This window comes from Prionailurus bengalensis, chromosome X (assembly GCF_016509475.1).
Source record: "Prionailurus bengalensis isolate Pbe53 chromosome X, Fcat_Pben_1.1_paternal_pri, whole genome shotgun sequence".
Lineage (NCBI taxonomy): Eukaryota > Metazoa > Chordata > Mammalia > Carnivora > Felidae > Prionailurus > Prionailurus bengalensis.
This window is the reverse complement of record NC_057361.1, coordinates 87,500,739-87,748,515: the sequence shown is the minus strand read 5'-3', so window position 1 is coordinate 87,748,515 and position 247,777 is coordinate 87,500,739. Positions and strand designations below refer to the sequence as shown.

General features: G+C 37.0%; 3 protein-coding genes across 4 annotated transcripts; all 3 read right to left on the bottom strand.

The window, feature by feature from the left end:
• Positions 1-5,273: 5,273 nt before the first annotated feature.
• Positions 5,274-126,707, bottom strand: RNF128 (ring finger protein 128). Of its 2 annotated transcripts, none has more exons than XM_043569832.1 (7): positions 126,043-126,707; positions 36,833-37,080; positions 19,982-20,053; positions 16,898-16,980; positions 15,396-15,492; positions 14,300-14,468; positions 5,274-6,697 (listed from the first exon to the last, which is right to left on the bottom strand). In XM_043569832.1, exons 1-7 carry the CDS (start codon positions 126,446-126,448, stop codon positions 6,564-6,566), a joined length of 1,209 nt encoding a protein of 402 aa, XP_043425767.1. In that variant the 5' UTR covers positions 126,449-126,707; the 3' UTR covers positions 5,274-6,563. The 2 variants fall into 2 exon arrangements, with proteins under 2 accessions (XP_043425767.1, XP_043425766.1); XM_043569831.1 differs by lacking the exon at positions 126,043-126,707 and adding an exon at positions 67,137-67,867.
• An 8,472-nt stretch (positions 126,708-135,179) lies between these two features.
• Positions 135,180-227,767, bottom strand: RADX (RPA1 related single stranded DNA binding protein, X-linked). Its single transcript, XM_043569836.1, has 14 exons — positions 227,006-227,767; positions 218,899-219,041; positions 211,607-211,799; positions 196,767-196,875; positions 196,480-196,571; positions 196,251-196,373; positions 193,112-193,216; positions 191,592-191,756; positions 189,956-190,116; positions 188,963-189,141; positions 183,109-183,179; positions 150,806-151,096; positions 147,261-147,422; positions 135,180-136,467 (listed from the first exon to the last, which is right to left on the bottom strand). The coding sequence occupies exons 1-14, from the start codon at positions 227,646-227,648 to the stop codon at positions 136,337-136,339; spliced, it is 2,568 nt and encodes an 855-aa protein (XP_043425771.1). The 5' UTR covers positions 227,649-227,767; the 3' UTR covers positions 135,180-136,336.
• Positions 227,768-241,264: 13,497 nt separating this feature from the next.
• LOC122478027 (small ubiquitin-related modifier 2-like) lies at positions 241,265-243,002 on the bottom strand. Its single transcript, XM_043571670.1, has one exon. It carries the CDS (start codon positions 242,847-242,849, stop codon positions 242,562-242,564), a length of 288 nt encoding a protein of 95 aa, XP_043427605.1. The 5' UTR covers positions 242,850-243,002; the 3' UTR covers positions 241,265-242,561.
• Positions 243,003-247,777: the final 4,775 nt, after the last annotated feature.

Sequence of the window (247,777 nt, the reverse complement as noted above, 5' to 3'; positions counted from 1 at the left end):
GGAGGGTGGGTGATGGGTATTGAGGAGGGCACCTTCTGGGATGAGCACTGGGTGTTGTATGGAAACCAATTGGTCAATAAATTTCATATATTGAAAAAATAAAATAAAATCTTCCTTAGACTAAGCTCTTTCTGCCCATACAGGAAGAATATAAAATCTCCAGAAGCCACATGATTTTATTCACGCCGTGGGCCCCTCCCTTCCCCCACTGCCACCCCAATCTATTTAACTATTGTAATCAGCCACAGAAAAAGGTCTTCTCCAACTTTCCTTTTCAGGATCTAAACAATTTATAAACATTTCCCCCTTAATTAAACTCTTTAAGGAAAAAAAAATCCCTTTCAGGGCAGCCTTCACCTCTTTGTACCTTTGGCAGCTCCTTACACACTAAGGTGAATGAGGTCAGTGATTTGTATGGCATCGCAGTGAGGAATTATTTGAGGGACATTTTTATTTATTGCAATAAATGAGCCGATCAGAATTAAAGGGTGCACTAAAAGCAAAAACAAGTGTGTACAAAGAAAGGAGTTGGGAGGAAATGTACAAAAAACATGGAGCTCTAGGTGTGCTGTTTTGAGAACAAAGCCTCAAGGCCATTTCAATTAAAAACAAAAATGGGGTGGGGCACACCCAGATGCCAAGTCGTGGAGCCAAAGAACTCTGCCTTGGAGCAGTGTCTCTGGCTTAACCTTTCCAAGATGTGGGCCAGCTCAAGGGAGGCAGGTGTGTGCTACAACAGGGATTTTTCTTGGGGGTGAGAAAAGGGTCAATTTGGGATTAGCTTCTACTAAAAGGCAGTAAGTAGTACCAAGGCAGCTTCCTGGAGAAGATGGGAAGACACAATCATCCCAGAGCCCAAACTGCAATGTGTCTTTGGGGAAAGCCATCCCAATTTGGATGTACACTACTGAAGACGATTTCTTATCTTCCTCGTAAAAGCTTAGTGAATGTAGCAAATGTCGAAAGATGTGAGTTGTTCTTTTTACCTTTCCTTCTCTTTTGAATTTTCTTCCTCATCAAACCACATTCTTTTCCAACATCCTTAATGGTTACAGTAGTGACAAGGGCTGTCCAGAAGTGGATGGTTCCTGGGGTGCCTGGGTGGCTCAGTTGGTTGAGCATCGGACTTCAGCTCAGGTCATGATTTCACAGCTCGTGGGGTTGAGCCCCACATCAGGCTCTGTGCTGACAGCTTAGTCTGGAGCCCGCTTTGGATTCTGTGTCTCCCTCTCTCTCTGCCCCTCCCCTGCTCATGCTTGCTCTCTCTCTCTCTCTCTCTCAAAAAAATAATAAAAAACATTACAATAAAAAAGAAGTGGATAGTTCCTCTCTATAATATTGATTTAATCCTTATTTAAAAACTTGTATATTTTTACATCCTTACTTTATAGATGAAGAACAGGAGTCTCAGAGAAGTTAAATAAACTAAGATCACATAGCTAAATAAGTAGCAGAGTTGAGATTTGAATGTAGATTTTTCTCACTACAAATTATGACACTATACTACCTTTTGCATATGGTTAATCTATTAACCATATGTATTAGGACATCAAATACAACATGTCCAAAGCCAAACTAAATTCTCCAATATTTTCCCTGCACAAAGTTGTTTACCATTCTAGGTTCTCATAGTTTACAGCACCACTGTTACCAAGATGTTCAAACTAAGAACCTTGGAATAATCTTCAACTTCTTTCTCCCACCACCTTCACTGTCTCACACACATACCCTCCCCTCTACTTTTTTTTTTCAAAAGTCCATTTCACCCTATTACCACTTCAGATTGGCCTCACATCACTTTCCTGCTACACTGTAATAGCATCCCAACTCATCTTTCTGGTTCCAGTCTTGTTTTCTGATTTATCCAAGCCACATATTTATGGACATAATGTTATACCATGCAGAGATAATACCTCATTTATCCAGCAATCTTTTCAGCTGAGTCAGCCTTCTAAATCATAGCCTGAAACATCTATCTGAAAAGGTAGTAGAAAACCACAAATAGCAGGGTCCCCGGGTGACTCAGTGGCTGAAGCGTCCAACTTTAGCCCAGGTAATGATCTCGCAGTCCTTGAGTTGGAACCCTATCGGGCTCTGTGCCGACAGCTCAGAACCTGGAGCCTGCTTCAGATTCTGTGTCTTCCTCTCTCTCTGCCCCTCCCCCATTCACTCTCTGTCTCTCAAAAATGAGTAAACATTAAAAAAAATTAAGAAAAAAAAAAAAAAGAAAACCCCAAATAGCAATTCTAAACCCTGTGCCATTGAAGAGCTGAGGCTGGCAAAGATTCTTCTGGATTCTTATTTGAAATGAATTTCACAAGCTTAGTTGATGCTTGACAGCATGCAGCAGGTTTAGAAGCAGTAAAGATTCAAAACAGGTGGAGCACTGTGAGAGGAGAACCATTTAAACGTTTGCTGCTCAAAATGCGGACCCTGAACCAGCAACATCTGCATCACCATCTAGCTTGCTAGAAACTAGAATCTCAGAACCCATCCTAGACCTGCTGAATCAGAATGTACATTTTAACAAGATCCCTAGGTAATTTGTAGGCACATTAAAGTTCTAGGTGCATTGATTTAAGCAAATTAGATATTTGAAAGTCAAACTCTACAACAAATTGGGGGTGATTAATCATGTTTCCATTAAGACCTACATAGGCATCTTTTAAAAATAAGTCCTGTTAAAGAATTTTAGATGATTTAATTGCTTTTTCAAAAAGTTTATTTCAGGACATGCCCATTAAAATTTTCTAAGGCAGTGGTTGAAAATGGGTATGGGTTGGAGGAGAAATTGCCACTATTCATGCTAAGCCCTATTTATATATGCTACTAACCATCAAAATCTAGGTATGTCCACAAATATCTCACATTCATGATATGTTTTTGGAGACAAAAAAGAACTAGTGGGTAGTGTTTTTCAATCTTTTCACCAAATTAACTCTAAGGTAGAGGACAGTGAACATTTATCTCTGGAGGTCAAAGTGCCCACCATACATACATACATAGTCTAAATTTTGTGTTGTTTTTTTTTTTAAGTTTATTTAGAGAGAGACAGAGATAGTGCAAGTTGGGGAGGGGCAGAGACAGAGGGAGACAGAGAATCCCAAGCAGACTCTGAATTGTCAGCTTGGAGCCTAATGTGGGGCTCGAACTCACGAAACTGTGAGATCATGACTTGAGCTGAAACCAAGAGCCGGACGCTTAACCAACTGAGCCACCCAGGCACCCCGAAATTTTATATTGTTTAAAAATATTTTATATTTAAATTTTATATATGTTTAAAAATATTTTTAAAATTCACTCCAAACAGAAGAGGCAATGAGTAAAAGCCTCAGTATTTGTTATAGCCTAGGGTGATAAAATTTCTCCAGATGTTACAGAGCTTAATTAAACTACTTAGTAAATGATCAAAAACTAGATGGGGGGTGGTGTGGGGAAGGAATGTTCCTAGCATTCCAACCTATCTTTAAATGCCTGGGAACCATGTACATTCTTATTTGTAACATAATACAAACTGACTCCTGCTAAACTTACATATGAACTCTCGGAAAATCCCTCCCAAATTTGGAGACTCCCTATACATATATATCTACTGCCACTGTTAATCAGTTTATATTTTGATTATTATGTAAGAGTAATAAAGTCTGTTGCTCAAACTATCTTTTTGTTACCAATATAGGAAGAAAATGCACAAGTGACACGGAAATATGACAAAAAAAATTGAAACATACATCTACACAGACTTGTACATAATTCATAGCAGCATCATCCATAATGGACAAAAAGTAGGAACTGTTCATTAACTGATGGATAACCAGATGTGGAAAAATGGAATATCATCAATGAAAAGGAATGAGGTGCTGATGCATGCTTCAAACATGAATGAGTCTGGAAAATATTATACTAAGTAGAAGAAGCCAGTCACAAAAGATCACACGCATATTGAATGGTTCCATTTATATGAAATGTCCAGAATAAGCACATCTATAGAGATAGAAAGCAGATTGGTGGCTGCCTGAGGCTGGGAATGGGAGCAGAAATTGACTGCAAGTGGGTATGAGGGAACTTTTTGGGGGTGATGGAATGTTCTAAAACTGGATTGTGGTAACAGTTGCACAACTCTGTACATTAGCTAAACATTGTGGAACTATACATTTATAATGGGCAAATTTTGGGTGTGTTAATTATACTTCAATACAGATGAAAATTTTATTTATTTTAATGTTTATTTATTTTTGAGAGAGTGAGAGATGAGTCGGGGAGGGGCAGAGAGAGAGGGAGATACAGAATCTAAAGCAGGCTCCAGGCTCTGAGCTGTCAGCACAAAGCCCAACGCGGGGCTTGAACCCACAGACAGCAAGATCATGACCTGAGCTGAAGTCGGACGCTTAACCGACTGAGCCACCCAGGCGTCCCAAGATGAAAATTTTAAAAATTATAAATTTTCCCTAAAAAGAACCCCCCCACACACACATAAAACAAGAAGAATATAGATCAAGAGGTTGTTTATTATGGGGCATCACACACATGTACACCTGGCATATTGCCACATAAGACATATGTGTACCCAAGACATATGTGTGCTTTTTTGATAATCAGGGCTCTGAGGTGTCCCTGTTTATTAATAAACATCTGTTTATCCTTAACAAGTTTGACAAAAGAGTTAACTCATTAACAGCATCCCAACAACCATACTGCCAAAGAAAAGGCTGAAGGAAAAGAAAACTTTAATAAAGTGGTTTTATGTCTTGGGTAGTATAAAGATGGACTGGCATCAAGGTGTTTTTCTAACCTTATATTATCAGTGATCAACCTCGTTATTTACCTTGCTGACATTGAAAAATAACTCAGGGGGGTGCCTGAGTGGTTCAGTCGGTTGAGCGTCCGACTTTGGCTCAGGTGATGATCTCATGGTTTGTGGGTTTGAGCCCTGTGTTGGGCTCTGTGCTGACATCTCAGAGCCTGGAGCCTGCTTCAGATTGTGTGTCTCCCTTGCTCTCTGCCCCTCCCCCACTCACACTCTGTTTCTCTCTCAATAATAAACATTAAAAAAATTAAAAAATAATAATTCATGGTACATTCAGTTGTATTAAAATGTCAGCAATTCCCCTCTCTGTAATGAAATATGTAAATAAATATCATACTAAAGTTTGAGTTTTTATTCATCAAATATATCAATGACCATTTGCATCAACCATTTTTTTTCCTCTCCCAAATCCAAGCATATATGAAAAGTTAGTATAGGCTAACTGAACTAAACAGCAGATGCAAACTTCTATTGGAATATTTTATTTACATTTTATATTTAAAGAGAATCAATACAAATCGGGGAATATTTACAGAATTTCAAATAAGTGTACAAGAATGCAATGGTTTTGTCCATTCTACATTTAGCAAACAAAAATACATGTCTTTTCTGCTTTTGCCTAAATTCTGCTGGAATTTTCACTGGAAACACAACTTTAAAACCAAGATAAGCCACACAGAATACAAATAAAGTGCATTTTTAAATAGCTCTATTTTACTTTGGTGGATGAAAGCTTCAAACTTTATATTAAGGCACCTGGAATTCCCCCCCCCCCCATTCTTTTTCAAACACCAAGAAAATGCATTCACAAAATTTACAGCTATATGGACAGAATTTTAGTTTACCTAATGTAATTAGCCCATTTAGGTAAAATGTAAACTAAATTTTCAAAGTCAACATTGTTTGGAAAACATTTTCTGCAGACTAATTTCTGCAGACTTAATTCATACACAAGGATCAATTACCAATTTTTGTGTGACTTACTCATTATCATTTTCAAATAGTATGATAATTTATATACTCTGCTTTTGAAAATCCCGTAACTTTGAGAAATAGTTACACAGCATTTTTATAAGGAAACTTTTTGTCTATAAACTTGTGTCAAATTGGTGTCATTAATATACCAATCAATCCAGTCCAGTCCATATTCTTTGACAAACTATGCTCCACACTCAAATGAAGTACATTTAGCTTAATTTTAAAAACAAGAAATAGTTAAAATGAATATTTTGTTTTAATCTTGTTCTATCAACTTAATGTAGCTTAAAAAGACATTTCATGAGGTACTAGCCTAAGTTTGCATTGCTTTTTACATTACAATTCCAGATCAATATAAGCACCTGGAGAAAAACCCTGACACATATAGCCCAAGCTAAAATAGTAGTATTTTTAATTAAGATACTATCATAAAATAAAGTGATCACAGCTGCTCCACATTTTAAAAGCAACATGTTTTTATAACAAAATTGTTGTAAATGAAAACCATGACTACTTGAAGAGAGTTTTAAATGTTTAAAAATGTTGCTATCACTATTAAGAGGAAACTTGCCTATGAAAAACATTATGAGTTTGTGGAAAAAAGTTAATAGATTAAATATTTTAAGTAATTTAACTATAGCATAATATTTGTCATCTCAGCACTTTCAGTATCTTTCTTATTTAATTAAGTTTATCCAGTTAATTAATAGTAAACTAAGCCCTGATTGGCAGTTCTGTTGTTATTACTAAAGTTTCAAGTTTTCTAGTGACACAGATTTTAGGATTTAATTTCTCGAACTGCAGTCTCTTGATCAGGAGTTTCATCTTCTTCAAAAGTTGGGTTGTCAACATGAGGAACAACATCCACTGCCACGGAACTTGCCTCATGGTTTACCAGCTGTAGATTTTCATCTTTAAAAAGAAATGACAATTTTAGGATGATTTCACCCCTCTCTTCTTTAAGACAAAATTCAACACTCACGTCTAAGAAGCTTTTCTTGTCTAATGCTATCATACTCTGATTATTATACTCATTCCCTGGTTCCTTTAATAGTTACATGATTTAGGCTATGTCTTACATAAGGCACATATGACATTATTATATTGATTTACAATTACTCTTTTATTTTTAAATTCACATGTGTGCTTACTTCTACCTAGATTAATAGCCTCCTTAAGAGCAGAAGTTCTGTCTTCTGCTTTTCCATCCTGAAACCCGGCTTCACATTTCAATCACCTGGGTGCTTAAAAAAATTACCTATACCTTTTCATACGCATAAATAGACTTAAAACAAACAGGAAGGTAGAGAGAGTTCTTCAAATGGAGTACAAACAGTAACAGATGAGCATAATTATATAAAGAGGAAATATATAAACATCCTGAAAACAGTGGGGAAGAAAAAAACTAACCTAAGTAACTTTGGAAAGCAGTATTTTGACTATATCCTGTAAGGCTAAAAATAAAAAGGACTACATTAGTTAGTGAAATGTTGAGTTACAAACAAGGAAAGGGGAAGGCTAGAATAAACTCTGTGGTACTTGACTAGAATCAGGTGTATCAGTATTAAGTTCACTGTTTTTCAGATAGATAGATATGTAGACGATACCCCCATAGCAATGAGCATACCTAGTGCCCAGATCTTGGTTCTGAAGTACTATTTTCCAAAAAAGCACTCCCCCAAAAAGTAGCTCATTCTAGGGCAAGGGCAAGGAGAGCACAAGATTAACCCCTTGTAGCTTAGGGATCAGCAAACTATAGCCTGCAAGTCAAACCAATAGCTAAGAGTGGTTTTCACATTCTTAAAAGGTTGTAAGTCAAACACCCCCCTCCTCACTGTGCCAAATACAGCAGAGACTCATGGCTTTCAAAGCCTAAAATATTTACTATCTGACTCTTTACAGAAAAAGTTTGCCAATCCCTGGCCTAGAACATCCTGTGGTACCAGAAAAGTAAGGAAGCGCTCAAAAAAAAAAAAAAAAATGAGGCATGTTGAAAGAACACAGGAGCCACCTTGAGAGAGTTCCCGATGACCAAATCTAGGAGAATCTAAGCAATTAATAATTCATGAGAATAATTTTACAGAATAAAAGAAATATCTATGAGTCCATACTATTATAAATGAATAATTGAATAAATAAATAGATAAAGGATAACTGTTCCTTAAAATAGAAGCTTAATTAATGTAGAAAGAAGGATGGAAATAGAAAATTACCATTTGGCACACATTTCAGTAATAATTATTGCAAGGAAGAAGCATCAATTGCTAAAATTAGTGGGTAAAAAGCATGATGAGAAACAGAACATTTGCATAGTCTCTAAGTGTCTCCCTGTAAGATAATAATTACAAAGGGAAAAATAGTAACTTTAAAAGAAGCTTGGCAGACACTCACTATCTTAACCAAGTAAGCAACATTAAAAACCATCAGTAATAAGATATGAACATCATGTGCCTCATTATATGAGGCAGAGAAGAGCACAATATTATTTCTCTGGTATTCTTGCCAGAAACAGACAGTGAACAATGAATTTAATCATTGGGAAATAACAGGTTCAAAGTGAGAGACATTCTACAAAATAACTGACCAGTAATTTTCAAAGTGTCAACATCATATATGACTGAGACTAAGGAACAACCACAGATTGGAGATGAAGATACGACCATTAAACGCAATGTGGACCACTCAACAAATTGGGTAGAAAAGGAACATATCCAAACATAATAAAGGCCATTTATGACAAACTCACACCTAACATCCTCAACAGTGAAAAGCTAAAAACAAAACCTTTTTCTCTAAAATCAGAAACAAGACAAGGGTACCTACTTCTACCACTTCTATTCAACATAGTACTAGAAATTGTAGCCAGAGCAATTAGTCAAGAAAAGAAAGGGCCTCAAAATCAGAAAGGAAGAAGTAAAATTATATCCACATGACATGACCTTATATAGAGAAAATGATTAAGACTCCACCAAAAGATTAGTAGAACTAATGAATGAATTCAGTAAAGCTGCAGGATACAAAATCAACATACAAAAACCAGTCACATTTCTATACACTAACAATGAAATATTTGAAAGAGAAATAAAACAATTCTGTTTATAATAGCATCAAAAACAATAAAATACTTAGGAATAAGTTTAACCAAGGAGGTAAAAAATCTATACTGAAAACTTTGATGAAAGATATTGAAGAAAATACAAACAAATGGAAAGATATCCTAGGTTCATGAATTAGAAGAATATTGTTAAAATGTCCATATACCCCAAATCCATCTATAAATTCAATGCAACTCCTATCAAAATTCCAATGGCATTTTTCACAGAAATAACAATCCTAAAATGTATATGGAACTGCAAAGACCCTGGATAGCCAAAGCAATCCTGAGAAAGAAGAACAAAGTTGGAGGCATCACACTTCCTGATTTCAAACTATACTACAAAGGTATAGTAACCAAAATAGTATACTGGCATAAAAACAGACACATAGACCAATGGAACAGAATTGAGGGCCCAGAAATAAACCCATGCACATGTAGTCACCTAATATTTGACAAGGGAGCCAAAAACACTCAATGGAGAAAAGCCAGTAAGTGGTGTTGGGTAAACTGGATATTCACATATGGTAGAATGAAAATGGACCCCTATCTTACACCACTCACAAAAATGAACTCTAAATGGGTTAAGGACTTAAACATAAGATCTGACACCATAAAATCCCTAGAAGAAAACATATGGGAAAAGCTCTTTGACACTGGTCCTGGCAATGATTTTTTGTATAGGACACCAAAGCACAAATCAACAAGGGGAACTACATCAAACTAAAAAGCCTCTGCACGGCAAAAGAAACAATAGAGTGCAGAGGCAACTTACAGAATGGGAAACGATATATAATATCGTATTTATGTATTTGCATATATTTGCATATCATATAAAGGATTAATATCTAAAATATATAAGAAACTCATACAAAGTAGCAACAACCCCCAAATAATCCAATTAAAATAGGCACTGAAAATAGAAACTGAATATATTTTCTTTTTTTTAAGGTTTATTTGAGAAAGAGAGAGAGAGAGAACACCAGCGAGGAAGGGACAGAGGACCTGAAGTGGGCTCTGTGCTGTTAGTACAGAGCCCAATGTGGGGCTCGATCTCATGAACCATGACATCATAACCTAAGCCAAAGTTGAATGCTTAACCAACTGAGCCACACTGGAGCCCCTGAATAGATCTATTCTCAAAGAATATGTACAAATGGCCAACAGGTACATGAAAAGATGATCATTATCAGTAGTCATCAGGGAAATGCAAATCAAAAACACTAATCACCTCATACTTGTTAGAATAGTTACTATCAAAAAGATAAGAGATAAGTGCTGGTAAGGATGTGGAGAAAGGGATCCCAGTGCACTGTTGGTGGGAATGTAAACTGGCACAGCCACTATGAAAACAGCATGGAGGTTCCTCAAAAAATTAAAAGTATAAGTACCATATGGTCCACAATTCCAGTTTGGGGTATATATCCAAAGGAAATGAAATCACAATCTTGAAGAGATATCTGTACCCCCCATGTTCACTGCAGCATTATTCAAAATAACCAAGATATGGAAATATCCTAAGTATCAGTTGACAGATGAATGGATAAAGAAAATATGATACACACACACACACACACACACACACACACACACACACACACACACAGAGGAATATTATTCAGCCAAGAGAAAGAAGGATGGACCTTGAAGGCATTTATGCTAAATGAAGTAAGACACAGAAAAACAAATACTGCACAATGTTATTTATCTGTGGAGTCTTAAAAACTCAGAAACAGAGAGTAGAATGGTGGTTGCCAGGGGCTAGGAGCAGAGGAGATGGGGAAGTGTTGAGCAAAGGGCACAAATGCTCAGCTATAAGATGAATAAGTTCTGGAGATCTAATACATGGCATCATATCTACAGTTAGCAATACTGTATTACATACTTCTAAAAATTTATATATCATGCTATTTTAACCTTACGTGTAGCTACCATCTGTCACCATACAATGTTATTACAACATCATTGACTATGTCCTTATACTGTGTCCTTTATTCCCATGACATATTCATTCCATAACTGGAAGACTGGATCTCACACTCTCTTTCCTCCATTTTGCCCATCCCCCTGGCTTCTTGCCTATGGCAACCATCACTCTGTTTTCTGTATTTACAGGTCTGATTCTGCTTTTTGTTTGCTTATTCATTTGTTTTTGTAGATTCCACATGAGTGAAATAATATGGTATTTGCCTTTCTTGGTCTGACTTACTTCATTTAGCATAATATCCTTTTGGTCCATCCTTGTCACAAATGGCATCATCTCATCCTTTTTTATAGCTGTGTAATATTCTATTTTATTATATATACCATATCTTCCTTATCCATTTGTCTATTAATGGACACTTAGGTTGCTTCTATATCCTGGCTATTGTAAATAATGCTGCAATAAATGTAAGGGTGCACATATCTTTTGAATTACTGTTTTTGTTTTTCTTTGGGTAAATACCCAGTAGTGGAATTATTGGATATACCTGAAAGTTGCTAAGAGAGCAGATCTTAAATATTGTCACCAAACACACACACAAATTTGTAATTATGTGAGGTGGATTTGCTAACCAACCTTACTGTGGTAATCGTTTTGCAATATACAGGTGTGTCAAATCATGCTGTATACCTTAAACTTACACAATGTTATGTGTCAAATATATATCAATAAGTCTTGGGGAAAAAGAGTAAAGGGGAAATGCAATGTGGGATCCTGAGACAGAAAAAGGACATTAGTGGGTCAATGGGTGAAATTTGAGTATGGTCTGTCATTTAGTTAATAACACTTTATCAGTTAATTTTCTGGTGTTAATAATTATATATGGTTATAGAAGGTGTTAACATTTGGAGAAGTTGGACAAAGGGTATATGGGTATTATTTGTACTATTTCTGAAACACTTAGCCTGAAACTGTACCAAAATTTAAATTAAAAATTGAAAAACAAAACCTGTGCTTGGGCCCCACCCTTCATGGATTCTGATTTAACCATTCTGGTGTAATGTCCAGGCATCAGTGATATTTAAAGTTTCTCTGGATGAGCACTGGGTGTTGTATGGAAACCAATTTGACAATAAATTTCATATATTAAAAAAAAAAGTTTCTCTGAGTGAGTTTTTTAAAAAATCTACTGATTTAAGTTAATTTATTTTGAGAGACAGAGAGAGAGAGAGAGAGAGAGAGAGAGAGAGAGAGAGAGAGAGAGAAACAGTGCACAAACATGGGGGAAGGGCAGAGAGAAAGGGAGAGAGAGAATCCCAAGAGATTCCCAGAGAATCTGTCTGTATAGTACAGAGCCCGACGCGGGTCTCAAACCCACGGATTGTGAGATCATGACCTGAGCCATAGTCAAGAACAGGATGCTCAACCAACTGAGCCATCCAGGTGACCTCTGAATGATTTTAATGTGCAGTTAGGGTTAAGAACCAGGGCTTTATTTAGTGGTTCTCAAAGTGTGGTCCCTGGACCAGCAGCCTCAGTATCACCAGAAACAAAAATTCTCAGGCCCTATTCCAAACCCACTGAGTCAGAAACTGGTGGTGGTCCATCTGTTTTAACAAGCCCTCCAGGTGACTTGATGAATACTTTAGTTTTAAAACCAGTGCTCTAATAGAACTTAGTGCCACGATGGAACAAATGGACATGAACTAATCAACTATATGTTTGCAAAGTTATTTAAACCACTATCACCACATTAATCAGTGGCTGATAGGCAAGATACCCACACTAGTAATACATAATCATAGACAAAATTAAATCTATTCTATCTGGTCATTCATTCAACATTTGAGTATCTACTGTGTGCCAGGCTGTTCTAGGTGCTGGGTATATGACAGTGACTAATAAGACACTGTCCCTATCCAAATGTTTTAAAAGTTTTAATACAATTCAGTAAAATAAATGCAATGCCAGAAATTCTGTGAAAGCAGACGGTAGGGCCATACAGGTGAGCCAAAGGAGGCTTTTCAAAGGGGGGTAAGTTTTAAAGGAGGACCAGGAGTTAGACTGGGTTCCCCAATTTCTTGGGAGGAAGAAGAGTGAAAGGAATGGGCAGAGAGAAAACAGTGGCTCAAACTATGACTGTGGAATTAAGGTTGGCAATTAGGAGATGGATTACAGAAAAGGGATATTGAATCAATAAGAAAGAGGAGAGGGAAGGATCTAGGGTCTCCCTAGTTTCTGGTTTGAGGCACCTGATTGGGTGTTACTACCATTTATCCAGATAAAGAATACAGGGGGAGGAATGTTGATCATCATTTCATTTGCTCGTCAAATTCTCTGCAAAAACCGTTCTGCTTACCACCTTGCCTCACAAGAAGAACAGAGCACACAGAGAAGTTGACTGGACCTTTTTAACAAGCCTAAATATAAACTGAATTATCCTGTACACTCTCCCTTATCATCACTGAATTCTATTATCACACAGTTGTGGAAACAAAAAATCACCTGGGGCAAATAGACAATGATTCTCTATTATAGGTAGAATAATCCACTATTAAGGTTCTTATGACTACTCTGTACTCCAAGAAATGTCTTAAGATTAGATTACAAGAAATACAAAGTGCACATTTTGCATGATGGCACTGCTCTTGACATCTTCAGGAATGATGTCTATGGCACTGATAAGCCTACAGAGGATAAAGGTTTAAGTCATAGGAAGCTGAAACTTTCATTAATCATCTTAACATTTCGTTTTCTTCTACTTTTAATGCCAGGATTAGGTTATTTCAAAATGAGGATTGAGAACCATCAAACCAACAAAAATGATGAAAAAGGTAGCAGTTAAAGAAAGAAAAAATAATTTGTATGAGGGTCTTCTCTTTCTAAGGGAAAAAAGTAACAAAATTCCCTAAACTTTCTCCACTGGACGGACATTACCAAGTTACAGTATTGATTCACATGAATTTTGAAAATATATATTCAATTTTATTTCCATGGTTTGTTCATTTCATGGTAAATAATCAACAGGTGGCAGCACATATTCTTATACACAGTTTCTAATCTGTGCAAAAGATGGGTTCCTACGAAATCAAGCTTTTGTAAACTGAATTCTATTTTATCATTTCAGGACCCCTCTACCTTAGTTTCTGATTGCTCCACAATAAACAACGGCTTCTAAAGTTTGAAGTTTCTCATCAGCCTCTGTAAGTTAATAGCCAATACTTAAATCCATCAGAGAGAAGCTATCCAATAAAAAAATATTTTTATTCTGTGAATAATCCTGATGCATTTCATCTGTTTCAGAGACATTTGAATATGTGCATATTGAGTTAAAGTAGGGGTGTGTCCTGTACTGCATCACTGTTACTAGAAAAAACCTGGAATGTATTTAATGAATGAAAGGAACAAACACTAAAAAGCAGGAGCACTCTGCCAGGAATATGATCCTCAATGGATCATTTGTGGGGCCCTCCTTGCCCCTCAGCATGGTGCTTACTTGCTGACTGCACGTGTTCTTCCAAAGGTGGCTCATCTGCTCCCTGAACAGAAGCATATCCAGACGATGCAGTCTCACTGCGATTATCCTCTTCGTGAGGAGAGGCACTATTTGATATTTCATTGGATACAGGGACTTGTAAAGACACCGGTCCATCTTCAACATCCGCCTTTGGAAAGCATTTGAACTAATTAAAAGACGCTTAGAGTACATGCTTTTCCCTGACATATCATTACAAAGTTTCTTCATAAGTGACTTATTAGAGCAATGCTTCTTAACCTTTTAAGCCTATAATCCCTTTTGATGATCACAAAAATCTCTTGCTGGCCCCAGTCAGAGCAGTTGGAGTAACTGGGTTCAAAATGGGGTGAAAGAAGTTATAGGCAGATTGCCTTCACATCTGATGTTCATTTGGGTGATCCCAACACTTCATAATATAATGGCTGGTACAAGGTAGGTACTCCAAACAAAAAAACCCAGAAAACTACTCTGGGTCAAGTTCACCTCCAGCAGTTTCAAAAGGCAGTTTGCTGGCAAAACTCAAAGTCTGATGTTTAGTTAATAGCAATGACTCAATGTCAGTTTCTCACTTTTGACATATGTACCACAGTAATGCAAAATGTTAACAATAGTAAAAACTGGTGAGAGGTATCTGGGAACCCTCTGCATCGTCTTTGCAACTTTTCTGTAAATCTAAAATTATTCATAAATAACAACAACAACATCTCATGCTGTCCCCCAGGGGAACTCAGAATCGGTATCATCTATGTATCTTCTAAAGTCAAGAAACATAGATGCTCATTTAACTACAAGTTTGGTGGCTGTGCAATAATAAGAGAAAAAAATGCAACAGGTATCACAAGCCATCACTTAAAATTCTGACCAAATAATAAGAGGGAAGAAGAAGAAAAATGGAGGTGGTCCAAAATGGCACCTCACTGTCAATATGATGTAAATAGGTCCAATTTTTGGTATAAATCACAAGTCTGGCATGTTACATAGCTAAAAATTAGGCATGTTATTTTCCTGAAGGCCCAGGTACATAAATAACTTAAGTTCCTTCACCTAAATAGTTAAATAGTTCAGCAATATTTACCTCAATTCCCAAAGCTTTGAGTATGTCACATTTGCACATGGGGCAAGTTCTGTGTTCTAACAGCCAAGGGTCAACACATGTCTTATGGAAAATATGGCTAGTGAAAGAAAAAAGACACATAATTTGGTTATCAGTTGTGAAATAGCAACAACACTTGGCCTAATATACTAACAGGTTACCCTATATTTTTATATAGTTTTTCTAATAGATGACTTTTTTCTTTTAAACACACTATTACAGCATTAAAAACTATAAAGGAGCCACAGAAACAAAACTTGGAAATTTCATAATATAGAAGTTTTAAATATAAAAGCCTCATTACCTTAGTTTCAAAAAAACCCCCACTATTTTCAATACTTACTACTTCAAAACTGGCTAAGACATTACCTGACCTAAGACTTGTTCAGTATTTCAGATCGCTATTGTCTTGTCATTCCTTAACTATAAAAATGGCACAGTCATTCTCAATAATAAAGTATAGTACAGAGCACAAGATAATGCTGATACTTTAGGCCATGTGATAAGTTCTAAGAACATCACCATTTAATAGCTAAAAGAAAGAGTGTTAAGAACAGTTTCCAGGAGACGGATAATGAAAAACTAAACAATGAAGACTTCCAAACAGGTGCCCATTGAGATGAATTTTTTTCCTTCAACAGGACTATTAAAATGATTTTAAATTAAATAATCCAGTAAAATACACACACACACACACACACACACACACACACACACACACACACACTATGGTTATGGTGCTGGCTAAGTTCTTAGTTTTATATGGAACTGGTTTCTAAATTATACCAGATTGTGGAAACATTATATAATTAGCCTTATACCTATTTCAATGATATTAAAATATAAAGCATTCACCTATATTTAAATGAAAATAAACGCTCTTTCCATACTTTGGCTATTGTTGATAGTGCTGCTATAAACATGGGGGTGCATGTGTCCCTTTGAAACAGCACACCTGTATCCCTTGGATAAATGCCTAGTAGTGCAATTGCTGGGTCCTAGGATAGTTCTATTTTTAATTTTTTGAAGACCCTCCATACTGTTTTCCAGAGATTAGTTAGTCAGAGAAAGACAAAAAATCATATGACTTCACTCATATGAGGACTTTAAGAGACAAAACAGATGAACATAAGGGAAGGGAAACAAAAATAATATAAAAACAGGGAGGGGGACAAAACAGAAGACACTCATAAATAAGGAGAACAAACTGAGGGTTACTGGAGGGGTTGTGGGAAGCGGGATGGGCTAAATGGGTAAGAGGCATTAAGGAATCTACTCCTGAAATCATTGTTTCACTATATGCTAACTAATTGGGATATAAATTTTAAAAAATAAAAAATAAAATTAAAAAAAATGAAAATGAATAAAAAATGAAAATAAACCAAATACCTCAATTTGGAAACATTCAAAATAGTTTCCCCCATTATAATCATTTCAATAAACCAGATATTTTTACTGATGATATAAAAGAAAATCAAACTTACTTGCAGGTTAAGATGCGCACCAAATCATTTGGTTTATATAGTTCAATACACACAGCACAACTATCTCCATCAGGGCCAATTTCCTATGAGCAAATAGTTATTGTTACTCTGATGGATAAGAAAAAATACATTAAACTACAGAGCAAGATCACAATATATATGTATTTAAATTGCATAGATTCTTTCAAAAAGTGATTTAAAATTATTTAGACTTAATTGGAATCTAAAAAAGGTCAAATTTATAGAAACAGTAGAAAAGTGGTTGCCAGGAGCTGGAGGATGGGGGAAATAGGGAGTAGATTGTAAAACGTGTACAAACTTTCAGATATAATACGAATAAGGTCTGAGGATCTAATGTAAAACATTGTGACTATCATTGATAACACTCTTATACAATTGAAATTTGAAAATGATTTAGACTTAAAAAAGGTAAGAAAATAGAGTCAACCAAAAGAGGAACAGTACAAAGAGGAACAGGTAGCAGTGATCTGAACAAATGCATGCTGTTAATTGGTGTTAGAATTCAAATGCCATTTGTACAAGTTCTAAAGCTATGCTCCCAATTTCAGAAAAATTAAGGTATAACTCACATGCAGCAAAATTCACAGTTTTTAGTATAGAGTTTTGCAAGTGTGGACAAATATGCCGTCATTTAATCTTCACCACAATCAAGATATAGGATACTTCAATTACCCCAACAAATTCTTCTATATGTCTTTGTAATTAACTGCTACTTTCACTCACCCCCACCGTCTGGCAACCACATGGATTTTTCAGTTCCTATACTTTTTGCTTTTCTTGAGTGCCATATAAATGGAATCATGTATTATACTGCCTTTTAATTTGGCTTCTTCCACTTAACACAATACATTTAAGACTCATGCATGTTATTGTATCAATAGGGTCCTCCCCCACCACACACACACCCTTTTTTACTGCTAAATAGTATTCCATGATATGGATGTGCCACAGTTTAGTTATCCATTTACCATTTGAAGGACATTTGGGTTCTTTCCAGTTTTTGGTAAATATGAGTAAAGCAGCCATGAACAATTATGTGTAAGTTTTTATTTGAACATGTTTTTTTTTTCCTCTAGATTAACTATCTAGCAGTGAGATTGCTGGGTTCTTCAGAAAGGGTTATTTTTTACTTCATAAAGAACTGCCAAATTGTCTTCCAGACTAGCTATACATTGTATTCTTACCAGCAAATCCGTAAGAGTTCAGTTGTTCCACAACTGGCCAGTGCTTGGTTATTGTCAGGTGTGCTAGTTTTGCCATTTTAATGAATGTGTTGTAGTACCTCATTATGATTTTAACTCACATTTGCCTAATGACTAATGATATTGAGCATCTTTTCATGTGCTTTTTTGCCATCCATATATTTTCTCTGGTAAATGTCTGTTTCACCATTTTTCAGTATGCTGTTTGTTTTCTTACTACTGACATTTGAGAGTTCTTTATACATTCTAGATATAGTCCCTTATCAGCCATGTAATTTTCAAATATTTTGTCCCAGTCTGTGACTTGTATGTTCATTCTCGTAACAATGTCAAAGAACAAAGGTTCTTTATTTTGACAAAGTTAGATTTCTTTCTTTTCTTTAATGGATTTGTTTTTGCTGTCTTATCTAAGTAATCTGTGCCTAGCCCAAGTCTTGAAGATATTTTTCTCCAAAGTTTTCTTCTAAGAATTTCATGGTCCTAGGTTTTATATTTAGGTCTGTGATCCATTTTGACTTAAATTTTACAGACAGTATGAAGTATGAATTGAGGTTCATGGTTTTTGCATAAAGATACTTAATCATTGCATATGGAGAGCCAACAATTGACTACCCTTGCTTCACTGAAGTGCCTTTGTACCTTTGTTGAAAATCAACTGACCATATACATGTGGGTCTTCTCCTGGACTCTCTTCTATTCCCTTGATCTAAAGGTCTAGCCTCTCTCCAATACCACACTATATTGTCTATTCTATCTTCAAAATAATTCTGAAAATTAGGGAAATGTGAGTCATCCAAATTTGTTCTTCATTATAACGACTGTTTTGGTTATTCTAATTCTTTTGCTTTTCCATATAAACTTAGCACCAACTTGTCAATAAATACAAATGATCCCACTAGGATTCTGATTGGAAGTGCACTGAATCTATAGATTAGTTTGGTGGGATTTGACATCTTAACAACAGTGAGTCTTCTGACCCATGAATATGGCATATCTCTCCATTTTTTTGGTCCTTTGATTTCTTTCATTGGTGTTTTGCAGTTTTCAGCATATAGATCGTGTATGTATTTTGCAAGATTTATACCTAAGTACTTAATGGTCTGAGTGCTATTATAAATGGTAATTATTATTTCAATAAGCTCTATAGCTATTTTTATAGGTATCTTTGATATATGTTTTACACACCAATGGCAGTTTTAACTGTCCTAAATCTAAAACTGTTCAAGTAAAGTTGCACTGAGGAATTGTATTAGTTCCCTGTTTTTGCTATAAAAAAAGTATCATAACTTAGTGTCTTAAAATAACACAAATTTATTTTTTTATTGCTCTGGAAATCAGAAGCCTTAAAGTCAATGTTTTGGCAGTGCCATGTACCTTCTGGAGGCTTCAGGGGGATAATCCATTTCCTCACCTTTTCTAGCTTCTAGAAGCTGGCTGTATTCCTTGGCTCATGACCCCTTTCTGGCATCACTATAACCTTCTTGCTTCCTTGGTCACATATTCTACTGTACTGCAGTCCAATCTCCCTTTTTCTTCCTCTTATAACAACACTGTGATTATGTTTAGGAGCTACCTGAATAATCCAGGGTAATCTCCTCATCTCAAGATCCTTAACTTAATTTTATCTGCAAAGTCCTTTCTGCCATATTAGGTAATATTTACAGGTTCCAAGGATTAAAACCTAGATATCTATGGAAGCCACTGGTCATTATTCAGCCTACTTCAAGTATCAAATAGATAAAAAAAGTCAATAAGATTTATAAATTCCAATGAAAAGCATACTTCGGAAGAACATTTTGTTTTAACAATAACTTGGTAGCATTGCTTTAAAACAAACAGGATTTAAAAGTCATAAATGTACCTTGTCTCCTTGTTTCAGTGTACGCAGTTGAAGCCTTCCAATAGCTTTTTTAGCATCTGCCTTTAGTTGTCTCTGCAATATAAAAATCATATTAGAAAAAATATTTTTAAAAGAAATATGGTGAAAAAGGTGAAAAAGGTGAAAAAGGTGAAAAAAATGGTGAAAAAGGGAGAGAGGATTAATAAATATTTTTCAGGTACAATTATAAATAACATTTTTAATGATAATTTAATTATCCATAATAAATGTCCCACTTATCAGGCAGAATTTTCAAATTACTGAAACTTTTCACTTATGTTTCCCTACGTTCTTAAATAATACCTTTGGATTACAATGACAAAACTACTATTGCAATAACCCAATGACAAAGCTACTATTGCAAATGGATTCAGATGTATGAATTTTCAAAGCACTTCCTATTTTCAACCTTAGAGTATCTTAAAATGCATCTTTTCCCATTTCTTTTTTGAATTGTGTCTTGTTTGTAAAAAGTGTACAGGATTTGTATTCAAATGGACCTAGATTCAAAATATGACTTTGTCACTTACTAAATGAATAGTCCTAGACAGGTGATTGATTAAATCTTTAAACTTGTTTAATCACCTATACCATGCAGATAATACCAATCCATACAGTGTTATTTCATATTAGGGGGAAAATTGCTGTTTATAACCACTACTGCCTTATAAGAAGGGTAGAGTCTGATAAAGTAGTAGTAAGTCTTTCTTGTTTCACTGAACATATATGTACCTGAGTCTAGATATGAGAAAGCAAGCCCCAGACTCATTTAGGGACTAAGGACTAAAATATGCATACTTGGATCAGAAATGAAATTGGGAATTCAAGATGGTAGCATAGGAAGATCCTGAATTCACCTCCTCCCGTAGACACAACAAATTAGTTGTATGACATATGGAATAATTTCCTTCGAAAAAGAGCTGAAAACTAAATAAAAAGAGCCCCCACAACAAAGGATAAAAGAGTAGCATCAAAATGGGTGAGACAGAGACATAGTCTCATCAAAAACAGACAAAACAAAACACAACAAAACAAAACCCATCCCAGATACAGTGATCCACAATTGAGAGGAATCTCAAACATATGGAAATTTTCCCTAAGAAGCAAGGGGTCTATGCTTCACATCAGGCACCCCAGCCCCTAGATCTTGCATAGGCAAGACAAGCCCCCAAAGTGCCTGGCTTTGAAAACCAACAGGGATTAGTTTCAGGAAAACCATTAAAATAGAGAACAGAGAACCCTCTCTCAAAGGGCTCAATGCACAGACTCACTTACCATTTGAACCATTATAAAAATACCAGCTTTAAGTGTGTGCCAGAGAGCCAGAAAATTTGTTGGGAATCTGAGGATGGAGACACTGGCAAGTGCCATTTTTGATAACTCACTCTAACTTGCTAATGCTGGTACTGGCAGTGACATTTTAGAACTCTTCCTCTAGCCTGTTGGTGCTAGATGGTACACCCCACTGAGGGCCCTGCCCACCCCCATGCCAGAGCTGTGGCCCCACCAAAGCAAGCAGTAATGCCCAGCTCACACAGGCATCGTCCCTCGAGCCTGGTGGAGGTGGCCACGGGGATAGCACTGCTGAGCTCTATGGGACATCTCCTACACAAGATCACTCCATCAAGTCTGGGAAAGGTAGTTGATTTGCATAATACAGAGAAATAAATACAGAACATCAGGCAAAATGATAGAAATATGTTCTAAATGAAAGAACAAGGTCCAGGAACCCCAGAGAGTTCCAAATAAGACAAACACAAAGAGATACACACCAAAAACAAAACCAAAACCACTATAATTAACATGGTAAAAATTAAAGAGAGAATCTTAAAAGAGGCAAGAGAATAACCAACTTGCTACCTACAGGGGAAGCCCCATAAGTCTACGAGCAGATTTTTCACCAGAAACTTTGCAGGCCGGAAGGGAGTGATATGACATATTTAAGTGCTGGAAGCAAAACAAATTTCCAAGCAAGAATTCTCTACCCAGCAAGGTTATCATTCAGAATTGAAGGGGAGATTAAGAGTTTCTTAGATAAGTAAAAACAGAACAAGTTTGTCAACCATTAAATCAGCCTTACAAGAAATGTTAAAGGGACTTCTTTAAGCTGAAAAGAAATGGCACTAATCAATAGAAAATTTACAAAAGTAATAATCTCTCTGGAAAAGGTAAGTACATGGTAAAGAGAGCGAATTAATCACTTATAAAACAAGTATAAGATTAATAGACAATAGTAAATTTAAGACTATAGTAATTATTTAAGGGTTGCATAAAACAAAAAGATGTAGAATGTGACAGACATAAAATGGGGGGGACTAAAAATGTGAAGTTTTGAAATGTGTTCAAATTTAAGTTCCTATCAACTTAAAACCTACCATTATATACATATTATGTTATATACAACATCATGGTTACCACAAGGCAAAAACTTTAGTAAATACACTAAATAAGAAAGAAACCTAGGGGCACCTGGGTGGCTCAGTTGGTTGAGTGTCCAACTCTTGATTTAGGCTCAGGTCATGATCTCATGGTTTGTGAGATCAAGCCCTGTGTCCAGCTCTGTGCTGACAGCACGAAGCCTGCTTGGGATCTCGCTGCCCCTCCCACACTTGTGTGCTCTCTTCCCTTCTCTAAACAAACAAACAAACAAACAAACAAATATTTTTTTAAAAAAAGAAAGAAAGAAATTTAAATATAACACTAAAGAAGCCCTTAAACCACAAGGGAAGAGAAAAAGAAGAAAGAGAAGAAACTACAAAAAAGCCAGAAAACAAGTAACAAAATGTCAATAAGTCAATATCTATCAATAATTACTTTAAATGTAAAACGGACTAGATTATAAAATCAAAAGGTACAGAGTGGGTGAGTGGATAAAAAAAAGACCCAACTTTACACTACCTACAAGAGACTCACGTCAAAAGTAAAGAGACTGTAGGTGAAGGGACAGAGAAAGATATTCCATGCAAATGGAAATGAAAAGAAAGATGGTGTAGCTATACTCATACCAGACAAAACAGACTTTAAAACAAAGACTGTAAAAAAGACAAAGAAGGACATTACGTAATGTAAGGGGGTCAATCCAGCTAGAAGATATAACATTTATATATATGCACCCATCACAGAAGCACCAGCATATATAAAGCAAGTATTAACAGACCTAAAAGGAGAAACTGACAGCAATACAATAACAGTAGAGGACTTTAACACTCCATATACATCACTGTATAGATTATCCAGAGAGAAAATCAATATAGAAACATCAGCCTTAAACAACACATCAGACCAGATGGGCTTGATAGATATATACAGAACATTCCATCCAAAAGCAGCAGAATATACATTCTTGCTTGTCAAGTGCACATGAAACGTTCTCCAAGATAAATTACACGTTGTATCACAAAACAAGTCTAAAATTCAAGAAGACTGAAGTCATATCAAGCATCTTTTCCAACCATAATGGTTATAAAACTAGAAATCAATTAAAGAAAAGTGGAGGGGCGCCTGGGTGGCTCAGCTGGTTCAGCGTCTGACTTTGGCTTGGGTCATGAGTTCAAGCCCGGAGCCTGCTTGGGATTCCGTGTCTCGCTCTCTCTCTCTGCCCCTCCCCTGCTCACAATCTGTCTGTCTGACTGTCTCTCTCTCTCTCACAAATAAACATTTAAAAAATGGAAAAAACACAAAAATGTAGAAATGAAACATACTACTGAACAACCAATGAGTCACTAAAAAAAAAAAAAAAAAATCAAAGAAAAAACATACCTAGAGACAAATGGAAACAGAAATACAACATACCAAAACCTATGTGATGCAACAAAAGCAGTTCTAAGAGGGAAATTCACGGTAATATAGGGCTACTTCAAGAAACAAGAAAAATCTTAAATAAACAATATAACTTTAAACCTTAAAGAAACTAGGGAAAAAAAGGAACAAAGACTAAAATTAATAGAAGGAAGGAAATAATAAAGATCACAGTGGAAATAAATGAAACAGAGACTAAAAAGATAGTAGAAAAGATCAATAAAACTAATAAAACTTTTCAGAGACGTTTCTCTGAAAAGATAAACAAAACTGATAAATGTTTAGCTACGCAACCAAGAAAAAAAAGAGACAGGGCTCAAGTAAATAAAATCAGAAATGAAAGAATTTACAACTGATACCACAGAAATACAAAGGATCATAAGAACTACTACAATCATATGCCAGCAAGTTGGGAAAACCTAGAAGAAATGGATAAATTCCAGGTAACACACAACCTTCCAAGTCTGATTATGAAGAAAATAGAAAACCTGAACAGACCAATTCTCTAGTAAGGAGATTAAATCAGTAATCAAAAACCTCCCAACAAACAAAAGGACAGGACCAGATGATTTCACTGGTGAATTCGACCAAACATTCAAAGAATATTTAATACTTATGCTTCTCAAACTCTTTCAAAAATTGAAGAGAAAGGAACACTTCCAAACTCATTTTACGAGACCAGCATTACCCTGATACCAAAACCAGACAAGGATACCACATAGAAAATTACAGGCCCATGGGGCGCCTGGGTGGCGCAGTCGGTTAAAAGTCCGACTTCAGCCAGGTCACGATCTCGCGGTCCGTGAGTTCGAGCCCCGCGTCGGGCTCTGGGCTGATGGCTCGGAGCCTGGAGCCTGTTTCTGATTCTGTGTCTCCCTCTCTGTCTGCCCCTCCCCCGTTCATGCTCTGTCTCTCTCTGTCCCAAAAAATAAATAAATGTTGAAAAAAAAATTAAAAAAAAAATTACAGGCCGATATCTTTGATGAACACAGATGCAAATATCCTCAGCTAAACATTAGCAAAGTGCATTTAACAATACATTAAAAAGATCATTTAGCACGATCAAATATGACTTACTTCAGGGATACAAGAATGAATCAACATCTGTAAGTCAATCAACATGATACACCACATTCATAGAATGAAGGATAAAAATCATGACCATCTCAGTAGATACAGAAAAAGCATTGACAAAATTCAACATCCATTTCTGATAAAAACTCTCAACTAAGTGGGTATAGAAGGAATGTATCTCAACATAATAAAGGCTATCTATGAGAAACTCGCAGCTAACATCATACTCAATGGTGAAAAAACTGAAAGCTTTTCCTCTAAGATCAGGAACAAGACAAGGATGCCCACTCTCGCCACTTTTATTCAATATAGTATTTGATGTCCTAGCCACAGCAAAAAGATAAGAAAAAGGAATAAAATGAATCCAAATAGGAAAGGAAGTAGGAAAACTGCAGATGACATGATACTGTATATATGCAACCCTGAAGTTTCTCCCAAAAAACTATTAGAAAAAATGAATTCAGTAAAGTTGTAGAATATAGAATCAACATACAGAAATCTGTTACATTTCTACACACTAATAATGAACTATCATAAAGAGAAATTAAGAAAGCAATCCCATTTGCAATTGCATCAATAACAATAAAATACCTAGGAATAAATTTAACTAAGGAGGTAAAAAAAACCTGTACACTGAAAACTATAAGATGAAAGAAGCTGAATAAGACAAAAATAAAGGAAAGATATCTCATGCTCTTGGATTGGAAGAATTAATATTGCTAAAATGACCATACTACTCAAAGCAACCTATAGATTCAATGCAATCCCTATCAAAATTCCAATACATTTTTCACAGAACTGGAACAAATAATTCTAAAATCTGTATGCAACCACAAAAGATCCCAAGTATCCAGGGCAATCTTGAGAAAGAAGAACAAACCTAGAGGTATCACGGCCTCAGAGTTCAAACTATACTACAAAGCTATATAGTAATCAAAACAGTATGGTATTGGCATAAAAACAAAGATCAATAGAACAAAACTGAGAGTTCAGAAATAAATCCATACATATGCAGACAATTTATGACAAAGGAGCCAAAAATATATAATGGAGAAAGGACCTTCTCCTCAATAAATGGTGCTGGAAAAATTTGACAGCCATATGGAAAAGAATAGAAACTAAACCACTATCTTACACCATACACAGAAATTAAAATAGATTAAAGACTTGAATGTAAAACCTGAAACCACAAAATTCCTAGAAGATACCATAGGCAGTAAGCTCTTTGACATCAGTCTTAGTGATATGTTTGTAGATCTGACTCCAAAGTTAAGGAAAACAAAAGCAAAAATAAACAAATGAGACACATCAAACTAAAAAGTTCTGCACAGCAAAGGAAAGCATCATCAAAGCAAAATGGCAACTTACTCAATGGGATAAGATATTTGCAAATCACATATTTAATAAGGGGTTAATAGCCAAAATAGAGAAAAAAGCTCTACAATTGAACAATAAAAAACTGAACAACCTAATTTAAAAAGGGAACAGAGGTTCTGAATAGACATTTTTTCCAAAGAAGACATACAGATGGCTAACAGGCACATGAAAAGATGTTCAATATCACTAATTATTAGAAAAATGCAAACCAAAACCACAATGAAATATCACCTCACACCTGTTACAATGGCTATTATCGAAAAGACAAGAAATAAATGTTAGAGAGGATGTGGGAATATAAGCTGATGTAGCCACTAGGAAAACAGTATAGAAGTTCCTCAAAAAGTTAAGAATAGATCTACCGTAAGATCTAGCTGCTCCAATTCTGGGCATTTATCCAAAGAACACGAAATCAAATCACTAATTCAAAGAGATACATACATCCCTATCTTCAATACCACATTATTTACAATAGCCAAGATATGGAAACAACCTAAATGTCCATCAGTAGATGAATGAATAGAGTATGTGGTTGGTACGTACACACACACACACACGCACACACACACACACACAGGAAGACTATTCAGCCATAAAGAATGAAATTTTGCCACTTACAATAACATGGATGGATCCTGAGAATATTATGCTAGGGGCACCTGGGTGGCTCAGTCAGTTGAGCGTCTGACTTTGGCTCAGGTCATGATCTCACAGTTCAAGAGTTTGAGACCTGCATCGGGCTCTGTGCTGACAGTTCAGAGCCTAGAACCTGCTTTAGATTCTGTGTCTCCCTCTCTCTCTGTCCCTCCCCTGCTCATGCTCTGTCTCTCTGTCTTTGTCTCTCTCAAAAATAAACATCTAAAATTATTTTTAGAAAGAGAGAATATTATGCTAAGTGAAATAAGTCAGGCAGAGAAAGACAAATACCCTGTGATTTCACTCATATGTGGAATCTAAGAAAAAAACCAAAATAATATAAAAACAAACTCAGATACAGAGAAGAGATTGATGGTTACCAGAGGGAAAGGGGTTGGGCAAGATGGGCAAAGGGGGTCAACTGAATGGTGATGGATGGTAACTAGGCTTTGGTGGTGATCATTTTGTAGTACATACAGATGTCCAATTATGTTGTACACCTAAAAGTTAAAGTTATATACCAATTTGACCTCAATAAAAACACAAGAAGTTAGGGTATAGGGGGAAATCTAAAATGTAAGGGAAAGGTAAGAAAGAATCAATGAAAGGCTGTCCCTCTTTGTGGGGTGAACAGCTAAAAGGAAAAAAATCCCAGGTAGTAGGAGATATTTGGTGTTAATTTAAAATTACTTGTAATCCTGCAAATAAATCCTTTCTTCCCCTTCAGTAAAATCTACTACATACATGATTGCCTTAAGTGAATATAATACATGAGTAAATTGAATAAAAGGCTAGGTTTCACACTTGTGTGAATGCTGTTTGGAACAGAGACACAACATGTGCAGCATGGCAAGATGATAAGAAATCTTCCTATTTTCTACTGTAAAATGAACTTAGTAGAAATTCAGCAAACAGTAGGTACTCAGAACCAGAGGTCATTGTGAATATGTACCTCTATCCCCAGCAGTGAAACCCCCAGCTAACATGAAGAATATGTGGAAATCAGAGATAATGTAAGTTAAGAATTCAGTATAATGTCTGGCATATAGCAGACACTAAATAAAATGTTGATTAAATGAAAATATAAACTACTATTCGTCAATAAGTCTAACAGGTTCTTGTAACATATTTATACATATCTGTAGCAAATATATTTTGGAAAGGAATAATCCATGAGTAAAGGTATGTATGAGGACATTCCTTAATGCCTAAGCCTGCCTCTATATAAAGTATTTTGTGAAAGGAATTTGGCTTAATGCCAAGGAGATTCCTAGACAAACTATTTCTTTGCTGTCTCAGGAACAGCTGAAACTTCTGAGCTTGTTACCTGAGTAGCAGATCTAGCTTAACAGAAACAGTTAACAGGAAGGCCTAGCTAGTCCTTTGAAGGAAAGATGGTAATCAAGACCATTTCACTCCCACTTTGGGACTTAATTGTGAGTTAACTCAAAAGGGCAATTCAGTGATGGTACTTTATTTTATGCACACATATTTTCTGTCCTGTTACCTGCATCATAAGTAAATAATAGGGGGACAGTGAAAGTAAATGAGGTACACTTAGGATCTTTAGAGCTGGAAGAACTCTTAGAAATCACCTACCCTGATATCTGATGGATAAGAAAACTGATGTCTACTGCCTTGCTCAAAATCTCAGAGTTGGTTAGTGTAGGTCCCATTGAAGCCTAGAGTTAAGTGTTCCCTTCCCTAATATCAAGGTAGTTGTCTTTTTTTTTTTTTTTACCGTAGCTTGCACTAGGAAGCTAGTACTACTATTTCCTTATATTTATGTAGTTATTTTATAATTTAAAATTATTTTTGATGTCTGTTACCTCATTTAATCCCAACAACTCCTTGAAGGAGATTAACATCCCCATTTTAGAGATGAGTAAATGGAGGCTTGAAAAAGTTAAATAACTCATCCAAAAGGGAATGCAGCCTCTAAATGATAGAGCTGTTACTGGGACTTTGCTCTTCATACTTCAAGATTCCATTACAATACTTCTACAACTCAGCTACTTTCTGAAGCTTTTCCAACACCTGGATTCTAAGATCTATGAAACTGTGGCCAGTCCTTATAGTGAACAATCAGTATGCCCAAGGGTCCTGGCACTGGCCTAGACTTCCAAACATCAGTACTTTCTTTTTACATAGATCATAAGCTATTTAGAAACCTAGATGTGAACACTGCAAATGGTTAAAAAAAAAGAGCTAACAAGAAAAACAGGCAAAGAAAAAAAATGTAGTTGATGATAAGTCTTTGACAATCATTTTGCATTTTGTCTTTAGAGCACTTCTGATTTAAACAAGCTCTGTGACACAATCAAGGAATTGCACTCACTAGGAGGTGATACATCTCCAGAGTATTTACTTGAGTCTACGTAGTCTGTTTTCTCATTCCAAAATATTCAACACAATATAAATGCTTGAGTCTCCAGTGTGAGTGCTTATTAATTTATTAGGAATGAATGTTAAATATATAACTTTCTTTAGCCATATCAAAGACTAATGTAAATTTGAGGGATGGCCTCAAAGGCAAGCTCTAAATGTAATGTCCAAGTCTATGCTTATGAAAATAGAACTCACATTATAGAGAAATGCTAAAAAAAAGTTGAGGGACTATAAAAATACAGGGCAAAATCCAAGATGCCAGAGGATCCTAGGCAAGGGACTTGATTTTGAAGGATCTGTAAAAGACTTGCATAATAGTATAAACCCATGTTTATTAAAGCAGCTCTGGAATAAAAACAAGTCCTTTAAAAGGAAATGTGGGTAATTCCAATAGCTCCTACTGAGCTTTTATAAGGAAAAGCAAAGCCATTTTCTTTAAACATGGATGTGAGAATCATCATTTTGGTAAGAAGCACAAACTATGTTTTAGAGCCTGAATGAGGGTCACTCACAAAACTGCCAGTCCTCAAAATAGTTCAGTCACACCAACAGCAAGAGTTTCCAAGATACATTCATTCTTCTAAAAACTGATATCTGAGAACAACATTAAGATCAAGCAGTTTATGTTAAATACATATGTTTGGATATATTACTTAAGTCAAACTTCTTGGGTGCCCAAATATGTTTCCACATTTAAAGACAATGTGCCCAATACTAACTGTAATTTGTATTTCTATTCCTTAAAAAGAACTTTAAGCATGTATCTAGTTTTTTATACAAATTTCTCTGGACACTTTTTAAATGTCTTGCCACCATTTCAGAATTCCCTCCTACCTTATAAATTCCAATAGCTCATTGTTTCTACCTCTTATCATATTCTGTAATTGTACTATTCATGTGTCTTTCCTACTAGGTTGTGAGTAGCTGGAGGAGTGGGGCTTAAACATTTTAAAAATTTTCCATAAAACCTAGTAATTGCTCAAAGAATAGCTTCTGAATTTAGAAAATCAAAACAGATTGTCGCAATTTTCTCATCCAAGTCACACTTGTACTCATTAAAAGCCTCTACTCTGCTAAATTTGGGAAAAGAAAGGTTTCAGGAACAGGTATTGGCCTCTACCGTGTGTCAGATGCAACCCTAAGCTTTTTACATGTGTCATCTTGTTTAATCATTAACAGCCTTATGGAATAGGTATTTTAATATCCAAGTTTTATAGACAAGAAAAGGTTCAGAAGCTTGACTAAAGTCCAGGCAGCTGGTTAGTTGCAGAGCTGTGATTTAATTCAAGCCCAGGTTCTATCTGGCTTTAAAGCCCATGATCTCTCCACTATAGTACACTGCCTCCATTGTGTAATAGCAAAGAAGCCTTTAAAAAGGCTTCACATTCTTTGTGAAGAAGATAAATGAAAGAAAAAAACCCTCAAAGTCAGCTATTATCCAATCTTCAAATCCCTCCTAAATTCACTACTTACTGTGATTTGGGGAACTCTTTTAAGCAAATATTTTATACCAACAGACTCTCCCTGCCTCCTCTCCAATCCTAAGAGATACCTGGTCTAAGAATATTTGACAGGAGACTTGAAGACTAATCCAAAAAGGCTTGGTTGTCAGCCATTTTTCTTAACAGAAACTTAATGTAATTACTCTATTCAAAAACTGTGATCGTTCTAGTCACTGAAGAATCTCATCTATATAGTTTTCTTAGTTCTGAGTGAGACTGTATTTGGGCTGGAAATGAAAAGCCAAGCCAATTATCATCAGATATTCCAACATTCAATTTTTAAAGTGTAAACTCAAAGATATCCTACCTAGTTTATTTGTGTATTTACATCCCATTAAGTAAAATAAATGTTGCAGGCTGGTGATTGATTTGTCAGCCTGGCTTTTGGTCCCAAGGCATTCAAGCTTTTAGCATAACTGAAACCCACATGAATAACACTAGGCATGGAGTCAAACCTAATTACTGATGGGGGGCAGGGTGTGCAAAAGCAAGAAAGGAGAGTGGATGTAAGCAAACTAGATTTTCCTGCTTTAAGTCATCACTTCTTTTAAATAAAATTTTTCATAAAAAGTTTGACTCAGAATTTATAGAACAGAATACTTAAAATCAAGAATTATGGTAACAGGATTCTTTTCCTCAGATCTATTCCTTTGAACAAAATCAATGTCTGAGTCATGTGGCTATTCAGATATATGAGAACTGAAAGACTCTATTTTTTCAATGAAAATCTATGCATATTGTTTTAATGAAGTATTCCTAAAGGAAAGAGGAGGTACAGGCTATAAAGCAGTTTCTTATAAGTCTATGGAACTATAGAGATGGGGATAAATAGGAGTACAGACTACTTGCCTGGAGGTGATCACTGTGAACAGTGTGAGGAAATGCACTGTAAGGAAGAGTGGTGAGGAAATGGGGAATTTGACCCAGTAGATAGGTTATGACTCAGATTATTGCATTAAAAAAAAGGCAATCAAAACCTTTAGAATTAGTGATATAAAAATAAAATTAGAGAAAGTGAATATAAAATAATCCTGAGACCCATTATAAGAGCTTCCTTTTGTTCAATGAGAGCTAGAGAAAGTCTATAAAACTAAGTCCTACTAAGAGAATAATTTGTTTAATCTGCTCTTCTAACATAAAGCCAAACAATGGTTTTGTAAAAGGCTCTAATAAGTCTTCAGGTAGGAACAGATACATACAAACACACCCACTGCAAATGTATGTATTGACAGTGGTACAGTATGCGACACCTGATAAGTCTTCCAGTTTATTTCATGCACTAGTAGAGAAAACCTAATGTAACCAGAAATACTTCAGATATTTTTAGTCATGCTTTAAGTTGAAGGACAAATTTTAAGATATTAATGTAGCTTAGTGAGACCACATGTGAGTCCACAAAGGAGTGCTATCTCTTTGGTAGCAAACTACAAAGACATGTGTGACATATCTTTGCCCAGGGAACCAACTGGAGTCTCAGGGCTTGAGACTCAGATTGAGGCTGGTCACTAGGTAATCCTGCTAGTAACTGGCCATGCTGCCTGACACTCAGGACCCCAACAATGAAAATAGGTGCATATCATCCATCTTTACTGCCGTGCCTGGCAACCATGACAAGCTGGCACAACATGGTCCGTTGCTCCAGGTGTGTGTAACAAAATCATCAATAACGAACATAAAGAACACTTTGAGGGCCACATTCCCAGGGTTGGCCAAAGGCCAATCATGGTTCCCTTGGAGACTGGCAAGGAGTAAGCAACCAGATGTACTATGCTATTTCTTACTTCATAATCCATCCCCTATCTCTTGATCAAGGTCTTTTTAACAACAAAATAGTCATAGTTATTTGGACTTCTGCAATTAGTACAGCATTTATACATAAGGTGCAGTAAGGATAACAGAAGCATACCTAATACTTGCAGAAGCCAGTGAAGGGTGTAAATAGGATTCTTTTAATGTATAAGACAATTTCAAGCATCTTTATGTTGATGTGCCAGTTTAATTATCTGTTTACTTCCTTATTCTATGACTACTTGAACTTTGTGATAAACTTATAGTGTCATTTAATGTAATAATGGAATTAAATCTAATTCTTCCTCAGGCTAATCACTCTCCATTGGTATCATATCTTTTGGAGGTTTTAATTCAGTTTCCCAATACATATGACTATCACATGATTTATTTATATCAGGTAGTTGAATTTCACTAACAATACTGGTATTACACCATATCACAATATGGTTATGATGCAGTTAGGTTTGGTCACAAAATAAATCAGGAAGTATCACTGAAGTGTTTACTAAACCTTCCTAGAAGAACTGTTCTTTGCCCACATATTAGATATTATTATGGACAAGTGTTGTCACCAGTGAGGATGATTCTGTCATTTCTAGGTTCCATGTTAGCTGAGGACAAAGTCAATCATTTGTCTCACTTCACAGTATTATATCGTTATAGGTTCCCATTGACTGCTGTGCAGCAAGGCCATCTCCCTCTCCTGATGAGAGATCATTTGATGGGTATCATTTGATATTATTCCTACTAGCTCATCTTATTTTGGTCCATCCCTTTAGTCAAGATAGGTTAGAGATCAGCAATGTAATTTCAATTTCACTCAAAAAATTTCCATAAGTTTGGGATCTGTATGTGTCTCAAAGATGCTCTCCCTGAGCTTCCATAGCTAAAAATGGAAGGCCATTATATTGCCCCATGGTTACTTGGGGGCCTCCATTTGTATTAAGATCATTAGCAGGCCCTGTTGTGTCAGATATATGCTCTTTCCCAGTGTTAAGTGCTAGCATTCTCTAGCATTATGTATTGGGTTTGTGTGGCCATATTATCAAGGCTTTATCATCCTTCCAAGTGGATTCCCATTTTTCCCTCCTCCTAGAAGATGATCGCTTCCAATGTGTCTATTTCAAAGAATAAATTATTTTCTTATGAAAGTCAGTCTTCATCAAAAGTTAATTCAGCTTCTTCCATTATACCTAGGCCAGCTTCTATTTCACCTACAGCTCTCTTTCATTTCACCAGCCAATGTTCACTCCAACACACACCTTGTTGGTACTGAGTATTAACTGCTTAAAGTATGGTTAGGGTATGTGCACCAAACCACAAAATTCTGGGTATCTCATGCTTGAGTCAAGTTTATTGTGGTCACTCCCAAATTCAATTTAGTCTGAGCACACCATAAGGTTTTCCATAATCTTCCTTGTCTCGGGTTAGGGTTGTTCCCAGTGTGGACACAAATCTACCATGTAATGCCTAATATGTTAATTTTGTTCACAGTCCATTGATACTTTTGTTTAAAAGCTTTCACTGCACGGAAACAGGGATGATATGTATTCTCACACATCATACTATGACATATCAAGCATGTGGCCACTATATACTGCCCAATATATTTGGGCATCTTGGCCATCAAAATTTATGGTTACACATTTATCAGTTTGACTGACATTATATATTATGCATTATAATAGTTCAGAGAAAAGACATTCCTGAATACTCTAATGAATTCCTAATATTCTAATGAAGGTAAGTTTCCATAACTCAGTTTCATTACCATTTATACCTGTAAAATGGGGTTAATGCAGTAAAGTATTTAGTGATAGTTATAACCATCATATGCATCAAGCTCTACCTTTAAAAAAAAAAACAGGAAGTCAGGAAAACTAAATAACATGTAAATGATATCGTAACACTCAAATATTTATAAGCAAAAGGGATTACCAGTCATATATTTAATCCTTTAGTCACCAAAGGATACATAGATATAGCCTACTAAGTTGTGAAAGAAGCCCTTTCCAAAGCCTTCTCTAAAAGGTGACAAGTTTTAATGTTATTCTTGACCATTTTTATAGAAGTTAATTTTCATAAAATATACTATAAACTATGAAAATTACTTAAATGAATGATGAAACCAGAGTTATATATTCAATGGAACTTATGCAACACCAGGCCATTCTTTATAAACTGTGTTACTTTCTGACTAGATTTAATGCCATATTAATAGATTTATTATAGCACTCAGAATATAGGAATTCATGCCCCACCATGAACATACACAAACCAAACACTCTTGTCATTGTATCCATAACCTTTAGTACTCATACTAGATACCAATTTCTCTCCCACCTCAGAGATAAAACAGCACAATATAGAAATGTCAAATATTAACACAGTGTGAAACTATTGAATGGCTTGGCCTAGGAATTTTAAACATCCTTTTGACCACAGCTAGTAACAGGCTGAACCTGCCACCAATGTTCTATGAGGAACAGAAGTCAATTAACTTTAAACATTGAGATAATCATCACTCATTACCATATACCGGTGTCTAATTTTTATGAAGGTTTTGTAATAAGATTTCAATTTCTCATCTGTTCCTAAATTCAATGAACTTTCTTGCCATATAGAAATCTTCATTGCTCCCCCACTCCCAAATAAATTGGGTTCATTTTTGTTTCTTGGAGAAAGAGTACATGAAGTGGCCAGAATTTCATGGTCTTTGGAGGAACTTCTCAGTGCATATAGAAATATATTCTTGCCCTTACTATAATGATCAGCTGAAAACATTAAATCCCTACTGAGCATTCTGGAGAAATAGCATACCACTCTGCAGCTGTGTTGAGAATACATACTTGAGAGGGGGAGGAGTTAAATGATGGTGGCTTGCACCAGGGTGGAAGCAATGAAGTAGTGAGAAGTAACTGGATTCTGGATATACAACAAAGGTGGAACCAATGATATTTGCTGATAGAGGTTATATGGGAAGTGAGAGGTAAAAGAAGAATAAAGAATAACTCCAAGATTTCTGGCCTGGGGTCAGGAAAAGCTCTTTTGAAAAGGGAAGCAGTAATAGCATGTTTGTGTGTCCACAGTAACAGAAGACAAGGCAGAGGACATAGGATATAGACAGTCACAGACAGATGCGTAGATGTGGTGGTAGCATGGAGAGGTACTCTTTTGATCAATTTCCTCAGTGGAGTAAGATCCAAATGCCAAGTTGAGAGTAAAGTTGGAGGAGGTGTTGTCAGTTTAAGGAGAAAGGAACATGAATGATTAGTTACCTGTGAAAGCAGGGGGGAAATGCCCAAGAAAAGATAGTATGGTTGTCAGGCCACATTAAAGGCTCTCAGTTTGTGGTCATAGATTTAAAGAGAGACCAGTCCGTACTGATGTCAGTGTTTTCCTGTTACTTCAAAGTAGACACAGAGTAGGGAGGAATTAGGATTTAACCAGGGTTGGATTTTGACAGCAAGTGTAACAAATAGAGGGGCCAAAGGAACTGAAGATGTATACATGGCAATGACCATGGAAGTGAAGCTGGGTAAGAAGAGAAGGGAAGATATCAGGTGGATGAGGAACAGTTTAAAAGTTGTGGGGTTAATGGCATACAACCACCCTGTTCAATGATGCTTTTGTATTTTTGCTCTATTACTTCTATACTTTGTACCTATTTATATGTCAGTTAAAATATGATAGAAATTATGAATATGTGACTCTGTTTGGAGCCTAGCACTATATCATGCACAATTAGATATTTAAATCTGCCTTCTCATGATATTCAGCCTAGTCTCCCTTCCCAGTCCTAACCCCACATGCAAATACATGCATCCACAGGCACACACATACATGTAAAATAACAGTAGTTAACTTTGGGTGGTGATTACAGTTTTTTTGTTATATGGTGTTTGAGTGAGTTTTTTTCCCTTGTACTTTCTGATTTCTCAATTTTCTATATTGAGCATAAAACACTTTGGTAATTTAGAAAGAAATTTAAAAGAACATATATATTTATACCCATATATAATTAATTGCTGGCTGTGCTCCCTAATGAAGTGTCAGAAGATTTAATTAAGCAGGATTAAGGCCAAAGACAAATTACAAAAAATAAAAGTTGTGAGAGGATGGAAGCTGATATGCTTTTAAAAACTAGCAGTTTTCATAAAACATACGCATGGATCATTGTCTAGCAAGTGAAGTATATTAAAATGCATGACTCCAAAACTACAACTGAAAGAGTATTTTTAGATTAGAAGAAAGGACCATTACGGACCTGTTTCCTGCTTTGAGCTCTTGCATTCCGTAATCTTCGAGCAGAATAAAAGATAAAATAGCCCACAGTTGCTGCCGTAATAATAAAAAAGGACACAGAGACGAAGAAAATTGAATAGTGATTCACCCAAGGGCCATGTTTCTTCCCTACTTCAATGACCATTGTTACTTGTATGCCTCTTTGAATGGACTGTAGAATTTTTGTTCCTTTCAGATTGCCAATCATGATTGCAACAATGTCTCCTGCACCTGTAAAAGAAAAGAAATTCAGTTTTAGTTTTGGTAAGGCATTCTTAGTATAAAAATCCAATTGCTAAAGTGATTTTAAAGTATTCCCAATGAGACAATGAAAGGATACTCATTCATTCAATTAACATTTATTGGGCACCTACTATGCATATATGTTATAGGGGATATAAACATACTGAGACTTGGTTATTGATCTTAAGTGACTCATAAGTTTAGTAAGGAGCTATGATATTTAACAAATACCTCCACTCTCCTCAGATTAACCACCTATAACTCAACAGTATTGAATTTGGGGTCCAATTTACCTCTTACATGAAAGCTTTCTTAAAGACAAATAGTCCCCTGGATGGTAGAGAACAGGGCTTTACATCCTAGGGAATCTGAGATTTGGGAAAGACAGAAATACTTAACTATGTATTTTCCCAATTTATAAAGTGATAGACTATCTCACAAGGTCACTACTAAAATGTACAAGAATTTATTGGGGTGCCTGGTGGCTTAGTCAGTTAAGCGTCCGACTCTTGGTTTCAGCTTAGGTCATGATCTCATGGTTTGTGGGTTCGAGCCCATGACAGTGGGCTGACAGTGCAGGGCCTACTTGGGATTCTCTCTCTCTCCCTCTTTTTCTGCCCCTCCCCTGCTTGCTCTCTCTCTCTCAAAAATAAACAAATGTAAAAGAATTTACATATCAGGAGTAGTAATCTGAGACAAATGATGTCCACAAGCCCAAATGTACAATGTATATATTTATATATCTCCATGTGCACATTTTTCTATATCCTCAAAAGCAATATAAAATTTGTCCAGGGTACTCTAAGGTTTTGCATGGACCTAATCAGGTTAGCAATGAATAGAACATGAAAAATTAATAGTACTGCATGGTTCTACTCAACACCAACTAAAGTCAAGCCTGAAATTAGACTAAGTTTATTACTTAGTCTAATAGTCTAAATCTTAATCGAGAGGCTTAAACACTTCCCTCTCTACCCCAACTATATAAATCTTGTGAAAAAAATAAAGGACAAACATTATCTTTCCCAATGTTGTGAGAACGTCAGATTACTCATGTCATTCCAATGCTTATCAAGGTTTATATTCCTTCTAGTTTATATGACCTGAGACCAATAATCTTAAGCAAAAGAATAGAGTTCTTTGAACGTTAAGAGATTACCGACCAGAGAAACCTCCCACTGATACTAGGTTAAGGTACTAATCTTGGTTAATGATCAAACTTCAATCTGGAATAAACATAACTATACACAACCCCCCACCACACACACATACACATAAATCCCAAAGGCCCTTTAAACTAGAATTTAAACACAAAAGTACATTATTCAAATAGTACTCACTTTCAATGATCAAATTAAGAGTACAAACCTTAAATGGCAATGTACATAGCAAAATTACTACCCAAGTAATCCCTTAAATTTAAGGTCCCCCAGTAGCCAAAGTCTTCAAAAGTTCAAGATGACATCCTTACTTGAAGTTACTAATTCAAAAAATATATTTACAGGGTAGGATTACAGATCCTTAAAGTTTCAAAGACACTTTTTGTTTTTTACATATGATAGCCATCTAGTTAAAACCTTTTACAACTTTACTAATTTGCCATCACTCAGTTTGGTAGACAATGACTTTCTCTTCTCATTTACATGAAGAAAATCTCTAAAGCAGTGGAGGAGTCTGAAATGGCTTTTGTTGTATCTTTATCCTCTTTCAGTAAATGACCCAAATATCCCTTATGGATCTAGAGTATTGGCTATTTTGCAAGAGAGTGGCTCACTTTTCTATTTATTTGGAAGCTTTAAATTTCTAGCTTTGGCACTAAAAGCCCAGATATTATTTCAATTCTCTTTTGTCATTATTTGTCTTTTCTCTATAAGCCATCTGTCAGGAACATTTCTGGTTATAAAATTGCAATTATATAATCTAGCATTCATTTCTGATATTGTAACCTGTATAATCTTTGAAAGTAAAGATAATTATAAAAATTCAGGTTTTAGAATATCATTTCAAAGATTTCTTTTTAAATCTAAGATGTGTCCCTCTAAATTTTTTTGACTGATAGAAATAAGTTTTCCTTGTACCCCAATGTTCATAGCAGCACTCTCAACAATAGCCAAATTATGGAAAGAGCCTAAATGTCCATCAACTGATGAATGGATAAAGAAATTGTGGTTTATATACACAATGGAATATTACATGGCAATGAGAAAAAATGAAATATGGCCTTTTGTAGCAACGTGGATGGAACTGGAGAGTGTGATGCTAAGTGAAATAAGCCATACAGAGAAAGACAGATACCATATGGTCTCACTCTTATGTGGATCCTGAGAAACTTAACAGGAACCCATGGGGGAGGGGAAGGAAAAAAAAAAAAAAAGAGGTTAGAATGGGAGAGAGCCAAAGCATAAGAGACTGTTAAAAACTGAGAACAAACTGAGGGTTGATGGGGGGTGGGAGGGAGGAGAGGGTGGGTGATGGGTACTGAGGAGGGCACCTTTTGGGATGAGCACTGGGTGTTGTATGGAAACCAATTTGTCAATAAATTTCAGAAAAAAAATAAATAAAAAAAAAAAAAAAAAAAGAAATAAGTTTTCATTCTTTCAGAAGACATGAGGTGGGTGGCAGGGGTGGATGATCAGGAAAGTATGGACCATTGTAGTCAGATGGAGATTAAAAAGCAAGGACAGTAAGGAAATGTACTTTGTCTACACACGGCGAACAATGCTGTGCTTCAAATGCCCCAAATTCATATTCATACATTATATGTATGTATATATATATATATATACATATATATATATGTATATATATATAGTCCAACCACTGTATTAGCTTTGTAATCATATAAAAGGCCCATTTCTAAACATTATTATACATCTCTTCCTCCCTACACCTTTGCAACTATTCAAAAACTGCCCCCTCCTTCCCTTCCCAATCACAGTTAATGGTATCACAACCCTCTGGTCATCTGGTGTGAATACCCAGAATCCTGTCTGAATATTCACTGCTAACCTAGTCAGTCACGCAGATGCTACTTTCCTGGTGTCTCCCATTATCAGATCCTTCTTTCCACTCCTGCTGCCTATTCAATATAAGTCCTCATGATTTCCTTGCCTGAACTACTTCAGTAATCTAACTTGTGACTCTGTATCCAACATTCCCCTTCCCTTAAAGCTTCATCAGAGTTTACTTTCCTGGTTGACTTTTGCCGTCACTTGGTTGCATTATGCCTCTTTCTGGCACTAAAGTCTTTAGTGATTCCTTGGCCTCACATTTAAAGCCTTTTATGATCTGGTCCCAACTGACCTTTCCAGTTTGATACATCCCCACTACACCCCCATCTCATGAACATTCAGATCCCAAGCACATGGGGTTGGCTATTGTCATTCACTTTTTATAACTCTCCTTTTGTTCATTCTGTTCCCTTAGACTAAAATTTCCTCCATCTGCTGACATTCCCCCCTCCTTCTCTGCCTGTTCATTACCCAAATCCCAGCTCAAATGCTGCCTCCTATATTATTTTCCCAAGTTCCAAGTGGGAACGTAAATGTTCCCTCTTTGTTCCCCTGTCACTTGGTTTTTAACCTTTATCTAATACTTCATTTTGCTTTTGCGTTTCAATTGGCATGTCGTACTCCCTCCCTAAATTAAGAGCATTTTAAGGACAGAGAGTGTCTTTTAATTAACGATAGTAATCCTTTCCTTTAACAGGTATTGTCAGGGAATTAGGTATTCTATATAAGTAAAATTTCCAAGTAACAAAAAGTTTTACACAAATAATTAATTTTAACAATTTTGAATGGACATTTTATTTATTTTTTTGAGGTGGTATAGGTTTATTGGTCCATTTATTAGGCTTCTTTTTCCTAATATTGACAGCTCTCCCCACTTAACTATAGTTTTATTTTTTATTGTGTAAAATACATACAGCATAAAATATACCATTTTAACCATTTTTAAGTGTCAAGTTCAGTGACATTAAGTGCATTTGCATTGTTCTGCAACTATCACCACCATCCATCTCCAGAACTTTTTCATTTCCTCCAACTGAAACTCTGTCTCCATTAAACACTAACTCCCCATTCCTCCTTCCCCCAGCCCCTGGCAACCACAATTCTTCCTGCCTCTATGAATTGACTATGCTAGGTACCTCAAAGTGGAATCATACTATATTGTTCTTTTTGTGACTGGCTTATTCACTTAGCATAATGTCTTCAAGGTTCATTGGTGTTGTAGTATATATCAAAATGTCCTTCCTTTTTAAGGCTAAATAATATTCCTTGAATGGACATTTTAAAAAATAATCTATACTGTCCTATTTTCCTAACCAAGATATACTGATTAGGATTTATTATTAGCAGTGGATCACCTTTGTGAGCCATTATTTTACATGGTACTAGTAAGGTTATTTGTCCCTAAACTGTTATGAGTTTTCACCGAAGTCACTGATTTTTTGGAGCTATAATGGACCTTAGAAATCATATAGTCTGACTCATTTCTGAGTTCTCACTTTGGGTTATTTTCTTTCAGGGAGGGAGGTTCCCACTTGTTGCCTCTAGCAGTATCTCTCACCCCTTTGTAATTTTATACTTCAAATCTGCTCTCAACTCTGAAAAGTCAGTGAAGCTTTGGTCCAAAGAAAAAGCAAACAGGCTTCCAAAGAGAGCTTGAGGGCTTTAGTTGCAAGTACCCTCTGATATTTATATTGGTTGCTCGGTGACATTTTTGTTTGCTTCCTGAATCCTGGCTATGCTCTGCATAATTGAGGTTGCCAGATAAGATTTATCTATAAACTAGACTCTGTTCCAAGTGCTTTATATGCATTAACAGATTTAATCCTCACATCAACCCTATAAGGTAAGCATTGCTATTATCTCATTAAAGATAAGATTGACTAACTTGCCTAGGAGAACACAAGCTAATAAGTACACAACTGGGATCTGAACCCAGGCAGTTTGACTCCAGTGTCTCTGCTCTTCACCACCATTCTACATCAGCTATTCTTTGACTGTAAAAATGAAAATTAAATAGATACATTCAGGATGGGGGGAATGTCATGGTAAATGTTTAACAATGAGGAAGCCTTGAATGGTAGTGTGTGCCAATTTCCACGGTGTAAATAATGCTCCTGTGGCCATATGAATGCAGAGTTGGGAAAATATGGGAACAATTATCTTGATAGCATTCACTCCATTCAATAAGGAATCCTTGAACTTGCTACTTAAAAATCATTAGTAACACAATGTAGATCAAGTTTTTTACATCTTCACTCTACCTAAAATATTTTGGGAAAAGGGATAGATTAGGAATAGGTAACAATTAAGCAGAAGAAATACTCCAATTTCAAATGTTCAACAAAGAATAAAGGTTTTGGCCTGTGTCTAGCTTGGGAAAAAGGTAATGAACTAGACTGTGGCAACTCTTACTAATCTTACACAGGATCTTTCAATTAAAATGTTAATATAAATAAAGCATGTCGACCCTTGGCACTACTGGTGAAAAACACTTTCCAGTTCATAACATGGAGAAATTTGATCTAGGATTCTGCTGGTGGCCAGCCCCTTTCATGTCCTTCGAAGAGCTAATGCTATTATGGTTATGGCCTAATCTTATTTATGAACACAAGTTCACTGAATATTTATTGAGTATAAACTATGTACTAAGTTCTATACTTCTGGACCTCCCCCCACACACATACATTTAAATATTAATGTGTCAAAATGCAAAATAAATTCAAAAGCATTTTACAATATATGAAATATTCAAAGTATAATGATGGCGTGCTTCCAGCACCTCGGTATTCAAACACAAAATACAAGGAGGTGTGGAAAGCTGTTCCAGTATCATTTTCAACCAGTATTCCACTTTTAATATTAGAAAAGAGAGTGTCTGCAATGAGTGACTTACAAGTAATAAGTAAGGGCAACTGAAGGCCAAAGTACCTCTTCCAAAACTTAGTTCACATTCAATACTGCCCGACATTCTGATAATACAATGAAATCAGCACTTCTGAATTCACTCATATGTACAATGAATAAGATCTAGGTGTGAAGAAGTCCAACATGATTCTCCAACAAACATTTCCTCCATTAGAAAATCTGGAACTGATTCAAGTGGACTTCTGAATATTCATTTTGTTCACAGTAGCTTTCAAAGGCTCAGTTTCCCCCCACTATACCAACCAGGGCAGGTCAATGTATTTCAACTTAGGGCAAGTAGGGATGGTGAATGTATTTCAAAGAGGAACACTAAAGGTCATAAGACCAAGGAGTCCTAAGTGGCATTTTTTTTAAACCAGTAAAAAACAAACAAACAAGCAAAAAACCTAAACATCTGAACTTTCAGGTCTGACTAGCTTATCTTTCTTCAAATTCCCATTTTGTGACCTTTTTTTGGCCCCCTTTTGATTGCCAGCCACAGATGAACCGAATTTAGGTTTCTTAAATTGACTTTTTCACATCAGCTCTCTTGATTAAAAAAATAATAATTCTACCATTGTACCACAAAAAAATACAAATGATTTCTCAAAGGTATTGGAAATATGTCTGTGTTTCACTGGGAATCAGACAAATCAGTACTGCATACCTCTTTAATACACCAGTATGCTCCTAACTAGCCTTAGTTAAATTCTACTAGGTTGCCAGATATGAAACAGGCATTAGTACAGGTCAGCTGTTGAGTAAAGCAATGTTTCTTAACATATTGTATTGTTAACAAATTATCTTTTGGGGGGAGGGATGGTGACAGTGAAAACAACCTAAATCATCTTTTATTATCATTATTTTATGCCAAAGGAATGACGGAGAGGTAGACAGTCATGTAAAGCACAGAAAGTTGCCTTTCTCTCTGCCAGGAACCCACATATACTTCTGCTATAGGTTGTGGAGATGACAGTATGTTACGGAATGGGTCTCAGCTTTGATATCACACCACAAAATCTCTGGCAGTTGGGAGTCCTCAAAAAACAGCATATTAAATACACTACGGAATTAGAAACATCAATGTTGAAAAGGTCATATTTGCCTAAGTTGTGGATGACAGGTCATATTCAGAGGTAAACAATTCTTAGAATTATTATTTAAAAATACCTAGCCCTTATTTAAAAATACTACTCTGATTCCCATTAGGGAATGTTTAGCACATTGTTAAGAAACAGAGGGCTAGATCAGCATTTCTCTTAAGTTTTTAGTCTCAAGACCCCTTTATACTCTAAAGTTACTGAGAAATCCAAAGAACTGTTGTTTATGTACATATAGTTAGCATATTAGAAATTAACACTGGGAAATTTAAAAAATATTTATTCACTCATTTAAAATAGCACTTGTAAATAAATATTAATGTAATAGACTTTTTAAATAAAAAATATTTCCCCCTAAAAAATGTAATAAGCATGGAATTGTCGTTTGTGTAAACCTCTTTAATGTCAGACTTAATAGAAGACAGCTGGATCTTCAGATCTGCTTCTGCATTAGATCTATTGTGATCTGTTCTTCTGGTTTAGGTATATTAAGGAAATCTGTACTCATGTAGATTTATAATTAGAAAATTGTATTTACAACACTTAATAGCATTTTGAAATAATTGTAGATATTCTTCTTTGATACTACACCAAAATTCAACGAGTGGTAATTTCTTTTTCTTTTCTTTTTTTTTTTTTTTTTTACCATTTATTTATTTTTCAGAGAGAGAAAGAGACAGAGTGTGAGCAGAGAAGGGGCAGAGAGAGTGGGAGACACAGAATCCAAAGCAGACTCCAGGCTTTGAGCTGTCAGCACACAGCCTGATGAGGGGCTTGAACCCACAAACTGCGAGATCATGACCTGAACCAAAGTCAGATGCTTAAGTGACTGAGCCACTCAGGCGCTCCATCAAGTGGTAATTTGCTAAACATTAGGTACAAGGTAGAATTTGACACATCAATGAACTCTTTGTACTTGGTTAAATAAAAATGCATTGATCTATCTCACATATCAAATAGACCCTTTCCCATGCATGGTTTTATAATAGCATACATTGGTCATTTGGAAAGTACTGGTCCACCGAGTTATGCAGATTTTACAAACAGTGATTCAAGATTATACAATATCAAAAACTCATGGTTCAGGAAAAGTCTAGAAAACCTCCAAAAACATGGAGGTTAAAGAACACCCTACTAAAGAATGAATGGGTCAACCAGGCAATTAGAGAAGAAATTAAAAAATAAATGGAAACAAATGAAAATGAAAATACAACAATCCAAACGCTTTGGGACGCAGCGAAGGCAGTCCTGAGAGGAAAATACACTGCAATCCAGGCCTATCTCAAGAAACAAGAAACATCCCAGATACAAAATCTAACAGCACACCTAAAGGAAATAGAAGCAGAACATCAAAGTCACCCTAAACCCAGCAGAAGAAGAGAAATAATAAAGATCAGAGCAGAAATAAACAATATAGAATCTAAAAAAACTGTAGAGCAGATCAATGAAACCAAGAGTTGGGTTTTTGAAAAAAGAAACAAAATTGATAAACCTCTAGCCAGGGTTCTCAAAAAGAAAAGGGAGATGACCCAAACAGATAAAACCATGAATGAAAATGGAATTATTACAACCAATCCCACAGAAATACAAGCAATTATCAGGGAATACTATGAAAAATTATATGCCAACAAATTGGACAACCTGGAAGAAATGGACAAATTCCTAAACACCCACACACTTCCAAAATTCAATCAGGAGGAAATAGAAAGCTTGAAGAGACCCATAACCAGCGAAGAAATTGAATCAGTTGTCAAAAATCTCCCAAAAAATAAGAGACCAGGACCAGATGGCTTCACAGGGGAGTTCTACCAGACATGTAAAGCAGAGATAATACCTATCCTTCTCAAGCTATTCCAAAAAATAGAAAAGGAAGGAAAACTTCCAGACTCATTCTATGAAGCCAGCATTACCTTGATTCCTAAACCAGACAGAGACCCAGTAAAAAAAGAGAACTACAGGCCAATATCCCTGATGAATATGGATGCAAAAATTCTCAATAAGGTACTAGTAAATCGATTTCAACAGCATATAAAAAGAATTATTCACCATGATCAAGTGGGATTCATTCCTGGGATGCAGGGCTGGTTCAACATTCGCAAATCAATCAACATGATACATCACATTAATAAAAGAAAACATAAGAACCATGTGATCCTGTCAAACGATGCAGAAAAAGTATTTGACAAAATTCAGCATCCTTTCTTAATAAAAACACTCGAGAAAGTCGGGATAGAAGGAACATACTTAAACATCATAAAAGCCATTTATGAGAAGCCCACAGCTAACATCATCCTCAAAGGGGAAAAACTGACAGCTTTCCCCCCTGAGATCAGGAACACGACAGGGATGTCCACTCTCACTGCTGTTGTTCAACACAGTGTTGGAAGTGCTAGCATCAGCAATCAGACAACAAAAGGAAATCCAAGGCATCAAAATTGGCAAAGATGAAGCCAAGCTTTCACTTTTTGCAGATGACATAATATTATACATGGAAAATCCGATAGACTCCACCAGAAGTCGGCTAGAACTGATACATGAATTTAGCAAAGTTGCAGGATACAAAATCAATGGACAGAAATCAGTTGTGTTCTTATACACTAATAGTGAAGCAACAGAAAGACAAATAAAGAAACTGATCCCATTCACAATTGCACCAAGAAGCATAAAATACCTAGGAATAAATCTAACCAAATATGTAAAGGATCTGTATGCTGAAAACTATAGAAAGCTCACGAAGGAAATTGAAGAATATAAAGAAATGGAAAAACATTCCGTGCTCATGGGTTGGAAGAATAAATATTGTTAAAATGTCAATACTACTCAAAGCTATCTACACATTCAATGCAATCTCAATCAAAATTGCACCAACATTCTTCTCGAAGCTAGAACAAGCAATCCTAAAATTCATATGGAACCACAAAAGGCCCTGAATAGCCAAAGTAATTTTGTTTTTTTCTTCAATATATGAAATTTATTGTCAAATTGGTTTCCATACAACACCCAGTGCTCATCCCAAAAGGTGCCCTCCTCAATACCCATCACCCATCCTCCCCTCCCTCCCACCCCCCCTCAACCCTCAGTTTGTTCTCAGTTTTTAAGAGTCTCTTATGCTTTGGCTCTCTCCCACTCTTTTTTTTCCCCCTTCCCCTCCCCCATGGGTTTCTGTTAAGTTTCTCAGGATCCACATAAGAGTGAAAACATATGGTATCTGTCTTTCTCTGTATGGCTTATTTCACTTAGCATCACACTCTCCAGTTCCATCCACATTGCTACAAAGGGCCATATTTCGTTCTTTCTCATTGCCACATAGTACTCCATTGTGTATATAAACCACAATTTCTTTATCCATTCATCAGTTGATGGACATTTAGGCTCTTTCCATAACTTGGCTATTGTTGAGAGTGCTGCTATAAACATTGGGGTACAAGTGCCCCTATGCATCAGTACTCCTGTATCCCTTGGATAAATTCCTAGCAGTGCTATTGCTCGGTCATAGGGTAGGTCTATTTTTAATTTTTTGAGGACCCTCCAAACTGTTTTCCAGAGCGGCTGCACAAATTTCAAAATGACTGGCTAACCACAAAAGGCCCCAAATAGCCAAAGTCATTTTGAAGAAGAAGACCAAAGCAGGAGGCATCACAATCCCAGACTTTAGCCTCTACTACTACACAGCTGTAATCATCAAGACAGCATGGTATTGGCACAAAAACAGACACAGAGGCCAATGGAATAGAATAGAAACCCCAGAACTAGACCCACAAACGTATGACCAACTTATCTTTGACAAAGCAGGAAAGAACATCCAATGGAAAAAAGACAGTCTCTTTAACAAATGGTGCTGGGAGAACTGGACAGCAACATGCAGAAGATTGAAACTAGACTACTTTCTCATACCATTCACAAAAATAAACTCAAAGTGGATAAAGGACCTGAATGTGAGACAGGAAACCATCAAAACCCTAGAGGAGAAAGCAGGAAAAGACCTCTCTGACCTCAGCCGTAGCAATCTCTTACTTGACATACCCCCAAAGGCAAGGGAGTTAAAAGCAAAAGTGAACTACTGGGACCTCATGAAGATAAAAAACTTCTGCACTGCAAAGGAAACAACCAACAAAACTAAAAGGCAACCAACGGAATGGGAAAAGATATTTGCAAATGACATATCGGACAAAGGGCTAGTATCCAAAATCTATAAAGAGCTCACCAAACTCCACACCCAAAAAACAAACAATCCAGTGAAGAAATGGGCAGAAAACATGAATAGACACTTCTCTAAAGAAGACATCCGGATGGCCAACAGACACATGAAAAGATGCTCAATGTCGCTCTTCATCAGGGAAATACAAATCAAAACCACACTCAGCTATCACCTCACGCCAGTCATAGTGGCTAAAATGAACAAATCAGGAGACTATAGATGCTGGAGAGGATGTGGAGAAACGGGAACCCTCTTGCACTGTTGGTGGGAATGCAAACTGGTGCAGCCGCTCTGGAAAACAGTGTGTAGGGTCCTCAAAAAATTAAAAATAGACCTACCCTATGACTCAGCAGTAGCACTGCTAGGAATTTACTGAAGGGATACAGGAGTACTGATGCATAGGGGCACTTGTACCCCAATGTTTATAGCAGCACTCTCAACAATAGCCAAGTTATGGAAAGAGCCTAAATGTCCATCAACTGATGAATGGATAAAGAAATTGTGGTTTATATACACAATGGTGTACTATGTGGCAATGAGAAAGAACGAAATATGGCCCTTTGTAGCAATGTGGATGGAACTGGAGAGTGTGATGCTAAGTGAAATAAGCCATACAGAGAAAGACAGGTACCATATGTTTTCACTCTTATGTGGATCCTGAAAAACTTAACAGAAACCCATGGGGGAGGGGAAGGAAAAAAAAAAAGAGGTTAGAGTGGGAGAGAGCCAAAGCATAAGAGACTCTTACAAACTAAGAACAAACTGAGGGTTGAGGGGGGGTGGGAGGGAGGGGAGGGTGGGGGATGGGTACTGAAGAGGGCACCTTTTGGGATGAGTACTGGGTGTTGTATGGAAACCAATTTGACAATAAATTTCATATATTTAAAAACAACTCATGGTTATTTAGTATCACCATTGATCTTATCAGAAAAGTCTAAGTATTAAGAAATTGTGAAGTTCACATAGTAGATAAAAATTTTCCAAAATTCTAATTTTTGCTTGATCACTTACTTTTGACCATTAGCATCACATGCTGTTATTTTTTTCCTCAAAATGACAGGCTCACTTGATTCAATTTTAAGAAAAGGTCTTCCAAATACCCCAGTCTAAATAACCTGTTTGTCAGTAATACTTTTAAGTTAAAAAGGAGCTATTTAGGGGTGCCTGGGTGGCTCAGTCGGTTAAGTGTCCAACTTTGGCTCAGGTCATGATCTCATGGTTCATGAGTTCAAGCCCCGCGTCAGGCTCTGTGCTGACAGCACAGCAGAGCCTGGAGCCTGCTTCCGATTCTGTGTCCCTCTCTTGCTCTGCCCCTTCCCCACTCATACTCTGTCTCAGTCTCTGTCTCTGTCTCTCTCTCTCAAGAATAAACATTAAAGAATTCTTTTTAAAAAAGGAGCTGTTTAAAGAAAGGCTTCTTCAGCTCACAACTCAGTTATATAAGTGCTTTTCCTTCAGACAACCATCATACTTTGGTATGCTGCAAAAGTGCTTGATGCCTACTTCCCACTTCATCACATAGAATATTCAAAAAAGAGTTGTGTATGACAGGGTAGAGATTTCATAAAATTAATTATGCTTACTGATTCATCAAGCACATTCTTAAGTGAAACTGGAATTCTTTTACTGTAAATGCATAGAGATATAGTATACAATAGTTTGATGTCTCTGTCTTAATGTCTGCTAAGGTGCCAGCAGTATTTTCCTACCGACATAAACATCAACACAATGAATATGGCAAATTATGCCTATGTATTACTATGGGAACAGTTTTTACCTCATGGAACCCTGAAAAAGTCTGAGGGACCAGTGGTCCCAGATTATATTTTTTAAAGGTTTCTTTTTAAGTTTATTTATTTTGAGAGAGAGAGAGAGAGAGTGAGCGAGTGAGCAGGGGGAGTGGCATAGAGAGAGGGAGAGAGAGAATCCCAAGCAAGCTCCATGCTATCAGCACGGAGCCCGACATGGGGCTCAATCCCACAAACTGTGAGATCATGACCTGAGCCAAAATCAAGAGTCGGATGCTTAACTGACTGAGCCACTCAGGTGCCCCCAAGATTATATATATATTTAAAAAAAATTTTTTTTCAACGTTTATTTATTTTTGGGACAGAGAGAGACAGAGCTTGAACGGGGGAGGGGCAGAGAGAGAGGGAGACACAGAATCGGAAACAGGCTCCAGGCTCTGGGCCGTCAGCCCAGAGCCTGACGCGGGGCTCGAACTCCCGGACCGCGAGATCGTGACCTGGCTGAAGTCGGACGCTTAACCGACTGCGCCACCCAGGCGCCCCAAGATTATATTTTTTAAACTGTTGGGCTAATTTGCAGCAATGTGGATGGAACTGGAGGGTATTATGCTAAGTGAAATAAGTCAGGCAGAGAAAGACAGGTACCATATGTTTTCACTCATATGTGGATCCTGAGAAACATAACAGAAGACCATGGGGGAGGGGAAGGGGGGGAAGTTACAGAGAGGGAGGGAGGCAAACCATAAGAGACTCTTAAATACTGAGAAGAAACTGAGGGTTGATGGGGAGTGGGGGAGAGGGGAATGTGGGTGATGGGCATTGAGGAGGGCACCTGTTGGGATGAGCACTGGGTGTTGTATGGAAACCAATTTGACAATAAATTATATTAAAAAATAAATTAAAAAAATATAAAAATGTGCTGTCAGATTAAAAAAATTAAAAAATTAAAACTGTTGGGCTAGATTAATGACCTTCAAGCTTTAAAATGCATGACAATTACCTGAGAAACTTGTTAAAACACTGAACTCCCTGGACCCATTCCTTGATTCAGTTGAGGCCAGACTTAGGAATCTGCAGTTTAACAAGTTCCCTGGGTTCTTTTGTTGCATGTGGTCTGTAGCCCATATTTTCAGAAATATTGGGCTGGAGTTTGAATTATAGTTTGATGTTATGTTCAAGAAGTTTCAAGATAGTGGTCCTCTCTGGACAGATCAATGTCAATCCTTCACTCTGCATAGAAAATATCTGCCAATAGAATAATTTTGTTTTTGCATGTACTTCATACAGAGAAGTCTGAAAATAGGCCACATCAGAAACAGGTCTATTCCTTTCCTGTTATAATACATCTCCATTGCCTCTCCATTGTTTCTTACCTAAGTCTCTACAACAACCTCTAACTGGTCTTCAAACCATCAGTATCAGCCTCTCATTCATTCTTCTCACAGCTACCAGACAAATTTTTCTAAAAGGGAAAAATATTCATATTGTTCCTTTGCTAAAGGCCCTTAAAGAGCTCCATTTCACCTACAGAATAAAGTTCAACCTTTTATAAGATCTTGACCCATCTGGGTTAGGTATTGTTTTCACACTGTCTAGTGCAGACTTCCCTTGAAGTTATCTGGTTTATTTGTGTTTCACTAACTATGAACTCCTGCAGGTTAGGGACTGAGTCTTTCATCACTGTATCTACGACATCTAGCAGAGTGCCTGGCACATAATATATGTCAAATAAATGTTTGATAAATCAATTTTAAGTATGCTATACTTAATGATAATGTGAATCTTGATTCAATCTGAAAACAAATTTATCCTTAAAGATAATTGTAGAAAACAGAGTCTAAGGTGTGCCTCCTCCCTACAGTCAAAGACCACATATCTTGACAGGGCATGTCTCCCCACAGAAAGGATGTATTATAGACACACAGATAAAAAGTTAAACACTAATTCTACTCTATAGACTTTGGGTTTAATGTGACGCTTACTGCCACAGTGCTGATCCCCCTGAAATTACCATACTGGCAGAGTAGTGCTAGTGGTGGCAATAATCTCTCTCCAACCTGGGGCTTGACTATGCCTCAGTTTCCCACTTAAATTCAGGAGCTAGGACAGGTGCCATTTCAGCTCCAAGCTCAAGTTAGAACACAGTCATCCTGGCTCACTAGGAGACTGGTAATTTAGACGCTTATGAGGAGGTTCAGAGGATATAAAAGAGAAGTCTTAAAACACTTGGAAGAGGTTGAATGTCTACACACCACTTGGAAGAGGCTGAATGTCTACACAACTCTAAATTTGTGCTGATACTGAGGAAAAGAAAATAAGATATGCTATTACAAGGCCATGTACAAATTGTAGCATACATGTTATCTAATTAATAGGGTATTCTGTAATTGTATTAAAATTTTTATGCTAAAGGTCTATGGTCATAGTTTTTGTTTTGGGGTAGCAAGGTTTCTACAAAGCAAATTCAACATTTGTTGTTGCTATATGTTAATGTTTTCTGGAGGAATGTCAGTCGGTAAACTCTATAACATCAATGTACTTATTCAATCCTTTGGGATAATAAATTGTGCAATATCCAGAGCTGTTCAGAATCTGATAAGAATATTTGATGGTGCAAGGTGAAGCAACTACTGACTAGCAACATATACACAACAGGCTAATAACAATTAGAACGATATTTGTTGGGCAGTGTAAAAAGATAAACAGGAGATTTAGGGGTTTGAGGCAAAGAAAACTTATACAAATGAACATAAGAAATTTTGGTGACCCTTTGTCCTTGTGTTAATCAGTTCTGTTTTCCTATAACACGAGACCTTGGGAAGGAGAATTCCAGTGAACAAAATGTTGCTGTATCCAGGGGGAAAACATGAGCACAAAAGCAAGCCATAGCCTAGACCTACAATGAAATTGGGACATGGTCTGTACCACTTGCCACTTTACCTGCAACCTTTCAGACCAGGTGAAACTTGTCCAAGAATGTATGGAAGGGACATGCACTTTGTACCTTAAATACTTTCAAACTCTATCGAGTGCCATTTTTGTGTAGATCTAAAAGCCCCATCTATTCTTTTTAATGTTTATTTTGAGAGAGAGAGAGAGAGTGCTAGAGTGTGAGTGCACGTGAGTGGGGGAGAGGAAGGGGGGCTGGGAGGGGAGGTGGGAGAGGGAAAGAGAAGAGAGAGAGAGAGAGGGAGAGAGGGAGAGAGAGGGAGAGAGATTGAGAGAGAGAGAGAGAGAGAGAGAGAGAGAGAGAGAGAATCCCAAGCAGGCTTACACTGCCAGTGCAGAGCCCATGAGGGGCTCGAAGTCACAAACCTTGAGATCATGACCTGAGCAGAGATCAAGAGTCAGTAGCTTAATGGACTGAGCCACCCAGGTGCCTAAAAGCCCCAACTAAGTTGATATTTCAATGTCAGACTAAAATGTCCTTAGTTAAAAAAATGCAATAAGGCCTGAAAAGATGAAGTCCCTGGAAGGAAAGGACCATGTCATTGTTTATCTTTAGCTATTCCCTTCTCACTCTTCTACTACCACAGCATCCAGTACAGTGCTGGGCATAAAGGGTATTCAAATTTTTGCTGAATTTGGAACTTTTTGTATGCATTCTCTTCAGGTATAGATTGTAATAGGGGGATTACATTGGAAAATTCATTAATCATTAAAATTAGGAACAACATTGTGTTTAGGGATAAGGTATTCATTTTGATCTGGCCATAAGAACCCAAGGGTACAAAAGTTACAGGTGTCCCATTAGTATTCTATGAGGTATCTGGATTAGAGAAAAAGAGAATTTGGTACGCCTCTGCAGAAATTTTCGTATCATTTAGTATAAAAAAATTCATAAATAAGAACAGTGTACTAACTGAGAATATTAAATTTCCTCCTGTATGAAGTATTACAAAAGTTAACTTTTGTACTAAGGTCCACACACTAAATATAAAAACAAACATAAGGGGCGCCTGAGTGGCTCAGTCTGTTAAGCGTTGAGCTTCGGCTCAGGTCATGATCTCCTGGTTCTTGAGTTTGAGCTCCCTGACTCTGTGCTAACAGCTCAGAGCCTGGAGCCTGCTTTGGATTCTGTGTCTCCCTTTCTCTCTGCCCCTCCCCTGCTCATGCCTGTCTCTCTATCTCTTAAAAATAAAATAAACATTAAAAAAAATTTTTTTAATAAACATAAACCGGTCTTCCTTGTGATTTTATACTTTCACAATAAATTGTTTCTGAAAGTCAATAAGGAAAATAGCCTGTAAAACTATACTTTGAAGTTACATTAGCTTGATATAAAAAGTACCACATTAGTACAAAGAAATATAACTAAAATGCTTGTTATCACAGTCAAAAACATTCTGTTCTTATCATATTGAGATAACTAGTTCCTTGACATTGACAACAGATACAGTTAAAGCCTGAGGCCAGTCTGAAAATGAGGCAGGAGGAGGGAAGGAAAGAGAAGCTATCAAGTGCATGGTAATCAGTGTTTTCCAAATTCTATTTCAGGTGTTAAGTATTTTAAGAGAAAATGAGTTCTGTAGATAAACAAATTTAGAAAATATTTCATTTAACAGTGTTGAACAGTACTTCTTTAGCATATCAGAGGCTCTGAGAAGCCCTGCAGTGATATGCATTGTCAGTCTCCAAAAAAAAGTGCTATAGATAAGGGTGAGGAGGTGGTTAAAATATCCTTTAATGAACCAGGCTGTATACTTAGTGCTTTGTATATTATCTGATTTATCCCTCACAATAACCCTATGAGGTAGGTACAGTTATTACCATCACCCCCCTCCCCCCACATTCTATAGACGAAAAAACTGAGTCTTCAAGAGGTTAATTTGGCCAAGGTTATAAAGCTATTACACTACAGTGTTGGGATTCAAATCAAAATCCATCTGATTCCTAAATCCCCTCTCTTTATCACTGTGCCATCAAAAGGTCCACAGCCATTTCTATTGTTAGGGATGAACATCTTGATTTTAAGGAGTTGTTGCTCCTTAAAATGAAAATGCACATGGAGAAGAACAAGATAGTTGTTTTAGTTTCTTGATTATGTGATTTCTCCCTGAATTTCTCAAAACCAGCCCAGAAAACCAGAAATTTGGATGGCATGGTTTTTTCCCCCGCTTTTACATCTAAAACAATTACATATCTCAAAATGTAGTAGGGAACAGCTGTAATAACCAAAGGAGAAACAGCACGTTTAGTAATAAAAAATGTTAGCAAAAGATTCAAGAGAACTAACATTTGCTAAATGCCCACTCCATGACAAACACTTTATTTACAACATCACAGAAAATGGGCATTATTATTCCACTTTTTATGAACAAGATAAATGAAGTCCAGGTTTCACAACTCGTCCAAGATTACATATTTATTAGTTGGTAGAACTAAAATCAAGCTAAGCAGTCAGACTCAAGGACACCCATTCTTCCACTGTAATATGCTATCTCTCAATTTCAAATAGACCACATTCATCTTTGGTACAATATACTGAAATAAAAATAGAGCAATCATGTAGCTTTCCTTATCATCAAAGAATAATCCGCTTGTCTTTAATTACATTACTCAAGGTAAATCAATATGCTCCTCTTCATCAGTTCAACCAAAAGTCATCAGTCAAATAGGAACAGCAAAAAGGGTTGGAGGTTGGGAGATTAGGGTAAGGGAGGTGACTGGTGAGCTGGCACTAGCCAGTTTTGGTCTCTCTTAAACATCCTGTCCTCTTGCCAAAATGAAATGATGGTGGTAGAAAACAGGAATTTGAAATACCATTACAACTCAAATCATTTTGGGGCGATGTTAAATATAGGTTGCTCATAGATCTATGAATGACAACCGCAATATAATCACATTTTCTAGCTTTCATCTAAATGCCTGTTGAAATCCTCTACAATGAGAAAAGATGTACCAACTTGAAAATGTATTAATGGCTAACTGATTTACAAATCAGTTACGTTCTTAAAACTTTCACAAACATTACAAATGCTATTAAAATAAGCCAACTTCTGAGATCACCATAGGTTAGGAAAACAAAATGCAGAGTCAAGGTGAAACACACAGAAAAGGTGAGGTAAAGCTTGAATCGACATTACAAAGACACTAAATAAGCAGAGAAAATTCTAAACCAGCATAATCAGGAATAATATAATAAAGTATATTTCACCAGGCTATCATTATGAACAAAAGCTACAAAGGTAACCCTAGTGGGTTGTGTTTCACCTATTCACTTGTAAGTCAGCTGTTGGGAAGTAAAGGCAGCATATTTTCCCATAGTAATGTGCTAAACAGTGTTTGGGTTCCCAAATGAGCCTACAAATGATTACATGTGAAAGGTGTTGAGAACTAAAAACTGCAAAGCAAATTATGAACTATTATTTAGCCCATACTTGTAATAAAACTTTTCAGGAAGCAGGATCACTGGAATAACTAAAGCAAAACACACAAAAGCACTTCAAACTTATCTTAAATACCAGGACATAAGAAAATACATATATATTCAGGAGGATTACATGGCTAATGGGTGGTTTTTGTGGAGATTGTGGGAGTAAGTTATGGACACATTCAAGGTTGTTAGATACGAGAGCGCTGACTTGTTATGTTAAATTTCACTTCAAAAGAAGTGGAACCCCACAGAAAGAAGCTCAGATTTTTTAAAAAAGAACATGGGGCTCCAAGAGGGTGTGAGGGTATGTGTGTAACATTATCTAAGGTAAAATTAATCATGCTATGAAAGGCAGGGGAAGAGGGTGGAAACGTAGGATACAAAATCTGCTCTCAGAAGGAAAGAAGTGGTGCAGAAGGCACCCCTGAATAGGAGTTTCTGTGCAAACTGCCAACTGGTAGAGTTTTGTATAGTGGTCTATCATTTCAAGGGACATGCTAATTTTAAAAACAAGTAATTCGATTTTAATGATGTCTTAAATATCATCTTGATTGAGCTTGTATGTTCTGCATATCATTAATAAGGTGTAACATAAGAATATTATGATTCTCCTCTGCCCTTACTCTAATAAATTTTCCTCTTTCCTAGAATGACAAAAACTACTGTCATCAGATGAACCCAGTGTGTCATAAATGAAAATTGCCAATATATTTGATTCTTCATACAAAGCTGTTAAACTTAGCACTATTAAGTACTGACAAGAACAGATATTGAAGGGGGCAAGTGAGGGGAAGCAGGATTCTCATGGGAAATAAGCAAAAATACCAAGAAAGGTAAGAGGTGGGTATGTGCATAAGGGGGGAAAGAAAAAATATATGTAAATAGTGATATGAAGGGTAAAGCAAAATTTTTCACATTAAAAGAGGAAAAAATTAGTCTTTAAAGTTCTTTAGTGTTCAAGGTTCATTTTACATATGAAGAAACCACTTAGTGTTAACAAGAAAGGACGACATTAACAATCATACAGGTTAGATATATTCAAAAGGCCAAAACAATTCTTTAAATTCTCCTAATAGTCTGTAAATCATTTCTATTATCAGGTATGATTTGTTCCTGTTGTTGCTATAGTCACATTATTAATGCTTCCTTTAGGATTTATCAATGGTATAGGAATATTTTGGGTTTTTAAAAAATAACAGGGGCGCCTGGGTGGCTCAGTCGGTTAAACGTCCAACTTAGGCTCAGGTCATGATCTCACAGTTCGTGAGTGCAAGCCCCACATCGGGCTGTGTGCTGACAGTTCAGAGCCTGGAGCCTGCTTCGGATTCTGTGTCTCCCTCTCTCTCTGTCCCTCCTCCTCTCATACTCTGTCTCTGTCAAAAAATAAATAACCATACAAAATTTTTTTTAAATAATGGATTTTTTTCTGATTACAAGTATAAGACATACTCATTATAGGAAATTCAGAAAATACAGAAAAACATAATGAAAAGAACAATAATCACCCATAATTTTACCAACCAGAAATAACCAACGTTAACATTTTGGTGTATTTTCTTCTTAAAAGCTAAGACTTTTTATTAGTTGAAGGCAGCATTTAATTAACTAAGCTACTTCAACATTTTATCTGAAATGATAAATGTCTTGAGAAACACACACATCAACAAGGGAGTTCTAGACCATCTTCTTTCAAAAAAGCAAAAATAAATAGGGTTAACTCAAAATCACTGATTTGTATCTAACTTAAGCATTCAAGCGTTAAAACCAAGTAAATCACGACTAGGTCCTGATCCTAACAGCCTCCATGATGTCAGGCATGAATCACCAAACTTTCTTTTCAAAAGAAATGAATACTATAATAAGTCTATGGGTAAATTCAAGCAGCAAGTATATGCCATGATATATAGAAAGACATGCACATACAGCTGAAAGAGAAAAAAAGAACAGGAAATACAATAATAACAAAGAGCCCTTGTACTCTGCTTTGCTCATAGGGCTCCAAAGTGGGTGTTCACAGCAAAATGTGGCAACTCTGAACTGGCTTGGTAACTGCATCAAAAAGTGCATGTACTCTGTGCTTGGAAATAACTCCCTACACTATATAGCTGAGGAGCATCACAGTTAACTAGCTCCGGAGCAGTGAAAGAGAGCATTTCTGTGGGTGACTGAGTTCCTACCACATGCTGCAAGAGGTCACTCCCTGAAGAGACAAAGTTCAAAAATTCTTCATCTTGGGGTGTGAGGTAGTCTTCTAGGGTTCTGGTACTGTTCTGTTTCTTGATCTAGGCTCTGGCTACACAGGCATGTTTACTTTGGGAAAATTCACTGAGCTATATACTAATGATTTCTGTACCTCATTGGTATGTATGTTATACTTCAACAAAATTTACATATACAAAAAATTCTTTGTCCCTAAGATAATATTTGTGGTACCCTATCAAGTTAACTCTGGGGAAAACCCCAACCAATAATTTACAGTTCAGTGGTCGTCATGAAAACAAAAAGTGATCTTAGCCAATGAGATGCTACTTCACCAAGCAACAAGGATATTAATTAGGTGCAAAACTCATTTGTGACAAAGACATCACCAATAGGAATATTATGGGGAGAAGAGAAACTAAAGGTACAAATGGTGATCAAACCTTTCAAAAGACCAAGTACACAATAGGTAATGCATATGGGTTAGACCAGATCACGTTTATGGCCAGAAGTATATATATTTACATAAATCTCTATAGAGCATATTTTTGCTTAAAAAATTTTTTTAACATTTATTCATTTTTGAGAGACAGAGAGTGACAAAGCGTGAGTGGGAGAGGGACAGAGAGAGAGAGGGAGACATAGAATCCGAAGCAGGCTCCAGGCTCTGAGCTGTCAGCACAGAGCCTGATGCGGGGCTTGAACCCATGGACTGCAAGATCATGACCTGAGCTGAAGTCCGATGTTTAACAGACTGAGCCACCCAGGCGCCCCATTTTTTAAATGTACCAATTCATAATCCTCCCTGTCACCATTTCAGCACTTCCTTTCTGCCAGTTAATGAAAGAGAAGCTCGATCCCTACCCCCCTCAAAACTTACCCCATTCAACTTGTAAGGGAATCCTCTATTTTTAATTACATAGGGAAATGCTTACAATAACAAGCTGGATACAAAACTGTACATACAATATATAATTATAATTCTTTAAATATATATACAGAGCAAAAGAAGAAAATAACAAAAATACCCCAAAATGATAAAATGCTTCTATTTATGGATTTTTATATTTTCCTTTAAATTTTATTTTCTTAATACATTAATACTCATAAAAAATAACCATTATGATAAAAGTAGGATATAAAACCCTATCTACACATGAAAAAGAAACATGAAGGAATATTAATGGTATTGTGGAATTATGCATAGTTTTTTTAAAAATTTTTTAGCGTTTATTTATTATTGAGAGACAGAAAGAGACAGAGCATGAGCAGGGGAGGCGCAGAGAGAGAGTGAGACACAGAATCTAAAGCAGGCTCCAGGCTCTGAGCTGTCAGCACAGAGCCTGACATGGGGCTCGAACCCACCAACTGTGAGATCATGACCTGAGCTGAAGTCAGATGCTCAACAGACTAAGCCACCCAGGCGCCCCAGGAATTATGCATAGTTTTTAGTTTTATGATTTTCTGTGTTTTCCAAGTTTTCTGCAAGAAGCAGGATTAACTTCATAATCAGAAATAACAGAAAATGTCTTTGATACTCTGTTTATTCCATTTAAGGCTGGGAACAGATTAAATATGGCATTCTGTAGGAGATAACACATCTTCCAGGGACTGAGGGGGGCATGGAGTTCTTTATGTGCTTAGAAAAACAATATCTGAGGTGCCTGGCTGGCTAAGTCGGAGAACATGTGACTTTTGATCTTGGGTTGTGAGTTTGAGCCCCACATTCAGTGCAGATTACTTAAAAATAAAATCTTAAAAAAAATAATTTGCTGATCAAGCTATTTTTTAAAGGTTTTTATGTAATGGAATTCCACATATCACCAACAAATTCAGTGGAAGCATTTTAAGTGGAGACATAAATTGAATGCTGGTGTAAATCAAGCTTTTACAACAAAACAAAAAAACAGAACAGGGAAAGTTCAATGTAAATACTCATTCTTACTATCTCTTTGTTACATAAGTCATTTTGCCATTAAAAACACATAAACCATACTTATGACCCAAGCTCAGCAACCTGGAGAGTGAGGATGGACAACCAGAACAGATGACAGGGTGTGTGGAATCCAATGACGAGAGCAGAAGTTGCAACTTTCTGTTGTATTTCCATAAAATCAATCTCTAACAATTTTTATGAAATAATGGAATACAGAACAATGAAATCATTACTTGTTCACTGTCTTTTCCTTTAAAATGCAGAATGTTTGTGTTCATAACTCTCTCACGGTGCTTGGAACAGAGTAGGCACTCAGTAAACATACATTGCGTGAATAAACTAGCGAAGGCATAAAAAAATAAAAAATGAATAAAAACCCATTAATTGGCCCATGATGGTGATTACCATAGAAATTAAGGAGCCTGCAATCTGGAAGAATTTGTACACTCTTATTCCTCCTAATTTACCTTAATTATTTTGTATATTCAGGTAAGAAGCATAGTATGCACACAATATATCCTTGATAAATGCTCAGTGAATGGGATTTCAATCCCCTTCCCCACTAGATACTTTTCTAATGAATCTTATGACCCTCTGGCATTCTTTTCATTCTTGGGTATTTTTTTTTTCATTCTTGGGTATTTAAAGCAACTCGACAAGCATTTTCAGAGCACACACAGTACAAAGGTTCCCATGAGGAATATGAAAATAAAATATTAAAATAACTACAATCCAGTAGGAAGGTAAAACATATAAATACATAACTACCAGTAAAATGCAAAAAGTACTATAAGACACGGAATGCCATGGGAGCTAAAACAAAAGGATTATTTTGTTTTTGGTGTGGACTGTGGTGGGAAGAGTAAAGGAAGGAATTGACAAAGCCTTCAAAGATGAGACATTTGTGTTGGGTTTTGAAGGATGGGTAAGTTTTTGGCAAGCAGAGCTGGGAAAAAAAGGGTATAGAGGCAAAAGAGAAGTACAAACAAAGGAATGATAATGGGAAAGGACAGAGGGCATTTAGGGATCAACATGAGAGAAGAGGTACATAAAGCTTTGAAAGTATGTTGGGACCAGATTAAGAGTCTTGTATCCCATGCTGGGAAATGGAGTGTAAAATTTGTAAGCAATGGCTTTTCACACAATGGCATAGATGTGATCAGAGCTGTGTTCCAGCGGCAATGTGGAAGATCTAGAAGGAAGAAACAACCGATCAGTGGCAGGGAGAACAATTAGGAGGCTAAGCATTTGTTCCTATGAGAAGACATAGGAACTAAAAGCAGGGTAATAACAGTTGCAAGGGAGAATGGGACATATGTGAGATTTAAAGTGATAGAATCAGTTGGATGTGGCATTTACTGGAGGCAAGGGTGGTGGTGGCCCGGGTGTGAACACCAGGAAGAAGAGGTGTTAGATGAATGAATTAATAAAACAACCAAAATGAAACAAAAGAGAGATAAGAGAAGTAAAAGACAGCTTGGGAGAATTTCAGAGCAGTGGTCAACAGTGTTAAATATGGTACAGCAGAAATATCAAAAAGGATGTATCTAGAAATGGATTTTGAAATGGTTCTTTACATTGGTAAACCATCACCACCCAGTCTCTTCTCATCCTCTTTTGAACCTCTCTATTGAAAAAAGGTTCTCTTCAAAGTCAACATCCTAGGAAAAAAGCAGAATAAAAATTAAATGTCAAGTGGTTGAGAAGGGATTGGGTGGTGATAAATCACTATAAAATATTATCTTGAAGTCCTTTGTGAATGAAAAGATTGGTAGCTTGAGGGTGGTAGAAATAGTTATTTGAAAAAAGAATGACAAACACAGGTGGGCCCAAAGATGACTTTCTTGTGAAGAATTCAGTCTACTCACCCTATTCCTAAAGTGTGAAAGTTAGGATTCCAAGTAATGTGGATTTAGTACTCTAGGGTATTCATTTTCAAAGTATGTACTACAAACATCAGACTCCATTTTTGTTTTCTAAAATACATTTATTTAACTATCTTGATCGTGATAAAAAAATATTTCAGGAGCTTCCTTATATGCCAGGCACTGTGTTAAATACTGTATTTGTATTATCTCATTTAATCCCAGCAACTTTATGAGGAAAGTGTATTATTAAGACCATCCTAAACAGGAGAAAACAGGCACATAGAAAAGTAAAATAACTGGCCTAAGATTTTTAAAATACAGAAAGTCCCTGACTTAATAATGGATCGACTCAATGGCTGTATCAAAGCCAAACGCATTCAGTAGAAACTTTGGATTTGGAATGCTGATCTTTTCTGGGGCTAGCAATATGCAGTAGTGAGGCCAGCAGTGATGCTGGGCAGCGGCAGCGACCTGGCACTCCCAGCCAGCCATGAGGTCGTGAGGGTAAACAATCTACATTTACATCCATTCTATACCCTACAACTATTCTGTTTTTCACTATCTGTACAGTATTCAACCAATTACATGAGATAGCCACATTTTATTATAAAACAGGCTTGGTGTTAGATGCCTTTGCCCAAGTGTAGGCTAAGGGAGGTGTTCTAAGCATGTTTAAGGTAGGCTACACTAAACTATGATGTTTGGTAGGTTAGGTGTATTAAGTGCATTTTCGACTTACTGATATTTTCAATTTATGATGGGGTAATCAGAGGTGTAACCCCATGCTAAGTTGACCAAAATCTGACCAAAAATCTGAAGTAAGTGGCAGAGCCCAACTTGTTAATATGTTCTACTGTCTTTCAACAATACATACAAGCAACTGTTTTAAACATCTCATTGCAGACCACCAAATCATTAACTTAAACTGCTTGGTTCATTCACTTTTTTACAACCCTCAGGAATAACACTTACCCTGTCATGCCTTGGAATATGTTTCAAGTTCCCATAAATGTGTCATGGATTATGAAGGTTGTAGCACTGCTCAGGTCTTTCAATTAATTCATGCCTGCACATGTTTACTCGAGCAAAATTGTACAAGCAGGTACCTACAGCACTTCAACCCGTGGGCTGTGCTCAATTAGATAGCATGCAAGGTTCAGGCCCATCTGCCCAGCAAAAGCAGAACAGTCAGTTGCACAATAACATGTGTAACGTGTCTCATCATGACAATCCTACATTTTACATGGCTTTAGTGCTTACTCTAAGTTTTGGCTGCTTATCTCATTTTCATATTTAAGATAAAGATATATGAATAGTGATTAACCTTGGAAACCAAAATTTTCTCCTAATTCCCTTCCAGGACTCTGGATCAATGTGGTTGAAAAATATCCAGAGACTGTAAGACAAGCTGTTAATAAACATCTATCATTTGCAATTATTTATCTGTGTAATTCAGGATGTTTCTGGATACTTTGCAACCCAAAACAATAGACAGAAATAAACTGCATGGGTTGATGCAAGGCTATGACTACCTTTTGTGAAATTTCGGTATATATAAAAACAGCCTCATTTTCCTGACTGATTGCTCTTTATATAGTGGAGTTCCTCTACAATAAACAAAAGTGTTAAAGCAACTGCTCTAAACCAGTTAGTTCTGTTACTTGAAACAAATGGGTCTTCATGTTCCCAGGACTGTGATAGGGGAGAGTATGGATGTTCATCCTGAATTCAAAAGGCAAACAATTCAAGCACTCCTGTGAGAATGGCTAAAGAGAGGTTTCATAAACAAAGACAACAGCAATGGCTTTTCCACATTTGGTGGCCCTTGGGTAATTCAAGACAATACATACTGAGTTAATCAACATTTAAACCTCAGTCCTACCTCTTTGCCACTAAGATCCCAGATAAGTTGTTTCTGACCAGAGATTACAATGAACCCTAGCCTAGGCTAACTCTCAGGAATGAGCAAAGCAAACAATACAAAACTTTGGGAGCAAATATTCAACAACACACGTGCATGAAATGCAAAGTGATTTTGTCCCCTGTGTTGAAAAGAAGTTTCTCGAGGCATTCATGGAAGAAATGTGATTCTATACTTCAAGTAACTAGGCTAGCTTTTTATGGCTAGTTAGCCTAGTGGTAAAATTTGCTGTAGTTATCATCTCAGTAGTAAAATTTTTAAGTCTCAAAATACCTTTCTGAGTGTCACTTAATTAAGTGCTCAATATTTAGGCCTTTATTTCTAGACAGTATCTTGAAATAAAACAGCCATGATTCTATTTAAACTGACAGCTGCATAAGCATCTATTTGTATGTTTTCTGCATCTTGCGGCTTTAACCTACTGTAATAACCAACTTTAATTGAGGGTGATTATTATCTGCTAGGTGGTTTACATATATTATCCTTAATCCTAGCAACGTAGGGGCACCTGGGTGGCTCAGTCGGTAAAGCATCCAACTTCAGCTCAGGTCACCACCTCATGTTTCCTGGGTTCAAGCCCCGCACTAGGCTCTGTGCTGACAGCTCAGACCCTGGAGCCTGCTTCAGATTCTGTGTCTCCTTTGCTCTCTGCCCCTCCCCCACTCGCACTCTGTCTCCCTCTCTCTCAAAAATCAACACACATTAAAAAAGTTTTTTAAATTACAAAAAAAGAAGAAAACAATCCCAGCAACATAAGTATCTCCATCTTACAGATGCAGAAACTGAGACTCAGTAAAGTTACAGAACCTGATCAAGGGTACAAAGCTATTGTGTGCTAAATCCAGAATTTGACACCCGTTCTTGACTATGATGCCTGTGCTTTTTGTAGTACACCATATTGTCTCTGAATAGCATATAAGTAAGATGTATGTAGACTGCTTGGCACTTAGTGGGAGCTCAACAAAAATTAATTTTAGTGTCCCTTAAAACTATCACATAAATATAAGCTTACATCCTTAACAGAAAGTAGGATAAAAGTGATCTAAATAGGAACTGTCTTATTAAAGAGTACTCTTCAATTTCAAATCATTCATGCAAACGAATCTCATTTGGAAGAGACAAAGTTAAACTTTTGCATTTAGAAAGCCAATTGAAACTTAAGGACTTTAAAATTTACCAAATCCTTATTCTTCATTTTTATTAGACTTTAAAACATAATTTCATTCTAATCAATGACTTATCAACCAGGAGAGATACACTTGCTCCTTTAATCAATATTAAAATCTAAGAATCGCAGCATTTTAGAGCTGGAAGGGATCTTAAGAGTTCATCTCCTTTGCTTTTGTCTCTGCACACTCTGCCAATTTGGCCTCCACCTCCTAACTCTATACTATCATTTGGCTAGTGAGTAACTTGTACAAGGTCACAAAGCTGCTGGGGGCAAAGAAGGGACTAAAAGAACTCCGATCTCCTGAGTTCCAGTTCAGTGCTCTTTCCATTTTACCACCCAACCCATGCAAGTGCTCTCTAGGGAGGGCCAAACCCACCGCTTTAAGAAAAACACAAAACCTCTAGTACTGAAATAAGCAGATTCATCTCTCCAGTGACTCCTTAAAAGGCTAATCCTATCAGCTAGCCTTTACTGAAAAGGATGGTGTATTAAAACTCTTTACAGGCGTTAGTTCATTTCATCCTCAAGGCAAACCTGTGGGAGTAGTTTTTCTTAGTTCTTTCCCTTTTGATTGATGAGGGAACACAGACTCGAAAGACTTCAAATAAGTTGCCCAAGGTCACAGGACTAGTTAGCAATGGAGCCGGAATTTAACCAAGGTCTGACTTGGGGCCCAGCTCTCGAACAACTATGATATAGTGCTATTTTGTGTCTCTTCCTTTTTCTCCATTTTTTTTTCTCTTTGTCCTTTGGGGCTTCGGATCATACATACACTGTCACTACCTAATCACAAATAGGGAGAAGGTTTCTGGAAGAATCACCCAACAGGGAAAAACTGTAACCCACACCATCTCCACAAATTGAAGACCCACCTGGACTATTTTTCCCAAAGTCTAGGCCTTTGCTATCCTCATCCACAAAGCTCTTTATTTTTTCAGTAACATTAATCACCTGTTTGGCCACTCAATAACCGAAATCGGATGTTTCAAAGGCAAACGAAAGCACTGATACCGACAGTTGCTTGGGACCCGAGACCCCGGGGCAGAGAAGAGCCCCCAAACTAGGCAAAGTTTCCACCCAAACTGCAACGAGGTTAACAGGGCACAGTAACACAATCTCGTGTACTTGATACTAGGAAACAGGGAGAGAAAAACTGGGAGAGAGGAGAGCAAAACCTGCCTCCGCCCTGAGGCTGTTAAACAGGAAAAAGAGTGAGGAAGGGATTTCCAGGCCGCCTGCACTCCAGTCATGTCAAAGCCAATGCCTACCACCAAAGCAGCCAACGCAAGGCACCCTTGTGGAACACCAGGAAAAGGCGACCCAAGGAGCCCAAACAGTCCTTCTCGACTTGCCAGCCTCCGCACTCCGTTGGTCTTACCCTTTTCCACCAGACAGGCACATTCTGAAGGATTTTTTTTCGCCCCACTCCCCACGCAGGGTGAGATCTCGGGAAGGAGAAGACCCTGCCTCACTTGGTAGGGACAGAAAGGGCACTCGTTTTCCCAGCGATGCAAGGGGATAGGGGAAAGACAGCACCGAGCAAAATAAGAGGAAAAAAAACAACTGGCCTCGGAGAGGGGTTGATGGGGCGCAATGTAGTAGCTGCACTCACCCGGGTGAGACATGGGGATGACCTCATTGCGGGTCCCCGGGAAGTTAAAGATGACGGCTCCAGACGCCCCTCTCTCGTAAGCCAGATGGATCTTGTCTGCGAAGGTGCAGCCCCCGCCGCGCTGGATGAGGGCCAACCAAGAGACCTGCACGGCGCTTCCCCAGTCCCCCGGGACCGTGGGCACCGTGAAATTCGTGTGCGGGTTACAGGCGTTGAGCGCCCCCGGCCCGTCGGGCGGCACCAGGACCCCGGCCACGGGTTCGAGCGGCGAATCCTGGCCGTACACGCCCTCCTCGCTCAGCTCCCACACCGTGCGGTTCACTCCGGTGTGCGGAACCCGCCAGGACACGTTGAGGTACGCAGTCCACACAGCCTCGGCCCCCCGGGAGCCGGGGGCTTGGGGACTCAGAGCAAGCAGGAAGCACCACGCCAGCAATCGGGAAAAGCCGCAGCCACCACCGCACAAGACCCCGGCCCCGGGCGGCGGCCCCATGACGCGCGCGCTCTGCGGTTCCCGAGGGGCCCCTGGCACGCGCCCTCCTGGCTCTCGGCGGGACCCGGCCGGGCCCAGGTGCGCGCCAGGTGGGAAGGAGGCGGAGAGGGGCCGGCACGCGCCGGAGCTAGGTGGGAGCCGCGAGGCACGTAGCGTCGGCGAAGTGGCTGCAGCAGATGCAGCTCTTCACAGCTCCAGTCCTCGCCGCTACTGCTGCGGCCGCGTGGGGCTCTGGGGCTTTAGCAGGAAGCTCCGCCCAGAGGACTGGGGGTAGAGGTGGCTGGGAGGGAGGAAAGGACACTGCGGGATCCGCCTCTTAAAAGGGTAACAGGATGGACAGGCTAGTTAGAGTAGGCTCTGAGGCTGTGTGGCCAGGTGTGTCGCGTCGCGTTCTAAAAAATGGACAGGCCAGGAACTATATACCATCTGCGACCGTAAAAGCTCTCCAGTAGGAGAGCCCGTTTGGGGTTGCAAGAATAGGTTTTTCACTCCAAACATTTGCCTACAGGCCTTTTCTGGCTTAAGGTGCCAGAATGTGAAAGTACTTCTAGAAAGCGCGAATCAGAAGGGTCTGAGTTGTAGTCAAGGGAATTCGGGTGGGTGGGTGGTGTCCGGAGAGCGGGCAGGCAGGCTGTTTATTGATTCTCTAGAGGGGGAGGGGCAGGAAAAGCGCATTGTTACTTTTTTTTTTTTTTTTAAAGCTTTCTCCTTTCTTGCTCCAGACAAGCGTCATACTGGGTATTTCCTTCTGACTCTTACCTCGTGCTAAATAGACTGCATCAGAAGCCCCTTCTGAAAGTAATCTTAGTCCTCAGAAAAGAATTACCGTTTTCACACACATCAAAACTAAGTCTCTTCTCTCGTCTTCCACAAACAGGTTTATTCGAATCTATACATCTGCGCCATTCCTGACCTTAGCTATATAATCTTTGCCCGTTTCCCACCAACTGAAGGGAGCCTGACTCACCTTGGTGATTCATGCATGGCACTATTGCATTATGATTCCTCCTTACTTTAAGTGTACAATTTTTATCTGCCCTGTCAATTACTGCATTTAAGAGGTGCTTAAGAAATATGCATTGGACAAAAGTGAATTAATACACCTGTTGTGTAACAGTTATGGATAACTTTTTACCTTGGGGAAGTTACTTCTCTGTGACTCAGTTTCCTTATCATCTGTAAAATGGGGATAGTAATATCACCTACCTCATAAAGTTGTTCAGACGATTAAATGAGTTCATACATGTAAAGCACTTAGAACAGTGCTTAGCACAGTGTAAAAAATATATCTGTTAAATACTATTATTAGTAAACAGGGTCAGGGACCCCATACCTTGTAAATAATCTTAAAGTTGTCACTTTGAGATAATAATCAGAGACAGTGATGTTCAGGATTTTCAGTTTTAGCTACATTTTCAGTTCAAAGAGACAATTCGCTTTATCCAGCCCAGCATTTGTTAAATTCCCAGTCACACTCCCTTCCGTCCCTGGCCTAACATTTACTTAATCAATATTATTCCCAAAGATTAAGCAATGGGACAATTTTTCACTTGATACTCTCATGGCTTGAGACAAACCTAAGGGAAAATTCACACCATAACTAAACAGCACTAGAATCCAAATTAAATGGGCAAATCTGTGAAACATGAACCCTATTATACTAAAAGGAACATAAGAGATCAAAGTGGGTATGTGAGGCCAATAGCATGACACCCCCAACTATGGATGATGTTTATCTCTGAGATAAAAATTACCTACAGAAAAAGGAAAGGGTAGAATCGACCATCTCTAAGAAATAGTACAATTCTAGAAATTGTCTGAATTTGTTGAAGAACACACGAAATTCAATAACGATTACCTGTGTGGCAATCGACTATGTTGTACTTTAAAGAAACAATGTATTTAAAATTAAAGAGATCTTTGGGGCACCTGGGTGGCTCAGTGGGTTAAGCATCGGACTTCGGCTCAGGTCATGATCTCATGATTGGTGAGTTCGAGCCATGATTGGTGAGCTTCGGATTCTGTGTCTCCCTCTCTTTCTGTTTCTCCCACACTAGCACTCTGTCTCTCTCTCTCAAAAATAAATAAAGATTAAAAAAATAAAGAGATCTTTTATAAGGCATCTACAAAAATGAAGTTTGGAGAGACATTTGTTAATATTCATTCTTAAACAAGTATTTCTTGCACATCTACTATATGCCAGCCCTCAACTAAGCACTGGGGTAAAAAGGAAAAAAAAGCAAATAAGACATTAACTCTGCTCTCAAAAAATTCATAAATTAGTTTCAATGGGACAAACAAGCAAACTTATTATTGCAGTATAGAGAGCTATATGTGTATAGTGTGAGTGCTGTGACAGAGGTGTGCACAGGGCAGTAACGGGTAATAGAGAAGAGGAACTTAACCGAGGCTGGGAAGTAAGGAAAAGCTGCCCACAGGAGGTGACACCTGTCCATGCTGAGTTTGAGAGGGTTAGCCTTCCTAGGCAGAAAACAATACAAGGGAATGCGCTGAGGCATGAAACTGAAAATGTTGGGAGACAAAATGTACTACAGGCTCTATAAACACAAAATGGTTGGAACCCAAGAGTACAAGACACAAAGTTCTATGGGTGCACAGAGGTCAGTTCTCGAGAGTCCTTTCATCAAAGCTGAGGAGTTTGGACTTTATCCAAAAGCAGGGAGTAATACAATCAGGGTTTACACATGGAGTAATATAATCAGCTCTGAATTTTAGAGATCATTATGGCTCCTCTGTGGATAATAGACTGGAGGGGACAAGATGAGAAGGAGTGGGCCAAGATAGAAGATTTTCAGGAGTGCTCCAGGTGAGAGAAGAAGCTGGCCCAGCCTAGACAGGTAGCAGAGATAAAGAGAGGTGGACAGATTGGAAATTTATGTTGGAGGATAAAAGAGAGGGAAGAGTTAGGGTTTGCTCTGAGGTTTTTGGCTTGGAAGACTGGATGACATTCAGTCAGGAGGATGGCTTTATTTATTTTTTTAAAGTTTATTTATTTTGAGAGAGAAAAAAAGAGAGCACGAATGGGGGAGGGGTGTAGAGAGAGAGAGAGAATCCCAAGCAGGCTCCACAGGGTCAGTGCAGAGCCCAAAGTGGGGCTTGAACTCACGAACCATTGAGATCATGGCCTGAGCCAAAGTCGGAAGCTTAAACAGACTGAGCCACCCAGGCACCCCAGAGAAGGGGTGTAAATGGGCAGAAGCGGGTGGAAGAGAGATGAGCTCAGTATAGATACGTTGATTTTGAGTTGCCTATGATGTAACTAGGTAGAACCCTCCGGTGGGCAGTTGGATTTTCTGATTATTGAACACCTACGAAGTGCAAGCCACTGGAGAGGCATAGGTATACAGAGACAAAAAAAAAAGTCCCTACCCTCAATGAGTTCACAGTTTAGTAGGAAAGTCAGAGAGGTAGACGATAACAGTACAGTTTAATAACTGTTATGACTGAGAAAAACGTAGGGTGCTATGGCAACATGGGTGTGGCTTAGTCTTTAAGAACAAATAGAGTTAATCAAGCAAAAGGGAGTAAGTATATTCAGGCATAGGCAATAATATATTACATGAAAACACCAGGAGCATTCAGGGAACTAACATTAAATAGTTAAGTATGGCTGGGATGCAAGTTGCAAAGGGAGAGCCAGGGAAAGTGAAGCTGGACAAGTAGGCTGTGCCAGAATATGAAGAGTTTAGAAAATTGTGTTAAAGAGTATGGATTCAACACATATGTGCATACAGGCACACACACACATAAAGTAAATATGGCAAAATGATAGCAATTGTTGAGTCTAGATGGTGGGTCTATAGGTACTCACTGTACTATTTTTTTCAACTTCTCTCTATTTTTTAATTTTTAATTTTTTTGTTTTTAGAGACAGCATGCATGAGTGGTTGAGAGGGGCAGAGGGAGAGAGCTAGAATCTTTTTTTTAATGTTTATTTATTTTTGAGAGAGAGATTGCAAGCATCAGCAGAGAAGAGGCAGAGAGAGAGGGAGACAGAGCATCCAAAGCAAGCTCTGTGCTGATAGCAGAGAGCCTGATGCGGGGCTCAAACCCACGAACTGGGAGATCATAACCTGAGCTGAAGTTGGATGCTTAACCAACCGAACCACCCAGATGCCAGAGAGAGAAAGAGAGAGAGAGAGAGAGAGAGAAGAATCTTAAGCAGGCTCCATGCTCAGCGTGGAGCCCGACACAGGGCTTGACCTCAGGACCCTGAAACCATGACCTGAGCCAAAGTCAAGAGTTGGACACTCAACCAGCTGAACCACCCAGGTGCCCCTTGTCTCTATGTTTTAAGCATTTTGTAATGATGTTTTAAACTGTGAATTTATATTGAAGTCAGTGGAACAAATAAATGATTATTATGGTACCTAGGCTCAAATAGATCATCTGGATTGTATGAAGACAAGACAGGAGGCAGAAAGACTAGTGAGGAAGCTAACATCTGCAGCACTATTCTGGAGGTCTAGCCCAGTTGTGGAGATGGAGATATCACACTATTATAGCTTAAAGACATGTAACTGTTAAAATCATCCTATGAACTCCCCTTGCTATGAGTCCATCCTCATCAAGCAACCTTCTTATTATCAGCTAGCTCCCCATGTAAATATGCCTATAGGGAGATAATGCACTGATCAGCAAACACTAGTATCTGGTCCACTTGGAAGTTATACTTCTCATTATAAATTAATCAGTTGGCATTCTGGCATGGATATTGGTCTCTTGTGAATTTGGTTAAATGTGAGTCAGTCCCCAAGAGCCCAGTCTCTAGTTATACTACCAATCAAATCTCAAAACCTACAAAGCTAAGAACCAGACTGCATATCATGACTGCATCAAAGTCCTTCCACTCTGTGGAGACTTGTCTGGGTAACTCTGTGGCTTTCCCCAATAATATCCCTCTGTCTGTGATTTCTTTTCAAACTGCAACAGAGCCTTGCTCCTATGAATAAGACCTGTTGATCAGGAGCATCAGCATCAGCAGGGAGCTTGTGAGAAATGAAGAATTTTGGGTCCCACTCCAGACCTGCTGAGTCAGAACCTGCATTTTAACAAGATCTGCAGATGATTTGTACACATGCACACAAGTTTCAGAAGCCCTGGGGCAAACTAGGGTATTGCTGATGGGTAGCCAGCACCCAGGCTCTGCTTGAACACTCCCAGTGTCAGAGTTTACTACCTCACAGAGCATCGCATCCTGAATAGTACTACATTTTGCTTGTTGGAAAGTTCATGAAAGTGTAGTTTGACTTTGCTTCAGTCCTTCCACTTCCTCCTACCCAGCTCCTGCAAGCCCGGGTCCTTAGAGTTTCCTTGCTGCTCATGGCTATATTGCCACTGCACCAGGACGTTTGCTTTGAGCAATTTTCCTATACCAAACTTCACCTTATTCCCAACCCTCCAACCAAATGGACTAGCCATAGAAGTATTCCCTAGAAGTCCTACTGTCCGTAAGGCTAAATAAGAGCTACTGCTCATTGAGCATTCGCTATGTACTGTACATGCACTATCTCATTTAATTTTTTTTAATTTTTAATGTTTATTTTTAACAGAGAGAGAGAGAGAGACAGAGAGACAGAGCATGAACGGGGGAGGGGCAGAGAGAGAGGGAGACACAGAATCTGAAAGCAGCTCCAGGCTCCGAGCTGTCAGCACAGAGCCTGATGCGGGGCTCGAACTCACGGACTGCGAGATCATGACCTGAGCTGAAGTCGGAAGCTTAATTGACTGAACCACCCAGGTGCCCCTATTATCTCATTTAATTTTCACAATCATCCACTATTATCCCCGTTTTCAGAAGAGCAGACCGGCTCAGAGAGAATTTACAACCTGATTGAGGTCATATAACTTAGTAACAGAATCAGGATTCCAATACAGTCCTGACTCTAAGTGTTAATAGCTGATAATGACTCCGTATCTTCCTTTTGGAGAGTGGCTTTCACACTTTAACATGGCCTTATACCAAAATAAGTTCAAGTGAAATGTTTCTCATATGCATTTCAGGCACTGTAACCAGTGAGGGAGACACACTTGGGCCAGGAACCTTTTGGGATTTCTCAAATCCTACCACTAAGGCTAACCCTGCTAAATATTTGTATCAGCAGTAGTGAGCCAAAAGGTGCCTTGAGCAGTGTGCCATCTAAATAATGAACTAATAAGCAGAGAAGCATCATGCAGAAGCAACAGCAGGGCACCATTGTGACCAATTATGTTTCCAATCACCCTGAGTTTCTGCAGAGGTGCAGAGATGGACAACAGCATTCAGCCTTTAATATGTCTGCAAGAAATGAGACATCACATCTGGCTTCTTACCATTAAATAAATGGCAAAGCACCATCTGGGACAAATAGTGTCTTGACAACTAAGCAATGTCGTGGCTACACAGCTCATAATATAGGTGTAGAAAATGTGTAGAGAGGGGATGGCAACAATTTTCTGCTCCAGGCAGCTGTTCTGTGGATATCAAGAGGGAATTGATGGGGGTGTGGAGAGAGTGAGCAGCCAAACAAAGCAAAAAGCCCACAATGTGATGGTGCAGCATACTTTCAAATAACATCATTTCTGAGTGCAGGTAAACTTCAGTCAACTCAAGTGGGTATGCAACTATTAGAAAACAGGGGATCGTTGTTAAACCAAGCTTTCCTGCACTCAAAGACAAGACAGAATTTCAAAGAAGTGATCTCCAAGAGTGGGCATGCTCTCTCTGAAACAGTCTTCTCACGTCCAAAACATTAATAGCTACCCCTTTTTAATTAAAAAAAAAAAGTTTATTTCAGGCAAAAACCTCTTTGATCTTGGCCACAGCAACTTCTTACTCAACACATCTCCAGAGGCAAGGGAAACAAAAGCAAAAATGAACTATTGAGACCTCATCAAAATAAAAACCATCTGCACAGAGAAGGAAACAATCAGCAAAACTAAAAGGCAACCGACGGAATGGGAGAAATTTGCAAATGACATATCAGAATCAGATAAAGGGTTGGTATCCAAAATCTGTAAAGAACTTAACAAACTCAACACCAAAAAAAACCAATTCAGTGAAGAAATGGGCAAAAGACATGAATAGACACTTCTCCAAAGAAGACATCCAAATGGCCAACCGACACATGAAAAGATGCTCAGCATCACTCATCATCAAGGAAATACAAATCAAAACCACAATGAGATACCACCTTACACCTGTCAGAATGGCTAACATTAACAACTCAGGCAACAACAGATGTTAGCAAGGATGCAGAGAAACAGGATCTCTTTTGCATTGCTGGAGGGAATGCAAGCTGGTGCAGCCACTCTGGAAAACAGTAGGGAGGTTCCTCAAAAAATTAAAAATAGAACTGCCCTGCGACCCAGCAATTGCACTACTTGGTGTTTATCCCAGGATACAGGTATGCTGTTTCAAAGGGACACATGCACCCCAATGTTTATATTATAGCAGCACTATCAAAAATAGCAAAAGTGTGGAAAGAGCCCAAATGTCCATCGATGGATGAATGGATAAAGAAGATGTGGTATATATATGCAATGGAGTATTACTCAGCAATCAAAAAGAATGAAATCTTGCCATTTGCAACTACGTGGTTGGAACTAGAGGGTATTATGCTAAGCGAAATTATTCAGTCTGAGAAAGACAAATATCATATGACTTCACTCATATGAGGACTTTAAGACATAGAACAGATGAACATAAGGGAAGGGAAGCAAAAATAATATAAAAACAGGGAGGGGGACAAAACATAAGAGACTCTTAAATATGGAGAACAGAGGGTTACTGGAGGGGTTGTGGGAGGGGGGATGGGCTAAATGGGTAAGGGGCATTAAGGAATCTACCCTTGAAATCATTGTTGCACTATATGCTAACTAATTTGGATGTAAATTTAAAAAATAAAATTAAAAAAATTTAAAAAAACAAAGGAAAAAAGATAAATAAAACATTAAATAAATATAAAAAATTACCAAAAAGTTTATTTATTTATTTAGAGAGAGAGAGAGATGGAGAGAGAGGGAGAGAGAGAGAGAGAGAGAGAGAGAATCCTAAGCAGGCTCCATGCTGTCAGTGCAGAGCCCGATGCAGAGCTCAAACCCACGAACCATGAGATCATGACCTGAGCCAAAACCAGGAGTCAGACGCTTAGCAGACTAAGCCACCCAGGAGCCCCCATAAGGATAGCCCTCAGCTATCCTTGAGAACCTACTATAGGCCAGGTACTTCTACCTATGAGATAAGTATATGCTACATCATACAGAAGAAGAAACTGAGGATCAGGTTAAGTAACTTACTGGGGTCACCCATGGTAACCATATGGCAGAATTGGAATTTGACCCATCTTAAAATCTACACTTGTTCCGGGGTGCCTGGGTGGCTCAGTCAGTTAAGCGTCTGACTTCGGCTCAGGTAATGTTTAATAAACATTAAAAAAAAACACTACACTTGTCCTATTATACCACATTCCACTCTATTCAATAGTACTTTCAAAAATAACGGTAGGAAGGCAACATATTTATTGCAAACCTACTATGCGCCAGATACTTTACATGCATGAATTATATATATCAGTCAACTCTTACAACAGGTAATAAAATCCTATTATAATTCCCTTTTTTTTTCAGATGAGGAAAATGAGGCTCAGAAAAGTAAAGTATCTTGCCAAAGGTCATACAACCAGTATGTGGCAGAGTTGGAATTCACAGTAGGAGTATGACTCCAAATTCTATGCCATTTTCACTCTCCTATACAACCTCTCCACTTACATAGTAAGGAAATTATGACAGGGTGCAAAGAATGGGTGTTTTACAGTACATCCAGTAACATATTTTAGCATTCTACAAAGCCCCTCACCAGAGGGCCCAGATTTCCTGCTTTGCAGCCTCCAAATTCCTAAACAGATTATGAAAGTACATTTAGTCAAGTGCTTCATCATCATTTATAAATGCTTACATCTTCAGGTGAGCACTCTCACTCCCATGAGTGTGTGGCGAGCAGTGCCTGAACACGTGTGTGTTATGCGCAGAAAGGGTGTTTTATGTCCGTGGATGAAAATGAGTACAGAAAGGAATTGTATTGATGGATGACAATGCAGAAAATTTGTACTAAATTGTGTCAATTTGGTTGCTACTGGGGATTAGATTAGCTATCGAGTTTGGGGAGATGATTGAGGAGATCCCAGATTGCTAAAGAGGAACAAGAGTGGGGAAGGGACCAAGATATGAGGAACAGGAATGGCATTGGCAGAACATTGGGCAGGGCCAGTGCTGGGGGGAAATGATGGACATGGCACGATTGATTTTTACCTTCCCTCCACTGCCGGCATCAGGACAGCCTACTTGGGAAACTCATCTGGTCTCAGGCAGTCTCCTCTCTTTCCTTTTCAGGTTTCTAGTAAGATGAAGATTCCAAAAGAATTAAATCTGTGACCACAAGAGATTTATGTATATGCTATTGAAAGAAAGAAAAGTAATTACTTGGGGAAAATGAGCGAGAACAATGTTTTTAATGAATTTGCCCTACAGATATGAAAACATGTGAGATTTAGTTCCAATCCATTAATGCTACTCAGTAGACTAGATCCACAGAGCACCCCACTCCAGCCTCTGCTGTTATTTTTTTTTAATTTTTAATGTTTATTTATTTTTGAGAGAGAGAGAGACAAAGTGCAAGTGGGGGAGGGGCAGAGAAAGAGGGAGAAACAGAATCCGAAACAGTCTCCAGGCTGTGAGCTGTCAGCACAGAGCCCGATGCGGCGCTCAAACCCACAAGACATGAGATCATGACCTAAGCTGAAGTCGGGCGCTCAACCAACTGAGCCACCCAGGCGCCCATCTGCTATTAGTTTTAGATTTACTGTTGGCTGGATATTTGACACTGAGGAAGTTTCTCTTTCTTCTTCTTTTTTAAAATGTTTATTTATTTATTTTGAGAGAGAGAAAGAGAGCACATGCACAAGTTGGGGAGGGGCAGAGAGAGGGAGAGAATTCCAAGCAGGCTCCACACTGTCAGTGCAGAGCCTGATGCAGGGCTCAAACTCACAAACTGTGAGATCACAAACTGTAAGCCACCCAGGCACCCCAGTTTCTCTTTCTTCTTGCTCAACTATAAAATGGGGAAAATAATAATGAGAAATTATATAGCTATATTCTGAACCACTTAATGTTCCCTCAAATTAAAGCCTAACAACTCAAATAGTATATCTGAAGAAGTATCTATGATCTTGCCACTGCCTAGCACAAATGATAGAAGAGCTATAGAGGAGGGTGGGCCTGGCAGGCATAGATCAGATCAGTTTACTAAATTAGGGAGGAGTTGAGTTCTTAAAAATGTACATGGACAATGGGTGTTTTTTTTTTTAACCTACAGACAGAATGGGGTTAATTTTAATTTTAATTTTTTAAGTGTATTTATTTAGAGTGAGCATGTAAGTTGGGGAGGGGCAGAGTGACAGAGAGAGAGAGAGAGAGAGAGAGAGAGAGAGAGAGAATCCCAAGCAGTCTCAGCTTTGTCAGCGCAGAGCCCGAAGTGGGGCTCATGAACCGTAGATCATGACCTGAGCTGAAGTCAGATGCTTAACCATCTGAGCCACCCAGCTGCCCCAGGGGTTCATTTTTAATGGGAACATAATTTGATAATTACTAGTAAAGCTGGGATTTCTGAAAAGCAGTTTAAGAATAAACATACTTGTATTAGAGTGCGTAATCACAATCACCTACTGAGGCCAAGGCTTGCCCTTTAGAAGCTCAGGTCTGCCCAAGTGTGGGCAAAGGCAGCCTTTGTATTCCAAGGGGCAAAGTCACAAATTCACAGCTGCCAGCTATATGCATTAGGATTAGCCACAACTGGCCAGGGCTCAAAACTGATCAATAACATGTAGTAAACAAGTATTTGGCATTAAGTGACCAGGTGCTGTCACATAGTCGAGACAGCTGAAATCAGTTGGCTTACTACTTGTAATTCGCACAGTAATTAAGTTTTGTCACACCAGAATTAGATAAGTGTTATGGTTATATTGGTCACAGGAAACAGGCAAGGGGCAAGCAGGCCTTCAACAAAAGGGTATTTTGTGGCTACAAAAATTACTTTGGTTTGACTTCATCACAAATCATGCAATGTAAAGGCATAGGAACTTTAATGAGGAAAAATACTAAGGGGAACATCCAAAGGAAAAAAAGTGTCCCGATCCACTGAACCACAGCACACTCTGGAATCTATAAAATCACTTCTCCCTTAGCTGACAAACCTTCAAATAGCAGGGAGTAGGTACACTTTTTTCTAAGTTGTCTCTGTGTAACTTTGGGTGCAGATAGCGTCAGTATACTTCATGTTCTTCATAGCAAACTAGTTCAGATGCAGAAGTCAGTGACTGCTTAATATTCTGGATGTTGTCAACTCTGGAGCCACAGAAAGCCTTTCACCAGAGGCAATGAAGTGGCTCAGCAATGTTTGCTCTTTGGGAGAGAAGAGAAAAAAAAAGAGCAGAAATTGAAAGCCTGAAGCTCTTGTGTGTTTGAAGAAGAGGCTCATCAAGTTTACCTTCAATAATCCCACCAAGTTCATTAAATGCCTTCGTTTTTCTTAGGTGAGGATAGTTGAGGTGTTTAGGGACCTGATGAGAGCATACGTTTGGGCCCTACATGGTGTTTACAGCATAGCACTCTGCTGGTTTTTGGACCTTCTATTTGGTTAGATTCAAGGCAGGATGAAAACTTCACACGTTTCAAGAAGGCTATCTTATATCAGTGCTTTCAATTACGTCCCTTATAGGCATTTTCAGCAAACGTTTTCCAAGTTTCAAGACAGAGGCCATAGTTAAAAAAAAAAAAAAGAAAAGAAAAAGAAAAGAAAAAGAAAAAAAGAAAAAGAAAAAACAGAAGTGTATTTATAATGCCTGCTGTTATTCCATTTTCTTTTTCACAGAATCTTACCCCTGTCACTGAAAATTGTGTTAGGTAGCAGTGAGCAAAGAAGAAGCAGACTTTCTGGGGGGAAAAGTAATAGACTAATTCCACCTGATCACTTCAATCTGTATACAAATTTAGGAACAAAACATTTTTACTAACCTTTACCCTCTGGGCTGTCTGACATACAAAATTGTAAGTAATTAGTGACATCGGGCATGCAGGAATTATAATTTTCTCCTTTGGAATTTCAGTAATTTAAAAGAAAATTCCCCTGTTCTGTAATTTATTCATTAGAATAATAAACATTTTTTAGAGCTTCTAATATCTGCAAAGTCTTATGATAGTTGCTGGGGGAGATAAAAAATCAATGTTGGGGCACCTGGGTGGCTCAGTTGGTTGAGCATCTGACTTTGGCCCAGGTCATGATCTTGTGGTTTGTGAGTTCAAGCCTCGCATCGTGCTCTGTGCTGACAGCGCAGAGCCTGGAGCCTGCTTTGGATTCTGTGTCTCCGTCTCTCTCTTCCCCTCCCTTGCTCGTGCTTTCTCTCTCTCTCTCTTTCTCAGAAGTAAAATAAAAACATTAAAAAAAGGATCAATGCAACATGATTGCTCCATTAAGTATGCCAGTCTACCGGGGGTAAATTGTAGCAAGAAAAATTTTGTGGACCCTCTGTTTTTGCCTACATGCATCTGGATTATTAGCCATACAATCTTTAATTGAAAGCTTAGTCCAATCTCAATCGTCTACTAATGGAGAAGTAATATTAATTTTCTCTTAGACTATTGTAAATAGCTTTCTAATTGACCTCCTTGCTTTTTGTCTCTCCCCCGCCTCCAGATCATCCTTCATATTAACTGCCATATTACACTTATGAAAACATAGCTACAATTATGTCACTTCTCATTGCACATTGAATAAAATATAAATTTCTAAACTTGGAAGGATAGCCCCTCCACAATCTAGGTCCATATGACCACTCCTTCCTTTATGCCTCCACTGTATCTGACATATGCCTGTGTTATATATAGCATCTTTTATACCCTGCTGCATTTATTTACCTGCATACCTATCACCTCCATCAGAGACTGAGTTCCTTGAGAGGAGGAGCCACATATTTTTCTTCTTTGTAGCCCCAGCTCTTAGCCTGGCACATTACAGTACATTTGAAGAACAAGTAAATGGATGGCCAGAGCTAAAGGGCAGGTTGGCTGGCTGGTATAAATTTTTCTCATTGTTTTTGTGAAGGTGTAATTTACATGCAGTAACATTCACCCTTTTTAGTGTACAGTTCTGTAATTTTTGACAGACATACAGTTGTGTAGCCACTACCACCATCAGGACATAGAACAGTTCCATCACCCCCCAAATTCCCTTGTGTTATGCCTTTATAGTCAAACCCTGCCCCCCACCCTTACCCTAGTAACCCTTAGTCTGTTTTCTGTCCCTATGGTTTCGCTTTTTCCAGAATGTCAGATAAATGGAGTCATTCAGTATGTAGCTTTTTGTGTCTAACTTCCTTCACTTAGCAAAATGCATTTCAAATTTGTCCATGTTACTGTGTTGGCATGACAGTTACACAAAATGGTGGTCAGAGAGATGGGTGCTGTAAGGGGGTTCAAAGTTCTGTGTGAGTACAAAGGCAGGAATGTTTGATTCTGACTCAAGGAATTAGAGGAGATTTCATGGAGAAAGTAACATCTAAGCAGGGCCTTAAGGGATAGATGGTGAGGGAAGAGATTTCAGCAATGGATATAGTAGGGACAAAAGCTCGAAGTCAGGAAAGAGCAGAATGAATTTGGAAAACATTGTTTCAGTTTGGTTAGAGCACAAGAGAAGGAGTGGGAGAGCAGAAAATGTAGGTTAGGGCTTTATTGACCTTGAATATATATTTAGGAATTTGGTCTTGATTTTGTTAGGCAGTGGTCTGTCATTGCAGGTTTTTGATTCAAACTCTTCTTTGAAGGGAGTAGTAGTTCTGCTGACAAGTAATTATGCTGCCCCGCCAGAGCTGAAGTAGACTGGTCTCTGTCAGGGTGAGTATACAACAGTGACTCTTAGAACAGGGCAACAAACGGTATCCAAATATATCTAAAGCATGCCAAAAATATAAAATATCTGCACTACCGGTACTTGCTAGAAAATGTATTCATCAAATGACTGAATCCAATACCTACAAAAAGCTCTTATCTCTCTATTCATTTGCATTCTCTCAATTCTCTCTATAGTCAAGGTATCAAAAAGCCAAGTATAGTTCCTGGATCCCATTTTACTAGTTCTCCACAGGAGTACTTGCCAAGGAATTTGGATGTTTTCTTATGACATTAAAAAACAATGTCTTCACGGGGTAAGAATTAATGTTAGGGCTTCTATCTTATCCAATAAACAAGTCCCAACTTAACAGCATTAGTTTCTTTTATAAAACCTCATTACCCACCAATGTCACTCAAATTTCTACATAAAAAGAACCCCTTTGTATTTTGGATGCTTTTTCTCTGAGACAAGAACAGACATCTGACCAAAGAGGAAATGGCAAATAAGTGCATGAAGAGATGTTCAACATCGTTAGCCATTAGGGAAATGCAATTAAAACCACATGTGATATCACGGTGTGCCTACCAGAATGGCTTAAGAAAAAGTGGTGACACCAAAGGTGACAATGAGGATGTGGAGAAACGGGATCACATATACACATACATTGTTGATGGGAATGTAAAATGGTACAGCCAATCTGGAAAACAGTCTGGCAGTGTCTCATAAAAATAAACATGCAACTACCATATGACTCAGCAATTCCAGTCATGAGCCTTGACCTCAGATCAATGAAAAATTATGTTCACTAAAACCTGAATACAAATGTTTATAGCAGCTTAATTCATAATTGCCCCAAACTGGAAACAACCCAGGTGTTCTTCAATAGATGAATGGTTAAGCTGTGGTACATCCATACCATGGACTACTACTCACTAATAAAAAGGAATGAACTATGACTATATGGGACAATCTGGATGAATCTCCAGAGAATTATGCTGAGTTAAAAAAAAAAAAAGGCCAATCCTAAAAGGCTACGTACAGTGTGATTCCATTTATATAATGCTTTGGGGATGAAAAAATTATAATAATGGAGAACAGATTAGTGGTTTCCCAGAGTAAAAGAGAGGGTATGGGATAGAGGTGCGTGTGGCTATAAAAGGGCAATATGCGGGAGCCTGTAGTGATGTAATTATTCTGAATTTTGACTGTGGCCATGGCACGTGAACCCACACATGTGATAAAATCACATAGCACATGCAAATGAGAGCATTAAAAGTAGTAAAATCCAAATAGGGTGAGTGGATTGTATCAAGGTCAATTTATTTATTTATTATTTATTTATTTTTATTTTTAAAATTTAAATCCAAGTTAGTTAACATATAGTGTAATAATGATTTCAGGAGTAGAATTTGGTGATTCATCACTTACATGTAACACCCAGTGCTCATCCCAGCAAGTGCCATACTTAATGCCCATCACCCAAGTAGCCCATGCCCTCACCCACCTCCCCTCCAGAAACCCTCAGTTTCTTCTCTGTATTTAAGAGTCACTTATGGTTTGCTTCCCTCTCTGTTTTTATATTATTTTTCCTACCCTTCCCCTATGTTCATCTGTTGTGTTTCTTAAATTCCAAATATGAGTGAACTCATATGATATTTATCTTTCTCTGACTGACTTATTTCGATTAGCATAATAGACTCTAGTTCCATCCATGTTGTTGCAAATGGCAGGATTTCATTCTTTTTGATTCTGGGTAATATTCCATTGTGTATATATATACCACATCTTTATCCATTTGACAGCCAATGGACATTTGAGCTCTTTCCATAATTTGGCTTTAATGTCAATTTCCTGATTGCTATATTGTACTATATATAGTTATTTAAGATAATACTATTGGGGGAAACTGGGCAAATGGTATACGATATCTCTGTTTCTTAAAACTGCATGTGAATTCACAATTTTCTCAAAATAAAAAGTTTTTTAAAGGGAGGAATAGTGTTGGTTATAGAAATGTATGATATATTACTTTAATTAAATTTAGGACATTATTTTGTTTTCTTTTTGCCAAGGAATTTGGATGTTTTCTTATGACATTAAAAAACAACTGATGGGAGGGGAAGATGGCGGCGTAGGAGGACGCTGGGCTCACCGCGCGTCCTGCTGATCACTTAGATTCCACCTACACCTGCCTAAATAACCCAGAAAACCGCCAGAGGATTAGCAGAACGGAGTCGCCAGAGCCAAGCGCAGACGAGAGGCCCACGGAAGAGGGTAGGAAGGGCGGCGAGGCGGTGCGCGCCCCACGGACTGGCGGGAGGGAGCCGGGGTGGAGGGGCGGCTCGCCGGCCAAGTAGAGTCCCCGAGTCTGGCTTGCAAAAGCGGAGGGGCCTGACAGACTGTGTTCCGACAGCAAGCGCGACTTAGCGTCTGGGAGGTCATAAGTTAACAGCTCTGCTCAGAAAGCGGGAAGGCTGGAGGACAAAGGGAGGGAGAGCTGATGAGCCCCCGGACGACAGAGCTCAGTTTGGTGGGGAACAAAGGTGCTCGCCAGCGCCATCTCCCCCGCCCATCCCCCAGCCAAAATCCCAAAGGGAACCGGTTCCTGCCAGGGAAACTGCTCGCTCCGCGCAAACACCCAACTCTGTGCTTCTGCGGAGCCAAACCTCCGGCAGCGGATCTGACTCCCTCCCGCTGCCACAGGGCCCCTCCTGAAGTGGATCACCTAAGGAGAAGCGATCTAAGCCTGCCCCTCCTGCCCCTGTGCACCTTGCCTACCCACCCCAGCTAATACGCCAGATCCCCAGCATCACAAGCCTGGCAGTGTGCAAGTAGCCCAGACGGGCCACGCCACCCCACAGTGAATCCCGCCTCTAGGAGAGGGGAAGAGAAGGCACACACCAGTCTGACTGTGGCCCCAGCGGTGGGCTGGGGGCAGACATCAGGTCGGACTGCGACTCCGCCCACCAACTCCAGTTATACACCACAGCACAGGGGAAGTGCCCTGCAGGTCCTCACCACTCCAGGGACTATCCAAAATGACCAAACAGAAGACTTCCCCTCAGAAGAATCTCCAGGAAATAACAACAGCTAATGAGCTGATCAAACAGGATTTAAATGATATAACAGAAAGTGAATTTAGAATAATAGTCATAAAATTAATCGCTGGGCTTGGAAACAGTATAGAGGACAGCAGAGAATCTCTTGCTACAGAGATCAAGGGACTAAGGAACAGTCACGAGGAGCTGAAAAACGCTTTAAACGAAATGCAAAACAAAATGAAAACTACCACGGCTCGGATTGAAGAGGCAGAGGAGAGAATAGGTGAACTAGAAGATAAAGTTATGGAAAAAGAGGAAGCTGAGAAAAAGAGAGATAAAAAAATCCAGGAGTATGAGGGGAAAATTAGAGAACTAAGTGATACACTAAAAAGAAATAATATACGCATAATTGGTATCCCAGAGGAGGAAGAGAGAGGGAAAGGTGCTGAAGGGGTACTTGAAGAAATCATAGCTGAGAACTTCCCTGAACTGGGGAAGGAAAAAGGCATTGAAATCCAAGAGGCACAGAGAACTCCCTTCAGACGTAACTTGAATCGATCTTCTGCACAACATATCATAGTGAAACTGGCAAAATACAAGGATAAAGAGAAAATTCTGAAAGCAGCAAGGGGTAAACGTGCCCTCACATATAAAGGGAGACCTATAAGACTCGTGACTGATCTCTCTTTTGAAACTTGGCAGGCCAGAAAGAATTGGCACGAGATTTTCAGTGTCCTAGACAGAAAAAATATGCAGCCGAGAATCCTTTATCCAGCAAGTCTGTCATTTAGAATAGAAGGAGAGATAAAGGTCTTCCCAAACAAACAAAAACTGAAGGAATTTGTCACCACCAAACCAGCCCTACAAGAGATCCTAAGGGGGACCCTGTGAGACAAAGTACCAGAGACATCACTACAAGCATAAAACATACAGACATCACAACGACTCTAAACCCGTATCTTTCTATAATAACACTGAATGTAAATGGATTAAATGCGCCAACCAAAAGACATAGGGTATCAGAATGGATAAAAAAACAAGACCCATCTATTTGCTGTCTACAAGAGACTCATTTTAGACCTGAGGACACCTTTAGATTGAGAGTGAGGGGATGGAGAACTATTTACCATGCTACTGGAAGCCAAAAGAAAGCTGGAGTAGCCATACTTATATCAGACAAACTAGACTTTAAATTAAAGGCTGTAACAAGAGATGAAGAAGGACATTATATAATAGTTACAGGGTCTATCCATCAGGAAGAGCTAACAATTATAAATGTCTATGCGCCGAATACCGGAGCCCCCAAATATATAAAACAATTGCTCATAAACATAAGCAACCTTATTGATAAGAATGTGGTAATTGCAGGGGACTTTAACACCCCACTTACAGAAATGGATAGATCATCTAGACACACGGTCAATAAAGAAACAAGGGCCCTGAATGAGACATTGGATCAGATGGACTTGACAGATATATTTAGAACTCTGCATCCCAAAGCAACAGAATATACTTTCTTCTCGAGTGCACATGGAACATTCTCCAAGATAGATCACGTACTGGGTCACAAAACAGCCCTTCATAAGTTTACAAGAATTGAAATTATACCATGCTTACTTTCAGACCACAATGCTATGAAGCTTGAAATCAACCACAGAAAAAAGTCTGGAAAACCTCCAAAAGCATGGAGGTTAAAGAACACCCTATTAACGAATGAGTGGGTCAACCAGGCAATTAGAGAAGAAATTAAAAAATATATGGAAACAAATGAAAATGAAAATACAACAATCCAAACGCTTTGGGACGCAGCGAAGGCAGTCCTGAGAGGAAAATACATTGCCATCCAGGCCTATCTCAAGAAACAAGAAAAATCCCAAATACAAAATCTAACAGCACACCTAAAGGAAATAGAAGCAGAACAGCAAAGGCAGCCTAAACCCAGCAGCAGAAGAGAAATAATAAAGATCAGAGCAGAAATAAACAATATAGAATCTAAAAAAACTGTAGAGCAGATCAACGAAACCAAGAGTTGGTTTTTTGAAAAAATAAACAAAATTGACAAACCTGTAGCCAGGCTTCTCAAAAGGAAAAGGGAGAGGACCCAAATAGATAAAATCATGAATGAAAATGGAATTATTACAACCAATCCCTCAGAGATACAAACAATTATCAGGGAATACTATGAAAAATTATATGCCAACAAATTGGACAACCTGGAAGAAATGGACAAATTCGTGAACACTCACACTCTTCCAAAACTCAATCAGGAGGAAATAGAAAGCTTGAACAGACCCATAACCAGCGAAGAGATTGAATCGGTTATCAAAAATCTCCCAACAAATAAGAGTCCAGGACCAGATGGCTTCCCAGGGGAGTTCTACCAGACGTTTAAAGCAGAGATAATACCTATCCTTCTCAAGCTATTCCAAGAAATAGAAAGGGAAGGAAAACTTCCAGACTCATTCTATGAAGCCAGTATTACTTTGATTCCTAAACCAGACAGAGACCCAGTAAAAAAAGAGAACTACAGGCCAATATCCCTGATGAATATGGATGCAAAAATTCTCAATAAGATACTAGCAAATCGAATTCAACGGCATATAAAAAGAATTATTCACCATGATCAAGTGGGATTCATTCCTGGGATGCAGGGCTGGTTCAACATTCGCAAATCAATCAACGTGATACATCACATTAACAAAAAAAAGAGAAGAACCATATGATCCTGTCAATCGATGCAGAAAAGGCCTTTGACAAAATCCAGCACCCTTTCTTAATAAAAACCCTTGAGAAAGTCGGGATAGAAGGAACATACTTAAAGATCACAAAAGCCATTTATGAAAAGCCCACAGCTAACATCATCCTCAACGGGGAAAAACTGAGAGCTTTTTCCCTGAGATCAGGAACACGACAGGGATGCCCACTCTCACCGCTGTTGTTTAACATAGTGCTGGAAGTTCTAGCATCAGCAGTGAGACAACAAAAGGAAATCCAAGGCATCAAAATTGGCAAAGATGAAGCCAAGCTTTCGCTTTTTGCAGACGACATGATATTATACATGGAAAATCCGATAGACTCCACCAAAAGTCTGCTAGAACTGATACATGAATTCAGCAAAGTTGCAGGATACAAAATCAATGTACAGAAATCAGTTGCATTATTATACACTAACAATGAAGCAACAGAAAGACAAATAAAGAACTGATCCCATTCACAATTGCACCAAGAAGCATAAAATACCTAGGAATAAATCTAACCAAAGATGTAAAGGATCTGTATGCGGAAAACTATAGAAAGCTTATGAAGGTAATTGAAGAAGATTTAAAGAAATGGAAAGACATTCCCTGCTCATGGATTGGAAGAATAAATATTGTCAAAATGTCAATACTCCCCAAAGCTATCTACACATTCAATGCAATCCCAATCAAAATTGCACCAGCATTCTTCTCGAAACTAGAACAAGCAATCCTAAAATTCATATGGAACCACAAAAGGCCCCGAATAGCCAAAGGAATTTTGAAGAAGAAGACCAAAGCAGGAGGCATCACAATCCCAGACTTTAGCCTCTACTACAAAGCTGTCATCATCAAGACAGCATGGTATTGGCACCAAAACAGACACATAGACCAATGGAATAGAATAGAAACCCCAGAACTAGACCCACAAACGTATGGCCAACTCATCTTTGACAAAGCAGGAAAGAACATCCAATGGAAAAAAGACGGTCTCTTTAACAAATGGTGCTGGGAGAACTGGACAGCCACATGCAGAAGGTTGAAACTAGACCACTTTCTCACACCATTCACAAAAATAAACTCAAAATGGATAAAGGACCTAAATGTGAGACAGGAAACCATCAAAACCTTAGAGGAGAAAGCAGGAAAAGACCTCTCTGACCTCAGCCGTAGCAATCTCTTACTCGACACATCCCCAAAGGCAAGGGAATTAAAAGCAAAAGTGAATTACTGGGACCTTATGAAGATAAAAAGCTTCTGCACAGCAAAGGAAACAACCAACAAAACTAAAAGGCAACCAACGGAATGGGAAAAGATATTTGCAAATGACATATCGGACAAAGGGCTAGTATCCAAAATCTATAAAGAGCTCACCAAACTCCACACCCGAAAACAAATAACCCAGTGAAGAAATGGGCAGAAAACATGAATAGACACTTCTCTAAAGAAGACATCCGGATGGCCAACAGGCACATGAAAAGATGTTCAGCGTCGCTCCTCATCAGGGAAATACAAATCAAAACCACACTCAGGTATCACCTCACGCCAGTCAGAGTGGCCAAAATGAACAAATCAGGAGACTATAGATGCTGGAGAGGATGTGGAGAAACGGGAACCCTCTTGCACTGTTGCTGGGAATGCAAATTGGTGCAGCCGCTCTGGAAAGCAGTGTGGAGGTTCCTCAGAAAATTAAAAATAGACCTACCCTATGACCCAGCAATAGCACTGCTAGGAATTTATCCAAGGGATACAGGAGTACTGATGCATAGGGCCACTTGTACCCCAATGTTCATAGCAGCACTCTCAACAATAGCCAAATTATGGAAAGAGCCTAAATGTCCATCAACTGATGAATGGATAAAGAAATTGTGGTTTATATACACAATGGAATACTATGTGGCAATGAGAAAAAATGAAATATGGCCCTTTGTAGCAACGTGGATGGAACTGGAGAGTGTGATGCTAAGTGAAATAAGCCATACAGAGAAAGACAGATACCATATGGTTTCACTCTTATGTGGATCCTGAGAAACTTAACAGGAACCTATGGGGGAGGGGAAGGAAAAAAAAAAGAGGTTAGAGTGGGAGAGAGCCAAAGCATAAGAGACTGTTAAAAACTGAGAACAAACTGAGGGTTGATGGGGGGTGGGAGGGAGGAGAGGGTGGGTGATGGGTATTGAGGAGGGCACCTTTTGGGATGAGCACTGGGTGTTGTATGGAAACCAATTTGACAATAAATTTCATATATTAAAAAAAAAAACTTTTTCATCAACTCTCAAAAATGCAATACAGTATTAACCATAGTCAAAAAAAAAAAAAAAAGAGGAAGGCCTGACAGGAAATCATGAACTATGGAAGAGTGTTTTTTAAAATATCTTTTTCGACATATACAGTAATGTAATCAAAGCTAATGAACTCTAGAAATCAATTGGTCAATAAATTTCATATATAAAAAAAAAAACAACTATGCTAAGCGAAATTAGAGAAAGACAAATATCATATGACTTCATTCATATGTGGAATTTAAAATACAAAAAAGATGAACATAAGGAAAGGGAAGCAAAAATAATATAAAAACAGGGAGGGGACAAAACATAAGAGACTCTTAAATACAGAGAACTGAGAAATTGCTGGAGGGGTTTTGGGTAGGGGAAATGGGCAAATGGGCAAGGGGCATTAAGGAGGACACTTGGGATGAGCACTGGGTGTTATATGCAGGGGATGAATCACTGGATTCTACTTCTGAAATCATTTTTGTACCAAATGGTAACTAATTTGAATGTAAATTAATATATATTATATTATATATATTATAATTATAAAAGTACCAGAGAATATCGTCCATGCTACTGAATTTCTAATGTGTGGAATTATAAAGTTTTAATATCCCAATACATTTTTGACATCTGGGATTCATGTCCCATTTGCACAAATTATATTATTTATTTATTTATTTATTTATTTATATTATTTATTTTTTTTGGGACAGAGAGCATGAACGGGGGAGGGGCAGAGAGAGAGGGAGACACAGAATCGGAAACAGGCTCCAGGCTCTGAGCCATCAGCCCAGAGCCTGACGCGGGGCTCGAACTCATGGACGGCGAGATCGTGACCTGGCTGAAGTCGTACGCTTAACCGACTGCGCCACCCAGGCGCCCCATGCACAAATTATTTTTAATGCAATACGATATCAACTTACATTTAAGTCTACTGAAAAATTAATGTGGATAAGGAATGCCTAACCTAGAAGACTTTTCTCATTCCATATCGCCCTACCCACCAAAGTCTCCTCAGAATTACCAACAACTAAAACTGGAGAAAAAAATTACCATCATGGAAGTGTACATACACATATCTTTTATATGGTAATCTTAATTACCCTCTGCATCCCCTTATTCAAGCACTGTCAGAGCTGTAAACTCACTATTTATAGCCTTTTACCCATTGCCAGTGAGCTTCCATACCTACTACTCCACTAATAGCCCAGCTTTTGATAGTTATACTCCCTTTAAAGTGACATTTGAGTGCTGTTAATAATTGTTTTCTCAAAAATTCTCCCTTGCCTTGTTTCTCACAAATCCAATCTTTCCTGGTCCTACTTCTCTGGCTGTTCTTCCAACTCTGTGTTCTTTTTCCCTGCCATCTATTTAAATGCTGATCATCCCCAGGGTTCTCTAGCCTCTACTTTTCTAGAGATGTACAAATTTCCCTAGGAGTATATTTCCTACACCCTTCACTACTTTGGTTGATGACTCCCAAATCTGTCTCCCTCCATGCAGATGATTTTGTTGCACTCCAGTTTGTTTCTAACTGTCCTTTCTACTACATCACTCTACCTGGTCTCCTGGTAGATTGCCTCTAGGCAATGTCTTCCACATTATCACCAAGACTCCTCCTCGAAAAACAAAGATCTAACCATGTGATTCTTTTGAAATCTTTTGGAACTCCTCACCACCAGTCCTAAAGGAAAAAATAGCATAACATTAAAATCCTTCATGATTTTAGGGGCGCCTGGGTGGCTCAGTTGGTTGAGTGACTGACTTCAGCTCAGGTCATGATCTCACGGTCTGGGGGTTTGAGACCTGCATCGGGCTCTGTGCTGACAGTTCAGAGCCTGGAGCCTGCTTCAGATTCTGGGTCTCCCTCTCACTCTGTCCCTCCCCTGCTCATGCTCTCTCTCTCAAAAATAAAAACATTAAAAAAATTAAAATCCTTCATGATTTGATCCTAAACTACTTTTTCTGCCTCATCTTCTCTTCCTTCCCTCATATTATGTTACACAAAATCACTAAAAGTTTCTCAAACAAGGGGCATCTGGCTGGCTCAGTTGGTATAGCATGAGACTCTTGATCTCAGGGTGGTGAGTTCAAGCTCCATGTTGGGTGTAGAGATTACTTTTAAAAAACAAAGTTTCTCAAACAAGCTACCTATTTTCTTTCCTTCATGCTATTAACTCATGCTATTTATTGATGTTGCCTAAAGTGTACTTCCCCCTAATTTGCATGCTAAAATCTTGTTATTCTTTTAGGACTTGTTTTAGATGTCACTTCTGGTGACATTCTGTTCCCTCCTTCATTGCCTTATTAATTGGTCATTCTAGCCTCAACATTTCTGCTGCAGTAATAGCAGCTCTCTTAGAAATTATTTCATTGTATTATTGTAATTATCTGTATACATGTCCACTTATGTAGAAACACTGAAGGCAGGGATAACCTCTTGTCACCCCTGTATCCCTGTCGACTTGCAAATATGCCATACAGTAAATGCTTAATAAAGAGATGCTCAATAAGCAAAATTAACAACAACAACAACAAAAAGCAACCAACAGTAAAATTCACCATGTTTCTAGTTTCAACTATGTTGTCAGGAAATGCAGAGTCCAAACAGGAGCAACTACCACTGCTTCTGCTATAGTGGTTCTAAACCTTTTTTTGGAGTCAGAGCTACGTCTGAAAATTTGATGAAACCTATGTACAGAATAAATGAACACACACAATTTTGTGCCCAATTTCAAGGGGTGTTATGGGCCTCATGAAGCTTATCCAATGACCCTATGTTAATGTTTATCTGCTGCTATACTGTTCTATATGGTCGCCAGTAGCCTTATATGGTTATTTAAAACTAAATAAAATAAAAAATTCAGGTCTTCAGGTACATTAGCCACATTTCAAGCACTCAATGGCCACAGGTGGCTGTGGCTATGTATTGGACAGTATAGAGATAGAGCTGAATGTTCTATTGAAAAGAATTGCTCTGGAACATTTAGGACAAGATTTACTTTATTTTTTATTTTTACTTTTTTAATATTTATTTATTTTGAAAGAGAGAAGGTAGGAACAGAGAGAGAGAGAGAGAGATAAAGAATGCCAAGTAGGCTCTGCTATGTCAGCATAGAGCCTGATGCAGGGCTCGATCTCACGAACCATGAGATCACGACCTGAGCCAATATCAAGAGTTGGTCACTTAACTGACTAAGCCACCCAGGCACTCTCACTTTATTTTTTAAAAATCAGCTCCCTGTACTTAACTTCAATAATACTTCATTTGTATAAAGACCCTGTGCAGCCCACCTGTGCACCTCCAAGGACCCCAGCCTAAGAACCTCTTCTTTAGATGGATGCTATTTTATCCATAATTGTTTTCTTTTGTATCGGGTTTAATCAAGGGACTAATTTAAATCCCCTTTGAATTAGGTAGACTATACACCAAAATTATCATTTCAACAATTATATACAATGGCAGAAGAAGACAGGGCTGACATTTGCAAGTAGGGAGCATTGTTTTAAGTGCATGAAGTACTTTTGGAGGAGAATAGATACAGATGAATAGATATTAAGAGATAGTCAGGAGTCAGGCTCATCTATATAATACCAAAACAGTTGGTTAAAAGTGGAACATTCAGTTGCTTTGTTCAACTAGTATCTTTAATTTATTTTAGTGTCATGTAAACACATATGATACTGTGGCAAAGGGTTATTAAAATAGAAATAGAAGAACAAGATTTTAAATGTTGTGATGGGAAAATAAATAGCCAAGTTGAATGACATTTTAGATGTGTAGGCAGAGAAAACGTGTAGAAAATGTAAGGGAACTTGTGTCTTGCAATAAGTAGCTTTCTGGTTCATTGTAATTTGTCAAGTTTTTAGGAATGGAAGGCATTCATGCTTCAAGTGGTAGGCATTTACCGAAGCTCTGATGATCTTTCTCTTATTAGAAGAATTATATTCTTAAAATGTAAACAACATCCTTCTTGGTTTTCTCCTTCAAATATTGAAATCATTAAAATCTTTTAAAATATTTATTCATTTATTTTGAGAAAAAGCATGCACATAAGTGGGGTAAGGGGCAGAGAGAGGGAGAGAGAGAGAGAATCCCAAGTAAGCTCCACACTGTCAGTGGGGAGCCCAACACCGGGCTCAGTAGTCCCACGACTGTGAGATCATGACCTGAGCCAAAACCAAGAGTCCAACACTTAACTGACTGAGCCATCCAGGCGCCCCTTGTTTCTTTTTTGAATTGAATTTCAATTTCCACCTAAAGCTAAGTACACACCAGAATCATTATTTGAAGGTATAGTTTTCTCAGGTCATTGTCTATTAGTCCTCTATAAAAGAATTGAGTTATAATTCAGTTATAGATACTAGTAGGTGGGAAGCGGTGATGTAGATGATACAAAACAGCAATCAAAAGACCCCTGGTGTTGGCTTTGAAATGCATTCTTCAGCACATTTTCATTTTATCTTTTACTCAGGCATTCCCTCCAGACCCCTAAGGGGTGACTCTGAAGTAGCATGAATGATCAAAGCCTCTGATTTCAACATTGCAAGTGGATTTGCTGCATGCAAGTAATTAAATTAATGGTATAACTTAGCATATTTATATTCTGAATATCGCCTTACTCCCATGAGCATGTAACCAACCATTAAAGAGAATCTATGGACACATGGTTCTTATTCATTCCCGGAATTTATTTACATTTTCAAGGTGCTTGGTTTTAAAGTAATCGATTAGATTGATTTTTGTTTTATTCAAATCTATTTGGCTGACCTTGACTAACTGAGCATCTTGGTGTTTTCTTAATTGAAAGAGTTGCCATATGGTGTCAGAAGACATTGGCAATTTTGATTCAGATGCCAATATAGCATGTTACTGTTTAAATATGCTTAAGTACCAAGGTGTTTGTATTAGCCATAAAAATGCTCAACGTGCCCTCTGCTGGGCCTTTCTAAGGTTGGAACAGAAAAATGCTGTGTCATCTAGTTATACAGTGGGTTGAGAAAAGGAATTCCTCTGTAACTATCACATGCAATGAATAAACGATAAATACCAATTCACAAGTCGTTCTGGAATGGATACGTCTGGCTCACTTAGTTTGAAAAGGAAGATTTTAAAATGCTGTCTAGACACCAAGAAAGTAAAATTTTGTGATGTGCTTAGGAACTCTCCTGTGTTTTATGAAATAAAATAATTTTATCATCAGATCATCTGTCCATAAATATGTAAACCAACTAAATAATTTTACCATTATTACATTGTTATATAATTATTACATTATTATGTAAACCAACTCAATAATTCTTCCATGAGAGGACATCTGTGAAGAGGTGAATTTTAATTGAAGATTTTTGCAGAGTTTGCAAAGAGTCACTTCCATTCACTGCCCCCATCCCTGCGGTTTTATCTGAGGCCCAATCTTATAAATCATATTCCTATAAATTAAGTGGATGTTTTGCTTATGGAGAAGATTGGAGAATTAGAGTCAATGTTTTCTTTAGCAAAAGATATTTATACATTTTTCTTGGATCAAAATATTTTTTAACATCCTATGTGGTAAAGTAACAAATATTCAGCAAGTATCTTCCAGACAACTACTTTCACAATCAGTGGGGTTGTATGCAATTCAGTTGTATAAATTGTACACATAGCCTCATTTTAGTTGACCACACATTCCTGCTTATAGCTTCAAAAGAAGCAAATCATGAAACTACAGGGAATCTAGAGAGACTATTGTTTTTACTCTCCCCAGCGCCAACTGGCACTCAAAAAATAGAACTGGCCAGAATATAGCTGGCTATTTTCTTTATGAATTTCTCCCTAAGGCACAAAGATCAGCTTCTCATACCCCTGGGAGTCAAAAAGATTTTCATTCTATCAAAGTGAAAATTCTTCTGGACTGTTTCAGTCAATGCCCTCAATTAAATCATTGTTCTCTGAGTTTTCTAAAACATTGTTCCCAATTGCTTGCACCGTTATTAAATAATAACAGGTGCAAAATTAATGCTTGGAGCACTAAGTGAAATTTGCCTATTGGTGTGTCAGTCGTCACCGCTTTTCTTTTGTTATGGATGTTAGTGGTGTGTCAAAGGCAAAGGTAACACAGACTCAAGGACAGAAACACAAATATATTTAAAGGAATTGGGATTATGTATTTTTTCATATTTCAATAGAATGTCGTAACTTTACGTGTTTAGCTTCTCAGAAATCAAAATACAATCTAGGCAGTAATTAAGGGTAACAGTTTTATCTGTCTGTTTTTGCCATTTTGTTTGGCAGAAGGCAAAGAAATCTTGAATAACCCTTGTACTCTGAGAAATAGTTTGTCTAAAGAGCAAATAGGGTATGTGAGTTCAGAAGACATTTTTAGAAGATTCACTCTCTCCATGATCTTAGATCTTACGGTAAAGAAATGGAAGTATCCCCATAAGAAGTTACACCATAATTCTCCCAAATGAATGTCAAAAAACCCCACAAACCACCACAACTTCATGTTTTTAAGATGTAATTACAGGGGCACCTGGGTGGTTCAGTTGGTTAAGGGGCCAACTTTGGCTTAGGTCATGATCTTGCAGTATGTGAGTTCAAGCCCCGAGTTGGGCCTTGTGCTGACAGCTCAGAGCCTGGAGCCTGCTTTGGATTCTGTGTCTCCCTCTCTCTCTGCCCCTCCCCTGCTCATGCTCTGTTTCTCTCTGTCTCTCAAAAATATATGAACGTTAAAAAAATTTTTTTTTAATGAACAAGTAAAATGTAATTACAGGTTAAGGGCACAGGCCATTAAATGGGAGCCTAAAATACCAGGTTTGTAATGTATGACTGCTGGAAGGAGACACCTTTTGTCAGTATTTACCACTTCACTAACATTTTAAGTATTCATAGAGCGAGGATTAATGTGCTGTGGACAAGTATTTCTTTAGAGAAGTATTAATAATATATCCAATAGTTTAAACAATTTTCACAAATAAACAATGTGGATATTCTTTTAGGTTTAACTTTTTTTTTTCATTGCTAGAAGTATAGTCCAAGCATACAGAGTAAAGACAGTAGAACTCTACCTGCATTATGAAATTGTGTTGCAAATAGAGTAAAGCCTTACTAAATCAGACTTGCTTGAAGTTGGCAAGTTCTATCATTGCAATTATACAATATAGAAAGATTTTGTTACTTTGGAGGAAGGCTAGGACTCCTTATATGATGAAAGGAAATTTATGCTGTATATAAGTTCTGCACTGGGAGCAGATACCTTGAATGAAAAAACCAATTTTTCTAGTGCCTTAAGAAATACTCATTTATATAAAAGCAATTGGACTATTAATTAAAATCATTTACATTGTTCTTTGAAGTAGAGTTCTAGAGTTCATTAGCTTTGATTACATTACTGTATATGTCGAAAAAGATATTTTAAAAAACACTCTTCCATAGTTCATGATTTCCTGTCAGGCCTTCCTCTTTTTTTTTTTTTTGACTATGGTTAATACTGTATTGCATTTTTGAGAGTTGATGAAAAAGTTTTTTTTTTTTAATATATGAAATTTATTGTCAAATTGGTTTCCATACAACACCCAGTGCTCATCCCAAAAGGTGCCCTCCTCAATACCCATCACCCACCCTCTCCTCCCTCCCACCCCCCATCAACCCTCAGTTTGTTCTCAGTTTTTAACAGTCTCTTATGCTTTGGCTCTCTCCCACTCTAACCTCTTTTTTTTTTTCCTTCCCCTCCCCCATAGGTTCCTGTTAAGTTTCTCAGGATCCACATAAGAGTGAAACCATATGGTATCTGTCTTTCTCTGTATGGCTTATTTCACTTAGCATCACACTCTCCAGTTCCATCCACGTTGCTACAAAGGGCCATATTTCATTTTTTCTCATTGCCACATAGTATTCCATTGTGTATATAAACCACAATTTCTTTATCCATTCATCAGTTGATGGACATTTAGGCTCTTTCCATAATTTGGCTATTGTTGAGAGTGCTGCTATGAACATTGGGGTACAAGTGGCCCTATGCATCAGTACTCCTGTATCCCTTGGATAAATTCCTAGCAGTGCTATTGCTGGGTCATAGGGTAGGTCTATTTTTAATTTTCTGAGGAACCTCCACACTGCTTTCCAGAGCGGCTGCACCAATTTGCATTCCCAGCAACAGTGCAAGAGGGTTCCCGTTTCTCCACATCCTCTCCAGCATCTATAGTCTCCTGATTTGTTCATTTTGGCCACTCTGACTGGCGTGAGGTGATACCTGAGTGTGGTTTTGATTTGTATTTCCCTGATGAGGAGCGACGCTGAACATCTTTTCATGTGCCTGTTGGCCATCCGGATGTCTTCTTTAGAGAAGTGTCTATTCATGTTTTCTGCCCATTTCTTCACTGGGTTATTTGTTTTCGGGTGTGGAGTTTGGTGAGCTCTTTATAGATTTTGGATACTAGCCCTTTGTCCGATATGTCATTTGCAAATATCTTTTCCCATTCCGTTGGTTGCCTTTTAGTTTTGTTGGTTGTTTCCTTTGCTGTGCAGAAGCTTTTTATCTTCATAAGGTCCCAGTAATTCACTTTTGCTTTTAATTCCCTTGCCTTTGGGGATGTGTCGAGTAAGAGATTGCTACGGCTGAGGTCAGAGAGGTCTTTTCCTGCTTTCTCCTCTAAGGTTTTGATGGTTTCCTGTCTCACATTTAGGTCCTTTATCCATTTTGAGTTTATTTTTGTGAATGGTGTGAGAAAGTGGTCTAGTTTCAACCTTCTGCATGTGGCTGTCCAGTTCTCCCAGCACCATTTGTTAAAGAGACCGTCTTTTTTCCATTGGATGTTCTTTCCTGCTTTGTCAAAGATGAGTTGGCCATACGTTTGTGGGTCTAGTTCTGGGGTTTCTATTCTATTCCATTGGTCTATGTGTCTGTTTTGGTGCCAATACCATGCTGTCTTGATGATGACAGCTTTGTAGTAGAGGCTAAAGTCTGGGATTGTGATGCCTCCTGCTTTGGTCTTCTTCTTCAAAATTCCTTTGGCTATTCGGGGCCTTTTGTGGTTCCATATGAATTTTAGGATTGCTTGTTCTAGTTTCGAGAAGAATGCTGGTGCAATTTTGATTGGGATTGCATTGAATGTGTAGATAGCTTTGGGGAGTATTGACATTTTGACAATATTTATTCTTCCAATCCATGAGCAGGGAATGTCTTTCCATTTCTTTAAATCTTCTTCAATTACCTTCATAAGCTTTCTATAGTTTTCCGCATACAGATCCTTTACATCTTTGGTTAGATTTATTCCTAGGTATTTTATGCTTCTTGGTGCAATTGTGAATGGGATCAGTTCTTTATTTGTCTTTCTGTTGCTTCATTGTTAGTGTATAATAATGCAACTGATTTCTGTACATTGATTTTGTATCCTGCAACTTTGCTGAATTCATGTATCAGTTCTAGCAGACTTTTGGTGGAGTCTATCGGATTTTCCATGTATAATATCATGTCGTCTGCAAAAAGCGAAAGCTTGGCTTCATCTTTGCCAATTTTGATGCCTTGGATTTCCTTTTGTTGTCTCACTGCTGATGCTAGAACTTCCAGCACTATGTTAAACAACAGCGGTGAGAGTGGGCATCCCTGTCGTGTTCCTGATCTCAGGGAAAAAGCTCTCAGTTTTTCCCCGTTGAGGATGATGTTAGCTGTGGGCTTTTCATAAATGGCTTTTGTGATCTTTAAGTATGTTCCTTCTATCCCGACTTTCTCAAGGGTTTTTATTAAGAAAGGGTGCTGGATTTTGTCAAAGGCCTTTTCTGCATCGATTGACAGGATCATATGGTTCTTCTCTTTTTTTTGTTAATGTGATGTATCACGTTGATTGATTTGCGAATGTTGAACCAGCCCTGCATCCCAGGAATGAATCCCACTTGATCATGGTGAATAATTCTTTTTATATGCCGTTGAATTCGATTTGCTAGTATCTTATTGAGAATTTTTGCATCCATATTCATCAGGGATATTGGCCTGTAGTTCTCTTTTTTTACTGGGTCTCTGTCTGGTTTAGGAATCAAAGTAATACTGGCTTCATAGAATGAGTCTGGAAGTTTTCCTTCCCTTTCTATTTCTTGGAATAGCTTGAGAAGGATAGGTATTATCTCTGCTTTAAACGTCTGGTAGAACTCCCCTGGGAAGCCATCTGGTCCTGGACTCTTATTTGTTGGGAGATTTTTGATAACCGATTCAATCTCTTCGCTGGTTATGGGTCTGTTCAAGCTTTCTATTTCCTCCTGATTGAGTTTTGGAAGAGTGTGAGTGTTCACGAATTTGTCCATTTCTTCCAGGTTGTCCAATTTGTTGGCATATAATTTTTCATAGTATTCCCTGATAATTGTTTGTATCTCTGAGGGATTGGTTGTAATAATTCCATTTTCATTCATGATTTTATCTATTTGGGTCCTCTCCCTTTTCCTTTTGAGAAGCCTGGCTACAGGTTTGTCAATTTTGTTTATTTTTTCAAAAAACCAACTCTTGGTTTCGTTGATCTGCTCTACAGTTTTTTTAGATTCTATATTGTTTATTTCTGCTCTGATCTTTATTATTTCTCTTCTGCTGCTGGGTTTAGGCTGCCTTTGCTGTTCTGCTTCTATTTCCTTTAGGTGTGCTGTTAGATTTTGTATTTGGGATTTTTCTTGTTTCTTGAGATAGGCCTGGATGGCAATGTATTTTCCTCTCAGGACTGCCTTCGCTGCGTCCCAAAGCGTTTGGATTGTTGTATTTTCATTTTCATTTGTTTCCATATATTTTTTAATTTCTTCTCTAATTGCCTGGTTGACCCACTCATTCGTTAATAGGGTGTTCTTTAACCTCCATGCTTTTGGAGGTTTTCCAGACTTTTTTCTGTGGTTGATTTCAAGCTTCATAGCATTGTGGTCTGAAAGTAAGCATGGTATAATTTCAATTCTTGTAAACTTATGAAGGGCTGTTTTGTGACCCAGTACGTGATCTATCTTGGAGAATGTTCCATGTGCACTCGAGAAGAAAGTATATTCTGTTGCTTTGGGATGCAGAGTTCTAAATATATCTGTCAAGTCCATCTGATCCAATGTCTCATTCAGGGCCCTTGTTTCTTTATTGACCGTGTGTCTAGATGATCTATCCATTTCTGTAAGTGGGGTGTTAAAGTCCCCTGCAATTACCACATTCTTATCAATAAGGTTGCTTATGTTTATGAGCAATTGTTTTATATATTTGGGGGCTCCGGTATTCGGCGCATAGACATTTATAATTGTTAGCTCTTCCTGATGGATAGACCCTGTAACTATTATATAATGTCCTTCTTCATCTCTTGTTACAGCCTTTAATTTAAAGTCTAGTTTGTCTGATATAAGTATGGCTACTCCAGCTTTCTTTTGGCTTCCAGTAGCATGGTAAATAGTTCTCCATCCCCTCACTCTCAATCTAAAGGTGTCCTCAGGTCTAAAATGAGTCTCTTGTAGACAGCAAATAGATGGGTCTTGTTTTTTTATCCATTCTGATACCCTATGTCTTTTGGTTGGCGCATTTAATCCATTTACATTCAGTGTTATTATAGAAAGATACGGGTTTAGAGTCGTTGTGATGTCTGTATGTTTTATGCTTGTAGTGATGTCTCTGGTACTTTGTCTCACAGGGTCCCCCTTAGGATCTCTTGTAGGGCTGGTTTGGTGGTGACAAATTCCTTCAGTTTTTGTTTGTTTGGGAAGACCTTTATCTCTCCTTCTATTCTAAATGACAGACTTGCTGGATAAAGGATTCTCGGCTGCATATTTTTTCTGTCTAGGACACTGAAAATCTCGTGCCAATTCTTTCTGGCCTGCCAAGTTTCAAAAGAGAGATCAGTCACGAGTCTTATAGGTCTCCCTTTATATGTGAGGGCACGTTTACCCCTTGCTGCTTTCAGAATTTTCTCTTTATCCTTGTATTTTGCCAGTTTCACTATGATATGTTGTGCAGAAGATCGATTCAAGTTACGTCTGAAGGGAGTTCTCTGTGCCTCTTGGATTTCAATGCCTTTTTCCTTCCCCAGTTCAGGGAAGTTCTCAGCTATGATTTCTTCAAGTACCCCTTCAGCACCTTTCCCTCTCTCTTCCTCCTCTGGGATACCAATTATGCGTATATTATTTCTTTTTAGTGTATCACTTAGTTCTCTAATTTTCCCCTCATACTCCTGGATTTTTTTATCTCTCTTTTTCTCAGCTTCCTCTTTTTCCATAACTTTATCTTCTAGTTCACCTATTCTCTCCTCTGCCTCTTCAATCCGAGCCGTGGTAGTTTTCATTTTGTTTTGCATTTCGTTTAAAGCGTTTTTCAGCTCCTCGTGACTGTTCCTTAGTCCCTTGATCTCTGTAGCAAGAGATTCTCTGCTGTCCTCTATACTGTTTCCAAGCCCAGCGATTAATTTTATGACTATTATTCTAAATTCACTTTCTGTTATATCATTTAAATCCTGTTTGATCAGCTCATTAGCTGTTGTTATTTCCTGGAGATTCTTCTGAGGGGAAGTCTTCTGTTTGGTCATTTTGGATAGTCCCTGGAGTGGTGAGGACCTGCAGGGCACTTCCCCTGTGCTGTGGTGTATAACTGGAGTTGGTGGGCGGAGTCGCAGTCCGACCTGATGTCTGCCCCCAGCCCACCGCTGGGGCCACAGTCAGACTGGTGTGTGCCTTCTCTTCCCCTCTCCTAGAGGCGGGATTCACTGTGGGGTGGCGTGGCCCGTCTGGGCTACTTGCACACTGCCAGGCTTGTGATGCTGGGGATCTGGCGTATTAGCTGGGGTGGGTAGGCAAGGTGCACAGGGGCAGGAGGGGCAGGCTTAGATCGCTTCTCCTTAGGTGATCCACTTCAGGAGGGGCCCTGTGGCAGCGGGAGGGAGTCAGATCCGCTGCCGGAGGTTTGGCTCCGCAGAAGCACAGAGTTGGGTGTTTGCGCGGAGCGAGCAGTTTCCCTGGCAGGAACCGGTTCCCTTTGGGATTTTGGCTGGGGGATGGGCGGGGGAGATGGCGCTGGCGAGCACCTTTGTTCCCCACCAAACTGAGCTCTGTCGTCCGGGGGCTCATCAGCTCTCCCTCCCTTTGTCCTCCAGCCTTCCCGCTTTCTGAGCAGAGCTGTTAACTTATGACCTCCCAGACGCTAAGTCGCGCTTGCTGTCGGAACACAGTCTGTCAGGCCCCTCCGCTTTTGCAAGCCAGACTCGGGGACTCTACTTGGCCGGCGAGCCGCCCCTCCACCCCGGCTCCCTCCCGCCAGTCCGTGGGGCGCGCACCGCCTCGCCGCCCTTCCTACCCTCTTCCGTGGGCCTCTCGTCTGCGCTTGGCTCTGGCGACTCCGTTCTGCTAATCCTCTGGCGGTTTTCTGGGTTATTTAGGCAGGTGTAGGTGGAATCTAAGTGATCAGCAGGACGCGCGGTGAGCCCAGCGTCCTCCTACGCCGCCATCTTCCCTCTCCAGGCCTTCCTCTTAAAGTTTTAACAAAATACAAAATGCAGCTTTATTATTTTCAAGTGATACAATAGCACAAACGAATTGCTGCTAAAATCATGCCAAAGAGAAGCACTGCTGGATATCCTTAATGAAGGCAAAGATTGCAGGAAAAGAGTTGCTTTTATGTACTGCTTAAAAAGAGTTTCTATTCTCTGAAGGCACTTAACTGTCTCCCCACTCCTTTAAGTTCCAACCCCATATTTTTAACTTAAATTAAACACTGGTTAGAATTAATGAGGTTTCTATTATACTCTTCCCAAATTCACATAGTACAATGCAGGTCACCACATCTACAATAGCTTTATACAAATAAGTGACAGAGTAATGTTAATTCCACGGTACTGCGCAGTGACACAAGGCTTGAACTAGAATCTGGGTCCTTCACTCCATGACCTTGTGTGGGTGTAAGCTCTCTGTGTAGGTGTGTGAATCACTGGTGGTAATATAGGCAGTTCCTATTTCCAGAGCTTTATATAGAAACAGCCTAACAAAGAAGTCATGTCCCCGACTGCCAGCTGAAGGTGAGACACCAAATAGCTTCAGGGAGAGCCAATAGAAAAAGAACACTGTTGGGGCGCCTGGGTGGCGCAGTTGGTTAAGCGTCCGACTTCAGCCAGGTCATGATCTCGCGGTCCGTGAGTTCGAGCCCCACGTCAGGCTCTGGGCTGATGGCTCAGAGCCTGGAGCCTGTTTCCGATTCTGTGTCTCCCTCTCTCTCTGCCCCTCCCCCGTTCATGCTCTGTCTCTCTCTGTCCCAAAAATAAATAAACGTTGAAAAAAAAAAAAATTTAAAAAAAAAAAAAAAAAAAAAGAAAAAGAACACTGTTAATAGCCAGCAAGGCTGTCATTAAGCTGAAAAGTCCCAATATTTCTGGTGTTACCACACTCCATTGGCTATACATAGAATTGTGAAGTGGGTAATATTTATTTGAAAGGGCATATACTCCCCTCTTCAGCTTCATTCATTCTTTCATCAGTGAGAGCCTAGGGTTCATCACTGTGCTGAGTGTTGTGTGTACTCAGATGAATGAAAAAGCCCCCTGGATCTCCAGCTGTCTATTACTTCATCCAGGTCACACCTTAGCCTAACTGATATTTTGTGCTCAAGTCACTATCAACGATGTAGTCGCTACTGTGGTATCAGTTGTTAAGGTTAAGATGTTACCTTTCCCAGGAGCACGTTCCTTTTAAACAGGGACTCAAAAACCCTATAGCTTTTAAACTCCAAAGGAATGCTGCTTTAATGATGGATGGAATTTCAGATATCATAGGGAGGAGGATATTGTTGGGCAGGGGAATTCCTGGGACCCAACAAGTCACATCACGCAGGTGACTGGCTCCCACATCCTCTCCAAGACTCAAAAAGTAAAGTCATTCTCAAAAAGCAAAGGCAATTCCCCCTCCCCATCAAGGGGAGAAAAGATTGTAGTAGTAATAAACATTGAAATTCAACTTTGCCATGAGTTAAAAAAAAAAAAGTCAATACCACTGATTGAGAATTGAATAGATGATATAAACTAAGTAGAAGACAATTTCATGTAGTGAACAGTTTAATTCTAGAGCAAGCCTAAATTAAACCTATATTTAGTCATATTGTTCAAGAGGGCACAACTAAGAATAATGTGTGAAAGATAGAAGGAGGTACATTTTGGTGTAGTTTGAAAAAGTTAAGTTCCTGGAAACTTAAGCTGTCCAGCAATGAACTGAACAGCTCTTGTGAGATGAAATCTTGTCCCTGAAAGTGCTCAAGTTGTGAATGGATGGCCATCAGACAGAACTATAGGTGAAGGGGTTTGTGATGTACATGGAAGATTTATATTCTTTTATGTTTAGCCTCTGACTCTATTACTATCTGATAATTGGGAACCCAGGAAAGACACAAATAATACATACAAATGGGTAAGGAGCACATTATTACCCATGTTTGTAAGTGTTGGATAGATGCCAAATAAAGGAGAGCTCAGGGCAAACTGCTAGTCAAGACAGGCTTCTAATAGGATGTAATTTTTGCCCAAGATTTTAAAGTGAGAAAGAGACATGGTCAGGCAAAGAAGAAGAGATAGAATAAATCAAGAAGGGGGATGATTTCATCAGCATCATCTTACTACTACGATTTTTTTGAGAGTCTACTACAGAATAGGCACCATGCTAAGTGCTTTTTTTTATTTTACATGTGTTATTTCATTTAATCCTTACAACCATCCTGTAAAGTAGTACTGTCATATCCCCATCTTACCGATGGGGCGACTGAGCAGAGAAGACTGGAATACAGAGAGGTTAAATAAATTGTCCAAAATCACACAGCTAGAAAACGGAAGATCTGATATTCAAACACAAGTCCGCCTCCCTACAAAGCCCATGCCCTCAATCAATACTACATTCACTGCTTTTCATTAAACACATGTTCTCAGAGAGAGAACTATGAAGTGTGAAACGTGGCAGGGCAGGACAAATAGCCCTTAGTAAATATTTGTTGAGTGACTAAGTATACCATTGCTTTTTATTTATTTATTTTTTATTTTTTAATGTTTATTTATTTTTGAGAGAAAGAGAGAGCGTGAGTGGGGGAGAGGTAGAGAGAGAGGGAGATACAGAATCTGAAGCAGGCTCCAGGCTCTGAGTTGTCAGCACAGAGCCCGACACGGGGCTCGGACTCACAAACTGTGAGATCGTGACCTGGGCCGAAGTTGGACGCTTAACCAACTGAGCCACCCAGGTGCCCCAAACCCTTGCCTTTTAGATGAAAAAAAGAAACACACATTTTTATGTCTTCTTTTATTCCCATTTGGAAAACCCAATTGTCAGGCTGAGTTTGACCTCCTAAGAGCTTACTCGCTGCAGAACTTCCCTTGGTCCAGGGTTTGGCTATGTAAACAAGAACAAATAGCTCTCCAGGGCTTTATACCCTAGGGTTTAACCTCAGGTATCCTGTAGTAATACGCATCAGGTTAGAGCCCTAGTATTTCTCTTCAGGACTTCTTTAGGTTTTTGTTGAGTCAAAGGGCTGCAGTTTTCAGGGGAGAAAAGGATGTGTGTGTGTGTGTGTGTGTGTGTGTGAAACTGTCAGAGAAACTGCACATCTTCCTTTAGCCAACATGCAACTTACCCCTCTCTCCATCTGAGTTCTGTTCCAAAAATTCTGCACAAAGCCCTTTGGTAAATAATGGCCTTTTTGTATATCCTGGATTTTTGACAAGGCTATTTTTTTTTTTAAAGAGCATTTGCCTGTGTGTTTGGAATGGTACTAAATGTCTCAGAATAAACCACTGTGGCCTCCGACTGCAGCTAATTTTACCATGTATAAGTTGCTGAGCATTTCGATGCTAGTTATGTCCTGTATGAGACTAATAAAAATAGTGCAAAAATTATTTTGAAAAATGGTATTTAGTCTATGCAGATGTTTTTAGAGCTAAAATAATGTCAAACATCCTATTTGACTGATTATACACTCCTCCTCCTCCTCCTCCTCCACTGAATTGACTGCTTTGAGGAAAAGAACTCAATTTGCATTTCATTTAAAAGCTAAAAATATACACAAGCAAATGTAGATTGGATTTAATTCAATTCTGGAATGCGGGGCATTCAGGCATTTAATGATTGCAATTTTGACATCCTAAGGCCTTTACTAGGTTTCTGTCAGTTTTTACTAAAATCTTAATCTCCTCAATGCAGAGATAGGGAATTAGCATTAGTCATAACAAACAGATCATTTCCCAGGACATTTTATTTATTAAAATGGCCTAAAAGAATTTTGTTGTGTTTTCATTCTTTATAATGATTTCATATGTTCATGCAACATCCTCCAGATACTCAGGTAACACTCAACTCAAGCCCCAACTTGCACCTGATTTAAGACTTTAAAGCAGTTCCATTTGGAACTTTACTGCTGGTTAGTTTTACATTCAGGTCATTCAGCACTTATTACTTTCCACTGTATTACCCCTTCCTGCCCAGACATTAACAGGCCCCTCCTTCATCCTTGTAATCTACAATCGCACCTCTAGGACACTTCTGGTCTAAATTCTTCCATATTTTTATCTCTACCATATTCAGCTCTGCCCTTCTCAGCTCCTCCAACAGTGCCTGCTTTCTTGTGAGTAATTCTCTTACATTTTGTGTACACCACCAGCCTTCTATACCAATCAACCAAGTGCTCTACTTGTCTGAGATAACTTTATTCCAGAATTTAGTTTGAAACCTTTACACTAATGCCTCCCTGGTCTCCCATTCATGTCATCCTTAGTTGTTATCCCAAATGGAAGCTAATTTAGTTCATATTCACTTCTGTTCTCCCCACTCTATACTGCTCATTCTTCTTCCACTATTCTCCTCCCAGAAGTTTCCACTGTATCTTCAAGATTTCTGGTTACATGACACATGCATAACAGGTAAGATTTTCTTTCTCATTCCTCCTCACTGAGGGTTATACTAAGGTTTATGACATTTCTCTTAACCCATATTAACCCTGAAGATACCACTTCTTCAGCTACTTTCGGTAGAGGCAGCCCATCATTCTGTACCCCATATATTTCTGGGCTATAGGGGGTTCTTTCACTCCCACATGGTTTCCTGACCACTTTCCTCCCACTTTCACAAATAAAACCCCTGTTTCTTGGAGATTTGTGGTAGTCAAGAAACTCATGGCATTTGGTTTTACCATCCTCTCTTTCTTCCCTGCCTGTTTAGTCATGGACCAACATCCCAGTCATTCTCCCACATATATGAAGACTGTCATTTGAATCACAGTCATCCCCCCCACCCTATGTCCTTCCATCATCCAACACTCTCACCTCATTGTGATACAACTTCAGGGAACTTTGCCACCTTAGTCACCCAATTGCCATGGCCATACTCAAGACATTAGTGTCATCCTGATCTGCTCAACTTCTGAAATCCTTTTTCTTTTGTCCATGAAACTAAAGTTTATTTTCTATTTTTTAAATATATTTTATTGTCAAATTGGCTTCCATACAACAGCCGGTGCTCATCCCAACAAGTGCCCTCAATGCCCATCATCCACTTTCCCCTCTCCCCTACCCTCCATCAACCCTCAGTTTGTTCTCTGTACTTGAGTCTCTTATGGTTTGGGGCACCTGGGTGGCTCAGTCGGTTAAGTGTCTGACTTTGGCTCAGGTCATGATCCCACGGCTTGTGAGTTCAAGCCCCACGTCGGGCTCTGTGCTGATAGCTTGGAACCTGGAGCCTGCCTCTGATTCAGTCTCCCTATCTCTCTGCTCCTCCCCTGTTCACGCTATGTCTCTCTCTTTCAAAAATAAATAAACATTAAAAATTTTTTTTGAAAAGAGTCTCTTATGGTTTGCCTCTGTCCCTCTCTGTAACTTTTTGCCCCCTTTCCCTCCCCCATGGTTTTCTGTTAAGTTTCTCAAGATCCAAATATGAGTGAAAACATATGATATCTGTCTTTCTCTGACTGACTTATTTCACTTAACATAATACCCTCCAGTTCCATCCACGTTGCTGCAAATGGCAAGATTTCATTCTTTCTCATTGCCAAGTAGTGTTCCATTGTATATATAAACCAATGGCCAAATTATGGAAAGAGCCTAAGTGTCCATCAACTGATGAATGGATAAAGAAGATGTGGTTCAACTTCCTAAATCCTAACAGAAGTACCCCACTTTCTGTTGGCCTACCCTGTTGCTCTCCCTTTCAATATGCCCACTACTGATCTCTGACTTCTCTGCTAACATCTTCCATAATTTTAACATCCATGCTGATGACCCTCCTGGCACCCTGGCCTCATAATTTCTTAATCTCTTCAGCTCCAATAACCTTTACACTTCTATTACAGTGTCATATTCTGCCTTCTACTAGTTATATAAATATCAGTTCTCCCTACATTTTCCTCCTTGAGGGCAATTATCATATTTTTGTGCCATTTTTGTACAGTGCTTTGCATAGTATATGCTTACTAGAGAGGAGGTATCATGAACTAAATGAGATCACAGACTCCAGAGTCAGGATATTAGGGTTCAAATCCTGGTTTTGCAACCTATGAGATGTATGACCATGGGGAAGTTAGTTATGCCTCTGTTTCCTTATATATAAAATGAAGATACTAACACTATGTGTCTCATGGAGTTGTTGAGATGATTACACTTAGAAGAATGCTTGGCACAGGGCTAATAAAATACTATTAACAATTGCCTTCATAAAGGGCAAGGGAAAACATTTTAATAGGAATTAGGTACAATAGTGAAAGAAAACAGAGCTCCAATTATTAGGAATAATGATACTGAGAGACAGTCATTTAAAAGAGAAATTGAAAGCAAATGAATTATTAAGCAAATTTTCATTTCTATTTGTGCTTTCCACTGAGAAGAGGCCAATGTATTTATTGATTTTTGCCAGAGACTTGTTTATTTGACCACATGGTGTCACTATCATTGCATGGTGAAGTCATTAGAAGGTCACACTGAGACTATATATATTATTAAAAATTTGGATAAAAATATGCTATACATAAAAAATCCAAAAAGTCATAACTAACATTGTTATAATATTAAACTTTGGTGTGATCATGGAAGGTTCTGAGTGTAGATGGAATAGGTTGTTGCTTACATGACGTAATGAGGGAGAGTCTAACATACCATTTTATCAAATTTACTGTTGGATGGTTCTGTCAAAAGTCTTGTTATTATCACCAGCTGGAAATCAGATTTCTTTACTCAAGTCATTTCCAGGTGCAACAAGTAAAGTTCCCACCTGGATACTCTATCAAAGTAGTTCCTGCATATCTAACAATTCCCTAAATGAGTAGGACATAGGACTTGCGAGTTTAGATGGAAATGGATACAATTTACTTACATGAAGTCCTTGCTGCCTAGGGAAGGTAGGCTTGAGTAAAGGAAGAGGGGTAGCTTGGGTAAGAGGACTTAGAAACCAAGGATTGCTGAAAAGAGAGGGAAAGGGTACTTAAGAGGAACGAGCCTATTTGTACAATTCCACTCAGGCATTTCTCTGTCTGTATTCACACACAGACACACACGTGCATGTGTACATTCTTTCCTAATAGTTATCAGTAATTTAGGGGGAAATATGTGTCCACAACAAATCATAATATAATCAATAAACATTAAAAGTTTTGGAGGAAGAGGCCAAGAGTTAAGCAAAGACTATGTTAATGAACAAAAAAACACGTGTTTAGACTCTTACAAAATATTTATTGATTTTAAAATGGAGAAAAGGGAGATAAAATGTACATTAAAGAGCTCTGGGGTACCTGGGTGGCTCAGTCAGTTAAGCATCCAACTCTTGATTTTGGCTCAGGTCATGATGTCATTGTGAATTCGAGCCCTGAGATGAGCTCTGAACTGACATCATGGAGTCTTCTTGGGATTCTCTCTCTTCCTCTCTCTCTACCCCTCCCTCACTTGTGCTTTCTCTCTCTCAAAATAAATAAGCATTAAAAAAAGAGCTCATAGTGAATGTACTCATTTTGTTTTTTTTCTGGAAACCAGCATCCAGAGGTTCTGTATCTTTAATTACCTTATAAAAAGGTAAACTCTTATGTGGTTATATATGTATGTACTTCGATGGAGTCAGGGGAAGGAAGACAGAAAGAGAGAGATAGAGATCCTTGGGAATATATGAGACAGAGGTACTAAAATACTGTTAGTGTAAGCTAGGTTATATTCAGGCTTGTGATGTTTGCAGTTTCATGAATTCCAAGCACAGCTGAGGTATTTTCCAGACATAACATGTTATGTATTTGTTGGTACATGTCACGATCATACCAATTTTTATTTTTTAATTACTTAATTATTTTATTTTTGTTATATTTATTTATTTTTCACTTCAGTCTTGCCTTTTATTTTTTATTAATATAATTTATTGCCAAATTGGTTTCCATACAACACCCAGTGCTTTATGTTTATTTATTTTGAAAGAGAGAGATACAGAGTGCGAGCAGAGCAAATATATCTGATCTATATCTACATTGATCTACACATATATGTATAAATATACATATACATTTATATTCTAGCTTACCAATAAGAATAACAAGATTCAAAGGCCTTATTGAAGTCCTGAAACTTGATAAAGAGTATCTCCCAGAAACTTCTTTCAAACAACACACTTAATAGTGGAAGAGTGGGAACATTTTTTACTAAAGTCAGGATCAAGTCAAGGATGTGTACTATTATCCCTACTAGAGCCCTAGATAATGGAATAAGACCACTGGAAAGAATTAAGAGATATAATTAATATAAAAGATGAGGCAAAACTTTGTGGAGAAAATTATCATTTATCTTGAAAATTCAGGCGAATCAATGGTCAAACTATTAAAATTAATAGAAGTTCAACAAGGTGATCAGATGCAAGATCAATATCAATAGCTTCCTTGGGTATCAGCAATAATTATGTTCATCAAAGTAGAAGAGCAGAGTTGAAAACAACCCAAATGTTCATTAATAGGGGAGTGGTTAAATAGATTATGTGTGTGTATACACTACGAAATATTATGCAGTAGTTAAAAGAATTAATTAGATCTAAATGTAAACATATTGACATGGAAATAGCCCAATCCCTATGGCCGAGTAACAGAATCAAGCTGCAGAATAACTTCATTAATGTTAAAAATAAAACACAAGTTGGAGTGCCTGGGTGGCTCAGTCAGTTGAGCATCTGACTGAAGGTCATGATCTCATGGTTCATGGGTTTGAGCCCCGCGTTGGGCTCTGTGCTGAGAGCTCAGAGACTGGAGCCTGCTTTGGATTCTGTGTCTCCCTCTCTCTGTGCTCTTCCCCCATTAACTCTCTGTCTCTCTCTCTCAAAAATAAATAAACATTAAAAAAAATAAAAAAAAACCACAAGTTGCCTATATATTCTATACTTTATATGTAAAAATAAATAGAAAAAGCTTGCAAGGTTACCTACTGGATGAATAACAATGGCTATTTCTTAGGAGAGGACTGAGATTGGGGGTGGAAGTCAATGGGGACTTTAATCTCTAGTGGTGTATGTATGTATGTATGTATTTACAGATCAAGCAGGGGAGAGGGTCAGAGGGAGAGAGAGAGAATCCCAAGCAGCGTTCACTCTTGTGTGGAGCCCGATGCAGGGCTTAGTCCACGACCCTGGTATCACAGCCTGAGCCGAAATCAAGAGTCAGACACTCAGCCAACTGAGCCATCCAGGCAACCCTCAATTGTTTTTTTTTTCTATTTTTTTGAAGTTCATTTATTTATTTTAAGAGAGAGAGTGAACACAAGCAGGGGAGGGGAGAGAGAGACACAGAATCCCGAACAGGCTCCGCACTGCCAGCACGGAGCCACACACGGAGCTTGAACTCACTAACCTTGAGATCATAACATGAGCGAAAATCAGGAGTCGTATGCTTAACTGACTGAGCTACCCAGGTGCCACACTAGTGTTTTGTTTTTTAAAGGAGAAAGTATTACTTGTATAGGTAAAAATGAAAACAGTTTTAAAATGCAACAGCTTGCTGAATTCATCTAATAAATGTCATTTAAATTTGCCCATCTTTTCTTTCTTTCTTTTTTTTTTTGAATGTTCATAGCAGCTTTATTCAGAATAGCCAAAAAACTGGAAACCACCCAGATGTCCTTCAACGGGACAAGGAGTATATCAAGGAATACAATGCAGTAATCAAAAGGAATGAACTACTGACACACGCAACAACCTGGATGTATCTCTGGAGTATTATGCTGAGTGAAAAAAGCCAATCCCAAATGGTTACATACTGTATGATCTCACACACCATTCTTGAAATGACAAAATCTTAGATTAGTGGTTGCCAGGGATTAGGGATGGAGGCCAAGGGGGTGGGTGTGGTTCTAACAGGGTGCCCGGAGAGAGATCCTCGTGGTGATGGGGTAGCTCTATTTAGGCTGAAGTGGCGGTTACACAAATCTACTTGTGACAAAGAACTATACACCCACATTGTGCCAGTGTCAGCTTCTGGGATTTGATACTGTATTATAACTATGTAAGAAGTAACCATTAAGGAAAACTGGGTGAAGGGTACCTCTAGCTTTGCAACTTCCTGTGAATCTGTAATGGTTTCAAAATAAAAAGTTAGTTAGGAAAAAAGTAAGCAATAATTCTAAATGCAACTTGGTATCCTGGATTGGATCCTGCAACAGAAAAAGGACATTATTGGAAAAACTGATGTAATCCAAGTAAAGTCTGTAATTTAATTAACAGTTTTGTACCAATGTTAATTTTTGTTTTAGTTCTGATAGGTGTACCAAGGTTATGTAAGATGCTAACATTAAGGGAAAGGGTATATAGAACTCTTCTGGGAATCTAAAATTATTTCAGGGGTGCCTGGCTGGCTCAGTCAATAGAAGATGCTAAATTTGCCCATCTTTTCTTATGTAAAAGGGAATTGCTTTCTAATTGCTTAAACTTTGATTCATTCAACAACTAGTGAAGACCATGAGCTATTCTTAGTACAATTGATACAATGACAAGCATGACAGACATGGTTTCTGCCTTCCTGGAACTTACAGTCAAGTGGGAGAGGCAGATAATAAACAAATAACAAAACAATTACACATTATAAGACATTTAAAAAGAAATGAGCAGTGGGGTTTGATGGAAAATAATATGGTTGAGGGAGAGCTCCCAGAATAAGAGACATTTAGATCACATATTACTCCACAAAGCAAACCTCAACAAATTCAAGAAGACTGAAGTCCTACCATGCATCTTTTCTGATCACAATGCTATGAGACTAAAAGTCAACCACAAGAAAAAATCTGGAAAGACCACAAACACATGGGGGTTAAGTAACAAGCTACTAAATAATGAATGGGTCAATCAGGAAATCAAAGAAATAAAAAAGCACATCGAACAAATGAAAATGAAAACACAATGGTCCAAAACCTCTGGGATGCAGCAAAAGTCATTCCAGGAGGAAAGTTTATAGCTATACAGGCCTACCTCAAGAAGCTAGAAAAATGTCAAATAAACAACCTAACCTTATACCTAAAGGAGCCAGAAAAAGAATAAACAAAACCTAAAACCAGCAGAAGGAAGGAAATAATAAAGATAAGAGCAGGAATAAATGATACAGAAAGTAAAAAAAAAAAAAAAAAAAGAACAGATCAATGAAACCAGGGGCTGGTTCTTTGAAAAAAATCAATAAAATTGATAACCTCTAGCCAGACTTATGAAAAAAAGGAGAGAAAGGGCTCACATAAATAAAATTACAAATGAGAGAGGAGAAGTAACAAACACGACAGAAATAAAAAAAATCAAAAGAGAATATTATGAAAAACTATGTGCCAACAAATTGGACAATTCCTAGGAATATATAAACTACCAAAACTGAAATAGAAAGAAATAGAAAATTTGAATAGAATGATCATCGGCAAAGAAATTGAATCAGTAATAAAAAAAACTCCCAGAAAACAAAAGTACAGGACGAGATGGTTTCACAGGTAAATTCTACCAAACATTTAAAGAAAAATTAATACCTATTCTTCTAATACTATTCCAAAAAAAAAGAAAAAGAAAAAGAAGGAAAACTTCCAAATTCATTCTATAAGGCTGGCATTACCCTGATACCAAAACCAGATAAAGACACCACTAGAAAAGAGAACTACAGGCCAATATCCCTGATAATACAGATGCAAAAATTCTCAACAAAATACCAGTAAGCTGAATTCAACAATACACTAAAAAAAATTATTCACCACGATCAAGTGGGGTTTGTCCGGGGATACAAGAGTGGTTCAATGTTTGCAAATCAATTGATGTGATACCACATCAATAAGAGAAAGGATAAGAACCATATGATAATTTCAATAGACACAGAAAAAGCATTTGACAAAGTACAACCTCTATTCATGATAAAAACCCTCCACAAAGTAGGTTTAGGGGGGATATTCCTCAACATAATAAAGGCCACTTATGAAAAATCCACAGCTAACATCATCCTTAATGGGGAAAAAAACCTGAGAGCTTTTCCCCTAAGGTCAGAAACAAGACAAAGATGTCTACTCTCAGCACTTTTATTCAACATATTACTGGAAGTCCTAGCCACAGCATCAGACAACAAAAATAAATAAAAGGCATCCAAATTGTTAAGGAAGAAATAAAACATTTATAGTATTTTCAGATGACATGATACTATATACAGAATACCTGAAAGTCTCCATCAAGAAATTGCTAGAACTGATATACAAATTCAGTAAAGTAGCAGGATCAACAAAGATAAATCTGTTGCATTTTAAAAATATAATTTATTGTCAAATTGGCTTCCATACAACACCCAGTGCTCATCCCAAAGTGCCCTCATCAATGCCCATCACCCACTTTCCCCTCTCCCCAACCCCCAACAACTCTGTTCTCTGTATTTCAGAGTCTCTTATGGTTTGCCTCCCTCCCTGCCTGGTTGTAACTTTTCCCCCCTTCTCCTCCCCCATGGTCTTCTGTTAAGTTCCTCAAGATCCACATATGAGTGAAAACATATGGTATCTGTCTTTCTCTGACTGACCTATTTCACTTAGCATAATACCCTCCAGTTCCATCCACGTTGCTGCAAATGGCAAGATTTCATTCCTTCTCGTTGCCAAGCAGTATTTCCATTGTATATATAAACCACATCTTCTTTATCCATTCATCAGTTGATGGATATTTAGACTCTTTCCATAATTTGGCTATTGTTGAGAGTGCTGCTATAAACATTGGGGTGTATGTGCCCCTATGTGTCAGCACTCTTGTATCCTTTGGGTAATTCCTAGGAGTGCTATTGCTGGGTCATAGGGTAGTTCTATTTTTAATTTTTTGAGGAACCTCCACCCTGTTTTCCAGAGAGGCTACACCAGTTTGCATTCCCACCAACAGTGCAAGAGGGTTCCCGTTTCTCCACATCCTCGCCAGCATCTATATTCTCCTGATTGGTTCATTTTGGCCACTCTGACTGGCATGAGGTGGTATCTCAGTGTGGCTTTGATTTGTATTTCTCTGATAAGGAGTGACGTTGAACATCTTTTCATGTGTCTCTTGGCCATCTGGGTGTCTTCTTTGGAAAAGTGTCTATTTATGTCTTCTGCCCATTTCTTCACTGGATTATTTGTTTTTCAGGTGTGGAGTTTGGTGAGCTCTTTATAGATTTTGGATACTAGCCCTTTGTCCGATATGTCATTTGCAAATATCTTTTCCCATTCCATTGGTTGCCTTTTAGTTTTGTTGGTTGTTTCCTTTGGTGTGCAGAAGCTTTTTATCTTCATAAGGTCCCAGTAGTTCATTTTTGCTTTTAATTCCCTTGCCTTTGTGGGTGTGTCAAGTAAGAAATTGCTACGGCTGAGGTCAGAGAGGTCTTTTCCTGCTTTCTCCTCTAGGGTTTTGATGGTTTCCTGCCTCACATTCAGGTCCTTTATCCATTTTGAGTTTATTTTTGTGAATGGTGTGAGAAAGTGGTCTAGTTTCATTCTTCTGCATGTTGCTGTCCAGTTCTTCCAGCACCATTTGTTAAAGAGACTGTCTTTTTTCCATTGGATACTCCCTGCTTTGTCAAAGATTAGTTGGTCATACATTTGTGGGTCCAATTCTGGGGTCTCTATTCTATTCCATTGGTCTATATGTCTGTTTTTGTACCAATACCATACTGTCTTAATGATTACAGCTTTGTAGTAGAGGCTAAAGTCTGGCACTGTGATGTCTCCTGCTTTGGTTTTCTTCTTCAATATTACTTTGGCTATTCGGGGTCTTTTGTGGCTCCATACAAATTTTAGAATTGTTTGTTCTACCTTTGAGAAGAATGCCAGTGCAATTTTGATTGGGATTGCATTGAATGTGTAGATAGCTTTGGGTAGTATTGACATTTTAACAATATTTATTCTTCCAATTCATGAGCATGGAATGTTTTTCCATTTCTTTGTGTCTTCTTCAGTTTATTTCATAAGCTTTCTATATTTTTCGGCATATAGATCTTTTACATCCTTGGTTAGGTTTATTCCTAGGTATTTTATGGTTCTTGGTATAATTGTAAATGGGATATATTCCTTGATTTCTCTTTCTGTTGCTTCATTATTGGTGTATAAAAATGCAACCAATTTCTGTACATCGATTTTGTACCTTGAGACTTTGCTGATTTCATGTATCAGTTCCAGCAGACTTTTGGTGGAGTCTTTAGGTTTTCCATGTAGAGTATCACGCCGTCTGTGAAAAGCGAAAGTTTGAATTCTTTGCCAATTTTGATGCCTTGGATTTCCTTTTGTTGTCTGATTGCTGATGCTAGAACTTCCAACACTATGTTAAACAACAGCGGTGAGAGTGTACATCCCTGTCGTGTTCCTGATCTCAGGGTGAAAGCTCTCAGTTTTTCCCCATTGAGTATGATATTAGCTGTGGGCTTTTCATAAATGGCTTTTATGATGTTTAAATATGTTCCTTCTATCCTGACTTTCTCGAAGGTTTTTATTAAGGAAGGATGCTGAATTTTGTCAAATGCTTTTTCTGCAACGATTGACAATACCATATGGTTCTTATCCTTTCTTTTATTAATGTGATGTATCACACTGATTGATTTGAGAATATTGAACCAGCCCTGGAGCCCAGAAATGAATCCCACTTGATCATGGTGAATAATTCTTTTTATTTGCTGTTGAATTCGATTTGCTAGTATCTTATGGAGAATTTTTGCAACCATATTCATCAAGGATATTGGCCTTTAGTTCTCCTTTTTTGTTAGGTCTCTGTCTGGTTTGGGAATCAAACGAATGTTGGCTTCATAGAATGAATCTAAAGTTTTCCTTCCGTTTCTATTTTTTTGGAACAGCTTGAGAAGGATAGGTATTAACTCTGCTTTAAATGTCTGGCAGAATTCCCCTGGGAAGCCATCTGGACCAGGACTCTTATTTGTTAGGAGATTTTTGATGATTGATTCAATTTTTTCACTAGTTATGGGTCTGTTCAAATTTTCTATTTTTTCTTGTTTGAGTTTTGGTAGTTTGCGTTGTTTAGGAATTTTCCCATTTCTTCCAGGTTGTCCAATTTGTTGGCATATAATTTTTCATAGTATTCCCTGATAATTGCTTGTATTTTTGCGGGGTTGGTTGTAATTAATCCATTTTTATTCATGATTTTATCTATTTGGGTCCTCTCTCTTTTCTTTTTGAGAAGACTGGCTAGAGGTTTATTAATTTTGTTTATTTTTTTAAAAAAAACCAACACGTAGTTTCATTGATCTCTTTTACTGTTTTCTTGGATACTATATTTTTTATTTCTGCTCTGATCCTTATTATTTCTCTTCTTCTGCTGGGTTTGGGGTGTCTTTGCTGTTCTGATTCTAGTTCCTTTAGGTGTGCTGTTAGATTTTGTAATTGGGATTGTTATTGTTTCTTGAGATAGGCCTGTATTGCAATGTATTTTCCTCTTAGGACTGCCTTTGCTGCACCCCAATGGGTTTGGATTGTTGTATTTTCATTTTCACTTGTTTACATATATTTTTAAATTTATTCTCTAATTGCCTGGTTGACCCATTCATTCTTTAGTAGGGTGTTCCTTAGCCTCCATGTTTTTGGATATTTTCCAGACTTTTTCTTGTGGCTGATTTCAAGTTTCATAACATTGTGATCTGAAACTGTGTATGCTATGATCTCATTTATTTTATATTTATTGAGGGCTGTTTTTTGACCCAGTATGTTACCTATCTTGGAGAATGTTCCATGTGCACTCAAGAAGAAAGTATATTCTGTTGCTTTAGGATTTAGAGTTCTAAATATATCTGTCAAGTCCATTTGGTCCAGTGTATCATTCAGGGCCATTGTATCTTTACTGATTTTCTGTCTAGATGATCTGTCCATTGTTGTAAGTGGTATTAAAGTCCCCTGCAGTGATCACATTCTTATCAATAAGATTTCTTATGTTTGTGATTGTTTTATGTATTTGTGTGCTTCTGAATTTGGTGCATAGATGTTTATAATTGTTAGCTCTTCCTGATGGGTAGACCCTGTAATTATGATATAATGCCCTTTTTCATCTCTTGTTCCAGCCTTTAATTTAAAGTCTAGTTTGTCTGATATAAGTATGGCTACTTCAGCTTTCTTTTGACTTTCAGTGGCATGATAGATAGTACTCTGTCCCCTCACTTTCATTCTGAAGGTGTCTTTAGGTCTAAAATGGGTCTCTTGTAGACAGCAAATGGATAGGTGTTATTTTTTATCCATTCTGATACCCTATGTCTTTTGATTGGAGCATTTAGTCCATTTACATTCAATGTTATTATTGAAAGATATGGTTTTAGCATCATTTTGTTATCTGTAGGTTTCATGCTTATAGTGATGTCTTTGGTACTTTGTGATCCTTGCAACATTTCACTCACAGAATCCCCCTTAGGATCTCTTGTAGGGCTGGTTTAGTGGTGATGAATTCCTTCAGTTTTTGTTTGGGAAAACCTTTATCTCTCCTATTCTGAATGACAGACTTGCTGGATAAAGGATTCTTGGCTGCATGTTTTTCCTGTTTATCACATTAATGATTTCCTGCCATTCCTTTCTGGCCTTCCAAGTTTCAGTAGATAGGTCTGCTACTACCCTTACGTGTCTACCTTTGTATGTTAAGGCCTGTTTATCCCTAGCTGCTTTCAGAATTCTCTATTTAGCCTTGTATTTTGCCAGTTTCATTGTATGTCATGCAGAAGATTGATTCAAGTTATGTCTGAAGGGAGTTCTTTGTGCCTCTTGGATTTCAATGTCTGTTTCCTTCCCCAGATTTGGTAAGTTCTCAGCTATGATTTGTTCAAGTACACCTTCAGCCCCCTTCTCTCTCTCTTCTTCTTCTTCTGGAATCCCTATGGTATGGATTTTGTTCCATTTGATTGTATCACTTGGTTCTCTAATTCTCCCCTCATGATCCTGGGTTTTTTTTTTTATCTCTTTTTCTCAGCTTCCTCTTTTTCCATAATTTTATCTTCTTATTCACCTATTCTCTCCTCTGCCTCTTCAATCCGTACTGTGGCCACCTCTATTTTATTTTGCACCTAATTTATAGGATTTTTAAATTCATCATGACTATTTTTTAGTTCCTTGATCTCTGCAGCAATAGATTCTCTGCTGTCTTGTATGCTTTTTTCTTTTTTTTTTTTTTTTTTTTAATTTTTTTTTTCCAACGTTTATTTATTTTTGGGACAGAGAGAGACAGAGCATGAACGGGGGAGGGTCAGAGAGAGAGGGAGACACAGAATCGGAAACAGGCTCCAGGCTCTGAGCCATCAGCCCAGAGCCTGATGCGGGGCTCGAACTCCCGGACCGCGAGATCGTGACCTGGCTGAAGTCGGACGCTTAACCGACTGCGCCACCCAGGCGCCCCTGTATGCTTTTTTCAAGCTCAGCGATTAATCTTATGACTATTATTCTAAAATCTTGTTCAGTTATGTTGCTCATATCTGTTTTGATCAATTCTTTAGCTGTCACTAATTCCTGGAATTTCTTTTGAGGAGAATTCTTCCATTTTGTCATTTTGGCTAGTTTTCTGTCCCTTATGAGTTTTAAAAGCTTGTTATGTGCTGTGCACCTGCAAGCACTGCTATATTAAAGGGGGTCATACACTGTCCAGGGCCTGGACCTTCAGGAGGTGTTTTCTGGAGAGTGTTATTGCTGTCTGGTGTTGTGACTTTGGTTATTTTATTTCCCTACTTGTAGTGATGTTTTGGACCCTCTACCGGGTGTGCTTTGATTTGTTCCTTGAAGTAGCCCTGGAAAGGAAAACAAACAGACAAACAAACAGAAAACAAAAACACACAAACACACAAATAAAACAAACAAACAAAAACAATCCAAAAGCAAAAAACCAGAACCACCAGCTACAAGTAAAGAACAAGTTGGATGCAGTGCTGATGTAAGAGCACATATAAGAGAGAAATGACAGGGGCGGTGAAAAAGAAAAAGTAAACACTGACCAGGCAGAGAGACCAAATGGCTTAATCCAGATAGAAAGAGAAAGGAAAATAAAGAAGCAGGCAGGGAAAAAGAAACCAAGATAAAGTTACCCAGACAGAGAGATTATATGGCTTGATTATTCCAGAGAGAGAGAGAGAGAGAAAGGAAAATAAAGAAGGAGGTGTAGAACATGTATGAAGAGAATGGATTAAATATGTCTGCTTAAACAAACCAACAACCAGAGTAACCAGACTAGAGGAGGGAAGAGATAAGAAGGAGAAAAGGGAGTAACAATATATCTAAATAACAAGAATTGTCTGAGAATTAATCCAGCCAATGCAGCAGTGCACAAACCCTCTTATTGACATGGCCCATGGTTTCTCATGGTGCACATTCTCCCTTTGCTGCAGCAAATAATAAACCCAACTTTTTCAACTACAGGTCTGTTCCCAGTGGTTTTTGGTTGGAAGTCATTGACATCAGTGAGTGAAGAGGCACAGCATTGTGGAAAAGCTACTAAGGCCTAGCATGGAAAAATGGGACTGAAGGAATGGAGGTAGGTGAAACAGGGCAAGAATGAAAGGGTTCTAAAGCCTTGAGCGGGCTAGGGTGTGGTTTTCTGAAAAGGTGGTTTTTAGTGGTGATAAAAGATGAGGTGATGGAGATGAAGCCATGAGCTTTTGTAGGAGGAAGAGGAGTTGTAGTGTGCTTAAACAAAACAGAACACTAATGAAATGTTAGCAAATACTAACAAAATTTTGGCTTATGTTATAAAATAATGACTCAATCTTTAATGGTCTAGAAGTTGATCATAGAGTTTTTGTATACACACTTGCTTCCCTGTTTGTCAACTGCATCATCTAATAATTTCTACATAAAGGGAAATTTCTGGGAGGGAAGAACTCCAGTAACACACTAGTTGACAGGTCTTATAACTTCAAAACACTAAACTTACAATTTTAATTCTTTAGGGTTGAGATCATTCAATGTTAAAGATCAATATTTATTAAATAAAATAAAGGCCCTGCAACAGTGCCTGACATATAGTAAATGGCAATAATTATAAACTATTACAACTATTATCATTATGCTATCTTTTTCAATGTGCTTATTTTAAAAGAGGGACAACGCAGTAGATTCAAAATACGTTTTTGATCATGTATCAAATGTAGCTTCTTTGTTTTTAATACTCTGCTCAGGGTCATGCATTCAAATGACTGCAGGCATGCCTTTTGGTGAGATTTACTGTAAGTGACCTCTGGTAAATCTTTTAAAATCAATGGTTGGGCACCTACATTCCACTAGATGTTGGTGCCTACTGCATGTTGCAAAGCAATTTTTGAAAAGAGGACTACTATTCAGTTTGGTACTATTTATGCTTTAAAGATAGCAGGGGGTGAAAAGAATGTGATTGTCCATGTAAAAGGAAACCTAGAGTACTCAGAATCTAAGTTGAAACATAAGGGAAATAGGTTCTTTAGAACAGGTTTAGTTTCTAACTTTCATGAGAAGGCTGTCTCTCTTTATTTCTACAAAAATAAAAGTCACTTGTGAAAATAATAAGAACATGCAGGGAAGGCTTATGAAGTACTCTGAGCTTCAAAATAAAACAATTGGCAAGGAAGAAGTAAAACTTTTACTCTTCACAGACAACATGATACTTTACATGGAAAACCTGAAAGACTCCACCAAAAACCTGCTAAAATTGATCCATGAATTCAGCAAAGTCGCAGGGTATAAAATCAACATACAGATATTGGTTGCATTTCTATACACCAATAATGAAGCAGCAGAAAGAGAAATCATGGAATCAATCCCATTTACCATTGCACCAAAAACCATAAACCTAACCAAAGAGTTAAAAGATCTTTACGCTGAAAACTATAGAAAGCTTATAAAAGAAATTGAAGAAGACACAAAGAAATAGAAAAACATTCCATGCTCATGGATTGGAGGAACAAATATTGTTAAAATGTTGCTACTACCCAAAGAAATCTACACATTCAATGCAATCCCTATCAGAATAACACAAGCATTCTTCACAGAGCTAGAAAAAACAATTCTAAAATTTATATGGAACCAGAAAAGACCATGAATAGCCAAAATAATCTTTAAAAAGAAAACCAAAGCTGGAGGCATCACAATTATGGGCTTTAGGCTGTATTAAAAAGCTATAATCATCAAGACAGTATGGTACTGGCACAAAAACAGATACATAGATCAAAGGATCAGAATAGAGAACCCAGAAATGGATCCACAAGCATATGGCCAACTAATCTTTGCCAAAGCAGGAAAGAATATCCAATGGAAAAAAAGACACTTTCTTCAGCAAATGGTGTTGGGAAAACTGTACAGTGACATGCAGAAGAATGAACCTTGACCACTTTCTTACACCACACACAGAAATAAATTCAAAATGGATGAAGGACCTAAATGTAAGACAGGAAGCCATCAAAATCCTAGAGGAGAAAACTGGCAACAACCTGCAACCTGGGTCGCAGCAACTTCTTACTAGATATGTCTTCATAGGCAAGGGAAATAACAAAAATGAACTATTGGGACCTCATCAAGATAAAAAGCTTCTGCACAGCTAAGGAACAATCAAAACTAAACAAACTAAACTAAACTAAAACAAACAAACAAAACTAAAAGTCAACTGACAGAATGGGAGAAGATATTTGCAAATGATATCAGAAAAAGGGTTAGTATCCAAAATCTGTAAATAACTTATCAAACTCAACACCCAAAAAACAAATAATCTAGTGAAGAAATAGGCAGAAGACATGAACAGACACTTTTCCAAAGACATCCAGATGGCTAACAGACACATGCAAAGATGCTCAACGTCACTCATCATCAGGGAAATACAAATCAAAATCACAATGAAATACCACATCATACCTGTCAGAATGACAAAAATTAACAACTCAGGAAACAACAGATGTTGGCAAGAATGAGGAGAAAGGGGAACACTTTTGGACTACTGGTGGGAATGCAAACTGGTGCAGCCACTCTGGAAAAGAGTATGGAGGTTCCTCAAAAAATTAAAAATAGAGCCACCCTATGATCCAGCAATTGCACTAGTAGGTATTTATCCAAAGGATACAAAAATGCTGATTTGAAGAGGGGCACATGGAGCCCAATGTTTATAGCAGCACTATCAACAATAGCCAAATTATGGGAAGAGCCTAAATGTTCATCAACTGATGAATGGATACAGAAGATGTCATGTATATATATATATATATACATACATACATACATACACACACAATGGAACATTACTTGGTGATCAAAAAGAATGAAATCCTGCCATTTGCAGCAACATGGATGGAACTAGAATGTACTATGGTAAGCGAAATAAGTCAGAGAAAGACAGATATTATATGATTTCACTCATATGTGGAATTTAAGAAATACAACAGATAAACATAGGGGAAGGGAAGGAAAAATGAGATAAAAACAGAGAGGGAGGCAAACCATAAAAAACTCTTAAATAGAGAGAAAAAACTGAGGGTTGCTGGAAAGGTGTTGGGTGGGGGGATGGACTAAATGAGCGATGGGCATTAAGGAGGGCACTCATTGGGATGAGCACTGAGTGTTGTATGTAAGTGATGAATCACTAAATTCTACCCCTGGAACCATTGTTACACTATATGTTAACTAACTTGGATTTAAATAAAATTAAAAACAATCCCCCCACACACCAAAACCAAGCAACCAAACAAAAAAGATTAAATAAAGGAAAATGGAACTGAAGATACTGAAAGAGATTCAACGGACCCAGAGGAAAAGAAAGAAATCAAGAGTAGGAATGGGGAAGAGGGGACAAATGGAAGTTAGGAGGAGAAGGGAGGAGAGTAGAAAAATAAGGGAGACCAGAAATAAATGCACACTAAAAAAAAAAAAAAAAGGCATGAATGCCTGAGTTCTGGGAATGTCCAGGATATATACTGGGAATGTCCAGTAGTGAGGGGAGTTTTCTACATTTACCATAATTTTGTACTGTTGAAAGACCATGTTACCTGCTTTTTTGATACCCAGAGAAAAAAAGCTACTTGTTGTTCCAGTATTACTACTAAACTGCCATGCCGCAAATTTGATTTTCTTTTACAATTCTAAAATACGTTTACTTTGCATTAATTTTCTCAGAGGCCAGACTGAGTGGTGATAACCAATTATTCTGATATTGTGTTCTTTCAGCTCTTACCCTGTTTGAAATTAAATTATTATCAGTTTTTTTCTTTTCAGCCATCTGGGGTTAAAAACACCTCTACCCATCCATGGTATAGAAAACTTGGGTCAGAAGTCTACTTCTTTACTAGTTTAAAACTATTTATTTAGAAACTGGCACTGTTTTACAAAACAAAAACAGTGATTCTTGGAAGTAAATTCCAATACAAATTTAATAAATTAGATGATTATATTTACTCAAGAAGTCATAAGTAAATACTTCTAAGGGAAATCTTTACTTTTAATGTAAATTCCAGTGTGATCCTATTTCTACCGTGCTTTTTCCAATGTATAATTTTTTTTAGAGAGTAGTTTTATATGTATTAGTCCCACAGATTCACATCTCACATGCATATAGCAGATAGTTGAATTCTCATTTCTGTAAACATTTTGCATACTTACAATATGCTATTGTTTACTCATAATAATGAATTAGTTTTGTAGCTACCACATAACTTGAATACATACAATCCTTTCTGTATGAGAAAATGAATCAAACTGAAAAGTGCAAATTAAAAATGAAATTAAAATATTTATGATTCCTTTAGGTATGGTACATTTTCTTAAAAAGGCAGTTATATAATAAACAGTGAGAAAACTAATACAGCTAAGAAAATCATGAAAAAAAATAGGGCTCACTTCATGAACTTCTTTTGTCCTTGGAATAAATTAATTACAAATATTAAGTAATAAAGAAATTCCAAGTAGTGCTTGGCAAAAAAAAAAATTAAGTAAAATTGTTTTACAACATCATTACCAGATCCTAGAGTAGTTCTAGATGGAAATACCATTTTAAGATAAACAAAGACATAAACCCTCTTTGGGTCTTGGTCATTACTTACCAAAATTTGCCATCTGTATTGTCTGGTTGCCAGTGTCTGGAACATTGTAAATCACAACAGCATCTGCATTTCTTCTGCCTGCTGCTTGAATTTTTTCTGAAAATGTACAATTACCTCTTTCTATCAGCGCAATCCAGGGACTGTTAGTATTAGTAAACTCAGTGTTGTAGTCACAGGCTTGGTAGTTATTGTTCTTAGGGATGCTCACCACCCCCATAGCAGTAGCCACTGGCGAAGCTAATCCATAAACACCACATTCACACGTCTCTATCGAAGTGTAGTTGCTGGTTTCGTTGTAGTAAGTCACAGTCACATAGGCATTCATTGAAAAAGACACTGTGATTCTAAATAAAAAGGTACAAATTATAAGCAGCCAAAAACAACTGGACTTATTCTCCTGGTTCATTGCTTGTTCATTTGAGCATAAAATTTAAGATGTCTGCTGATATTTCCAGCTATCAGTCAACATTTGTCCACTCACGTCCCTGCTAAGCAGAAGTTTGAAATTTCAGTTGCAAGCTGGTAACTGATCTCCCCTCTAGCAACATAAGCTCTGAATACATCAGCTCTATTTCACTTTAGTTATCTACATTCTCCCTTGTCTGCCCCTCCTCCAACTGTACACACGTAACTTTTAACGAGGACTACCTTCGCAATAAATAACACCATAAACTTTATTCTACATGTCAACTTATCAGGATTGGATGACTTCCTGCACTGAGATTTTTTTTCTTAATGTTTCAGCTAATGCAGTTTAATAAACATGGAGTGGATTGGAATGAGGAACTGGACTCTTGGGAACCCCACGTGACCAGGCTGAAAGTCACCTCTCTCAGAATATCTAAAACACAAAACTGGTTTTCCAAGCCCTGCTGAAATATGTTATCAACCAGTTCTGCCAGAAATAAGTGAAGATCCGTAAGTTTAACTGCTATAGTAGCAGTAGAATTGATTTCAAAGCCCTTTACCCTCTTATTTCTTTGTGGAATTTTTCTTAACAGGCTCCCCAAGGAATATCTTCTGCCACTTAGTTCATTGAAAAGTAAACATATGTCAGTGGCTAGGGACCCTTTCAAGTACAATGCCTTGCCTGTAGTAGGCACTCAAATATTTGTTGATTGCCTGATACTTGAGTTGCCACATTCCATTAATTTTTATGTCCCATGTGTTATACTGTAACAAAAGATCAGTCAAGGTTTCATTTTTAACACTAAGTATTTTAAATTCTAGTTCTTTCAGATGTATAAACAGATTTATTTATGCCATTATTTCCTTTATTGTAAGCTCTGCTTTTAATCAGGAGGGCACTGATAAATATTGCTATGGGTCAATTGGTTGAGGCAAGTAGCTGGGGTAGGGAGATTCCAATATGTGCTAAGGGCTGGTGAAGAAGTAGATAAATGGACAAGACAGAGATATCAGGAGTCTGGGCCAAGAGTCAGCAAACAAGACAAACAGGCATCAGGCTGTCAGAGAAGCAGAAGGACACTGGGTCAAAAGGAAGGCAGGCATGATGGTAGTCTGAAGTCCAAGGAAAGTAGTCTGGAATCAGACCACTAGAGTCAAGGGAACAGGACAACATAAAATAGGAAAATAGGAGACGTTTTTTTTAAATTGTTTTATTTTTGAGAGAGACAGGCAGTGTGAATGGGGGAGGGAGGAAATGGGAGAGAGAGAGAGAGAGAAAGAGAGAGAGAGAGAGAGAGAGAGAGACAAAATCTCAGGCAGACTCCACACCGTCAGCACAGAGCCCAATGAGGGGGCTCGAACTCACAAAACTGTGGGATCATGACCTGAGCCAAAACCAAGAGTCAGCTGTAACCTACTGAGCCACGCAGGCACCCTGGAGACATTATTGAATGAGATAATCAATGAAGCTATTTCTTCCCCTACTTCTTATCTGTCTTTAGGCATCTGACATAATAGTGTTGGAGTTGTCCCTGTGGGTGGTAACCAAAAGTGAACACTATTCAGAGGAGGGGAGGAGTTCAGGAAATCTGTAGTAGAACCTGATGAATAAAATCCCAACAGATGCACAATACAAATATAAACCTTTCTATCATATTACAGCTGTTTATTACTCATCTGCGTATCCTCCTCCCCCATATCTAGTATTATAAGCACCTTACACATAGTAATCAGTTAATAATTATTCATGGAATTGAACTGAAAAGTTTAAAGGTCTAGGTGTATTAGCTTGTGATCTACTTAAGAATAAACTCAAATAGTTCATTATTTTGCGATTAGCACTATGATTTTGATGGTCAAATTCATAATAAAGCCTGTACTCACTGGACAAAGAAAACTATCAAATTGAAAACAGAAGTGTTATCATTACCAAAAACCATTAGCTTTCTGATTGCTGGTAGACATTTATGGTAAATGCAACATCAGCATTCAACATGCAAATAATTAGTCAAGTCCCAGAAGTTTGATTTCACTTTTCCTACCAGTTATTGAATTGTTTCCAAAGGAAAAACTTCCCATGAAATAGTTTAAAAACAGATTAGTGAGAAGTGAGCTAAATCCATTAGAAATTTTGTTGGTCTTAACATACTAGTTACAGGTCTTCACATTATAGTTTTTGCTGAAGTCAAGTCATTAAAGGCCTTAAAAATGACAACTTCCCCATAACACCATGTGGCAGTGCTGGTGTATTAAAGATAATTTTACTAAACTATTTAAAATCACTCTCTGGAGTGCCTGGGTGGCTCAACTGGTTAAGCATCTGACACTTTATTTCAGCTCAGGTCATGATCTCATGGTGAGACTGAACCCTGCGTCGGGCTCTGTGCTGGCAGCACAAGACTGCTTGGGATTCTCTCTCCCTTTCTCTCTGCATCAAAATCAATATGTAAACTTAAAAAAAATAAAAAAATAAAAATTCTCTGAAGGTTGAAGTGCATGACTTTATATGGTAAAAGTATATATAAAGTGCATGACTTTATATGGTAACCAGCATTATATTCCTTGTATATAAGTGCATTTGTTTCCTTTTATGCCTTTAAGAGAGTTGCAACTGACAATCTTAGATTGATGTAATTTTTCTGTTAACTCTTTTTTACTTAAGTTTATTTTTGAGAGGAGGGGAGGGGCAGAGAGAGAGGGAGACAGAGGATCTGAAGCAGGCTCTGTGCTGACAGCTGCGAGCCTGATGGAGGGCTCGAATTCAGGAACCATGAGATCATGACCTGAGCCAAAGTCGGACACTTAACTGACTGAACCACCCAGGCTCCCCTCTGTTAACTCTTAAGGTAATTTGCTGGGGCGTGAGTGGTCTAGTGCTTATTCAGTGATTTTAAAGTTTAGTTTATGGAACACCTACATTATACCCACTTGGAATTTTATTAAAAACGAAGGTTCCTGGGTCCTACTCCAAGTCATACTGAATCAGAATCTGAGGGAAATATCTAGGAATCCACATTTTAAATAAGCTCTCTAGGTAATTCTTAAGCACTTTACAATTGAAAAACTTTAGATCATACAACCTGGACATGATGAAAATCATATAGAACCTAGTTGTGGTTTTGACAGACTCTCTGACATCTTTTTTTTTTCTTTTTAAAGTAGGCTTGAATGTGGGGCTTGAACTCATGACCCTGAGATCAACACCTGAGCTGAGATCAAGAATCAGATGCTTAACCGACTGAGCCACCCAGGCGCCCCATTTTATTTCAACCTCATTGTGCTTCAACTTCCAATCTATACTTGTCTTATCTACATATTGTACATTTACTCATTGTACAATCTATATTTCTATGTTTATCTGTATTTTAGGTGATATTCCGAACATTTTTGAAGTATATTACAAATCAAAAGTTTGCACAAGTGTTGGCTCTGCAACATCTAAGTATTATATCCACAGGAAAAGAAAAACCTCTCTGGGGCTTTTTGTTCGTTTACACAATAAAGGAGGTTGGATTTGAATTTATTTATCCTTAAGGCCTTTCCTAGATCTGACATGCCAGAACTCTATGAAAATAAAAGTTGTTTAAAAACTATCAATTTTTAAGTTTTCTTTCCTCTCAACACAATTCACGATGACACTGCATTGGGAGTAGCTGAATCTTGTAGTACCTAAACTGGAGGTCAAGGTATTGGGTAAAGCTTGAGCTCTTATAAAACTGACAAGTGCTTTACACAGTACTGTATAGGGGCGCTTGGGTGGCTCGGTTGCGCATCCAACTTTGGCTCATGATCTTGTGGTTTGTGAGTTCGAGCCCTGCATCGGGCTCTGCACCAACAGCGTGGAGCCTGCTTTGGATTCTCTCTCTCCCTTTCTCTCTGCCCCTCCCCTGCTCACGCTCTCAAAAATAAATACACATTAAAAAATTTTAAACAGTAATATATATCAGTGTTTATCAAAATTGTCTGCACATTAGAATCACCTGGGGAGCTATTAACTGCTTTGATGATCAGGCTACACCCCAATCAGAAACTTGGGGGTGACACGTAGGCATAGTAATTTTTAAAACTTGCCAGGTAATACCATTAGGAAGCCGAGTTTGAGAACCACTGCTCTACATTACTGTTCAAACATTTAATATTATTGGACTTTTTCAATTATTTGCATCTTAACTACCTTAATAAATATTATGTATCTTAGCAAAGGTACATTATCAATATTAATAAAGGCATAGAGAGGGGAATTATTCACCTCTTAGGCAAAGAAAATTTCAAATTTCTCCATATGATTGAACAACCGTTATGGCAAACCCAACGTTTTAAAGATGAGGAATCACAGAACTGTGTCTCTAATAGAATACAGGTAACCCTTGATTACCTGTTGCACACTTCAAAATCTGTACTCGGTGATTCTAACTTGGTGTATGTTTCAAATGAATAAAAATTAATTTTAATATTAGCCCAGACTGAATAAAAGAAATAACTGAGATCTGATATTACAAAACACTTGATGTCCAAAGTCAAATATGCCTAGCACTATATGACAGCAAAGATACATGAAAGTCATCTACATTTTACTTGGTTACTAAGAAATTGCCTTTGTGATTTTGGGGAAGGGTGAGGAGAATTTTTTGTGTTAAAATTTTTTTTTTTCTTTCAGTAAGAATTTGTTAAGAACTGGACCAATAGAATCAGGCAAGATGCCTGAATCTATATTTTAAGGTTATCTCTGAAACTTATAAGGACTATATCCACCTCTGTTGATATCATTTGTCATGCAGCTGGTCCCCTTGCTTTCACTTCTGCCTCCTGCATTAGTAGTATACACACTGGGCTGTTGGTCAGAGACCCAAAATAGTGGTGACATAAATGAGACAGCTTATTTTTCTCTCATGTAACAGCCCAAACAGGTAAGAAGTACAAAGCTGGTATGGCCTTGCCACGGGCCTAGTCTCCTACTAGCTGGTTGGGTTGACATCCCTAGAATGTTGGATCCAAGATGTCTCACTGCCATGCTCACATTTCATCCAGCAGGAAGGGTGGGGCGGGGGGGGGGATGGAAAGGGAAAAGAGAGCATCCCTTTACAACCTTTGAGGAAATGGTTTAGTAATTGTACAGATCACTGATGCTCACTCCTGAACTTAGTGAAAACTTAGTCACAAGGCCACATCTAGTGACAAAGAAAGCATGGGGAAGTATTCTTTATTGTAGGTAGCCATGCATCCAGCTAAAGATGGACAGATATATTACTACAGAAGAGTAGTTATTAGGGTCCAACTAGGAGTCTCTGGCAACCTCTTTATATCTATTCTCCTTCCAGGAGACAGTGACCATTCCAAAACATAAATTGAATCATGATGTATATTGGCCATAAACCATTTAACGGCTTCCCAGTGCTCTGAAGATAGAAACTAAAAAACTAAAATCCTTATTATGGCCTATAAGGTTCTGCATAGCTTGCAGGAGCCTTTGTCTATTTGCTGGTCTCATCTTGTAAGCCACTTTCTGCACGTCAGCCATATGAGTTCTGACTCAAGTGCTCAAACACAGATCCACTCCTTCAGGAAAAACTTTCACGGTGCACACCCCACTGCCCAACGTGGTTTCCTTTGCTTAAAAGATCTAATATAAACCACATATCTTTCCTTTGTAGCACTTATCTCACTTTTTGTGCAATTATTTGAATGTCTTTCTCCTCCACAACATTGTAAGCTGTATGACAATAGGGGCCATGTGTTTTTCTTGTATTGTGCTGTGTTCCTGGTGCTAACCCCAGTGCTTGCCACAGAGTGGGCATTCACATACTTGGAGGTATGTTGCAATAGTTTGGCTTATTATTTTATGAGCCCCAGGATTTGGAGAAGTTTATCTCACAGTGATTTGGTATACTACATGAAATTTTACTATTATTCAGACATTTTATTTTATGCACAAATGAGAGTTTAAAGAAATAAACCTTGAATTTATAAGCCTAACCCTACAATTTAATTGCTTTGGCAATTTTACATTAAATCATTTAGTCTTTTTCTGTTTTAGTTCCTCCACATACAAAATAGATATTAAAACCCTGTTAGGGGCAACTTCTAGATCCTAAGCTACTAGGAGTCAGATACAATAATCTCAGAATCACATAAGGGATATTCAAATTCTTGAGAAAGTGTTGCTTTTCAATGAAGATGTGCCTATCATTTAAAAAAAAGCTAACATGGGGCACCTGGGTGGCTCAGCCGGTTAAGCATCCGACTTTGGCTCAGGTCATGATCCCACGGTTCATGAGTTTGAGCCCTGCATCGGGTTCTGTGCTGACAGCTCAGAGCCTGGAGCCTGCTTCGGATTCTGTGTCTTCCTCTCTCTCTGCCCTTCCCCCATTCATGCTCGCTCTTTTTCTCTCTCTCTCTCAAAAATGAATAAACATTAAAAAATAAAAAAAATAAAGCAGCTAAAATACTTTAGATTTCTTTTTTGAAAAAAAATCACTGAAAGGTGACAAGTTAGGAAGAACACTAGCAGTAAAAAAACACCTGGGATTAAAATACTTCAATTGTTTTTTGTTACAATGAGCTGCTATAATTGACAAATGGTCTAATCATATTAAAATGTTCTTCATAGAAAATCACATCTTCATGAAAGACATAGAAATAACACAAACACATTTTCAGTGTTCTAATAACTATGTTAATAGACCCAAAGAATCATAGAATTGGATGGGACCATTATTGTGCAAATTTTACAAATAAGGAAATGAAGGCCAAGCAGTTTAAGTGGCTTTCCTTAAAATTTCACAGGCACTTAGGGACAGACCCATGGCTAGCTTTAAATATGTTTTTTCAAAATCCACTTTTTGTTTCTTATCATAAAGGAAAACAAAAACTTAGGGCTACAAGTGGTATCAACATAACAATGTAAGAATGAAGATAAAATAATAAGTGGTAAGACCTGGACCAAGAAGTAAGTTTATATGCCATGTTGTTATTTTGGACAATAGACACAAATATAATATGACTTGACTAGAAAATAATCTCAAAGAACTGAAATCATCAGATAATATCCAAATCTTGTTTTGCTGATCATTTTTTAATCTTTTTTTCCTAAAATTTCTTTACTAAAAGTAGTTGATTACTAAAATAATCTGGACCAAATAATACATATTTCACCTCCCATCAATTTACCTGCTAATTCTTAGGTAGCAAAGCTTAAAAAAGAAAAATAAAGGAAATGTAAAGGAAACCAGTGAAACAGTAACCAGTATGAACCATACAAATGATTTTATTTATTTTAAGAGAGAGGGAGAGACAGAATCCCAAGCAGGCCCAACACCAGGCTTGATCCCACCACTGTGAGATCATGACCTGATCCTAAATCAAGAGCTGGACACTTAACCAACTGAGCTACTCAGGCGCTCCACAAAATGACTTTAGAATAACAGAATTCGTTACAATCAGCAGTCCATATTGGCAGAGGGTATATAGCTAAAAATATCAAATGTTATTAGTGTCACCCTTATTTGGTGATAAGGATGAGACTAATTTCTTAAAAAACCCTTTCTTAATAAGAATAAAATGAATGCAGGCTAATTCCCTGAAGAAAAAAAAATGGCAGAGAGAACGTGCTCAAATTCTTTTTTTTTTAATGTTTATTTTTGAGAGAGAGAGAGAGAGAGAGAGAGAGAGAGCAGGGGAGGAGCAGAGAGAGAGGGAGACACAGAATCTGAAGCAGGCTCCAGGCTCAGCTGTCAGCACAGAACCCGACACGGGGCTTGAACTTGTGAACTGTGAGATATGACCTGAGCCAAAGTCAGACGCTTAACCTACTGAGCCACTCAGGCACCCCTCAGATTGTTTCTTTAGTAGCTTACCAAAGGATTTCAATGTGTATATCTCATGGTCCATCTAAAGTTAGAGACTGTGGTCCTCCAGTAGATTAATATTTCAGAATTTACTAATTGATTTATTGACATGAAGGTGACATTACAGTAATATATTTGTGTGTCTCTGGAACTAATGAACACATACTGTCATTTAAAGGTTAAGTTCTTCTGATGGTAGTTTGGTATTTTTCTTTGGACACTGCAACCATAGGTATCCAATTTTACAACAACCAGAAATGTGGACACAGATGTTTAACTTCAAATATAGATAGAAACACTGCTAGAATATAAAATAAATCGCCAGGGAAGTTGTTTTTAAAGATCCTAAAACTTCAAAAATAGCCATATTTCTCATTAAATATGAGAACAGAAATTATACCTGTTAAAGTGTGTAGTTTTGAAATCTCAGCCTGAGGTTTTTAGTCAATAGCTATTTAAGTATTAATTTTTTCCTTCCCCAACACTTATATGTCAGTAAAATTGAATTGCCTTTTAAAGTTTATAATGGTTTGGTGCACCTGGGTGGCTCAGTTGGTTGAGCATCTGATTTCAGCTCAGGTCATGATCTCACTGTTTGTGAGTTCGAGCCTCATATCGGCCTCCCTGCTGTCAGTGCAGAGCCCGCTTTGGATCCTCTGTCCCCTTTCTGCCCCTCCCCGGTTCACATTCTTTCTCTCAAAAATAAATACTTAAAAAAATTTTGCAATAGTTTCATACAAAAACCCAGATTCCATCTGATAAGTCTTCAAACCATATGGAAGAATCATATTGGCTATTTGGCAAGTACATGTAGGTCTATTATAGGCCAAAAATACAGAGGAGAGACATCAAATACATTCAAAATGAGACAAGAGACCAGAAAAGTTATTGTGTTTTAACTTTAATAACACACTCAAAATTTTAACACAAGAAGAATTCACTATTTTAATTACCATTTAAACACAATTATAAAGAACAAAAGGCTGAACACATTTATGAACAAAGTACAACATCTATCTTTAGATTTGTGAGCTGCACAAAAACATTTAAAGTATACAGCATATGAAGTCACTGAATCACAGGGCTAGAAGAAAACCCCACAATTTAATTGCTGAACTACAATCAGATTGATCTTGACACTGAATATTTTTTCTCATGTGATGGTCATTTTGGCTCATCCACTAACCACATAGATGTCAACCACACGGCTTTGCAAATGTGGAATGGCAATTTATAGCTAAGATGAAGTAAAACAGATAACCAGAATAAAATCAGTTCCCTTAGTCACTGTTTTATATTTTCAAAATGCATACTTAAAATATTAATATGAGATAAATTTTCACAAAACTCACATTACATGTACGAAAACTACAAATCAATACAGCAAGAATAGAGGCATATGTAGCCTCTGGCTTTAACCTCACACACTGGTCAAAATACTTAGAAATTCAAAGGATATGAGGTCACAATAAAGAGTGGAAAGCCTTAAGACAATTTAACACACTCATTGTAAAGTTCACCAAACTGAAGACCAAGGCAAATGAACCATAACAGTCCATGTGTGCTTTTGAAAATGACAGTAACTACCATAGTTGTGAGAAATGCAGGTTGACCGCTTTAGGAGAATTTAACCTTCAAATAAGCAATGCAAAATTTCCCATTATAGGTGAATAAAAGTGAAAGCATGTTAAATGTTCAAGAGAAGTTACTTTTGTAAGTCAGGATGCCTTATGCTGAGGCTTTTGAATAAAGGAACACCACAAATAGAACAGTGAACACAAATTAGTACAAGTCAAGATAATAGTTATATAGAAGGTAAATTTTCTTGATACACAAAATCTGTTTTAATGAACTTTTCAGTAATGAACTTTAAATGAAGTGCATTAGCTCCAAACACAAGATGAACATGAAACCACTTAATAACTTTAAAGCTTATGTAATATTCTTGTCGAAAAACAGGTACTAAAATTACCAACAAAATGACAGAGTATCTTTAACGCAGTGCCCTCGTTATAACCTGTAACCAATTCATCTGCCAACTTTTAAGAAGTATTAGTTGGGCTATAAATTTTGTGCAAGTAGACTTCTACCTTATTGTTACCCAAGTTACAGATATCCAAGATACCAACGATGTGCACTTTATCCAGTTTAGTTACAGCTTTGATAATATCACCTGAAAGTAAAAAGCAGATGGTATTGTAAAATACTTAAATATTTACTTGGATTTAGTATCACATAAGCTGACTTTTTTCTTATTATAACATTAACACTGTCCCTCATCTTCTCTCTCTTCCCTCCAATTTATCACACAGTCATCAAAGTTACGTTATGCTAACTTCTGCACACAACAGTGAATATATCAAACAGATGCCACTAATAATGTCAAGATACAGGCTGGTATTCCAAAGTCATATTTAGTTATTTACTTGTTAAATTTTTTTTTGGTAAAGTCAGTCTACATGTTTTCAAGGTTATTTATATGGTGCCAAGTCAACAACTTATTGTTACACTTCAAGGAAGTACAAAAATAATTTTTTCTATCTTGAAACATAATTATCAATTACTTACAAAACTTACAAGACATAAAGCAAAATACATATATGAAATTGAAGTTTCTTTTAAACTATATTTCCTTTGGGGGCACCTGGGTGGCTCAGTCAGTTAAGCGACTGACTCTTGATTTCGGCTCAGGTCATGATCTCATGGTTCATGGGTTCCAGCCCTGCGTCGGGCTCTGTGCTGGCAGTGCAGGGCCTGCTTGGGATTCTCTCCCTCTGCCCCTACCTCACTTGCTCTCTCTCTTGAAATAAATAAACTTAAAAAAATAAAAGAGATCTGGTTTGAAACTTAGCTTATTAAAAAAATAATAAGGTATATTTCCTTTGAAGTAGCTTTATTGACTAACACTTAGCATTGGATACTCTCAAGAAGCTTTATCAAAAATGGGTCAGGTGAGTGACACTGCTATAAATGGCAGAGTAGGCAATTTCAGGGCTGGGTCCCTCAACTAAAGCAACTCACAGGCTGGCAAAAACTCTCAGATCAACTTCTGCAGAACTCTGGAATCTATACACAAACTTAAAATGATGGGGGAAGGATTAATAAAGAAAGAGCTGCTGCACTGTGGTAAGAATGTGCTGCGGTACTTTACGTTGCCCACCTACTACCTGTATCAGCAGCAGCCATGAAGATGGCAGCTGGCACGCCTGGTGCTGGCTGCTAGTACCAGATAGTGCGATGCAGAACTTATTCTCAAAGATGTAGTTGTGTGTTTTGCCCTGTAAGGCAGCTCGCTCAAGGAGACATGAGGGCTTGCTTTCATTTCATCTGATTTGGAGCATTCCCATGACTGGGGTAGCTTCCCCAGTGGCTTTTGTTGAAAACACATTAAGACAAAAACATTAGCCAGACTAAAAAAGCTGGGGAGGAAGGGGTTGGGGAAAAGATATGTGGGGGAAATAAGGGCTTTTAAAAGCTTCTGTATACACTGGGGCATCAAGAAGGCTATATGTACACTCAGTGCTGGACACATGCTCAGAAAAGACCTGATAAAAACTCTAATTGTTCACCTCTGGCTGATCATCAGGCTCCGCACAGCAGGAAGCGAAAGCTAAGACAGAGTTGTAAACAGCCTGGGTAAGCACTGAAGGGGTGCCGTGACACAGATCCAACTGCAAAAACTGGAGATAATTTTTTCCTTGGTTTCCTTTCTCTCTTCCAGGTGTTTAAGGAAACTCTTTCAAAACACTATCTGACAGCTACTAAGCTAATGGATCACAGACTTCAGTGGCTAGATAAAGACTTGATTTTAAATATGAAAAAATGAAATCATTTAGAGGTTAAGTAACTTAAGCAAAGTCACATGGTGATTCTAATGTACACAGTCTGGCTTTGAGGCATGTGATCTTAACCTTTGTATACTAGGGTTACATCTCTGAAATTGTGCCTCAGGGCACCTGTGTGGCTCAGTAGGTTAAGCACCCGACTCTTGGTTTCGGCTCAGGTCATGATCTCACAGGTCCCTGAGATCCAGCCTTGTGTTGGGCTCTGTGTTGATGGGAGTGGAGCCTGCTTGGGATTCTCTTTCCCTTTCTCTCATGCCCCTACCCTATTCATGCGCACACGCACACTCTCTCAAAATAAATAAACATTAAAAAAAAAACACCTGTGCCTAAAAGCCAGTGTTGGATCTAGGTTTTGTGGGACCTGAAGGGCATGCTGTTTATGAAAAATAATATAAAATACAAAAGAGTACCAGAGCAAGTGAGGGCTTTTCAAGCCTAGGCTTTAAGAGCTTCACAATTAATTTTTTTAATGTTTATTTTTGAGAAGGAGGGAGGAAGGGAGAGGGAGAGGGAGAGGGAGAGGGAGAAAATGTGAGTGGGGGAGGGGCAGAGAGAGGGAGACACAGAATCTGAAGCAGGCTCCAAGCTGTTAGTACAGACCCCGATGCGGGGCTCAAACTCATGAACAGTGAGATCATGACCTGAGCCGAAGTCAGATGCTTAACCGATTGAGCAACCCAGGTGCCCCATGAGCTTCACAATTAAAGCCACCTCTGCTAGACATGTCACAAAATCTGATGAATGATTTAAAACTGTGCAAGTTCACTAATGCACAATGAGTATAATAACAACTGCTGCTACTGTATAACTTTCTTCTTCTTTGAAGGGGATGGACTTTAACCTAGATGCTTTGGAAAGATTTTGAGATGTCAAGATTTGATGCCAACAGAAACAACCCAAACCCTAATAATTCTAGTTGTTATCATATATTGACCTTTATAAATAATGACTTACAGAGTGCCTGAAACATGAAGTCTAAGTAAATCTACTGTTTAGGTGAGGAGCTCTGCCTACTTGTGTTAATACTTTGAGCAAATGACAACCTCTCAATCTGTTCATCTGGTACTACATCAGAATGTTGTGAGGATTAAATAGACTGTAAAGCACTTAGGATGGTGGTTGATGCACAGCAAGCACTCAAATTATCATCAACAATCAGTCTCTACTTAAGAAAACCTAGTATGAAATGAGGATGTTATTATTTACATCACATAGAGATTCTTTTAAAAGGACTACAGATTTTTACCTAAAAAATGAGTTTTTCTAAATTTCACTTTAAATTGTTAGTACTGTTTACAAAAATTGTACACTTTTAGAAATGTCACAAATACAAAAAAGTGAGAAAAAGGCAGTGGAGTGTTCACTCTGTTTTCTTATGGGTGATCACGTGGGAAGACAAAGTGTCCTGGCATCTCTTGTTGCTAGGATGGGATCATGTAGGTAAGCTCTGGGAAATGAGAATGTGAGTAGAAATGATATGTCACTTCCACTCCAATGTAATTAAAAGCTAGTGTCTCCTTCATCTCTTCCTTCCTCTGCCTAGACAACCCTAGAAGCTACTTGTTCCTGCTGAAGCTGCAACAAGATGTAAGCAGACTGGATTCATGAATCACTGCTGAGAAGAAAGCTAATGTCTGATTGCATCAGACTCAACTTGAGCAAGAAACAAACATTTATTGTGTTAAGTCACAGAGACTTTGAAGTGGCTTTGTAACTGCAAAACCACCTAACCTATCTTGTAATACAGTACAGTATTCTTGCCTGTAAAAATAATATGGGAAACCCTGATTACATAGGGAATAATAAAATTGGTATTTTTACATGTGTTAAAGCTCTTCCATATCGTGTTTCTGAAATGTTTATCGATGGAGAAGTTAACTCATGCTTTCAAATAGGAAGAAGGTGTGTATGTATGTGCATATATATATGAAATGTTTATGTGCATTACATACACACTTTCTTCCTATTTGAAAGCATTGAATTAACTTCTCCATTGATAAACATTTCAGAAACACGATATGCAAGAGCTTTAACACACACACACACACACACACACACACACACACATATCCTTGTAGCTCATAGTTAAAGATGATACCAATTAGGACATTATAGCAGTAAGCATTATTAAACACATGATTTGGGAAATAGAGCTAATTACTTGGAAAAAATAAAGCTAGGTCCATTATTTCATTTTCCATACCAAAATAAATTCCAAATGGTTTAAAATTTTAAACTATAAAAATGAAGACATATTAACAACAAAACCCTAAACAACCCAATTCAAAATGGTCAAAGGACTTGAATATACACTTCTCCAAAGAAGATATGGCCACTGAGCATATTATTAAAATATGCCCAACATCATTCATAATTAGAGAAATGCAAATCAGAACCAAAATGAGACACCACTTTAGGATGGCTGTTATTAAAAAACAAAACAAAACAAAAAACAGGGGCATCTGACTTCAGCTCATGATCTCACAGTGTGTGGGTTTGAGCCCTGCATTAGGCTCTCTGCTGTCAGTGCAGAGCCCACTTTGGATCCTGTTTCCCTCCCTCTCTCTCTCTTTCTCCCCCTCCCACGCATGTGTTTTCTCTCTCTCTCAAAAAAAAAAACACATAAAAAAATAAAAAAAAAACAGAAAATAACAAATATTGGTGAGGATGTAGAGAAATTGGGATCTGTATGCATTGCTGGTGGGAATGTAAAATCGTGCAGCTGGTGTGGAAAATGGTTTGGTGGTTCCTCAAAAAGTTAAATACAGAATTACCATATGACTCAGCAATTCCAATCCTAAATATGTTCCTAAAAGAACTCAAAGCAGGGATTCAGATACTTATACACCAATATCCATAGCAGAATTATTCACAATAATTATTCATAATAGCCGAGAGGTAGAAACAACCCAAATGTCCATCAATAGATGAATGGATAAACAAAATGTGGTATATAGACACAATGAAGTATTCTTCAGCTATAAAAAGGAATGAAATTCTGATATTACACACATGGATATTACATTCTGTATATTACAACATGGATGACCAAGTGACATAGGTCAGACTCGCAAAGACTATATGATTCCACTTATATGAGGCACCTAGAATAGGCAAATTCATAGAGACAGAAAGTAAAATAGAGGTTACCAAGGGCTGGGGAGAGGGGGGCAATGAAGAGTTACTATTTAATGGTATCATAATTTCTGTTTGGGATGATAAAAAACTTCTAAAAATGGATAATGATGATGATTGCACAACACTGTCAGTGTACTTAATGTCACTGAATTGTACAATTAAAAAATGGTTAAAGTGGTAAATTTTATGTAAATTTTGCCATAATAAAGATTATATGAGTACAAAAATGAAATTATAAAAGTACCAAAACCCACAGTGAATTAAAAAAATAATCTTGGACTAAGTAATGCCTTTCTGAGTATGACATAAAACCAGCAGTCACAAAAATAAAAGATTGATATATTTGAGTATATAAAAATAAAATTACTTAAAATACCAAAAGAATCCTCCCACTGAACAAATTTAGTCAAAATGTGTAAAATTATTTGCAACACACAATAAAGGGTTAACTCTAATATACAAAGAAAACCTACAAATTAATAAGAAAAAGAACACTCACAGACAAATGGAAAAATAAAACTAGCATACAAAATTCATAGAAAGAAGAAATATAACTGACAAACATTATGAAGATATTCAAGCTTAGAAATAAGCAAATGAAAACAATGATAATAATAACTTTTTGCCATCAGTCTGCCAAAGACTAACAAGAACAATAATACCTAGCATTTCTAAGGGTGTGAGTAAAGTGGCACTCTTGCCTTTGGTAAAAGTGTAAATTGGCATAAACTTTTTGGATGACAATATCTACAAAAATTTTAATGCCTACATCTTTTGAGTCAGTGATTTCTCTTCCAAGAATTCATCTTACAGATATGTATGTAAGTACACAAAGATTATATATACATACACACAGAAAGATAGATACTCACTGCAGTACTCTTTGCTAAGAGCCAAAATATTTGGAAACAATCTCAATGTTCATCACTAGGGGATTAAGTAAATTTTGGTACATCCACGCAGTGATGTATTTATAGGTATTAAAATGAATGAAGTATCTCTCTATATACTAAATATGAAAGATATCCAAGATATATTGTCAAGAGGAAAAAGGTGGTTATGGAACTATATGTTTACTATAATTCCATTTGTGTGTATTTCCTTAAGACTGTGTGTGTGGGTGATCAAGTGAGATTTATTCCTGGGATGCAAGGGTGGTTCAACATTTGCAAATCAATCAACGTGATGCATCACATCAATAAGAGAAAGGGCAAGAACCATATGACCATTTCAACAGACACAGAAAAAGCATTTGACGAAGCACAACATCCATTCATGATTTAAAAAAACTCTCAACAAAGTAGGTTTAGAAGGAACCTCAACATAAATGCCATATATGAAAAACCCACAGCTAACATAATCCTTAATGAGGAAAAAACTGAGAGCTTTTCCCCTAAGGTCAGAAACAAGAGAAGGATGTCCACCCTCACCACTTCTATTCAACATAGTACTAGAAGTTCTACCCACAGTAATCAGACAACAAAAAGAAATGAAAGGTAACCAAATTGGTAAGGAGGAAGTAAAACATTCGGTATTTGCAGATGACATGATACTATACGTAGAAAACCTACTATAACTGATAAATGAATCTCAGGATACAAAATCAGTGTGCAGAAATCTGTTGCATTTCTATACAGTAATAATGAAAGCAGCAGAAAGAGAAATTAAGAAGACAATCTCATTACAATTACACCCAAAATAATAATGATACCTAGGAATAAACCTAACCAAAGAGGTGAAAGACCTGTACTCTGAAAACTATAGAACACTGATAAAAGAAATTGAAGCCAACACAAAGAAATGGAAAGACATTCCATGCTCATGGATTAGAAGAATACTGTTAAAATGTTTATACTACCCAAAGTAATCTACACATTTAATGCAATCTCTACCAAAACACCAACAGAATTTTTCACAAAACTAGATGAAAGAATCCTAAAATTTATATGGAACTGCAAAAGATCCAGAACAGCCAAAGCAATTTTGGAAAAGGAAAGCAAAGCTGGAGGCATCACAATTCCAGACTTCAAGTTATATCGCAAAGATGTAGTATTCAACACAGTATGGTACTGGCACAAAAACAGACACACGGATCAACAGAACAGAACAGAAAACCCAGAAATGAACCCACAACTATATGGTCAATTAATCTTTGACAAAACAGGAAAGAATATCCAATGAGATAGAGACAATGTCTTAAACAAATGGTGCTGGGAAAACTGGACAGCTACATGCAAAAGAATGAGCTTGGACCACTTTCTTATACCATACACACAAATAAACTCAATATAGATTAAGGCCTAAATGGGAGACCTGAAATCATAAAAATCCTAGAAGAGAGCTCAGGTAGTAATGTCCTGACATGGGCCATAGCAACATATTTCTAGATATGTCTCTTGTGGCAAGGGAAATGAAAGCAAAAATAAACTACTGGAACTACATTAAAATAGAAAGTTTACACACAACAAAGGAAACAACAAAACCAAAAAAGCAATCTACTGAATGGGGAAAAGACATTTGCAAATGACATATCCAATAAAGGGTTAGTATCCAAAATATATAAAGAACGTATAAAACTCGACAGCCAAAACTCAAATAATCCAATAAAAAATGTACAGAGGACATGAATTGACGTTTCTCCAAAGAATACCTATAGATGGCCAACAGACACATGAAAAGATGCTTACCATCACTCATCATCAGGGAAATGCAAATCAAAAGTACAATGAGATATCACCTTACATCTGTCAGAATGGCTAAAATCAACAACACAAGAAACAACAGGTGTTGGTAAGAATGTGGAGAAAAAGAATCCTTTTGTACTGTTGGTGGGAATGCAAACTGGTGCAGCCACTCTGGAAAACAGTATGGAGGTTCCCCAAAAAGTTAAAAATAGATCTACCCTATGATCCAGTAATTGCACTACTGGGTATTTACACAAAAAATTGAAAAACATTAATTCAAAGGGATATATGTACTCCTATGTTTACTGCAGCATTATTTACACTAGCCAAATTATGGAAGCAGCCCAAGTGTCCATGGATAGATGAATGGATAAAGATGTGGTATATATGTACAATGGAATATTACTGAGTTGTAAAAAAAGAATGAAATCTTGCCATGTGCAACGACATGGATGGAGCTAGAGAGTAAAATGCTAAGTGAAATAAATCAGTCAGAGAAAGACAAATATCATACGATTCCACTCATACGTGGAATTTAAGAACCAAAGCAAAGGAGCAAAGGAAAAAAAGAGACAAGCCAAGAAACAGACTCTTTTAACTACAAAGAACAAAATGATGGTTACCAGAGGGGAAGTGGTTGGGGGGATGGGTGAAATAGGTGATGGGAGATTAATGAGTGAACTTGTCATGAGGAGCACCAGGTGATGTATGGGATAGTTGAATCACTATATTGTACACCTGAAACTCATAGAACACTCTGCTAGCTATACTGACTTTAAAAAAAGTGTGGGGTGGGAGAAATATATACTGTTATATGCAAAAATAATATTTTAAAGAATTCAAAGAATACTGATTATCTCTAGAGAGGAGATGAGTGAGTTGGCAGCAGGAGATGGGCCTGCCTAGGCAGGGAGGAGAACTTTCACTTTTACCCTATAACTTTGTGTGCTGTTTGAATTTTTGAATTGTGATCATATATAGCTTGTATAGTAAAAAAGAAAACAGGCTATAGAAATGTTTAAAAGGTGATACAAATGTTATACTATTAGCATTTCATTATTCTGTACTTATTTTTATCTTTCAGTTTGGAGTTATGGAAAGAACGAAAATATTTTGAATCTGACAGATCTGAGCTGAAATGATAGCTGTTACCCATGCTGGTGAATCTCTCTGTTTTTCATTCTAGCCATCTATAAATAGGGGATAATAATGTTTACCTTTCAAGGCTCTTAGTAGGATTATTTGTAACTTATGTAAAATGCCCAGGCACAATGCTTGGCACAGAGCTAAATGGATACTATTATTATTAATAATTCATTGTCATGAAAAACATGACATCTTCTACTTGAAACAAATCAGATTGCTTTTCTTTTAAATATCAAAATTCTATTTTTTATTTTTAATTTATTTTTTGAGAGAGAGAGCATGAGAGGGGCAGAGAGAAAGTGGGAGAGACAGAATTCCAAGCAAGCTCTGTGCTGTTGGCACAGACCCGACACAGGGCTTGAACTCACAAACTGTGAGATCACGACCTAGCCGATATCAAGAGTTGGACACTTAACCAACTGAGCCACCCAGGTGCCCCATTTTTTTATTTTTCATTTTTTTTAGTTAGATTGCTTTTGATTTTCTTGCCCTTCATGTCTCAAGTATTAACTGCTTTGGCAGAAGGGTACCAGGTTTTTTCATTTGACCATGTTAGTAACTTCTGGAGAAAAACTGGCACTAGCAACTAGTAAGTAGCTGAGAATTTTGCCTTGATATTTCATGCCAATAATAACATACATACAGCAGAAGAAATTTAATGGAAGTAGATGTTGTATGAAGTAAGAAAATGAGTATATAAATATTTAAACCATGTATTAGGGCACTAATTAAGAAATCTGGAATTTCTGGAAATCTAAAGAGCTGCATTGTAGGAAGTAATACAGCAAGTCAACTAATAAACTATTTCTAAAAATGAACTGAAAAAAAAATAAGACTCTTGTCAAATCAGATATTCAAGCTCAGTTTGCAGTAACCATTATTGCCAAGAGTTACTTCATCAAAAGGCATAGCTCATAAGACTTGTTGAAAAACAATATACACTCAAGAGTTTCATCAGCTTACAAAGACCCACTGCAAAATCCCCAGATAATAATGGCTGTCTTAGAAGCTCTTTTAAATGTAATATCCTTATAAGCTCAGTGAAAACTGCTAGCAACTTTACTACATGCTTAGGAAGTACAAATGACAACAGGAAGTAGATAATTATACTGGACACATAATTTCACAGGAATAGAGAAGTAATTTAAAGTTGTTTGTTATGTAGCAGCCTAAACAATTGGTTGGTTGAAGGGTTTCACTATTGGGATTACATAAGCTCCTAGCAGTCCTCAAGGAATCTATTGCATAGCACATGAATAACTAAACATTTATAAGAAAAAAACAACCACACTATATTATGCTATGGAGGTATTAAAATTTCAGGCAATTGTAAGGTGAAAGGACAAATCATCTCACCTGAGTTAAAATAAGAGCTGAATTTGTACTGCTCCATGTGCATACCACTTAAATCTAATGAACACTTACATTTAGAAATCTAGTATAAGAGAAAATTCTTAATGTATGCCTGGAATAAAAACCATTAATTTATATAATTTTATTTAAAAATATATTCTTGGGGCTCCTGGGTGGCTCAGTCAGTTAAGTGTTCAACGTCGGCTCAGGTCATGATCTCGTGGTCTGTGAGTTCGAGCCCTACATCAGGCTCTGTGCTGATAGTTTGGTGCCTGGATCCTGCTTCAGATTCTGTGTGTCTCTCTCTGCCCCTCCTCTGCTCATGTTCTGACTCTCTCTCTCTCTCAAAAATGAATAAACATTAAAAAAAATTTAAAAAATATGGGGAATCTGGGTGGCTCAGTCACCCAGTTGACAGTCACCCAGTTGAACGGTTAAGCGTTCAACTTTGGCTCAGGTCATGATCTTGTGTTCATGAGTTCTAGCCCCGCGTTGGGCTCTGTGCTGACAGCTCAGAGCCTGAAGCCTGCTTTGGATTCTGTGTGTCCCTCTCTCTTTCTGCCCCTACCCTGCTCGTGCTCTTGCTCTCTCTCTCTCAAAAATAAAAAAACATTAAAAAAATTTAAAAAAATAAAAAAAATACTCTCATATATAAGTCTTGGGGTACCTTTGCCAAATAACCCTTTAAACTATATTAAATGTTAAGGCTGTAACTGGTTACATGGTAACATCTTAAGATTGGAACTGTTTACAATACTAATTTTGTTTTTGGGGTGAAAGGAATACTGAAATGCTCTTACCTGCAAGTGCTCTTGGCAGTCTGTCATTGCCAGGTGTTTCCTGCGGATACACACAGCTGTAGTTCATGCAGGTTAGTAATGTATCGATTTGAGATGTACGGAGATCTTCTGGAGAATACATGGGCAGGAATGCAACATCGATTGCTATCTCATGGTTCAGTCCTGTTATAGAAAAACCACAGTTTGTTAAAAGTGGGTTAATACATGAAGCTAATGAGGCCAGGTTTGCTGGTTTGATCCTGACATGTGCCAAACAGCTTCACACCTATAAAAGCATGATTTCAAATCTAGGAACTAAACCCTTTGCTGTGCAAAACTTTACAAATACATGCTACTGGTTGAAAGAGAAGACACTTCAGTGCAGTTTATCACCACTGCTGAAAATAACTATCCAAAATGTTTTACCTACTGATAGGAGGTTACAATTTTAATATCCAGAGGATGGCCTGGTCACATAAATAAAGACATGTAGAACACTTTCTTGGTTATTATGTGAGGGGCCATTACAGGATAGAACAATTCAGAGGTAACTACTGGTTCCCTTATTGCCATTTGGACTTAGGGATGTATGACTCAAACAAAGCCAGGATGGTAGTGACAGGGTCCCATGTGTCCTCAATTATACATTACAAACTTCAATTACTCACAGAGGTCTAGAACAGGGGTCAGCAAATTATAACCTGGGGGGTCAAATCTTGCTTGCACTAGGCTTTGTACAACCCATGAGCTCAGAATGTTTTGTTTTTAATCTTAAATGGTTGAAAAAAATCAACAGAATATTTTGTGATACGTGAAAATTATATGCAATTCAAATTTCAGTGTCTATAAATATTTATCCCCAAAGAGCATGCACATTCATTTATATATTGTCTATGGCTGCTTTCACACTAAAACAGCAGAACTAAGTAGTTCAGACAGATGCTGTATGACCTGCAAAGCCTCAAACATTTACTACTTGGCCCTTTACAGGACAAATTTATTCCCTTGTACAGAACACACTTAAGGTTATCTTTTGGTTTTAGGATCTTATCTTTTAACAAATAGTACAGTAATTAAGAGATGTAATCCTCTCTTCTGAGTCCATTGCTCATGCCATGCTTAAAATGGACAGGCTATTTGGTCTCATAACACAACTTTGGTTTCATACTTTTACAAAAGGTATAATCAATTCACCACCTTCACATCTGATATTCACCAGTTATTTTAACCAAAATCTGGGAATATGTATACTTCCAGTGCTATTAGGAGAGTAGTATTTCTCAATCTTAATTCCACTGTTGCATACTTCACAAGCTGGATACACTGTTGTCATTGGCTCTAGTGTAGCTGTGAGTCTCCCTTAGGTAGGTAAGGGAGACTGGATGGGCTGCTTCTCTGGAGTATGCCAGAATTTTAAGGAGTGTGGTAAGGTCTCCCCTCAGATGATTTTGATAGGTTACCCCCTCCTACCAAGATTCCATAAGAATCAGTGAATCACTATCATTTATATTAGTTCTCTGGATTTCATTTCTGTATTAAGTTAAACCATTAGAGAGCTAAATTCTTGGATTATGTAATAATTAAGGCGAAAATATACTCCTTTACAGAAATGTCTTACTAAGATTTGACTATTATACTGATTATATATTATAAGGTTGACGTAAGACTCAATTATCTGAAGAGCAATTCCACATTTTAAAAAGGAAAACTATAGCTGCAAATATCCATCCATTTGTTATTCTGTGCTATTTACACAAGAACTTCATATGGTAAATTCAGACTTGAGTTTTGATAGAGGAAAAAAATAACAGGCTTCCTATATATGAGTGTTTGTTTTCTCTGAAATATAAGATACGTTTAGAGACTCAGGAGACATGATTTCTAATCATGGCCTGGGTTCTATCTAGCCAGGGGGTAGGACTAAATGATATCCAAACTTCTTTTAACTTTAAAATTAAATACCTCATCAGGAATCCCCTTTATTTCTTCTTTCCAGAAAGCTCACAAAAAAATTACTGCCAAATGCTAATTTAGTTGTTTGCAAGTACCTAATAAAACATACTTTTTCTGTTTCCTTTTAAACATTGTTTTGTTTTATCCATCTGTGGCTTATTTTTCCTTGTATTTTATCCCTGTAAACCACCTTAAGTCCTTGAAAACAGGTAGGATATAAAACAGCATGAAAATGGGTAGGATATAAAACAGCATAATTCTAATATAGATTAGAGATGATTGGGCAGAATGACAAATTTGCCCTCTTCACATTTGATTCTTGCTTTTAAGTGATACAAAGAGACCAAGTAACGCAGTCTAGTAAAAAAAAAAAAAGTTTGAAACTTAGGTCTGACATGTCTAACAGAGTCAGTGGAAATTCATTACTTTTCATAAATTATTCACACATGCACAATCACATGTATGCACATACTTATGTGTGAGGAGGCAGAGAAGAGAGAGTGGGAGAGAGTAAAAAGGAGGAAGAATCTTGATAAAGGTCAAGGTAATGCATTCCAGTGCTGTAGATACAAAAATCTTTGAAATGAATTTTCTTTCAGCCATTAATTTACTAATGACTTTTCCTCATTCTTTTATTTTAAGGTAACATGACCTTCCCTTAAGATACAAATACAAATAAATTTTTTTGTTGTTAACTATGAGAATAGCTTATTTTGGCTAAGATTTTATTTAGGAATTTTTTTTGTGTGTACATTTTTCATTCATTGGAAACAAATGTAAAATTAAATGTAACTTTAAGAATGTGTTGACTTTTTAAAAAGTTTTTATATAAATTCAAGTTAGTGAACATACAGTGTAATACCAGTTTCAGGGGTATAACATAGCGATTTGACACTTCTGTACAACACTCAGTGCTCATCAAAACAAATGTCCTCCTTAATCCCTGTTACCTATTTAATCCATTCCCCTCACCCACCTTCTCTGTGGTAACCATCAGTTTGTTCTCTTAAAAAAAAAAGTGTTGCCTTTTAAATTTCTGTAAGTTTTATAGCTACTTCTCAGTTTTGAACTGCCTGAGAAAAATCAGTTTATTTTCCCTTACAGACCAGGGAAGTTTTTTAAGTAGGTTCTTTCTGTTACAACCTGAGTTAGTTGAGAATTTTATTTTCTTCAGGGGCTAAACAGATCTCTGTTCATAGAAGCCTCTCTAGATTAGTATGATTGGTACCTTTTTTCTTTAACTTACATTTTACCTTTCAATAGTTCAGATACACCAAGAAAGAGGCAGAAAACATGAGCAAGAAAGTGGTGGCTAAAGAAGAACAAAATCAGTTTTAGAAGTAGTCAGGTTGTCAGGGGTGAGGAAAGTTCCCTTGGTTCCCATTCTCTTCTGCCCAAATACTTTCCTAGGACTTGCCAATGTTTAAAAGCCCACAGAGCTTAATGTATTCCAGAGTCAGTGCTCCATTCCTTTGGTTTGAGCCAAGCAGGAGCGTTCCTTGGACATTATTTCTTTTGGAGGGGGGAGCATAATTTCTTAAAGCAAAATAGTATCATCTATATTGAAAATATATTAAATTAATAATTTTCAAAGAAAATAGCACTTGACTTACCTAGGATGGTTACTTCGAAATGTCCAAGGCTTCGGGCGCTTTTAAAGTCCTCAAGTTTTGGAGGCCTTCCCTCTGGTGGTATGTATTTTGCAGGCTGAGAATTAAACTGCTCAGTGAGAAACTTTCTCTGCTCAAAAATAAATTTCCGTGGAATACTTTCAGGATGAACACAGCTATAATGCAAGTGATCTATTAAGCCAAACTTTTTCTCTCTCCACAGAGGACTTTCCCATCTATCGCTTATAGTTTTTCTCGCTTTCCCTTGGACACCAGCGCTTGTGCTTTCTCGACCTGTTAAAGACACAATGAGACAGACACAATGGACCTTATTTATAAATCAAACAAATTAAGTCGTTCAGTACAAAAAAGCACAGATTAAGGAGGAATAGTTTAGTCAACTTTAACAATCAAACCACTTATAAAATATAAATTGGATGTCCAAGAGATAATTGTTATTACAGTGAAAACTAAATTCATTTTCAAAATAAACTTTTACTGCAAAATATTAAACACTGAAATTATTTTCTCTGTTGCTTGGATTATGAAGATTTGTAATTACCTTCCTTATACTTTTTCTGTATTTTCTAAACTCTCTTAAATAAACAAATATTTCTTTTATATTCAGTGACAAATTCAAGTTAAGTCAAATTCAAAACTGTTAGATATGGGACCACCACTCACTATTGGTGGAATTTAAGCTTAAAATAAAATTTTGTTAATCTTTGCTAAAAGCAGCTTGAACAAATACAAAATGCAGTCTTTTTCATGGATATAACTCTGCTTCATGAAGACAATTTATTATATATGATACTCCTTTTAGATATAAATAACATGGAAATCAAAGAGGGAACTAAACTCAGATGACAGACCCCTTCAATTTTTTTTTTTAATGAAATTTATTGTCAAATTGGTTTCCACACAACACCCAATGCTCATCCCAATGGGTGCCCTCCTCAATGCCCATCACCCACAAGACCCCTTAAATTCTTGTTTGTTTTCTATCATCAAGTCAGTTTATCACTTATGTACAATTTATTTAACACATTTAATTTTTAAGGCAGAATATAATTTCTCCCCTACACATTATGACATCCATTGATTCAGCAAATAATTACTGGGCACTTTTTATATATATTCCAGATACTGTGCTGAGGACTTTGGTAAAATAAAATTTTAATTGAATAATACACCCTGGGACCTGAAGACATAAGGCAGAATCAGAAAAAAAAAAGGTCTGGAACAAGACTGTCTTGTTATCAGTTCTGGTAGCTCAGACGAGCTGATAGCAACTTGGTTTCAGAGTTTACCAAGGTTGCTGAATTGCTTCCTTGCAGGTGGCCTATGCCTTGGTGTTCATTATTATTCTAGCATAAAAAACCTTGCTGAGGCCGAAGGGGGTTCTAACAGAAAGATTTCAATGTGGCAAATATATCATTTCTGCTTTTGAAACATACCCTATTCTCAGACTACTTTCTTAAGCTTTTTAAACCTAGCCAGAGACTTACCAAAAATTTATTATGAGGTAAAATACTAGACTGCGTTGTAAGAGAAGATGAAATTGAATATGTACTTACTCACCAAGAATTCAAAATACTGCAATATTACAAAAGAGTTTTTTATTTCAAAATTCAGATGATGAACACACTTAACTTCCTATAATAATGCTTGATAACAAAAGGATAAAAAATTTAACTGCACATGAAAAATAAAGGAATCAATCAAAGCCAACAGGAAAATTCAGTTAATAGGACTAAACTGAGAACTGTATAATGACTTAATATTTTTATTTTCTAAAATAAATCTCCTTTCCCTAAACTTATACAAATACATAATTAGAATAGCAGTAAGTAGCTATTACAATATTCAAGATATAGCGAGCGTTCCTGACTTATTTGTTCTAAAATACAGCATGCAAAGAACAAATTATAGGCTATTCCAAATTTTAAAAATTAAATAATTACATCTGCTTTACAGAAAAAAAATCCTAAAACTGACCCTGACAGAAATAAGTCAGAATATTTTCTATGCTTGTTTTGAGTGTTGATATCAAGGACTGGTAAAATACAAATTTTTATTTGAAAAATTCCTCTGAAAAGTCCCACTTTGTTTTTATCGTAACTTGGGATTGTAACTACCTACTCCAATTATATGTTCACAATTATTACAAATGGGTATGAATTCAATACAAGAGATATTGGCAGTCACTGGTTGTGAAAAGCAAGATTTCAAAGGCAATAATTAGGAGATATAGTTCAGGTTTTTCTAAAGATATGATGGAAAATTATGAACTGGAATTCTTTTTAGTTTGCATACTACTAAAATTACCATATGAAACACATGTTTTTAAGCCTAATGCACAACAAAGATACAGGTTAATTACCTAGCTAAATTGTGTGTGTGTGTATGATTATATGTTGTAACTTATTTTAATGATTCATTTTACCCTAATTTCTGGTGAGAACAGAATCATGTTTTAATGGGGAGAAATTTCAGGAAAAGACCACATTTTGGTTGTGAGGCAAACAAACAAACAAACAAACAAAAATAAGAAAACAACCACATTATAAATGTATGGATATAGGCATGGTGATTTTGTTTCCTCACAAAATCTACTCTGAGCATTTCTCATTCCATAAATAAAAGTGATGGGCAGGGGTATATGGAAGCATTTGGGAGGGAGAGGAGCTATTTTCTTTGCCTCTTCCCCCCTTGCATCTACTAACTCCACCTTGGTGCAGGATCTACATGGCTAGAAAAGAACAGGGTATTTTTCACTCACTAGCAAGTATAAAATAGACTTTTTAAAAAAGTGTGTAAGAGCTACCTGCAATATTTTGTGATCTCAGTAATACTGTTATTGTCATACTCAACAGTGAAAAACTGAAAAGCATTTTCTATAAGATCAGGAACAAGACCAGGATGCCCTCTCTTACCACTTTTATTCAATAGAATATTGTAAGTCCTAACCATAGCAATAAACCAAGAAAAAAAAGGCATCCAAATTGGAAAAGAAGTAAAACTGTCACTATGTGCAGATGACATGATATATATATTCCCAAAGTTTCCACTTAAAAAAACCTGTTAGAGCTAAAAAACAAATTCAGTAAAGATGCAGGATACAAAATCAATATACAGAGATGTGTAGTATTTCTTCTATACACTAACAACTATCATATTCTTCTATACACTAACAACTATCATAAAGAGAAATTAAGAAAGTAATCACATTCACAATTGCACCAAAAAGAATGAAATACCTAAAAATAAATTTAATGAAGGTGGTAAAAGACCTGTACACTGAAAACTATAAGACAGTGATGAAAAAAATGAAGATGATACAAACAAATGGAAAAATATTATGTGTTAACAGACTGGAAGAATTAATATTGTTAAAATGTCCATGCTACCCAAAGCAATCTACAGATTCCATGCAATCCCCATCAAAATTTTAATGGCATTTTCCATAGAACTAGAACAAGTAATTCCAAGGTTTGTATGGATCCACTAAAGATCCTGAATAGCCAGGACAGTCTTTATTTTTTTTTTCAATATATGAAATCTATTGCCAAATTGGTTTCCATACAACACCCAGTGCTCATCCCAAAAGGTGCCCTCCTCAATATCCATCCCCCACCCTCCCCTCCCTCCCACCCCCCATCAACCCTCAGTTTGTTCTTAGTTTTTAAGAGTCTCTTATGCTTTGGCTCTCTCCCACTCTAACCTCTTTTTTTTTTTCCTTCCCCTCCCCCATGGGTTTCTGTTAAGTTTTTCAGGATCCACATAAGAGTGAAAACATATGGTATCTGTCTTTCTCTGTATGGCTTATTTCAGGAGTACTGATGCATAGGGGCACTTGTACCCCAATGTTTATAGCAGCACTCTCAACAATAGCCAAATTATGGAAAGAGCCTAAATGTCCATCAACTAATGAATGGATAAAGAAATTGTGGTTTATATACACAATGGAGTACTACATGGCAATGAGAAAGAATGAAATATGGCCCTTTGTAGCAACGTGGATGGAACTGGAGAGTGTTATGCTAAGTGAAATAAGCCAGGACAGTCTTTAGAAAAAGAATAACAAATCTGGAGGTATCATACTCCCAGATTTCAAACTATACTACAAAGCTATATAGTAATCAAAACAGTATTTGGCACAAAAATAGACACACAGATCAACTGAACGGAACTGAGAGCCCAGAAAGAAACCCACACAGACAATTATATACAGACAATTAATTTATGGTAAAGGAGTCAAGAACATACAAAGGACAAAGGACAGCTATTTCAACAAATGGTGCTGAGAAAACTGGACAGCCACATGCAAAAGGATGAAACTAGATCAGTAACTTAAACCATACACAAAAATTAACTCAAAATGCATTAAAGATTTGAATGTAGACCTGAAACCATAAAATTCCTAGAAGAAAACATAGGCAGTAAGCTCTTAAGGCACTAAGACACTGGTCTTAGTGAGGTGTTTCTGGATCTGACTCCAAAGGCAAGGAGAACAAAAGCAAAAATAAACAAATGGGACATCATACTAAAAAATGTTTGCATGGTAAAAGAAGCCATCATTAAAACAAAAAGGCAACCTACTCAATGGGAGGAGATATTTGCATATATCTGATAAGGGATTAATATCCAAAATATAGAAAGAACTCATACTACTCAACAATTTAAAAAATCTGATTAAAGAAAGGGCAGAGGATCTGAATAGACATTTTTCCAAAGAAGACATACAGATGGCCAACAAGCATATGAAAAGAAGTTCACCACTGCTAATTATTAGGGAAATGCATATAAAAACCAGAACAAAATATCACCTCACACCTGTTAGAATGGCTATTATCAAAAAGACAAGAAATAACTATTGGAGAGGAAGTGGAGAGAAGGGGAACCCTTATGCACTGTTGTTGGGAACTTAAATTGGTGCAGCTGCTAGGAAAACAGCGTGGAAGTTTTTTTTTTTTTTAAATTAAGAATAGATTTGCCATATAGATCTAGCTGTTCCACTTCTGAGTATTTATCCAAATAATACAAAACACTAATGTGAAAAGACACACATGTTTTTATCTTCACTGTCACATTATTTATAATAGCTCCAATAAACATCTTAGAGCATGTCTCCTTGTGCACCCAACACATAGGTCAGAGGGTATAATATATTTTTAATAAATTAGGTATTGTCAAATTACTCTGAAAGGTAGTTGTACCACTTTTTATCTAAGAAAGGGGAACATGACTCTTTCTCTCTTTGAAATACACACATATCTGCTTATATTATAAAACAAACAATGGAAAAATACATCGTATAATCAATTAAAAAGTTACCTACAGTGGGCGAGAAGGAATAGGATGCAGGGAACAAAAATAAAAACTAAACTTCTTTAACTATATGTTTTTTTGTGTATTTGACTATTGAACCATGAAAATAATTTACAAAATTAAATGTTTAAAGAAAGCAATCCTTAAGCATCAAAATAAATGAACCTAAAATATATCTATCCAGTTGGTAGTATAACCACACAGAAATAAATATCACCAGTGATTTTAAAGTATAATAATTCATATATCCTTTGTGGGCATATTCAAAAGATAAAATCACTGCAAAACAAACAAACAAACAAACCTTAACTGTTTATAGCAATATTGTTCATAGAAAGGTTAAGGTGATTATTCTGAAACTGTTCTTATATGTGGTGAGTGAAAGCAAACAAATTACTATGTAATATTCTGATTATATCATCTCCAGGGTCTTCAGAGCCAGGATTTTTGCAGTGGGAAAAAAACCTCTCTTCTGTCTTTATCTCCTATGTCAAAACTCTGTAGTTGTGAATTTTAATTGAAAATATAAAAACAAAATCATGACATATTTTGTCTTAACTGTGCAACCAACCAGTGAGTTGAGTACATTTTCTAGTTCTGTCTACTGTAAAGGTCTAGAAATAATAATGAGACCAGTATCAGTCAACACCCATAATGCCTAATGTGTAGTCTTCAAATACCAGAGCTCTGTGGAGAAATAGCTGATTCCATGTCTGGGGCAGAAAATGTTCATAGTTGGCATGGATATACTTTGTCAAATCAGACAGAAAAAAGCTATTGCAAACTATTAGAGTCATATCCAAAGGACTTATAAATAAATTTGAAGAGTTTCCTACTAGCCAAAGATGAGACAGTGTGGCTAATAATAAGGATGGCAACTGCAAAAGAAAAAACACATCGAGTTTGTTTGTTTGTTTGTTTATATGAAATTTATTGTCAAATTGGTTTCCATACAACACCCAGTGCTCATCCCAACAGGTGCCCTCCTCAATACCCATCACCCACCCTCCCCTCCCTCCCACCCCCCATCAACCCTCAGATTGTTCTCAGTTTTTAAGAGTCTCTTATGGCTGTTGGTGGGAATACAAACTGGTGCAGCCGCTCTGGAAAACAGTGTGGAGGTTCCTCAAAAAATTAAAAATAGATCTACCCTATGACCCAGCAATAGCACTGCTAGGAATTTACCCAAGGGATACAGGAGTGCTGATGCATAGGGGCAACTGTATCCCAATGTTTACAGCAGCACTTTCAACAATAGTCAAATTATGGAAAGAGCCTAAATGTCCATCAACATCACATATATTTAAATCCATGTTCATATTATTTAAAACACCAAAGGCAAAATCTAATTGGTGATCTTTGGAAAATTCTAGGGATCCATCTCATTATTTTGAAAATTGATAAAGAGAAAGAATCAAGCATGTGTCCTGTCTTTTCTCAATGAACTGTACATCTTAGTAACCAAATAATAAATTAAAAGAAGTTCCTCCTTATAAAGCTGTATCAGCTACTAAATGAAGAAGGAATGACAGAATTAGGGTATGACTGTTTTGCAGCCCCTTACAAATTAATGATCCTAAGCATGTTATCAACAGCCACTAACAATATCAAGAAACAAGAACACTTTATGAGTTGAGGAAAAGAGCACAATAGGCAACTCAAAGCTTCCATTCCCTACCCCGAAACATTTAAAAATAAGCAGAAACTGTCAGAAATGACTTTGTCAGAAATCTACAAAAACAATCAAATGTTTACAGCAACAAAGTGAATACTGAATCAAGAAAGAGGTCACTTAAAAATATTAGGAAAGCTTTGTGGCATTGTTTTCTTGCCTTTTACCCACTCGCTCCCCAGCAGGGTAGCATTCTTTAAGAAGACAACCTGCATTCCTAGCATGGGACCCTGGTCCAAGGTTCTGGAGGGAGCAGAGCAGATGTTATTCACAAATTATTGTGTAGATCTTTTCTAACTTGTCTGAGGCTTTCTGAAGGACTGATACAAGACTCCTGTCTCTGTTTCACCTAATCTGGAACTCACCCAGGATGGAAAAGCAGCAGGCATTACTGGGAAACATTAGAAGTTAGACAAACAACTCCCAGATACCTGGAGCAGAAGATTACACTGAGACATAAACTGCCTAAAGCCAGAGAGGAAAAGCCAGGGACAAAGTTTTATTGGGAAACTGATGCATTCCAAATCATTCCTGTATCTTGGGAAATTTAGAAAGCCAAGTGCACATTCAGGATGAGATGCATACACAGAAAAGACCTAAGACCGTAAGATTTTCACCTTGGGCTGATTCCTAGGCTTGGTGTAAGTCTAGCTAAGTACTGAAGGTGAGCCTGAAAATAGAGCCAATCTGCAAAGGCTGGAAGGGGTAGTATCTCAGATTTTAGTTCCTGTTATTCAAAGAAATCCATGTCAAAAAATAGCTTAATACATGCTAAGTAAAAGAAATTTCAGGGACCACACATAAGAAATAGCCTCAAAAATTTTTGGGAAAAGTCATTAGACCATATTAATGTACAATTTACATTCCCACCACAAGCACACAAAATTTCCTTTACTACAACATAGAAAGTATCTTCTATGAACACAACGGAATGAAACTAGAAGTTAATAATTGAAGGAAAACTGGAGAATTCACAAATAAGTGGAAATCAAACAATACCCTCGTGTGTGTGTGTGTGCATGCGTGCAAGCGTGGTTTGTGTGCACAGTCCGCATTGCCCACCATTATGGCTCTAACCTCTGACTTGAAAATGGGCAGTAATTGCATAGTAAACCTGCATCAAATGTGGATTTCTTTAAAAAACACACTATTAAAGTAACTAATAGGTCAAAGAAGAAATCACAAGGGAAATTATAAAATACCTTGAGGGGTGCCTGGGTGGCTCAGTCGGCTAAGTGTCCGACTTCAGCTCAGGTCATGATCTCGCAGTTCGTGGGTTCAAGCCTTGCGTCGGGCTCTGTGCTGACAGCTCAGAGCCTGGAGCCTGTTTCAGATTCTGTGTCTCCCTTTCTCTCTGACCCACCCCGTTCATGCTCTATCTCTCTCTGTCTCAAAAATAAATAAACATTAAAAAAAATAAAAAATAAAATAAAATAAAATACCTTGAATGAAAACAAAAATACAACATAAATCTTATAAAATGCAGTGAAAATAGCCAGCAGAGGGAAATTTATAGCTGAAATGGTAATATTAAAAAAGAACTCAATTCAATTACCTAACATTATACTTTGAGGAACGAGAAAACTAGAAAGCTAAACTCAAAGAAGGAAATAATTATGTTTAAAGCAGATATAAACGAAATGGAGAACAGAAAAATAGATAGAATCTATGAAATCAAAAATTCATCCTTTGAAAGATCAAGAGAATTGATCTTTATCTAGACTAACCTCCTAAAAAAGAAAGAAAACACAAATAACCAACATTAGAAGTGAAAGTGGGATTCACTACAGAAATAGGATTATAATAGAATACTATGAACAGTCATATGCTAACAAATTTGATAACCCAGATGAAACAGAGAAATTACTAGAAATAAATTACCTAAACTCACTCAAGAAGAAATAGAAAATCTCCATATATCTATAACCAGAGATTGAATGAGTACTTAAAAATCTCTCAACCAAGAGAAATCTAACATCAGATGGCTTCAATGATGAATTCTATCAAATATTTAAAGAATTAACATCAATACATCTCAAAAATCTTCCAAAAAAATAGCAGATGAAGGAACATTTCCAAACTCATTTTATGAGGGCAGTATTACCCTGATACTACTAGAAAAGAAAATGATGGACCAACATCTCTTATTAATATAGATGCATAAATACTCAACAAAATACTAGCAAACCGATTACCATAACTTCTTAAAAAGATTATACACCATGACTGTGGGATTTATCCAAGAAATGGAAGGGTGGTTCAACAGAAAATATCAGTAAACACAATGCACTGTATCAATAGAATGAAGAAAATACCAGAGAATCATTCTATTTGATGCCAAAAAAGGCATCCAAGAGCCTGAACTAGAAGGTGCATGTGGGAGGAGCATTCCCTAGCTGAACAGACATCCTGTCCCAGGACAGGCTAAATTATCAGAAACCAGGAAGGTTTCTGGTAAGTTCCAGCAAGATAAACAATCCAGAAAGGAGGAAGAAGGTAACAGTAGAGTAGGAGGACCCTAGGCATGTTTTATCCCATGAACACAAACAGACAACCATAAAATCATCCTAAATACTGGAGAAATAGACCTGAAGACTGACAGAATAAACTCCACAACTAAAGGGAGAGAAGAGGTCACATCAAGGATGGAGCAAGAGACATAACTGGATTCTCTAACACAGAGAAGAAGGCAGAGACTTAGACAAAAATGACAATATGGAGGAATTTATTCCAAATGGAAGAAAAAGATGAGGCCACAGCCAGAAATCTCAGAAAAACAGATATAAGTAACATGCCTGATGGAAAATTTAAAGCAACAATCATTAGGATATTCACTGAGCTTGAGAAGAGAATAGAAGACATCAGTGAGACCCTTGCCAAGGAGATAAATGAGTTAAAAAGAATCAGAGATAAAGAATGAAATAAATGAGACTGGAAACAGGCTTGATGCAATGAACAGTGGAATGGAAGAAGCAGAGGAACAAATTAGTGACCTAGAAGACAAAATAATGGAAAATAAGCTGAACAAAAGAGAGGGAAAAAAGAATCATGTAACAAGAGAACAGGCTTAGGGATAACATTTGTATTATAGGAGTCCCAGAAGAAGAGAGAGAAAAGGGGGAAATTTTTATTTCAAGAAGTAATAGCTGAAAAATTTCCTAAAGTAGGGGAAGAAACAGACATCCAGATTCAAGAGGCACAGAGAACACCCATCAAAATCAACAAAAGCAGGCCTACACCAAGACATTGTAATTAAGCTAGCAAAATATAGTGATGAACAACAAAATCTTAAAAGCAGCAAGACAAAAGAAACCCTTAACCCACAAGAAAAACTCATAAAGCTAGCTGGAGATTTCTCAACAGTAACTTGGCAAGCCAGAAGGGAGTGGCATGATATATTCAAAATGCTGAATGGGAAAAATCTGCAGCCAAGAACACTTTATCCAGCAAAGCTATCACTCCGAATTTAAGGAGAAAGTTTCCCAAGCAAACAAAAACTAAAGGAGTTTGTGACCACTAAACCAGCCCTGAAAGAATATTAAAGGGGACCAAATCTTTGAGTGGGAAGGAAAGACCAAATGTGACAAAGACAAGAAAGGAGAAAAAAATCTCCAGAAACAACAAAAAAAACAAGTAATAAAATGGCATTAAATATGTATCTATCAACAATTAGTCTGAGGAGTGCCTGGGTGGCTCAGTCGGTTGAGCGTCCGACTTCAGCTCAGGTCATGATCTCACAGCTCATGAGTTCAAGCCCTGTGTTGGGCTCTGTGCTGACAGCTCAGAGCCTGGAGCCTGCTTCGGATTCTATGTCTCCCTCTCTCTCTGCCCCTAACCCACTCGCATCCCATCTCTGTCTCTCTCAAAAATAAATATTAAAAAAAATAGTCTGAATGTAAATGGACTAAACACTTCAAATACGTATCTATCAATAATTAGTCTGAATGTAAATGGACTAAACACTTCAATCAAAAGACAAAGGGTTCCAGAATGCATAAAAAACAAAACCCATCTATATGCTGCCTACAAAAGACTCATTTTAGACCTAAACACACCAGCAGATTGAAAGTGAGAGGATGGAGAAACACACAAAGCTTCTTTATTAAATACTAGCAAACACAATCCAATAGTACATTAAAATAAATCATTCACCATGATCAAGTGGGATTTATTCTTGGGTTACAAGTGTGGTTCAATACAGAAATCAAAGTGACACATCACATTAATAAAAGAAAGGATAAGAACAATATGATCCTTTCAATAGACATAGATAAAGCATATGACAAAGTACACATTCATTCATGACAAAAATTCTCTGCAAAGTAGGCCTGGGGGAACATACCTCAACATAATCAAGGCCATACATATAAAAACCCACAGCTAACATCATCCTCAATCGGGAAAAACTGAAAGCTTTTCCTCTATTGTCAGGAATAAGACAGGGATGTCCACTCATCGTTATTTAACACAGTGCTGGATGTCCTAGCCTCAACAATCAGACAACAAAAAACAACAAAAGGCATCCAAATTGGCAAGGAAGAAGTCAAACTTTCATTATTTGCAGATGACATGATAAAATATATAGAAATCCAAAAACACTCCACCAAAAAAAAAAAAAAAACTGCTAGAACTGATACATGAATTCAGTAAAGTTGCAGCTACATGAATTCAGTAAAGTTGAAGGATACAAAAATCAACATACAGAAATCTGTTGCATTTTCATACACCAATAATGAAGCAGCAGAAAGAGAAATTAAGGAAATCAATTCCGTTTCCTTTGCACCAAAACCAATAAGATACCTAGGAATAAACTAACCAAAGAGGTGAAAGACATGTCCTCTGAAAACTACAAAACATTGATGAAAGAAACTGAAGACGACACAAACAAATGGAAAGACATTCCATGCTCATGGATTAAAAGAACAAATATTGTTAACATGCCTATACCACACAAAGCAATCTACTTATTTAATGCAATCCCTATCAAAATGCCAATGGTATTTTTCATAGAGCTAGAACAAACAATCCTAAAATTTGTATGAACCACAAAAGATCCAGAATAGCCAAAGCAATCTTGAAAAAGAAAAGCAAAGCTGGAGGCATCACAACTCCAGACTTCAAGTTATATTACAAGGCTGTAGTAACCAAAAAATATGGTACCAGTACAAAAATAGATAGATCAACAGAACAGAATAGAAAACCCAGAAATGAACCCATAACTATATGGTCAATTAATATTCGACAAAGCAGGAAAAAAATATCCAATGGGAAAAAGACAGTCTCTTCAACAAATGGTGTTGGGAAAACTGGACAACAACATGCACAAAAATAAACCTAGACCAGTTTCTTACACCATAAAAAAATTAAAATGGATGAAAGACCTAAACATGAGACAGGAAACCACAGGCAGTAACCTCTTTGACATCATCCATATCAACTTCTTTCTAAATAACTCTCCTGAGGCAAGGGAAACAAAAGCATAAATAAACTATAGGGACTTCATCAAAATAAAAAGCTTCTGCACAGCAAAGGAAACAACCAAAAAAAAACTAAACAGCAACATATAGAATGGGAGAAGATATTTGCAAATGACATATCTGATAAAGGGTTAGTATCCAAAATATATAAAGAACTTATATAACTCAATATCCCCCAAATGAATATTCCAATTAAAAATGGCAGAAGACATGAATAGACATTTTTTCAAAGAAGACATACAGATGACCAACAGACACATGAAAAGATGCTCAACATCACTCATCATTAGGAAATGAGAAATTAAAACTACAATGAGATACCACTTCACACCTGTCAGAATGGCTAAAATTAGCACAAGAAAACAACAGGTGTTACCAAGGATGGAGAAAAAGGAACCCTTCTGCACTGTTAGTGGGAATTCAAACTGGTGCTACCATTCTGGAAAATAATACAGAGTTTCCTCAAAAAGCTGAAAATAGAACTACCTTATGATCCAACAATTGCACTACTACGTATTTACCCAGAGAATAAAAAACATTAATTCAAAGGGATACATGCACCTCAATCTTTATAGTGCATTAGCTACAATATCCAAATTATGGCAACAGCCGAAGTGTCCACTGGCTGATGAATGCACAAGGAAAATGTGATGTATATATATTTGCTATGTGTATATATGTGTGTGTGTGTGTGTGTGTGTGTGTGTGTGTACACAATGGAGTATTACTCAGCCACTAAAAAGAATGAAGTCTTGCCATTTGCAAAGACGGATGGAGCTATAGAGTGTTTTGCTAACCAAAGTAAGTCAGTTGGAGAAATATAAATACCACATGATTTCACTCATGTGGAATTTAAGAAACAAATGAGCAATGGGGAAAAAAGAGAAAAAGAGGCAAATCAAGAAAAGACAACTATAGAGAACAAAGTGATGGTTATCGGAGGGGAATGGGGGTGGGTGGGTGAAATAAGTGATGGGGATTAAGGCATACATGTGTTGTAATGAGCACCAGGTATTGTATGTGTTGTAATGAGCACCACGTACTGTATGGAAGTGCTGAACTGTTATATTGTACAGCTGAAGCTAATATTACACTGCATGTTGACTAACTGGAATTTAAGTAAAAAGTGTAAAAAATGCATCGGACAAAATCCAACAATCATTCATAATAAAAGAACACAGAAAACTAGGAGCAGACAGGATTTTCCTCAATACGAAAATGGGCTTTTACAAAAACGGCACAGCTAACATAATACTCAATGATAAAGTACTGAAAGTTTCCCCCCTAAAGATGAGAAACAAGACAGGGATGTCCACTTTCACCAATGCTATTCGCCATTTTACTGGAAGTTTTAGTCAAAGCAATTAGATATGAAATAGAAATAAAATGAATCCAAATTGGAAAGGAAGAAATAAAATGACCTCTGTATGCATATGCCATAATCCCATGTATAGAGAATCTGCAAGAATCTACAGGAAGGCAACTACAGCTAATAAACCAAATCATCATATTTCCAGGTTACAAAATCAACACACATCAGTCAGGAGAGTTTCTACAAACCAACAATAAACAATATGAATCAGATATTAAGAAAGCAATTCCAATATTTTGAATTTTTTAAATGTTTATTTATTTTGAGAGAGAGAGAGAGAGAGAGAGAGAGAGAGAGAGAGAGAGAACGAACCAGCAGGGGAGGGGCAGAGAGAAAGAGAGAGACACAGAATTCAAAGCAGACTCCAGGCTCCAAGCTGTCAGCATAGTGCCTGGTGCGGGGCTCGAACTCAAGAACTGTGAGATCATGACCTGAGCTGAAGTCGGAGGCTTAACTGACTGAGCCACCCAGGCACCTCAAGCAATTCCAATTATAACAGCAACAAAAAGAATATAGGAGTACATTTGAGCAAGGAGGTAAAAGATTTGTGTCCTAAAAACTAAAACATTGCTGCAATAAAATAAAGCATACCTAAATAAACAAAAGACATCACATGTTCATGGACTGGAAAACAATATTATTAAGATATCAATACTATCTGAAGTAATCTATATAACCAATGCAATACCTATCAAAATTTCAAAAGCCTATTTTGCATAAATGGTAAAACCTGATCCTCAGATTCATATGGAATTACAAGGAGTCCTGAATGCTAAAGCAATCTTGAATAAAAAGAACAAAGTTGAAGGACTCACACATCCCAATTTCAAAACTCAATACAAAGCTACAGTAATCAAAATAGTGTGCTACTGGCATAGGGACATTTAGACTAGTGGAATAGAACTGAGAGTCCAGAAATAAACACATGCATCTATGGCCATTTGATTTTCAACAGGAATACCAACTCAATTCAGTGGGGAAAGAATTGTCTTTTTGACAATTGGTATTGTGAGAACTGAATTTCCCCATACCAAAGAATAAAGGTGGACCCCTGTCTCCTGCCCTAGTTGGCAACCTATTTAGGTTATATTCTTATATTTAAGACCAACAACCTAAAATATGAGCTAGAAACCATAAAACACAAGCAAACAGGAAAGAATCTTCATGATTTTGGATTTGGCGATGGAATATTAGATATGATACCAAAATCATGAGATTGAAAGAAATATTTAACAAAGTATTGATAAAGTATATAAAGAAAAAGAAAAAAACTGATAAATTGTAGTTCATTAAAATAAGAGTAAACCAAGAAGGATATATTTTACCTTGCTAATGAGTTTGGACTTTAAAATGTTTTAAGCAAGAAGTATGAACTGGTTAGTGTTTTGAAAAGATTGCTTTGATGTCAGTGTGGAGAACAGATTTAAATGTCTCTTCTTATTATTACTGAAGTCTAGGAATTTTTATTCCATCAATATTTTATGGTTTCATTGTCATAAGTAAACATTTATATGTGCAAAAAACAGTTTTGTGCATCAAAGGACATTATCAGGGAAGTGAAAAGAAAACCTATAAAATGGAAGAAAACATTTGAAAATCATATATCTGATGGAGATTTAATATCCAGAATAAAAAACTCCCCAAATTGAATAAAAAGTCAAACAACTCAATTAAAAAACAATCAAGGAGGGGGGTTGTCTGGGTGGCTCAGTTGGTTAAGTGTCCAACTCTTGATTTCGGCTCAGGTCATGATCTCACAGTTCATGAGGTTGAGCCCCACGTCAGGCTCTGTGCTGACAGTGTGAAGCCTGCTTGGGATTCTCTCTCTCCCTCTCTCTCTGCAATTTCCCTGCTTGTGTGCTCTCCCTTTCTCTCTCTAAACTAAAACAAAAACAAAAACAAAAACAAAAAACCAACAAAAAAAAACAAGCAAAGGAAGTCAATGCACAACTCTTCAATGAAATCATACAAATGCCTAAAAAGCACATGAAAAGATGCTCAATATTATCAGTCATCAGGGAAATACAAATCAAAATCACAATGATATATCACTTCTCTCTAATCAGGATGGCTATAATAAAAAATAAGAAAAAAATAAAAGAAGTTCTGGCAAGGATATGGAGAAGTTAGAACCCTCATACATTCCTGGTGGGCATGTAAAATGCTGCAGCTGCTATGGAGAATAGTTTTGGCAGTTCCTCAAAATTTAAACAGAAAACTATCATATGACCCAGCAATTCTACTTCTAGGTATATACTCAAAAGAATTGAAAACGGGGATCCAAATACCCGTTGACCAAAGTTCATAGCAGCAGTATTCACAATAGTTCAAAGGTGGAAACAACTCAAGTGTCCATCAATGGATAAATGGTTTAACAAAATGTGGTATGTACGTATATATACATTCATACTTACATATACACACGTATATATGAGAATAGTATCCAGCCACAAAAAGGAATGAAGTTCTGATACACACTACAACATAGATGAATCCTGAAAATATGCTAAGTGAAATAAGCTAGACACAAAGAACAAATATTGTATGATTCCAACTTATGGATTTACCTAAAATAGGCAGATTCACAGAGTAAGTAGATTAAAGGTTACAAAGGGCTAGGGGAGAGGAAAATGGTGGCTACTGCTTAATGGGTACAGCGTATTTGGGGTGATGAAAAAGCTTTGGAAATGGATAGTGATGGTTGCACAACATTGTGAATATATTTTATGCCACTGAATTGTACAACTAAAAATGGTTAAATTGGCAAAATTTGCTATATATATTTACCACAAATACAATATTTACCATAATAAAAATATTTAAATATTCCTCTTCAAATATTTGGTAGAATTCACCAGTGAATATTTAAAATATTTACATGAACCTCCTTATGCAAGAAAATAGCACCTATGAAGTAGTCATGACCCCAACAAATTATACCCAAGTATCACCAAGTCTCTAGGTCCAACTATCAAATTTCAGAAAATAAATAAGACTGAGCACCTTAACATTGTAAGCATGAAATTGGCAACATTTAGACTGTGGGAAAGTCTACAGAAAACTGACTTGGTTACTTTAACAAATACATTTTATTGAAAAACAAAATAGATGGAAAGGAAGCTACAGATTAAGAATCTGTAAGAGATTTATCAGTCATTTCCAACAGAAGGACCTTATTTGGATCCCAAATAAATGCAAAAAATTCCCTTGAGATTCTTTCTCTCCCGCTCTCTCTCTGCTCCTATCCTGCTTGCATGTGTACTCTCTCAAAATAAACTTAAAAGAAAGAAATTACCGCCAATTTTTAAGGTATGATAATGATATTGTGGTCATATTAAAATAGTTCTTATCTTTTAGAGGTAATACTAAAATTTTACAGATGAAGTGATATAATATCTGTGTCCAAAAAATGTGGGATGAGTAGGTGTAAGTATAGGTGAAACAAGATTGGTCTAGAGTTGATAACTATTGGGAACTGAGTGATGCATAACATTGGTATATTATCCATGTGCTTTTTTTTTTGTATGAGATACTGTACTTCATACTGTATTTTCCCCCATCAGTTTATTATGAAAAATTTCAAATATACGACAAAATTAAAAGAATTTTACAAGAACACTATATATCCACTACACTTAGATTTTCCCATTTTAATGCATGAGCTATGGCCATCCTTATCCATCTATTAATCCATTTTATTTGTATTCTTTTCAAATAAAGACTTCTTTTAACTTTTTGATAAAAAGTTTCAGCACGCATATCATTACCCGGTTTAATATTTGTTTAAAATATTGTAATATAAAATTTACATGAAATACACACATCTCAGTTATGTGCACTTGACAAATGTATATACTTTAGGTAACCAAAACCCCTCTCAGGATATAAAGTACTGCTATCACCCAGAATTTTCTTTCTGCCCTTTCCCAGTCAATCGCCATACATCAGTTCAAACTCTATACTAAGACAACTACTGTTCTGATTTTTCCACCAGAGATTAGTTTTTCTTGTTCTGGATCTTAATATAAATGAATTCATAAAGTATGCACTCTTTTGTGTAATATTTCTATCTTCATATTATTTTAGAGTTTCGTCTATTCTGTTACAATGTTTTGTATATTAGCAGTTCATTATGTCTTGGATACCAGTCCTTAGATATATATCTTGAGAATGTTTCCTCTCCATCTGCAGCTAGTCTATAGATTTTTTTTCAGTTTCCACTTTTTAATATTCTAAATGTTTATTTATTTATTTTGAGAGAGAGAGAGAAAATGTGAGTGAGTGGGGGGAGGGGCAGAGAAAGAGGGAGAGAGAATCCCAAGCAGGCTTTGCACTATCAGCATGGAGCCTGATGCAGGGCTCAACTTCACAAACTGTGAGATCATGACCTGAGCCAAAATCAAGAGTCAGATGCTCAACTGACTGAGCCACCCAGGCACCCCATTTTTAATATATTTAAATTAAATTTATACACATTTAAGGCTTACAACAGAATGATTTTATATACATACACATAGTAAAGTGATTACTACAGTTAAACTAATTAATGTATCACTCCTCAGATACATGATGGGCACCTGAAATCTACTGTTAGTGTATTTCCAGTATTCAATATAGTATCAACTATAATCATCATGCTGTACATTAGATCTTTATACTTATTCATCCTCCATAACTACAACTTTGACTGACATCTCTCCATTTCCCCCACCTCCCTGCCCCAGGGTAACTACCATTCTACTCTCTACCTGTATAAGTATGACCTTTTTAGGTTCTATATACAGGTGAGATTATGTAGTATTTGTCTTAACCATATGTTTCTGATGCTTTGGCATCTGGGGCTTTGGTGACCCTGGACAGACTCCTCTCTGGGCTAGCCAATTCTCAGAGACAGAAAACAACTTGCCTTGGACCTTTCATATGCAAATCAACCATCCCAGAGCCCAGAGCCTTTACAGAGCTTCTCATACTTTGAGTCACTAATTCCCCTACCCTAATGACCCTAGGACAGGGACCAGACAATGAGGGTCAGTCCTTATACCCCTGAGCCTGCTGAAATTATTTAAACTAGTCAATCCTAAATCTTCTTATCTGCCTTGCTTGTTTGTTTCCACAGAAACCACAATAGAGGCTTGTGCTGGAGCCTGGGTGGCTCAGTCGGCTGAGCATCAGACTTCTGATTTCAGCTCAAGTCATGATCCCAGGGTTGTGGGATTTAGCCCTATGTTGGGCTCCGTGCTGAGCATGGAACCTGCTTAGATATTCTCTCTCTCTCTCTCTCTCTGCCTCTTTCCCCGCTCACATACTCTCTCTCTCTCTAAAATTAAAAAAAAAAATGTCTCATGACCATGTTTTCCCATTACTCACTCTGCCTCCTGACTGACCCTGGTGCTACCCATGGCATGATGTATCCCCTCCTCTGGGGATCTGTGAATATAATACCTATCTTTTCAATGCCAATTATCTCCTGATCCGATAGACTTGCCATACCTAAGTAATAATAAAACCTATATTTAAAAATGAGGGTTTGTTATACTACTCTGTTCACTTCTGTATATATGTGAATTTTTTCATAATAAAAATTTAATCTCTTAGTTGATAACATTGTTGCTCTGAGCTGAATTGTGTTACCCAAAAATTTATATTTTGATTCTTTAACCCCCCAGTACCTTAGAATATGACTAAATAAAGAAAATAGAGACTTTAAAGAGGCCATTAAGTTAAAATGAAGCTGTTAGTGTGGGTCCTAATCTAATCTGACTGGCATCTTTATAAGAAAATGTGGATATACAGAGAGACACCAGGGATGTGTATGCACAGAAAGACAATCAGGTGAGGACACAGCACAAAAAGATGGCTATCTGAAAGCTATGGGGTGAGGGCTCAGGAAAAGCCAAACTTGCTGACACCTTGATCAGGGACTTGTAGCCTTCAGAACTATAAAAAAAAAAATTCTTTTGTTTAAGCCATCCAGTTTGTGGTATTTTATGGCATCCCTGGCAAACTAATACAACTGCCTACCCAAACTAGAATACTGAGTCTGTCAAATTAAGACAAGGAGTAGGTAAATGAAGCACCCCTGAAGTCATTTCCCTACTCTGTTTTAGTCAATACCTAGATATGGTTGATTGTATTTTCAAATTTTTCTCTTGTCTCTTCTCTTATTCTTTTTTCTTTATTATCACTGCTCTATCCATGGCCTTTATCATCATTTACTGGCATGTTTGGCTCTAGAGTTGTGTCCCTTAAACCCATCCCCCACATAGCATCAGAGTTAACTATTAAAATGCAAATCAAGATTCCAGGACCCATGAGCAGAGAGGCGTGTGGGACATTCCGGTCGGCCCTGGCAGGTTGATTTTACTGAGAGAGGAAGATGGCGGCATAGGATGATGCTGGGCTCACTGCATTCTGCTGACCAGTTAGATTCCACCCACATTTGCCTAAATAACCCAGAAAACCCCCAGAAGACTAGTAGAATGGACTCTCTGGAGCCAAGCGTAGACGAGAGGCCCAGAGAAGAGGGTAGGAAGGGCAGAGAGGCGGTGCGTGCTACATGGACAGGAGGGAGGGAGCTGGGTGGTGGAGGGGCAGCCCGCCTGGCAAGGCAGAGCCCCTGAGTCTGGCTTGCAAAAGCAGAGGGGCCAGAGAGAGTGTGTTCTGACAGCCAGCGGGACTTAACATCTGGAATGTTATAAGTCAACAGCTCTGTTCCGAGAGCAGGAGGGCTCGAGGACAACGGGAGGGAGAGTTGTTGAGCCCCGGAGGACAGAGCTCAGCTTGGCGGGGAACAAAGGCGCTAGGAAGCACCATCTCCCTTGCCCATCCCCCAGCCAAAATCCCAAAGGGAACCAGTTTCCGTCATGGAACTTGCTTGCATCGCGCAAATACCCAATGCCATGCTTCTGCGGATCCATCCCTCCAACGGGTCTGCCTCCCTCCTGGTGCCCTAGGGCCTCTCCCGAAGCAGACCACTGAAGGCAAAGTGAGCTGAGTCTGCCCCTTCTGCCCCTGTGCACTGTGCGGATCCACCCTAGCTAATATGCCAGATCCCATCGAAGCAGCACCACAAGCCTGGCAGTGCGCAAGTAGCCCAGACAGGGGCAATACCCTCCACAGTGAGTCCTGCTCCTCGGAGAGGGGAAGATAAGGTACACACCAGTCTGACTGTGGCCCCAGTGGTGGGCTGGGGCCAGACATCAGGTCTGACTGAAGTCCCGCCCACCAACGCAAGTAACTCCAGACAGCACAGAGTAAGAGCCCTGCAGTTCTGCGCCACTCCAGGGACTATCCAAGATGACGAAACGGACGAATTCTCCTCAAAAGAAACTCCAGGAAGTAGCGACAGCTAACGAAGTAATCAAAAATGATTTAAGCAATGTAACAGAAAATGAATTTAAAATAATAGTTATAAAATTAATCGCTGGGCTTAAAAAAAGGATAGAGGACAGCAGAGAATCTATTACTACAGAGATCAAGGGACTAAGAAACAGTGAGGAAGAGCTAAAAAATGCTAGAAATGAGCTGCAAAATAAAATGGAGGCAACCACAGCTCGGATTGAAGACACAGAGGAGAGAATAGGTGAATTAGAAGATAAAATTATGGAAAAAGAGGAAGCTGAGAAAAAGAGAGATAAAAAAAATCCAGGAGTATGAGGGGAGAATTAGAGAACTAAGTGACACAAATAAACGTAATAATCTACGCATAATTGGTATTCCAGAGGAGGAAGAGAGAGGGAAAGGTGCTGAAGGTGTACTTGAAGAAATAATAGCTGAGAACTTCCCAGATCTGGGGAAGGAAAAAGGCACTGAAATCCAAGAGGCACAGAGAACTCCCTTCAGAACTCAACTAACTTGAATCGATCTTCTGCACAACATATCATAGTCAAACTGGCAAAATACAAGGATAAAGAGAAAATTCTGAAAGCAGCTAGGAATAAACATGCTCTAACATATAAAGGGAGACCGATAAGACTCATGATGGATTTATCTACTGAAACTTGGCAGGCCAGAAAGGAATGGCAGGAGATCTTCAATGTGATGAACAGAAAATATATGCAACAGATAATCCTTTATTCAGCAAGTCTGTCATTCAGAATAGAAGAAATAAAGGTTTCCCCAAACAAAAACTGAAGGAATTCGTCACCACTAAACCAGCCCTACAAGAGGTCCTAAGGGGGATCCTGTGAGACAAAGTACCAGAGACATCACTACAAGCATGAAACCTACAGACATCACAATGACTCTAAACCCATATCTTTCTATAATAACACTGAATGTAAATGGACTAAATGCTCCAACCAGAAGACATAGGGTATCAGAATGGTTAAAAAAAAAAACCAAGATCCATCTATTTGCTGTCTACAAGAGTCTCATTTTAGAACTGAGGACACTTTCAGATTGAAATAAGGGGATGGAGAACTATCTATCATGCTACTGGAAGTCAAAAGAAAGCTGGAGTAGCCATACTTATATCAGACAAACTAGACTTTATATTAAAGGCTATAACAAGAGATGAAGAAGGGTATTATGTAATAATTGCAGGGTCTATCCACCAGGAAGAGCTAAGAATTATAAATGTCTATGTGCCGAATACGGGAGCTCCCAAATATATAAAACAATTACACACAAACATAAGCAACCTTATTGATAAGAATGTGGTAACTGCAGGGGACTTTAATACTCCACTTACAACAGTGGATAGATCATCTAAACACAGGATCAATAAAGAAACAAGGGCCCTGAATGACACATTGGATCAGATGGACTTGACAGATATATTTAGAACTCTGCATCCCAAAGCAACAGAATATACTTTCTTCTCGAGTGCACATGGAACATTCTCCAAGATAGGTCATATACTGGGTCACAAAACAGCCCTTCATAAGTTCACAAGAATTGAAATTATACCATGCATACTTTCAGACCACAATGCTATGAAGCTTGAAATCAACCACCGGAAAAAGTCTGGAAAACCTCCAAAAGCATAGAGGTTAAAGAACACCATACTAAAGAATGAATGGGTCAACCAGGCAATTAGAGAAGAAATTAAGAAATATATGGAAACAAATGAAAATGAAAATACAATAATCCAAATGCTTTGGGATACAGCGAAGGGAGTCCTGAGAGGAAAATACATTCCAATCCAGGCCTAGCTCAAGAAACAAGAAAAATCCCAAATACAAAATCTAACAGCACACCTAAAGGACCTAGAAGCAGAACAGGAAAGACACCCCAAACCCAGCAGAAGAAGACAAATAATAAAGATCAGAGCAGAAATAAACAATACAGAATCTAAAAAAACTGTAGAGCAGATCAATGAAACCAAGAGTTGGTTTTTTGAAAAAGAAAGAAAATTGATAAACCTCTAGCCAGGCTTCTCAAAAAGAAAAGGCAGATGACCCAAATAGATAAAATCATGAATGAAAATGGAATTATTACAACCAATCCCTCAGAGATACAAACAATTATCAGGGAATACTATGAAAAATTATATGCCAACAAACTGGACAACCTGGAAGAAATGGACAAATGCTTAAACACCCACACACTCCCAAAACTCAATCAGGAGGAAATAGAAAGCTTGAACAGACCCATAACCAGCGAAGAAATTGAATCAGTTATCAAAAATCTCCCAACAAATGAGAGTCCAGGACCAGATGGCTTCCCAGGGGAATTCTACCAGACATTTAAAGCAGAAATAATACCTATTCTTCTCAAGCTATTCCAAGAAATAGAAAGGGAAGGAAAACTTCCAGACTCATTCTATGAAGCCAGAATTACTTTGATTCCTAAACCAGACAGAGACCCAGCAAAAAAAGAGAACTACAGGCCAATATCCCTGATGAATATGGATGCAAAAATTCTCAATAAGATACTAGCAAATCGAATTCAAAAGCATATAAAAAGAATTATTCACCATGATCAAGTGGGATTCATTCCTGGGCTGCAGGGCTGGTTCAACACTCGCAAATCAATCAATGTGATACATCACATTAATAAAAGAAAACATAAGAACCATGTGATCCTGTCAAACGATGCAGAAAAAGCTTTTGACAAAATTCAGCATCCTTTCGTAATAAACACCCTCGAGAAAGTCGGTATAGAAGCAACATACTTAAACATCATAAAAGCCATTTATGAGAAGCCCACAGCTAGTATCTTTCTCAATGGGGAAAAACTGAGAGCTTTTTCCCTGAGATCAGGAACACGACAGGGATGTCCACTCTCACCGCTATTGTTTCACATAGTGTTGGAAGTTGTAGCATCAGCAATGAGACAACAAAAGGAAATCCAAGGCATCAAAATTGGCAAAGATGAAGTCAAGCTTTCACTTTTTGCAGATGACATGATATTATATATGGAAAATCCGATAGACTCCACCAAAAGCCTGCTAGAACTGATACATGAATTCAGCAAAGTCGCAGGATACAAAATCAATGTACAGAAATCAGTTGCATTCTTATACACTAATAATGAAGCAACAGAAAGACAAATAAAGAAACTGATCCCTTTCACAACTGCACCAAGAAGCATAAAATACCTAGGAATAAACCTAACCAAAGATGTAAAAGATCTGTATGCTGAAAACTCTAGAAAGCTTATGAAGGTAATTGAAGAAGATATAAAGAAATGGAAAGACATTCTGTGCTCATGGGTTGGAAGAATAAGTATTGTTAAAATGTCAATACTACCCAAAGCTATCTACACATTCAATGCTATCTACACATTCAATGCAATCTCAATCAAAATTGCACCAGCATTCTTCTCGAAGCTAGAACAAACAATCCTAAAATTCATATGGAACCACAAAAGGCCCTGAACAGCCTACCTCATTTTGAAGAAGAAGACCAAAGCAGGAGGCATCACAATCCCAGAGTTTAGCCTCTACTACAAAGCTGTAATCATCAAGACAGCACGGTATTGGCACAAAAACAGACATATACACCAATGGAATAGAATAGAAACCCCATAACTAGACCCACAAGAGTATGGCCAACTAATCTTTGACAAAGCAGGAAAGAGTATCCAATGGAAAAAAGACAGTGTCTTTAACAAATGGTGCTGGGAGAACTGGTCAGTAACATAAAGAAGGATGAGACTAGACCACTTCCTTACACCATTCACAAAAACAAACTCAAAATGGATAAAGGACCTGAATGTGAGACAGGAAACCATCAAAACCCTAGAGGAGAAAGCAGGAAAAGACCTCTGACCTCAGCTGCAGCAATTTCTTACTTGCCACATCCCCAAGGGCAAGGGAATTAAAAGCAAAAATGAAATATTGGGACCACATGAAGATAAAAAGCTTCTGCACAGCAAAGGAAACAACCAACAAAACTAAAAGGCAACCAACGGAATGGGAAAAGATATTTGCAAATGACATATCGGACAAAGGGCTAGTATCCAAAATCTATAAAGAGCTCACCAAACTCCACACCCAAAAAACAAATAATCCAGTGAAGAAATGGGCAGAAAACATGAATAGACACTTCTCTAAAGAAGACATCCAGATGGCCAACAGACACATGGAAAGATGCTCAACGTCACTCTTCATCAGGGAAATACAAATCAAAACCACACTCAGGTATCACCTCACGCCAGTCAGAGTAGCTAAAATGAACAAATCAGGAGACTATAGATCCTGGAGAGGATGTGGAGAAACGGGAACCCTCTTGCACTGTTGGTGGGAATGCAAACTGGTGCAGCCGCTCTGGAAAGCAGTGTGGAAGTTCCTCAAAAAATTAAAAATAGACCTACCCTATGACCCAGCAATCGCACTGTTAGGAATTTACCCAAGGGATACAGGAGTGCTGATGCATAGGGGCACTTGTACCCCAATGTTTATAGCAGCACTCTCAACAATAGCCAAATTATGGAAAGAGCCTAAATGTCCAACATCTGATGAATGGATCAAGAAATTGTGGTTTATATACACAATGGAATACTACGTGGCAATGAGAAAGGATGAAATATGGCCCTTTGTAGTAACGTGGATGGAACTGGAGAGTGTTAAGTGAAATAAGTCATAGAGAGAAAGACAGATACCGTATGTTTTCACTCTTATGTGGTTCCTGAGAAAGTTAACAGACGTCCATGGGGGAGGGAAGAAAAAAAAAAGAGGTTAGAGAGGGAGAGAGCCAAAGCATAAGAGACTCTTAAAAACTGAGAAGAAACTGAGGGTTGATCGGGCGTGGGAGGGAGGGGAGGGTGGGTGTAGGGTATTGAGGAGGCCACCTTTTGGGGTAAACACTGGGTGTTGTATGGAAACCAATTTGGCAATAAGTTTCATATTAAAAAAATGAAAAAATAAAACTTACCATTTACTTATGTTAAATAAAATAAAATGCAAATCAAATTATGCCATACTGCCTCTTAATGTTTTCCAAAATCTCTCCCTTAGTGACTAGAGAATAAATCCAAGTTTCTTCATATGGCATACTAGGTCCTCCATTAATGTCGATCTTTAATATTTCTTCAGCCATTAGACTACTCCGTCTTACACTTTATACTCTAGCAACACCACAACAGTTGGTGGTTCCATGAGATTTCCATGAAATGTCTTATCTTTGTACCTATGCTAAAACTCTTGTAGGCTTATATACACTTAGCTAATTTGACAAACCTCTATTCATCTTCTAAGAATTAGTTCAAGTATCACCTGTATACTCTAGTGTTTTAAACTTATCTTTTATTTTTTTAGACAGAAAAATTGGAAAAATACATAGAATACCATAGTAAATACCAGTATATCCAACACCCAGAATTCACATTTTCAGACTTATATTTTGCCATCTTTGCTTCAAATACTGTCATGTATTTTACTGTATAAGTTTTAAAACATCAACAGTAGGTAGGAGAGTACAACAAATCCCCATGATTCTACCATCCAGTTTTAACATTTATCACCACATGGCCACCCTTCTTTCATGTATATTCTATGCTGCTCCCAAACCTACTGTTCTTTTTAAAGCAAATCTTTGAGATATCATTTTACCCATAAATAATTCAACGTGTATCTTTAAAGGACTTCTTAAAAAACATGATATCATAACACTATTAATAATAATAATTTTAATGTATTATCAAATATTGTGGTCAAATTTTTCCATGGTCTCATAAACTATTTGAATTTGGTTTGCTCATATCAGGATGCTTCAGATAAAATAAAATAATAAAATAAACAGAACACTTAAGATGAGTTTTAAATCACCTTTCTTTACCCTTCCTGGCCACATTCTCTTCTTTCCTCCCCTAGAGACAACTAATGTCATTAATTACCTATATATCTTTCCATTCCAGAATAGATTCCTATATATGTATCTATGAAAAATAAAGTTTGGCTTTGGATGTTCTTAGAAATGTGTACAAATTAAATTATAATACCCTCTTGTAGTTTTAAAAACAGTTATAAATTTTATACTCTTTCATTACTACAACTGTTCATTTGTAGTTTTCTTTTTTAAAATTTTTATTTATTTTTGAGACAGAGAGAGACAGAGCGTGAACAGGGGAGGGGCAGAGAGAGAGGGAGACAGAATTGGAAGCAGGCTCCAGGCTCTGAGCCGTCAGCCCAGAGCCTGATGTGGGGCTCGGACTCACGGACCATGAGATCGTGACCTGAGCTGAAGTAGGACGCTTAACCGACTGAGCCACCCAGGCGCCCCTGTAGTTTTCTTTTTTATTCTTGGTCAGTATTGCTAGAGATTTCTCTACTGTGTAAATCTCTTAAGAGAACCAGCTTTAGGTTCCACTATTCTCTTTTTTGTTTTATATTTCACTAATTTGTTTGTAATTTTATTCTCATATTTTACTGACTCTAAAATGGTATAGGGGTGCCTGGCTGGCTAAGTCAGTAGAACATGTGACTCTTGATTTTGGGATTTGAATTTCTTAAAAATAAAATATTTAAAAATACAATAAAATGCTTCAAATTTTAAAACACGTCATTATTTCATGTGCCACTAAAAAAATAGATTGCCAATTAAATAATGATGTATAATTCATTTTGGAATGTGTATCCCAGTATCAGAGATGTTAAAATATGCAAAAATGGATATCTTGGAATTGATGACATATAGATTTTCCATCTGTTTAATTTGGGTTTGATTTTCTCCATTAGATTTTTTTTAAATTTTATTTAAATATAAGTTAGTTAACATACCATTAGATTCCTTTAAACATATTGAAACTTTTTTTATGGCCACAGTATGGTTAATCTTGGTAAATGTTCCATGTGTACTTGAAAAGAATATGTATTCTGCCATTATTAGGTAGAGTGTTCTATAAATATAACGTCAAGTTGGTTGATAATGTTATATATTCTTACTGATTTACTGTCTAGTTTTTCCTATCAATTCTTGGGAAAGGGATGTTAAAGTCCTTAAACATAATTGTGGATTTGTCTGTTTCTCCATTCAATTTGTCAGTTGCCATTTACCTAGAAGCTTTATTGTAAGGTATCTACACATTTAGGATTGGCATGTTTTCCTCGACAATTGTAAACAGTATAATATTCTTCTTTATTCCCTGCTCTGAAATCTACTTTGGTAAGTATAGCCACTCCAGTTTTCTTTTTCATGCTATATATATATTTTCCATCTTTTTATGTTGCATCTTTAAATTTAAAGTGGGTCTCCTTTAGATAGTATATAGCTGGCTCTTACTTTTTCATCCAATATGATAATCTCTGCTTCTTTATTGGGGTGTTCATACTATTTAGTTTAATGTAATTAACAATACAAGGCTTAAATTTGTTATTTTGCTATTTTTTTCTATTTGACAAATTTCTTCTTTATGTCCCTTTTTCTCTTGTCCTGCCTTCTCTTGGATTGAATATATTAAAAAATAATTCCATTTAGCTCTAACATTGACTTATTAGCAATGCCCTTTTTTAGTGGTTGCTATAGGGTTTATAACATACAACTTTAACTTATTATATCCAAGCAATGTTATGCCACTTCATGCATACAGTATAAGTGCTTCATAACAGTATTATCTCCATATCCCCTCTTGCCTCTGAGATCTTGTGGTCATACATTTTACTTCTATATAAACTACGAAGTTTACATTTTTATTATTTTTCAGTGAAAACATCAAAATTGAGAATATATATAAGTTTATATAATATATATATAATATATATATGTGTATATATATATATTATATATATAAGTTTATTTTGAGAAAAAAGAGCACATGCATGGGGAGGGGAGGGGCAGAAAGAGAGAGAGGGAGAGAGAATCCCAAGCAGGCTCTGCAGAGCCTGATGCGGGGCTCAATTTCATGAACTGTGAGATCATGACCTGAGCTGAAATCGAGTCAGATGCTCAACCGACTGAGTCACCCAGGTGCCCCAAGTGTGTCTCTTATATGCAGCATATAACTAGATTAATTTTTAAAACTGATGCATGAAAGCTTAACATGTTTTCATTTGTTGAAATTGTTGATGTATTTGGAATTATTTGTGCTATATAATTTTGTGGTTTTTCTTAATCATGCGTTTTCTTTCCTTCTTTCCTACCTTCCATTGTCCTGATCAAATTTTCACAATTCCCCTTTTTTTCTGTGCTTTGAAAGCTATACCCCCTATACCTATTCTTTCAGCATGCCCTTAAAAATTTAACTTTCATGTTTGAAATTACAAAGCCTACAGTTCACCAATCACTTCCTTTCTCCATAAAGATAAAATGACCTAACAATGCTTTCTCATCTTCCCACCTATCTTATTTTAAATAGTATTTTAGTTTTACTTTGTTTCAAATCACATGAAATTATTTACCATAGTTATTAATTTTTACTGCCTATTTTTAGTTATATTTACCAATATTTCACCAACTTCTTTCCTCATAATTTCTTCTTGCATTTTGATACTTATTTGGTTTATTTTAATTCTTTAGTAACTCTCATTGAGACAATATGAGTAATAACTCTCACAGTCTCTGAATATCTAGAAGTATATATATTTCACCCTCAAAGTTTGTTTAGATAGACATAGAATTCTAGGTTGGAAAACATTTTCTTTCAAGATTTTGAAGACACTTTCCATTATCTAAGGCATCTATGTTGCTGGTAAGAAATCTTCCAGTCTAATTATATTTCTTTTGTAGATGAATATGTGTTTTCTTTCTGGCAATTTAAGATTTAAATTTTTTTAAATTTTTATATCTGAGAGAGTGAGCGAGCAGGGAACAGGCAGAGAGAGAGACAGAGACAGAGACTGTCTCTGACAGAGACAGAGACAGAGAATGTAAAGTAGGCTCCAGGTTCTGAGCTGTCAGCATAGAGCCCGACATGGGGCTCAAACTCACAAGTCATGAGATCATGACCTGAGCTGAAGTCAGACGCTTAACCGCTTAACTGACTGAGCCACCCAGGCGCCCCTCTTTCTGGCAGTTTTTAAGATATTTACTATCTGTGATGCAGTGCAGGTTCACTACGATGCATCTGCATATGAATTTAATTCTTCTGCTCAGGATTCATTGTGATCCTTCAACCTAATGATTAATATATAATCCTTAATTTTGAAAACGTATCCTTCAAATATTGATTCTTCTTGATTATTCTGTCTTCCTGGAACTTTTATTAGATATAAATTGAACCTTCTCACCCTATCCACCATGGCAGTTTCCCAGATGTTTACTAATTAATTACACACATTTCAATAATACTGGGAGTGTGATCTTTGTTCGGTTACATACATTATTCTTTTCTTTTACCTTGCCAAACTCTTTAACTATCCCTGGTGTGATTTCCTCTGTACCTATCTTCCAAATGTACTAATTCTCTCTTCATCTACATTTGCTTCCTCTTCAACCCATTGTAAATATATAACTTATGGTTTCTATTCACTCCTTTAACCTTTTAAACACATATTTACTTGAAAGCCTCTTTCTGATTGGTTTCGTATTTCTAGTTCCTAGGCTATAAATTTTCCCTACATATTACATCTGATCACATTGCCTCAAAGTAGTTCATTTTCTTGGCAAATCTGTAATTTTTTTAATCATGAATTCTCTACATTTTCTATGGGAGTCCCAAATACCCTAGGTTATAAGATGCCTCTTTGAGGCAGTTTCACACCTACCCTTGTCAAGACCTTAAGGTTTTCACTGATTTGAGATCAGATATTACTGTTAACTCCTTAGCTCAGTGTCCTCACCATTATAGTCCACTGAACTGTGACCACACCTCCACGTTGCACAGGTCTAAGATTCCAATTTCTCTCAGGTGACTTTTTCCTAACTATTGTCCAGAGGATAAAGAAAGCTCCTTGATACTTCCCCACACCAATGGACATACTTTCTCTGGTCCTTCATAACCTTCCAACTTTATTTTAGTTCTACTTCACATGCAGGAGGCCTGTGGTCTGGACTCTCCTTGCCATATAGTTATTATACCTCAGCCTATAATCATTCAGGCCTCTATCTAGTTCTGAAATGCCCAAGAGCAGTTTTAATTTTAGTTCCTACTCACTGCTAAATTTAAAATGTTTTATTTCTAGCACCCAAGGATTTTTCATTCTTGCTCTGAGCTTTGTCATATATTTATAGTATAATGATTTTCCCCTTATTCTCTATGCTTTAATTTTTGGGGGGGATGCAGACTTCAGATCCTTTCGTGGGCTTTTAATCTGCCAGACTGACAAGAAATCAACCGCAAAATAAGAGTAACTCAAGGGGCTCCTGGGTAGCTCAGTCAGTTGAGCGTTCGATTTCAGCTCAGGTCATGATCTCATTGCTTGTGAGTTTGAGCCCCGTGTCAGGCTCTGTGATGATAGCTCAGAGCTTGGAGCCTGCTTTAGATTCTGTGTCTCTGTCTCTCTCTGCTCTTCCCCCACTCTCACTCTTTCTCTCTCTCTCAAAAATAAACAAACATTAAAAAAATAAAGAATAACTCAAAAAGCACGAAAGACAAAGTGTTAAAAAGTCTAGTCCAGCGAGATAAGCCCTTATAAGACCAGATTTAAACCAATCACTCTGAGGCACTAAATTGCCCTACAAAATTACTTCAGAAATGAGCCAAATATTCAAACCAGTCAACCCAATAGCAAAGAAAGCTTTACCTATATTTATTTAAGCTTTACCTATATTTATTTTCAAATAAAATTTAAACTTCCTACTTTATTCTTCTGGCAATTAAAAACAGTATATCTTACAGGACACACTGTCAAATAAACAAATTGCTAAGTATAGGTTTGTTTACATTTACTTCCACTTTGGTGATGATACCAAATTATTTTAAAGTTGGGACCAGGATTTTGACAAGGACCTGAACTAATATAAATAAAAAACAAAAGAAAAACAACTATCTATATATCTATTTAAAGTACTTCTATCGTGCTAAACATAGGCATGACACAAAGAATGCAGAATCAAAGCAAACAGTAATCTGTATATAATAATGTTCCATAAAGATTTCAAAAATAATAATCAACATCATCAAAGCAACATACGTTGGAAAATGTTTGGTGTGTCAGGTCTATTTCCTCTTTGTGCAGAAGTTTCTGGCTGAGGTACAGGAATTCTACAAAAGATAAAAAAAGGATAACCAATAGTTACAAAAAGAGACTTGAATGAAAAAAAAACTAATTGGTCCATTCAGAATTTATTCTAACTCAATAAATTTAGAAATTGTATAGGTTTAGTTTCTTAAAGCACTGCATTAAAAAATTAAGGAGCATATATTCATATTATGAATAAACATGCATATATAACATAATTCAAATACTTCAGTAGATTTAAATATTCTTTTAATAAGAAGAATCCCACAAAAGGAAGTATTTATCTTTGTTAAATTTCAATGAAAGATGGATATATATATATATATACACATATATAATATATGTGTGTATATATTTCATTCTTTTGGACAGAAATTTAAAAATTAGTTCAATGGCCTATTTTCATGGTTGCTTTGTTCAAATATTCTGGGAAACCATCTGGCCTAATTCTCTAGCTTCAATTCAAAGTTTTCTACAAGGCTTATGCTCCTTCCAGTTCGTATTCCTCTTTCAAAATTTAACTCCAGCATTATTTCCTAAAAGAAGCCATCCTTGATCTCTAGTCAAGACTCACTGCTCCTTGTACATGGTGTCATAACACCAGAAATAAACGTCTATCACAGCATTCATCACTCTGTATTGAAATTACAGGCTTATGAGTCTGTCTTTCCCACCAGATTCTGCTATAAGCTCTGCTAGAAGGTCTACAAAAGTATAGACTTTATTTTTGTATCTCTATAGAATATCTACTCAATAACATTTTATTGAACTGAAATAAATGGAGGAAAAGGGAAGTATCTTATTTTGAAACTGAGGAGAAGCCTACTTTTATAAGGAAAGATTTCCATCTTGTGGGCTATTAGCATATTCCTGTGATGAGATTTTTCTATTGTTTTATTTCCACAACTAAAAGCATAAAGTAAAACAGAAATGTCATATTGTTGAATGCCACCATAATATTGCTCAACTTATTTTATCAATGGATTTTATTTCTTACAATGGTAGTATTTGTTACTTTGCTAGTGAGATATATTAGTGAACTAAAAAGAAGCAGCTTTCGTGAAAGAAGAATGCATCCATTTCTTTACCTTTAAACCCCAGCAAATAAAGGCATAATTATAGTTGTAATTTTACCTTTTTTTAATCATCAAAAATTTGGTATCTCCAGAAATTAGAAAGCTGAAAACATCAACTGTGAAAGTAATCTAACTAAAAAAATAGTTAAATTACATGTATCTTGAGATCCTTTAACAGCATGTATCTACTTTTTAATACATGTGATTAGGAAGTGACTTTTTCCATCTGAAACAAATTAGACGAAATAGTTTCCAAAACCCTAATAGCATTATTATATTGTACAGAAGTTTTAAAAAAGTGGATTAGGAGATTTTTACTGGAATATGTAATTTGTATGACATAAATGTCTTAAAGGTGAGGGGCTAAATGACAGAAGTGGAGGTATACAATGTCAATGGGTATCAACTGAGGAAACAAAAAAAGAGAAATGAAAAGTGAAAAGATAAAAAGTATAGAAAAATAAACAGAGGAAGAAAGGGAAAAGAGCTAAAAGAATAGAATACTGCATATGCTGGTATAGTATAGAATAGTATAGAATAGTATAGAATTATGTCACAGGCTGGAAGTTATACTCTAACCTTGTCCTTTTCATGAACTTATCAACCTTAGATAAAAGTCATGCAGATGCTAAAAAATGCCATTCCATCATCTGCATAACAGGATTATAATTAATATTATTGAAGTCTTAGAAAGTGTCTCATGCAAAGAAATTAAAAGTACTTAATATACATATGCACATGTATAAATGCTATATTTTATCTTTTCTGAATCTTAGATTCTTCCAAGTCAAAAATAATTAAAATGGTTATAAATGGAGTTAAAGTGTTCTAAGGTTCTAGCATTATCAGGAATATAGGAAAATAATGTGTATTTAACTACAATAAATTAAGTGTTCAGACTGTAATTTATAGAGCAACCACTCAACAACATGTAACCAAAAGAAGGGAAACTGAATAATTAAAACTATTTGATTAAGCAGTACAAAAATTGATATAAACCCAAATATATCACTAATTTCACTAATACAGGGAACAAATAGTTTAAGTAAAAGACAAAGATTGCTATATAAGATTAAAAAACCAATTACATGCTACTTAAAAGTGACAACCTTAAATGCGAAGACAGGTTCAAAGTAAGATGGATGGAATATACTGTTAAAGGCCTAATAAAAAGGCAATTGCTACAGGTATATTAGCATTAGACAAAGCAGACTTTGAGGCAGAAAACACTGTGAGAGATAAAGAAAATTTCATAGTAACAAAGAGAGCAATCTATCAGGAAGATACCACAATTCTAAATATGTATCCAGTTAACATATTTCCAATATATATTAAACAAAAACAGAACAGGAGAAATATATCTTTAATCATAGTGGAAGATGTTAACACACCTGTCTCATTAGTTGATGGAAAAAGCAGACAGAAAATAAGTAAGGATACAAAATATATAATCAACACAATCAATATCCTTGGACCTAATTTACATAATAGAACACTGTATCCAACATTGAAAGAATTCACATTATTTTCGGGTACATATGAAGCATTTACCAAAACTGACCATGTGATCAACTTAAGGAAAGTCAACACATTTCAAGGGATGAAAATAATCCACAATATTTTCTCTTTCCAGAGTGGATAAGATGAGGTAAATAACAAAAAAGTTAACTAGAAATCCTCAAGTGACTAGAAATTTAACTATACACTTCCCCATGAGTCAAAGAAGAATCACACGGAAAACTGAAAAATGTTTTTAATTACCTGAAAATTGAAGTAGTAGGTAGCTAAAGCAGTGCCTAGAAATATACAGCATTGGATGCATATATTAGAAAAGAAGAGCCAAAATTCAAAGACTTAAGTATCTAGCTCAAGTAGCTAGAAAAAGAATAGCAACACTGATTCAGAAAAAAAGAAAACACAAATTACAAGTATCAGGAGTTAAAAGGGGACATTAATATAGATTGTACAGAAATATAAGACAAAAAGATCTTATGAATAATTTTATATCAAAAATATTACAATCTAGAGGTAAATATCAAATTCTTTGAAAAATAAAACTGATAAATAGAAAATATTAATATTCTAAAATCTATTAGAAAAATTAAATCAGAATCTTCCCAAAAAAGCCTCTGATCCAGATAGTTTCATTGAACATTAATTCTAAACATTTAAAAAAGTAGTAACACTCATTCTAGGAATGCATGGATGATCCAATACTCAAAAAATTAATTTAATTAACTACATGAAAAGAAAATAAAACTCAACAGATCAACAGATTCAATACAAACACTTGACAAAATTCAGCTCACATTTATGAGAAAAATTTAGAAAGCTAGGATTAGAAGGAAACTTCCTTAATCTTTGTCTTGGTTATCCTTCTACTTTAGAAAAATCAAATCTGTTAATCATTTATGATTCATAGTAGATGAATTTTATATAGGAAAGATTCATGCTTAGATAACTGGTGAACAAATGTAAGCTGTAATATTTTAAATTCAAGTAAAATACTTAAAATGTATTGTTTGCAATTCCTCCTTTTAAACTCATTGTCACTTAGCCCATGCCAAGTGTAGCAGGTAAGAGGACTTCTGTTATGGGTTGAATTGTATCTCCTCCAAATTTCCTGTTGAAGTCCTAACCGCCAGTACCTCAGAATGTAATCTTATTTGGATATAATTTCACTGAAGATATAAATTAGTTAAGTTAAAGTCATACTGGGGTAGGGTAGACCCCTAATCAAATGTATCTGATGTCCTTTTGAAAAGGGAGAATTTAGACATAGACACAGATTGGGGGTGATATTTCTACAAGCCACAGAATGACAAAGATTGCCAGCAAACCAACAGATGCTAGGGGAAAAGCAAAGGGTAGATTCCTTCTCAAAGTCCTTAAAACAAACTGACCCTGTGGACACTTTGATGTTGGTCTTCTAGCTTACAGAACTGTGAGACAGTACTTTTCCATTGTTTAAGCCATACAGTTTGTAGTACTTCATTATAGCAGCCCTAGAAAATTAATGCAGATTTTGGTTACCAGCACTACCACCAGTACAGTGGAGTGCTACTGTAACAAATAATTTAAAATGGGGAAGTGGCTTTGGGATTGAGTATTACCTGGAGGCTGAAAGAGTTTTGAGGTGAATATTAGAAAAAGTCTAGATTTTCTTGAAGACAATGTCGATAGAAATATGGATTTTGAAGGAGACTTTGTTGAGGGCTCAGAAGGAAGAGAGCTGTAGAGAAAACTTGTTGTCTTGGAGAATACATATATCATTATGAACAGAATGTTGCTAGAAATATGAATGTAAGAAGTACTTCTGGTTAGGTTTCAGACAGAAATGAGGAATGGGTTATTGGAAACTGGATGAAGGGTGATCCTTGTTATGAAGTGGCAGAAATCTTGGCTGAATTGTGCTGAATGGCAGGTGAAACTTGTATGCAATAAACTTGCATATTTAGGTGAAGAGATTTCTAAGAAAGTGGTGAAGGCGCAGCCTCGTTTCTCCTTATTGCTTACAGTAAAATACAAGAAGGGAGAGAGAAATTGAAAATAAAATTATTAACAAAAAAGGAACCAGAGCTTTGATATTTGGAAAATTGTCAGCTTATCTATACTGCAAAAAATTAGAAAGCTTCCTCTGGAGGGAACGCCAAAGGTATTGTTGGACAGTCCTTTGCCCAAGAGATTAGGTTTGTGATTTGTGGATCCAATCAATCATCTCAGTAGGCATGCCACTAGCTTGGACTGAAAGGGACATAGGTAGGATGAAATGAAGAAAGGGCTGTCTAGGATTCTATTCAGGAAATGAGTTGATAAGAGATATTCAGCTGTGATCATGTGTTATCCTTCAAGAAATGGGACAATGATCCTGAGGGTAAAGTCCTGATACTACTAGGCTTTCAATTTGCTTGTGACTCATGACCCCCTTCCCTTCCAATTTCTCCCTTTTGAAATGGGAATGCTTATCCTATGTTTGTCCCATTGTTGTGTTTTGGACAGATAAACAGGTCTAGTTTCACAGGCTCACAGATGCAAAGAATTTTGCCCCAGGATGAATCACTCTGCACTTAATCCGTATATGATTTAGATGATGCTTAGATGAGAGTTTAGACTCAGAATCGATGGTGGTATGGTTTAAGACTTTCTGGGATGTTATTATTGGTTGAATGTATTTTACATGTGAAAAGGATATGAATTTTTAGGGACCAGATGGCAGACTATTATGGGCTGAATTATGTCCCTACTAAATACCAGTAGGACTAATATATAACCAATTACACTTTCAACAACCCTCAGAATGTGACCTTATTTGGAAACAGGATCAATGAAGATATAATTGCTTAAGATGAGATCTTACTGGAGTAGATCAGTACTCCAGAGTACGTCCCTAATCTAATATGGCTGGTGTCCTTACAAGAAGAGAAAATTTGAACACAGATACACACACAGGGGAAAATTCCATGTGAAGGTGAAGACAGAGATTGGAGTGATGCTTCTAGAAGCCAAGGAATGCCAAAGATTTCCAGTAACCACCAGAAGCTAGGGGGGAGGCATGGAACAGATTCTTCCTCACAGCCCTCAGAAGGAAGTCACTCTGCCAGTATCTCGATCTTGGAATTCAGCAGCCCTAGAAAACTAATACCACTTCTAGTATAATTGGTCATTTTACAGGGTAGAAATAAGCCAAAAAAATTTATATGCTATGTGTATACTTAAGACAAATGACTTACAATTTGGCACATGGCCCTTGCAGAATTCTTTTTTTCTTGGTAGGGCTCAAACTTTCATGTGTAGCTGGAAAATACTGAGAGCCCATAGGATCATCATCTTGATATTGTTTATTATTATCTCTTTCCTGACTTTGATTTTCTCTTCTAGTTGCTTGGGATGTTGAGGGTCGGTTAGCATTCTAAAACCAAAAATTCAGAGAAAACATTTTAAACTAATTAAAAAAATTATTTTTCTTAGAAGACTATAATTTTAGTTTACCCATTTTTTATAATCTTAAGATTTATGACAACATTTTACAACATAAAAGTGCTTTTTATAAAGCTACTTTATAGATAGGATTATATTTATCCTAATTAATGCAACTGGTATTAAACATTTTTTAAAGGAAGATAAACAAAAGTTTTTCTTATGCTTGTATAACTGAAAAATTGAATTAGATACTTATTTCCATGAATATAAACCTTAGCAATAATTTTTACAAAGATAAATTCAGGGAAAAAATTAACTTATTTGTCTTGATTGTGCCTAGATTCCAGTAGTAGCCTTTTCTACTAGAACCTTTAGCATACCAAAGTCATTGCTACCTCTTACAAAATCTGGGTGAGACTGCCATGCCAAATATAAAGGTAAAAACTTCCTGTGAAAGTGTTCTTATAGTTCTCTGGCCTGGACAAAAGGAATGGAATAATCATATATACCACCTGGGAATTTAAATAAAGAGAATCACAATGGGATTCAATTATGCACAAAGCAAAAACAAGACACCAAGTTTTGGGGGCCTTGGGAAATATCAGAAGCTGTGACCTTTAGCTCAGCCTGCTCCAAAATAAATGATAGAAAAAGGAAATAAAAAAACATAAATGATTTTTTTCTGAGGTTTACCATCATTAAGAGTCAATACATGTGAGTTCAGAATAAAACGTACAAGGTACCGATTGTAATTTTGATCACAGTGCTTTCAAAGATATACTATTAATTCTCTGGCACCATACCCGAAGTGTTTCTGATGCTGAGGCATTTTCAGTTGCACTGGCATGGGGGATATACTTTATAACAGTAATTATCCCCTGAATTGCAATGCGCTTTTGTTCCCTATACTGCAAGTCTTCAATCTCCTTCCTCACTTCACTTATAGCTGTCAAGAGCGACTCAACTGCAAAAGAATAATTCCAAAGAAACTGTAAGTTTTAAAGAACTGATATAATAAAAATAAGAATTAGATTTGCAATGTCATTTTACAGTATGGAATCATAAACTTGCTACATAAGTTAAATTTGTGAGATTTCTTTTTATACTTGGCATCATCCCTTATGTAATTTTTATAAAATAGGCAAAATATACTTATCAGTTAAACTGTGATACAGTTTTCTGGCCTGGAGTCTTGATTTTAAACAGAAATTTTACATACTGAATGGACAGCTGACCTTTGAACAACATGGGAGTTAAGGGAACCAAATCCCATGCAGACCAAAATCCATGTATAACTTTTGACTCCCCCAAAACTTTACTAATAGACTACCGTTGACCACAAGCCTTATTGACAACATACAGCTGATAAGCACATACAATAAAGTAACTTAGAGAAAAGAAAATGCTATTTAAAAAATCATAAGAGGGGCGCCTGGGTGGCGCAGTCGGTTAAGCGTCCGACTTCAACCAGGTCACGATCTCGCGGTCCATGAGTTCGAGCCCCGCGTCGGGCTCTGGGCTGATGGCTCAGAGCCTGGAGCCTGTTTCCGATTCTGTGTCTCCCTCTCTCTCTGCCCCTCCCCCGTTCATGCTCTGTCTCTCTCTGTCCCCAAAATAAATAAATGTTGAAAAAAAAAATTAAAAAATCATAAGAAAAAACATTTATAGTACTGTATGTATATTTACTGAAAAAGTTGCATAGAAGTGGATCTATATATATAGTTCAAACCTGTGTTGTTCCAGGGTCAATTGTAATTTACATATTTCAAGCTATAAAGTGCACAGAAACACACATTTTAATATATACAACTATATACTATGTATTGCTGGCATAATGAAGTACAAGACGATGCCAGTATTTAGATGATGATAGGTTAGTATTTTAAAGTTTCTCTTTTTTTCCCCTGAACCATGCAATTATCCCACAGCTTAAAAAAAAGAATGCATTTATTTTAAACTTTTCAACCATAATATCTAATTCTTCTAAAATAAATTAATGTTAGGCCTTTTATCAGTACTTGTTCTGCATCTAATTTATTTTGGTGTCATTTTTATTTAAAGGTAGTGCTCAATTGTGTAACATCCAATATGTATCATTCCACAAGAGTAACATAATACAGTGTCAGTATCTTGACATCAAATTATCCAGTGTCTCCTTTGATATCTTTAGTCTCTCTATGTAATGTCATAGGAATTGGGATCTATTAAAGTCAGATTTGATCTCAGTAACATTAAATCAAGATATGATGCCCAGTTAGTCATCATCTATGTTCTCCCTTATTCTAATCTAATAAAACCCAAGTATTAACCTTTAGGAGTCACCACATGTATTTTTAGGTCTTAATAAAGACAAAATTTTTATCAGTGAGTGTTGTTACACATTATGATATACATATACATAGCACATAAACATATACATAACTAGCAATTACTTAGTACCTTTGACAGAATTACTATACTTCGAAAATGTCTCTGGCACTGGTGGATAGGGGTAATATCCACCAATAACAGTAGTCCTCACTTCCTCAGAATCAGTCCTTGTTTTAATCCAATGAATAAAATTTTTTACCTTGATATCGTTGGTGTATGGCTGGCCTCTGTGACCTTTTGTAAGAAGGGTAAAACCAAAAAATGAGAAAAAAAATTGCTGTAATAAACTTAAAGGATTTTTTTGTATAAAAACAGTTTAATATTACAATAGTCTTTTATGTCACCAAGAAAAGAAGTCAAGTTCACTTATTCACTGTGTAGCAGATTACACTTGATATGTATACAAAAATTATCAGACACTAAACCAATCCTAAATTGAGAAGGAAATCAGACATATTAGAGTTTAAGTGGACTAAATTGTAGCTATCTATAGGATACTGAAAAGTCATAACAAAAAAAACTAATAATCTGGATTTTTCTAACTATCAAAATGGTTGGCATCTTCTTAAAAATTGATTTTTAAATCATGTATTCACCTAAAGGTATGGCATCATGTTGAAACTGAATAGCCTATAATATAGGTCAGCATTTATTTATTTATTTATTTATTTATTTTTATTTATTTAAAAAATTTTTTTTTCAACGTTTATTTATTTTTGGGACAGAGAGAGACAGAGCATGAACGGGGGAGGGGCAGAGAGAGAGGGAGACACAGAATCGGAAACAGGCTCCAGGCTCTGAGCCATCAGCCCAGAGCCCGACGCGGGGCTCAAACTCACAGACCGCGAGATCGTGACCTGGCTGAAGTCGGATGCTTAACCGACTGCGCCACCCAGGCGCCCGAATATAGGTCAGCATTTAAATTCATGTTCTTAAAACATACTTAACAGTGCCATTTATATCTGATATTGTTAGTATTTATAAAAGGAAGTATTGACAAAGATGTGTATTACATCCTTCCTAGGATTCTTCTATTGACAAATTTCTTAATGATTAACATGGTAGTATTTTAGTAAACACACCACACTATTTCTTTACTCATTTGGAACCTTTTGTCTTTATTGTTTTGACCCTGTTATCAGAAAGAATAGAGAAAAATAATATACTTGTAGACAACTAGTGAGACTTCTTGCTATGTAAGTAAAATTTGAGATCAGGAACCAAAATCTGATTCATATTTTTAGTTAGTATTTAAAAACAGTTAATTGTATCCATATTGTGATATAGGGCCTAACAGTCTTCAGTCTATCAAGCAATTTATGATTATCTACCTTACAACAGGTAGGAATTAAAAGTTAACCAAAGGACATCAAAGCAATTCTCCAGTGAGTCAGAAAATCATTGCTTCAGTCATAAATAATTCAGAAGCAATATATTTCATGGGCTAAATATTCTTTGTTAAACCATTCTCGCAATGATTAAGGAAATTAAAATAAAGCTATCTTGTGGTCAAATGTTTTAATGTAAAAGTTAACTTAGTCAGTAGAAAATATATTACATCTCCAATAAAATATAAACAAATTGCTCACCAGTAAGAAACACTCGGCTCTCATTTGTAGTGGTTAGGTAAAGCAGTTTAGGTACTTGAGCATCATTCCTGACAAGTTTCAACTGAGTACACACGAAATATGTCACTGTAGAAAATGGAAACAGGAAATAACTTCTGCATTTCAAAGAGAACATATCAAGATCAGGACCTAACACAGTGCCTCTCAAACCTTAATAAACATAGGAATCACCTGGACAGTTGTTAAAATGCAAATTAAGAATCAGTAGTTTCAGAGTGGGGCCTGCGATTCTCTACTTCTAGTAAGCTCGAGGTGATACTAGTGTTGCAGGTCCTGTGACCACACTTGGAACAACAAGGATCTAACACTTAACCTTTTCCTTTAGATATGGGATCTAACACTTACTTTTCCTTTAGAAAGTACAATGGCTGCACCTAACTGAAGTCACTGCTTGCTGCACAGTTGAAGACTGCAACAGTCTTTCTAATCAGGCACACAACTGAGTATGAATAGTTATTTCCTACAGAGAAAAAAAGCTTAGTTTCTCCAGGATGCTTTTACTGATTAACCCAATATAACACTGATCCCTGAATTACTCTCCTTCCACCAGATAGGGGTATGCATTATTAACTTAAATTTGTTTATGCAGGTGTTTATCTTAATTAGACCTTAAGCCTCATGACAGGGCTTATACAACCTATTCTCTTCTATTCACCTTGCTGAATTGTTTTTAACTGTCTGTCAGTTACTTAGGTAAAGTTTCTTAAAGCCAACAACATTTAAAATTTTTTTAACTCATTACATACCCAAACAGTTATGGTCTTATGAACTAGGAAATGAGGAAATAAATGTAAATACTTATAATCTCACAATAACGGTTAAGTTCTCATTTGAAATAAATATTTCCCTAGAGTATGATAATAACTATAAACTCATTTACTATATCTAACATTTCCTACTTCTTTATTTGGGCAATAAAAATAAGGGAAATCTGTTGAAATGACTAAGAATAATTCCTATTTTATATTACTGTCCTTTATTTAAAAACCATACAAATATGTCACTATTCATGGTTAAAGATGTTGATATAGGAATATTAAAGAAACATCTACTTCTCACTTCATGACTGTTAAAAACCAGACATTCCGACCCGACACCTTTTAGCTGTCTGACATCCAGGAAATTACTTAACCCTTCTGGACCTTTGTTTCCTCACCTGCAAATTTGTAAAAACATCAACTTTTAAAAAGGTAACTAGGAGCACAAAATGAGATAGCATCGACAAGCATCTGGTACATAGTAAACAATATTAGTTCCCCCTTAGCTCTTCAGTTTCCTTAATCAAAAGTGAAAAAGATGCTCTACTCCCAAAGGATTCTGGTATTATTCCAGAAGATAGTTGGTCATGTTCCCCTTCATAGGCCTGAAGCCCCCTTAATACTCATCATTCATTTAATAATTTTTTTCATCTTGGTCAAAAGATGAAAATAAATTGTGATTATTGTCAACAATTGTGCTAGAGTAAATCTCACCAAGGCCACCTTTCTTAGAGAGATGCACTTCACATTATCATAAGAAACAGAACATGCATACTTGGAAACATTTCTGTGAAGAAAACAATTATCTGAAAGTTATGCCAGCTTGTTTGAAGTGGCTACAAAGAGAGAGGCTCTGGCCATAAAACCTACATAAAACGAGGTAACAGAATTGTCATCAGAAGTCATCACTACCAATCACTTATGCCCTGAGAGAAGTTACATGAGAAATCATAGCCCAGCTCACCTTGGAAGCTCATGCCTTGGTTTAGCAAAAACTCTTTCTGCCCTCTCAACAGCTGGGGTGAGGTTTAATTCTATTCAGATATATTTTAAAGTTTTAATTTCACAAGCCAATGACAGAATCTAATAAGGTAATATCTGAATGGTGTGTAATGCTGTTTTGCAACAGCCACTAAAGGGGTAGCACAACAGCTCTGTATATGGTCTCTAGATATCCTGATGTTCTACAATTTTTACCTTGTTGACGATTTTAAAAATTACAGGTGGTCAAAATTGGAAGATTTCCCAATGTTGGCAAACATTTCACAATCAGTATTTTATTCATATATAAAATAGTATGAATGAAAAATAGTAAAATAGTAAATAGTACTATTTTAGTACATGAAAAATATAGTACATGAAAAAAATAGTACATGAAAAATAGTAAAATAGCATACAGTATCTATAATAGCTTTATGCTACAAGTTGATACAAGGAAAAATTCATTTAATTTGCTAAAAAGTATTAAATATACTTTTATTATCATAATAGATCAGAAAACTAACTTGTATAAAATATATAGTAGGGCATACCTAAAATGTTTTCAAATGAATAAAATTAGTGGAAAAAATACCTAAATATCTGAATAAATGCAAGGAGGAAAGGTCAACACCAAAGTGAAACACTGACCAGCTGCTAAAATACCACCAATCTAACATTAATTTAAAACTCAGGGGCGCCTGGGTGGCTTGGTCGGTTAAGCGTCCGACTTCGGCTCAGGTCATGATCTCACGGTCCGTGAGTTCGAGCCCCGCGTCGGGCTCTGTGCTGACAGCTCAGAGCCTGGAGCCTGTTTCAGATTCTGTGTCTCCCTCTCTCTCTGACCCTCCCCCGTTCATGCTCTGTCTCTCTCTGTCTCAAAAATAAATAAACGTTAAAAAAAATTTAAAACTCAAATCATACTTACATTGTCCTTACTTAATTACACAAAATGTCAATCCCCTACCAATCAATTCTATACTAGTAAAGTCTTCGTTGTCTTTTTTGGGGTCTACTTAGTCAATTTTTCAAATGGATACAAAGGGAATTGAGTACCTATGCTTTAGTTTCACTGAATGTTAAGCTTTTATGCCTGAAATGCTAATAATGAGCATTGATAAAAGCACCTGTTTTCTGAAAAACTGGTTTCAATCCCAAATCAACTCTGAATAGAAAACCAGAAGGTGTTTAATTTCTGTAACACCAAATATAATAATACAGAAAAAATTTAAACATGCTTTCACACTGCTTGAATTTGCTAACTCAGTATCATGCTCTTCTGTAAGTCAGTACACTGTAACATTTTTTTAAGTCAATGCCCCCCACTTCCAAAAATAAAAAGATAAAAATATTGGACTGAATACTTGGGTAAATATTTTCAAAGATTTCTGGCTGAGAAGTAGAAAACAGCTCCACTATAAATGGTTGTTCTGAAGTCCCGTCAGCAATGTGAATCCAGCGATATGACCAAAAGTCTTCACGGCTTTCTATATGGATAGAATATTAGAATAAATGAAGGTAACCAATTATGCATGTATGAACACAGAACTATTCACTGAAATGCTGTCATGACTTTCAAGTTTAAAAGCTTACCTTTCTTTTTTGACCGCTGGACCCTTCCTACAAAAACTAAAATGCCAATAACATCACAGATATGATTTTCTGGCATATCATCCAATTCTGACCTAAAAAAAGGAAAATTATTAAATACTGTATCTTTAAACACTGAAAAAGCATTCTAAAATTATGACTGTGAAAATGTATATCTATATAATCGATAGGGCATAATTTGGGGTAGATTTTGAGCAATAATAATACATTGTTTCAGTGTCTAACGTTAAAAATTAATACTTAAGGTATTTTACACAAGGCCATTTTACCTTGTGATAAAGCGGTGATTTAATTTTGGCAATCTCCATTCAGGTTTCACCTGCTTTTCTGGAATGATAATTATGTTAGTTGGAGGATCTCGGAGGTTGAGGCAGATTTCTGAAAAACAAATATATTACTTTAATATGACATTTGATACAGATAAAAAATACACAAGTGTACAAATCACACAGCACAATATTATATTGAACTCTTTGGAGCCCACCACTAACCTTCATCAAAAGCTTTCTTCTTCTTACTCCTACATTAACATATCTACTTATCTCTCCACCAAAAGTTAGCCATTCTTTAAATTTTATCATTTTTCTTTTAAAAAAAGGTTTTTATCATTTATATTTTTTGCCCAAAATACTGTTTATCTTTGTTTTTAAAATTTTTTATGCTTTTATTTTTGAAAGACAGAGTGCAAGTGGGGGAGGGGCAGAAAGAGAGGGAGACACAGAATCCCAAGCAGGCTCCAGGCTCTGAGCTGTCGGCACAGAGTCCCACACAGGGCTTGAACTCAGGGAGTATGAGATCATGACCTGGGTTGAAGTCAGATGCTTAACCAACTGAGCCACCCAGGCATCCCTGTTTCTTAACTTTACATGGATAAACTCATACCACATCCAGTGTTCTAAGGTTACGCTTTTCACTCAGCATTATGGTCCTAAAATTCATCCATGTAGCTGCATGTAGTGCTTTTATTTTCTTATTCCCACTGCTGAATAATGTTCCAGGGTGTTGACATATTACAATTTTATTTACCCATTGTTGTGTTGATCAACATTTGGGTTATTTCTTGTTTTTTGCTATTACAAACAGGGTCACTATGAACTTTTTGTACATGTCTCCTTGTGCACACAGGCAAAATTCTTCTAGGGTATTATACCCAGGAGGGAAACCCTGGATTGTATAATGTGAAAATGTTCCACTCTACAGGCTAATTCCTATTTTCAAGTAATTAACCTATTTATAGTTCCACCAGCAATGTGTAAGAATTCCATTGATCAACATCCTCTCCAAATTTTGCTACTGTCAAATGTATTTTTTGTCAATCCAGTGACACAAAATGACAATTTGTGGTAGTCTTATTTTGCACTTCCCTTATCATTAATCATGTTAAACATTTAATATACTTATCATTCATTCATGCATTCTCTTTTGTGAAATACCTGTTTGTGTCTTTTTCCCACTTTTCTATTGGATTGTCTTTTTCTTATTTATTTGAAGGACTTCTTCATATATATCGAATACTAATACTTTGTTGATTATATTATTGCAAATATATTCACCCAGTCTGTGGATTGTTTTTCATTCTTTTTATGGTGTCTTTTGATGAAAAAAGTTTCTAATTTCAATGTAGTCAGGTTTAATAATCATTCATTTACAAATACTATTTCCTGTATCTTATCCAAGAAATCCTTCCTTATCCCAAGGTCAAATACATATTTCTTACAAGTTCTTCTAAAAATTTTGGCTTTTACATTTGATATATCTGGAATTGGCTTTTTATACGGTATGAGATAGGGATATAATGTCATTTTTTCTCCAATTTTTAATTATTCCAATACTATTTACTGAATAGTTCTTCCTTTCTTTATGATCTGTACAGCACATATACCCTATCAAAATTTTGTGTGTTTAGGGCTATTTCTCAATTGAATTGTGATTTTCTGATCATTCTGTTTATACCTATACCAATATTACATGGCCATAAATTCTTTTATATTAACTTATGATATTTGTAGGACAAGTCTTCACTCACTCTGCAGCTCCCTACTACTTTTCTTCAGAACTGTTTTGACTACTTTTGATAATTATGTGCCTTCATATAAATTTTAGAATCAGTTTGTCAGTTCCAGGAAAAAAAATCTTATGGAATAGGACTGAATCTGCAGATCAATTTGGGGGTACTTGACACACTTACAAAATTGAGACTGACTTCCTACATGGGATATTTCTCCATTTATTTAGAGAATTTTTAATGTCTTTCAATGAAGTATTATAATATCTCCAAACAGGTCTTACTTATCTTCTGTTAGATTTATTTCTAGATACCTTGTAATTATTGTTGACAAAGTAAGTTATTTTTTTAAAATTGCAATCCCTAACTGTTATTGTAGTACGCAAAATCAACTGACTTTGGTATACTGGTCTCATTGCTAACTTTGCCAATATCTTACTATTTTTATTTAATACTTTGTGTTATTTTGTATATTCTTTGTAGAAAATCTAATTTGTTAATAATGACAGTTTTGTGCTTTTCCTTAAAATCCTTATGATTTTAATGCATTTTATCTTCACTTTGGCTAGGGCAGCCAGTATAACAAATAAAAACAGGAATATGAGACATCCATGTTCTCCATTTGAAAAAGGAGTGTTTTTAAATTTTCCCTACTTAGAGGTGTGTTTGTTTTGTTTTTATTTTGTAAACATCCTTTATCAGGTTACAGAAAGTTCCTTCTCTTGCTATTTTCTTTTTTAAATTTATGAATTGGTGTAAAAATTTCACAAATGCCTCTTGTGCCTCTATTAGGATGACCATTATCTTCTTTAATCTGTTGATGTGAGGAGTGACACTACAAATTTTCACATGTAAAATCAACTTTGCATTGCTGGAGAACGATGCAACTTAGTCACACTGAGTAATCACTTTTTACATAGAAGTGAATTCAGTTTGCTAATATTCTATTTAAAATATCTGTATATATATATTCAAGGCTGAAGCTAGCCTTTAATTTTTCTCTTTCATACTATTCTTCTTTAGTTTTATCAAGGTCATATTGGTAGCAAAGAATGAGTTAGACAGTATGCCTTCTTATTTTATTCTCTGGAATAGTTTTGTATTGATAAATTCCATGAATTTTGGGTAGAATTTGCCTATAAAAAGACGTATGCTTTGTGGAAAGATTTTAAAACTTTGATTCAATTTCTTTAATAGTTATACAGCTATCTGGGCTTTCTATCTCCTTTTATGCAGTAGGAAATATTTTCTAAGAATTTGCTGTGTAGGAAACAAAGATTAAAACAGGACAAAGACACTTAATTTTTCATCCTGCCTATTACCAGCCATGTGACTAGAAAATTCATTTAAACTTTATGAGTTTTAGTCTTTTCGCATATAAGTGAGGAACGTTTGTGTTACATATTACCTTGCACCCAGACAACAGTCTGCATTTTACAAAGCACTTTCATAGTCATAGTTACTTGATTATATTTAAGTTCCCTCCCAGCTACAAAATGCTAGGGTTTTTAATGAAATAAACAGCCCCTTCCCACCAAAACCCAAAACACTTATCTCAATAGGTATTATACAAAACAGTCTGAAAAACTCAAGATTTTTAGATGTTGGATTACTACTTGGTGATCAAAAAGAATGAGTGGAGGAGCCAAGATGGCGGAACAGCATGGAAGTTTTTTGTGTGTCTCGTGTCCATGAAATATAGCCAGACCAACACTAAACCATCCTACACACCTAGAAAACTGATTGGAGGATGAACACAACAATCTGCACAACCTGAACCACAGAATTCAGCAGGTACGTGGCATAGAGTGGTGAACATGGGGAGAGAGAAGCTGGCAGTGGGCAGGGAGCCATCTTTGCAGGCAGAGAGAGGACAGAGACTGGGGCGGGGGAGAATACGGGAAAAGCACCCCTCCCCAAAAGCAGCTGGAGAGAAAGTGGAAAATTGGAAACAGCCACAGGGACTAAACTAAAAAGGGAGAAAGGAGAGGGTTTAAATTCCATTAAGACTGTAAACAAGGGGAGCGCAAAGTCTGCAACTCTGCAGCTCGATACCTGGCAGTGCTCTGGTGGGAAGGGTGAATCCCCAGGAACAGAGGGGTCTGAGAGGTTCTCAGGCCACATGGGGAAAAGCGGTTCCAATGCTGGAAGGGCATTTAGTAGAGACTGTTGAAGCCACCTGGTCCCAGCAGACCCCAGAAACTGACCACATTCGCTGGTGCTGGAACAAGGTCATTAAGGGTGAAGCCTGGTGCTAGATGTATGTTGTGATTTTCCATACCCTGAAATGCTGCTGCTATACCATCTCGCAAGCTTTTTCTGGGGCGGGCTGGCACCTGGCCCCAGTCTTGGGGCACCAGCAGCAGCAGGGTCCAGCAGGTGTTCCTGGGTACAGCCAGCATTTGGCCATTGCTGGGTGAGACCCTCCCACAGAGGGGCGGAACGGGTCAAAGCCGCAGTCCTTCAGAAGTAAGGGGCCGGGGAAAACAGCCGCATCTGAGACAAAACTTGGGAGAGAGGTACTGCCTGGGGCTTGGTCACGGACAGTGAAGAAGCAGGGAGAGGATGAAAGCTGAAGACAGAGGACGGGTGTCCAATTGCTGATTGGAGAGAACAGTTCCCATTCTAGAGACTGGGTAGCTGGGTGATGCCATTTTTACAGCTCCCACGCATACACACCTACGGGCACTGCAACAACCCACCCCAGTAGGCTAGCGGCGCCATCTAGTGGAGAACAGAGCCGTTACACTGAGCCCCGCCCAACTGGGCCAACCTGGCTCTTCAGGAATACAAGTATCCTCACCTACTTAGTTTATGGACTATAAAGCCCTACATAGTCTGACTTCTAGGGGAAAATGAAATCATCTCAGTCCTATTTCAATCTGTTAGCAGGTCCATCTTATCAATTTTCTTTCTTTTTCCTTTTAAACTATTGTTTTTCTTGAATACAGAAGGAGAAAAAATTCATTTTTATTTTCAATTTTTATTAAAAATATTTTTAATTTTTTTACTATATTTTTTACTTTTGTGTAAATTCTTTCAAATTCTATTTTACTCCCATCATCTCATTTTAGTCTACTTCAGTGTATTCATTTTTTCAAATTCTCAAACGATTTCTTTTTTTTCTTTTTCTTCCACCCTTTTGTTTTCTCTAATCTGTCAAACCACTTTGAACATCCAGACCAAAACACACGTAGGATCTAGCATCATTTATTAGATTTTTGTGTGTGTGTGTTTTTAAATTTTTAATTACAATAATTTTTAATTTTATTTTTTTAATTTTAATTTCTCTACCTCATTAATACCTTTTCTCCTTTAAAAATGACAAAATGAAGGAATTCACCCCAAAAGAAAGAGCACGAAGAAACGACAGCCAGGGATTTAACCAACACAGATACAAGCAAAATGTCTGAACCAGAATTTAAAATCATGATAATAAGAATACTAGCTGGAGTTGAAAACAGATTAGAATCCCTTTCTGCAGAGATAAAAGAAGTAAAAAAATAGAATGAAATTAAAAATGCTATAACTGAGCTGCAATCACGGATGGATGCAGCGGCGGCAAGGATGGATGAGGCAGAACAGAGAATCAGCGATATAGAGGACAAACTTACAGCGAATAATGAAGCAGAAAAAAAGAGGGAGATTAAGGCAAAAGAGCACAATTTAAGAATTAGAGAAATCAGTGATTCATTAAAAAGGAACATCAGAATCATAGGGGTCCCAGAAAAGGAAGAGAGAGAATCAGGGGTAGAATGGTTGTGTGAGCAAATCATAGCAGAAAACTTTCCTAACCTGGGGAAAGACACAAACATCAAAATTCAGGAAGCACAGAGGACCCACATTAGATTCAACAAAAACCGACCATCAACAAGGCATATCATAGTCAAATTCACAAAATACCCAGGCAAGGAGAGAATCATGAAAGCAGCAAGGGAAAAAAAGTCCCTAACCTACAAGGGAAGACAGATCAGGTCTGCAGCAGACCTATCCACAGAAACTTGGCAGGCCAGAAAGGAGTGGCAGGATATATTCAATGTGCTGAATCAGAAAAATATGTAGCCAACAATTCTTTACCCAATGAGGCTGTCATTCAAAATAGAAGGAGAGAAGAAAAGATGAATATTTATATATATATAAATACATATTTATTTAAAAATCTTTATAAAAATATATTTATTATATATAAAATATAATGATATATAATACATAATATTATATAAAATACAATATATAAATAAATATATAAATATTTATACACACACACACACACACACACACATACCAAAAGCAACAAAGATTAGAAAGGACCAGAGAACACCACCAGAAACTCCAACTCCACAAACATCATAATGGCAATAAATAAATCTTTCAGTACTCACTCTAAACATCAATGGACTCAATGCTCCAATCAAAAGACATAGGGTAACATAATGGATAAGAAAACAAGATCCATCTATATGTTGTTTACAAGAGACCCACTTTAGACCTAAAGACACCTTCAGATTGAAAATAAGGGGATGGAGAACCATCTATCATGCTAATGGTCAACAAAAGAAAGCCAGAGTAGCTATATTTGTATCAGACAGTCGAGACTTTAAAATAAAGACTGTATCAAGAGATGCAGAAGAGCATTATATCATAATCAAAGAGTCCATCCACCAAGAAGACCTAATGACTGTAAACATTTATGTGCCAAATATGACAGCACCCAAATATATAAATCAATTAATCACAAACATAAAGAAACTCATCAATAGTAATACCATAACAGTAGGAGACTTCAACACCCCACTCACAGCAATGGACAGATCATCTAATCAAAACATCAACAAGGAAACAATGGCTTTGAATGACACACTGGACCAGATGGACTTAACAGATATATTCAGAACATTTCATCCTAAAGCAGCAGAATATACATTCTTCTCCAGTGCACGTGGAATGTTCTCCAGAATAGACCATATACTGGGACACAAATCATCCCTAAGTAAGTACAAAAAGATTGAGATCATATTGTGTGTATTTTCAGACCACAATGCTATGAAACTCGAAATCAACCACAAGAAAAAATTTGGAGAGGTAACAAATACTTGCAGACTGAAGAACATCCTACTAAAGAATGAATGGGCTAACCAAGCAGTTAAAGAGGAAATTAAAAAGTATATGGAAGTCAGTGAACATGATAACACCACAACCCAAAACGTATGGGATGCAGTAAAGGCAGTCATAAGAGGAAAGTATATACCAGGCCTTCCTAAAGAAAGAAGAAAGATCTCAGATATACAACCTAAATTGACACCTTTAGGAGCTGGAAAAAGAACAGCAAATAAAACCAAAAACCAGCAGAAGACAGGAAATAATAAAGATTAGAGCAGAAATTAATGCTATCAAAACCAAAAAAAACAGTAGAACAGATCAATGAAACCAGAAGCTTGTTCTCTGAAAGAATTAACAAAATTGATAAACCACTAGCCAGTTTGATCAAAAAGAAAAAGGAAAGGACCCAAATACGTAAAATCAAGAATGAAAGAGGAGAGATCACAACCAACACAGCAGAAATAAAAACAATAAGAGAGTATTATGACCAATTATATGACAATAAAATGGGCAATCTGGAAGAAATGGACAAATTCCTAGAACATAGACACACCAAAATTGAAACAGGAAGAAATAGAAAATTTGAAAACACCCTTAACCAGCAAGGAAATCAAATTAGCAATCAAAAATCTGCCAAAAAACAAGAGTCCAGGGCCAGATGGCTTTCCAGGGGAATTCTACCAAACATTTAAGGAAGTTAACACCTATTCTCTTGAAGCTGCTCCAAAAAATAGAAATGGAAGGAAAACTTCCAAACTCATTCTATGAAGTCAGCATTACCTTGATTCCAAAACAGAGACCCCACTAAAAAGGAGAACTACAGACAATTATAAACATTTATGCATTTCCCTGATGAACATGGATGCAAAAATCCTCAACAAGATATTAACCAACCGGATCCAACAATACATTAAAAAAATTATTCACCACGACCAAGTGGGATTTATACTTGGGATGCAGGGCTGGTTCAATATCCGTAAAACAATTAACGTGATTCATCACATCAATAAAAGAAAGGACAAGAACCATATGATCCTCTCAACAGATGCAGAGAAAGCATTTGACAAAATACAGCATCCTTTCTTGATAAAAACCCTCAAGAAAGTAGGGATAGAAGGAGCATACCTGGAGATCATAAAAGCCATATATGAACAAACCAATGCTAATATCATCCTCAATGGGGAAAAACTGAGAGCTCTCCCCCTAAGGTCAGGAACAAAACAGGGATGTCCACTCTCGCCACTCTTATTCAACATAGTATTGGAATTCTTAGCCTCTGCAATCAGACAACACAAAGAAATAAAAGGCATCCAAATCAGCCAGGAGGAGGTCAAACTTTTACTCTTCATAGATAACATGATACTCTATATGGAAAACCCTAAAGATTACACCAAAAAACTGCTAGGATTTATTCATGAATTCAGCAAAGTTGCAGGATATAAAATCAACGCACAGACATTGGTTGTATTCCTCTACACCAACAATGAAGCGACAGAAAAAGAAATCAAGGAATTGATCCCATTTACAGTTGCACCAAAAACCATAAAATACCGAGGAATAAATCTAACCAAAGAGGTGAAAAATCTATACACTGAAAACTATAGAAAGCTTACGAAAGAAATTGAAGAAGACACAAAAAAATGGAAAAAAGATTCCATGCTCCTGGATAGGAAGAACAAATATTGTTAAAATGTCGATACTACCCAAAGCAATCTACATATTCAATGCAATCCCTATCAAAATAACACCAGCATTCTTCACAGAGCTAGAACAAATAATCCTAAAATTTGTATGGAACCAGAAAAGACCCCAAATAGCCAAAGCAATCTTGAAAAAGAAAACCAAAGCAGGAGGCATCACAATCCCAGACTTCAAGCTATACTACAAAGCTGTAATCATCAAGACAGTATGGTACTGGCACAAGAACAGACACTCAGATCAATGGAATAGAATAGAGAACCCAGAAATGGACCCACAAACGTATGGCCAACTAATCTTTGACAGAGCAGGAAAGAATATCCAATGGAATAAAGACAGTCTCTTCAGCAAGTGGTGCTGGCAAAACTGGACAGTGACATGCAGAAGAATGAACCTGGACCACTTTCTTACACAATACACAAAAATAAACTCAAAATGGATAAAAGACCTAAATGTAAGACAGGAAGCCATCAGAATCCTCGAGAAGTAAGCAGGCAAAAACCTCTTTGATCTTGGCCACAGCAACTTCTTACTCAACACGTCACCGGAGGCAAGGGAAACAAAAGCAAAAATGAACTACTGGGACCTCATCAAAATAAAAACTTCTGCACAGCGAAGGAAACAATCAGCAAAACTAAAAGGCAACCTAAAGAATGGGAGAAGAAATTGGCCAATGAATTATCAGAGAAAGGGTTAGTATCCAAAATCTATGAAGAACTTATCAAACTCAACACCCAAAAAACAAATAATCCAGTGAAGAAATGGGCAAAAGACATGAATAGACACTTCTCCAAATAAAACATCCAGATAACCAACCGACACATGAAAAAATGCTCAACATCACTGATCATCAGGTAAATACAAATCAAAACCACAATGAGATACCACCTTACACCTGTCAGAATGGCTAATATTAACAACTCAGGCAACAACAGATGTTGACGAGGAGAAAGAGGATCTCTTCTGCATTGCTGGAGGGAATGTAAGCTGGTGTAGCCACTCTGGAAAACAGTATGGAGGTTCCTCAAAAAACTAAAAATAGAACTATTCTACAACCCAGCAATTGCACTACTAGGCATTTATCCACGGGATACAGGTGTGCTATTTTGAAGGGACACATGCACCCCCATGTTTATAGCAGCACTATCAACAATAGCCAAAGTATGGAAAGAGCCCAAGTGTCCACTGATGGATGAATGGATAAAGAAGATGTGGTATATATATACAATCGAGTATTACTTGGCAATCAAAAAGAATGAAATCTTGCCATTTGCAACTACGTGAATGGAACTGGCGGGTATTATGCTAAGTGAAATTAGTCAGAGAAAGACAAAAATCCTATGACTTTACTCATATGAGAACTTTAAGAGACAAAACAGATGAACATAAGGGAAGGGAAACAAAAATAATATAAAAACAGGGAGGGGGATAAAACAGAAGAGACTCATTAATATGGAGAACTGAGGGTTACAGGAGGGATTGTGGGAGGGGGGATGGGCTAAATGGGAAGGGGGCACTAAGGAATCTACTCCTAAAATCATTGTTGCAGTATATGCTAACTAATTTGGATGTAAATTTAAAAAAATGAAAAATGAAACAAGTTAAAAATAAAAAACTAATTAATTAATTAAATAATTAATTAATACATTCTATAGGACTTTATCTAAATAAAATTACCTCATTTCTAAGGTGTCGTCTACTGGGTAAAACATTATTCATTTTTAAAATCAACTTTATCCACGTAATTTACCTGTCATTCTAAGTGTTTAGTTTTATAAGTTTTGACAAATGAGTGTACCCATGTAACCACCCTGGATTATCAGTTTTCATAAAAGAGCCTACTGGGAGTTTGTTTTGGACAGCATTATATGTATAAATAAATTTCAAGATAATTGTACACCTTAATAATAGTGAGTCTCCCAGTCCAGGAATATGATTAACTTTCTCCCAATATGTGTTTTCTTAATTTTTCTTAATAATGTCTCATAATTTTCAGAGTGTAAACCTTATATAAGTTTGTTATATTTATCAATTAGTTTATTTTGTTATTTTTGATGCTGTGATAGATTGTAGTTTTAAAAGATATATTTTCTAATTGTTGTGATTAAATAGAAATACATATTGAGTTTCACTGTAAAAAAAAAGAATGAAATCTTGCCATTTGCAACAACGTGGATGTAACTAGAGTGTATTATGCTGAGAGAAATAAGACAAAAAAACCAAATAAATGATTTCACTCACATGTGGAATTTAAGAAACACAGCAGATGAACATAGTGGAAAGGAAAGAAAAATAAGTTAAAAACAGAGCAAGGCAAACCATAAGAGACTCTTAAATAAAGAGAACAAACTGAGGGTTGCTGGAGGGGAGGTCGGGGTGGGGGATGGGCTAAATGAGTGATGGGCATTAAGGAGGGCACTTGTTGGGATGAGCACTGGGTGTTACATGGAAGTGATAAATCACTGGGTTCTACTCCTGAAACCAATACTACACTGTATGTGTACTAACTTGAATTTCAGTAAGTAAATTTTAAAAAATAATATGTTTATGTGGGTATGCTAGGTGAGTACTATTTGATAAAAGGTAGGACTTCTGTGTCCCCCCTCTCTCTCTGCCCCTCCCCAACTCGTGCTCTGTCTCACTCTGTCTTTCAAAAATAAATGTTAAAAAATTTTTTAGAAAAGATAAAAGGTAGGACAGAATGATATGCAAAATGGCAAGGACAGAATGATATGCAAAATGCCAATCTCCAAAACCACACATTACCAGCAAATATGTCCTGTGCTTTACAACACATTTATTTGGTCTTAAAAAATATTATCTCTCCGTCTCTGTAACTTGGAACTACACATGTAAATATGAAAAGATAAACCAAGATAATTACCCCAATAGTTTGTCTTTCAACATCAGCATCTAGAAAGCAGTGATGGTACCACAAATCTTTATTCCCTTACTGTCCAACACCAGCCCCCACTACATACTCTTTCTCATTTATCCTAGTCATAACACTTAAACTACCCTGATACTATTCCTAACCCCCACTTACACTTTCTCCCATCCAACTCATTCTCCCACTCTCCCAACCATTCATTCTTCCCTCAACTACATTTCTGTTCATTTACTCTCTCCTTTTGTTCATCATACCTTCTTACTGTTTACTGTCATTAATCTTTCATTTTACTGTAATCTGTCCATTTTACTAATCTGTTACCGTCAGACTAATTTTTTTCAAATTTTTATTTAAATTCTGGTTAGTTAACATACAGTGTAATATATTACCCTGCTAGACTAATTTTTTGAAAGTAGAACTCTGTATTACCTATCTTTATATCTCCTGTGTCTAGAATGGTTTACGGAACTGTCATTTCTCTTCAAAAGATTATTAACACATTTGAGCTTTTTAAAGATCATAAATCAGTAGATCTCAACTGTAGCTGCATATTAGAATCACCCGAAGAATTTTAAAGATGTGCCAATGTCTTGGTTCCCTCCTCAGAGTAATTAAATCAGAATCTCAGAGGGTGGCGTGTCTACGGTTCTTTAAGGCTCCCCAAGTCCCTAATGTCCAGGCAGTGTTGAGATCTGCATATATGTACAGGCTCAGCAAACTATACTCTGCAGATAGATGATTGTTTTTGCAAATAAAGTTTCACTGTAACACAGCCATGCCCATTCCTTATATATTATCTCTGCCTTCACTCTATAAAAGCAGAGCTGAGGTGGTACCTAGGTGGCTCAGTCAGTTAAGCCTCTGACTCTTGATTTCAGCTCAGGTCATGATCTCATGGTTCGTGAGTTCAAGCCCTATGATGGGTTCTGTGCTCATGGAGTAGAGCCTGCTTGGGATCCTCTCTCCCTCTTTCTTTTTGCCCCTCCCCTGCTCATGCTTTCTTTCTCTCTCTCAAACATTTTTTAAAAAGGCAGAGCTGAGTATTTATGACAGAAACTATATCGCCTGTACAGCCTATAATATTTACTATCTGGCTATTTACAGAAATAGCTTGCTAACCCCTGATAAACAGGGAAAAAGTCCTATTATTTATCAAAAAGGTATGGGATAGGGGCGCCTGGGTGGCTCAGTTGGTTAAGTGTCCGACTCTTGGTTTCAGCTCAGGTCACAATCATCTAGTTTGTGAGTTCGAGCCCAACATCAGACTCCGTGCTGACCACTTGGAGCCTGCTTGGGACTCTCTCTCTCTCTCTAAAGAAATAAACAAAATTTTCTTAAAAGGGTATAGGATAAAGTAGACTGATGCTAATACTGATAAAAAATAAAACTGTTTAAAGACTAAAAGAACCATTTTCAATATATTCTCATCAAGACTCCCATTTGAAAAAATAATTTCTGTATTTACAATTATTTACTTGAAAGTATAAATAACCTCTCATATCTTAAAGAGTTTCCATATGAAAATATAGCCCTAGAATTGTATATTGTAGAGGTAGCATAGTGCTTGATTCAATTTCAGTGTTAAGTTTTAGTAGCTGTTTATCTATTGACCACATGCTGTCTATTGTTCTATTTTCCATATGTTTTTAAGGTTTAGAAACAGCTATTAGTACCAGACACATTTCTAGATTGCCCACAGCCATGTAAAAATTGTGATTTAAATTAAGTCTCTTTACGCCAGGAAAACAGTGTATCTCATAAAAAGAACACTAGGTTAGGTATCAGAAAAACTAGGTTTTCACTATGCCAGTGATTTATCATGTGACATCAACAAAGTCACTTACCTTATCTCTTATTGGCAAATGTCTCAATTTTTTTCACCTAGATATGCTTGGTTGTGGAAAGAATTTACAAATTGATAGAAATAATAACACATGTTGCGAATTCGCTTCTTTTTGCCAGTTCTTACTGTATTTTTTCAAGTAAGTCCCAACATCAATATCAGTGTAACTTCTCAACTTTATGATAAAGAGTAATGATAATAGACTAATTGTGTCAAACTACTAGGTAATAACTTGTTAATCCAGAAAGACATGATTGATGCCTACCAAATCCTTAAGATTTTAATAAGGAATCATATGAGATTCCCCAAATAAACATCTATCTAAGGAAACAGTGAACAAAAGCTATATTATCTGCACATTCTCCAAGTAATTAAGCTTAATCTATCAGTAGGGAATTCAGAATACAAAGAAATACAGGTCCAGTATAAAACTATTATGAGCCAATAACAATACCTAAACTTGTTGAGTGATATAATCTACAATTCTAAAAATAGAAAGGCAAAAAATTGATATCCATATCTGAAAGCAATCACTTAATATATTAATTTTAATGCTCCAAAAATATTTAGTATGATGCCAAGATGTCAAAACTTTTGTTTTAGTACTAATTAGGAAGAGTAGCAATTCAATTGCACTTGAATATTGACCACAGCTTAGATAACATCAGTTTATCAATTTTAAATTTGCTGAATTTGTAACTGAACTGTGATTATAGAATAGAATGTTCTTGTTCTTAGGAAATAAACATTGAAATATTACTGAAGTATTTTGAGGTAACAGTATGTGTGATGGCTGCCACTTACTCTCAAATATATACAATATATGTATATAAATATTTGTAATACATATACATATGTATTTGTAATATATATATGTATTTAGATTTATGGAGTCAGGGAATGATAAAGTAAAGGTAAATGTTAACAACTGTTTTATCCATGAAAAGGGTATATGCGAGTTTTTTATACTATTCTTTCAACTTTTATGTAAGTTTGAAATTATTTCACAATAAAATGCTGACAAAGCCCTTTCGAATAGCACCTTATAGTAAAAGTATATTTAAGTCATTAATTTAGTATTATAATACAAAAAAGAAAACAGATATAAGTACATCCTAAGTGGTGCTCATTCATAATCAACAATGAATATATCACATATTTTTTTAATAAATGTATTCATAAATAAGTATAGTTATTAAGTGATTGCTTAAAAATGTTATAAAGGAACTTAGAAGTTTACCAGTTTCTAACAGATTCAGCAATTTTTTTTAATGTTTTTATTTATTTTTGAGACAGAGAGAGACAGAGCATGAGCAGGGTAGGGGCAGAGAGAGAAGGAGACACAGAATCCAAAGCAGGCTCCAGGCTCTGAGCTGTCAGCACAGAGCCTGACGCGGGGCTCGAACTCATGGACTGTGAGATCATGACCTGAGCTGAAGCCGGACACTTAAACAACTGAGCCACCCAGGCGCCCCAGATTCAGCAACTTTTAACAGCCTTTGGCTGATACGGTTCTTTTCACATTTATACAAACAAAATAGCCATAAAACAAGAAATTTATTGAATACTTAACCCATTGTAGAAATTAGTTTGATCTGTGGATCCACAGGGAGAGGCTGCATCCTGAATGGATAACTCTTTTTAACAGAATAATCCTGAAGCAGAAGAACTAAACCAACCCGCAGACTTTTATACCACTCAGGACACAGGGCATTCCACATGATCACTGACACTGTGCCTGAACTGTCAGCCACTTCCAAAAAGGTCTAGAAAAAAAGAGTAAAAAAGCACATGCGTATTTGTTACTTTTATCTACAGGGTATTCTAATTTTAAGAATGAGAAAGCAAAACTACAGGGGAATGACTGAATAAGTTATTACATGGTACAATCTATAACTATGCAAAGTTATAAATGAAGGATTTTTAGTGATAGAAAATACTTAAGGAAATGTTAAATAACATAAAATTGTATATACAATATGATTTCCATTTTGTAAGATAATTTATCATATAGTCATGCAATATATTATATGCATACATATACATATAGATGTGATCTGTATTACATACATACGATATATGTGTGTAAACATGTGATATGTTCATATGAAAAAAGGGGATGAAACACACTTTAATATTAACAGTGACCCTCTCTGGTAGAATTTGGGGTGATATTTTTTCAGCTTTATTTATACTGCTTTCTACATTTCCAAATTGCCTCCAAGTATGTATAACTTTTATAATGAAAGCTTAATAAAACACCTAAAATAATTCTTGACAACATGTGAAAATACAGTAAAACGTTAGGTAAAAAAACAAACAGGGGGAGAGGCGGCAAGATGGCGGCTTAGGAGGACGCTGGGCTCACCGCACGTCCTGCTGATCACTTAGATTCCATCTACACCTGCCTAAATAACCCAGAAAACCGCCAGAGGATTAGAACAGAGTCGCCGGAGCCAAACGCAGACGAGAGGCCCACGGAAGAGGGTAGGAAGGGCGGCGAAGCGGTGCGCGCTCCACGGACTGGCGGGAGGGAGCCGGGGCGGAGGGGCGGCTCGCCGGCCAAGCAGAGCCCCCGAGTCGGGCTTGCAAAAGCGGAGGGGCCGGGCGGACTGTGTTCCGACAGCAAGCGCGACTTAGCGTCTGGGAGGTCAGAAATTAACAGCTCTGCTCGGAAAGCGGGAAGGCTGGAGGACAAAGGGAGGGAGAGCTGCTGAGCCCCCTGACAACAGAGCTCAGTTTGGTGGGGAACAAAGGCGCTCGCCAGCGCCATTTCCCCCGCCCATCCCCCAGCCGAAATCCCAAAGGGAACCGGTTCCTGCCAGGGAACTTGCTCACTCCGCGCAAACACCCAACTCTGCGCTTCTGCGGAGCCAAACCTCCGGCAGCGGATCTGACTCCCTCCCGCTGCCACAGGGCCCCTCCTGAAGTGGATCACCTAAGGAGAAGCGATCTAAGCCTGCCCCTCCTGCCCCCGAGCACCTTGCCTACCCACCCCAGCTAATATGCCAGATCCCCAGCATCACAAGCCTGGCAGGGTGCAAGTAGCCCAGACGAGCCACACCACCCCACAGTGAATCCCGCCCCTAGGAGAGGGGAAGAGAAGGCACACACCAGTCTGACTGTGGCCCCAGCGGTGGGCTGGGGGCAGACATCAGGTCTGACTGCGGCCCCGCCCACCAACTCCAGGTATACACCACAGCACAGGGAAAGTGCCCTGCAGGTCCTCACCACGCCAGGGACTATCCAAAATGACCAAGCGGAAGAACTCCCCTCAGAAGAATCTCCAGGAAATAACAACAGCTAATGAGCTGATCAAAAAGGATTTAAATAATATAACAGAAAGTGAATTTAGAATAATAGTCATAAAATTAATCGCTGGGCTTGAAAACAGTATACAGGACAGCAGAGAATCTCTTGCTACAGAGATCAAGGCACTAAGGAACAGTCACGAGGAGCTGAAAAACGCTTTAAACGAAATGCATAACAAAATGGAAACCACCACAGCTCGGCTTGAAGAGGCAGAGGAGAGAATAGGTGAACTAGAAGATAAAGTTATGGAAAAAGAGGAAGCTGAGAAAAAGAGAGATAAAAAAATCCAGGAGTATGAGGGGAAAATTAGAGAACTAAGTGATACACTAAAAAGAAATAATATACGCATAATTGGTATCCCAGAGGAGGAAGAGAGAGGGAAAGGTGCTGAAGGGGTACTTGAAGAAATCATAGCTGAGAACTTCCCTGAACTGGGGAAGGAAAAAGGCATTGAAATCCAAGAGGCACAGAGAACTCCCTTCAGACGGAACTTGAATCGATCTTCTGCACGACATATCATAGTGAAACTGGCAAAATACAAGGATAAAGAGAAAATTCTGAAAGCAGCAAGGGGTAAACGTGCCCTCACATATAAAGGGAGACCTATAAGACTCGTGACTGATCTCTCTTTTGAAACTTGGCAGGCCAGAAAGAATTGGCAAGAGATTTTCAGGGTGCTAGACAGAAAAAATATGCAGCCGAGAATCCTTTATCCAGCAAGTCTGTCATTTAGAATAGAAGGAGAGATAAAGGTCTTCCCAAACAAACAAAAACTGAAGGAATTTGTCACCACTAAACCAGCCCTACAAGAGATCCTAAGGGGGACCCTGTGAGACAAAGTCCCAGAGACATCACTACAAGCATAAAACATACAGACATCACAATGACTCTAAACCCGTATCTTTCTATAATAACACTGAATGTAAATGGATTAAATGCGCCAACCAAAAGACATAGGGTATCATCATGGATAAAAAAACAAGACCCATCTATTTGCTGTCTACAAGAGACTCATTTTAGACCTGAGGACACCTTTAGATTGAGAGTGAGGGGATGGAGAACTATTTATCATGCGACTGGAAGCCAAAAGAAAGCTGGAGTAGCCATACTTATATCAGACAAACTAGACTTTAAATTAAAGGCTGTAACAAGAGATGAAGAAGGACATTATATAATAGTTACAGGGTCTATCCATCAGGAAGAGCTAACAATTATAAATGTCTATGCACCGAATACCGGAGCCCCCAAATATATAAAACAATTACTCATAAACATAAGCAACCTTATTGATAAGAATGTGGTAATTGCAGGGGACTTTAATACACCACTTACAGAAATGGATAGATCATCTAGACACACGGTCAATAAAGAAACAAGGGCCCTGAATGAGACATTGGATGAGATGGACTTGACAGATATATTTAGAACTCTGCATCCCAAAGCAACAGAATATACCTTTCTTCTCGAGTGCACATGGAACATTCTCCAAGATAGATCATATACTGGGTCACAAAACAGCCCTTCATAAGTTTACAAGAATTGAAATTATACCATGCTTACTTTCAGACCACAATGCCATGAAGCTTGAAATCAACCACAGGAAAAAGTCTGGAAAACCTCCAAAAGCATGGAGGTTAAAGAACACCCTACTAACGAATGAGTGGGTCAACCAGGCAATTAGAGAAGAAATTAAAAAATATATGGAAACAAACGAAAATGAAAATACAACAATCCAAACGCTTTGGGATGCAGCAAAGGCAGTCCTGAGAGGAAAATACATTGCAATCCAGGCCTATCTCAAGAAACAAGAAAAATCCCAAATACAAAATCTAACAGCACACCTAAAGGAACTAGAAGCAGAACAGCAAAGGCAGCCTAAGCCCAGCAGAAGAAGAGAAATAATAAAGATCAGAGCAGAAATAAACAATATAGAATCTAAAAAAACTGTAGAGCAGATCAACGAAACCAAGAGTTGGTTTTTTGAAAAAATAAACAAAATTGACAAACCTCTAGCCAGGCTTCTCAAAAAGAAAAGGGAGATGACCCAAATAGATAAAATCATGAATGAAAATGGAATTATTACAACCAATCCCTCAGAGATACAAACAATTATCAGGGAATACTATGAAAACTTATATGCCAACAAATTGGACAACCTGGAAGAAATGGACGAATTCCTGAACACCCACACGCTTCCAAAACTCAATCAGGAGGAAATAGAAAGCTTGAACAGACCCATAACCAGCGAAGAAATTGAATCGGTTATCAAAAATCTCCCAACAAATAAGAGTCCAGGACCAGATGGCTTCCCAGGGGAGTTCTACCAGACGTTTAAAGCAGAGATAATACCTATCCTTCTCAAGCTATTCCAAGAAATAGAAAGGGAAGGAAAACTTCCAGACTCATTCTATGAAGCCAGTATTACTTTGATTCCTAAACCAGACAGAGACCCAGTAAAAAAAGAGAACTACAGGCCAATATCCCTGATGAATATGGATGCAAAAATTCTCAATAAGATACTAGCAAATCGAATTCAACGGCATATAAAAAGAATTATTCACCATGATCAAGTGGGATTCATTCCTGGGATGCAGGGCTGGTTCAACATTCGCAAATCAATCAACGTGATACATCACATTAACAAAAAAAGAGAGAAGAACCATATGATCCTGTCAATCGATGCAGAAAAGGCCTTCGACAAAATCCAGCACCCTTTCTTAATAAAAACCCTTGAGAAAGTCGGGATAGAAGGAACATACTTAAAGATCATAAAAGCCATTTATGAAAAGCCCACAGCTAACATCATCCTCAACGGGGAAAAACTGAAAGCTTTTTCCCTGAGATCAGGAACACGACAAGGATGCCCACTCTCACCGCTGCTGTTTAACATAGTGCTGGAAGTTCTAGCATCAGCAATCAGACAACAAAAGGAAATCAAAGGCATCCAAATTGGCAAAGATGAAGTCAAGCTTTCGCTTTTTACAGATGACATGATATTATACATGGAAAATCCGATAGACTCCACCAAAAGTCTGCTAGAACTGATACAGGAATTCAGCAAAGTTGCAGGATACAAAATCAATGTACAGAAATCAGTTGCATTCTTATACACTAACAATGAAGCAACAGAAAGACAAATAAAGAAACTGATCCCATTCACAATTGCACCAAGAAGCATAAAATACCTAGGAATAAATCTAACCAAAGATGTAAAGGATCTGTATGCTGAAAACTATAGAAAGCTTATGAAGGAAATTGAAGAAGATTTAAAGAAATGGAAAGACATTCCCTGCTCATGGATTGGAAAAATAAATATTGTCAAAATGTCAATACTACCCAAAGCTATCTACACATTCAATGCAATCCCAATCAAAATTGCACCAGCATTCTTCTCGAAACTAGAACAAGCAATCCTAAAATTCATATGGAACCACAAAAGGCCCCGAATAGCCAAAGGAATTTTGAAGAAGAAGACCAAAGCAGGAGGCATCACAATCCCAGACTTTAGCCTCTACTACAAAGCTGTCATCATCAAGACAGCATGGTATTGGCACCAAAACAGACACATAGACCAATGGAATAGAATAGAAACCCCAGAACTAGACCCACAAACGTATGGCCAACTCATCTTTGACAAAGCAGGAAAGAACATCCAATGGAAAAAAGACAGCCTCTTTAACAAATGGTGCTGGGAGAACTGGACAGCAACATGCAGAAGGTTGAAACTAGACCACTTTCTCACACCATTCACAAAAATAAACTCAAAATGGATAAAGGACCTCAATGTGAGACAGGAAACCATCAAAACCTTAGAGGAGAAAGCAGGAAAAGACCTCTCTGACCTCAGCCGTAGCAATCTCTTACTCGACACATCCCCAAAGGCAAGGGAATTAAAAGCAAAAGTGAATTACTGGGACCTTATGAAGATAAAAAGCTTCTGCACAGCAAAGGAAACAACCAACAAAACTAAAAGGCAACCAACGGAATGGGAAAAGATATTTGCAAATGACATATCGGACAAAGGGCTAGTATCCAAAATCTATAAAGAGCTCACCAAACTCCACACCCGAAAAACAAATAACCCAGTGAAGAAATGGGCAGAAAACATGAATAGACACTTCTCTAAAGAACACATCCAGATGGCCAACAGGCACATGAAAAGATGTTCAGCGTCGCTCCTCATCAGGGAAATACAAATCAAAACCACACTCAGGTATCACCTCACGCCAGTCAGAGTGGCCAAAATGAACAAATCAGGAGACTATAGATGCTGGAGAGGATGTGGAGAAACGGGAACCCTCTTGCACTGTTGGTGGGAATGCAAATTGGTGCAGCCGCTCTGGAAAGCAGTGTGGAGGTTCCTCAGAAAATTAAAAATAGACCTACCCTATGACCCAGCAATAGCACTGCTAGGAATTTATCCAAGGGATACAGGAGCACTGATGCATAGGGCCACTTGTACCCCAATGTTCATAGCAGCACTCTCAACAATATCCAAATTATGGAAAGAGCCTAAATGTCCATCAACTGATGAATGGATAAAGAAATTGTGGTTTATATACACAATGGAATATTACATGGCAATGAGAAAAAATGAAATATGGCCTTTTGTAGCAACGTGGATGGAACTGGAGAGTGTGATGCTAAGTGAAATAAGCCATACAGAGAAAGACAGATACCATATGGTTTCACTCTTATGTGGATCCTGAGAAACTTAACAGGAACCCATGGGGGAGGGGAAGGAAAAAAAAAAAAAAGAGGTTAGAATGGGAGAGAGCCAAAGCATAAGAGACTGTTAAAAACTGAGAACAAACTGAGGGTTGATGGGGGGTGGGAGGGAGGAGAGGGTGGGTGATGGGTATTGAGGAGGGCACCTTTTGGGATGAGCACTGGGTGTTGTATGGAAACCAATTTGTCAATAAATTTCAGAAAAAAAAAATAAATAAACAAAAAAAAAAAAACAAACAGGACAGAAATCAAGGAAGTAGTTCTCATTGGCATTATAGAGCACAGAGAGTCAAGATAACAGAAAAGTATCAGCTACATTTGACAATTAAAAGGTCTCTAGTGAGTGCCCAGCTGAAGAAAAAAGCCAAACCAATTGTGTTGAGAAGTAAATAGGAGACAAGGAAGTGAAAATATCTAGTGGAGACTACTTCAAGGAGCCTACCAGAAGAAAAGGAGAGAGGGAATAGAGGAGTCCTGAGGTCAAAGGAGATTTTTTCTTTTTTTTAAATGAAAGTCCAGAGTATGTCTATATGCTGGTGTAGAAAGCATACTAGTGAAGAAAAGGGTGAAGATACAGAAAAAAGTATGAAGTAGACCAACTGAATCAGGGAACTAAAAAGGTGCCAATACAGAAAGAATTTCTTTTTGTACAAGAAATTACATAAAAATAATACCCTGAAACACACATTTATGTAAATTGTAAATTATTAAATTACATTTATAAAATATAATTTGAACATAAATTATCCTAATAAGGAGTCAGGTCTGTAAGCTATAACCTATAAATGTTACATTAACATGTCATATGTTAATCATGATTTATACCTGGTATGGCTCAATCATCTTTTTATCAGGTTTTCCATAGTATCGCAGTTTGGATTTATGCAAGATTCTCACAAGCAATGCAGGAAAATTCCTTCTGTTAGACCAGGTCATCTCAAGGTGAGAAAGTGAAATTATTTTGGTATCTAGAATAAAAAAAAATAGAATAGAAAAAAATCCTACTTAATATGTCATGGTAATTTAAAATTTCTGTTTTCATGGTTAAAAATGGTAGCGACATCATCCCTAAAGCAACTCCTTCTTACCAGCTAAGCCAGTCTATATACTTCTCATATAGAACTTAATAATACCCATTATCCTTAATAATAACTAATATATAAATATGCCTTACTATATGCCTGGGACATAGCTAATATATAAATATGCCTTACTATATGCCTGGGACAAAGGTAAATATCTATATTAACTAACATAGTGTTCCATCTCGAATGCCCTCCACTTTGTCAAACTGGGTAATTGCTTCCTGAAAGACCTGAATCTAAACTCATACCCCACTAGGTGGGGGGAATGGGTGAAACAAATAAAGGGGATTAAGAGAACACAGATCCTGATGAGTATCAATAAATGTACAGAATAGTTAAATCATTATATTGTACACCTGAAACCAATATAACACCATATGTTAATTATACCTTAATAAACTCATCTCCCTTAAAAATTTTGTGGGAAAAACTCAATACCATGGAATGTTTTCCCACTACTAAGGACTTACATATTTAACTTATACAATTGTTTCATGACATATTTCTGTATTGCCCTCATCGTGGTTTCATGTGTAAGTTCTATATTTCCCAAACATGCCAGACATAGTCCTGCATTAGGGCCTTTGCATTTGCTGTTCCCTCTGTCTGGAATGTCTTCTTCTTAGACACCAGAGTGACTTCCCTCCTCCTCTCCTTTAGGTTTTGCTCAAAGGTCACTTTCCCAGTGATGTTATTCCTTACTACTCTACTGTAAACTGATCCCTTTACTTACTCCCCTTCCCATATTATTTTTCTACATAGCACTTATCTTCTCATACGCCATAAAATTTACTTTGAAATTTTAATCTCCATGCCTGCTGGCAAGTACAAAAATTGCTTAAAAGCTATTCACCATCTTTAAAGATTAACTTGTATTTTTAATTTTATTCTTCCTTGAGTTAAGAGAGGTTCCATCTGCATTCCTCTCTACAATTTTGCTCCCTTACAGGCCAGTCTCAATTTTTAAAACTTGAATTTGTATTTGTTCAATATTTTATTTCACAAGGTACCCCCACTCCATTTTTATTTACATAATATATCACTCAACATTTTGGCATGAAACCGTACTTGTAATTTCTTTTTAATAAGAATTTAAATGGAATGTTGTAGTTATACCTGTATCATAAAAAATACTATTTTTAGAGTTAGGCCATCTTGTATAATTTTCCTCGTAGATTCTTCCAAAATATTAATAGCCCAGAATCATAGGTCCCAATATTTGAACTGACATTATTAAGTGATTTCCTTTTTAGTTAGATCAGACAAATTGTGGATCAGATGCGAATTATCTGGAATGTATGTAGAACACTCTTGATCAAGGAAGGCACATATACCTTCACCGATTAGAATAAATTCAAGAGTTATATGCTTTTGTAAACCAGAGTTCTAAGAGCCCCTGCTTCTGCTATAATTGGATCCAGAGAGTTAGCTGTGATCAGACATCTGCCTGATTAATGTTTTCCCAGTTTTGATTTTTAACTCGCAAACTCCATAGAATATACATATCTCTCAAATCCAAAAAGAAATTACAGGCTATACATAGACAATGAAGAATCTGTATAAATTCATAGAAATGTGTTCATTACAAAAAGAATGAAAATAAATAGATACCCAATATAAAATGTTAGATAGTAAGCAACAGAACAGTGATTCTCAAACTTTCTGGTCTCAGAAAGCTTTTACATTCTTAAAAATTACCGTAGCCCTCAAAAAGCTTTTATTTATGTGGGTAATATCTATCAAAATTTTCCATATTATGAAGGAAAACTAAGAAATAAAAAATTATTCATAACTCCTTTAAAATAACAAACCTATTATGTATAATATATATGTATGTTTACACACACACACGTGACTATTTTCTAAAACAGAAAATGTAGTGAGAAGAGTGGTACTGGTTTACATTTTTGTAAATATTTTTAGTGTCTAGCTTAATAGAAGACAGCTGGATACTCCTATTTCTTTGGCATTCAGTCTGTTCCAATGTCACATATCATGTAGCCTCTGGAAGACTCCACTGTATACTTTCATAAAATTAGAGTGATAAAAGGTAAATGAATATCATAAAAATAGTTTTGATGTTGTGAATACCTTGAAAAGGTCTTGGGGGACACCTCTCGGGGTCCTTAAACCATACAATGAAAATCACTGCAAAAGAACTAACCTAAGGAATGACAAAAGGAATAAAGATAAAAGCTGAAAATAAGGTATTAGAAAAAAGAACTGTTAAATCCAATTCGTTGGAAAAATTAATGAAAAGGTAGATCTCTGACAAGTGCAATCATGACGAAAGAAAACAAAAATATGTTTGAAATGTGATCAACTATAAATCTAGAGAAAAATATTGTTATATATGATTACATATCACTAAACTTGAAAATACCAGTGAAATAGATAATCTTCTAGGAAAATCTGAATTATCAATATTGCCTCAAGAAGCAGAAGAAACCTAGAATACGTCAATAACCATGGAAGAAAATGAAAAAGTTCACAAATAATGACCTCCAAAAATGGCACCAGGTTCTAACAATTAATTTTGAAAACATAGATAATTCCTGAAAAATTATGACAAAAGTAGTACAAAGGGAAAAAAATCTATAAATCCAAATCATTTATGATGGCAAATATCCTAAATCAAATACTTTCAAATCCAATATAGCAGTATGCCAAATTGCTTCATGACCAAGTAGAGTCCTAAACACCTTGTATTGTTCAGGAGGAAGATAAAATAAGTTGTGAGTAATCCTGGAGACTGGCACAAAAATCTTAAGTTTAAATAATTTTGTTAAAACATTAAGGGAAGCCACTAGGAAAATACAAATTAATGGATAAGTTTTAAAGCACTAGAAGAAAAAAATTTAAATCTTGCAAAAATAAAAAAAAAAACATCATAAAGCAAGGTGTACAGTAAACATAAAGTAGTTTTGCAAGAACAGGTACAAACATCAGTAATGACTTTAAATTTAATTGTGGATTAAATTTATCTCTTAAATGAAAAAGAACTGTTTTGGGTCAAAAACACAAAATCTTAGTTATATATTTCTTTAAAAAGACAAATGTAAAACAAAATAGAAATAAAAGGATGGACAAAGATACATACACTAGGTCAGTTCTCAAAATGTGGCATTTGTACCACCAGTGGATGGTGAGGCCCTACCACAACCTACTCAATCAGAAACTGGTTGGGGGGCCAGAAATCTGCATTCTAAAACACTTTGGAAGTGATATGGATGCCTATTCATGTTTGAGAACCACTGAACCAAATGTCAACTAAAAGACAGCAATAGTAAATAGATCTACCAGACAAATTAGAATTCAAAACACAAAAAAAGGACAAAGAGACAAACTGCAAACTGATAAAGGGTAAAACCCACCAACAAGATATTACTATGTTATGAAATGAACATTGTACTAACGCCTAAATCAAAAATTTTTAGAAATACAAGGAGAAATTAACAAAATCACTGTCAAAAAGAGAAGTCAATATTCCTCTCAAAGAAATGGGCAAGTAAAATACATTTAATGATGAGAATATGGAATACTTCAATTAAATTTTTAAAACTTGGTATAATAGGGACTTCGTACCAGTAAACCTTTTCTAAAAGTTTGAGGGTTGAAGAGGAACTCAAATTTAAAATCAGAAAATATGAGTAATGAGTGAAAAAAAATCTCTACACTTCAAAACCTGGGGTATACAGCCAAAGCAATATCCATGGGAAATTTCAGAATTTTAAAAAGCTTTTCAAAGAAAGAAACAAGGAAATAAATGAATCAAGCATTAAACTCAAGAACGTAGTACAAAAAAAATATGAACAAAGGAAAGTAAAAGATAGCAGAAATAAAGTAGAAAATATCTCCCGGATATACACTTAACTAGTAAAGCCCAAAGTCTTTTTTTAAAAATACCAATTAAACACACAAGCCCCTGGCAAGGCTGATCATAAAAAAGGTGAGCACACAGGGTCCCCTGGGTGGCTCAGGTTAAACGTATGACTTTGGCTCTAATCATGATCTCACAGCTTGTGGGTTTGAGCCCTGCATAGGGCTCTGTGCTGCACAGCCTGGAGCCAGTTTTGGATTGATTCTCTGTCTCCCTCTCTCTCTGCCCCTCCCCTGCTTGTGCTCTGTCTCTCTCTCTCTCTCTCTCTCTCTCTCTCTCTCTCAAAAATAAACATTAAAAATTTTTTTTAATAAAAAAAGGTGAACACACAAACATGAGGAATGTAATAGAGGATGAAACAAGAGTAAAATATTTTAAAAATATAAACTAAAATTTAAATTATATATGCATATAAATTATATATATATTAAATTTAAATTAAAGTGTAAAACTACTGCATACAACGTTGAGATCTAGTGAAATGAAATTTCCTAGTAAAATATCAACTCTCAAAAATGGACTCAAGAGGAAGCATTATTGATTTCATGAATTTTTCTACAAGAAATTGAAAAGGAGTCATTCTTCTAACCCCCAATACTGGCTCAAGGCCCCAGGTTCAAATAGTTTTAGGGGTAAATTCTACCAAACCTTCAGTGAACAAATGATTTTAAGTAGCGAAAAATAGGCAAGTTTCCCAATTCATTCTACTAGGCCAATATTAATTAACCCAATATCAATATTGGACTAAAATAGTAACCCCTTTTAAAAATAAAATCTATGGAACAAATTTGCTTTAAACATACAGATGTAAATATAACAACCATGACCAAGTAGAGATATAAAAGTGGTTCAACATCAGAAAATACATTAATGTAATTTATGCATTCTTTTATTCAACACTTCCTGAATGCCTACCATGTGACACTGTTCTGGGTATAAGAGAAATGCCCCAGAATGGTGACAAAAAGAAAGTCCTTACCCTCATCAATTTCATAAACCAATGGGAGAAAAAAGGAAAACAACAGATATAATAATTTCAGTGTTATCAATTCTATGAAGAGCATTTCCGTGGTGATGTAGTAAGTGGGGAGGGAATACATATTTAAACAGCCCTTTTCTAACCTGTTTTATAAATTTGAGTTGAAACCTGAGGATGGAAAGGAACTTTCCAGGAGGAAAAAGCAGGAGCAATGTACTTGATGTACTTGACGTACTTGATGCAGGAAAGAGTGAGGAGGTTTGAGACCAAAATGAAGGCTAGTATTTCAGAAACAAAATGGTGGAGGGGAGGGGTTAGAGAGGTGAGTAAGGGGGTTCCGTAGGGCCGGGGTCTGCAAACTACAACTCATGACCCAAATCCGGCTTACTGCCAGTTTCGGTAAATAAAGTTCTATGGTAAAACAGCCAAACCCAATCATTTACATATCACCTATGGCTGCTTTCCCTATACCAGGGCCAAGTTGAATAGCTGTGACTGGAGACCACATGTGTGGCGAAGAAAAAAAATTTACTATGTGGCTATTTAAAGAAAGTTTGCTGATGCTGCATGGCCTCGTGCATGCGTTAGGAGGTCTGGATTGTCGTCTAACTGCAATGGGGAGACACTGGAGAGATTTAGGCAGGAGTGACATTACCTAACTTCCATTTTGAAAAGTGGTCTTTAGATCACATTATTTGTTACCTTTGGAGTAAGGTATTGACCAGGAGAGGGCATGAGGGAGACTTATGAAATGCTTCAAATGTTCTGCATCTTGATCTGGGAAGATGGTTATCAAGCTTTACTTTTAAGCTGTATTTTTTTTTTTTTTTGGTATTTCAAGCTGTATTTTCAAGACTTTTCCACTTTACTCTGTACACATCATGCCTTAATATAAAAGTTTTAAAAAGCACAAAAAATGCACTATAACCAAAGTTAAGAGAAAAGGGACAGAGTGTGAGAAAGCAACTTGCAATATATAGCACACAAAAAACCTCAATACCCATTAGCAAAGAAATAAGAAAAATCAAAAGATATAATTTAAAAATTAGTACGATATGGGGAAATGGGCACTCATATATATGTTAGTGGGAATGTAAATTAGGAAAACCTTTTCAGAAGATGATTTGTCAATATCCATTAAATTAAAAAATGTAAAATACTCTGTAACCTAGCAATTTCCCTTCTAGGAATCCATCTATTTAACAGATATACTTGAACATAATGAGCAAGTATGTGTATATCCTAATGATGTTCAGTGTGGATCTAAAACAGAAAAACCAGTAACTGCCTAAAATTGATAATTACCTATTCACATTGGCATGATCATATAAATTATGGTACACTCATCCAAGGAAAGTATATATATGCAGATGTACATTAAAGATGCTTAATGTGTAAACACCAAATCATGCCATGCCACAGAATATTTTTTTTTCAATGATACATACCAAACTGCTGAACGTTTGGAGTTTTAAGAGGAAAGTTGAAGGCACTGGAGGAGGTAAAGGGGTCTTTCACTCCACCCCAACATTTTATTATTAAAAATTTCATACAGAAAGCCTGAAAGACCACCAATATATACCTACTTCTAAATTTTGTTATCAAAATTTTACTATACTTGGGTCTTGCATTTTTAATACAATATACGTTTTTATGTTTATACAAATAATGGACTTTTAATATTATCTTGTGCAAATGCATTTGCTTTTCAGTCTATAATGCTTTTTTTCTAGTTAACAATATACTTTTAAATATACAGTTTGGCTTTTTAGCACATGGACATTGCCTTTTGTAATAAAAATATGGTTTGAATAATGAATAGATATTACTTTCAAGAAAAAGATTTTTACAAATTATTATTCCCCTCTTAATTCTTCTAGACACCAATTTTTCATTTATATATTCCATCCTAAAAATAAAAAATGATAAGCACTTAAGAGGTAGTGATGCACTACTGTCTTATTCCATACTTGAGATAAAATTCATTCCATTACTGCATCCATGAAATGACTATCTTGCTTTTAAAGCTTAAGTTATTTAAATCATCCTTGTCTACACATTTCTGTATTTTCCCCTTATAATTGGATATTAGTTTAGCTGCCTATTTTTGACCCACCTTTTCACTTTCAAGCCTGTTGCTGTTACACGTCATAGTAAGATCATATATGAGCTAGTATTATGACTGCAATGTAAAAAAAAAAAAACCTGAAAAGCAGTAAATGTAGAAAATTATCATCTATCTTCCTCCAGTACTTGCACTTTTATTTTTTTGTGTATTATTTGTTCCCCATCCCGTACGTGTACATGCCTATAGTACTATCATTCCCCTTCCATCTCCGATAAAATATGTTTTACATCAGTTGCTGATGATGAACAGGCATTTTCACGTTAACTGCCTACTTCTGGTACTGAAGAATTAAACTTCTCAGTATTGTCTGTGATACGTAATAAGAAACATAAGAATGAAAATTCCAAGCCTGCCCACAAAAATCACACGCTCAAAAAAAGCAATATTTACATAACTGCTACAAAGACATAAAGATGGCGTTTCATTAATGCAAATTATTAAGGAATAAATCACGGAATATCCGTTTTTGAATCACGGTTAAAACGCACAACCCACAAATATTTATGCCTTTCATGCCAATTTCAAATCTATATACTCGCCAACCAACACAGTGAGTACTATTTCCACAAACTGAACGAAACGAAGATTAAACCGTAGGCAAACGCACACACGCTATGTGTGCCAGATTAAATTTGAGATGTATTCAGACACTTCCTGAATGGCCACTTGAACAATCAAAGCAATGACGGGTTGCGCAAATTTTCATTAAGCGAGTGCCAATCTGACATTGACGAAAACTTGTCTATTTCCACTCGCGGCTTGAAATGAACAATACCAACGCACCCCCCTTTCCTTTCCCATTAACGCAAGCTCCCGAAAACTATTTCTTAACCCCTCCGTCATTCCCTCCAATTACTTACTGTTAAAATTGTGCTCCTCAGGTTGCTTGTTGGTTAACCAAATATCTCCATATGGATCTTCGTTATTCCACAGGGCCAGGTAATGACTCTTCCCGCCTCTTAAAGGCCTCTCGGGTACCTCCTCGTGCGCACTATTTCTGAATGGAGTTTCTAAAGAAATATCCTCTAAGGTCTCCCCACAGTGGACGTTATCTATGCACAGGATCCCTTGGCCTAATCTTTTCTCGTTGTAAAGACACGAGACTCTGGAAATTTTCATTTCTATGCCGACTTTAAGAATATTTTTATACACGAGAAAGTTCAGGCTGGGGTCCAGGTAGCACTTCTCCTGGTATACCCCGTCTGAGATCGTCACATCATAGCAGTAAAGGGGAGGTTTCGGTATTGTGTCGCGTGGTTCATCCTCTAACAGGTATCTCTGGACGGCCAGCACAGCGACAGGCACCACCTCCGAGGGGGTGACCCACTGCAGAGGTGAATCCGTTATTTGCTCAAGAACCTTTTGGATCCAGGACCTGCGCCCTTGGGCACCGGCCCTTCGGATCACCCCTCCCGGGACCCCAGCCCGATTTCTCTCAGGGTTCGGCAAATCTAGCCCAGCATGTGAGGGGCCGGCCTGAGGCTGACCTAACTCACCAGACATTTTTAGGTAACTGCGTACGCTCCTTACTCCCCAAAGCTAGTCTGTCCCGTCAGAAGCTGAGAGACCAGAAAACCGCGCGCTAGGCGACGATCACTACTCTGATCCCGCCGACTGGTAAGGCTCCGCCCCGAAGCCAGGCTGTGAAGACGTTCCGCGCGCGCGCGTAAGCCCTCTAGCCCCACCCCTCTCTCGGCTAGCTTCCAACTCACAAGCGCTGCTACTAGGCAATCACACGCGCCGTTACGTAGCAGATCATCCCACCTGGTGCTTGCCTGAATGTCTGGGGGGAGGGGAGGGAGGGGGAGAAAGCGTTGGTCGCCATGGTTCCCAAAATGTAGCAGGAGGGAGGGGGAGGAGCGCTCTGAGCTCTTCTAGAAAGGAGGGTGCTGAGAGGCAATGGAAAGAGAAAGTGTCTGGAAGCGGGCTATGTAGTCGTAGCTCAGGTGTTTGGGGGTTTGGGCCTTGGGCCAGCTACAGAAAGTAAATTAGAGTTCATTAATATACATGAATGTGATACCACAAGTCTCGTACACTATGAACGGAACCAGGTAATGTATGCACAGCCTTCAGGAAAGACGCTCGCACAAAAAGTCCTCCCTAAACCTTAGTTGCTGTTGCTGTAAGCATTATTAGCATAATTGTCTGTAGTGACTCCCTAAGTGCAGGGTTGGTGAATTAGTGATTAAGTGCAAATGAAAACAGAAAATTATAGAACTGGCTTGGTAAAGAGCTGTCTTTAGAATTCTTAAAACGTATTTATGTTTTATACAATAACTGGTGTAACAGAGGGCTAGGGTATAGAATGTCAGAAACTGCATTTCTAAACTACAAGGAATGTATACAGAATGAATGTAAAGTGAAAAAGCTGATAACAATAGTCCAAATTAAAAATAAGATATTTATTACATGTCCCCATGTGTGCTAGTATAAAGGCATAACTCTAAGATGTTTCAGGTTTGGTTCCAGACCACTGCAATGAAGTGAATATCGCCATAAAGCGAGTCAAATGAATTTTTTGGTTTCCCAATTCATATAAAAGCTATGTTTATACTATACTGTAGTCTAGTAAGTGTGCAATAGTATTATGTCTAAAAAGAACAATGAACATACCTTAATTTAAAAATATTGCTAAAAATTGGGAGGTGCCTGGGTGGCTCAGTCAGTTAAGCATCTGAGACTTGGGCTCAGGTCATGATCTCCCGGTTTGTGGGTTTGAGGCCCCTGTCAGGCTCTACACTGACAGCGCGGATGGAGCCTGCTTGGGATTCTCTCTCTCCCTCTCTTTCTGCCTCTCCCCTCCTCTCCCTCTGTCTCTACCCCTCCCCTGCTCTAGCTTGCTCTGTCTCTCTCTGTCTCTCAAAATAAATAAATAAACATTTAAAAATTGCTAACCATAATCTGGGCTTTCAGTAAGTCATAATCATTTTGTTGATTGCCTCATTGTTGATGGCTGCTGACTGATCAGGGGTTAATGGTTGCTGAAGGTTGGGGTGGCTGTGACAATTCCTTAAAATAAGACAACAATGAAGTTTGTCCCATTGATTGACTCTTCCCTTTCATGAATGATTTCTCTATAGCATGAGATGCTGTTTGATAGCATTTTACCTACAGTGGAACTTTCAAAATCAGAGTCAATCCTGTCAAACCCTGCCACTGCTTTATCAACTAAGTTTATGTAATATTCTAATTTTTAAGTGTTTATTTATTTTTGAGAGAGAGACAGAGTGTGAATGGGGAAAGGCAGAAAGAGAGGGAGACACAGAGTCCAAAGCAGGCTCCAGGCTCTCAGCTGTCAGAACAGAGCCTGATGCGCAACTCCAACTCATCAACCGTGAGATCATGACCTGAGCGGTAGTCGGACACTTAACCAACCGAGCCACCCAGGCACCCCAAGTTTATGTAATATTCTAAATCCTTTGTTGTCATTTTAACAATCTTCACAGCATCTTCACCAGGAGTAGATTCCATCTCGAGAAACCGCTTTTGCTCACCCATAAGAAGCAACTCCTCATCCCTGAGATTTTTATCATTAGACTGCAGCAATTCTATCACATCTTCAGTCTCCTTCAGGCTTCTAATTCTAGTTCTCTTGCTATTTCTACCACATCTGCAGTAACTTTCTCACTGAAGTCTTGAACCTTCAAATTGTAAAAAACAGAATACTTGTGAAGCTCATAAAGTGAAGTGCAATAAAATGAGGTATGCCTGTACACAGAATGTAGTAATTGTCCTAAAAATACTTTGCAAAGGTGGCTATAGGCTTGTTTTGATTATATTAATCCCCTTTTACTATTTCATCACTATTTATTAACTCTTTATGAAGTCCCTACCATGATGCAGGCACTGTTCTAGGCCACTGGGAATAACCGTAGTGAGGATCCTTTAGCCAAGCTTCTTCTCATTGCTTGGGTTGAACACCCCTGACATTATTTAACCAATTCATTCATTCTACACATATTTCTTGAGTATCTGCCCTGGGCAGGGTACAATCTTGCTGTGGAGACCAAAAAACATAATAAGGGGAAAGGGAGTGGATGGGCAAGAGTTAATATTTTATTTAGAATATGAAGATTAGGGAAGGGATCTTTATGAAAATACAGACTGAACAGTGATGACCTACAGGAAGTGATGGAGTAGATGTGTGGATATCTTTGAAAAGTACATTTGAATCAGAGGGAACAGCAAAAGCAGATTCCATAAGACAAGAGGATGCTTGATATTTTCAAGGAAATGCTAAAGCCATCCGCTGGAGTGGAAGGGGGAGGGAGAGAGTGGTAGGAGATGAAGTCAGAGAGGTAGCAGGTCTCTGTGGGCTTTCCTCTGCTTTGAGCAGGAGAGTGACATACTTCAGCTTAAGCCCCACTTCCTTCATGAAGACTCCCATAACTAATTCATTCTAGAATGATCTCTGTCTCTTATTGGTATCACCTGGTGTGTATCACTTATTTAGCATTTATCATCTAATACCTTGTAATTAAAAACAAAACTTCTAATGTATGTAGTTTGTCCCTCTAACTCAGGGTTCCTCAATCTGGACACTTTCGACATTTTGGACCACAGAATTATTTGTTGTGGGGGTGTCTTGTGCACTGGGGGATGTTTAGCAGCATTCCTGAGCTCTACCCACCTACATGCCTGTAGAACTAATCTCCCTCCCCTGCCAACCAAAAGTATCTCCAGATATGGACAAAGATCCCATGAGGGGTAATATTACCACTGGTTAGGAACCACTAAGTTAACTAGACTGTAAGCCTTTTAAGAGCACAAACTGATTTATTCTTTTTTTGTTTTGCCTAGTTCTTTCATTACTGTCATGCATAAAAGGCACTCAAATATTTTAAATAAATGAAATTTGTAACTCCTACCACCTTTCCACCAAAGTGAATATACATAAGTATGCCTCTCTATAAACAAATACATTAAACAATCCAGACGTACAAAACACAAAGTAATTAAGCTCCCAGAGTACTTTGTTATGTTTGCTGCTGAATCCCCAGTGCCAAAATAAGTATCTAGCATATAGCAGGTGCTCAATAGTATTTGTTAAATGAATAAACGACATTTTGGATTTTTATTGGATTTACTGCAAGAGACATTAAATATCAGCCATCTCTATTATTTATCCAGGAGGAATTGTTCAAAATCTTTCATATTTGATCCATTAGCACCCCCCTAAACTATATACTCAGTAAAGTTTATGCAGAATAGTATTGTATCATCATTTTCTAAGTCCTTCTAGCTAATTCATAAAAGATAAATATTGGCAGTGGTGCTCAGTGTTTCAGTAATTAGTGGAATCAGGAAAAAATAGCACCTATGCTTTTTTCTTTTTTTTGCAATACTACACACAATAAACATGCACAGTGACTATGATACCACATTTGGAGTCTTGTATTGTTCTACTGACAATCTGCTGACAGTACATCTCTCTAAGAATTAAGGTGCCTACTTGGGTAGTTATCTTACCTATGTATAAATGTTCCCCGTTGTGGCATTAGAAGTGTCTGTTTTAGGGTTACTTACACAATAACAGAAAAAGTAAGAGAAATGACTTTTAGAGCCAGTAATGGATATCATTTAGGTCATTGATTTTTTTTCTCCCCTCAGATCTGGATGATCTGTTATAGTGCCCTCCAGAGTGTAAAATAATAAAAGCAGGCAATATAATATTTTATTTTATTAAATGGTGATATTCTAAGATATTCAAAACATTTTAAATACATCATGAAATTAATTTTGGTAGACCACCAAATTTGGTATGCAGATAATAGCCCATTAATTTTTCTTATCTTTAAAATTGGACTAATGAAATAGTCATGGTTGTTGAAAAATTAAATAAGTTCATATGGATGAAGTGCCTAAAGCAGTTTTTGGCACATACCTAGAATTCAATGAATGGTAGTGATTCTTAACATTATTTTAAAAAGAAGATATTGGCATAACATAAAATCATAGAATGCTAGAACTGTAGGAGCCATTAGATAGCCACTAGTTCGGTGTTCTTCAAACTGAGCATTGTGAGGCATTAATGAGGTCATGATGTCAATTTATTGGGTCACACGCAGCAGTTAAAAACATGAAAAAGAATAGAACAGGGTTGCCTGGGTGACTCAGTCGTTAAGGGTCCTACTCTTGATTTTGGCTCAGGTGATGAGTTCGAGCCCTGCATGGGGCTCTGAGCTGCCAGTGCTGAACATGCTTGGGATCCTTTCTCTCCCTCTCACTCTCTTTTCCTCCCCTGCTCGAACCCCCCCCCTCTCTCATTCTCTCTCAAAAATAAATAAACATTAAAAAAGAGAATAGAACAGAAAATGTCAGAGTGCATCACACAAAGTAAGGGTAAGGATTGTTTTGTAAAATTTTTGTTTCAGATTTGTTGGTGTATGTGTATACTGGGTTGTGATGTAAAATGATTTCCTTACCATAGATTGTGGCCAGAAAAGTATAAATACAACTGCTACATAGTACAACCCCCTTTTATTACAAATGACGAATTTTGGGCCCAGAAAAGGGAGCTAACATGACCAAGACCACCCTGTGATAAGTGATGGAGAATTAGAACTGATAGCCAAGTCTCCTGATTACCAAGCCAGTGCCCTTTCCATGACATAAAGTTAGATCCTGGATTAAACCCCAACTATATCAAGTTTTTTATTTGAAAAGCCTTAGTTTGTTTATTATAATTTTAGTTATTTTTCTTTGAATAACCTTGTTTGATCTTCTCATTAATTTAACCGTCCTTTCATTTATTTGCAATAGGGAGGTTAATCAAAATCATTTCCTGGCCTGAAGCATTGGGCATTGGAGGTACACTTGTCAGTTCATCTAATATGTAAGATTCTGTCAGTGTGGGTAGAGATGTGGGGGAGGAAGAAAAAGAAGTGGCATGACTAGCTGGTGTTAAAGGGACGTGGAGAGTTCGGATGATATCTCAAAGAGTATTTAGGTAAGCTCTCCAAACATCACCACGGTAACCAAAGAGGGCCTGAGGGTGGCTGCTTGGCAACCAGAGCTCTACAACCTCCAGCTCAGCGCTGCCCTTTACCAACATCGTTCGTTTTTAAGGCTGATCTTGATGATTTTATTAACCAAATTTCCTCTGCATACAAGGATGAGTCTGCATAGCTTTTAATACCCCCTACCTCATTGGAATCAAGAATGTTCTGTGTTACCTTTCTCTCTGATAGCAGAAACGTTTTGATTTATTTGTTGGATATGTATATATATGTGTATATATATATATATATATATACATATATATTTATACACACACACATATACTCAAATACACACACACACACACACACACAAAGGTCTCTAACACAAGCTTACCGTAACAATGGTTTTAGACTCCTTTTGCCCCTCAGTTACTCAAATAAATATTCATATTTGTTCCCATGCCCTTGCTTATCCTATGTACATATTGGATGCGCAATTAATAGTTAATTGATGCTCTTCCCCCTTCTCTTCTGTCCTTTAAAATCCTACTATTTTTGTAAAGATTTCGGTGTGTTAGCTTTTCTTCTGAATCTCAATATTATGTATCTGTAAGAGACTATTGGAATATGGATTTGATCATTTTTTTAAAAAGTTTAAATGTTTATTTTTGAAAAAGAGAGACAGACACAGAGAGTGAGCAGGGGAGGGACAGAGAGAGGGAGACACAGAATCCAAAGCAGGCTCCAGGCTCTGAGCATAGAGCCTGATGCGGGGCTCAACCTCAAGAGCTGTGAGATCATGTCCTGAGCCCAAGTCAGACGCTTAACCAGCTGAGTCACCCAGGCACCCCTGGATTTGAGTATTTTTAACTAATTAAGTCTTTGTTTCCCTGACTGAGAAAGGGGTACTGCCAGCAAACTCCCAGGATTCTACAGATTAATTTATTCCTGCTTATTCTCATTTGTCATATCCAGCACGCTTCAGTGTTTATATTTCTCCTCTCAAGAATTTGTTTGTTGATATGTGTGGCTAAAATTTTGGAAATATGAATACCAGTATGTATACTGGGTTGCCTTACCTGAAATAGGCCTGGGCCAGCAAGTTGGTTCTCAATAGGCTATTTACTTAAAGATGTCCATGCTAATTTATTTTAAAAAACAACAGCTTTATTGAAATATAATTCACATAAAATATAATTCACTCATTTTTTTTAAAAGTTTATTGATTTATTTTGAGAGAGAGAGTGTGCAAGCAGGGAAGGGATAGAAAGAGAAGGAGAGAGAGAAGCCCAAGTAGTCTGCGTGGATCCCGACGTGGGGCCTGAACTTATGAACTACAAGATCATGACCTGACCCAAAACCAAGAGTCGGATGCTCAACCAACTGAGCCACTCAGGCACCCCTGTTCCTCTTTTCTGAGACTATTTTAAGTATTCTGGGTCCCTTACATTTCCATGGGAATTTTAGGGTTAGCTTGTCAATTTCTGCAAAAATGGCCGCTGGAATTTTGAATTGCAGATGTTAGTCCATTTACATTTTTCCATCTTTATTGAGACATAATTGACATATAGCATTGTTTAAGTTTAAGGTGTACAATGTGGCGATTTGATACACATATATACTGTGAAATGATGACAATAAGGTTGTTTAACACAACCTTCATCTCACATAATTACAACATTTTTGCTGATGTTCTTATGGTGAGACCATTTAAGATTTACTCTCTTAGCAACTTTCAAGTATTCATTAGAATAATTTTAACTGTAATCATCATGCTACAATTAGATCTTGAGTACTTATTACTCTTATAACTTGAAGTTTGTAGCTTTTGACCAATATCTCCACATTTATCCCACTTCACATCCCCTGGCAACCACCAATCTACTCTGCTTCTATGATTTTGGCTTTTGTTGATTCCACATTAACACATCTCACTTAAGATCATATAATATTTGTCTTTCTCTAACTTATTTCACTTAGCATAATGCTCTCAGGGTTTATCTATGTTGTCACAAATGGCAGGATTTCCTTCTTTTTATGGCTAAAATATATATAATATATATTATATTATATATTAATTATATATATAGATACAGATAACATTATCCACATCTATATATATAAATATCTATATATATACATCTATATATTTCATCTATATATATATCTATCTATATATATCTACATCTATATATTTATATATATAGATATTTATATATATAGATGTAGATAACATTATCTGTATCTATATATTTACATATATAGATGTACAAAGGCCTGTGATCAACATTCTGCATGAAATTTCCCCTTGAGGCATTACCTGACTTTTAACCTATGCCTGTTCAGGGTGAGAGGCAAAGAAACCAAGCATAAATCAGCTGCTAAAATGATACTAAGCTAAACAGAGTCATAATATCACAGAGTGCTGGGAAGGCAAAAACAGGAATTCAGGAATCTCCAAATACCCTAATAAACAACCTAGGTTTTTAGTTGAGCCCAAGGAAGGTTGCATCATGTGAGTAAGTTTAAACTGGCAATAGACCAGTCAGCCACAACTGTGTTAAGATGATCTATCCCCCACTCTATCTGTTGTTTAGAAAAAAAAAATTTATCTTATTCTGAGGAAGATATAATCCAGAACCACTACAATTTTCTATGTACAAATAAAAAATTACCTGATATGCTAGGAAACAGGACCAAATGACAAAAAATAAAAAAAAAAATCAAGAAAACACTCAACAGAAACAAACACATAGGTGATTAAAAAGTTGGAGTAAACAGAATGGCCTTTAAGATAACTATCAATAATATGTTCAATAAATAAAGGAAATAATAGATAATTTTACCAGAGATATGGACGTTATAAAATAAAGTCAAGTGAAAATTCAGTAATTAAATAATAGAATAACTGAAATTAAGAATTAAATGGATAAATTTAACAAAGACTAAACAGAACAGAAGAAAGGATTAGTGGACAGGATAGTAATAGGTCAATAGACAGTATCCAGACTAAAGTTCAGAAAAACATTGGATAATATAGAAAAAAGAATGAGACAGGGATAAGATGGTGGGAAGATCTAACATATATGTAGTTGGAATAGGAGAACAAGAGGAAAAGAATGCAAAACCAGTATTTGAAGAAATCCTTGTCAAGGATTTTTTTTTTTTTTACAAATTGAAGAACGTTTTTTTTTTTTTTTAATCTTTATTTTTGAGAGAGAGACGGAGTGCAAGTGGGGAGGAATAGAGACAGAGGGAGACACAGAATCCGAAGTAGGCTTCAGGGTCTGAGCTGTCAGCACGAAGCCCGATGCGGGGCTCGGGCTCACCAACTGTGAGATCATGACCTGAGCCAAAGTCAGACAACCAACTGAGCCACCCAGGTGCCCCAAAAACTGAAGAAAGTTTTTAAGCTACATGTTCTAGATGCTATATGAATCTAAAGCAGAATAATGACTGCGGCAGGCGGATTCATTTCATTTGATTTCATCCCCCAAAATGTCCACATCTGAGTCCTCAGAACTACATATATGTTATATTACATGGTAGAAGGGAATTAAAGTTGTAGATGAAATTAATATTTTTAATCAACTGAATTTAAGATAAGAAGAGTATCTTGGATCCTGGTGGGCCCTTAAAAGTGGAAGAGGAAGGCAGCAGTGAAAGATGTGGAATGAGGGCTTGACCATTCATTGCTGGTTTTAAACATGGAGGAGGGGGTCATGAGCCAAGGAATGAAGGTGACCTCTAGAATTTAGAAATGGCCCTCAGCTTCCAGGCTGCAAGAATAATGTGTCCTCAGTCCTATAAGCATAAGGAATTGAATTCTGTCAAAAGCTTTAACGAGTAAAATAACGGATTTTCATTCCAGGAATGAAACTCATCCCTGCTCACAACTTTAACCATTCAGACACATACTGGACTTCTGACCTACAAAACTATAAGACAACATATTTGTGTTGTTTTAAGTCACTACATTTATAGTAATTCTTTATGGCAACAATAGAAAAATAATATAGTGAGAAAGAAAACCAGACAATAGGTACATTGAAGTAAAACTGATGGATACCAGAAACAAAGAGAAAAATTTTAAAGTAACTGGAGAACAAAGACACATCATTTTTGCAAGAGCAACAATAATCTTGACAACTGAATTTTCAAAAGAAATAATGAAAGAAGAAAATGACCTGACATCTGCAAAGTGCTGAGCAAAATATGTTCCAACCAGGAAAAAATTCTTTCAAAATGAAGGTGAATCAGAAAGGTTTAAGAGAAACAAAAATTGAGGGAATTTATAACTACCAGACATGCACTAAAAGAAATACTAAAGGGGGTTGTTTATGCATAAGGAAAATGATCCCAAATGGAAACAATTAATTTAAGAAAAAATGAAGAATACTAAAATGAGTTAATACAGGTAAATCTACGTAAATATTGTCCATTCAAAAGAACAATAGTATCTTTTGGAGTTTAAAATATACGCACAATTAAAATACATGATAATAGCACAAAAGATGGGAGAGTATAAATGGAGTTGAAGTGTTATAAGGTTCTTACCTTGTCTGAAAAGTGGTAAGAGCACTATGTTAGGGTAGATTTTCATAAGCCAAGAAGGATGTTGTAATTGTGAGAAATGGAACTATTAATAAAAAAAATACCACAGACAAGTTACAAGAGTGTTAAAAATGAAATAACAATTTGGTTAATGCAAAATAAAGCAGTAAAGGAAAAAAAACAGGCTAAAGAAAAGAGGGCAAATAGAAAACAAATAGTAAAATGGTAGATTAAAACCCAAATTTCCCAGTAAATCACATTTATATTTAATAGTCCATTAATAGAGTAAATAGTCCAATTAAAAAATAAAGATTGTAGGGGCACCTGGGTGACTCAGTTAGTTAAGCATCTGACTCTTGATTTTGGCTCAGGTCATGATCTCACAGTTGTGAGATCAAACCCTGTGTGAGGCTCCACTGGCATGGAGCCTGCTTAAGATTCTCTCTCTCCCTTTCCCTCAGCCCTTCCCACACTGCCTCTCTCTCAAAATAAATAAATAAACATTAAAAAAAACCACAAAAATTGTTAAACTGGATAAAAACAAACTACAACTATGTGCAACTTACAACAGACACACCTTACTTAAAGAAGATAGAAAGTTTGAAAGTGAATGTTGAAAAAGATACACTATGCAAACGTGAATCAAAATAAAGCAGCTATAATTATACTAATGTAAGGCAAATTAGACTTTAAGGTAAAAAGTATTATGAGAGATATTAGACATATGACAATGATTAAAGGATCAAATCAACAACAAATTATAAAAAACAAAATAAAATAGCTCCAAAATATATTAAGTGAAAGCTGACATAACTCCACACATAAACAGATAAATCTACAAACAAATGTGAAGATTTTAGCACACCTTCTCCAATAAAATGATAGAATAAGCAGACAAAACAAAGGTATGGGTATAGAAGCATAAATAAGACTACCAAATATGTTCTAACATATTTAGAACGTTGTATGAAGTAAATGTAGAAGACACTCTTTTCAAATTGTTCCTGGACTATTTATCAAAACTGACCATATGCTGAGCCACAAAGCAATTCTCAACACATTTTGAGTGGCTGGAATCAGAGTATGTTCTCTAACCACAGTGGGTGCAATTAAGGTAGAAATCAATAACAAAAAGACTAGAAATCTCCAAATACTGAAAAATTAAGTAATACATTACATGACATTACAACTTGCCCAATGCATCTATAGCAGTGCTTAGAGCTTTATAGCCTTATGTGAATATATTAGAAAAGATGAAAGGCTAAAAATCAATGATATAAACACCCACCTCAAAAAGATTAAAAAATAACAAATTAAACTGCAAGAAAGGAGGAGAAAGATGATAAGAGCAGAAAACAAAAAAATAGAAAACAGACAACAGAGAAGATTAAAAAAGCCAAAAGTTGGCTCTTTGAAAAGACTAATGAAATTGATAAATCTGTAGCAATACTTATAAGAAAAACATAAAATATAAATTATAAGTATCAGTCAGGAAACAAGGGACATCGGTATAGAATCTATAGATACTGTAAAGACAAGAAGATATTATGAACAATAAATTTGATGTTTTGCATAAAATGCACACGTTATGTAAAAAATGCAGCTTACTAAAACTGATTTCAATTAGATATATAAAATTCAAATAATCTTATACATATTGAAGAGATTGGTTCCACAATTAGATATATTCCCACAAAGAAAATACCAGATCAAGATGGATTCGCAGTAAATTATCACTAATATTTAAGGCAAAAATTACATGAATGTTAAAATCCTCCAGAAATTAAAAAAAGAGTGAATGACACATTTCCTTACATGTTTTATGAGGCCATTATAATCTTGACACTAAAACCTGTCAGGGACATTATAAGAAAGGCATACCATCAACCAAATCTCTTATGACTATAGATGCAAAACTCCTACGCAAAATATTAGCAATATAAATCCAAGGATAATAAGGATAGTTAACTACATCACAAACAAGTTAGATTTATTTGAGGAATAAAAGAATGGTTTGGGGTGCCTGGGTGGCGCAGTTGGTTAAGCGTCCGACTTCAGCCAGGTCACGATCTCGCGGTCCGTGAGTTCGAGCCCCGCGTCGGGCTCTGGGCTGATGGCTCAGAGCCTGGAACCTGTTTCCGATTCTGTGTCTCCCTCTCTCTCTGCCCCGTCCCTCGTTCATGCTCTGCCTCTCTCTGTCCCAAAAGAAATAAATGTTGAAAAAAAATTAAAAAAAAAAAAAAAAAAAAAAAAAGAATGGTTTAACATTTAAAAGGCAATAACGTAATCCATCACCTTAACAGAAAAGAAGACTGTATGATCATCACAATAGAGGCAGAAAAAACCTTTGATAAAATTCAACACTTATTCATGTGAAAAAATCTTGGAAAACTAGGAATTGAAGGAAAATTTCTTAATCAGATAAAGGGTTTTAAAACATTCCCAACACAAGGCATGTTAATGGTGAAATATTGAAAGCTTTCCCTCTGAGATCAGAAATGAGACCTGGTTGTCTGTATTACCATTTCTAATCAAACTTGAACTGGATATTTTAGAAAATAAATTAAGAAAGAGAAATGGATCAGGTGACTCATTCAGTTAAGTGTCAGACTCTCAGTTTTGGCTCAGATCATGATCTCACGGTTTTGTGAGTTGGAGCCCCGCATCAGGCTCTATGCTGACAGTGTGGAACCTGCTTGGGATTCTCTCTCTCCTTCTCTCTCTGCCCCTACCCTGCTCACGCTGTCTCCATCTCTCTCAAAATAAATAAATAAACTTAAAAAATAAAGAGAACTGGATCTTACAAAGATTGAAAAGGAAGAAATAAGTGTTTCATTATTTACAGATGACATGGCTGTGTGTGTGGAAATTCTAAAAGTATTTACAAAAAAACTTACTAGAATTAATAAATAAATTTAGCAAGTTTGCCAGATATAAGGTCACTGTATGTATTGGTCAGAGTTCTCCAGAAAAACAGAACCAATAGGATATATTTAGGAAAGGATTTATTATGACGAATTGGCTTACACAATTAGGGAGGTTGTGAAGTTCCACAATTTGCCATCTGCAGGCTGGAGATCCAGGAGAGCCAGTGGTGTAATTCAGTCAGTCTGAAGGCCTGAGAATGAGGATCAAGGCCAGCAGGAAAAGATTGATATCCTGGCTCAAGCAATCAGGTAGTAAGGGCTCAATTCTTCCTTTGCCTTTTTGTTTTATTCAGCCACTCCACAGATAGGATGATGCCAATCCACACTATGGAGGGCAAACTACTTTTTTGGTCCACCTATTCAAATACTAATTTCATCCAGAAACACCCTCACAGACACCCAGAAATAATGTTTAGTGAAATATCTAAGCACACGTTGATCCAGTCAACTTAACACATAAAATTAACCATCATAATATACAAAAATGATTTGTACTTCTATACATTAATGACAAGCAGAAAATAAAATGAAAAATAATGCCACTGGCATTATTTAAAAAAATTATCAAATATTGAGGGATAAAATTAACAAAAGATTGCAATACTTCTACAAAGAAAAGTACAAAAACATTGAGAGAAATTAACATAGACCTAAATAAAAAGAGAATTGTACACTGGCCACCAATTAGAAAACTCTATATTTTAAAGATGTTTATTTTCTATAACTCAATTTCCAATACAAAATAATAATCCCAGTAGGCTTTTTAAAATGGAAACTGACAAGTGGATTCTAAATTGTACATAGAATTGCAAATGGCAATAACAGCAATTAAAATCTTGTAGAAAAACAAAATTTGATGATTTACAGAAATCAAATTACTTTACAAAGCTATAACAATTTAACCAATGTGTGATTTTTGCAAATATATAAAAACTGAACAATGGTAGAGTCTGAAAAGAGATCTATATGTATACTGTCATTTATGATAAAAACAATCCATTATAATGCAGCAGGGGAGAAAATGGTCCTTTTGGTAAGTGGCTCTGGATTACCTGGGTTAGCCAATAAATCCAAATAATCCTTTGCATCAATTTCAAACTATATGCAAAATTCAATTCCAAATGGATCATAGATTAAAAGTGGAAGGTGAAACAAATGAAAGTTATTTAAGATACATAGGATAATGTCTTAATGACCTTGATATAGTCAAGCATTCCTTAGCAAGGACACAAAAAGCACTAACCCTAAACAAAAAAAATAGATTCCACTTTATTAAAATTAAGACATTATTAAGAGAGTGAAAGGCAGGTCACAGAATGGGAGAAAATATTTTCAATACCTGTATCTGAGAAAGGACTTAGATTCAGAATTATACAGAACTACAAATCAATAAAGATAAGAGCAACCCAATTGTTATTTTTTTTTTCATTTTAAACACGGAGTTTATTTAGACAACAAGACATTTTACTTGAAAGGAAAGCTATCTAGGATTCAGTTTTATCCCTACCTAAAGACAGATTGCCCTATATGTAACAGCTATGTACAAAAAATTATAAACTTAGTTTTTCAATCATAAATGAAAAACATTAAAATTCTCCAATCTAACAAGGTATGCAAGGGTTTTTATGTTGCTCTTTGTTTTGTTAAGCAGTGAGAGCAAAACAACTTACTGGAATATAAAGAGCTGAATGAACACGCCACTAGTGGAGAAAAGGAGCATTTTCACAGAAATGGGGTATTTGCCCTTCCCATCTCCATTTGATGTCAATAAAAACATACTATTGGCCAATTAGTTAAAAAAATGCAATATGCTTGTGCACATACACAGTTACTTTTATGTCCAGTAAATGAACAGGGAAGGGGAAAATGAAATACTAGAGAAAACTATACCGTAGTAGTCAGGCTGTGGTGGAACCAAATTGCGGTTTTCTAATTGAGAATGTCTTCTTGATCTGGAAGGACAGAATTCTGGGGTAAAGTAGCAGGTTCCATTATTAGTAGACACCTCCTGTCTGCTGCTGGAACACATCAATTGTATCTTCATCCTCCATTTCCAACTGTGCAGGTGTGTCTGTTTCATTGATTGGCTGCCCATCAAATAGAAACCTGATCTGCCTCATTGACAGACCCTGTCGTTCACAATAGGCTTTCATTAGTTTACTAAGTGGTGTATGCCTCTTAATCTTAAACTGTACCACAGAATCATCCTGCCCTGCCACCTTCAAATTAATATGGTCATTGCTCCTAGTCTTGACACCTTCCTTGGGCTTTTTGTCAGCCATGGCGAGTGCTGGAGTCTCCTCAGCTGTGGCTTCACAAAAAAGGTATCAGGTCCACACCCAATGAGCACACAAGCAGTACTGGGAGCGGCAGAAGGAAGAGGCAACCCAAATATTTTTACTGACAAATCTGGAACAGCTGCATCAAAAACACAATATCCAAATGGTCAGTAAGACAATAAATAGACACTCAATTTTGTTATCAAGTAAAGGCAACTTAAAATAACAATCAGAGAATACTCTATATCCATTGAGGAGTGCTAAAATTAAAAAAAAATAGAACCTTTCCCACGTTGCTGGTGGGAACATAAATTGATAGAATTACTTTGGAACACTGATGGGCTATACATATTACAGTTTATCGTATTACCCAGTAATTCCAGTCAGGTATATATACACAACAGAAATGCCTATATATGTGACCCAAAATAAAAGTATGAGAGTGTTCATGGCAACGTTATTTGTAGTAAATAATGAAAATAGTAAACAACCCAAATGCTTATCAACAATAGAGTGAACTAGTGATGTTATATATTCATCCAATAAAATTGTAGCAGCAATGGAAAGGAATGAAGTACTATTACAAACAACATGGATACATTTCACAAATATAATATTGAACAAGATAACTTAGATACAAAAGGATATACATGTATGATTCTATTTATGAAAAGTTCAAAAATAGGCAAAACTCATCTATGGTTTTAGAAGTCAAAATAGTGGTTTACATTGCAGAGTAGTGACTGAGAGGGACATGGAGGAAGCTCTGGGGTGCACATGCTGTTTTATATCTTGACCTGGGTGTTGGTTCCATGGGTGTGTTTATTTTGTAAACAAAAATATCAAGCTGTACACTGAAATGCATATACTTTACTGTATGTATGTTGTATTTCAATAAAAATATTTACAAAAAACCTGATGACATCCAGAGCTGGAAAGGATGGGTGGAAATAGATACTCTTGCACATTTTTATTGAAAGTTGATTGCTACATCCCTTTTGAACATTGGAAGTTATATTTAGGGAAATTTCAAATATGCCTGTCATTGACCAAGAAATTTCACTTCTGGAAATCTATCTAAGTAGTCAATATGATTGTTTGCTTACGATTTCTGATTCTCACTCTATGTGTGTGGTTGGACTGTCCTCAACTTCCTTAGATTTAGGCATTGCCATAGACTGACTTTGGCCAAAGAAATTTGAGTGGAAGTGACATTCCCACAAACAAAATAAAAATGACCAATGGTTACACAAAAACCAAACAGCCCTCCTCTGCGCCCCCCCTCCCAAATTCCCCAACCTCTTTAACAATTAACTAAATCCAAATGTTAATAATAATAATAATAATCATAATCATAATAAAGGGATTTCATTTTTACCTATTTGGATATACAAATTAGAAAAAGAAAGACCTAGCACAATGTTGCAATGGGGCAAGAAACTGAACACTGTTGGGCTCATGCCCCAGGTCACACAGGTGGAAAGCGGGGAAGCCCAAATCAGAACCCATGTCTATCTGTATTCACAGCAGGTGGGCCTGCTCTTCCTATCACTCATTACTCACTCCTGGTCTACCATCTTTGTGATAGAATCTTTGGTGGTAGCCCTAACCATGCTACAAATTGTGTCATGAGCTACATTTCAAATCACTAATTCTTACACTACCTCTAAATCTGTTTCAAAAGTAGAAATTACAAATGTGTTGCAGCTATAACTGCAGCTTGCATTGCTAGTTGGCAAGAAATCAGACTCTGAACCACCAGTCAACTAAACCACCATGTCTATAATGCAGTCTTTTTGGATTCAGGGACAGTTTGTCACCATAAATGAAAAATAAGTAGAGAGTTGTGACATGATGGGGTCAGTTTTTATGGTGTCAGTTTTTAGTGCCATTTACCCCCCAAAAGGAATAATTTAACCATGCTATTTTTGAATTTTATCCTTTAATATAATTTGATATCACTCCATATCACTTCAAGGATTTTGACTTCAATCATTGTATTAGGCTACTTTAGTGTTCCGTTGTATGTATGTGTATATGTATACAGCTAAATACTTCATACAGTATCATAACCATTAAGAAAAAATTTAATATCTTCTTTCTCTTTTCCTCATTCTTTCTTTCTCCCCTCCCCTCCCCTCCATGGTCTCTCTTCTCAGAAAGCATAGAAATACTGATAAATAGCAGCTGCTGATCAGAGCTAGTCATCTACATAGGTAGATGACAAGGAAGACACCTGCAGGGCAGTCAGGTAACTGGAGACAAAAGATGTATAGGCTGCACTGCTCACCCATGGAAAATTCCATTAAGGATAAGGATAAGGATAAGGATGTATGTGTATGTGTTCATGTTGGAGAAGATGTGGTGTGTCTAATGAAATGGGATATATCATTTTCAGTTCCTTTTACTCTAATTATAACACTGTGATCTGAAGAGAGACGACAAGAGAAATGCACTCCAAGCAGTCAGACAACTCTTGATATCAAGTACTTTTGCAGCACTGTATAACCAAATCAGCCCTATGGAAAATTCCATCTTCACCTAAGGATAAGGCTGTGTGTGTGTGTATGTGTGTGTGTGTAACAAAATGTCAGAGGCCATTTTCAGCTTTAAAAAAGATGCTGAAAATTACAAAGAATGAAATATATATAATTAGTAATATTATTAGCCAGAAACATTTGGTATTAATATTTAGTTCTAGGGGCACCTGGGTGGCTCAGTCAGTTAAGCATCTGACTTTGGCTCAGATCATGACCTCACGGTGTGTGAGTTCGAGCCCCACATCGGGCTCTGTGCTGACAGCTCCAAGCCTAGAGCCTGCTTAGGATTCTGTGTCTCCCTCCCTCTCTCTCCCTGGGTCCCTCCCCTGCTTGCTCTCTGTCTCTCTCTAAAATAAACATTAAAAAATATTTAGTTCTATAAACTTCCACATTTCTATTCTATTGCTGTGGCTTGAATTGTATCCCCCTAACAGATATGTTGAAGTCCTAATACCTGTTACCTGTGAATGTGACCTTATGTAGAAATAGAGCTTTAGTGATATAATCAAGTTAAGATGAGATCATACTGGTTTAGGATCCTAATCCAGTATGACTGGTGTCCTTATAAGGAGACAAGAGAGATATACAGACAGAAAGAGAGAAATGCCATGGGAAGACACAGACACAAAGGGGAGAAGGCCATTTGAAGACAGAGGCAGAGATTGGAATGATATATTTACAAGCCAAGGAATGCTAATAGTTGCCAGTAACTACGAGACGTTAGAAAAGGCAAGGAAGAATTCCTCCCCTACAGCCCTCAGAGAGAGCATGGACCTGCTGACACCTTGATTTTTGACTTCTAGCCTTCATAACTGTGAATAAATTTCTCTTGGTTCAACCCACCTAGTTTGTGATATTTTGTTGTGGCAGTTCTAGGAACTAATACACTGTTGATACATTTTAAATAAACTATTTGAAAATAATTGGAAAAAACCTCCACAGTATATTTAATATACTTCCATGCTCATACTGTCTATATCATTACTTTGTTAATTGGTTGCAGAAGGAATAATTTCTGCATATCTTTAAATTTTTAATTTCATTTATTTTTCTGAGTATATAGGTAGTATATGTTTTAGATAAACAAATAGCAGGATAAATCTGTAAAATAATATTTAATTGCCCTGTGACTCCATTCCTAGGCCCCTTTCCAAGATATCTATAAATAATTTTGTTATATATTACTCCAGATATTTTTCACTTCAGATTCAGTACCAAGAGAAATGTAAGTCTCATTTCCTCTTTCTCTCTGTCACTGTGAGATGCATATGTTTTATTGGTATAGGATATAAGAATAAGAATGCTTATATTTTTATTGAAGTGTAGTTAATATACAATATTATGTTAGCTTCAGGTGGACAACATAGAGTTTTAACATCTCTGTACATTACAAAATGGTTATAATAAATCTAGCTACCATCTGTCACCATACAAAATTGTCACAATATTATTAGATATATTCTCTATGCTGTAAATTACATCCCCATGTCTTATTTGTTTTATAACTGGAAGTTTATACCGTTTAATCCCCTTCCTCTATTTTGTCCAACTCCTACCACCTCCTCTCTGGCAACCACCAGATTGTTCTCTGTATCTAGGAGTCTATTTCTGTTTTGTTGGTTCATTTGTTTTGTCTTTTACATTCCACATATAAGTAAAATCATATGGTATTTGTCTTTCTTTCACTTATTTAACTTAGCATAATATCCTCTAGGTCCATCCATATTGCTGCAAATGGTAATATTTCATTTTTTATGACTGAGTCATATTCCATTGTATATACATACCACATCTTCTTTAGCCATTCATCCACCGATTGTCACTTAGGTTGCTTCTGTATCTTGGCTATTGTAAATAATGCTGCAATGAACATAGGATTCCACATATCTTTTTAAATTAATGTTTTAGTTTTATTCAGATAAATACCCAAAAGTGGAATTGCTGGATAGTATAAGAATGCTTAGTGAAGCATTGTCTATAATGGCAAAATATTGGAAGGTAATATCCACCAATGGGTGGAAGCTTGAACCAATTGTTGTATACTCATAATAGAACATTTTCTTCAGCTATCAGAGAAAGAATAAGTTACATCTAGATTAATGACTTGGAGAGATATTCATGATATGCCAAGTAAAATACATACACACACATAGAATATTGATAAAAGTATGGAATAATACATAGTAGATTTCTGAAGTTTGGAAGTAAGGAAGGAAAAGGTATCTATATGTGAAATTATATGTTTTGTATTGTTTTATTCCAGTGTTTTTAGTGAACACATGCTAATTTTATAATTCTTGAAGTACATTTGATCACGGTTTGAAAAAATATAAAAATTTGAAAACCTTTTATTTAATATGAATATATCAATTGAAGAAGATATTATCATTT

Excerpts from the sequence above, each read along its gene's own strand:
- RADX (XM_043569836.1), bottom strand. The coding sequence starts at position 227,648 with ATGTCTGGTGAGTTAGGTCAGCCTCAGGCCGGCCCCTCACATGCTGGG. Across the intron at positions 189,142-189,955 it reads CAGCATCAGAAACACTTCGG|AATGCTAACCGACCCTCAAC; the intron begins GTATGGTGCCAG and ends TTTTGGTTTTAG. Across the intron at positions 136,468-147,260 it reads ACTGCCAAGAGCACTTGCAG|GTGATATTATCAAAGCTGTA; the intron begins GTAAGAGCATTT and ends TTTTACTTTCAG.
- LOC122478027 (XM_043571670.1), bottom strand. The coding sequence starts at position 242,849 with ATGGCTGACAAAAAGCCCAAGGAAGGTGTCAAGACTAGGAGCAATGAC.
- RNF128 (XM_043569831.1), bottom strand. The coding sequence starts at position 67,629 with ATGGGGCCGCCGCCCGGGGCCGGGGTCTTGTGCGGTGGTGGCTGCGGC. Across the intron at positions 20,054-36,832 it reads GAGCTCAAAGCAGGAAACAG|AGACAACTAAAGGCAGATGC; the intron begins GTCCGTAATGGT and ends TTTATATTGCAG. Across the intron at positions 15,493-16,897 it reads GTGCGCATCTTAACCTGCAA|CCATATTTTCCATAAGACAT; the intron begins GTAAGTTTGATT and ends TTCTTTCACTAG.